At 40.3% G+C, this 288,358-nt stretch overlaps 12 protein-coding genes and 1 non-coding gene across 23 annotated transcripts; 7 read left to right on the top strand and 6 right to left on the bottom strand.

The window, feature by feature from the left end:
* Positions 1-28,366: 28,366 nt before the first annotated feature.
* Positions 28,367-36,253, top strand: lrpap1 (low density lipoprotein receptor-related protein associated protein 1). Its single transcript, XM_072384443.1, has 8 exons — positions 28,367-28,679; positions 29,061-29,205; positions 31,171-31,301; positions 32,646-32,766; positions 33,810-33,965; positions 34,405-34,487; positions 34,830-35,006; positions 35,725-36,253. The coding sequence occupies exons 1-8, from the start codon at positions 28,518-28,520 to the stop codon at positions 35,791-35,793; spliced, it is 1,044 nt and encodes a 347-aa protein (XP_072240544.1). The 5' UTR covers positions 28,367-28,517; the 3' UTR covers positions 35,794-36,253.
* Positions 36,094-61,598, bottom strand: LOC140305530 (uncharacterized). 2 transcript variants are annotated; one of them, XM_072384441.1, is made up of 13 exons: positions 61,488-61,598; positions 61,327-61,372; positions 60,485-60,567; positions 59,655-59,805; positions 56,388-56,588; positions 49,538-49,657; positions 44,152-44,262; positions 42,777-43,663; positions 39,930-40,001; positions 39,137-39,191; positions 38,639-38,782; positions 38,354-38,527; positions 36,094-37,522 (listed from the first exon to the last, which is right to left on the bottom strand). In XM_072384441.1, the coding sequence occupies exons 1-13, from the start codon at positions 61,539-61,541 to the stop codon at positions 37,386-37,388; spliced, it is 2,235 nt and encodes a 744-aa protein (XP_072240542.1). In that variant the 5' UTR covers positions 61,542-61,598; the 3' UTR covers positions 36,094-37,385. The 2 variants fall into 2 exon arrangements, with proteins under 2 accessions (XP_072240542.1, XP_072240543.1); XM_072384442.1 differs by having other exon boundaries at positions 44,152-44,259.
* Positions 61,599-70,168: 8,570 nt separating this feature from the next.
* Positions 70,169-116,863, bottom strand: rgs12b (regulator of G protein signaling 12b). The gene is made up of 19 exons (XM_072384440.1): positions 116,769-116,863; positions 114,381-115,694; positions 113,868-114,107; positions 111,934-112,920; positions 108,117-108,236; positions 88,966-88,987; positions 80,234-80,403; positions 79,755-79,847; positions 79,496-79,639; positions 77,284-77,466; positions 76,957-77,107; positions 76,567-76,661; positions 75,391-75,591; positions 75,164-75,237; positions 73,952-74,078; positions 73,771-73,867; positions 73,611-73,663; positions 72,509-72,680; positions 70,169-72,170 (listed from the first exon to the last, which is right to left on the bottom strand). Exons 2-19 carry the CDS (start codon positions 115,467-115,469, stop codon positions 71,563-71,565), a joined length of 4,626 nt encoding a protein of 1,541 aa, XP_072240541.1. The 5' UTR covers positions 115,470-115,694; positions 116,769-116,863; the 3' UTR covers positions 70,169-71,562.
* A 1,660-nt stretch (positions 116,864-118,523) lies between these two features.
* htt (huntingtin) lies at positions 118,524-151,658 on the bottom strand. 6 transcript variants are annotated; one of them, XM_072384434.1, is made up of 67 exons: positions 151,269-151,658; positions 150,362-150,445; positions 149,570-149,690; positions 148,368-148,427; positions 148,175-148,254; positions 147,793-147,931; positions 147,529-147,670; positions 147,158-147,336; positions 146,860-147,064; positions 146,448-146,495; positions 146,126-146,203; positions 144,954-145,336; positions 141,545-141,671; positions 141,347-141,462; positions 141,109-141,220; positions 140,754-140,891; positions 139,561-139,719; positions 139,385-139,482; positions 139,156-139,295; positions 138,930-138,993; positions 138,689-138,789; positions 137,656-137,802; positions 137,344-137,464; positions 137,091-137,236; positions 136,805-136,989; positions 136,445-136,662; positions 136,174-136,300; positions 135,958-136,082; positions 135,741-135,851; positions 135,471-135,548; positions 134,817-135,040; positions 134,626-134,704; positions 134,316-134,477; positions 134,179-134,234; positions 133,895-134,043; positions 133,568-133,704; positions 133,361-133,477; positions 133,152-133,274; positions 132,758-133,017; positions 132,468-132,610; positions 132,121-132,349; positions 131,762-131,903; positions 130,952-131,131; positions 130,566-130,742; positions 130,401-130,477; positions 129,964-130,099; positions 129,725-129,847; positions 129,320-129,527; positions 129,013-129,158; positions 128,600-128,777; positions 128,389-128,490; positions 128,043-128,227; positions 127,836-127,962; positions 127,556-127,659; positions 127,267-127,421; positions 127,042-127,181; positions 126,859-126,944; positions 126,625-126,755; positions 126,167-126,299; positions 125,745-125,900; positions 125,470-125,660; positions 125,065-125,179; positions 124,719-124,932; positions 121,860-122,079; positions 121,508-121,670; positions 120,965-121,125; positions 118,524-120,811 (listed from the first exon to the last, which is right to left on the bottom strand). In XM_072384434.1, the coding sequence occupies exons 1-67, from the start codon at positions 151,364-151,366 to the stop codon at positions 120,598-120,600; spliced, it is 9,573 nt and encodes a 3,190-aa protein (XP_072240535.1). In that variant the 5' UTR covers positions 151,367-151,658; the 3' UTR covers positions 118,524-120,597. The 6 variants fall into 6 exon arrangements, with proteins under 6 accessions (XP_072240535.1, XP_072240538.1, XP_072240536.1 ...); XM_072384437.1 differs by having other exon boundaries at positions 121,860-121,968; XM_072384435.1 differs by having other exon boundaries at positions 126,859-126,941.
* On the bottom strand, positions 135,275-135,404 carry LOC140306450 (small Cajal body-specific RNA 14). Its single transcript, XR_011915756.1, has one exon.
* A 1,743-nt stretch (positions 151,659-153,401) lies between the features above and the next one.
* Positions 153,402-200,305, bottom strand: grk4 (G protein-coupled receptor kinase 4). Of its 2 annotated transcripts, none has more exons than XM_072384433.1 (16): positions 199,961-200,305; positions 185,566-185,661; positions 179,123-179,235; positions 177,999-178,076; positions 176,177-176,277; positions 168,990-169,082; positions 168,514-168,577; positions 168,115-168,255; positions 162,139-162,329; positions 160,673-160,710; positions 160,160-160,249; positions 159,799-160,007; positions 157,399-157,536; positions 156,598-156,735; positions 156,100-156,277; positions 153,402-155,258 (listed from the first exon to the last, which is right to left on the bottom strand). In XM_072384433.1, the coding sequence occupies exons 1-15, from the start codon at positions 200,010-200,012 to the stop codon at positions 156,101-156,103; spliced, it is 1,719 nt and encodes a 572-aa protein (XP_072240534.1). In that variant the 5' UTR covers positions 200,013-200,305; the 3' UTR covers positions 153,402-155,258; position 156,100. The 2 variants fall into 2 exon arrangements, with proteins under 2 accessions (XP_072240534.1, XP_072240533.1); XM_072384432.1 differs by having other exon boundaries at positions 156,146-156,277; positions 199,961-200,304.
* A 4,890-nt stretch (positions 200,306-205,195) lies between these two features.
* On the top strand, positions 205,196-213,250 carry LOC140305525 (target of Myb1 membrane trafficking protein-like). 3 transcript variants are annotated; one of them, XM_072384430.1, is made up of 15 exons: positions 205,196-205,402; positions 206,863-206,947; positions 207,443-207,521; positions 207,692-207,841; positions 208,322-208,456; positions 208,550-208,699; positions 209,216-209,332; positions 210,553-210,686; positions 210,772-210,814; positions 210,969-211,101; positions 211,399-211,465; positions 211,994-212,069; positions 212,419-212,478; positions 212,568-212,607; positions 212,708-213,250. In XM_072384430.1, the coding sequence occupies exons 1-15, from the start codon at positions 205,330-205,332 to the stop codon at positions 212,851-212,853; spliced, it is 1,488 nt and encodes a 495-aa protein (XP_072240531.1). In that variant the 5' UTR covers positions 205,196-205,329; the 3' UTR covers positions 212,854-213,250. The 3 variants fall into 3 exon arrangements, with proteins under 3 accessions (XP_072240531.1, XP_072240530.1, XP_072240532.1); XM_072384429.1 differs by having other exon boundaries at positions 212,565-212,607; XM_072384431.1 differs by lacking the exon at positions 212,419-212,478.
* Positions 213,251-213,656: 406 nt separating this feature from the next.
* LOC140304987 (noggin-2-like) lies at positions 213,657-215,271 on the top strand. Its single transcript, XM_072383774.1, has one exon. The coding sequence runs from the start codon at positions 213,715-213,717 to the stop codon at positions 214,531-214,533; it is 819 nt and encodes a 272-aa protein (XP_072239875.1). The 5' UTR covers positions 213,657-213,714; the 3' UTR covers positions 214,534-215,271.
* An 843-nt stretch (positions 215,272-216,114) lies between these two features.
* On the top strand, positions 216,115-221,963 carry get3 (guided entry of tail-anchored proteins factor 3, ATPase). The gene is made up of 7 exons (XM_072384416.1): positions 216,115-216,288; positions 217,184-217,331; positions 217,894-218,042; positions 218,189-218,339; positions 218,433-218,540; positions 220,269-220,466; positions 220,561-221,963. Exons 1-7 carry the CDS (start codon positions 216,146-216,148, stop codon positions 220,687-220,689), a joined length of 1,026 nt encoding a protein of 341 aa, XP_072240517.1. The 5' UTR covers positions 216,115-216,145; the 3' UTR covers positions 220,690-221,963.
* A 579-nt stretch (positions 221,964-222,542) lies between these two features.
* On the top strand, positions 222,543-229,235 carry LOC140304986 (bestrophin-2a-like). The gene is made up of 9 exons (XM_072383773.1): positions 222,543-223,198; positions 223,283-223,377; positions 225,229-225,462; positions 225,829-225,983; positions 226,128-226,205; positions 226,843-226,995; positions 227,080-227,160; positions 227,403-227,557; positions 227,778-229,235. The coding sequence occupies exons 1-9, from the start codon at positions 223,047-223,049 to the stop codon at positions 228,559-228,561; spliced, it is 1,887 nt and encodes a 628-aa protein (XP_072239874.1). The 5' UTR covers positions 222,543-223,046; the 3' UTR covers positions 228,562-229,235.
* Positions 229,236-268,027: 38,792 nt separating this feature from the next.
* Positions 268,028-269,825, top strand: LOC140305513 (transcription factor JunB-like). Of its 2 annotated transcripts, XM_072384414.1 has the most exons (2): positions 268,051-268,299; positions 268,562-269,825. In XM_072384414.1, exon 2 carries the CDS (start codon positions 268,600-268,602, stop codon positions 269,491-269,493), a length of 894 nt encoding a protein of 297 aa, XP_072240515.1. In that variant the 5' UTR covers positions 268,051-268,299; positions 268,562-268,599; the 3' UTR covers positions 269,494-269,825. The 2 variants fall into 2 exon arrangements, with proteins under 2 accessions (XP_072240514.1, XP_072240515.1); XM_072384413.1 differs by having other exon boundaries at positions 268,028-269,825.
* A 968-nt stretch (positions 269,826-270,793) lies between these two features.
* On the bottom strand, positions 270,794-274,735 carry prdx2 (peroxiredoxin 2). The gene is made up of 6 exons (XM_072384415.1): positions 274,632-274,735; positions 273,658-273,778; positions 273,374-273,527; positions 272,164-272,286; positions 271,908-272,038; positions 270,794-271,182 (listed from the first exon to the last, which is right to left on the bottom strand). Exons 2-6 carry the CDS (start codon positions 273,758-273,760, stop codon positions 271,100-271,102), a joined length of 594 nt encoding a protein of 197 aa, XP_072240516.1. The 5' UTR covers positions 273,761-273,778; positions 274,632-274,735; the 3' UTR covers positions 270,794-271,099.
* Positions 274,736-275,959: 1,224 nt separating this feature from the next.
* Positions 275,960-283,877, top strand: wiza (WIZ zinc finger a). Its single transcript, XM_072384412.1, has 9 exons — positions 275,960-276,029; positions 276,532-276,628; positions 276,862-277,341; positions 277,513-278,331; positions 278,463-278,816; positions 280,341-280,555; positions 280,643-280,784; positions 280,871-281,030; positions 283,085-283,877. Exons 2-9 carry the CDS (start codon positions 276,616-276,618, stop codon positions 283,239-283,241), a joined length of 2,340 nt encoding a protein of 779 aa, XP_072240513.1. The 5' UTR covers positions 275,960-276,029; positions 276,532-276,615; the 3' UTR covers positions 283,242-283,877.
* Positions 283,878-288,358: the final 4,481 nt, after the last annotated feature.

Genomic DNA, 288,358 nt, shown 5'->3' with positions numbered 1-288,358 from the left:
AGCGGAATAGCTGGGCATTCAAATCACTCCTGTATATACCCACTCAACTAAAGTCAAATGGGCCTAGGTGCTCCTCACATGTTCCAAAGTTTCATATTTTTGCATCTTTTTTGTAAACAGGTGTTCAAGGTGATATGTATAAGTGTATAACAAGACAGCAAAAATTCCCAAATTACGCTCATCTCATGATAACATTTTTTCTGTTTCTTTTGTCAAACAGCTAAACATGTCAGAAACCGAGACTGAAAATCAGCCCAATAAGTCTACGCGTCTATTTGTGGTTGCATTTCCAGACTGTCGCTCTGCTCTGATAAAATTGTGTTTTTATAATCGCAGCTTCACCTAACAACATCACCATTCACTTGAAAACATTGTCTGCTCAGCGACTTTAACTATACTTGCATGTTCAATGATCTCCAACAGAGAAAAAAGTTTTCTTACACAGTCCAAAGCTATGCATTGTGATTGCATACTTACACACAATAGTGAGGCTGAAAGAGAACAATCAGGGCATAGCAGGTAATTATAAGTGTGACAAAACACAGACTGAAAACAAAACAAGAGTAACGCTTCAGGAAAGAGGTGCTCTCTAAACAAAACAGGAAACAGCCCACAGAATAAGTGGACTGAGTGAATAATTCAAGTCATCACTTACTAAACCTGACACTACGTAGATGTGGGTTATGAATATTTCAGCACTAACTTCTTTGATTCTCCAGTGGTTGCCAGGCAGATCAGAGCTACAACACTGCTAGCATAATTATCATTAATACACTGAGGTTTAATGACAAATGGGTGATCATACAAATGTTTATGTTTGAAATGAATAATGAATAATATGAAAGGTAGAAAATATGTTGGATTCAACACCACAGATGGAGAACTTGTTCGCAATTTTCACAGAGCTGCTTTACAAAGACGTAAAAATGCTGTTGTGAGTATTTATTAAGTTGTCACTCAAGAGAGGCCCCAAAGGTATCAAAAGTGTTTGTTTTTTTCCTTTTTTAAAGTGACAACCAGCCATTAATGTAGCTTGCAGTTGTAAAGTCAGTGGCTGCTGCCACCAGTCACACTGTATGATGGTAGTGGCTGACAGTCCAGCTCAGTCTTCTCAACATGAAAACCTTCCTCTTTATCCAGCATGCATTAATGCGCTCCTCATAGCAGAAGACAGAAAACGCCTTCATTTTACAGTATATTGACAACAGATGGATGAGACCCCACTGGCATTAACCTTCTGAGGTTTTCAGTGAATCTAAGTATGTGACAGACACTCATTAACCCCTCAGTGACCCTTTATTTCTGAGCACAGTCTCATATATTGACCTTTTCACTCAATAAATATGTTCCCTCCTCCATTTCCCCCCGCAGTTTCCTGCCTTTCTTCCTTTTGTGGGTGCATTTAGAAACTGTCTACAGTATGCATTTGAAGATGAATATTTTCCGGTATGAGGTTTTTTTTTAAAACCAGAGCCTATGAACCATTTCTTTCTTTTCAGTCCCTATATGAGAGTTATATGGAGCTGCTGAGAAAATGGGTCTTGAGGGAAATAAAGCAAGTATTTTACAGGTAGACTGTAGGTATTTTTAATGAGGCTGTCATAGAGGGAATATATGGGAGTTTATTCCTTGGACAATCATTTCCTCAAATACTATGTTAACAAAGGGGAAAAAATAAATTACCTTTTAAGATTGACAGTAAAGTAATTTTCAAGATTAAAGATGCAAGCTCTAAAACTTAAATTCGTTTTCTATTAATGTCTTTATTAAATTCCCAGTATTCAACTTTGACATGTGATTCTGTTGAGCTGTTTTCTTTGAGATTCTGCGCTGATTTTGATTATCCCATTTATAAGATTACATTATCAGGGAATAGCAAGGATGGGCAAATTTAAAACTCACAGTGAAACTGTTTGATATGCTGCAGTAGCAAATTGATTTCGAGAAGATACCACAAAGGATATTGCATTACATACAGAGATGTCAGAGGACAAAAGAAATAAAGGAATGTGACATGAATGGAAGGCGACTTAACGGGAAATGCACACATATAAATGTGCATACATAATGAATTACTGTTGAATTCAGCAGAGAGTTGACAAATCCAGAAAGGGTCGATTGCTGTAAATGAGCCGAGCTTGAAAAGTGCTAAATTAAATTTGCATCATCCATTGCCAAGGGAATTTAACAAAAAAGCAGCTAACAGCAAGGACTTTTAGTTAGAGGAGGAGTGCAACACCAATAAAAAATTTCCACAAAGGCTTTTTTTGTTTCTGTTGCTTCTTTTTATCCTTTTTCATTCTGAACTCAATCCATCCAAAACACATTCAGTTTTGCAGCTGTTTTTCAAGCCTCCCGTCCTCAGTGTCAGAAATCCATTAATTCATTCATTACTCACATGTTCATGATTACACGAACAAACCAAACAGTTGAAGTGGATCAACATATACTCACTCTGTACTCAGCACAAGAAAAGTTCTTTAGAGATCAGAAAGAGCTGAAGGAAAGACCTGAGCCGAATTGAACAATTACACAAGCATGTTAAGGTGCGCTTTGATTAACATCAGAAAGATTACAGATGTGCAGATTAAATTTCCCATCTACCGTGTCTTGGTTCTTACATTTATTAATAAAATGTATTTAAAATCTTTAAAACAAACTTAAAATCAGTCCTGATGACATTTGAGATTTGACTGAAAGCCAACTAAAAGACATCTGGAAATCAGTGAAAAGACATTCAGACTCCACTCAAAAATTAGTTTTCTCACTGAATATTTGTAGATGTTGATTGGCTATTCAAGTTTAAACCATGTTTTATTGGGTATTCTGGGAGATCTAAGCAGGGATCAAACTCATATCCTCTCTGTGTGTCTTACCTGCTTCCTTACCTTTGATCCAACCCACTAACATTTAGATTTAAAACACATGACAGAACTATACTGCTGATATCAGACAGGCAGGGGACCTTTTCTAGCTTGTGGATAGTTGAGTCTATAACCGCTAAGTACTTGTGCATTATAGCAGGAAGCATAATTACTTAGATTTACACTTATGTTTGCAATTGCTTACATTAGTTTGTGTTGGAGGCTTTTTTAACAGCACACGTCGTATATGCATGTAACAAATCAAATGAAGGAAGGGACACAAATGTATCCCAGTTATTTAGTCAGTGTGAGCACAGGGATGCTTTTACTTTCCCAGGTTTTGTATTTTCAATCGGCTGATTTTACTACTATTAACAACAGACAAAAACAAGACGAGTTGAATCTCTCATTGATAGTTTTATGACGTACTTTGGCTGTCCATTACAGCCCATCTGTTGCTCAGTATTTACTAGTTTTGTCAACCCACACCAGAATAATATTTGCTCACAGGCCATAGAGCATCCAGCTGTTGAGATTGGATGTTCGCAAAGTAAATTAATCCTAGAAAGCTCTTTTAATGTGTTTACTGATCGGGTTGCATCAACCATGAGATTCACACAATTTTCACATGACTTCAGGCCACATGTTCACTTTGTTACTGCCTTTGAGATCAGTAATTAAGACATTTCAAAATGAAACACTGAAACCAAAACGTAGCATCTTGGAGATCACATTTTACCTACCAATGCTGTATAACTGTGAACATATAATCCAAATAATTAAAATAGTTTGTGTGTTCACATTGTAGCTGCCTGTGGTAAAAAGATGGTCATGCTACATACAATCCAGTTTTAAGCAAGAAATTGACCTTTAAATCCTAGTTGGTGCTCAGTGGGTTGTGAAGGAATTTCTGCTTCTGCTCTGCTTCCCCCATGCTGTAAACGGGGTCAGAGGTCAAGAATGTATGCAAGGAGTAACAAGGAGTAATCTCCTTGTGCAGCCTTGCACACATCAGCTGTCCTGAAGTCTGCAGAACACTCATGAAACAAAAAGTTCTTACTCCAGGGGGAGGAAGTGTCTCCTTCAGTGCCACAATGTGACTGAAATGGCACATGTGCGAAGGGGAAAAGAGCATCCTTATTTGGAAATACCTTGGATTTTGGGGATAATCCAATGAGTCATATAGCATGAAGACTGTGTTGGGATGATGTGGGAAGAAGTTGTTCACTTGTATCATTTTGCTTGTGATTATCTTTAAATGAGTAAAAACCTCTGTCGAAGTATGAAGTGACGAAAACACTTACTTCAATGTAGATCATTTCACTTATATATATTTTATATGTATATATTCAGACTTTTGAAGCAAACTTCTAAATTTGAAAACTAATTTGAGTTTTGTCTCTGTCCAGACATCATGACCGTATTAATCAAGGAAATCCTAAGTCTGTGTTGTGATTCATTTCATGCAGAAATTGTTCTTTATCAAACCAAAACTTTGAATCGTAAAGCTACACATAGCACACGAGGACTGGCGCATGAGAGCATGGCTGGATATTTAGTATCGTACTCAGCTAGGATGTAATGTTCACTTAAGTAGTTAAGATTTGTGATTTTGAGTCTCTTATTTGTTTCTCTCTTCTACTTAGTGATTTGGTTTTGATCCTTTTCTTTGTTTTCCTACCTAAGTTCTCCAATCACCTTCCTCTCTTCTTGCCTCTCTTCCCATCTTCTTTTCATTCTTAATTAGCTCATCGGCCTCCATTCTCCTTATCAACTTGCCCAGCATTTTACTCTTTACTTTTCAGTGCACGCTGTCAAATAATTAGTCTGTGTGCCCTCTTTGTTTTTTTTTCCAGTAATTCTCGCCTTGGTGATTTTGTTTCTGGCCTGTTCTTAATTTGTGTCTCGTCCTTGGGTGCACCAGAAGCACCTGTGGTCTTTTTGGGTGTTCATTCAAAAGAGATTAAATAAATTCTCGGTTTACTAATTTGACTTCTACTGTGAAATGGAGAGTAATGTATCAACAGTCACGAGCGTTTAAGTGAACCAACTCCAAACTTTTATATATTTTTTTTCTTATATGTGCAATTTAATCTTCCAATTTTTATTGTGCATAGGTGCAAGTGACTGGTGAGTGTGTCCTTCACCAGCCCTCTTTGACCATCTAATCTAACAAGCTTTAGATACATGATTTAGTCCGAGAGGACTAGAATCGCCGACAGTGGAACACAAAAGGACAGGACAGACAATGACAGGTATGTGTGTAAGGTGTACTGTGGTGCATATAGATGAATGCGTGGAAGTTTGTGTTGTGGTCTGTAAGTAACCCCTGTATCCACCAGAAATAAAGCCGTCCAGCAGTCAGCATAAAGCAGTGATGTTGACTTTCAACACTTACTCAGCATCAACCAGTGACACAGCCTGTGACAGGCTGGACACTGCTGGTACTGGTGTGTTGGGCTATACTGTCACTTGATCAAGGGCTCATTGTATCAGTTTTCAACTCACAGGTTTCTTATTTATCTTAATTTCCGGACTCATAGGGAACTGCTGTGCAGCAGCATATTGCCAGTTATCCATAAGGAGATCAGAGGGGAGGATTGGGATAGACATGATTATCTCAGTCATGATTATTAGAAACACAGCCTGTAGGATATAGTTTAATGCCTTCCCTTCATGTTTTCATCGTGTCACACCTACCCACTGGGAGGTAGTGGAGTACTGGACTCACAAAGTGAAGCTTTCAGAGCACTAATGATAATCCAGCTACTACACGTAATGCCACTTTTAGACTTTAATCGTCTTGTTTTAGCGAATGAGCACACCTTTGTAAATCCTGTTTTAAACATGTTGCTTTTGATGTAAAAACTGATTTCCACTCACATCAGATTCATGTGAGAGCAGACATCTCTGCTACATAATATTTTCAAATCTTAGCAAATCTCTCCAATTCAACCTAGATGGCTCAATGCAACAAGGAAAAGTTTATGTATTTAATGGTTAACCTTCCCTTTCCAAAGTAGAGTCTTTGCACGAGTCCGTTTCATCGATCTGCATCAACCTGTTTAAAGGACTCTTCATGATTTGAGTCTAATAGAAGGAAGACAGATCAATCAGTAATTTGAGTGAGTTCCATATCGACATGGCAACATGGAACACACCCTCTCAAAGCTTTGTATAATCAATATTCTAGGATTGGCCACATTATTCACATGATTTCTTGTAAGTGAAAAATGTTACCTGTTATAACAAACCCACAGAAAATTCTCGATCGATTCTTCAGCTCAGCTCAGCTCTCCTGGGCTGAAAGTCATGTTTGAGTTCACTGATTATGTTTTCCGACTCCCACCTGTTTTCAAAGGTTTCAAACTGTTTAAGTTAAAGTTGTATTACCCATCCAGCACCAGATGGCAGACACAGAAAACTAGCAACGAGCAGGAGTGTGGACATTTCAGGCAGCCAGAGGCACCAAATGATCCTGTTTTTGGTCATTTAATGTGCAAGCAGATTGTTTACTGCACATAGAGATACACACACTTCTCATGCTCGCCAAAATATTTGTGACTGAGGGTGTTTTTTTGCATAAGCAGCTAAGCCAGGTAACTGTAGCCTGCTGGTGGGCAAAACACTGGTTGCCATGTTCTACCTGTGCAAACTAGAGAAAGAGAACAGCAGGTACAGATGGTCAGTGGGAGTACATGGCACCATACTGCAGACACATACATGTACTCACACAAAACATGGGCCAAATTCAGAAATTAAGAACCACTCAGACATTTTTCCTGCCTAATCCTCAAATTCCAGCTTCATTATGACTTTGATCACGGGAATACATAGAAGTAAAGGTGTATTTCTTTATACTCCCTTAATCCCACAACACGCAGAGCACTATCATTTCCCAGAGTAAAAACAATAAATATGTAATCTAACACATGGCAGAAGCACCTAATTAATGTAAACTGCATAGTCATAAAAACTTATATAATTAACATCACATGGATGTTGATAGAGAATCATAATGATATGGTCCTAGAGAGCCCTGGGTTTTATCACACAGGCTGAGTCTCCAGTCATCTTTTTCATCTCACGCAAAGCGAGTGAATTTTTTAAGAATCATTGAGGTGGGGGGGGCACTTTCAAGTCAGGCTAACTGTTGATGTCATGTTAAAAGGGAGAACTGCATCGCATCCAGTTTTCTAACCTGTGTGAAAGTTAAAGAGGAGAGGCGAGGTGTTAAAACTGTTTTGAGAACATGCAGCAATGTCTTCGTCTGTTGAGATTCCAAAGCATCATCATAGAGAGTTTTTGATTAACTTTAATTTCAGTCGAGAGGAGTAGGCAGTAAATCTGTTAAATAGCCGTTAGTCAAGTCAGATAAGTCAGCTATGGTTTGGTCTGATAATACAAGTCTGAAAAAGATGGATGGATGGATGTACTGTATGGAGTTAGAAATACGTGAGCTTATCAGACAGAAACTTTGCAGCTGAAAACTCACTTTAAAACTTTATTTAGGGCCAGTGGCTCAAGTCTACATCAGCTGATACCAGCACTGACTAACTGCCACAGAACAGGCATTGTGAGTAATGTGCCAGATTGTATATTAAAATATAGCTGGTTTCCATGGATTTTTCCTCTCGGAATAAATCTAAGCCCTCCTGACCCTAAAAGACATTCTTGCGGTATATAGTATATAGCATTTCATATTGCTTTTTGTTTAACGGAGCACAGCTAATCATATTAATCATTGAATAGCTATAAATGTGTATAAATGCAGGTGATTGTGTTGACCTTGCTCATTTATATATATATCTTATTAGTTAAACACCTTCAGTATGACACACAATCCAGGCATCTGAATTTAGTGAATTTAGTACAATTAATCTTAGCATGCCAGTAGAAGACACTCTCTGGAGCCTCACACTTTAATTACTGCAATTATTAACTTACAAATGTGACTATTAAACCATTTAATCAAACCTTGGCTCAATGAATTCATTAAAAATGTTTCTCAGAGGCAACACTAGGTGTGATAATTGAGAATGGGTTCATTGTGAGCTTATATTTGTTAATAAGATGGTAATGAGGTCTCCCATTGTTTAATTTTAAAATTAGGCTGCTGAGATTTGTGTTTTTGCTTGATCGTTTACTGGGAATTTGAATCACTTCAAGCAGCAAGGCAGCACATGGTCATGGTTCAGTACAGCACTGTGCAAACTGAAAGGCATGGAAAACATCAGATTGAATTCTTGCATATTCATAATAAGAGTCTACATTGCATTTATATAGGAACAGTAAAAGGATAGAAGAGGAAGAATAAAAGGTAAAGAGCCACATACATACTGTACGTGTAATTTGTTGACAATGTTTTCTCACTTGAGAGTTTAGTTGGTTATTTACTCTATCTGCTTTGTGTTGACACTTTCATCCTCTTTGTATCCTCTCATCTTTACAGAGTAGCAGCATCTTTTATGTATGAGCAGAACACCAAAAGGTAGATTTAAAGGTTTCCAATCCTCTGTCAAGAATGCAATTTTTCTAAATATGAATTTACTTTGCACCCTGTGTTCAGATGTCATGTCTCTTTTATTCCATCCTTGACTTTCCTCTCCCCTTTCCAGTCACTCTGCCTGTGTGTTATACTGTCGCTTTGCAATGTGTTGATGCAGGATGAAATACAACTCTTTATCAGTCAGAAGCTGATGTGTGAGTCGCAAACCTTTTTATGTCATATAGTGAATAAACCTTCAGTGAAGGACTTTGAACTCATACTTTATTTTCTATCGAAGAAAACCAAAAATAAGTCAGGTCTTTAAAGGAAATTTGAGTATTACAGTTCTTTTTAACACATTTTGGCCAAGAATTCAGAGTATCATAGCTCAGTCAGAGCAATATCATGATTAAAAGGTATTATAATTTTACTATTTGCAGTGATCAAAGTCAGGAAGACTTCTGTTTTTTTTTTTTTCTGTTACTTTTTTCTACATTTTGTGTTACCAGCATATATAATCAAAAGAGAAACATGGAGACATTAAAGGAAGTTACTATTTAGCCGACAATTACAACAGAAAAAGTGACAGCAGTTAATGGTGTAGGGTGATGATATTTGAGGCCCCTAAATGATGAAACTTTTACCAGTCACCTCCTTATTGCCTCTGGAATATGTACAGTGTTAGTTGATGAGGATGTCTTCAAACAACAATCCAAACACATACATGATACATGAGACAGCCATCATGGTTAGACCAAGGCATACTTTAAAGCAAGTACATTCCTGGCCAAAGTAAAAAAAAACATTAAGATCACGTGTCAGGTGGGACGAGTATGTCCCCTTTCTCAAGGTTACCACTCCCTCAACCTCCCAATGTTGACAGATTGTGTAGATTCTTACTGTCACAGTTGTCATATATGTCACAATTTTGCAATCTACAATGTTGTGAAACGAACTAGTTTAGTCTTGTCGGTCAACACAGCTGTAACCCATTCTGTCATTAGAGTGGATTCATATTTCACTCAGTTTAAACCAGGATTTGACCAAACACTTGTTTGGTCAAGCAACCAAACAACAAAACTCCTGCGAACTATCTCAAAGTCAAAGAAACCACATGATTCTTGTAGCTAATCAGAGCTGACTTTTTTTCCCACAGCAAACCCCCAAGCTGCACTGCACACACTATACTACATCTATTCCTTAAAGCTAATAATCCCCTATGCAATCAAAGAGGTGTGTATATATCTCTAGTTTCTTTGTAGTGCATCCCACAGGTATCATTACTACTTCCAGAAAAGATCAACTGTTGACCTTAAACACAGAGGTCGATAGAAACTTTGTTGACATTTTTGGCATTTTTTCTGTATGATTAGATAAAGGTATGTGGGGATATTTCTTATATATATATATTAAGTTTAGTTCAATCTGTTTGGCTGATCTTCTTGATTCCTCAGGTCTGAAGGTTTTCCAAGAATATTTTCAACCTTTTTGTGAATAAAGTGCTGATAGCAGCAGCAATAATTCTATCATTTGTGTTAATTCATTTCAAACTGTTAATTCAATAGAAATAATGTCCAAGGATCCTTTTTTTCCATTTAAATCAAGTTTGTCGTCTTTATTTTTTGTAATTTTTCTCATTTCTACAAAATTATATTGCTGTGACATATCCGATTACACCATCTGTTGACAAGCACTTCCTCCTTCCTCCTTTTCTGTTTCCTCTGCAGTTAGAGAAGTGCTGTTTGTTGTTCCTGCAGCCACATCTCCATGAAGTAATTGCTTTCCAAATAATCCCACCGCACTCTCATCAGGCTCTAAAATCATCTTACATTTTCCACGACAATTAAGGGAAGAAATCATTTCAACTTCCTCCTCTTTTTATATCTATTTTGTTCTTGCCTGCATCCACGACATCACTTCTTCAACTCATTGTGTATTATAATGTGCTATAAAGTAGAGACACATTGGGTCTTATTGAACTTCTCAAACTAAAGGTTAGCAGAATTACTAATGAACATGTACATGCCAAATCTTGAAATGTTTGAGAGCGCTATTTGTGGGGGAAAAAAGGGAAAAAAAATTCTATTTATTATTTCTTTTCTTGTTTGAGTGCACTATACCTCTTGGGCTTAGTGCCACATTCTATAATGATTAGATTAGTGCCGGGCGTCTGTCCTCAGTTGATTTCACAATGTTGTCCTGCTCATAAATACAGAGCAGATGTGAGAGTCGAGTGCCTGCCCACTATCATAAACATAAATGTCATTTTGTGATTTGATGTCCCATTAATGCTTTGTTTCCAAGCAGATGACTGGAGGAGAAGTTATCATATTAACCTATTAAAACAAGAGCGCAGAAGGTCCAGACTGACTAACTCATCTCTTGGCAGCACACAACAATGTGTGCAGCATTTCTGCATTTGCACGTATCTAGAGTGACATGTTTTCTAAGGGTTGTGAGGATGAACTGTTTTGTTATTCATAAATTTACAGAGAACAGGAAAAACTAATGTAATAACACATTAGAGTAGAAAACAGTATTTGTTTTGTCTTCTGCTATTGTCCATAATATCAGCATTCTTTTCAGATGACATATGACCCAATTCAAAATTTACATCATTCACAGTCTGCTGTACAACGCTCTGGGGTTAGCAGAAGTCTACACATTATAGAAAACTGCAGATTTCTGTAAGTTACACACAGCGGGCACATTTCACAAGAAAACATGCTAATTTACACAGGCGTGGGTGGAATATTGGGTCGTTGGCTCCCATTACTGTACATCCCAGTATGGTATGTAGGCACACAAGGAACATTAGCTTGTTTTTGTCACTGCAAATCTGGTCTGTGATCAGACACCACACGAGACATATAAAAAAATCTTCTTCGAACCTCTTTAAAAAGAATATGTAGTTTCCTATGTTACTTAAGGTTTATCTAGCAATTATGGATTTCACCAGGGGCAGATCTACCATTACTTTATGCTTTTTATAAAGCCTATTTTGTCAATAATTTGTCACAGTGTATAAATTATCAAGAGTTAGTGCCTCAAAGATGTGGACCCAGGGATCTTTGCACCTGGCCCTGTTGCATATGTGTTTATTGGGGTTCCCCTTCAGAGCACAAAATTTGAGGACTACTTGAATGATTTATTAAGCCATGAGGGGCCATGTCCGTGTCTTCTATTGTGGCAAGGTCACCTGCTGTTGAGATGTTTTAATTTCCCTGTCCTTCATTTACCTTTGCTCTTGTTTATCTCTCTGTAGCTCTGTCTCTGTGAAACATTATGCTCAGAAATGGTCCTGCTGCTTATTGATTAAAAAAATTACTTCCCCCCACACACACACTCACACCAGCTCTAGGTTAATCACTCTCCGCCACGTCCCACAAACCCTTATAGAGTCTCTTGTGATTCTCTGTGGATTTTAGCATCTAAATGGTGCATTGCTTCGGTTAGTAAGGCTACTGAAATTCCATCTAATATTCATTAAGATGACATCAACAAAATAGATGTCGCAACTTTTGAAAGTTTGAAGTTGCATACCAGCACAGTAAAGTTGATGAATCAATAGATGAATGCTCTGAGCTCAACTTCAAAACTGATTGTTGTAACAAGTTTATTTAAGTAGAATTCATGTTGCATAAAAAATAGATCCATTCTGAAAAGACAAACTCTCTTCCAGTCTTACCCTTTCTTTTTCTTTCAACCTTTCTCTTGTTCTTTTCTTCCTTATATTATTCCGGGACATTGATTTTTATTTTTTTTTAGATTACAGCTCAATAGCAATGTATGTTTAATGCAGAGAAAGAGAAGACATTGCCTCCCCCCTCTTAATCTCCCCAGAAATTGGTTTCAGATGAAACATCATCCCTATTGAATACATGTTCAAATAGTTTGACAGCATATCTGTGTGTACTGTTTTACTATTACGATTTTGTTCTCTTGAATTTTTCCAAATTCCATGCTCCCCTTGCATGTCACTGTCTTTGTTCCTCAGTGACAGAAAACCCAGCGAGAAACACTTCACAGCTCTATTCCTTTGTTTATCGTGAACCTGGCAGCTCACTTGGACCCTGGGGCTTTCATTTCATATCCCCCTTTTTTTGAATTCCAAGGGCAGGTGCATGGTCTGCATTCATTCACATGCTTTACTCGGATAAACAGAGTCATATGCCACTGCACATGAGATCTGTGGTTTATCTGAGGATACCCGAGGATTTTACAGACAGGACAACGTAAAAGGTCCTGTGTGCGCAGCAGCACTATGCAGGGATCAAATCTCAACAATGAACAAGAGATAGTGCCACATATATTTATTTTTTTCCCCCAAGGGGCCTGGTCATTTATCTGGAAATAGAAAAATAAATCCAAATACCACAAAAAGGGCGCATTGAAATCTTTATGACTGCACAACACGCTGAATCAATATCTTGAATTTCCGCAGCACCCCAGTTTGCTGAATGTATCAATAAAAATATGTCTCAGGTGCCTCAAGCACTTGGCACAGGCTTTAGAAGAGCTTGTTCAATTATTCATTCATTGTTATAATTATTCATACTTTGCTTGGCCATTTTGCCTGGTTTACATTATATTCCAAAAGCATCCTTTGAGTAGTTTATAAAAGTAGATATTTAGCTGGCTACAATTTTCGGCAGAAGTTATTGCAGACCAATTTTGGTCACTAAAAGTAGCCATCGTGAATTATTCAAATGTGCGAAAATGATCCAGGTGAGTCATAAGAGGCCAGTTTATCATTTAAAATCAGTTTTATATCACTCTGGTGTTCTGTTTGGCAAAACTGTTATCCCTGAATTCAGTGCTATCATCACCTAAAACAGTCACATTTTTAATAAAAGATGCCTTTAGGAGTTTGGTCACAGAAATCTTATTACTGTGAATATCCACATATCTGACACAATCATTTAATGTAATAATTTATATTGTGCAGCGGCAAACAGAATTCATATAGAATATATTAATTTATTATTCATTTTCTGTAGAATATATTATTCATATAGTATGATATGTGCAGTATTATTGAATGAATAGGGCCGTTTTTTCGCGCATTCACTTTCACCTACTTATTGTTCCTATTTATTGTTTTATCTATTTTTCAGAAAACAAAGCACCAGCACACCACAACAAATTCCTTGTATGTGTAAACCTACTTGCCAATAAAAATGTTTCCGATTCTGATGCCTTCAAGACAAGTAGAGCAAAAGACAGAAAATGAGAAAAGAGTTTATGTGTGAATAGGAGGCTCAAACACAGATGATGATTAGAGTGAAATGTTCCATTAAATGTTTCAGTAAGGATCTGTTGGCAGAAAAAAATTTAATATTTTGGTTTCATCATGGAACACTCTTGCTGTGACTGAATCATCCTCTAATTCACGATATAGTGCACTTTATGGGGTCAGACATTTTGTTGTGCTGTTCAAAACTTAAATTGAAACTTCTCAGTATCATGCACTACATTTCCATCACATGGTACACATAGAGTAGAGCACAGAAGACGTACATCACACGGGTCAAAATAGGCCATCAGAGTGCTAACCGAGCGTGCTAACCGAGCTTGCTAACCGAGCGTGCACTAATTAAGGTTACAATAACAATGATAATAATAGATTTAGTTACAGCTGCTGTCAGTGTTGTACAGATGGATGTCAGTTGCATGTTCTCAAACAAAAATCAACAGATTGTGCTGTCCGTATAGTGTATACAAGACCTAGTTTGAATACTGTTGCAAAAAATATTGAAACCCACCGAGGTTTATATTCAAACATTACACGGATGCATTCAGTTGCCATCTGAGTTCTGAGAGACTTCTCAATCTGCTGTGCTCCAAAAATATCGCACATAGAAGTTTTAAAAACATGTCAGTTTGGGGTGATTTGAAGTGTTAGTAACCGGGAGATATGTTAGTAAGCCTGTTGGGAAAGTAGACAGAAAGACAGTTAAAATTAATGTTCAGCTTCAGCTTCACCTACAACTGCAATGAATTCCCCAATGATTTCACATTGCTAAGCAATGTATTGTATTTTTAATAGCGTTGAAAATAATATTAATTTAGGGCCATAGTTTCGTAGATTTTGTTTTTGAAATGTTGATAGAGAAGCAGAAGGCTGGATGAACCGTTAGGGAAAAAAAGAGGAGTTGAGAATCACGAGAGACCACATCTCATAGATATTATTTCGATCTCTGCAACAGCTGTTAGGCAGTCGTAGTAATTGCATACTTAGATTTGTTAATGGAGAATCTGTGCTTGGTGAAGCTTCAATTTCAAAGCCTTTATTATTATTTGTTTGGCTGCACTGTAAAAGCACTGGTTTCTCATTTTCTTGTGTATTTTTGTGTATGTATTAGGTTGTCAAGAAGCACCCAGAATTCTGGGACCTTAACTATTAAACTACACTTTCAGTTTAATTCATGAAAAGAAACAGAATATGCAGTATCCAAAGGCTTTTTGGTGCAATGTTGTGTCTGTAGTCTTTTTAACCCAAAAAAGGTTGTCCAAACTATAACTCGCTGATCACCAGAAATGAATGATGCTTTCAGTTCAACTCGAGCAGTAGAACCTGCAATGTAAAAAGAGAAAATGGACAATCACCCTTTAGTCAATGAAACCATCCCCTGGGGCTTTACAAAATAGTTTTCTGTGGACAAAGATGATGTTTGGGAGCAGTAGTTATGCTACATTTGTCTGTTACTTCTCGCTTTGTGGTGTCAGCTCTGAATACAGCCTCCTTGGCACAGCAATCAAGATGTTTGACTTTGGTTGGTGGAGCTCTCTGCCTTAAGTTAATGTCTAATACATACATACACAGAACGAAGTCTTAGTTCCTTTGTAGAAAACTTACAATACATTCAATCACAAAAACATTATAGTGTCTCTGTTAGATTGTCTCTTGTGAGAAATTGATGAAGGCATGTATGAGCTACTCAATATTACTTTGACACAAATCTCCAAATAACAAATAAAAAATAAACAAATTTTTAAAAAAGTGGGCACAAGTCATCATGTCAGAAATCAGCCGTCTGGCAGCTGCTGATTCTTGTCATTTTACCGCTGAGGTGAACATAAAGATTATGATGCATATTGTACCCTCATACTTTTTCGTTTGTCTGTGACTTTTATTTATCATAACTGTCTTTCATTTTCTTATTTAAGGACAGGAGTGGAATTTAAAAACCTCTACACCTGCACACTGTCCAGGAGCATGTCAGTGCAAAAATATTGACATTTTTCTCTTTCTCACCCTCAAAATAAATCATGTTAAAGATCATGCTGCTGCAAATAACAGGTTATTTAGCTGCCTCTTTTGTCTCTGTTTCTCTCCCCATATCACCGTCTCCTTCCAGCTGATCTGTATTGTTACTCCTCTCAGTATACAAAACAGTACCCTCAGGAAATAAATCTCTAAGCGAGGGTTTGCTTTGAAAATTAACGTCTCTTATTGAATCAAATGAAGCATGGACTCAGGGAGGGAGGAAGGAAAAGGTCAGCAGACTCAGAACATTTAATGAATATCGAATCTACCAGTCCCTCTCCCTTTATACAAACCCACAAGCATGCAGACACAAGGCAGGAGATGTTTTAATCAGAAAAAATTCCCCTGTATCCCATAAGCGTATGAAAAGATAATATATAAAAGCTCCACTGACACCTTTGAAACTATGTACATGTAAGATTTTTGCAATTGGACCGAATGGCTGAACTTTCAGTAAAAAGAAGTTGGAATTGGAATTATAGCTATTGATTTTTTCTTCCCCTAAACAGATTACAATATGTTCCAGTCAAATACAACCACAACTCATTTTAGAAGAACAAGAAAACTGTTATTTTTAATGTGTGGAAACTATTACCTGTCACTTGCAACAGACGAAACAACTGCTTGGGGACCGAACAGCAGCTAATTAGTCAGACCTTTCCCTCAGGAACTTATCAAAGCACAAAGACAGAGCTATGAATATGAATTTTGGACGTATATCCACCTTGTGGACAGAAACTCAAATACAATTCAGTAGTATAATTGTATTGCTCTGTATTCTCTGCATTGGTAATTAAATAACTGTATGATTTATAAGTATTTATAGTGGGCGACACAGTGGAGTTTAGCAACAGTTAGAGCTTGATTTGGCTATTTGATTGGACCACTCTTGTTCCAGGTTACATGCACAGGTGCAGAATCAACTTATTAACCAAAGTATGTCTGACTGTGAGCATTTTTACATGACACGAGAAAATAATTGATTACTGTGTTAGTCTGTCATCTGACAAAGTCACTTGATTTAGGTAATTTAAAATAACATATGTGCAGTAAATTCAGCAGAACTTACATGTAGAGGTTAAATGTTCACAGCACATTGAGAACATTGGATGAGGCTTCAGACATTTCTATAATAATGGCTGTGTTTGCAGCGGCATCAACACTACATGTATTTGGAGCCATCTGTAACATAACTGAAAGAGTGGAAATCAGTATATATGTGATCAGAAAAGAAGCAAATTTCATCACTGCACACTCTTCTTCACCATGAATTCTGAGAGTAGTAACTTACTCTGGGCTCATTTGAAAACTATTTGCACTTTGTACCAGTCATCAGAGAAGTATGGTCAATGTGTGGTTTGACTAATTGGGACTCTCTCGGTTACTCATAAAAATCAATAAAAAAGTCCAAGACTGCAGCACATGTACAAAAATGGCTTTGTCTTCATTTTTTCAGGGATGGCTGATGAAAGGTTCAGATCTCTAATTGCTCCTTGATGAAAGGCAGATCTCTAAGGGTTCATTGGTTGCATTTTACTTCACAAAACATCCACACATCCTCATTGGGTTACATCTAAGACCATAATTGAACTCAATACATCTTTATTAGGTGTAGTGAAAGAGAGAGAAACTTGAGCAGGCCACATGGTGACATTTAAATAACACAATTTAACTTTATTAATACTATAACTGTAATTTTATAGTTGTAGCCATCGTTATCATTTCCATTCAATGATTTTGGTGCTTTACCTTTAATAAAACTTCAACTTAATCTTTACTAAATTTTTTATCTGTTATTACTTAAAGTTTTCCTCCATTGTAACCTTCCAGATCTCCTCAGCATAGAGGGGCAGTTTGTAAAGATTAATTTTAGACAAGTCCCTCTCCTCTCCTTTGACCACATTGTTCTGTCAGCTTGGCTGGCCAACCATGCACATTAGTCCATCACCTTAAAAGTCTTCCATGAAAACCATATAGAGACGAATAAAAGCCACCCACGTTTGTTTGTTTTCTCAAGGTAGTGAGACCTGCTTGAAGGAATCCAATGTATTCAGTTTCATTTTTCGTTTTGTCTCTTAGTTTTGGTCTGAAATTCTTCTGATCAAGTGTGACACAGAAGCCGAAGCCGAATATAAAACCGACTCATATTTAGTAAGGCACAAAATGAGATCGGCATGTCAGTTTTTAATACACATATTTACCTACTTTGCTGTGCACTCTCTGACAAAAGAGAGGGTTGAATAGCAAAGCAGCTTTTGAGAAAACCTGTTGCCACATTTCATTTACTCCCCCAGTAAGATTCAATTTGCAGCAGCCCTGTAAAAATTCCATTAACCAACAATCTAATCCTCCACAATCTGCAAGTCGTGCTACATGAAGTAGTCACAACTGTGACATCTCTAATTCTATAATTACATTTTATCCAGTTGTTCTCCATCTCTCCAGAGAGCAGAATTCCTCTTGTATAGAGTAAGAAGTGTTGTGTGAGTGATGAATGCGAACCTTTTTATAAAAGTCTTTGTAGAACCTAGCCTAGATTTGGTGTTTAACCGAATCAAATCATGTAAAAACATTTGTGTGATTTGGTCCTAACAAGGGACACTAAAACTGAACTTTGTGGCTGTTTTTTACTAAGTTTGACCCTGCATTTTGAAACGTTTGCAGCAACATGTGTCACAGAACTAATATTAAAGGACAACTTGCATGAATCTCAGAGAATAAAAACCTTTGACAAAACAGCAGTATTAAATTCCAATGAAAGAGAAAAGATTGGTGAAACAAGTAAGCTTTTTTTTAAATTTCAGTAATGTGATGAGTAAATTTTGTAATACAAAAAGTGAAAAGCTAAATGATCTCATTTAACTGGTGCAGTGACCACTGTCATGTTTGCTTTGAGAATGAGTTGTCATAAATTGGGGGAAAATAAGCCGGATAAGCAAGGAGATCAGTGACAGATTTGAAAATATGTTATATGGTAATACTGATAGATGGAGTGGGGCTATTGTAGACAAGATCATTACATTAAATTGTTAGTTTTCCCAACATATTTACCTCTTTAAGTCTTCAGCTGTGCAAGATAATATTCAGCAAACATGTCATGGATGATAAGTATTCTCACCAAATGTGCTGCCTTTGTTTCAACCGTCTGATGATGGCTCTGGATCCAATTATGCAGTAAGCAGTTGCCTTTAAATACCCTCTCCAAGAATAATTTCATGATCAATGCTGAGAAAAGTTGGACCCAAATGCAGGACTGAGCAAGCAGGAGGCAAGCAACATCAGAACCAATACTTGATTGTGAAATGAACAAAAGGTGCTATGACAGGATGACGAAACAAGAAAAACCACAAGAGTGTAGATGCAGAGAAGCAGTGACAGCAAACTAATGGGGTTAATAAGGATCAGTCCCTGAACAAAGGAAACCAATGAGTACTTACTCTGAGAGAGCTGGTGACTTACAAAAGGCAGATGATGGTAATTTACTCAATGAATCCAGGTGTAAAAGATGAGCAGAGGCTAACCGATAACCATAAAACAGAAGGAAATAAAGCAATACAGAAAATACCAAATACAGAAACAAATTAAATCAAACCAACACTGAAAACCTGATATCTCAATGACTAAGTAACAAAAACAGAACCACCTTTACCTTTTATGAGGGAACAGTGACTTTGCATTAGTTCTTGCAACTCGATGTCTGGAGGGGGGGGCATCTGGGATTCCCTACAGAAAGAAATGTTGCAACCTGCTGCAAACACAGTCTCCTACTTAGATTACACAGAGCATATGGCTTGATTCTTCAAGTGTCATGAGTACATTTGAGTGTGAGCCTTTGTAGTTGCAGCTGTCAGGTTTTTGAGTTCGATGGGGCTTTTTTTTTCTTTCAGGTGACAGAACAAGAAAGAAATGAAAAAAGTTTGTGACCATAACATCAAAGTAAAAAAACTGACAGTGGAAAAAAGGCTGGCATCTACAGCAGAAACGGAGAGTAAAAATAATAGGATTTCGACACAATGTGCTCTCTGGAACCATTTCAGCAAGAGGGGCCAACCCAGGTTTATGTGGCCAGTGATGATTGTGACACCTCTGCTGTCGGTAGATCAAAGTGTACATGAGAATATGGCATTGCACTAAAAAAGAAAAAGCAGTGTGTGCCTGCTGATAGAGGAGTTGAGAGTTCCTGAATGGACAGAATGGTTGCAAACTATTTTTGTGCTTAATGGATGTATATGCTTCCATTCATATGAGAAGTCTTCTGTTGAAAAAAAAATAGAGATGCAGAGTTTACTCCAACCACTAAAACCAATTGGCAGCAGCAAGTAGTAGCATCATGTCAACTTCTTTGATTTATCCAAACTCTGTTATGGCATTACTTTGCCTTCTGCTTTGCTCTCAGCATTATTACTGTCCCCTAACTTAACCATGCCTGAAAGCATTTTTTCTTTAAAGACTCTGTAACTGGCTTTTAATTCAGGTTTAATTCACACGTTTAACTATGACGTCAGATGTACAGAATCCGTAATTACTTGCAGGTTATGTTTTATTGTGTTGTATTTAATTTCTTTAGCCATGCGGGTTATGCGGGTTATGTATGACCATCCTTCACTGAAAATGTCCATTTTTAGCTCCTCAGAAATTGACAGAATAATTGGCAAAAAATAACTCAATTTCACGCTGTCATTTCAAGCTGAAAATTCCATCAGAAATGTCAGAGGTCAAAACCCATCGCTGATAAGCTGAAATATGTTGGAAAATCATTTTAGTAGACATGAGGAAAATCTCCCTTCTGCACATATGCAAAAAATAGAAAACCTCAAAGGTCCAGATATAGCAGAAACTCTTTATCAGAAATTACATAAAATCAAATACATGTGCTGTTTGAGCCTTCAATTTGGACTCAAATCAAACCTAAAAAAACTGCTTTTAAATTTATTCATGTACAAAAAAATTTGAAGCCATATTGCTCTTCTAATTTGTTCAAGGTTACACTTAAAATGGTTTAGCTGGGGGAGGGGGCTCTTTTACTGTAGTTATTAATAATGAATTGCTTTAAAAACAGTTTTTCCACTTAAAAGAAGCGAAATTCTGACAGACTGTCATTTCTATTACAAGGTGAAACTGTCTCTGTTCTGTTAAAAGTAGAATGAAATAGCTTTTAAACGATTTGGGGAAGTTTTTTTTAATCAAGGATTAAAAGGCTAGACTCTAAGTTAATGTGATGTCTGCTCCTTTTGTTCCCTGTAGCTATATTAGCAGAAATATAAGGATAATTGAAGCTGGTGTATTTCAGTCACTTGGTCTTAACGACTGTTTGTTCATGGTCAGTGATTGAATATGTCCTTCATTTCATTATGACTTTCCTAACAGCCACAGGACAACAAGTTCTCCTGATTAAACACCTGCCATGTCTTTCTTTCTTCCTTCCTTTCTTTCTTTTGTGCAGTCGTAGTTCTTAAACCTCCCCTCAGCCTCTGTCCACCTAATGAAAGCCAAAGGGACACAAAATAATGCCGTCATCAAACTTGTTTTATGTAAAAGTCACCGTGTCACTGTGGGCTGAATGCTGAGGTGCATCTTCACTCTGACCCAATATCTTTCTCGCCTTCGTGACTTGTAACTGCAGACTCTGGTCAACAGACACATCAGGCGTGCACACTTTATTGCAATCAAACCAACATCTAGCATACTCTTTTCCTTTGGATGTTTGACATTACAACAGAACTCCATAGAATTTAATACTGTTTATCAAACTAGTAGAAGACCACAGAGAAACACTTTTCAGTTTAGTTTTAACTCTTATCTCAATACCATGTCTACTGCTGCAAACACCTAACGCAGTGTGTTTTCAAATACACACCTGACCTGACATTAGTGAACCTCAGTTAACACCAAAACATTTCATGCATAATTCACCCAAAAGTCACTCATGCTACCATTAAAGATGACAAATCCTGTCACCCAGCAACATTACTGGGGCACTGAATACACTTTTCTTTTATGTTGCATTACAAAAGGGAAAAGGCCGCTTCATGTCAAATCACTAAGATGTGTTACATACTGTTTCTTACTCCAATAAAAATGCACCTACTACACTAAGCGTAAATCTACTCTCATTGTGTTTTTGCCTTTATATACATGTCAAAGCAAATATGACCTAATTTTTAAAGATTTATAAATAGATTTACTAACGTTTCTACAAGAGTCAGAATGATTTGTGTTAGTGCAAGTGAAATGTTTATCTGTTTATCATAATACAGCAGATTTTAATTTGTAATGCACTCATGTAATGGCATTCGGTGAAAGGTAAGAGTATCTTATTGTCAGTACAATTAGTTGTAGTTGGAAGGATTTTCCTGGTGATATACATTGACCGAGGAAGGTATTCATGACTTTGGAGGAAATTGTGATTGAATAACTTTACTGTCAAACCACTGCAAAAGTGTAAATAGAAGGAAATGTATAGTAATTAGATTTCTTACCAGTTATCATAAGTTTTTGTTATGTATTGTTATGCTGCTGACAGGAAAGACCTCCCGTATCTCTCTGTTACATGATAGCGCGTGTATAACTCGTTGTTTAAACACGATGTTATGTAGAAGGTGGTCAGTGTTGTTCTTTATATTCTTCAGTTTGTGCAGCATTCTTCTATTTACAGTCTAGTCCATGTGCTCAAGAGCAGTCCCCAGCACAGAGCCAGCCTTCTTCATCAGTTTGTTTCTTTGAGTCTCTGGCTCTGATGCGGCTGCTGCAGTAAACTGCACTCTCCACCACAGATATATTGAAGAGATGCAACATCTTGATGCACCTAAGCTTCCTTAAGTACAGTCCCTTCTCAAAGACATCCTTAGTGTTGCATCTCCAGTGCAGTCTGCTATGATGAATATGATATGATGTGACATGATGAATGTGTTAGGAGTTTTGCAATAGTGGACTTGGTATTGAGACAAAAGTTTGTTAGTGTAATAAAGACATAAATATTTACCTTTTTTTTTTTTAAATGACAAACAGTTGGAAAACTGGTACAGTAGCAGACAGAGATGTGCTGCTGAAATCAAAATGAATGTATTAGTGTGTTGTGTGTGACCTGACTACAATTGAGCTGGTGATGTCACATGTAGCATCAGCAGAAGCTAAAGGTGAGATATACACTGCTACCAGTATAACACATGAACTCCTTTCATGGATAATGGATGTAATAGATGTAAACTCACAGCCAACAGTTCTACATCTGTGGCGCAAAGATGGTCATTCAGAGCAACATGTCCTGGATTAGTCCATCTCTTATGATAAAGCATTACAGTCCTCTCTGTCTGCACTCTTTGCCTTCTCATATAGTCTGAAATTCAGGTAGAGTTGTCCCTGCAGCTACATCTTAGTGAAACAAATAATACTGCCTTCTCAATATTCCTGCTGCTTCCTCTTCTGTGCTCCAAGCTTGTCCATTTTATTTGAAAGTGATCTCGTAATCCCCATGATGATTAATGGCTTAAACTTCCTTCCCCTTTTGTTCAGTTTTGCATCTTCCTATTTAATTGTAGGTAGTAATTGGTCCTCTGAAAGCCCAGTCATTTAAACAATTCTCCTGTTTGTATGGTTTCTTATCAAAACACATGTTAAAAGGTGCTAAAATTACCAGCAGAAATCTTTTCAGTAGCACTGCATGTAAGCCAGCATGTAAAAAGCTTTAAAAGGCCACTGTTTTCACAAGGGAAAAAAGCTTGAAAAACCTCTATAACCCTGCACATACAAATCTCTCTCTCTCTGTCTATACATGTATATGTGTGTGTGTGTGTGTATTTATTTTAAAATGCATGAATAGATTAAAATAAAATAGCTGAATTAGATAAATCTAAACAATACAATAAATTTAAGAAGCTAACTGAAAAATCAATAAGAATCTAATTGACAGAAGAAAATAGTTGACGAGTTAATTTATGAATAAGCTTAGATAACTTAAAGAATTAAAAGATTCCTATAATTGCTGTAGCACATTTGCATGAATATGAGTAACCTGTACATGTGGGGATGCTGAAACAGCTGTAATGGGCCTAGCCAAAAAAAAGCTTCATTGTTTCCTGACAATATCTCAGGGCCTTGTACAAGGTAATGTTGACCTTTCATGCTCGCTGGCTGTCCTCATAAGCAGACAGACACATTCATTAAGCACGGCTCCATCGATGGCAGATCTCTGGCGGACACAGTTGCTCATTAAAGCTCAAACCTGTTTCACAAAGAAGCAATAAACAGAGATGTAGAGAAAAGCACAGGCTGAGAGAGAAAATGGAGAGTTATAGGGGCTGACAAAGATCAGGACAGTTTATATTGTAAGTGGTCCTGTTTGAGATACTATACTCATGCAAATGAACGACTGTTGTCATAACGGATTAAAGGAAGAGTTATAACAGCCAGATGATTGTAAATTTGATTGAATTTGTTCATCAAATAAGGTAGACAGTCTGTAAAAAGGTTATTAGGCAATAAATATGAAGTGGGGGCTAACAAAGACCAAAGATAAGATGGAACATATTAATTATACTTCTGCTTCTGATTTCAGAAGTTTTAACATTGATAACGGGATTTAATCCAAATGTCTTCTGTCAGTGTCTACACAACAGCTGTCAACCTCTGCCTCCGATCATGTTTCAGCATTCTGTCTGCTTTGTCTTAAAAATGTCAACAAATCATATGATTGAATGGACTGCTGCCTGACAATTAATTTTGTCTTTAAACTATGTCTGTTATGGTCACATTTGTCATAATTGCAGTTCTAATAAGATTTCTGTTGTCAAGTATGTACTGAAGGAGTTCTGTGATAAATGGTGGATTGCTGATTTAAAACCACTCAGAAAGATTATGCGATTTGTTTTGGTCTTTTGTTGAGTGATTGAAGCCTTTTTTTCTCCATTCCCACACTTCAGTTCAAACCATTTTCTCATGTCAAATCTATTGATATTGAAGTTCACAAACAATTTGATCAGGGTTGAGAAGAACAATATAGCATCTTTCAATCCTCCTGTCTGTCTTACTTATTACCTCCATTCTTTCTTCCAGTTTAATAAAGTTTAACTGAATTCAGTTATTGTGATGTATTGGCATGGACCCTGTATGAAAAATTTGTGAAGATTACCAGTTTACTGAATCAATAATAAAAAACTTTCTTTGATTTTGTCTTTTACTAAATCTAATAGCCTTGGTTGTCTTGAATGAGTAGTTTCAGTCACTGGTGTGTATACAGCATTATTTTCTTCAAACACATCCTGCTGAGGATTATGTTGTGTTTGCATTTCTTCACTCTAAGTCCTCTTTGTTTAGGTGCCGACAGCCTCTTTATTGATAGTACACATATGATAGTACTGTGACTAATCTATACAATACTCACAGTTTTTTGTACAATAGGTCCCCTACGAAAGAAAAAGACAGAAAATTGGAAACATGATGCATTATGGTGTTTTAACATTATAAGGTAAGGTACAGTGCAGTACAGGATGTTAGACGCAGCACGACTCGACCATGCTTCGTTTTCCATTGCAGACAGTAATCCTCTGAGGTAGACGGAATCAGCTGTGTATCATCACAACATGTGTGAAGCTGTGGCAGTACAGATGAGACAGACAACTTCTCATTGTGTGTTTATCATATTACATTGATTGAGCAGAAGCTTTTATCCAAAGCGACTCACAAGTGAGAAGTATAGAGAAGTTATTGCTCTGAATTAGTGTGTGACAGGCTTTTAGTTCAGAAGAGTTTGAATTCCTTTTGGTCGTGATCATTAGCAGCAGAGAGCTACATAACTCAGCTCTGGTCAGCAGAGAAATAAAGATTGATTTGTAAATCTATACTTGTAGTTAAAAAACATTAATTTGCCACGAGCACAATTTGCGATCCAAGGAGAAATCAGATGTTCAAACAACTTTGTAGAACAAGGAAGTGTGTATGTGTGAGTGTACGCTGCTGTAGAGATGTTGTTTATGTCACTGTGTAATATCAGCTCTGTATGCTTGGAACCTCGGCAGAGTTGTAAGAATCAGTTAGTATAGTCAGTATAATCAGTTAGTATATCAGTTAGTATACGACTTGCTACTACCTACAATGGAAAATCAAGGAAAAGCACACTCCTCATTCCAAGGGTCAATTTAGAATCCACAATCTCTCTCTCTATATGTATATATATATATATATATATATTATGGCATGCCGTTCAGGAAATTAATCTTTGAATATATTGAATGAAACTCTGAATATATTGAATGAACCTTGAATATATTGAATGAAACTTGAATATATGGAATGAAACTCTGAATATATTGAATGAACCTTGAATATATTGAATGAAACTCTGAATATATGGAATGAAACTCTGAATATATTGAATGAACCTTGAATATATTGAATGAAACTCGGAATATATTGAATGAACCTTGAATATATTGAATGAAACTTGAATATATGGAATGAAACTCTGAATATATTGAATGAACCTTGAATATATTGAATGAAACTCTGAATATATGGAATGAAACTCTGAATATATTGAATGAACCTTGAATATATTGAATGAAACTCTGAATATATGGAATGAAACTTTGAATATATTGAATGAAACTCTGAATATATTGAATGAACCTTGAATATATGGAATGAACCTTGAATATATGGAATGAAACTTTGAATATATTGAATGAAACTTGACTGACGTCAGACTTCACGGAAGTGCCTGCAGCCATCTTGTCTAAGGTGTGGATACTGTGGCGAAAAGCGAATGACAATTAGTCAGTCCGCTCGGAATTTTGTAGGATGAATATTAAAGTATGAGAACATCATTAACACACTGGCGAATGCATGTACGGGCCAAAATCCTCCCGATAACCCTGCCCGTTCTTCTAACGAAGAAGTCGTGGCAGACTTACGACATCAGGCCAACCTCAGCATGCCTTCAACCTCTCAGGAGTGCCCCAAAACGGCAATGCAGGCTATATATTGTTTAGATACAATAAGAATCACCCACATTCATAGACCAATGTAGGCTGAATATTTAGTTTAGTATTGAACGTATTTGATGATCCGCGACACAGCTTTGTTCACGTTACTCACAGCAGATTGCGGACAGACAAATGCATCGTGCCCAAAGTGGACATTGTGTCACGGATCGTCATATACGTTCATTTCTTAACTAAATATTCAGCCTGCATTGCCGTTTTGGGGCACTCCTGAGAGGTTGAAGGCATGCTGAGGTTGGCCTGATAAACAGCTGCCTGCCCGTTCTTCTAACAAAGAAGTCGTGGCAGACTTACGACTTCTTCGTTAGAAGAACGGGCAGGGTTATCGGGAGGATTTTGGCCCGTACATGCATTCGCCAGTGTGTTAATGATGTCCTCATACTTTAATATTCATCCTGCAAAATTCCGAGCGGACTGACTAATTGTCATTCGCTTTTCGCCACAGTATCCACACCTTAGACAAGATGGCTGCAGGCACTTCCGTGAAGTCTGACGTCAGTCAAGTTTCATTCAATATATTCAGAGTTTCATTCAATATATTCAAAGGTTCATTCCATATATTCAAGGTTCATTCAATATATTCAGAGTTTCATTCAATATATTCAAAGTTTCATTCCAAATATTCAAGGTTCATTCAATATATTCAGAGTTTCATTCAATATATTCAAGGTTCATTCAATATATTCAGAGTTTCATTCAATATATTCAAGGTTCATTCAATATATTCAGAGTTTCATTCCATATATTCAGAGTTTCATTCAATATATTCAAGGTTCATTCAATATATTCAGAGTTTCATTCCATATATTCAAGGTTCATTCAATATATTCAGAGTTTCATTCCATATATTCAAGGTTCATTCAATATATTCAGAGTTTCATTCAATATATTCAAAGTTTCATTCCATATATTCAAAGATTAATTTCCTGAACGGCATGCCATAATATATATATATACATATATATATATATATATATATATATATATATATATATAGAGAGAGAGAGAGAGAGAGAGAGAGAGAGAGAGAGAGAGAGAGAGAGAGAGAGAGAGATTTCACCTGTTTTGCTTTCCTTTGCTTTTGTGGCATATTATTTTATTGTTTTAAATGTGACTCATAAATAAAACACATGAATTTTTTACAAACAGAACTTTACGAAGCAAAGCCCATCATGAGCCAGTGTATGGCAAAATCCAGACAGTCAGTATATTTCAAAAATAATTTCTAGATGTTTTCGGTTTCCAATGTATGTAAAAATAAAAAAATAAAAGTAAGAAGATGAAATCTAATCAATCGCATGCTGTAGTATGTATATTAATGACAACATCTGCTTATTCAAACAAATGAATAATATTCTTAAAAGAAAATATCTTTAGATAGGACCGTGCAAGTTTACTTCTGTTTGTTGTGAGTTTTAAAGCCGTATAAAACGCATTAAAATCAGCTATAAAGACCCCAATGTTTAAGAGGGACGTACAGAATCTTGACTTGCGTATGTGACATTTGCGCATTTAAAATAAAAAGTTTATCAGGTAACTTAAAGGCTTATTTACTCCATCCATATCAGCGAAGTGAGGATGTGAGCTCCAACGGAAAACGCGTGGAGACTTTCTATTCGCTCGCATCGTTGCTAGGTAACCGCTAAACATGCATCTCAGGAATTGTAGTTTAAAGAAGGTCGTATCCCGCGCGTTCACATAAGGAAGTCTTAGACAGAAAACTACACATCCCAGAATGCAGGTCTGGCGGAAGAGTCCACCCACACTTGGGCACCTGACTTGTGGTACTTCAGTGAGCTACAACAACAGACCGTTTGTTGTTTTGTACGGCTGAAATACTTTAGCCAGCTAGTTTTATGTTAGGCGCTTGTTGTGTTGGTGTTTAGCTATTTTCCAAAATGAGACTGCACTGTTTAGTCGCGGCTCTGTGTCTCGGAGTGGGTGCTATGGCAGGGAAATACTCTCGAGAACTAAATGAGGCCAAGCCGAGTGGAGGTGATGGGCAGACAGTGGAGTTCAGGATAGCTAAGCTGAACCAAGTGTGGGAGAAAGCCAAACGGGTACGTACATGAGAGAAATTTGGTTTAAGTCTACGACAGGTGGAGCAGCACGTTGTCGTCATCTTTATTCAGGTTACAGTTTAGAGCAATGTGAAAAATGTAGCGGCCGAAGAAAACGTTGACAGCTGCATCTGTGGTCAATTCACAAATCCAGCTGTTAAACAGTTGTCGCATGAATGATGTCACCCGTGCTGATATACATAGTTTAGTATGATGGAGGATTTGGTGTGCGGGTCAGAACAGTCTCTGGTTATGAAATTGATTTCGGCAAAACATAGATTAAAGTGAGACTTTATAGGGCACTAAGAGTAGCAAACAGCACTCACTGCAAACTTTCTCCACTATTGTGTCCAACTAACCAACCAACTGTTGGCTTGATAGATGGAGCTGTCCCCAGTCCGACACGCTGAGCTGCACAGCGACCTGAAGATCCAGGAGAAAGATGAGCTGCAGTGGAAAAAAATGAAGGTGGAGGGGCTGGATGAAAACGGGGAGAAAGAGGCACAACTCAGACGCAACTTCAACGGTGAGAAAGTGTCCCAGCTTGTGCAGCCCAGAATGGCTCTCTGGTTTGTCCCGAGTCTGTCTGACCTAAGAAAGTTTTAAGAAAAGTTAAGATCACATTACAAATATTTGGGGAAACAATGACAGAAAACATCAAGCAAGTTAAACATGCATTGGAGAACTTCTCAGGCACATGAGTTGAAATCGATAAGCACTCCTCTTTTCTTTTTAGTGATTTGAATCTGTATCAATAATGAGAGACTGATGCTGATGTTTCGCTGTTAAAATCTGGGGTTTTCTTGTTAACCCTGTGTTGCATTGTGGGTGCCGTACTGTGGGACCTCTCTGACAGATTAATGGTTAAGGAAGTGTAGATTATGCAAAGTGTAATAATTCACTTATATTGCCATTCAAGGCCAGTGTTTTTAAGAGATCAGGTGCGACAGTAATTTAGTTAAAGCGCACAGAGTGTAAATTATTATCAGAGTCAGAGCACAGCTACGGATGTATGTCTGAGAGTCAGTTTTCTAAAACTTATTTGGTAAAGGATCACATTTTTTTTGCTCAAGATGAGCTATTATTTTTCATGAAATGGCAGAATTGCCCACTTACTTTCAACATTTGATGTTTTATATGATCTATTTTGACTAAACTGGCAGGTTATGAGATTTGCACATTGTTTCATGAATTGTCTGTTTTACATTGTATGCAGCACCCCAACTTTGTGGAATATGGGTTTGATCAACAAAACAAAAAAGAAAAGCAAAGGAAGAGAAGTTAACAGAGAGGAAAACATCTTCATATATTCATATATACATATTCGTTTTTGCATTTCCCTCGCTTTCAAAATGCTTCGAACAAATAGTGCAGCTTGAAATGCATCATCTTGTTAACGCAGAGGATCTTTGTATGCACTCGTCCTCACTCCCCAGTGGTGGAGTGACCTTGCAGCTCCAAGCAGAGCAGCAGATTCACTCTCTGCTCTTTTGTTGCCCGATATTAATTTTTCAGAGGGACTTCACGTTAACTTTTCCCCTCTGAATCCTGTTCTCCTCCTTGGGTCATTCTAACGTCAAAACCATTTATTTCTCTCTCCTCAGTTTCCTTTTCATTTAACTTCTTCTTCAACTCTTAGTTTGTTGCACCAAGAGACACTCTGAGGTTTTGCTTACTGTAAATGGATTAATCAGAGAACAAAGTTAAGATTTAGCTTTGGTGCAGAACCATGGCTGAAAAGGAAAAAGAAGAGAATTGAATATTAAACATAGATGCCCATCATCATGCAAGAGTTGTCAACAACTTCTTGCATTTCTTTTCTTTTAATTAGGTGGTTAAAACATGTCTATGTAAATGGACACCCTCCCATTGACGTATCAGGAGTTAATATGTGCCACTGATGGGTTATAACGGCGCTGAGTCGGTGCTGAGTCAGCTGCTGCAGTAACAGTTTACTGGAGCAGAATAACAAGTCCAGGCCTTCCTCAGAGCCAAGTCCAACTTTGTATGCTGTAGAAATGTGAAACATGTGGCTCCATTTATTGTTACGTATCCTGTAAAACAGATGCTTGTGCCCTGGCAGGTTGTGGATGTATTGAGGTCTTTTTAAATCGTTGTTCTGTTTAGTGAGTGGTAGAGCAAATTATCTTCCTCTTCATATTCATCCTTAAAATGCAAGTTATATGAGAAAAAGCACATATTTTATTTCATCACCCACTGTTGGTCTGTTTTAATAGTTTGTTTGCCTTCATTAATGCTTCTCACTTTGCTTCTGGCATCAAAATGGGCTGTGACTTTCTTTGGAATTAATGACTTACTGTCAAGTGTTTAGGGTCTAGTTTAAATAATGAATTTACGTGTCCTAGCCTCTTTATATTGTCTTGCTTTCGTGCTTTCTCTCATTACAACCTCTGTTGCTGCTCCCTAGAGGCTTGTGTCATGATTATTCACCACAGCGTTTGTTTAAGAGTCTCATGATCGTTGTCTGCAGTGATTCTGGCCAAGTACGGGATGGATGGGAAAAGGGACGCGCGGTCGCTCGAGAGCAACTCACTGAAAGACCATGATGTCAAAGAGGGAGACATATTTGATGATCCCAGACTGGACAAACTCTGGAACAAGGTTTGTGCTTGAGTGCAAAGGAGGGAGGAAACAAATGCAAGTGTGATTTTAGTGCTTGTGCTCTTATTTTTCTGGTCTGTTCTTTAAAGCCACAGTGGTCGGATGAAATGAAGACCTCAGCCTCAAATCAGAGAAAAGAAATTATGAAAACGATCGAGTGCGCACAAGGTTACAGCTACAGTATTTTCACCAGAAGTCTTTGAATGCAGCTTTTACTTTGGACACAGTTAGTGCAATGTTGTGTTGCTAAAGTGAAAAGAAAAGTGCGATGCATAATTCATCCACAGATCCTTCCACTGCTGCATCGTTGCATAATGGTTGAAACTTAGTGGCACGAGCTTGTTGTAGGAGGTGGGGAAAAGAAGTAGAGAAGCTCAAGTATTATGAGAAATCTCTGAAGGTAAATGCTCCACGCTATTTAAAACCAATCAGTTTCTGTAAATCTCTTCAGGTAGTGCAGCAGCAATGGAAACACCAACTCCATCTTTGAGTTGTGTTTATTCATGTTGGGAGTTTTCAATCTACCATGTATTTGGAGTAGAAAATGGAGAGAATAGCGATATCCCAAAGGGAAAATCTAAAAAAGTAAAGTAGGTACATTATTACACAGATATATTGCTGCCTATGTGAAATGTTGTCATGACAGCCATATTCCCTTTGGCCACTATTGAGGTAAAACGAAATAGTTTTGAAAAGTAATGCATCTCTTTTAAAGTAGCTCGTTGACATTTGATGGCCCTCTCCAGCCAGCTGAAGTGCTTTTACCACTCCATCGTTTTTAGTTGTTGTGATCTGAACAACAGCGTTAAATAGTTTGTTACTTTGAATATTCTGGGAAGAAGTTTCTCCACAACGTTTGAAAAAGAAACATGTTTTGATCAAATAAAGCGTCTCTCTATCACTGTCAAGAGAAAACATCAACCAGTCAGATCAAGAAAGTGATATTAATGAAGACGGTCAGTGAATAGAAGCCAGATTGTCGACTGTCATCACTCATAAATCCCACTTGTAGCTGCCAGCATCGGTCCTTATTCATCCACACTTTTCAGTTTGGTGATCTTTTTCTGAGAATCTAGCTGTAACTCAAAACATGCCACAGCCTGACATGGACTGAGTTTAAGCTTTTAAAGGGATTCTTTTCTGTTTATAACACAAGGTAAAATGAGAGCATCGTCACAAAACAGAAGATGAATTAGATAAAACAGTCTTCCTTTAAAGCATCTAACCGAGCAGTTGCCCTGGACATAGCATATTTGGACTGCTATTACCAGTCACCCATGCAAAAATATTCGTATTGATCTGATGCTTTTTAGGCTAACTCCTATCTGTCTCCTCCACCACCAGGCGGAGAGTTCTGGGAAGTTCTCCAACGAGGAGCTGCTGAACCTAAAGAGGGAGTTCCAGCACCACAAGGACAAGATCCACGAGTACAACATCCTCATGGATACCGTCAGCAGGACTGAGGGTGAGTTGATTCCATCCCTTTGTCACACCACTTCTGCTTAGTTTTATTGTTCTCTACGGTTACGTTTTGAGGCCTTTAAGCTCTGCTCTGTGTGGTTTGTCTTGGTATTGTTCGATAAGTCTCGCTGCAGTGTCTTATACTCCCTCTCTATCATCCCAGCTCTTTCATTACGGTTTATTGCTAAATGCTTCGTACAGAATGCGGGCTTATCAAATAAGGTCAGGTTTTTTTCTATATATTTTAGCTTTAACGGAGTTTTCAAAGAGAAAAGATGAATAGATTCCTTCTCACCCTCTCTGACTCTTCTGTGGCTGTTCTGCGTGGCGTTGTTTTTATTGGCCGGCTGTCTGAAGAGTTCTCAGTGCATTTATTCAGACTTTTTTGATCAGGCACGCACCGCACACGCCACCACCCACTGCTCTCCGCTCCATCAGTACTCACCACATCACATCAAGCTGTGAGCTTTAAGCGGAGCCGACAGGCCCCACAGTGTTTCAGACAGACCTGGGGTGGACGGGCTCGTCTCCTTCGGATGGGACTGACACTTGGCTGCTGTTTCATGCCAGACATTTTCCATCAGCACTTCAGAGCACCACATCGCCACCAAACCAGCCAGGGGTATTTTTCTGCTCGTCAGCTGCGTTTAAATATTGAGCCAATCGCATGTTGCCTTGAGGGGAGTCTCTGTTCATCTCACCAGCACCACCACCTCCATTCACGGCCTATCTGATTTCCCCAGTTTTCAGTTCGTTTGCCTTTTTGCTTTTGATCCAAATGTCAGTAGGCTGTGAGTTGAGTCAATTAAACATGAATCGTATAACTTTGTGGTCGTTATCAGCAACTCATAGTTCTATGGGAGGATTAAATTTGATGTGTGAATAAAATGATTTCTTGGCATCTAGAAAATCCTCAATTTTAAATGCTTGTTTTCAATCTCTTTAATGTGTCCTTTTTCTCCTCTGTCATTTATCCCCAATTTCCTCGACTCCCATTTAACCCACCAACCCTGCCTATCCCCTCCCCTCATTTAAATCTCTGAACAGAAATCCATAAGAACGTGATCTCTCCCCTGGAGGGTGACACCAAAGAGCACGTGCTGCAGCAGAAGCACACAGAGCTGAAGGAGAAAATGAGAGACCTCAACCATGGCTTTGAGCGCCTCCGCAAAATCAGCCACGAGGGCTTCACTGAAGACAGCGGTGAGGAGACAGAAACACCCGCTCAGCTCGTCACTTTTCACATCTCAGTGTCACTTCTCGTTTATCCCATCAGCCTAATCACAGGGATCTGTAATCATAGTAACACTGCAGAATTGTGTTGATATGCCGACAGCTTTACTCAGATGTTTTGTGCTTTCAGTTTAAAATTGAATATGTTTCCAAATTGGAAATGAGTTATAATGCAGGTTATTTAAAGCAGCTCCCAGTTCTGTATTTATGCATTGACACAAATCAGTTTGTCCTTCAACTGTTTAACACAAAATAAACACATGAATATGTCCTGAAAGACTACTTATAGTTTTAGATCCGCTCGGACCGATTGGCCTCAAAGCTCTATCCCTCTACACTTTTGTTGCGGCTCCAAACTTTCCCCTTGGATTATCTCCTCATCTTTCTCTGTCTCGTTTCTGCTCTCTAGAGTTTCGGGAGCCTCGTGTAATTGAACTGTGGGAGGCTGCCAAGAGAACTAACCTCAGCAAGGATGAGCTGGACTCTCTGAAGGTAGTGTTTACATCCCCTGAGACCATTTTTAAAAGATTATTCTGTTTTCTTTTTCTCTAACTACAGCAATGTACTTGTACTTTAGTAGCTAAATACTACTAGTGTATGTGAGCCTTGAGACGGAGTACAATTCTAAGATTTTCTGCAGTATCGCACTCTCACATCTCATTTTTCTCCTCTCACCCTGTTCCCTGTTAGCAAATGAATCCAGCTTTTATAGATTATCTGGATGCATGATGAGATGGATGACAGGGAGGCACCCCTGTGTGGCTTTGCATGCAATTAAAGATGAATTGAACTTATACCACTCCATTTGCCTCCATCCTTTCTTTGTAAATTTAGGAGGAGCTGCATCACTTTGAAACCAAGGTGGAGAAGCACAGCCACTACCAAGAGCAGCTGGAGCTGTCTCACCAGAAGCTGCAACATGTGGCGTCTTTAGGAGACAAAGAGCACATCAGGAAGAACCAGGAGAAGTACAACACACTCGCTGAGAAGACCAGGGAGATGGGCTACAAGGTGAGAAGGGACAAATGGCTGTTTGCGCTGTAATTTCTGCAAATGGAAGGATGAAACCAATGTTTCTGCAGTACGAACAGCAGTATAATTCCACATATTATAGCATCTTTTGGTGATAAGAAATTTACTAAAGGGGACTAATTAAAAGTTAATTCTTTCACAACACAATTTCACAGACAGGAAGTCAATGTGTACATTTTAACATTTGATTTCAGACAGTCAGTATTAGCATGATTAATTTTCAGTTTTTATAACCAGCTCATGTTTTTCCAATGAATTCAAAGTAAATTCTAATACATGTGTCAGTGTTTTGGGAACGGGACTATGCTAAACCACAGTGATAAAATCCGTTATCTTCATGTAGTAAATGTGTCACAAGGTGTTACAGGACTGTAGAACCAAGATGGAGGTCGTTGACATAACATTGCCTGTTGCTTTTGGGACTACAGCTTTTAGTTGTCAAAATTTAGATAACGAATCAAGTGAGAAGGAGGATCAGTCCAAGCTGCTTTGAGTTAAGTGTCCCTTTGTTAAATAAAAGAAAAGTTTCATCAGAGCACGAGATGAAACAACTAATATCTTCATCGGTAAACTTCACAATTATAATGGTTTCTGTCAGGATTAGCTGTTTGGTTTGACAGAAAACAAGCTTAATATTAACAAGCAGCAGTTTTGGAGTTAAGTGGTCATACGTGTTCTTTTCATTATCCCATTTCAGATGAAGAAACACATGCAGGACTTGTCCAACAAGATCTCTCGTCAGGGTCTCCAGCACAATGAGCTCTGAGTGGCCCGAGTTGTGATCACCACATCACTAAAGGCAGAGTGAACAAACGGTTACACGAAACTACATGAAAACATAAACAGATTTCTTCCGTAGTTTTTTTTTAAACTTTTTTTCTACTGTATGAATCACCGAATGAATTAATGAAGTTGTTTGTACTAAATATTCATGACATTTTTATGAGTCAGCTGGATGTACATTTAACCATCAACAACTGATTAGAATAAATCAGTCAAGGTACAGATAAAATGATGACCTAACAGTTTAAATACCAGTGTGTCAGTTCAGAGCAGCTTTTATTCATACAACTAATGTGGAGGAAATGTCAAGTTGTAGCATTAATGTGATTGTTGAGATTGAAGATTCAATTACTCTTAACAAAACAATGTATATTAGCTGCTGAGCAGCAGTTTGTGCACACCGCCCTGTCGTTAATGGTGCAAATAATAAATCAGAAAATCAAGTAGGCTGTTTGTGAGCTTTTGTCAGACGTAGCTTGGTCTGCTGCAACAATGTAGGTTAGGAGAGGAAACATTTAAATTCAGATCTGAAAATGAGACGGCAATCTTTAATTTTATAAAGGATACACGTGCCAACAACATACATACATTTGTGTTTTAAAAATATAGTTAAATATTAAATCTTTATATTTTTGGACTAAAGAAAAGCAGTTAATATTTACAATTACAGTGACATTAACAGGCCATTCTTGACTCTTCATCATGTTGTTTCCTCCTCCTCAGAGACACTAGGTGGGGAGCTGAAAGCCTTAAATTAAATTAGCGTCAGATAGTAAACACAAACTGTGCTTTTCTATTCATCAGTTCCTGCCCTCTCACAGACCAGCAGCACAAGCATTGATTGCTGTGATGAATAATGTTACTGGTTGGCCGATTACTCAGGTATGTCCTGCTTTGGCCACATGGGGCTGGATAAGTGTAATTTACACCTGGGATATAACTCTAAGCTGCTTACCGCTTTGCTGCTCTAATGTGGAATGATAGTTTGGCAAATTGGGTCTCATAACAGTTGATTGTACGGCATCAAATGCAATGAAAAGAGCTTCGTATCATTGTGGGATTGTGTACTGCTGTAACCCGTAACAGTGACAGTTGGTAAATGCCATTCCAGGTTGACAAACTATAGCAGGATGCTGAGTAAAACAGTTCTATGATATCATTGATTACTTTGGTGCCAGGCCTCTGTATTCCAGTGCTCCACAGTCCTCTTGAGAGAATCAAAAGAAAGGCAGATTGTCCTCAAACCTCAGCAGTTGTAAGTTTAATGCGGCCAATAAGTTAAACTTCTGGTTTGAAATCGAGAGAAATGCTGGAACACTCAGTTAAGAACAAATCTGTGAAAAGTCAACAAACAATACAAGATAGCAGCAGCATGAGGAGCTCCCACACATTTGTTTTTCTTTATCTTAGTGGAATGGATTGCTTGTGGGAATTTCTGCACACTGGCACAAGTGTGGGTGCATTAAAGTACAACAATGATTACAACGACCGAGTGCATTTGAGCTTGTTCAGAGGGCTGGAAAGAACCTGCAGTGGAAACTGCTCCGAAGTGTCATGGAGTTGTCTGGCGCAGAGTCAGTTTGGTGGCCCTCGCCGCCTGCTCTCCGTCTGAGTCAGCATCTCCTCCCTGCCCTGAACATGCTCCGCCCCCACTCTCAGAGCCGTTTCCATGGCAGTGATGTCAAGGTGGGCGAAGCAACTGGGGCCCTCTTCTGGTTGGGGGGAAAAAGGGGCAATTAAAAACCAAAAGTTTCTGTTCGTATCATCTTTAACTTACTGTTGGCAAATATAAAGTCTACATAGTAAAAACATGCAACCACCCATCAGTCCCTGACGGGCATCATTCAGCCACTGTAGTCATGTTTAACTGAACCTTACTATATTTTCACTGGTACCCATCTCTGATTTAGAAATGCAATGAATTACTTGTAAATAAAGATTTTTTTAATCTCTGAATTGAATAAAGGATTTTGAATTGTATTGCTTTCACAGTTTTAATTGTTTACTGTATTAAATTGCTTGATTTTAATTGTGCAAATGTTTGCTTTTATGCTATTTGAAGTAGACCAGAAATGGATTCAATTCCTGTCTGTTTTTCATTCATGCACGTCTCTCTGTTTATTACATGCAATCATCCTCCTGTATGAATTGATTCAAAAACATTTTCATGCACTTAGTGATGATAAACATAGTGATGGAAGTAAGCGGGCAGGTTTGAGGTGGTACATTTCTAAGCATCAATATGCAGAATGACAGAATAATGAGCACAAATATACAGGCAACTGCATACGAAAAACAGCTATTTTAACCAAATTAAACTGATCAGTTCTGTTTGATATTCCTGCTTCTTTCTCATAAGCCTGACATTTGCTTGCTTCCCCTGTTCAGTCGATAAACAAACACAGTCTCATATTATTGTGGTCACAGTGCAGGGCTGAGGTTGGGAAACGTCAAATGTGGGATGTTAAAGGTGAGGCCAAATTCAATTTAGCAGCAGGAAAAGACAAACAGTGATCTGAGATGAGATGTTGCAGTGGTCTTACCGGGTCTGCCTCTCACAGCACTGTGTGGACTGGACACAGGAGCTGAGCTGTGCTCTGTATAGAGAAGCTCTGTAGCTGGTAGGGGGTTAAAGGGGATGTTTACATAACTATAAGTGCTGTCCCTATGAGGTCCAGAGTCAAATGGACGAACTTCACGGGGAGACTGGAACATAGCTGAAGGGGGGGAAAAAACCTGCATGACACAAGCATTTTCTTTCCCACATTTATTTCAAAAACTTTTTTTTAAATCACAATTTCAGTTGACCAAAAAATGAATTTTCTCACCACATGATGATGTTGGCCTGTGCATTCTAACTGTGACAGGAGGTGGAGGAGGGGCAGAGGGTGGAGAAGAAGGCAACAACCTCCTTAGTCCTTTTAGCTTACCACCAACACCAGTGTCCTCATGTTTCTCACCGAGAGCAGGGTCTGTTAACAGATGTTTGCTTTTATGATTCTAGTATTCGACACGGACTCAGTAAACACCTGTAGAAGTATTCAGTTAATCTACTCGAGCAATGTGAAAATGGAAACTTCTTAATTCAGAATATTTCTGTAAACAGTCGCAAGTCACGTGACTGCTTTCTTTTAAATCGCTGCATGAGCATGTTAACAGCCTTTTTATTGTGTGAAGTGACTGTAATTGAAGTGAATCTTCATTTAAGAAGTGGTAACTTTTAACTACATCTGTATTAAAATGTAATGAAGTAAAAAAAAATGTAAGAGATCATAGATCAGGAACAGATTATAATTAAAGTTCTACAACACAGTTCACTGACGTACTTGGTGTAGCTGTGGTACAGGCGGACGACAGGTCTGCTGATGGAAAGCTGCCAGCCTAGAAAGATAAAAAAAAAAACAGCATTTCTATTTGAAATTTGGCTCAAATGTACAATGCTTCACTTAAACCACAAAGACGTCATCAAAAGGCGCCAAAACTTTTAAGAAGCTGTAATGCAAAATGGTGTGTGGTTCAGGGCTGGAAAATAAGGTTGTGAACTGCGGTATTTCAGCCCCTGGGCACTCTAGGGTAATTTTAATCCCAGAAAATATAAATAATATGAATATATAATATAAAATAATCCAGGAATATGCGGGAAAAAAGTACTTCAAAAATGAGTCATAAACACATAGTTTTAAGGTTCCCAAACATCTATAATGTTGTTTTAAGCCTAGTTTAAAAAAAAAAACTGCTGCAGTCAGTCCTGCAATTTATCTATAAGATTCGATTAGCATTGTGGTGTAAAGTTTACATATGGAAAGGGAGAATGGAAGTGAAATGACCGAGGGGTTTGTTTTGCTGCTTATGAAAACAACTTTTAAGTTTTAATGAGAAAGACAATGTTTTCAAATTTAGTGTGGTCTTTAAAGGCCAACATAGCAATCAGCCCTGCTTGAAAGGTTAATGTCTGGCATCCTCAAACCCTTAGCCTAAAGTGTACAGTTTTAAAAATAAGGAGAAATAAAAGAAATGCATGTTTCTGCAGTGGAATAGACCAACACACACCTCTCGTGGGATCTAAATTATAAATTCATTAGGAGACTTTTTTCTTTGCTCCTGCAAGTACAATCTTACTTGAGTCAAACATCTGCTTCTCGCTGACCACAGCTGCTCTGGTATAATGTAGTTGTACAAACCATGATGGCACTGAGTAGGGACACGAGGAGTTCTGGTCAAGGCAGGTTAATTGTTTTTCACTGCAACATTCAACACCTTTACACCTTTAAACAAAGAAAAAAGCGACTGCATAGTAAGGTACTGGAAAATGAGATATAAGGAGGGGAGACAGAACACCTGTCGACAGAGAGGCTTCAAAATGAATTAATGAGGAGGACTAATGAAGAGGAGGACAAAAGTGGGAGTAGGGGGTGAAGAAAAGAGGTGCTACAAAGCTGAGAGGCAGCTTTGACATCTTTAAGGTGGCAGACATGAGACAAAAGGGTTGTTGGCTCAGACAAAAATGTCGACAGCGAGACTCAATTTAACTGTTTTCTCCACCCCATGGCAGCTCATAACACAACTGGCTGGGGCTTCAGTAACATTAACTGCCATACAGACATAATAGGCCACCACTTGTGGAGTCAGGATGTGTAACCCCCCCCCCCCCCCCACACACACACACACACACACACATACATACATACACACTGAACCACTGACGCTTAAGGAATAATAAAAAGAAAAACTCATTTGTGTTTCACGCAGCGCTGTTCTCCTCTCAGAGGATTTCTGTCAGTTTCATCAGTACTCATTTACTTTCTCAGGCACCTTTTGCTCCCTCTCACTCTCCACATACACACACACACACACACACACACACGCGCACACACACGCACACTCACTCCCACACAAGCTGTCAGAAATCAGAAGACGTGCTGTTTCCTCTCCGCTCTGATGATAATTTGCCCGCTACAAGAGGGAAGTGCTTTTCACAACACAGCAGAAAATTAATTAGTCACAGTGTGGAGAAGTCTTCTGAGAGCTTTTCAGGTTTCAAACAACCATATCAAAGAGAAAACACCACCAGCTTAAGGCAGGTTGGTGATGGACGGCCACAATGATCACGGTTTTTGTATTTTGGTGTTTTAGGGAATGGTATTGTCCCCTCACAGTAAGAAGGACCTGAATTTGCTTCACAGTCACCTCCGTCTGGTGCTTAAGTCTCCTCTACATGCTTCCCCCACCCTGTGGTTTTCAGATCAATGACATCCAAAGTCATTTGGACTAACCTGCCCACATGACAGACTGAAAGCATATTGTGGGTGTAAAAACATAAAGATGCAGCTCATTCTCAACTACAACCTCTTACCAAAATGATCTTTGTTTCTTTCTTTTTACAGAAACATAATCACAATTAGGACTTGAGTGCTTTGTTGAACCCCCTCTGTCTTTTGTGAGTTTGAATTCTTTGAGGACACAAATGAAAAACAACATTCCTCATCAGTTAGGTTCCAGCTTCCTTGTACAGCAGTTGACAGATCAGGTTTGCAGGATGGAGTCTTGTCATTGACCTATGATTGAGATCTGAACTATTTGTTTGCCATGTCATTGAGTTGCTCTGCCTTTCCTGAGGAAATGTTCAAACACTCTATATGTGGCGAGATGTATCATCATCCTGAAATGGCCTCGGCATCACCAAGCCTCCGTTTGATTGATGGAATGAGAAAAGTGTCCAAAATGTCAGACTCCACCTGTACATTTACTGTAGAAGTAATGACAGCCATCTCCCCTGGTCCTTTACCTGACATCAAGCCCATATCATCAATGACTGTGGAATTTGTTTTCCTCATATAGTCATCTTTATAGGTTATATTTTACCAAACAGAAGTGCAGCATCTCCTCCTTGTCAAATGCAGATGATTCTTCCCTGAATATGACTTTCATTCAAGCTCCTCTTTAGTCCACCGCAACCTTGTTTTCTTCTGTTTCCAAATGCTGTTTCTTTCAGCCAATTTGTTACAATTTGGTCACAAACATTGACTCCTGTTTCTAGTAATTTAATTTTCCATTTCCTAAATCATCCAGGTGCAACAGCTCATTAAGCTTCGCAAGCTCTCTCTTAACTGCAGACTCCTGTGCATATTTAGACTTCTGCAGGCATTTTAGTACTGCAGATTACAAGGTTTCCATCATTTCTTTTCCCCTCACAATCGAGTGATTCCATTATATTTCACTCTACTTCATCTGAAAAAAAAGCAAAACATGCTGAGGAAACACAGCTTTAACCTTTAATGTTAAAGCTGTGTTTCCTCAGCCTTTTGGTTGGTGTCGATTTGTCTTACGTTTCAGATGTCGAAGCAGTCGGCAAATTGTGTGACCTTGATGTGAGAAGGAAAACTGAAATTTCTCTATTTTATACTTGATACCTCAACTGTATTTAAGTAAGATTTTGAAGGTGGGATGTTTGCTCATATACTAAATATGTTTTACATTGTACTAAGAAGTGTTGGTGAGAAGCACCTTTTCCATCTCTGTTCCCCTTGAAAAGTGGGCCTCCTGTATTATTTTAGAAATGTACGAGCAGAATCTTAGCGTTCTTTGTTTTTATAGATTTGCCACAGTTTCTGTGACCTCGGTCGCCAAAGTCTCAGTATAACTTGTTGTCATAATTTCTCCTTTCTTTATTCCTCAACATCCAAACCAGAGTTTTACTGAAGAGCAGTTTCTTGCTCAGTAACACATCTCTTATGTAAGATCCCAATTATTAGCATGAGTGTAAGACCACTGCCGTAGGCAGAAAAAGGCGAGCGGACACATTATGTAGATTAGCATCAGTGGGAGCAAACCCAAGAGTGATTAGCAGAATGGTTTCTAAACACTTTGTTTCATTTCATAACTTAATAGAACTGTTAGAGCAAAAAGCAAAACTCCTAAAGAGAATCTGAAGCTGGAGAGTGTGAATGAGTGTGACACTGCCAGTACCTGTGCTTCTCCATAAACAAAGTTTCCAGAGACCAGTAGGGGTCCAGGTGTGGACCTCCCCTCACTGTCCACAGAGGGCGCCCTCACACTGCCCCAGGAGTGCGAGCGCTGCATCACTGCCTGATGCTGAGCCCTCGGTCCTGCAGGAGTTTTGCTTAACATTTTCACCTGACCACCACCTCCATTTCCACTGCTCTTGCCGTCCTTGGCCAGCTCAGGTGGGGCTCCCTGGGCCGAAGCTTCCCTGAGTGACAGGGCATGGATCAGACTCCTGGGGGTGTCATACCACAGTCTGAGCAGGCTGGGAATCTGGTACTCCTCACTGTGCCTACGTGATGCTTGAGAGACACATCTGGATGAGCAGGAGGAGGTGCTAGCAGAGCTGTGCTCTGGGGTTACATTAGGTTGAAAAGGTGATGAAGGAGGGGTTGGGGGTGGGGCAGAAGGGGGTGAACAAGGAGGAGGAGCAGGAAGGTTGAACACAGAGCCAAATTCCTCTCCTCCTACTTGACCGGCCATGTCCAGACTTCCCGTACATGAGGAATAGCTCCCAGAGTAAGACGAATGACTGCCTGTCGCTATCCCAATCCCACTGTCTAATGAGCTCTGCCGTCCGCTATCATGGAGGCCTCGAGGATGGAGTTGGGCGGAGGACATATGGCTCCCAGAGCCTCCCATGACAGCAGCATAAAGCAGGTCGTCTGATCTTGTCAAAACCTTCAGCGTGGACGAACTTGATGCCGTCTCATTGGAGAGGTGCTGTCGAGCTGATGATTCCACCCAAAATGGAAGTCTGCTTCCGTAGCTTGCATCTGATTGACTGGAGGAGGAGCTTGACATGCTGTGGTCGTCCCCGGCAACAGATGTGCTCCAGCTATAAGTGGAGGCTGAAGAAGGTGAGGAACAGATCTTAATTAAGTGGTTCATTCATCACACGCAGTGAAACGACAGTATACAGAACATTTGCTTCATATTACATCGATCAATCAATTTTTATGATCAGTCCTTTTGCAGGGACATTTAACTGCTCTCATTTGCTCCAGTCCAACACTTTCAGCACCTTGAAAGCAGAATTCAATTTTTTTTCCTCATAAACTCTCACTGAGCCAAGAAGGCGGTCAGCAAAAATTAATCATGGGAACTTTGACTAGAATGAGATTCAAATTTCTAATACACACACATACACAGAGTCAGCATAAATACAGGGAAGTGATCAAACTTTTCTGAGGACAGAGGTCTGCAGTGATGAGAAATTGCTTAATAATTCATATTGACATCAGAAAACACCCCCAGGCGACGCACTACACTACACTTCACTGCACAGTGCTCACGAGGTATGCGTTTGTGGATGATAACCTGAAGTGAAGTTTGATACCTGCGCTGCTCGCCAGGCTGCATTGAGACAACATGCTGAGTCTTTTCTCCAGCTCTGACGTTTCCTGGCTGATCCGTTCCTCTGCTGAAGCAGGGTCAGCGTTGAGATCTGCTGTTTAAAAAGCAAACAAAAAGACAACATCATGTAAGACTTGTAATGATGCTTTGATATGAACACTTGTTAGCTGTATCATCAGTACAACTCTGACAATGACAACAAAAATAAATGCCTGAAAATCAGTCAGAAATTCAGCAATTTATGATGATTTTAATTGTGAATAGAACTCCTTCCTCCCAAAACCTACAGTAAACTCTTGGCAGATGTGGCTACTGTATAACAGCCGAAGGATAATTAAGCAACAAAATGAAGTTCAGTTAAGATTGTAACATGGTTTGTTGTATTGAAATGTAGAAGTAACAAATACTTATGATACATTTATTGTTTTATGTGAGCCTTTGAAATAGCTATTTAAATGTGCTCAGCTGTGCAAAGAAGATGTAACTGACAGTGAACCAAACCATCATCTCTCCTGTCTCTATCAGGTTAAAATTGAAGACTACATCAGTCCATCTCAGGATGCTGACTACATGACCAGCTGCCTTGTGGTTTGACTTGACTTTAGATGCTTCCACTTGTTATGACATTCATAAATCCTTTTTTCGGTGCAGTTTGTAGAAATGACACAATGGTACACAATATGAGGTAATTCAAATCTGATTTCCCATGGAAAATAACAAAAACATGCTGTGTTTCAATCTGCTAGAATTTCTATTTCTCCTAAAATTAACAGTAACATTAAAGCTAGGTAGTAAATGTTTTACTGAGTCAATCAGCCTGATGAGTGTGTCTCCAAATGGTACACCAGCCTGTAAATTTAAGATCTCCCAGGAGATGTTATAGTTGTCTTGTCAATCTGTTGGAACATCAGTTTATTGTAAAACCCTGCCAATTACACACTTAATGCCTGCGATATAGACATCCTGTGGAGGTGGGCGAATGTAAAGGGGCAGGATCTGCTGCTGAGGTGATGTGTGTGCTGCTGAGCTCACATTGCAGCGGGTCAGGTTGTTTGTGTGTATAGATGTCAACAACCCTACTCCTGGATCTTTGCCTCTGGACCGAAGCTAACAGTAATGGGCAGATGCCAAGTTTCTTCACTACGCTATGTGAGGTGTCAGCTACCCTTTGCTAACTTGGCTAGTCTAAGCTAATTATAGTTTCTTCACGGCACTGAATGTCACGAGGCCCCGAGCAGGCTGATCCAGGTGGGCTAACCCTGGAATAAACGTAGCAGGGAAGCTGAGGTTGAACTTTTGTCCATTAAAGGGAGTCGCTTTCACCACCTTCTTATCTGTGTATATAAAATGTTATACATGACTTCATTTATCCTGTCAAAGACTGCCTTTTCTCAATACCAAACTGCAACATTACTATGTAAAATAATAGGAAACCTCTGATTTTGCTTGATTGTTTTTTATTTAATTCTTGCATCAAGAAATGGGGGAAAACTAAACATAAAAAAAAAACAATGGTTAGGTAATATATTCAGTATGTCTGTTAGAGAGACAGAGAAATAATCCATAACCCTGTGGTTTGGTGGGAAAAGGACTTTTGATCAGTCTAGATCATAAATGTGACATAAACAGAAAAGCAAATCTAACAGAGAGTGATTTATCATTCTGTCTTCTGGTTATGTGGCAGTTTCAATTGCAATTTGCATCCAAACCTATAGTGAACTTTGCTTGAGCCTTATGAATAATAAACTATCAGTTAAACGTATGATTAATTAATGACTAGAGCCAAGGTGTTATGAATTCTAAGCATATTGTATGGCTTTTCTTTACCAAAAAGATTACATTCACACGTTGTCTCTCTACCATCATCATTGAATGCCTCAGAGCTGTGTCAAACAATGATCATCAACACAGGATTTATTCTAAAAATGTGTTCCTGTGGTTTAATGCAACTTTCCATCACTGAGATCTTGTCATTGAAACTGTTAAATTCTCTCTTTTTCTCCACTGTAATTAAATTTGAGATTTCTAATCTTCAACTATGTGAGAACTCGGGGAGGCTAACCTGAGCACACAGTAGGAAATTATGTTAAGACTACTTTTCAGCATAAATCTAAGAATTTTTTAAATAAAATCTGACGTTGGAGTGAGCCATCAATGTGTTTGAGACAGGCTGATATTTGGTCTCAGCCGCATAAAACTTCAGTCGGAGCTTTACTTCCTAACAAGTAAGATATAAATAATTCTAAAGAAACCTGGCCTGATACTTTTTTACTCCTAAATAATTAATGACTCTGCAAAAAGTGCAAAATGTTGTTTGATTGTAGCAGTGGCTAGCATTTGGAATGCAGAGGTAATAGTCTCTACTAAAAGTTCAATATGAAATAATTATAGGTTTGAGGAAATTGTAATACATTTTATTTCCATCTTGATTTTAATTTAGGTGCGTGTTTGAAACTAAAGGCTCTTAGATGTGTCTGCACAAACAGAAACAGGCTTGTCTATGTCTCATAACTCTCAAAGAACTGAACTGATTGAAGCGCAGGTATTTTTTTTGAAAGACTTAAATCACTTATTTTCTTAGCTTTTTTTTTTAAACCGTTATTGATACATTATCAGTTTTTCTACTTTGGAATTGTACCTATTGATGTATTGAGCCTTCTGTTAACGTGCAAAAACTTAAAGGAAGCATAGAGGTTATAAACTGACTCTATTAGCTGCACTTCCAGTGTTTGTACTTCCTCCTTTGCTCCTCAGTTGTGCTGTTCTTGGCTGTAAACGTGAAGTCAGGTTACTTAAAAACACATTAAATGTCTGCTGAAATATAATGCACAAAAGAGGCTGTATTTCACCATCACTGCAGACGCTGAAAACAGATTCAGCAGAGAAACGTTGTGTGGAACTTCCAGTAATCCAAAAAAAAAGGATATTTAAGCGTGAAAAGTTATTACCGTACAATGTTTCTAACTGTGTCTTACCCGTAACCATTTGAGGCAGATGGCCGATGCTTGTGAATCTGGCTCTGCTCGAGGTCTCTTCCTGTTAAAAGGAAGTTTTCCTCTCCACTGTCTCCTTGTGCATGCTCAGGACCGGGAAATAAATCCAAGAGAAGATTCAATGCGGTTGGTTTCTGTACCAAACCAACCTTGATGGAATTGGACTTTAATTCTAATACATTTTATCATCTAACTGGATTACAATGAACTTATATATAATTTGACTGAATTGGATTGTATCTTTAAAGAGATTTGATCATTTTTCTTGTGCATTGGTGCTATATAGGCAAAATTCAATTGAATTGAATTGTTTCAACACAAGCAGTGATGGTTTAACCAAGTAGAGTTTAAGGGCCAGTGTGCACAGAGAGCCTTTCTCTTGCAGATAAGAGCTGGCCGGTTGCTGGCATGTGCTGCCTGCTGGCATTTCATTAGAAAATCTCAACAGTACCTCGCCTACATCTCCACTTTAACTGCTATTATTGATAAACCAGCCTTACCTCTGGCTACTGTACTTTTTTTTTATTTAACCTTTATTTAACCAGACAAAATATATCCACCATACACCATATTATCACCACCTCTTTCACCAGGGTGACCTGGTCAAGAAAGGCAGCAACGCACGTCATGGTGGTCAAAAACAGACAAACAACAATAACACACAGACAGTAAAAAAACATAACAACATTTTTATGATCATCTTAAAAAGCAAGACAATAAGAAAAAAGAAATAAAGTGCAGAAGTTGTAGATACAGCAGGAATTTAAAAACATAGGCACTGATTAAAACACTGTCTTTTTAAAAAAAAAATTGAGCGGAATGCTTCCAGAGGAACAACTTCTACAAATTTAAGTTCTGATTTGGGGTTATTCTAAGAAGACGGGGCAGAGAAACTGAATGCTTTTTTTCCTGATTCAGTTCAGACTCGAGGAGCACAAAGATGCAGAATATCATTCGAGCAAAGTGTTAAATTGCTTTCGGTTCTCCGAAGAAAAGTGCATAAAAACGTGGGAACTAAGCCAAGAAGAGCTTTATACACCAGAGTCATCCAGTGTGAGTGGCGTCTTATTGTACAATCTATTTGTCAGTCAACTATTATTTTTACATATTTTTCCACCATGAACACCAATCAGAGGAAGCCTGCCCTCATAACAATGACTGAGCATCAATCACAACTCAATCTGACAGCAGTTTATGACACAATCCACAGTACATTGAATACCACAGTCTTTTACAAGGGATGCCATTAGAGGGAGCCCAGTTCCAGGCCTCTTTAGGTTTAAGTATGGCTCCTATCAGAGAGTTCAGGGAGACAATCAGCCCCACAGTGTGTAATCTGTTATAATCTGTGGGAAAGGCTGCAGCTGTTTGAGCTCCATCGCTGTCACATTATTGATATTATCACCACCAACATTTAGTTTCCACAAATGGACTTTGCTGATCACTTCTGTCTGACATGTCATCAGGACAGACAGACAAAGTGAGTTTCTGCCCATGTGATTGGTGGCCTGACAAAGATTGGCTGTGAAGAAACCAATGGTTTTCTGAACAGGTTCTGGCGCTTAGTAAAAGGCGTTATGTGGACACTAGCTTTAATGTCTAAAGATCTACATTTAAATGCCTACATATAACCAGTTAGTTTTTAATGCCTAAACATACCCACCTTCTAATTAGCAGACAACCACTCTTCCTATGTTACAGCTGCTCAAATACAGACTGTCAGCCGTTAATGTGTTACAACAGTTGCCTCTGAGCATGCAATGTGGCGACACTGTGCTCCTCCACGTCGTTATTTATATATTCAGTAGGAGAAAAAAACACTAAATTCATGTCGGTGGACACAAATATAATAGTTTAATGTTTGTGACTATTTGATGTTCTGCCATCAGAATGGGTTGACAACCTTAACAGCGTTCCTCCTGTACGCAACATATTTCTAAATCTATGTAAAAGCTGTTACAGAGCTGTCAGATCCTTATTATGTGTCATAGACAAGCTTTCTCTTTCCAACTGTCAAAAAGCTCCCGAGGCAAGTGCCTGTGAAATAAGCAGCACATTACAATAGCGCATGAGTCGCACACAAAAGCATGACCTCTTAATCTATAGGGTGACCCTTGGGATTTAAAGCAGGTTGTGTTTCCATTAGCATGGCGCCTGACACAAATGCTAAATATGTGCACTAAACAGGCATTAAACCCTCATGATGGAAGTCACAAAGTCACATACCAAAGGGACTGACTGTCTTTTCCAAATTATGGTCTGTATATGTATATATTAAGTCCTAAATGTTTGCACACGCTTCTGTACATATGTATGGTAACTTTCAGTCGATGCTGTTTGTACTTTTTGTTTTTATCCAAGCATATGCGTGCTCACCTGGCTGGTTAGGTCGCAGGCCATGCAGGGCCCTGCTGGGCGCGATGCCTCTGACGATGCAGTCAAATAAAAAACTGATCTGCTCTCCGTCTGAGCAGGACAGATAGAAAACCCCAGCCCCTAGGAGACAGAATGAAAGAGATTGAGTAAATAACATGATGGATTACTTAAAGAAAGAGTCTGAGCTGAGAATGATTTAGAGGTAAACTATATGGAGCAGCAGTATAAGAAGTAGTGAAACTAACAGCATGGTTGTTGTTATTAGTGTTTTAGTTCAAATGTTTCTTATTCTTTTTTTTTTTAAATCAGCAAGGCTCTTGAAAAGGCAAGGCTGTTCTTTAAGTCAGCAACAAGCCTTTCTGTTGAAGGTTACATAACATTTCTACAAGCTCACATTCTCCCATCCACAGTAGCTCACACAGTTGTAAGCATCAGTGAAAATATAAGCAAAAAAAAATCAATTCAGCTAAGAATCATGACACATCTGAGTCAGTCTTGAGTTGTGTGTCTTTGTTTTAAATGTATTTTCAAGTAACCACTTCAGACAACCCAGACAACTTTACACTTTACTTACTAAACTTTTAATTAAGCATCCAGTGCTATTACAGAGGGCATTCAAAGCATTGTGGAGCTTTTCAAGCTCAATATTTGACAAGAGTTTCTTATGTAATTCATCACTGATCATTAAATATAGTGGGAAAATAGATCTGTTAGTTTTTTTTTTTAACTTAATTAGTTAAGTTCATAACATTTTGCTGAGTCGTGAACAGCTCGATATAAACAAAAGGCTGGTCAGATAAGTGATAAATTCAGTACAGCTGAGGTGAACTGGACAATCAGGTGTTAATTCCCTGTGGATTTATCAACACAGGAGACCTCTCATTACACAGTGTCACGGAGCCACTGTCATGTGAAAAAAATATTGACTAAATATGCTTTTAAAAGTTTGGAGTATCACTCGAAGATGTAATAAATGATCAAATCTGAAAATGAATTTACATTAGCTAGTGTGACTCAGCTTAGCTTACAGTCTGGTCTGTTCTTTTCCCCTAACAAACCATTTCAGTGAATTTTTCAGGAATAATGTGAGAATGAATATTATGACATTTTAAGCAAAGAGAAAAATATTCTAGCATCAAAAGGAAATCAATTAGCATCTTTTGTAATTAAATAAACTGCGTGTTCTGCTATTCTGTCCAAAAAGAGCCTCATTCTCAGTAATATGCTGAGTTTTGTTGCATGGAAACTCTTCATAAAATGGTAAAAAATAAATAAATCAATGAAAACTATTGTGCAAATTCACTTTTATATTGAATACATGCCAGTGGTAGAAAAAGCTTTCAGATCTGTTACTTCAGTAAAAAGGTGCCAAAAATAGAAATACTCCATTAAAAAGTTCAGTTTGAAATTTTTTCTACTGTGTACAAATGTACACAAGCGTTAGGAGCAAACATTTGTGGAACAAGGCATCACTGGGATATTAGTCCTTGAACATCAGGATATCAGCTACTGTTGTGGCTGCTGAAGGTGGAATTAGTTTAACCTACTTTTGAACTTTGTTCAAATGAAACCATATGAGAAGTTAAGAGGGAAAAGTTGCCGTTAGTGTTGAGAAAGTTCCGATATGTGACCTAAGCTTCATACTGCTTTTTGAAAAACGTGAGAGGCCAAAATGGTTTGAAACCAGTTGTTTAACCTTTGAAAGACCTTGTATTTTAATTTCATATTAAATGATCCACTCTGTATACACAAAAAATCTTCAAAATCTTATTACAGTTACTAGTGGAGTAACATATAAAGTGAAACATTTAGCTCTCAAATGTTGTAAAATGGAAGCACCAAGTAGCACAAGATAGAAATACCAACCAAAGTATTTCAAATCTTTTGAGTACAATCCTTCAACTAATGACTGTGCTTAATTATTTTCGTCCACTGGCACACATATTCTTCAACTTCCGGCCTCTACATGTTAAAATATAAATTAATTAACAGTTATTGTCTCGTAAAGCCTGTTTTGTGTTCAACACATTTCACCACTCAAGTTAATTCATCACATCCAGTGACAGGTGGAGAGGCAGACAATGTGACCTCTGTGGGTCATTCACACTTTAATGTCACCTGGCAGGAGAGCTGCTAAGTTGTATTTAACTTTTAGATACCCTCTGATCTGGTGACACAGGACAAACACACTCACACGTGCAGCAGCATACTACAACAGGAGGCGTCTGTGTTGGCATGTCCCGCCGAGGGACATGGAAACACTGCTGACTTAGCATGCAAGCTTCAAATTGCTTTTATCAGGGACACAAGGTGGGGTGGCTGCCAAACTCTGCAGAGGATCATTTGCTACTGTGCCTGTATGTGTGCAGTAACAGTGTGTGTGAGTGTGTGTGTTACAAGGCTGAAATGAACCCATGTGGTGCCGATATACCAGAAAATATCCGTCATGTTAATATTGTTGATTACAGAACAAGGTGGCCTCGTTAAAACATGTAACAGAAGCTGATATCATTCAGTACACTTCCTCAGTATTTACATGTGACTGCACAACAAAGGCAAAGACTGTATCCTTGAAGACCCCCAGCTCTAATGATAACAGTGTATGGCAGGAAAGGGGAACTGCTCACTATCCCAAAGCATTGGTTGACTGGCTGTTAAGGAGTGTATGTCTGTGTTTTTGTGTCACCACAGTAATGAAATAGCTTGTCATGTCACTTTGGAGAATGACTTCGACTCTGCAGCAAGAAACTGTATCATACAAGGAGCGGCGGATTTTCAAAATGCAGCTGCAGCACAAAGTCCTGCGTGCGGCAGCGCTGGGTGACAGAGAGACTTGTTCACTGGTTTGCTGGAGCAAACAAAAGGCCTCAAGGGAAATTAAGCAGTAGAGATGGTAAAAAGAGATATTTTGGAGACCATTTAAAAAAATTCAGACCAATGACCAATTATTTGTTGCTTTGTTACTCATTACTTGAAAATCTATTGCATTGATGGACTGATAAGCTATGTGAAAATATAAGAGCAAGGGCAGGGTAATGTGGCAGAAAACTGGGTGCCTTCTCAAGCGATATATGGTGAGAGGTAAATACAATTTGAAATGACTAAAAGAGGAGTGAGGAAAAATTATTTCCGGTGCTTGTGCTTACTGAACACGCCGAGTAAGATTAATAGGTTTTCTTTTAGCAGAGCTCAACCAAGTAAATGTTTTATGATTTCCAAAGCCCACAAAGAAGAGTTCAGTCACCACTTTTGTTCTGCACAAGATGCAACACAAAGCTGAGACACACATAGCGGTACTCACAGTTCCTCTGCTGAGCACGCCCTGGCAGATTTTAGATAGATTCAGGTATTCACAAGAATTTCTGTTCGAAAGTCTACTCTCCATAAAACATCCACTTACGACTGGAATGTGTTGCATGTACTCTCCAAATACAAATAAACATGTAAAAATGTAAACCAACACCCTGCTTTGCCGTGCACTCATGCAAGGAATGTCTCTTGCCGATTTGACCCTCACATCTTTCTGCTTCTGTAAACTCTCTGTTTTCGCTGCCACACTGTGAGGGCAGAGAGCTGCTGCCCCTATGTCTGCTGGGTAATGTGTAGACGAGGTGAAGGAGAACTCTGTGGCTGTACATGTAGTCAACAGGCTCTTCGTGGTAGGCTTAAAGTCCCATACTGATATTTATAGATGTCACTCATGAGAACATTGAAACCAGAGCCTGAAAACCTCATGGTTATTCTTGTATTCACGAAGAAACACACACACACACACACACACACACACACACACACAGGAAACGATAGACATTGCAAAAGTTCATTAAGGAACTCAGATAACTAAATCTATAAAACAATATGATAATGAGCAGAAAGCTTTCACTGTGCAGTGGAATGGAGTGTTTTTATAGGTTCCTAAATAAGAACACAGCAGCTGTTTGCAACTTAAGTTTCTCTATGATTCAGTACTTGAAACATGGTCCCATCCCCACCCAAAAACATAAAGCTGCCTCTCATTCTTTACATTCATGCCCACCATCAACTGGACACTCAAGGGATACCTAAACCCATCCACTGCACAAACCCTCTGCATTATTTGGTGGACATGAAAGGCATTTCTGTCATGGATTAGGTTACTTTATAAACACCTGCAATAAATCACATTTTTAAAGGACTCTGTTAGTGTTGAAGTGACAGCTCTATGAACGCTGAAGACATGTCAAAAAGAGGACTTATTTACACGAGAGACGGCCTTTAAATAAGCGTAATTTAAACAATCCTCCTGTTGTGATTGTGTTGACAAATGACAATCACAACATGATTGTCATTTACTAAATTTTTGTCATTTAGTAGGTTTGAGTGGTCACTTGTGATCAGGAGTTAAACTCACTCATCCCATCTTGTATTACTTTGAAAGCTCCAACCTCATCCAGCATTTACCATTTCTAGATAAGAAAATAGTGTCATCGCTGTCAAAGGGACTAAGCAAAGAAATTGTGTCAGCTACAGTTTTGAAGGTGAATTTTGAGCTTTTAACAAGTAGGAGAAAAGGCATTTTCAAGTTCAAATAAATTTTGAGCCCCTGCAATCTTATAACTTTCTATGGGTCCAGGAAAATTATGCAACACAATCAAAAAGCTCCAGAACACCTCTGACCTGTTCAGTAAACTTACTTTCGGCATTGGCATTAATCTATTCTATGTGTTTGTGATCACCTGTGTGAAAGCAGCTTGATGAAACTAACAGAGACATCATATTTCCACATTGTTGGCCTCCATTTGACAGACTGACCTATAGAGTTTACACTCCTTTAATGACATCATCTGATTGTGCCGCGTCTTCTGCTGTAGACATGAAAATATGTCATGTGCAGTTTTCGTTTAGAGAGCCTAAAAGGCAAAGAAACATATTTATCTTCCTGTTTTTGTTTCTGATAAATGGAGTTAAAGGTTATGTGAATTATTGAATCATTAGGAGGCTTGTGCTTTTATAGTGGGATAAAAATGAGCACAGAAAGAAAATGATATCCTTGACTGCAATTATTTGTATGATAGTTATTCATCAACTTAAGTGCCCTGAAAGCAATATACTAAACCTGAATGTTCTTTTAGTATGAATATGTTTTTTTGAAGACTGAAACAATTTTTTTTCTTTTGACTGTGCTCCGCTTATACATAATGCAACACATTTCGATGTCTAAAATGAGATTCACTCCTAATTTTTATCATATACAACATCCGAAGCGGATTCTGAAGGACTAACATCAGTGTGAAGTTCTGGCACAGTGGAGTGCAAAAGCAGTCGTATTAGTTGTGAATAATAAAGTAAGCATAGATGAATTTGTTGTTTTACAGTTTTAGCGAGAGAAAAGGAAAGGAGTAGTATGCAATGCTCTGAGCACTGCAAAGGTATTTGAGCACTCAGATAATTATCACAATCTCTGACTGTAATCAGATTAAGACTCCCTATCACTTATAATTTATTCACATCCATCCCTAAGGAAGGCCAGCTTATGCAGATTTCAAGGTTTCTTCTGAACTTCTGAAATGTGGTCGAACACTGGGCACTTCTGAGCAGCTTCTTTACACTCTGGAAATTAAAACAAATGATGGCCAGAAAGCAGGAGAAAGCTGTGATGAGATAGCACATAATTTTTTAGGAATTCAATTGGTGTATAGTTTCACTAATAAAGAATGGCAGAGGCCAAAGTGGAGATTTGGAAGACCAAGAAAATGTCAAGATTTAGGTTGATTCATGTCTTTACTGAGGATATTTACTGAGGATAGTGCTCAGGTGTTTCAGAGCCTCTTCTTTTTCTCTGTGTGGAGATCCTGAACATGCCTTGTTTATACTAATAAACACTTTTGCCTTAAAGACCCTGCATTTGTGTCCTGAGGCCCTGACAGAAAACTGCTCATTTCATTGTTATAAAGGCAAATCAAAACACCTTTTGGCCTGAAAAACACTTACAGGAAGAACTGTTAAAATATGCAGCAACACTCGCACAAACACAACTTTCATGGAATCAAAAGACAACCTTTTGCTGCATCCTCACCACATAATTCAGCATCAGAAGCTTGCAAATGTGGACTATTGATGTTAAAATACACCTCTCTGTCTATAAATGATAAAAAAAATTAAAAAAGTTGAATTGTATGCAGAATTTGTAAAAAGACACCTCTCTGACAGTTAAGCATGGGGGGGTGGATCAATCATACTTTGGGTTTTATAAAGTATTTCATAAAGAAATATTCAACCAGCAGAAGTTTAAATCAAATAGCAGCTAATTCTGCAACTGTGCATCATGTTTCTCAGAATAAATTATGAAATATATAAACTGAATGAAAATAAAATGAAGAGATGATGTTTTCTACGATGACTACCTCAAGAAGCAGAAGTGGAAGGTTTCGCCATGGCATTGACATTCCCTCCAATGTTAACGTCATTAAAAATCTATGGACAGACCACCAAAGAGGAGTTTGTGCAAGATGAACCAAGAATGTCACAGAATTTCAACCCATTTGCAGGAGGAATACAGAAAAATACCCTAAATAAGAGCAGACCAGTCTAGGTTTTGCAGTTATTGTTAGCATGTATTGAAAATTCAGGTTCCCAAAACATTTTTTTGGAGTAGGATCATCTTTAACCTTTTGCCCTTTGGAAAATAAGCCATTGTGTATATATTCATATTAGCAAATTTTGCCTCAAAACAACAATGAAACAGAACAGAAGATGTGAGATTAAGTAAAACAGAAAATGATAATTTGTCATATGGTATTTGTGAAGTGATCCCTCTACTAGCTACAGACTGTCCAGTCTAATTGCATCAAAGTTTCTCTGAGTTACTTACAGAGTCCACAGCGAGATCCCCCCTCAAACACAAAGCCATTTGGCACAGCGCCATATCGACGCAAAGCCGACAACTTCCATTGGCCAATGACGACAGGAGGGAGGCCTCTGGTTAGGACCAACAGGTTGTTGCACAGGTGGAGGAAGGCGGGGCCGCTCTCTAGTTTGGTGCCGGGTTCGACACCAACACTGAACCTGTGGACTGAAGGAGAGTGAGACACACGCAAAGAAAACTTTAGAAAAAAGCAAGCAGTGTATTCATCAAGTTATAATTTCTTACAGACAACTGAAGAGTCATTAATCATAACGAAAATTAGCAGCATAACAAATGAGGAGGAGCATGAATACAGATCAACAGAATATATTGCACACAGTGAACAAGTGCAGGAATAGCTACGCATGTACTATATAACTGATGGCTGTGGTGATGATGATTGAACAGCCTTAATTTGTCTTTGCTCACTTTGTGCAAATGAGAACTTTTCAGAACAACCCTGCAGTTTTTCAACAACATCAAACAATAGTTAAATCACTGCTCAAGTAAAACATGAATTAGCACAAAATTAGTGACAAAAACACCATGTGAATGAAAAGCACTTTGATAAGATTTTACGTAGTTTAAGAAACGAATAGAGGTAGCTCAAGGTGTCACCAAAACCTTCGAGTTAACATTTGGAATTATTAAAGCCAATATAAGAAAACTATTTAGGTAAACTGCAAAAGTGAGAACACCCCTTTCTAATTACACTTTAAGTTGTTAAGTAGGATTTTTACTGAAAATATTACACCTAAAGATTTAGATCTTCTGTTATCCTCCGTTATTCTCTGTCACCACAACTCAGTGCACCTTTCATAACCAAGATTAAAATCTTTTAATTTTCCAAAACATTGTCTTGACAGACTCTTTCATTAAATTCAATCTTGCCATTTTGAACAGAAAGGTGATATTTTATTTTTACAAGTATGGTGTCCATAAAGGGGTTGAGCTGCTTAAGCTGTAACAAAAACTCAGATTTTAATGATAACTGTCTATGTGCTGAGCACTGAGCTCTTTTCCATGACTTCTGACTGATTGTTTGTCAGTGATCCCCCGGTATCTTTCTCTATCTTTGTAATATCTGAAAACCAGACATTTAGCTTCCTTAGGAACTTTTTTTTCCATCATGTAGCTGTTTAAAGGACAATTTAAATACCCTAAACTCTCAGTGACAGGTTTAGAAGTTAGAATTTGAAGCAATAGATTTTATTAGTCAGAGCAGCTGGAAAAATAGGGATTTGGAATGGTAGGTGTTGGAAAATATTTGTGGATTTCAAGGTGGATACAATTATGCAAGATTCACATAATAATAATAAGGAAACAGAATGTCTGTGGATAACACAGTATGAGTAAGTAATAGTATGGATCTAACTGACATAATCTTGCAGGTCTCATTTCAGAGGAGATTTAAGAATTGCTTGTTCAGAAAATATCTAGAAATACAAATACTGACTAAGTTTGATTGCACTGCCCCAAAATGTAAAGAGTAACTAACAGTTTGGCTGTAAAGAGCAGCTCAAAATCATCCATATTTTTTTTTTCTATACACACTCGATCCTGTTCAAGGCTACAGTGGGCCTAGAGCTTAACCCAGCTGCCAATGGGCCAGAAGCAAAGTATATCCTGGTCAGGTCTCCGGTCCATCACAGGGCTAACACAGAGACAAACAACCATGCAGGTTCACTCTCACACACCAAGGGTCCATTCAGAATCATCAATGAACCTAACATGCATGTTTTTGGGTGGTGGGAGCATGCAAACTGCACACTTAAAGGCCTCAGCCAAGATTCAAACCAGAAGTCTTCTTGCAGTGAGGGGACAGTGCTAACCACCATAGTAGCAACCCAGCTCAAAATCAGACTGGAGTTATTCATGAATAATTCAAATTCTGAATAATGCAGGTTGAAGAAAAAAAGATGGGCAACGTTATTTCTGAAGGTTCAGAATTTCAAATTCTCAGAAGACAAAAAAGTCTGTTTGGCTTCAACTTGTAGAGTAATCCACAGCAAATGTTGCATGATGTCCCCCCAAAATGACCCAAAACCATCGTACAATCATATTTTCTTAATTTCAAGAACATAAAACCACAATGACACTTCAGCTCTTGCAGTTCTCTTCTGAAAGCTCGTTTATCAATGATGATTTTAGTATGTGCTGAGCTTGGAAATAGCTGTATAAGACACATAGTTTGCATTCTCCCCTCAGCCATTCACTTTCCAATAAGAAATAATTTTGTGGAACTGAGAGAAGACAGAGAGTGGCCAGAGTGCTGACAGAAAGACGACAGAAAATCCATCTCCAGTGGTCCTCACTGTCTTTCTCTTAAACTTCTCTTAAGTCAGAGTGGACTGAAAAACACCTTGCCTCACAGTCAGTGAACAAGAGCAATAAACAGGGAGTCAATTAAATCTGCTGGAGGATCTGAGATCTCTGGCCCTTCAAACTCATCCCCTGCTTTGCCCTCAATTAGATCCATCACCAACACCTAATTTATACAGGAGGCCAAGGAATATCTTATGTCCTCAGTAATAATTGATTAGATAATATTTCAGCTGTTAAACCTGAGAGTAGGGATGATCGCATACTTGAATTTTTTGTTGAGTACTTGAAATCTGTTGCTTTATGTCAGCGTCAATGTAAACTTTGAATGTACATAATTAGCATATGACTAATTTGCAAATTAACACGGACCAAAAAGCGTCAACTGCTGTAATTATACTTATAAGCCATTGATAATAAACGCACAGCACGTATTTTCTTTGCATTTAATAAAACAGCTGCCACTTGTAGATATCATTGATCCCATTTATTTGACACAAGAAAAAAAACAAAAGCAGGTTAGCATATGGTTGGGAATCCAATCACATGCACTGCGCTCACGCTCCTAAGTTCCATCCTTATACATCTTTTTGTAAAAATAACAAGGTGTAAGTATGTATTAATAAATCCTAATTGCCAATAAAGTTGCTCTCAATCACAACTTTTTTTTTTTTATTTAGCTTGAAGCATTTCTATCCTGTCACTCTGCTCTAATAACATTTCCTTACCTCATGAAGTGATGGAACTAACTCCCATTTACTAAAAATACTACTTTTACAGCTTTATTTGGCTTTCTCATATCAATTCTTACTTTAATAGATACCGCAAAGACTAACCTGAGTGTGTATCACATCCCTCTCTACATACTAATCCTTCATGTTTACCACATCCTTTCAATGCCAAACCACTGACCTTCACCCAGGCTGTAGCGGATGCGGGCGTCCCAGGCCTGCAGTGCGTCTCGGTTGTTGAAGCCGAGGACCAATGTGTGTGCCAAACAGAGGATGGAGAGAGTGTATGAAACACCATCATACCCAGGCCCTGGCTCCACACCGCATATCCCCTGAGGGAGGGAGTTAATTACACTTAGACCTCAGATTAGATTAAATATAAACCTTTATTTACTATTATTGTTTTTGTGGGGACAATGTGCTAGAAAAAAAAACATTACATAACCATACGGTTTATACGAACAGAGATCAGGCATATTTGACATTCTGATATCACATTTGGATACTTCTCTAGCCACAAAGAGATGAAGCGAAACATGACACGAAAGCACAAAGTGATCTCAAACATCAGAGTGAGACTTCTGTCTGCAGAAAACAGGGCTCACAGGGCTCACAAAGCTCTTGTGGACCTCTGCTTCCTTAGGTGTCAGTTTACAGACATTAAAGGACACAGCTTCCAGGAATAAGAGCATACAGATATTGATGATGTGCATTCTGGATCACACTTGTACCCCACCCCCTATATGGTTTCATATTAGATAGGTCTTAGATCTATTTGTTATGTTTTCATCATGTGACCCTGTTCAAATGAGCAATTTCTTTAAAACTTTGCTCATACATCTTTTTAAATCTATTCTAACCCATTTTGTCCTCATCCACCCACGTTACATTTGCATACTGAGCAGCAGTTTAAAAGGTTCATGTAAATTAGAAAAAAATTACATAAGAGTTGCAATAAATCTGCAACCAGAGATCAGAAACAGTGAGTGTTTGGTCTACATCTGAACGTACCTCCAGTGTTACATTGAGCCTCTCCTTGTGATTGCTGCTTTTCCCTTTCTTCTTCTCTTTACACACAAGCAACGTCAAACAATCTGAAGCAAACACAGACAGAAAAACTTTACAGGATGACAAACTTAGCTGTTTGTTGGGCAATTAAGTTCCACTTTTTGTTATTTCTGCTGCATGCCTGTCTGTCTGCTATGGCACAGCTGTCATAACAATTCCTAAAACAATGAAATGATGCACTGGCACAGCTGAGAATAAAAGCCAAGCCACAAATACGCTCACATTTGGCCGCACACACTCATGGTGGTGCAGAATAGCTTTCACTATTCCCACGACTCTTGCCAGTTCCTTCAAGGACACAGCAGAAGTCTTGTGCAGCACATTTCTTTGTGTAAAACAGCTCGAATAAATCTCTACTAGATTCTAAAACATACATCTTACTGTTCTGCCAGGCTTTCACACAGTCAGGCAATGTTGACATTGATTATGGTTTTGGCTGGAAGGATCTCAAGTAATTAACATTAAAATCCAATAGGCACTGAAAAACCATCAGATTTGAATATATAGACTCTTTGATCTTGTTTTGCCCGCACCATTCTAATTTTCATATTCTATGAGTTTGTGTAGTCACTCGATCAATTCAGCTGACGTATTGCGCAACATCCACACGTGTTGATGAGGATATGTTGCACTTTGTGGCGCACAGCCAAGACACCAATTGGTGACTTGGGATTATTTAAACAGCAGAAAATCTGAGGAGATTAGTGCTGGGAATGGGCTGTGTTGGTGTGAAAATGTGCAATCTTACCTGAGTGGCTGTACAAATGGAAACTATCAACACGTACCTGCAACAGGAGAGGGCTTCTGGAGTGCAACCCACCGAGTCTTCCACTGCGAAGAAGTTTGTTAAAACAGAATAAATCACAAAATATGTCCCTCTGGTTGGCATGGAAGAATGGGAGCTTATTTCAAAGCGTAAAATAAGAAGGAAACGTGTGGAATTAACCTTTTTTCCATCTCTAAACTTGACTTGCCCCTCTGCGACAACTGTATCCGTCATCTTCTGTCATGGTTCCGAGCAGCTGTGTGTGCATGTGTGTGTGAAAGAAAAAGGGGTGAAGGGGGGGTGGTCACTTTTCAAAATAGCATTTACAGCCCAGGCCCCACCGGCCGACACTTTCTCTCGCTCTCTGTCAGACCACCGAGGCGTGGAGAGACACCTGCCCCCTGCCAAGTTAGTACAGTTGTCATTCAGCTTCAAGTGCTTATTGCTTACAATGTAGCTAATTTGATTAAAAGCACATAACTTCACAACTTTATTTTAGCTGGGTGTTAGACAGGGATTCTTGCGGCTTTAATGCTGATCTGTGGAGCCTCAGCTCTGTCTGTGGACATTAGCTTTAATCTGTAAAGGCTGAGAGGAAAAAAAGACCAATTAAGACATGTAAAAGGAGTGCATTTACTTCAAACTAAACAATGAGATGAGCAATTATACAAGATTTACTATACAGGAAATTACCTATTTACATAAACATGACCATGCATTTGTGCATTAAATAAGAAGGTAAGAGGACAAAAACAATCAATCTGGATTTACTGGGTACTGGAATCATTTATCTTGACCAAACTTTGATAAAGCACAGTGAAGATCAACTACAATGTCTTTCTCATTGGGCATCATTAGATTTTCTTTGATTCCCCTGTCAGATTTTACACTTGAGTCAGAATTTACTTGCCATGTGCAGTACTCTTAGTCTATGATAACAGATGTAATATGTTTCTGTAGCTCTTGAGTAGGACTGCCCCATTAAACAAATAACTTTACTAAAACTGAGAAAACTGTGATCATGTCAGCCTAAATTATCTTAATTTACCTGCTTTAAAAAGAGAATTGTGTTTTTTCACATTATTTTTCATTCTCTAATTGAGCTGACTGAATGACAGACAGAGTTTATGCCAGTGTTTGATTATTCTCTGCTTCAAAGCACCGAGCTCAAATGAATGGCTTATTAGCAGGCTGTTCGGAAGAGCCGATTCATTTTAGTCAGGTGTGTTGGAGTAGAGAAATATTTAAAACCTGACTGGTAGTTTCCCCAAGGATTGGGTTCGGAGCTGAGGAACACTGGCTGATGCCCTTTAACTGGCATCATCTTGTTGCCCCCACGGCTTCGGCTGTGGTGCAGTTTTTGTGTGGAGATCTTAAAAAGCCAACAGACATATTGTTGATTTTTGTTCCTGTTTTTTTTATCTCCAATAAATGCCTGTTTTTTATGTGTTTTTTTTAAGAGTGTGTGGATTTTGAAATAGAAAGATTATACTGTGAAAGTGATATGTAGAAACTAAAAATTGATCGCGATTATTTACATGGAAATTAATCAACGAAAATTTCAAAATCATGACAGTCTTACTTTGGGGAGCTTTTTTCAAGCCTGAGTGAATAATTATAAGTTTTATGAAAGGAAATCCAGCATTTTAAAACCTTGATCCATGCTTAGAAATAAGAATGAACTTCACACTGTACAAATCTGAATGTCCCTGGATAAATTGTTCTATTGTATGTATTAGCTGTATGTTAAATATAGGAGCAAAGTGCTTGTATAAATGTCATCCTGTACGTGCACAGCACACAGTAATAGAGAAGGGTGCATGCAAAGCAAAAAAACAGTATTTGTACAGTATAAACTAACCTGCTAATTGGTGCAGCTAATTGAAATAAATCCACTTTTATACAAATCAAGAGAGGATAAACATAAATCACTGACTTTACTTTTTACAGAAATATTCCTTTTCATTATTTTCATTTTGAAGTTATTGATTCACCAGCACCCTGTGATGGACTGGCAACCTCTCCAGGGTGACCCCGCCTCTCGCCCGATGATGCTGGGAGAGGCTCCAGCCCCCCCTTGACTCGACTGACGGATTAAAGCAGGTATAGAAAATGGATGGATGGATGATTCACCAGCTCCTACAGTTAGCCTTTTGTCACCATGATCTCAATGATTGTTTTTTAATGTTTCTGGAGCCTCCAAATTCGTAATAACACCAAACCATCAACTGATCAATTTAAGATAAGATGTACTTTATTGATCCCCATCGGGAAATTCATTTAAGTTAGGCATATATTGTTATTTAAGAGCACTAAAGAAGTTTATGAACCTTAAAACTATGTGCTTCTGACTTGCTTAGTGCATTTATTTTTTGTTAAATACACATTCCCGGGCGTGAAACTGCACTACAACAGAAACAACAGTTCACACCTTTGGTCTCCAGCCCCGCACCACATATTTTTCCTTTACGATCCCTTGACGTTTGTTTATGGGCTTATGATGGCATCTTTATGGACTCTTCAACATGTCAACAAATTTATGTGCATGGCTGTACATGTGCAGGGCTCACAGGAGTTTTTCTTTTTATGACCGTAATGTTACATTCCCTGAATGTAGGGGAGCCAGAGGGGAAACAAAAAGAAACAAAAAAGTTTTCTTGTGTTACTTAAAATGTTATTATTGCATCCATGTATGCAAATTGTCTAAGAGGAAAGTGGCCATATATGGAAAACATGATCAAGTGCTAACAGTTAGTTAACTTTAATAGTCCCTGGGTAGCTTGGTTACAATGAAGTGATTCTGACATTCTGTGGTAAGAAAATTCAGATATAAACTATTTTTTATTAAGAATTAACTGGAAAAAAACTGTAAAGTGCATTGAAGCTGTAAATAACCACAAAATAAACCTTTTAGCTCACTTACTGCCAAACAGGATATTAAAATTAGGACTGGATACTGTAGTGGTATGATTGCCACCTTTGGTGTGGGAGATCTGGGTTCAAATCCCCTGCATGAAAGGTACTACCTCCAGCAGGGGTTCTTAGGCAAGACCCCCTTAGCCTACCTGTAAGTCACTTTGGATAAAAGTGTCTGCCATAAACATAAACATTCTTCAAGGTTTGGTAGTCCCACTAACTGAGGAACAAGGTGTATTTATGTTGACCTGACAACACTGATGAGTTAACAAACAACAGCCCAGAGTAAAGTGACAGACATGACTCCAAAGGGCTGTACAGTGAAATAAGATTAGCTCGCTGTGTTAAACTGAAAATCAGTTTTCAGGCTCATAAATGTTGCTCTTTTAACCTGACAAGATTACCACCATAATTTAGGCCGAACTCAACCCGCTAAGGAGCAGTTTACGTACAGAGTCGTCTGGTAGGATATTGAATGTTGATGTCTGACACTGTAACAACATTTAAAGCACAGAATTAACCATTAACAAACGTCAGATGACCATGATTTTAAAGTTTGCTGCCATTAATTTGACCACAATAGAAAGGTGACCATGGGGTATTTTTCACTGTCTCATCTCTAAAATTGTTGGTCCACCATCAACTTTAATCTGAACTGAAACTCCTCCCTTCTGACTAGAACTCAGTGTGGTGCAGATTACCATCTGAGGAAATACGATAAATGTGCAAAACTGTTGGATTTTACAGAGGGAACGATGCTTTTAGTTTGTGACGCTGTCGTGGTTTAGCCTTTACCGTTGGCATGTATTACATAGTTTGCAGTTTCTGCCAGTAGATATCTCACGTTTAACTCCTGTAATGATGTTGATCATTTTATCACACCCTCTCATTTACACAATCTCCTTTTCTTTCAGATGATTGGTGTATTTTGTGTGGAAAAGCCTGAGTTTGCAAACGAGGATTAGAACCACCATCATAGTAGCTGTTATCTCTGAGTGGAGGTTTAGGTTTTTGTCACTGCAGAAACAGAAAGAAAGCCTGGCTGTGCTGAACTAGCTTTGTGTACACCCCTCATTTCATCGGTGAACGGACTTTCTGTTCTGTTTACACCACACAAAGCTTGTCAGTCACTAACTCATCAGCACCGCCCCCAAACATAACCTCTAAATTCTACATTATTTATTCTATTATTTTCAGAGGGACCACCTCATCAGGAGTGGATCTGCCAATGACTAAATTTGGTTTATGCGTTTTGAATAATTTTCTCTTTTTTTGATCCAGTTTTATGACCTTTAATGGCACAACAAACTATTTGCACCTCTCACACCCAGTGGCAACATCTTTATTATGATATAAAGTAGAGCTGGTGGCATATCTTACCTCCCCATCTACTGTTTCGGTTGAGACACTGCATCAGATTTGATGCAATTATTGCAAATTATGTGAGGAAAAAAACACAGCTGTCAGATTAATGCAGAGCTTTATCACTTCAGTATACAGGACTTAAATATAGAGCCGAGGATGAGCATGTATTGTAGAATTGGGACACAGCTTTTGATTAATCTCATCCTCCCATCTCATTATAGCAATCCTCGGTGGGGAGTCTGAAAGTAGCTGCACAGTTGTTGACTCAAGGTTCTTTGCCGCAACTTTAAATCGAGACCATATTTCAGCTGCAACAGAGACCGTCAGTGCAGTCTGTGCTCCTTAAACAAATGTTGCTTTCAGTTTACTCCTATCTATCTGTCCTTTGCCGCCACTCTGCACCAACTGTCTCTTGGCTTTGACCATGGAGGGCAGGTCTGACGTCTGATACACGGCTGACCTCATCCTACTGCCACGGCACTGTAGCTCCAAGGCAACATCCTCCCACTTCCTATCAAGCTCTGAAAACTGAGAGCCCCGTAGGTCTCTGGACCCTCTGGGAGTTTGCCTGGTGTCTGCAGGCTCTGAGGCACCCCCGATTCTATCCAAATCCAAGGCCCGTTTTGGGGTTGTGTGGCTGGAGCGGGATGAAGGAGACTTGGATTTGCGACGAGAGCGCAGAGGGGGACGTGGTAGGGGTGGAGGAGGAGAGGGAGGGATGATGGGGTTGGAAGATGCTGTCCGTCTGCTTGGCATTTTAAAACCATGTCCATCTTTTTCCCTCCCTCTCCACCCAACTCTGTCTTTACCTGAGGAAGAAGAGGCTGTTTAAAGGAGAGATGCCAACAGGAGACGAGAGAAATGCAAAAGAATTCACTGGCACTGCAACCACTCCGCATGCATAAGAAAACAACTATAAACCAAAGCAGGGTGATATCTTTATCCCTCAACATGTTTATGGCTATGTGAAAAAGATTATGAGAAGTTATTACAATTACTCACATGGTGACAAATTTAGTTAAATATCCCACTGACAGCCATGACCAGCCTGTCGCCAAATGTTCACACACATCCGCACAGGAGAGGTGGGAAGCAGCGGGAAACTAAATGAATGTGACAAATATTCCCATGCCAGTGTTTGCTATGACATCATGGGAAAGAAGGTTAGATGGTTCTCACAGATTCTCTGTGACTGAAAAGGGACAATGTTTAGATCTTAATGCAGACTGCTGCCATCTACTGGGCTAAAAAGGGTGGCAGATATTCCCTCATTTCTTGACAGAAGCTGAATGGTTCATATCTTACCAGATGTCAGTGAAATAAACCATTCGCCTTTTCCACAACATTCAGAGGAAGGAAAAACAGCTTTGCTGCTACAACAAGTCAAACTGCCCTCAGATAGACTCATAAACCTTAAAAAACAAACATATTTGCAAAATGAAACCTGTGAGGATAGACAGAGGTGTAAAACTCTCTTTAGCTCTTCTCAAGTCCATCAGACAGCATTTTAACTTCCCTCCTAATTAGACGTCTTCTCAGCAACATGTGAGCATTTATAAATTATAATTGACAGACAACTCCCTCATTCTTTATCTGTTAAAAACAAATTACACTTTCACCAATTTACTCTCACATATTATTTAGTGATATCATGTAATTAAGCCTGAGCAGACAGATCAGCCAGAATAATTGAAAACGCCCATGTGGACGTGCAGGGTCTTTAATGACTGTGGAACATACACCAAAAATATGACTTCAAGTCACAAATTTAGTATTTACAGCACTTTTAATTCATCAGTATCAACTCCTGGACAAATGTTCAGCCCAGTATGATAAGAACGTCTGTGTTGTCTCTCAAACTCTGGCCACAGGTCGTTTGAGGTGAGAAACCAAACTGTACAGATGCACTGGGAGGCAATTAGTTTTGCTGGCCAGATACAGGCAGAGTAAGAGGCAGGAAATTGAAACACAGAGTCAAAATGTATTAATATACACTCACCGGCCACTTTATTAGGTACGCCTTGCTAGTAAAAGGTTGGACCCTCTTTTGCCTTCTGAACTGCCTTCATTCTTCGTAGCATACTTTCAACAAGGTGTTGGAAACATTCCTCAGAGATTTTGGTCAGTCAGTATTGCCATGAATGCGTCACGCAGTTGCTGTGATTTGTCGGCTGCACGTCATATGATGCCAATCTCCCGTTCCACCACATCTGTAAGGTGCTCTATTGGATTGAGATCTGGTGACTGTGGAGGCCATTGGAGTACATTGTCATGTTCAAGAAACCATTGGTCATAAAATATAAAATAAAATATATTTTAACGCGTTAAATTTGACACATTTACGGAACGCGCATACGTTAATCTTGTCTAAAAATTAAATTTTGCGTTAAAAGGTTAAATGTCAGTTAACTTGCTTTAGTTTTGAGAGCTTTGAAAGTTTAATTAAAACCAGTTAGCGGAACGAACGCCACTAATTCGACTGCGACTGAAATCTTGACCCGTCAAACCAGGCAACGTTTTTCCAATCTTCGATTGTCCAATTTTGGTGGGCCTGTGCGAATTGTAGTCTCAGTTTCCTGTTCTTTGCTGACAGGAGTGGCACCCGGTGTGCTCTTCTGCTGCTGTAGATGATCTTCTTCAAGGTTAGACGTGTTCAGAGATGGATTGAACTTCAGAAAATGGTCTTGACCACCTCTACATGCCTAAATGCATTGAGATGCCCATGCGATTGGCTAATTAGCCATTTGTGTTAACAAGCAATTGAACAGGTGTGCCTAATAAATTGGCCAGTGAGTGTATATCAGCTACTGTGAAAATTTCCCTTAGCAATTTTCTGCAAATGTGAGGGTCCAACAGCGCGGAAACTGGAATCACCTTCTTGGTATATAAATACAGCTTTAATTAAACTAATTTTAGGGGCTCAGAAATACAAGTTTTTACTAAAAAAAGAAGCATCTTGGTTATCTACTGTTTTCATTTATCCGTTTTTTTTAAACTCTTTCAGTCCTTTCCTTTGAACTTTACTGGTGGTCCGGTAATCACTTCCACTTTTCACTTAGCTTATTTTCCAGATAAGGGATGAACTGCAGCAGACAAACGTCTGTTTCTGTGTGGGTATGTTTGTCTTAATTATATGGACTGGTTGAATAAAATCAGTTGCTGTTGTCACATGTTCGTCCCCAAGGAAACGCAAACAAAACCAACAATGAGGTATTATTCCAAAGAAAACTGCAACAAAACAAGATCTCATGTGATGCAAATGATACACGCAGATATGGACGGTCTGTGTTTCTATGAGCCTGCAAGCATGTAAGTATGAAATAGGAATTTGTGCGTGCATGTGTGCATGTGTGAAAGTGAGTGTGTGTGAAGATGAGGAAGAAACAGAACCCTGTTTTGTTTGTGGGCGACCAAAAAGCCAGGCATGACAAAGCTCGCCTAACAAGACACCGAGCAGAGGGGAAACCATGCATAGCTAATAGCCCAGTCCCCCCTAAAGGCCTTTGTAGCCCAAAAACAAAAGACCTGTCCTGCAAAAACACACACGCACACACTCACAAAGAAAAGAGGCAACAGAGAGAAGAGAGGAATATCAATTGCATTAAAAGGAGGAGATGTTAAAAGAGAAGCAGACGAAAACAGAGAAAACACAAACTTAAGAATTTGTTGCACTTTCTTTAGCGGTTACTGAAATATTATTCAAACTGAAAAATAAAGTAAGCTATATAAAGCTATTTCAGGGCGTACTTATATCCTATACTTAAGTACTGCAGTATTCTGTACAGATGTATCAATCAATCAATATGAAATACACAATCAAAAGTAACAGTTCAGCCTTGTGAATGGAACTGCTATCATTAAATTGTTATCACTGAAACATTCACATGCAAACTGCATTTTAGTGTTGGAGCTGATGGAGCCAATTCAACCACAAGTGCCCACATCTACATAGATTATTACAATTAATATTCATGTTACTGTACTGCTGGACCCACCTACCACTCTGAAAAACCCACGAGCTTGTTTAACAGCTCTTACTGCTGCTCTAAAGAAAATCTTAACTTCAGGTTCTAACTTAAGCAGCCACAAATTACATTATTATAGCTCAGTTTGTCGTTTTTGTTTCTATTTTTACAAAAATGATACGACACATATAGGAAAGCTGATGATAATCTTTTTTGTTCTAGTTTAACATGTTAGCAGGGACGTGTTACGTGGCATTTCTGCAACCACAAAGAGTCTTGACTTGTGAAACAAGGAAACTGAGAATTCTGCTGTAATCATGGTTGAGTTCTGTGCAGCTACCCTGTCGTGATATAAGAGATACAAAGCGGTGTCAGTACAATATTCGTGTAAATGAAATAACTATTCACCACTTGGTTATGCCAAAAGCAATTTTCCATAAGACATTCACGATCAGATAAGGATTGGAAGACGCCTATAAATACTTTGTCATTTAAACTTTGCTGTCTGAGTTCATGTGAACGCAGGTCCCTCCGGCAGAAGTGTTGAGGGCAGAACAGAACAAATCTGATATTATTGAAAATCTAAGAAAAGAAAGCAGGCTACTCACATGAGGCTACAGAGAGAGTTCAACCTCTAAAACATTTATTTGGCCTATTTACAGATGGTAAAGTCAACTCAGCAGAACAGAGCAGAATTTGTTCCTATTGAGACAACTTAAGTAAGAACATCGCTGCATTGCAATTCAACAATGACAAGAGCAACGTGGCGGTTTCAGATAGTAGACTATATACAAATTAATACTTTTAACTGAGAGTAAAAAGGAACAGGACCATTGTTAAATTAATGTCTTGTTGGTAATATAGTACAGCATGAAGTAAAACCTTTAGAGATGACACCATTTTGATTCTGTCCAATTTTTCCAGATGAAACCCTGCAGGAAAGACAACTAAAAGCATTCTTGATTGAAATGTCAACGAAAAAGTAAACACTGTTCGTAGCCAGCGCCGATGTTTCTGTATCCTTTGGTTGGAGAGAGCGATTTCTAGCAGGAGGAGGAGCTATAGCTTGTTTTTATGAGTGACATGAGAAACGCCTGAGGTAAGAGAACAATAATGGAAACAGAGAATGCACTGAGCTCGAAACAATAAAGAACAGCTGAGAAAAAAGTGTATGGTCGGGTAGTGTAGCCTCTCTTTGTATTTATGAGGTCAGGCCTGCCGTGTCAACAGGCATTGTGCTCAAAACTATGTAATAACTTGAAAATACCACAAGGTCTGGTTAATCCTGGTGTGTAACTTCTATGGCAGCTTAAACCACCTGTAGCATGAAAGATATTCTGAGGAGTTAAAGTGGGAAAGAATAAGAAGGAAAAAATATTTTAAAATGTGTAAAGTCTTGTTTGCAATTGGCTAAAGTGCATTGTTAGATTCTATACAATGGAGGGGCCTAAAGGAGGGAATTTGGAACTGGTTGTCACCAGCTCATCCCAAGCTCGTCATCGTGTTTATGTCTCTAGAAAAAAAATCCACAGCAAGTCCGCTCCAAAGTTCACACAGACAGATACACACCACACAGGGAAATTCCAGGAATAAGTTCTGTCCAAACCTAATGCATCCATCTTTCCTCTCTTTGTGTCTGTGATCCATTTTTTTCCAAGTTTGTTGTTGACTTACAGTAGATTGCTGGCCGCAAAGTAGTGCATACATCACTTCATCAAGCTTACCATACTCACTGTTTGCCGAAACAAACTATTTATGACAGTTTGTTGAGGTCTTAGCCCTAATCTTTACATTGGATTTAGGTGTTTTTAAACAAGTCTGGGATTAAATATCCAACAAATTGAAAGATGTTTTATAACTTTGCTCAATTGAAAGATTGGAGGAGATCTAGATGCATTTTGTGCCACAGATGGAGAGCGGCCAAAATATAACTTCAAACTGACTTTAGTGGGTCTCCAGTCCCCGCTTGCAGTCAGGTGAAGGAGGAGTGAAAGTTCAGTTTCAAGAGTTCACACGGGGGAAGTACCTGAGCTAGGCCGACCGTCCTGTGCTTGTTGTTGGGGCTGGGGAGGGGCTTTGCACAGTAGGGCTGAGGGAGTGACGTAGCTGAGGCTGGGGCTGTTAATGTCGCCCTCTCCCACAAGAGTCAGATCAGACAAGGTGTCCTCCTCCAGCATTTGGACCGATTCTGCCCTGCCTGAGACCTGGAGGACAGCATGTCGGGTGGATTGGGTGGGATGGATGGGGGAGATGGTGCCAGGAAATGGAGGAGGTGGTCTGACTTTCCTTCCTCTTCCGCTCTCTGTGCCTAATGCAGAGTCCAAGCTCTGGGACTGATGGCTCGCACTGAGCAAGTGTGTGCTGCCTACACTTCCCCGGTTGTTGCTATTAGCCTTGTTGCCCCGACGATTGCTGCTAGGGACGCTGCCATTGTTGGGGTTACGGGAATTAGGGGTGGAGCAAGTAGGCTCAGGGTCGTAGGGAGGAGCCGCAGTCTGGTTGGCCGCCACTGGCGACAGCCGTAGAAAGTCTGGGAGCTGTAGGTCGCTTTTGTTTAGCAGGCCTCGCTGGTCGTTGGCTCGGTTGCTCTGAGCTTTGGATATGAGGTCGAAGAACTCTGCAGGCACACACAGCACGGCGTGCACACAAAAAATACAAATATATGAACACGTACATGCATGTGCACACACATACAAATGAACAACCACCAGAATAACATCTTAAAAACACATCTGTTTTATAGATAATGCAGAGAAAACATGCAGCGATGTGTATTAATCAATTAGACAAGTCAAAGCTACATTCAGTATAAGCAGAGGTGACTTTGCTACATGTAGCTAGCTGGCTTTGAAAGCATACGGTGCTTCTGCACTCCTGCAGACAGGCAGAAGGGTTAGTGCAATCACAGCAACACAGCTACAGAAACAAGAGAGAGGGAGGTTGTTCAGTCTTTACCTTCAGCTTCATCTATATTAATCTTTTTCTGCTTTCTTTTCTCCGGAGCCTTATGGAGAGAGACAGAGTGGTTGGGTAAGGGTTGGTTGCTTGTGTCAGGGCTGGGCCCAGCCTTGCCGTTTTCCCCTTTGGGGTGGGCTGAACCGGCTTTCCTTGATGGCCTGTCCTCCCCCTGGGTGCCACAAGGAGAGCGGAGTGGGGCATTAGAGCCCTGATGAAGCTTTGTGATGCAAGTATGGGGAAAGGTAATGACAATAAATGGGAACCGCTGCTGCTGATGGTGAACAGGGTGACAAATTGTAAATAAGAACCATTTGATAGGGAGTGGATGACACAGGTTTGGTGACTGGGGCTGATAATTATGATAAAGGCTAGTTGTGTTAAAAAAAATAAATAAATTAAATAAAATAAATCAATGGCACATCTTAAGAGTAACTTGAAAACATGTAGAGTTGATCAATGACAGGTGGGATGTTCCATTCAGACAATCACATTGTCCATTTTGTGTGCGAAGCATCATCAACATGTAGGCTAACTCACACCACAAGAGCAGAGGAGGGGAACTATCCACTACTTAAAGCTGCACTACCACGCGGGAGGTAAGAAGAAAACCTGTTTCACAAACAGGTTCTGGAGTCAGTCAAGAAGATAACCAACCTCAGATTAAACCCCGACAGCTGAAAGAAAACCTGGACAGCAAACTAAAACGCTACGACCACCACCAGCTACATCACAGAGGGCTCTGAAACCCAGCAAACTATGTGCGTCTGGGATCACGGCGCCTGACAAGTGGGTGTTGTTAAGGAGGAAAGGGGAACCAGCAGACCAGATAGAAAAGTTGATGATGCATTCAGCAACAGGCAGGCCACAATAATGGAACATTAAAACCAGAACAGTGTGACATGACTCTGGGCCCAACAACATACACATAATACACCTGTGCGCATGTTTAATACACAGCAAACAGACATGGGTGATTGAAGTCAGCAAGAGAGACACTTAGTAGCGTGACATCATCAAACGGGCAGTGGAGACATTCATGGGTTATAAAACATTCCAGAGCAAGAGGAAACTGGACATAAGAAGCTGGGGGAGATCTTACTGTTGTTGATTGGCTTCTGCTCGTAGAGGCTGCAAGATGACTCTTAGAGGGAGCTGAGGGCAGTGCAGAGATACAGAAACAAAATAAACAACAGCAGAGGATTCTGTCAGTAACGGCACAACAGCTCACATTGATTGTTGTGTGCATGTTTGATCCTTACCTTTTCCAGGAGTGTTTTCTGCTATATCTAATACCACCCGCAACCCGTCCAGGTTGGAAATAGGCAGACCTAGATCTAAAGGCTCCGACTCCCCACTCTGCACCACACAGACACACATACACGTTTTAAAAAAGGCATCACCTACACTGCATGTCTGTCTACAGTCTGAGGAGAGACTTACAATGCGTGCCACCAAGTCAGAGAGGTGCAGGCCATATTTGGCCACCACAGGCCTGAGGACTTCAGTCACCGGCTTTGTGGGTTTAGCTTTCAAGCCCACTGAACGGTTGATAGGGACCAGGTCGAGTCTGAAGTAGAAGAGCAGAATCAACACTCTCCATGTGAGTCAAGTTTCATGACCTACAGCACTCAGCTTTATCTTTTTGTTCTGATTTTTAAAGGGGTTGTGCTTGAGAGCATATATCTGGGTGTCTGAAGTGACTACCAACTCAAAAACAGTTACCCAGCCCTTTATCTCCACCTACAGTAACTCCAACTTCAGATGATGCTGCATTTGGTCTATCTCTTGCTCTTTGCTTTGAACCCTAAAAGCTTGAATACGGGCAAGTGGACTTCTTTTTCTTGGTTTCTGAAGATTTTTCACTTTACATCCAAAAGGCTTTGTCAGTTCGAGAGGTAAAAACTGAGTGTTGAAACATCTTCAAGAACTAGGAAAAAGAAGTCCAGTTGCCCTTATTCAAACTCTTAGGATTGCTGTGACCTGGATGACTGAGAATCTATACCAACTTTTGCTTTTAAATGAAAATAAAATCTAATTATTAGATATATAGTTCACTTAGTAGAATATGCTAATTATGCTTTGAGAGTGTTTTCTTTCATGTTTTATTTATCCACAAGGAAATCTGACTTCTAATTGGCATCCTTTAGTTGTTCTGCTAATCAAAAATTGAAAATTACAATTTCCCATTTGTCATTGAATGAAAATCAGTACAGCATGGTAACATGTTGCTGTTGGCATAGCTAACCTACCAGTTGTTCATCACTGAACTGCAGACCAGGGACATGTAAGTATTTTAGAAGTGGTCTGAGTAATAGCAGGTAATAACTGCTCGAAGGGTTCTTAAGAACAACAGATCTCAAAAATAGGCAGAGAGGGGAGGAGTGGAGTCGAGTGGGTCACAACCTAAGAATATCAGGAGCAAGTTGTAATAATATCAGCAAGTTCTAAATTATTGGTTGAAAATGGAGCTGCTGTACCATCTCTCTGTGTTAATTTGACCAAAGCATGTCACAAACACTGCATTAAGACCTCAGGAAACCGTCAGCTTGTGCAAAGAGGGGCAGAATATGACTCCTTTACATTTGAACACCTATGCTTTTTATTACATAACTGCAAAAATACAGATAAATTCATAACTGTATGTCATTGTACCTGAATAGAGTGCGTTTTTCTAGTCTGAGGTCCCGAGAACATAGTGTCAAACAGTCTTGGTCCAAAACAAGTGGCTGAAAAAGAAAGGAACAAATTATATGACAAGAATACTGATCCAGACCTAATCTCGTTTTCTTGTGTGGTTTGTTGTAGTTATTTTGATTTTTATGTAGGCTTTAAAGCATACTCTAAAAAAAGGATTTTTATGACAAGATATTGTGCTGCACCTTCTCCCCTCCAACCAGGAATAGGTCTATAGCTGCCAGGTTGATGCAGAGCTTTTCACAGAGGCCTTGCAGCAGGTCTCTGATGGACACTCCGGCTCTCAGTGGCACAGAGCTACACGAGCCGTCCGGCAAGTTGATGTTACACTGCCTCGAGGGGGTGCTGCCTCCTCTTCGCTCTGAAACTGCACCACGAGAATCACCCTACAAGAAGGAAACAGAGAAGGAGACATTAGGTGTGGTCAGGTCAAATCATTTTTCCTTGACCTCAGTGGAAAAGGTTGTCAATGAGAGCCATTAAAAAAAGATTTCACAAAAAAAAAACTAAATTGCTTTAGATATTTTGTTCAATGTAATCTATTCCCTTTTCACTGAGGTTTCATCATATAAATCATATCAGTATAACAGGATATACACTATGACTTAATCGTCAAGGGGTTAGTAATTAAAAAAAAAAAGGAAGGTTTTCTCTTCAAGGATGGTCCAGATTCTCTTATGATAAATGAGATACTATAGAAATAACTGGTGTTCCTTTCCTTAGCAATTACAGAATACAGCCAGATGTCATCATGGCTGTCACCTAAACATTTCCAGGTCATTTCACATAGTTAAGAAGCTTCCTAAGCAAAAAAAGACTGGACCAATTTTCCATCATTTGTGCCTCCTCGTCATCTCTCGTATCCGTCTTTCTGTCTTTGACCCAGAAATGGATCTCAGCAAAACATTTAGATGGATGACTCCCAAATGCATCCACAGGAACAAGGAAAAATAAGGCTTACCAGAGAAACAACTGTACAGACGAGGATGCACAGATGGAACCTTGATGGAAGTCTTTTCAGTATCCACTGAACATTATTTGTTCAATCCAATCAGAGTTAAAGCTCCTTTAAAAACATATTTTAAAAGTCTTTGAAGCAGATAGCAACATGAAATTAAAATGATTGGAGTCTTTAAAACTTTCAGTGTCGCTGGAAATTATGTTTGCAAACAATGTGAAAAGAAAAAACAGGAAGCCTGCGTGTGCTGCATCCGTTCTGTTTTTATTTGGTTTTTAAAGGAGAAAAATTAAATCAAGTGTGAGGAGGAAAATGACGTTGAAGCTGCTGACATTTATGCCCATGAACCAAATGTTTGTTATAGTAAAACTGATAACATCACGATGTCTCTACCCAGACTGACCTCGTTCTTTCCAGACCCTGACGTCCCAAGTTCAAGACTGGCTCCTGAAGACAGTGAACCCTGGGACTCCCGACGACCATTGCTGCCAGAGGAATCTATAACGAAACAAATAAAGTGCATTTTAAAATGCATTAGTGACCTAATTTCAGACCTGTACCAAATGGAAAATATATCCCTTCAATCTGAATGTTCCCTTTTTAAAAAAGAAGAATACAGCGACATGTTCAAATAAATCCCAACTGCTTTATCATAAAATGCATTAGCCTGAGAACACCAAAGCCACATGAACTTTTATCAAATGTCTGTGTTATCAAACAACATCAGTGTTGTAGTTGATCTATTTTCCAGACCAAACCAAATTTGAAAAAACAAAACAAAACAACTACTAACTCATGCTGAAGTCGATCAGCTCGCGTTTCTTTGGGCCTTTGCCGAAACTCCTATTGCGAGACCACGAGAAGAACATGCCTTTCCTTCTGTCTCCTGAATCATCTCGACTGTCCTCATTTAAAGATCGACCCGATTTGGTCTTTTTGTCTTCCTGCAAGACACAAACAAATGTATAATAAATCAAGAGGAGGAGATTGGGGAAACAAACAACCACAAAAACAACACAGCACACACACAGACCAGACTCTTTTTTTTATTCATCAAAACAATAAAATCACTGTATTTCCTCATTCTACTGCGTTTACTGCTGATGTTGTGCTGTATTACCTTCTTCGGTGTAGAGAGGTTGGAGCGGTCGGAGCCCGTGGTACTGTGTTTGGAAGTGGGGCTGCTGGGGATGTGATAAGGATCAGGCAAAGGTCTGCCCTCCACCTCTGCCAGCATACACTCCTGGTACAGCAGAGACTTGAGGAACCGTGTGTAGCTGTCAAACTTCATGAGGTTGAAGATCTAAACAGACAAAGAGAAAGAAAAAGTACTCAGGGAGTAAGAGAAAATGTAAAGAGGAATGGATGAAAAAAATAAAAAAATGGGGCAACGAGGTCAAAAAGATCAAACATAAACAATAAAACAATATCAAATTCAAAAGGGAAATACAGAGAAAATGTACGACAATCTGGTGTTCACAGATGCACAAGGAGGACACATAAGTTAAAATGAGAAATGGACTCGAGGGACAAACTGCATGACAACCTCCCTTGTGTGTGAAGGTTTATGGAGAGACATATTGGGAAGAAGGTGTATGACTTCGGATGACCTCTGGGTGTCGCACAAGAGCAGCAGAATATTAATACAAAAGAATCCAGCGAAGCCAAAGTCCTTAGAGCTGCAAGTGCATTTCTTTTTCTCAGAAACGAAAAACACAGCTAACTCTGGTCTACTCTCTGTCTTTATGAGAAAAATATACAAGATTGCCTGCTCCAGACTGCTCAGCAGGGACTCATACGAACTAATGCTAATCTGCAGCTGCAGAATACAGAAAAGACAGAACTCTTCCCGAAAGTTTGCCGCTGCATTAGAGTTCCAGATATCACATACCTGAAGTACACGTAATTCAGAGGTTTGCTTGTGAACATGTTATATGAATTAGAAAAAAACTATGTTGTACTGAATTGTGGAGATTCTGTATTTAATCTGTTCAGGATTTTTTTTTTGAGGGGGGTATCAGAAATCTTGACTCCATGACGCAGTAGAGTAGGAATTTAAGCCAACTCCACCCCTAACACTGCGATGTTATAAACAGGTTGACTATATTACACCATCCTTGTGAGCTAACTGTTCCAAGATGGTCCAACCTCAATTCTCAGACCCCTCATGTGGCCTCACTCTTCAGGTCCCTGCTCTCTCAGCCAATCGGAGTTGAGCATAAGATGACATCTTCAGCTAAACTTCCACTTCTTTCACCTTAATGGTCCACTAACATCCATTTCTGAAAAGATTTGAGTCTAGAAGTAAGCAACATAGTTGCTTAAGTCACTAAAACACTGGTCTGACTTTTGACTCTGCAAATGTTGCTGCTTCGGCCCGTCAGTGACTGTAAGTTGTGCAGTTTAAGTGTGATGTCAACAGTCTACCGCCGGAAAGTGACCAAAGCCTTTTTTAAATCAACAGCATGCGTTTGACGTTTCACATCGAAGCAGTTTGGTTTGGTTAAAACCAGTTTACCTATTTGCCTGCTTTGCGTCTTTGTCTGATTATCTTAATTTCATCTGGTCAGAGATCTGTTAAATCGGGGTCTTCAGCAGATGCTCTTCCAGCATCTCAGAGCAGAGAGTGCCGCTCTTTTTATCATGATTTTCAAATATTATTTTGTTCATGTTTATGCGACTGTTCATTTCATAATCATTTGTGTTGGCTGAATGGTTCATAACACATTCTTCTGTGATGTGGCAAACACATATTTATCTCTGCTTTACTCTGACTTTACATTAATAATGCGAAGAAGGGTCAAATTACTAACACTACGACAAATTTATGGATTTGTGTGTGCATGGATGTGCATTTGTATGTCTGATATTACGTAATTCTTACGTCAACAGTGCCACAAGATCTTAATGAGCTCAGGGTAATTCTGAAAAAGTTACTCTTAGGATTTTATGTGTGTATCTTCCCTTATGAGTGGGTGTTTGATGTGTAAAAATACAAAGGGTGATGATGAGGATATCCTTCTCGCCTTGTGACAGTTTTTACATCTGAGCTGAGAGGCTGAAATCAATAAAGCTTTTCAGCAACTTTGCCCTCTAAGGAACCATTCACATCCATACTTTTAGACAACAAGCAAAGATGAATGGCTGACCTTATGTTGTATCAGCACTGTGTGTGAGTAAAATTTTAAAAGAGGTTTGTTTTGATGAGTGATAATAAGTTTGTCCTTTATGGGAACCGTCCTTCGACTTCCCTCCTTAGGAGCAGAAGACTCCGTTTGACATAAGGGGCTGATAGAATATAAATACTTATTTGTGCTTTGTGTATTTGCTACCTGCAGTTGCTGCTCCTTGAACATGTCAGGTTTTGGCGCATTGAGGATGTCGTCAGCAAGCTGAGCTTGACTGTCTATGTTAACTGGTGTTGTAGCTTTGCTGGACAAGAAGGTGTTGTAGATCTCCCTGGCACGCTGTGAGAGCTGAAGGATGAGAAGAGGAGGAATCAGAAAGGGAATGGCTGCCATGTAAACATTTCCCTTTCTATTTCTTGAGGGTGTTTGCTCAGGCAAAATCTTGCCGAGCCCTGTGCGTTACCTGCTTGTTGTCATTCTCAGGGACATGGCTGAAGAATTCACATGCCTGCCAGAAGAGAATATTCTCCTCACTGAACTCTTTCTTTAGGAACTCCTGCAGGAAAAGAACGGGATGTGGAGCAAAAATGGGGGAAAGTCAGACACCTCTGTCATCACTGTAATAAAACAGCGTTGATGTTTGACACTTGATTTATCTTCTTATACATTTCGGAATAAAAAAAATGCTGCAGGGCAGATTTATTCAACTGCTACAGACATTACAAAGTAAGGACTGAAGAGAGCAAAATGTCACTTCTGTTTCTTTCTTTGATCTCCTGGTAAAAAAGGCTTTATAATGGATCATTTCAATGCTGCGAGCTGCATTTCTGTCAAATGATAATAATAATAATGTAGAAGTTTACAACATTAGAAAGGGTTAATCAAAAGTTTTCTAACAAAAGGAGGGATTCATGAGCAAGCAGTCAGGTGCCATTATACTACCGAGAAGTAGCGAACCCCCACAGGGTCCTGCAGCAGTCGCTCGAAGCTGACGGCCCAGCTGGCCACTCTCCTCTCAGTGTGGCGCCGGTGACTCTGGACGCTGGGCAGGCTGGCATTACTGTTGAGGCTGTTGTCACTGCTGCAGCCCTGCAGCTCCACGCTGTTCAGTTCTGTTCACAAAGATACGCACAAAAATCAAATTGTTGCGTTAGTAAGTGCTGGGATGTCCACATGTATCTTAGATTTTTACAATTATTGATGCTGTTTTTGGTCCCATTTCTTTTATAAATAGCACATAGAAGTATAGTTGGCAAATTAAAATGAATATGAAGCTGCATGTGTGCGTTCACAACAGCATTATTAGGGTTAAAACTGGTGGATAACAATTGATCCTAACAATCTCTTTGCATTCTGGCCTGTTTTCCTCTCTGTCTGTTGGGCATTGACAGCACCTGATGACACCTCAAGTGGTCTGGGACTCGCCAGGCACAAGTGTGTCCCCTGCCAGAAATAAAGCAAGAGAAGAAGTCATTCCAGTGAGACCCCTCCTCCCACAAACTGTGCATATTGTTTGCTCTGCATTTTGCGCACACACAGGTTTTTGTAAATGAAAAACATCTTTCTTGTTCACTTTCTCCTGATGTCTTTACATTTTTTTCTAAAAATGTGTTAGACACCCTTCCAACTTTTTTCTAAATGTATTACATACAAAATAATGTACAGTTTAGTAAAATATGTTCATAGGCACAAAATAACCCGACCAAAGTCCAAAACAAGGAACTGTTTTCCACTGTTATGCATCGTATCAGAGCAATTTACTTGAAAAGAAAATATATTATAATGAGATATGATCATATCAGTCATCTAACTTGGCTTCCACTGAAAAGGATGGGCCATTTCCATCTAACAACATTTCTTATTCAAACAAAGGTAGGTTCTATATTCCTGAACTTACTGGATGTTAGTGAAACTTTTGTCCAACTTTTGCCCCTATTGAAAATATTAGCTTAGAATCTTTAAAGGAAATTTGTGAGTACTCAGCTGAAAAGGACTGCTTTAACGATCCAGTTTAGGAGGTTTTTTTTGGGTTTTTTTTTTTTAAATCAATCTATCTTTTTTTATTCTTCCCAATGTCTAGTTGTGATCAGGAGACTTGGAGAGAGGCATAGAGAGAAAGCTGAGAATAACTTGAACAAAGCCACAGGCTTGATGAACTAAAGAAGTGCTGCTAAGTTGAGATAAAACTAAATAAAAGAACAGCCCGAGGGAGGACCTCACTGGTCAGGTGCCCGAGACTACGCAAATGCTGCGAATAAAATGAAAGATCAGCATCCTGCCCACAGCTAAAGTCCTGTGGGATTCAGAACTTAGAGACTGGATTATCAATGGATAATTTCATTGTGACTTCTTTGTATGAACTTTTAAAAAAAAATTTTTTACTTCTATTTAATGTTATCAATAACATTCCTACGCACTGTTGGACATGTTGTCTTGGTTCAACTCTGATTAGAAAGGCTTCTTAAGCTCTAATTTACTGCTGGGGAGTTCCAAGCTGTTACTAGGACACTCACACTTGATGAGGTCCCCCGTGTGCCACTACACTATCTCATGCTTCCTGTGGGAGGTTTGGGCTTCAGTCATCAGTGAGTTGTTTACAAACCTGGCCAATATGTAGGATACAGTTCAAGGTGTGAAAGGTTGTGAAACAATTTGCAGAAGAGACTCAAGGCTGCATTGTAAGTGATTACATGCTTTTTGATCACATGAACCTTTTTCAGGAAGGTCTTTTAGAGGGTTTTCCCACCAAAACAGTTCCAGTATGGAGCCAGAGGCCAACTTACAAGCATCTCAAGCACTGACAAAACAGAGCTACGCCGGCACCAACTCTTCGCTGGTCCAGAGCACAGGAACGCATACATTTGAGAATCTGGGTGGACTTATGAAGACCAACCAGGCCAATTAAAATGAGCTGCAACATGTATGTAAAGTCAAAGCAGCAGTGTTCCTTTCATTTTTCTGTTGTTTAATATAATGCATCTGTGAACGTTACCTGATGCAACATGTTGAGCAGCATTTACAGTCACCACTTGCCGCAACAGTTATTAACATTTATTGGTGTTGTAATATCTTCAGCTGGTGTTTTACTAGATCCCTCTGACACACTGTGGATCAATCTCATTTGTATCGCCTCATATATACGGGTTAGCATTTGGAAACGCTGGTCACCGCTGCAGAGAGCATTCACAAATACAAAATGATGTTTAAAACAGTTTTTAAAACCTAGGCTGGTGATATAAAGCATTCTAATAAATTGCAGGGAAAACAAGGCCATAGACAGTCAACCATCTTTAGCTTTTTTTATGTCTTCGTCTTCGGTGGCGTTCTGGTTGTTGAGAACCAAACCAGTTCTTAACTGGAATCAACTTAGATCTGGTTCTAGTCCCCGTCCTGAACCAGCACTGAAATGCTTTTGCAGAAAGGGGTATTAATGGGTCATTTCCTCGTCCTCCATCTCCACTGCAGGAGCCAAGGGCCTGAATGGAGGTAGTACTTCAGAGATTACCCCCAACTTTCGGTAAGAGGGTCTGACTGGTCATATATTCACAGCGTCTTATTTCATCTTAAACCTGTCTGTTTTTAGCTGTAAAATACGTTAACCTAAAGTTAAACGACAGGAATAACAGTTGCTGTTGATAAACACAACATCCAAACCCAGACAATCATGTGCGCTTCAATCAGCTATGAAGAATCAGGGCAGATCACAAGCTGCAGTGAATGAGGAGAGAGCTCAGACTGTGACAGTAGGGAATCTCTTAATGTTTCAAGATACAAAAGAAAGCACTCACAACAGTGGACATTTTAACAATGACAGATTTAAAGTGAGCACAGCTGAAACTCACTCCAACAGAGGACAGACAGCTGGAGGCAGCTGCAATCAGTAAGTGAAGCCAATAAAACATTGATATCTGTTTTCTTTAAAATCGTTACCCTCTAAGGTATAAGTAAAAGTACCAACAGAAGTGTGTAGATTTTGAGTTAATTCAGCTGAAACACACTCTGCTCTGATCTGCTACTCCAGCTTACAGTGACGTTTCACTCTGCAACTCCCTTTATTTGCCTTCTCTACCTTATTATTAAGGCTTAGGTGGTAATGCAGAAGTCTCAGCACTGAAAAGCCTTTCAGCTTCTGGAAAGAAGTCTGTTCACTTTAAGTTCTGGGTGCTTTTGGTTGAAATACAACTTTACTTAGGTGATATCATCTGTCTTCGCAGTCCAGAAAGTGGAAATTACGGTTCACAAAAGAGTCCCTTATCGTTGACATGAAGATGGAATACTGGGTCTTAATCTGAGGAGCTGGCTCTCCTGTGCTGTTCAAAGTGCTTTTGAAGTAGTCTCCCCAGTATCAAGGTCTCAGCATTACTCACTGCATAGTATGGTTACATGCACAGTTGAGCTGAACTACGGCCACAAGTCGGCTATTTAATAGGACCTGCCGTAGTAACATTTACATGACAGTAGAAATTGTTGTGGTAATCAGAACAAAACTGGACCTTTAAAATTCATGTTAGCTTCACCAAAACCAGTGAAATCTAGCTTCACAATCTGGGCTAACACACCCAGATAATCAGCTTGGGGGTCGAATCAAATTAGAGATTAGAGCAGAGCAACAGTCTGGAAACGCTTTAAGCGACTGCGAGTTGACTCATAGTCACAATGAAAACTTTACCCATCTAACAAAAGAAACATGAACAGCTTTCTTGTGACTTTGGGCTCATGCTTTACTGTTTTTACATAAATAAGGCCCATTTGAGTCTAATTAAGCATATAAATGCAGAGATTATATCATTTTCCACCTTCACTGATTTCGTGTAATGTTTGCATGCACTTGAAAAACTTCAATATAATGTAATACCACCCAGCTTGTGTTTGGATGTTTCATGCTAAGGAAGTTACTAAACCTGAAAACTCACCATTATTCAGTCAGAACTGAAGAGACCTTTCACATGAGAGTTAAAAGTCTGGATGACCTAACTGAAACAGTTAGGATTATCATGATATCAATGCCAATTTTTACACCAATTTTTTGTCAGTCTTGTCAAGCTACTCGACTCATTTGCACTTGAACAACTCCTGCGGCTTCTGCTTAACATTATTCTGTTAAAAAATGCATCCATGTATTGTCTAAACCATATATCCTGTTAAGAACCACACTATCTGGAGTCTATCATAACACACAGCCAGCATATCAAAGACAGAGGCCAATGATCACAATAGTAATAAAGGCTATAAACAAGAAGGAAGGAGCCTCAGACACCACATCATGTCACTCAGCACAGATACATTCACAGTTGAGTTGAGCTGCAGCTACAGCTCGATTGGGCCATTTAACTGGACCACTGTCCTTATCCCAGTATACATGAACAGGAGAGGAATCTAGTTCTTGACTGAACTATGTCTGATGCCATAACGCCGTGAACTGAGCTGCTTCTACCATCTGAAGTTTGGCTACATCCACTGCACTGCTGTCTTTATGTTACTTGAATGGGGATTTTGTAAAAATGTGTTGGGTATAAAAATCAGGATTTTATTAGAGCAGAGCGGCAAACTGGAGAACTGACATGTTGTCTTAATGTCTAATCGGTTAATCAGTTTCTGACACATTTGATCATCTGACAAAGAAAAGAAATGAGAGCAGCTTTATTGGGAGTTTTGTTGTATTGATACACACTCATACTTTTCTATTTCAAATGAAAGATGCAAAACGATGGAAATCTTGAGCGTGTGCTCAGCACCTAAGCCCATTAATAGAATTGGTTCGGTTTTGGTTGTACTGATACAATAATTTGTTTATTTCAAGTATCATGTAAATGTGCTCATTGAGTTTTTACCCCTCCAATTCTCACTTTCCTCATATAAAAAAATGCCAGTCAAAAGCAAATATAGCTCAGAGCCAACAAAAATCTGAATATGATGCTAAATGCGTTTCTGTGCTCTTCACATCGTTCTGAAGCAGGTCGGTGACACAAAATACTTTTGCTTAGAAACGCTTGAATCAAAATCTGATGACAGATACGACTTTGTTTGCTAGAAGCCAGCGAAATGTAATCAAATCACACCAGCACAATCCTCACAAAGCAGATTCACTGAGACCTCGAGTATTTAATTCTTTATGAATGTGAACTACGAATGCTTATTTAGCCAAACTTGAATAATTCAATATATTAAAATAATATTTCTAAATCTATATATCAAATAGTATCTTTTTAGCTACTAAAACAAACTCAGCCATTGACAAGATGCATAACAATTGGGAATTATTAACAGAATGACAAAATGAACAAAGAATTTACTAAAAGTAAAATAACTTCTTTCCTATTTCCTAACTCTGATATCTTTTAAAGATTAAACTCCATTACACTCTATTCTTGTAGTGGAGATAATGAGGAGACACAGCATAGGAACTGTGCAGTGCACTGGAAAATGTAAACCACATAACTTTACCGGCACACTGTTCGGACCAGCAAAAACAAATGCCAAACCATATTCCCACAGACACATAAAGCTAATCTCTTCCTCATCGGTTGGTTCAGTGTCTTGTGATCAGAGGTTCCTCTAAAGCAAACCTCAGTCACTAAAGAAAAGCAGCCTAAAACTTAAACGTCAAAGTCTCCTGAGGTCGACAAGCTTTATTAGTCCTTCATGCCAAGAATCTAAGTTTATTTAATTGGAAAGCAAACATTGAATGCTCCAGCTATCTCCTCACCTGGGTAGAGCTGGTAGGAGCCTGTGTGGTGCCAGCGAGGCAGGTAACGAATCCTCAGGGGTAACCAAGCCCCTCCATCCATAATCACCCTATCAGCCTCCCTCACACCCTCAAACACACCGGGCTGAACAAACAGGCCGATAAAGGGCACATAAGCGCACACACAGCTGACATCACAGGGGGAAGAAGGGGAAAACGGGGAGGAAAAAAAGAGGAGAGTATAAGGAGACAGAGAAGCTGCTGGTGGTTAGCAACCTGGATGACAACCCAAGAAACCACACAGAGAGTCAGGTCACCACATGCACACGCACTCGCACTCACATTCACACACCTCTTTGAACCCCCAGCTCGGTAAATGATACAAGCACACATGGGCCTCAAGATGATGAATAATTAAGAGCTGAGGAAGGAGGGAACTAAAAACTCTAAAGCGCACGTACACATCAGGTAAACACACACATAAACTGCAGTATTGATGAGGGGCTTATTAAAGGAAGGCTACTACTGGGACTAATGAAGCCTGCAGCCCCCATACACCTACACAAACAGGGTGAATGTGCAGTTCATCAACCTGCTGCTTTTTGACTTTTCTGACACATCAAAGCAAAGGAAAGAAAATCTGAGACGGGTTCACAGAAGACCATTTTCACTGCAGGCATTTTGGCTCGCCATGACAAGAAAAGCACTGGTGTAATTCATAACTTCTGTGAGCTAAAGATGCCTGTATTATGCAGGCTTAGGCCATGAATACATTACCAGTCACATTGTTCAAGTCCAATTCAACAGAGGTTAGCTTTGACGGTTCATTATCTTGACTACAAGTGAGTTGCATCTGAACCGGACTGCTCACTGAAACCCTGTGCATGTGCACGTCCAACCTTTTAGCGTGTCTGTATGAACAACAACAGAAAATGCCATATTTTTGAGACCATTTAAGAGACACAAACCATCCTCAAATGGAGGCAATTGTGGATAGAGTTTAGTTCTAAAAGATGGCAAATCTTTGTCTAGGTATATAGAAAGAGATTGAGAAGGGTAAAGAAAAGCTAGTTGGCTAGTTTCTACTGTTTCAGTGGTTAATCGAGCAGTGCTGTAGCACTGTAGCTGCCTCAAGTATCCTGCCATTAAGCAGCTGAGTCCAAGCTGAATCAGACTTGTTGGATTTCTCCCGCCTTGCAAAGATTTACATTTTTTAACCATCTCATTGTATGTTGTGTTAGGATTAGTCCGACATATCTTTGAGGTTCAGTTTACTGAACTGCTGTGATATTTTTTAGGTTTGAGTTGCTTTCGATGGCTCTTCTTTAGTCCCTGCTCTCAATAACTGTTAGCTGGGCTCAAACATGATAATTCTTCTCTGCTTCTCAAACAGACGATGCTCTGGCTGCTACCTTAATGCAGGTAAGGTAATAACGACTAACAAGTACATCACAAACAAAAAAAACAAATGATGTCCTTAAACCTCTGAGCTTGTGAAACCGAGGAAAAAAGAGAATTCATATTAAACAGCCATGGGATCTCGTGTTATGTGTTACATCGGCTGTAGTCCACTTGATATGAGATTTTATAATCAAAATTATCTAATCCTAATTGGCCAAATCCATCCAAAGGTCTTGCTAATTCCAAAAAATGAATCAGCTATTTGTAGGTTTTGATAAGCTCTGTGGAAACATCCAGGTTGCTGCCTCAAACCTTTAAAACTGTTCTTCACACTAATTCAGTCATTTCTTCTTAAATCACCAGAACAACCTGAAACCTCTCTACAATTGAGCTTTGTATGGGAACTTTCTCACAGATGTGTGTGCTTAGTTGATGTTAGCAAACTAATGCAGGATTCCTTTAGTTACTCTGATAACATTCATGGTTTGGCCTTCACTGAGTCAATAATGTGTCCCACATTACACTCACCAACAGCACAAAAAGTCGATACACAAACTATCACCCTCTTGTTCTTAATGATTCCTCATGCTTTCTTCACATAGATGTAACTATAAAGGAGGTACTGTAATGTGGAAGCACACTGTGTTTTCAGCTAAAACCAGAACAGTGCATGTAAGACGTATCAAACAAGCTGCTGCGGAGGAGAAGCACCAAACCTAAATTAATCCCTTAACCACCGTGCTCCTTATGTCACATGTTCAGGCAAAGAAATCTTTCACTCACAAACAACACATTCCCTCTTCAGGAGACACGTGGTGTGAATAAGTGGCCATAAACACTTCTACATTTGCACTGATTGTACACGTACACGGTAAACTTTATTCCCTTTTTGCCTCGTTTCTCACCTCCTCTTCCTCTTTTCATGTTGCATGTAAATTTGTGAGGTGTTAAAACACCATCAGAACACTTCTCGTCATTGTTGGCACATGCTAATTCTCTGCAACACTCAACAGTTCATCTTGAAACGACACAGCAAGACAAAGACATTCCCAATGAAACAAAAGTGCCAAAATAACAGAAGAGAAGTAAGTAAGGAGTGGGAAAACAGTCGCTTTCCAGCACCCTTCCAACTTTAAAGTGAGAGAGCTTCGTCAGCTAGACTGAAACGCCATCTTTGTCTCGCAAAACCCTTTACAGATGTAGAGCAAAGTAAAGTAAAGTAAGAGCAGTTTCAGTCACACCTTTCACTGTGTGTCTTTTCCATGACTTGCCACTGCATGTCCGTGTGTACAGTTAATATGAATAAAAATCTAGGACTGTGTTTGCTTTGTGGTTTTCAAAGTGATCAGGCAGAGGTGGGGCTGAAGCTGAGCAGGTCAAACCAGACTAACTGTATATTGTTTGTTTGAGAAGTTACAGAAAGCACTAAGATGTCGAATAATTAGGACTGACTCAACCAAAGAGAGCGTTTCATTAATTTTAAATCGATTCTAAGTTGATCATAACTGCGGTGAGGTTCACAAGATCAGGAGAAAAATACTGAACAGGTATTCACATTGACCAAAGCTGTACAGACATTTCTACTCACCTCCATCAGAGACTGCAGCAGACTGTGAAAAAAGACAGAGAGACATGGATTAGGATCTTCCTTCTCACTGTAATGAAACACATTCGTACAGATTCCCACAGTCTGTGAGGGCCAAGAGGCAGCTGCCTGGGCATGCACTTTTAGCCACATGGAGACACACAGACAGACTGTTTTCAGGTCTGATCCCATTATCATGCACACTTCCACATCTTAAGGTAAGCGCCCACACTCATTGTCTTTTGTGTGGGTGGACTCGTCTGTGAACTGGCTGTGCTTGCTCTGCAAGGAAACTTCCTCATTGGGGTGGGGCTTAGTGTGTATCTGTGTGTGAAAAGGTGAGCAGGGGGTCCTGCTCCAATTCACAGGAAAGTGTGACGTTTGCTTGTTTATCTCAAATTTAAAGTCAATCTATTTCTGTAGAGCAAATTCACGACAACTTTATTTTAACCAAACACTTGGCAGAGAGCAATCACTGATTACAAGGAGTTCTGATTAAGAAACATATCAACCACCACAAAATCTGACTCTCAGCCATGTCTTAAAAACAAATGTTCAAGCCAAAGTTGCTTTACACCACATCCATAGATCCCTCGCATAAACCGAACACAAGAAACACAAACACACACAGTACTGACTTCTTTCTTTTTTTTTTAATGCCAGACATGCTGAGCTGGGTGAGATCATTGGACACAGACATCAGTAATGTAGCTAACTCTGAAACAATGCAACTCTGTGTGACTCAGACAAAAAAAGCAAAAGCTGAGTAGGCAGGGGTAAGAAAGAAAGAAAAAGATAAGAGACGGGAGCAGAAGGAGAAATAAGGAGTGAGCAGCAGCAAAGACGGGGCTGCTTGCCAATGAGAATATGAGAATTCGATGGAAAACGCAGAGGTAAATAGCAGAAATACCAAACTAATACCAGCTCTGTGGGTGAAAATCAACACTGAACCACATTGTCAGTCTGGAGCTTTTGATGCCATTAATCTTACCACAAACACTGATAATGATCAGCATTATAGTCATTCACATGTGTATGAGCTACATATACTGGCTGCAAATGTATTTTCCATTACATCTAGAATTGATTTTTAATGATTTCAACATTCCTCACAGATACACGGAACATATGGAAGATGGAATGTGTCTATAGAGCTGCTTCATTAGAAATGCATCAACTGAATTTCTGAGAAATCATGTGGGTTTTCCCCTTGTTCCGTATGCTGAGCAACAAGCATAATGACCTTAAATCTGACAACACAGGTGCAGATGAAGAGCTGCAACACGGAAAGTATACCAGTGACAAGAGTTTGCATTTTACGTATTTATAGCAATGAATATACTGGAAAAATATCAATGCATATACTGATACTGGAATTTCCTACTCTCTAAAACTGGCATCTACCCATACAATCCAGTATTGGATAGGCTCTATGATAAGGAAGACTTAAAGTGCAGTAAATCTTACTAAGTTTAACTCCTTGGTGCGACACATTTGCCGGTTTGAGTCATGTGTATCTTGGTCATTTCCTCTCATGATCCACACGGTCCAGGAGGCATACCAAGTGTGATCACTGGGATTAGGCATTTCAAAGTGTCCCTGAAGAAGTATAGGTTGGCACCAGCGGCTGAAAGGGATGTTGATGTGCGAAGGAGCAGATTACTGAAGCCAGACCACAACAAACGATGAGTGAAAACAACAGGGGAATAAAGTGGTTACCTGTTCCTGCCACAGATTTAACAACACACCCAAAAATCTCAGGCTCCCACGTATCTGTGTGTAATATGTTGGGGAGGAAGACTTGTCTTTCTTTTTCTGGGATAGCCTAAAGAATGAATCCATGTGGCCAACATCTGTTAGAGATGTGTGTTTTCTGTGTAGGGTGCATTCTTATGCATTTATATGTGGGTGTGTGTTAAACTTCTATCCACATTCATCTCTACTCTGATCACTTCCAGACGTGCATGGTGGTAGAAAGGTTTGGCCCCTGCTTGAGGCCCCAAGTCCCCTCTGCTTTATTTTCTTCACTTAATGACCTATTTTCAGCTCTCCTTTCTTTTGTTTGTTCTTTTTCCCACAATTCAATCATCCCAGTTTTACTTCCTCTGCCTGTGTCTCATTACGACGTCTCTGCTTCCACTCTTCCCTGAAATCACTCTTTTTCTCTTCCTCCCTCAGTCTTTCCCTAATCATTCCAGTGGTGTTTCCCCTCCTCCATTGGCAGGTCCTGGTCATTCCTGAGAGCCCAGAGAGCATAACTGGGGTTTTCCAGACATTCCCTGCTCAAATTCCACTCCCCGAGACCCGTATCCACGGTGATACATAGAGCTGGGAAAGGGTTTCGACAACAAAGAAACTGAAAATTACCCATGTGTAGTGCTTTTAATCTCAGCTGGTTGCAAACTCACTAAAACTCCAAATTACCCCAGCATCACTGACAGTACAGATCTGCAACAACATTCGAGTCAAGCGGTTGTCTATTCAAGATGATTTTTCACAGGTGTAAGTGGGCTTTTATGTGTCCATCACACGGTAAATGCACTGATGAGATGAGTAGAAACTGAGACAGGCCAACGACTGATGATCACGTTTAGGGTTTCACATTTGTAGAGGAAATCGTTTTTGTTAAAGGAATAAAAGTTTCCAAGCAAAACCTCAGTGTGTGTGTGGTGCTGAACTTTCTACACTCAAACAGAGCTGTAGTGATATGTTAAAAAAAAAAGAAGAAAAGAAAGTTAATGCATTATTTGTTTGCTATTCAAACCATCTGAGAAACCAGAGTGTCTTATGACACAATGGTGGTGTTATTCCATTTTGGTGGAGAAGCTTGTCAAACTGGAGCTGATTTTGATTGTAGACACTAGTTTTGTAAAAGGACTAACAGAATAATCATTAATGATGTAATTACTGTAGCTACAGAAACTATCAGTCAATTTTTTTCTCAAAAGTCTGTGTGGAGCTTTTCTGTTCTATAAATTAATTACACTGAAAATACGACAGGAGACAGATGTTTGAGAGTTTGTAACTTGAAACAAGTGTTCAAAAAGAGCAACAACACTAAAAAGGACAAACGGAACAAACCCGGACTGTATGAACCACTAAATGAAAGAGCCACAAGGTGTTATACAGCCGTTACTGCTGTTGTCTGCTGTTAAATGGAGTTAACGTAGGGAACACACTATGTCTTTTTACAGAGTTATATTCCACAATATTTACCTGAAAAATCATCCTGAATTCAAACTAGTGCCAAAAAGTAAATATTCATAGACTATATGTTGCCAAATACCAATTGTAGGTTCAGTCAGGTGAAAAAATGAGGTTCAACATATCAGGAAATAATACCTTAAGAGGTCTTACATAAGGTAATTAAATACCTGAGATAAGCACATTACACCCTTATGTTTCATCATTACTTATAAAACTAAAATGAAGCCAAAAATTCAGAAGCAGTGTGTGATAAACTTAGTATATCTTTGAAGGGAATTCAGTTTTTTCTGCATCATCAAGGACACGAGGTCTGTGTGATGAAAATTTTTGTCATTGTCACCAGTTTGCGGAGGTCCACGGGTGTCCGTCTGCAGCTGACTGTGTGGAACCCAAACACACACACAGAACATACAGACTACACGTGCACATGGTTCAATTTCCATCTAGAAAAACAACATGGCAGACTCAGAGGGTGAGAAGCAGAGGAGCAACGCGGACACTTGTAATGAGGAGAGACATTGCAGCAGAGCTGTTATTACTCACACCTCTGCAGACTCATTATATGGCCATACATATTGATGAGGACAATGATCTCAAACACAGCAGCAAATCTACATCGGAATGGATAAAAAGTTGCAACGGTCCAGTCAAGGTCCAGAAAGTCCTAAACTTGACTGAAATGATGTGGTGGGAACCACTGAGAGCTGTGCATAAATGAACGACCGTGAACCTGACTGAACTGAAGCAACGCTGTAAAGAAGAGTCGACCAAAGTTCCTCCACAACCATGTGAGAGACTGCCAACGTCATAAAGAGAATTATTATTTCAAATTATTGCTGGTAAAATTGATACAAGCTATCAAATGCGTGTGCTTCGTTTTTCAAACACTTTCTCAGCATTTTGTCTTAGTTTCTGTTGAATAAATAATGACAGTGTAATATGTTGCGAGTTGGATTTACCTGCTACTAGCCAAATGATCTTTTTTCATGATGTCCTGATACATAAAACCATAGAACTGAAGGAGGCTGCACCTTCTTTTTCACATGACTATATAACTACTGTATAAAACAACCCTAAAACTGATGTCAAACAAATAAAACAAATAAATGTTCGGCTTTTCTGTTCAATAAATGATTTTAAATCCTGATCACGTACTGCTGGTGTCACAGACCAATCAGCTAAAGAAATTTTAAAAAAAAAGTCAAATCTTAGCTAAGGGCTTTTGCTGAACAATTCCAGCATCTTGTTTATATATATATTAGTAATATACTGCTGTAGATCCTGGAAGTCATAAAAACAGTACAGTCTGTTCGGGTTTCCTCCTAAGAAACCATGTGTCCTGAATACTGGCACACAGTGCGTGTTTCAGAGTTAGAACATGAACATGTATCACTGTGACACCCACTTCAACACAAGATAAGATGGTTGAATCACATGGCAGCAGAACACTCACCGGCAACACAGCCGGGTCAGAATCAAACATCCGGTCATTTTCTTTTCATTTCCAGTCTTTTGATATTGTTCCAACTTGTGGTTCATCAGCATCTGCTGAACGACAGAGAAATCTGTCTCTCTCTCACACACACACAAGATGCAGCTCGGCTACATAGAAACAAACGTTGCGCTGCTGTTTGACTTTGTTGATCAGTAACAGTTAAACACAAGTTTTCTGTCTCCAGGTTAGAACTTGTTATTAGTTTCCTTGTATGCTCTTGTTTTCAGCTCCACACGCATAAAGTGGCACCTTGTAGCCACACGCTTGTTTTTTATATGTTAGATTTGTGTGTGTGTGTGTGTGTGTGTGTGCAGGGAGTGGTTGGTCACTGTGCGCACAGGTCCCAATGCTTTATTAGCTGTGACTAGTGAGTGTAGGGGCAGTTTGCGTCATCAGTTTTAAAGCCTGTACGTCGGGGTAAAATATGACTAAACACAGAGTACAATTTACAACCGTTAATCTGACTGTTATCATAATATTAATACTTAAACGTCATAAAAGTCTCCCTAAACAATCTCAGGTTTCCGGAACAGGCACGGTTTTATGTACGTGCGTTTAGGTGGATGATGGAAAAAGACGGTCTGTTTCATGGGATGAGATACAGAGCGGGCACTTACAGTTAGAGGAGAACAAAAATGTCTATCATTGGGAGAAACTCTGAGGGATAACTTATGCACTCGCACTCACAAAGACAACACTGTTTGTACCACAGGAACCTATTCCTGGCTTCATCACTTTACTTAACTGCCACCTTTGGTAAGGAATGAGAATCTCCTCATATGAAGTATACGAGTGAGAGATGACTGAAATATGGAGGAACATTAACATGTCTCGTAAGTCTGCTCTTGCTCCTGTAAACACGGGCATCGCTAGGGGCAGACCACACCTTTAACAGAACAAATGGCATGCACACTGTCCTTAAAAGGTGACTTAGAAATCACAACACAGATTTCCGGCTGCACACGTTCAAACATGCACGCTTCCAGCAGAGGAGGAAGCTGTTGGACCAACAGCCTCAATGTGAGTGTGTCTGCGTGTTTACTTTTGAATATGAGGCGAATAGTGGCTGCCATTGAGACGACCAGAGTCATCCTGCCAGGCCTGGCAACTGTGGCAAACTGCTTAGCTTTAGCATAGCTTCACTTCGAGGGCAAACCATGCCCAATTAGACCCTAACGATCATGTGTAAGCATGAGTGCGGTTGCTTTAGATAAGAGGAGTCTACACATATGAAAGATTTAATGACTTTCTGGGGAACGAAAGGTTTTCATAAACATAACAGAGCACATGAATTCTAAAACAAACACAGCTCGATTGGCAGACTGACTTTCTGTGGAAGTTGGGATGGATCCTGAAAATCCCTGCATGGCACTCAGGAATCAATATTCACCCTCATTGATGGGGAGGAATTCAGATAATGTTTTGTTGCCCACAATAGATCCACACAGCAGATGTGACACAGAGGTTGAGCGAGTGATAAATGACTGTTTTACTTGGCTTGTTGCCAGAAACACAGCACTGTGACCGAAGCAGAGTTTCCAAACAAGACCGAGACACAAACGCATCTGATCGACTACCTCTGTCTAAACACCTGTAATCTCACAGCTGCTGGATGACATGCTAAATTAAGCGAATGTCTAAAGAATAAAGAGGACTGACTCAGCTCACCTTTCCGTTGTCTTAAAGCAGTCTTTCTCACTTCCTTTAACACACACACACACACACACACACACAAGAGCATTTAAGGTGAACTGTACAAATCATCTGAGTCAGAGATCCAAGGAAAATAAGCTCTTTCTTTCTTTCCTTCCATTAGTCTCAGTTTCTGCACTTCTGACTTCTCTTTCTCTACATCTCCTGCTCTGGTTGAAAACACATCTGGCTTTGAGAGGAAGAGAAAACAGCCCGGAGCCCACTAAAAATCTTGCTCGTCTTTCCCTCTTCTGTCTCACTTTACCTTCACACAGCCTTCCACTACCTGCTGCCCGTATGTCGACCTAAAGCCCCACACTTATTATTTTGTTTCTGTTCATCTCACATCCCTTTGTTTTCCCTCTCCTAAGCTCTGCTGAGGCAATGGAATCCCCCTTTTCTCTCTGTGCTGCAGGTAATAGTCTCAGCTTCGGTCCATCTTTCCTGCCTTTGTTACTGATAGTGAGCAGAACAACACTGGCATGCAACCAGTTACATTCTCACTTCTCTTTTCTCTCTAAGTTTCATCCTTTATTTTAGATTTTGCCCTCTCTAAAAAAGACAAACCAAAGCTGGGATAGACCCAGAGGCGGCAGAGTTTTTATTGTGAACAATATAAGTAACAATAAAGTTTGATTTCCTTTATTTTCTTTCTATTAAAAACTTTTGCTTAGAAATCACAGAATTTTTAAATATTTGCATCCAACAGCAAGTAAGTTTCTTTCCTTCCAAAGTAAAAAGGATGACAAGTTGACTATTTTCTCCATAAACACCACATGTTAAGCCTTTACATGTATGCGTGTTACTCACTGTATTGAAGTTCCAGACCCGCTTGAAGGATAGTCTCTTCCTCAAGCTCATCCTGCTCTCCTCTCAAAGAGGAGGAAACCCACTGACTGCTGAATCTACATATCTGAACTACACAAACACTCACATGTGCGCTGACGCAGTCCTTCTTCAGGAGCTATCTAAAGGAGGAAATTCATGCAGACAGTTGACATGGATGGAGCCATGCCTCAGTGCATCTGTCACACATAAACACCCCCACCCCCTCCCCTCCCTCCCCCCCTCAGGATTAGCTTGACCTAACAGCTAAAGTTTATCTTACCGGTGATTTACCATTTCTCTCTTACTACACTCTATAGCTCTCGTTGTTCCACACTCTCTTCCACATACTGAGCCGACAGACTGACGAGGAAGTTCCATTCTCACGCAGGCACACACACCAACACACTCATACACAGCTCCGTTTCCATAGTGACACGCCCCCATCGGGCAGCAGTTACGAAGGGGAGGGAACAAAGGTCAGTCTGCCAATCATGCTGCAGCACAGCCCTTACCTCTCCACCCTTCTCCTATTCCTCCCTGTTCACAGTCGGATGGGTTGAGGTACAGTCATGTTCAGCTATGTGTTGCACACTTTTTTGGTCATGTAATGAGGAAATGAAACGTCTTCCTTGTGCCGTCTGTGAAAAGCACCGAGATGAAGCGACAAGAGGGGAGATTAATGGAAATGAATTCAGGTTTGTTAAAAGGTCAACAGGAGCAAACAAAGGCACTTCACAGGACACAGCAGCACACTTCAGCACACTCACACAAAGGCCACTTATGGCTTCAAGTCTACACCTAATTTCCTGTTTTGGCAAAAAAATAAAAACACCTTCTCTTTTACTTCCTCACCATGTCTTGAAAGGCTACGCTTACATTAAATGACAGTGGCTGTTGACCCCGGTTTGAGTCCAGCGACTTGTTGCTGGCTTAAAGCAATCCTCTGTGCTAGAAGCATTTGTACGTTTGTGTAGCATCAGTTACAAATATAATACATCAGACTAACTGAAACATGAGTAATGTCACCATGAGACTGTAACTATGCACTGTAAAAGTGCAAGAAAATGTTTACAGCCTTATTTTATACCTCTAACTACCTGATTATTAGTGCTTTCACTGATCTTTACTGTCTTAACTGGACTAAAATAAGCACATAAAATAAGAGCTCTGATGGAGTATGAAGGTTTCTGGTGTGAAGTGTCTGCTGGGGCCTTTCTGTGTGCAGTTTGCATGATCTTGTGGTCATTCTAAATTGACTGTAGGTGGGAGGGTGAGAATGGCTGCTTGTCTCCAAGTTAGCCTGATAACCTGTCCAGGATGTAGCCTGCCTTTAGCACAATAACAACGGAGATAGACTCCAGCTCTTCTGCCACCGTTTACAGGATCAAACAGGTAGGGAAAAGGGAAGATGGACCCAGTATGATGTGGAACCGCATCATACTGGGTCCATTTTCTAAAAAGGTAAATGAATAAATAAAATAAGTCCCTTTAAAGACTATTGGCACAAAATGAGGCATTTTCTCTGCCTTCTTTTCAGCACTGTTTGAGGCCAGAGTGCTCCAAATGCTGCGCCATATTGTTGCTAAAGTTAATGTTAACCTTCCACGTCCCAGTATCATAGCAACATCAGGGATGGCTCCAGCACTCAGCCCCCATTACCACCATACACACACACATATATACACACACTGAAGCTGAAGGCGCTGCCAATCCACTAATTAGCAGAGCTCCTCGTGTTAAAGAGGCCGTCCAGTGGAACCTGATTACTTATACTTATACAATCAAAAGCAATAAAAATTTTTTAAAAAACACTGTTTAGATCTGAGTATGTATGCCATTACAGGTCCTCTCTGACAGGCCATGAAGAAATATGCGTGACACAAGACGTCTGTGAACAGAGGAGAAGAGGTGAGGCACGGCGTTGCACGGGATAAGAGGGATATGACTAAGTTTAAGTTGGCTAATACCACATCCTGATGAGCAGAGAGAAGAAAAGAGAACATAAAGGAATTCCTCTGCTTAACTCAGGTCATCTAGCCAAGCTGGGCTTCCTGTTACGCGTGTCTGTATATCAAATCATAATCTTTTCTAAGTCAAATCAACATCTAATCAACACACACTCTTACACAGTGTACTGAGATGAAAAATTAATAATGCCGTAATGTAAATTTTTTGGTATCTGATGTAAATGACTGCAACACTGCTTTAAATTAAACATACTTTAACATCCGTCAAATATTGAGCCAAAAAAAATAAATTTGATCTTACAACAGCTTTTTGTCCCAGTTTGACATGTGTTAACATCCCAAATTTGTACCGTAGTTAGTTGTTGTCAAAAATGTTTTGGTTTTTTTTGTTGTTTTTTTTTTAAGTACAGAGCTGTGTTGAAAGAGTGAAATGTCCTTCATTTCATTACACAGAAACAAAAAACCTCAAAACATGATCGTGATGAACAGAATATTGAGAAAATGTCAAACCTATAATTCATGCAGGGCAAATGTCTTAAATGAGAGAACATGGCAACATTTACAGCAACAGGAGAGAAATCAGCAGGTGATTTTCCTTTAACCAGTTAAGTGACAACCATAAGAAAATGCGGCATTTATGGGAGGGTGGCCGGTCTCTCATTTCTCTGCCCGACACACAGTGAAACTGAACATTGCCCTCTGCTGTTGTCATTTAGGTGAGACACTGGATGGAGTAAAGCAGGAGAACAGCTGATGGAGTTTTAATGTTTCAGGAGAGCTGCTATTCTGCACCACTGATCCGTCAGTGATTACTTAGCTCTATAATAATGAGTTTTCTAAAGAAGAATTGCACTTTGTGTGCATTTTAGCTCACATAATATCTACTAAAAACACAACCAATTATTTTTCTGACAGATCTCATTGGTTGTGATTAATATTAAATGTTCTTCATCATTTTTCATTCATCTTTTGTCACCTGTACTTTAAGGTGTGTCACAACCAAACACAATCATCGCTAATTAATTGCTTTACGGGCTGCACAGTGGTGTGGTGGTTAGCACCAGAGCCTGACTTCCTGGCCTTTGTTTTCCTCCGGGTCCCACCGATCAAAAACAGGCATGTTAGGATAATTGGTGATTCTGAATTGACTGTAGGAGTGAGTGTAAGTGTGCATGGATGGGGTTAGGCCCCCCCGTGACCCTGAATTGGATTAAGCGAGCTTAGAAAATGGACAGATGATTGAATACTTGTTTTGCTAAAAACAAAAATACAACCTTATATCCAAAAAAAGAAAAAGCAGGTGAGCATTTATTATTATTGTCTTCAATCTGCATTAGATCAATCCACCATCCAAAAAATGCAAACCTGTGGTTTTCCGTTCAGGCCACAGACTCTTCCATGCTCCACCAACATGTTGGAAAAAACAAGTGAGGCAAATACTTATGGGCTCTTAAAATCTCAGTGTTTATAATAACTGTAACTTTAGTGCATGTGTCTGTCTGGTGTTGCAGAATCCAACAAGCCACTTCAACAAATCCCAAATATGTTTGAGACCCACTGCAAATACTGTGTTTGGAAACTGCTGTCAGTATAAATGTAGAAAGAACAATGAAGCTCAGTTTGGTGTTACACTGTTAGGCAACGTGTTGATGAAGATTCTCAGACAGCCAGGTCAGGGTAATCATTAGCTTGAATAAGGGCAACTTGACGACTTCTTGGATCTTTAAGACATTTCACCTCTCACCCAAAAGGTTTCTTCGGTTCTTTCATTCTCTCCGGCACTGAAGATGCTGAAGATGGAAATCAAGTTGGCCTTATTCATGCTCTTATGATTGTTAGACAACTCTTTCAAAATGGGAACTCTTCCATCTATGCTTTCCTCATTCATCATCGGGAGCACATCAGCCGATCTGAATCACATCTAAATGTACTTTAGATATTCAAAAAGTAGAGTTTCTAAAATCGGTGGATATGCAAGATAAGCCAAAAACACATTTGGGCTGGCCATCTGAACATCGCATTAAATACAGCTCTGCTGAAAGAAAGACTGATGTAAATTAGCATCAATTATTCATTAAACCCAAAAACATCTGTGTGGTGTATATGGAACGAGGATGCAGCATCTTCTGGGAGCTTTTCAATGCTTACTGCTCTCACAGCTGTTTCCACTAGTAGATTCTGAAGTGGCCCATCTAATGAGGATGTCCCCTGTCAGAGCACCACTTGGAAGTGTTTTGGCATAAATTAGTTTAACAAAAAAGTACAGTATCTGCATAGTGAACTTTAAATTCTGTAGCATATCTTTATATTTGGTATTCAAATAAACACGAGTCACATGATGCTGCTTCTCTAAACTGTAAGGCACAGAGGTTGCTGGCTAAGTGGCAGATGCATCGTCACAAAGGGGTGAGAGACATTTAGAATATTTGCCTCAAAACTGAAGCGTTTTCTGTCATTTTGGCCATATTTTAAGACAATTCAAATCAAGGAAAACAGTTCAGCAACTGACTTGTCACATGATGTATTTGGATTGTGCTAATGCGGTAAATTGTACTATCTGGCATTCATAAGAAAAAGAAGCACTTGTGTTTATTTGAAAATGCAGCCATGTCTAATGTGACTTCTGGCCTCATGAGGTGTTTCATGTACAGGAGCAGTGTTGATCCTGTCTCATCATCTGATTTTCCTTCCCTAACACACTCTGCTCCCGGGGGAAATCACGAGGAACAACGCACACGCATCTTCTCAGTGTGAGAATACACAAACAGACGCACACATACAGGGGAAGAAATGTGTGCGCTGGTTCTTATCTTTAGCCATCTGAATTAGTTCTTATTCACATTTTTAGGATATGAATGAGTTTTTTATGCCACTGTGTGTGTGTGTGTGTGTGTGTTGGGGGAAAGGGCTGACAGGCTGCTCTTTTCTCACAAGTGTGTTTAGTGAAATAATGTCCTGTGCTGCTTTACACCACAATGTCAACACTCCTCGCTCAAAACTTCACATGACCAGACACGCACAAACATTCATATACAGACATGGACCTACAGCGTAAATGCACTTATTAGCACCTTAAACATCTATGGATTTAGTATAATAGATGATTCCTCAGTGTTCTACATTGAAACATCATATTTGTTCCAAAACAAATTAGCTTTACAGATGAACTCATCAAATGGACTGAAACAATGAATCAACAGGTGTCCCTTTCAATCAAAAGAGCCCAGAAAGCATAATGATTGGCTTGAACGAGTCACCTGATCTGTCATTTCAGTGGCAGGCCTCACAACTAAAGTTTCAGTGCATTCATTCAATTTTAATCAAAATGAACATGTACTGAATGAGTGGCATGAACAAAGAGCACCTTAAATAGCACCTCAGCAGTAGAAAAAGAGAGGAGTTTACAGTTTTCAGGAGTTTTGGTCCATCTTTTCGTACATGTTAAGCATCACCACTAGAAATTCATAAAGTTTAAAATCCAAACTGCATCCGTTTGTGTTTTCAAAATTAACCCGCAGGAAGTGCTCTGGTCTGAAATGATTAAGCTTGTGTAACAGCCTGGACGCTCCATCTACAGAGGCGAGAGTCATCAGAGATAAGATATAGGCTGCATCAAACACGCACGCATACATACAACACATGCATAAAAAAAATGCCCCCGACAAACGCACGCAGCTGGTTTACTCACTGGATCAGCGGTCGTTTCAGAATTCACACTCAAAGTTTGCTGCTCCATGAAGACAAGTAATCCTCAGCACTGCATGAGAGAGCTCCCCTCAGCGCACATTGTCATCAGCTGTTGAATGTGTGTGTTTGTGTGTATGTGTGAGTGTGGAGAGACCAACTGACAAAGCTTGCTGGCTTTCATGTCCAAACCGCTACAGAATGTCGCTGTCGCTAGATTCCCCGTCCCTCTAGTTCTCTCTCTCATCCCCCTCCTCCTCTTCTTCCCTCTCTATCGTCTCCCTTGCCCTGCCTCCCAGCTCTCCCCCTCCCTTGTCTACGCTGTTGCACCCACACTGGTGTAATTTCTATTCCACCCACACTGCCGTGGGCTGAGAGACGCACACGTACCCACTCTCGAGACGAACGCGTAGGCATGGTTGCGGAGGGAGACCCCTTGCCATTAAGGAACACAGCCAAACATAGAATTAGCACTGAGTTGAATGTGTTACCCTCAGTGCCCTTCTGTCATCTGATTAGTATGCCCCAACGCATGCCTGGAGAATAAACTGACATTCATTATCACGGGGGCAGCTAAATAAGCAAACCAGGGAGAAACATCGATTTCTTCTGAAAGACGGTGAAGGACTCATCAAGCTGACAGTTAAGACTTTTTATAGCAATGGTTTGGTTTTAGAGAATCAGCTGCATTCCTCAACATGCCTTGACACAGTGTGGAGGTACTCACCCTGACACCCTCTCCTACATGTACACCCCTCCTGCCTGTCCTCAACTTGGCCCAGGGGTGAAGATAGCACCATTCAAGGCACAGAGCACTGATAAATAACCTTCAGACAACAGGCATTCAGTGGCAACCGACAGGAACACAATGGAATCTGGTTTTATTTTCACACAACAATGACACCTTAAGTGGGAGCTCTGGACAACAATTAATTCCTCTTCAGTGTTTTAAACGTTGTTTGCTGCGAGGGAAACCTCCAACCCTGCGTCACCGATGTTAGACATAAAAAAAGATCCGTTGTAAGAGCAGCAGAGACATACGTGTCCCCTGAAAATGTTAAAAACATTGCTTTAAAGTGATGTGACTTCAGCACACAGAGGAAAGTGTCGGGCACATGTTTTGGGTTTAGAGCCATGATGTCCGTTGTCCTGTCCAGTTGAACGTTGGAGCAATTCCCTGGAAACAGGCAGCTTTTTTCACTGAGAGGCCAACATTTGGGCTGTAAGTCAATTAGCTTCTGGAAATGTCAGACAGACACAGAAGTGCAAAAACAAGCATGCACACACACACACGGGTCACATTTGTTTTATTATGTTTTAAATGAGGCTGTAAGTACCTGTGTCTAAAATAATTCAGTGACCATGACAGTCCAAAATGCTAATTAAAGAAAAAAAATGAAGGATCAAATTTTAGACAAGCTTGTTAAAAAAAAACAGGACTGATGTGTAAGCAAAAAACATCATTTAAGTCAAAAGATTGCTTTCTGCCGCTACTACCATGACATACTCAGTCTTTACTTCTCTTTGTTTGAGGTAAGGTACCTTTTTTTCAGGATAACTGACTGTTATAGTACAGAGATCATATCAAAACTGTATATTTCAGTATTTAGCAATTACTCTGTCAAGTATTTCTTTAAATTAAACTATGAACTGCTGCTCAGAAAAACATTAAACGGTAATAAAGGGGTTGAAAATTTAAAACACAATTTCATAAAGGCCAAGAGACCGTACTCAGTTTCCTTGTTTTGTTCACAGAGCAGAGCGACTCCCAAACACAAAGAAATACTCAATATAATCATCGTACAATCCAACAAACTGCTGATTGTTCTCGTGTTGTCCATCTTTGCAATGATAAACTACGTACTATTAAAGACTTTACAGCCCCCGTCCAGCGGTGTGCGTAACAGGTGGCTGCTAAAAAACAAACAAGTTATCATTTGAAGTTGAAGATTAAATTAAACATAAGTCAATATTCACAGAATTTCAAACAGCGTATTCTTATCAGCACAAGAGAGTAACATTCCTGACAATATGCCTTAAAACCTTTTGCAATTTTACAGAGAATAAGACGCCCGAGTTAAAACACCTCCACTGGAGAAACACGCCACACCTCCAAAGCTGACTGCCTTTCACATTAAATAAGCCTAAAACTTTGTTTTGTGCCACAGAAATGTTGTCGGGTTTGTCTGTAAGCTCAACACTTGAGCTACACTGGAAGGGAAATTTCATCATCTTCAACCCATCACTACATTGCAGCTTGTTGTGGAAAAAGCAGCAAACAGCCTTACAATCAGACTACTGTGTGAATTGTTTGGTTATATATCTGAGCATTTGACCTCTGCATGATTGCTTGTGACTATTTGCCAGTCTTACTTTTGTAGATAACCCGCACACGAGGGACCAATTCAACACAAGTCTGATAGCAACCTTAAAGCACCACATTAGAGCAGTTTATATGTGCATCAGTGACGTTAATTTAGTTAGCTGCAAGCAAAGGTACATATTTACTTGCTGAAGGTCTCTAAAACAGCTCTTCAGTTTAAAAAAAATTATACTTACAAACAAAGATCTGTGTGTATCATTCATCTGTGTCCCATTCTGTGAATGCATGTGCAGCACTGGGCTATGATAATGGACAGAAAGTTGATCAAACTGAAATACAGCCAGTGATCCAGACACACAGCTGGAGGAGGCGCAGATGTACGCCCGACTTCCTTCCCCTTACTGCTGTCATAAGATATTGTCTAGTTGGTTGAGAGTGCCGAGTTGTGTTTTGCGAGTGTGTAATGGTTAAACTTTACAATCACGACCATCACAAGATAAGCTGCGAGCCTAAAGCTCGGGCTGACGTATACATACAGCTCTATGTACACACATGCTCGAGGGAGCACACATTTCAACTACAGCATGACATCTGAAAAACTGCAGGAGAAGCTTAAATAGCGCAGCTAACAAGATGGCTGAGAGCTGAAGGCAGCAAAATGTGTAGAAGCGTGCATGTTTATTGCATGTGTGTATCTGTCCTGCGTGTATGTGTGTCTATATGCTCTATGTGCTTTTGTGTCAAAGCCTCACTAATGAGGTGAATGTCAGCTTGTTGCTCATCAGAGCTCATTAGAAGTGCAGGCTAACACTTAGAACCCAATTACCCCCCCACCACCATCACCACACAAACACACACACACATCCCTCTCTCCTCCCCCCATGTCACGACACAAAGCATCCTCTGTTTGTGCACATTACTGCATGTGCAGCAAGAGAAAAAGGCCTAACGACCGGAAGAAAATGGTAGAATAGAGGCGGTGGGAGGAGTTAAGAGGGGAAAAAAGAAGACAGAAACCCTGCCATGGGATGCTCTGGCAATGGGACACCAACCCCTGTGAAACTCACACAATGGTGGAGAACTCAACTGTGCAGAAATTCTATGCTGCTTACACTCAGACTGTGACTCATTTTTATCTAATTCAGGGAGTTTAAATGAAAAACATGAAATGCACACTGCAACACATTGCTGAGTTAGAATTCTAAAACAGCTTTTTATCGTTTTTCTGTTCAGGATTTTAAGGCGACTCTCAAAACCCCAACTCCTTGATGCAATGAGCAAATATTTAAGGCAAGCAAAAGTAAACTCTAGGTCTAATTTTATAAATAGGTTTTCTACAGTGCATTAGCCTCGAGTTAGCCAACCATGCCATCTGGCTTCACATCTGAAAATTAACTGCCTTCATCATGGAAATATATCTTCTCTGGACGCCAGAATTTGCAAAACAATGTAAGCTGTCAACTTAAACTGCAGATTAATAGAAATATGACAAAGAATTGGACTAATGTTGTGCAGAGCAAAGCTCATATGTGAAAAAGCAGGTGTTGGAGGGGATGCAACCAGCTCAGAGAATCCGATTCAAACTTTGTGGATGTTGAAGTTAAACATTTTAACAGTTTTCAGAGGATTGTTCAAGAGTAAACATCCGTGGATTCATTTTGCAAAGAACCAACACTGCAACATTGAGGGCTACGCACCTATCAGCAGGCTTATTTTATGCAGAACCACGGTGATGGAGATGAGGACCACCACCAATACAGGTCTCCTTTTCCACCTGATAGTTTTATATCAGTTCAACAGAGACAGCTGGGACTGCTTGCATCCTCACTTCATCCAAAGACCACGGCTGTGTCGTGGGGAGTACATGCACTAAATGTGTGTGTAAGAGTTGCACAGTTTAAAAACGTTGGTAAATTAGCCAATACCTGCAGTGTGAGTCTGTGATTTCACATCCAAGGACTTTGGTTTGGGTAAAACTCCAATCTTTTTGTCCAGTTAGAGGTTCATTTAAGCTGATCTGAGATCTGCCAATGTCTCAATAAGCATCCTAGCATCTCAGAGCAGAAAACACAGCTAATTTTCTTCAGACTGAGACCAAATCTTATTTACTTGGCAGCTGTTTTAATCGTTCATGTTTGGCTGCGTGGTTAATAACACATGCTCTGACATGACAAAAAATCTCAGTTATTGCCATCTATACCTGTAACTAAAAACATTTGAAAAATGTGGCAGTGCTTAAAAGAATTTAATCATTAATCAGTCATTTAATGACTTTGTTCGAATAACAACAATTAGAGACAGTTTATAACAAAGAAAAACAAAAGTTCTGATTCTACATGAGATTAAATCTTACACAAGCTCATTAAATTTAGTCAAAATCTAATTTCTAAAAGTAAAAACTAACTAAAGCTGTCAGATAAAGGAGTGCAATACTTTCCTTTGAAAAACAGTAGATTAGAAGAAAGTACAGTAAAGTACAGTATCTCAGTTTTGTAGTTTAATGTTGTACGGAATTCTAAGTAAGTTACACTTTTGTTTGTTTGTTTGTAAAGAACTCACCAGAAATTTTCATCAAGGGCTTATTGATAACAATTTTATCCTGAAGAAGCATTACCCCAGGACACCTTTCACTTATCCGAGTTTACAGTTTTATGCTTCATAGTTCTTCAACAAACAGAAAATACTGTGTGAGGGTAGTCTTGGGTAACAGTAATGTAAACACGATCAGTGTCTGAATGACTTTAACAGAATGACAGAACCACTAATGCTCAGTATCCCACGACTGAGAGGGCTTCAGGGTATCATCTTACCAATATCAAAAAGAAAATAAGTACAGTTTTTATTAAAGCCAAACAGCAACTGAATTTGTGGATAGGAAAGCTAATCTGTGGCAGTTACTAATTTTGACTTTGAGAAATGTAATCAATTCACATTTAAGATTCCTCTTATTAAAATTAAACAAACCCATTTTAACTTTACTTATAAACTGCTTTAAGCCCTTTATCTGTAACCCCGATGCTTTCTGTTGCTCCTCTTGCTGTCAAATACAGAAAGAATGCAAAAAATGTATAGGAAAAATGATCACTACAGAAGTAAGAGAGTGGGACCTGCTTATCTGCTCCCAGGGTGCCCCAGTCACTGCTAAACAGCGGAAACATTTAGCTTTCCTCTGATCTCTATCTCAGAACCAAAACTACTGTTATGGATTGTGCTTGAGACAGAAGGACTCTCCTTTGGTCTCAAACATGAAACACACATGCAGACAACAGCTCGCAGTATCACATACGTACGTAACTACTTTTCTATTCGTTAATCACACACATTAAGAGTGAACAGCAGCTCACAAAAAAAATCAATACTGGAAACCAAAAGTAGTGTGTCTAATTCCCATAGTTAGAATAAATACATGTACCAGCAACATACTGTATCTTCCCATCTGAGAACTAGAATAGTCACCCCAGAGTACAACTAAAGTACAACTAAATAGGCATATTGTTAAGGCAAAACTCATGGCTCTCAAATGACTGGATAGCAGATAATTTCTTGCAGAAATGATCTGGTATCATGCATGCCTGGTAACATGCACGCTTCAGAGAGCAAAAGGATAATTCCTATAAATATGTACCCATACTGCACCTGGTAAATGGAAACTATCCAGGTGCGTCTAATTTATGAACTACTGCCAACTTCAATGTCAAGTAATTCCCTGCTGTTCAAGGTGTGGAGTAATACAAATTAATCCAAACCCATGTGGAAGATGCCACTGTCCAGGACTGTGTGTACGTTGCCATGGTGATGTGAGAGGTGAGCATGACGTGTCATATGAGGATGTATGCTGTGCATGAGCTGCTATTATTAGAGACAGATGCTGTGCTTGTGGCTCAAATGTGACAATAACACAGTGGTCAGAGAAAGCCTGAGAATAACAATGAAACTCAACACACAGTATGTTCCTTACCTCCAAGTCGTCCAGGGAGCGGGCCATGCTGAGGCGCTTGGAGCGTCCAAAAGAACGTCTGGCTGAGGAGCGCTGGGGGAGAGGAGGAAATCCCATCGTCAAACCGCGGAACCGACCACCCTGAGGGCAAAAAGAGACAATGAGTTCAGTTCAAATGCTATGTTACCAATCAGTCTGCGTGGGAAAGCGCAAGGATATGAACACTTCGTCCATCATTTTATGTTCTTTTCATGTGAAGCTAAGTAAATACTCAGTCTCAATAAACAGAAAACAAGGCTTTTTGACTCAAACGATGAGAAACTGAGTTCACTCAGTTGACAACAAAGTATTCAGTTGTGTGGACCCACAGTTCTTGTTCATTCATGTTAATTTACAAAGAAACAAATGTGGTTATATATCATTGTCAAATATCAGGATGCATCATTCCCCTAAATCTAGCAATCACAACAACCTAAAGCATACACAGTTAAAAATAAAAACTGCAAAGATAAATATTTCACTAATCATAGCAGCAGTTCATGTTATTATCAGGTAATTCATTTATTTACTAGTGTTTACGCAGCTGCTACTTTAGCTGAATTCACCTCTTTATAAAGTAGCTGTACAAGAAGTAGATGTAGAGTCATGAGTCTGCATAAAAACTTCTCAAAGATTAACAATCTTACTGTTTATTTGCACTGTACAAATCCAAAGTATCTAAACCAAGCATATTGCTATTAAAGCTGCAGACTCCTATATATCATGCATCTATTTATAATAATGCTACGGTGCTTGTGAGACTGCAGGTTTAATCGGACAAAAAATTAATTGGTAAAAAAAATGTGATATTGAAATGGGAAATAAGTAAAAACACAACATGTTCAGAACAACATGAAAGGCGTGTGATTTGTGCAGCTCTGACGTGAGATTTCCTTTTTTAACACATGCGTGTGCTTTTAGAAAGCGTCCTTTTTTTTTCACTTAAATGTTAAATTCCACACGATACACAGAGGCATGTACAGTCCTGTGTTTTTGCCTGCGGTGCCAGCTAAGTACTTCAGTCAGCTCCACGACCACAAACATAACACAGAGGCACGCTCTGACACACAAAAACAGGGGATGATAAGGCTGTACAAGAATGAGCAGCATGCTGAGATTTTGCAGTAGTTTGTATTTTGTTGTTTAGGGAGTTTCATTCCTGTGTATTCAACACTGGCTCATGTTTGTAGAACTGGTGCAGTGGAAACCAACTAATAGGAATTAAGTTCAAACAACACAGTCATGACATGATGCCATAAACTGCGGCCTACAAAAAGCACATGGGAAAATTAGTCAGGGGAACATCAGGATTTATTATCCAAAGCCATTTGAGAATGATGTAACCACATTGAGTAGTGCTGTAAACCAAAGAGAGGACAATTAGGGTGGTGTTGTGCTCACAAGCTCACAATAAGCCATCTAACAACTGTTGCTGTTTCAGAACACAGAAATATTCTGTCATCTCTTTCACCTCCGACAAACAGCATCTGGCTAATCTCCTTATACTTTTGGAGAAGGCTTACATCAGTGCACCCCAGCTGATGGGTAGTGATAAGCAATTAAATGATGCTGACAGGCTTCAGATGCCGAAAACGAGTTGAATCTGACTGCTTGATTAGGAGCCAGTCTCTGCATTTCATCAGGCAATGGCAGAGGTGTTGCCTGGATACAGAGTCAACCCTGCGTCTGTGTTTGTGTGCGCTTCAGTGTGCACGTCATATAATGAAGATTTGAACACTCGATTAAATGCGTGGACACAAACACTCATGTTTAAAACTAGCCTTGCTTGTAAAGGCAAAAGGACAAAACAGTTATTTTTAAAGAGAAACTAAGATTTGGGTTAAAAAGGAAATGACGAAGGGTTGGCACTGGGGTTGTTTTGGGTGTAGCTGAACAGGAGCTTTGTCAGAGAAAATCTTTGAAAGGCTAAATTGAAGCAGAAAACGCACAGCTCTTATCTGTGCGGCTGATCTTGTCCCTCTTTCCTTCACGCACACAAACACACACGCTATCAATGTTACATTTAAAAAAAAAAAACATCCTTCCTGTTTAGGACAGCACAGCTGTCAATAACCAGACATAAACACAGAAAACACTTTTTTCGTGTACAAACACAGTGGGACAGGCATAGGCTTGATAAAGAATAAACGTGTTAAATGGAGAATAGACCACATTTTGATAGGCCTTGGCCTCTTATTCATCCATTTACACACTCACAGTTTAATGCACATTAACACTTCAACATGTGGGTAGGAGAAGCAAAGGTTAAACCACCAAGCAGCGGTGAGCCTGTTTTACCTCCCGAGCCACACTTGTCCATCAAAACAATCACATTCATCAAGGTTCAGCAGCGTGTCTCTGTGTCACATATAATCAAAATAAACTGAGGATTCCTTATCATTTCTGCCATCCACTTATTTACTTCAAATTCATCTGTCACGTTCTAAATTGAATCTATTTTCTTTCTAAATTAGCTGATAATGTCTCACATGGACAGTCATGAAGGTGCAGGACGTTTACAGAAAAAGTGAAACAGTGCCACCATGTGTCAAACAATGCAAGCAATTAAGGACAATGGCTTGACACACCGAACACAAAAAGTAACAAGTCAGCAAATAAATCTACATAATTCTAAAGTATTAAGCAGCTAAATTCATAACTATTGCATGTCTGTGGCAGCAGAATCAAGAAATCATGGCTCACCATGATAGCAACGGCATCCAAAACTGTGCGTCCAGTTGGAGAACATTGTTCAGAAAGGTTAACTTCCACCTTCCTGCCACCGTCAGTCTCTGCCTTGCTGTGACATTGTAAACACTTCCTCTGATTGTCCCATGCAGGGTCCTGGGACCCCGTTCACCAAGAGCTTTACAAGAAGAAGCACCAGCTTCCCTCGGAATCAAGGAAACTATCCTCAGCAGACAGAGATAAAGCAGCCGTCTCCCACAAACATGTAAACATGTGGACAGATCTCAGTGGACCTGACCCAAAATTAAGGCAAATTGATGGAAATAGAATTCAGTCAGACTCGACATTTATCTCCTTCTTTGTCTGCATACAACAATAAACAGTCAGTGATTACTATACTGTGACTCAATGAAAATATATTGCAGCCAGATGCACTTTAAATAGTTTAACTCGAATAACAATAACTTATCTGAACCTGGGACACTGTGTCCCGCTAAGGTGGGAAACAGGTGGTTTTCTGATGAAGGCAGATGTCTGGCTAGTGCATAATACATGATCTGATACTGGAGCAGTGAGGATAAATAACGTATCAATCTTCTTTTACCAAGCCTGAAGTGTGAGCCAGCTGGGGTGCTCACGTTATTCAGCGTAACGCTGGGCCGCTTGGTGGGGTGAATGTGGTTCATGATAACTGGCAATAACAAGTGAAAAGTTTTATATGCGAGTGAGAAGACACTTAATTTAGGAGCCGAGTCAGTTAAATGCGAGGCCTTGAGAAAGAGAGGGTTGAGAATGCGAGATGCGCACACATGGATTTATAGTCTCAATAAACTGTAGACCTGGACAGACACTAGTCGTAGTAAATTTCCACAACAGGGATGTGTGATGGGGGGTGCTACCTGCTGCTGAGGCTTCTCATCTCACAGTCAGTTTTAACACTTTCTGAGTCCACAAACCAGCACAGTATAGCACATCAGTGAATGTACTATTAATAGAAAAGTAGAAAATACCATTTCTTAGAAAATGTGAATAAAAATGAATAAGTTAGCATGAAAACTGATCAAATTTGCATTGTACTAATACTTTAACAACAACTTCATGAAATGCCCACCTTTTTCTCTCCCTCCTTTGAGTTCCCTCCGGGCTTCTTCTCTCTTTCACCTCTCCGTGCTCCAGTCTTCTCCCTGTCTCCTGAGCCGAACAGCTTCTTTGCCCACTCGTCTTTCTGCAGAGCCAGCCGGTGGGTGTGGGCATGTGTAGGAGGAGGCTGGCTCCCACCAGGTGGCTGCATGTGGTCCCCAGGGGCCAGCGGGGCCCGATAGCGGTCGGCAGGGATCTTATTCATGGGTGGGGGCAGGGTGCTGCAATTGGCTGATGACCATCCGTCAGTGGATTCGGCGTATGACTCCTGGTCGCTGCTCAGGCCCTGGAGGTGGCTGTGATGGTGCTGCTGTCGCCAGTCTCTCAGCACATGGACTGGTAGCCACCGCTGTGGTTCCAGCCCTACTGCTCCTCCTGCCCCTCTCCTTTCTCCTCCCCCGACAGCTCCTCCCAGCTTTCCTGATGAGTAGTGGTGTGGGTGGACCCCTCGTGAAGGCCTGCCAGAGACATCAGGGTGAGCCAAGGGGAGAGGGTGAGGGAGGTCAGCGAGGTGTGGATCCTGACGGTAGTGGCCATTTCTCAGCATTGGAGGAGGTGGAGGAGGAGGAGGTGGATGGGAGGCTGCAGCTCCGAAGGTGGGGCTCCAGGCCTGCTGGGATGAAGGTGGGCTGTCCCAGTGGCGTGGCCCAGAGATGTGGTTGTGATTGGGAGGACCTCCAAGGTCAACTAAAAGCACTCTGTTGCTCTTCTCCTCTGGTAAAAAGTTGCCTATCCCACTGTCGCTGTTGCTGCTGGTGCTGTGGTTTTGTTGTGCGTCGTTGTCTGGATCGTGGAAAGCGCGGGCCCGAACCCCATCAATGTTGTCCCCCATGTCCCGGTAGAGGACAGAAACAAACTGGAGGAGAGGCTGAGAACTTAGGGGGAATTCCAGGCAGCCTCCCGTGTCTGGGTCTGGGGTACACTCAAAGCCAAACCTCATGGCCACCCCCAGATGGACCTGCGGATACAACGGTCACAGTCAGACATCTGACTTCACATCTCGGAAATGATTCAGAGAATCAGAATTTGACTTCACTGACTTCATGAGATATATACAAATATGACTAAAGTATGATCTATGTGGTGCAAAGCATCCAAGAAAGGAAATGAGAGTAAAAACTGAAAGATAAATAATACAAGTTTAAAACAGCAACAGTCAAAATAAATAGTGCTATGAAGACACAATAATCATGAATAACATAGATCATACCAAGACTGATGCAAAAGTCATAGCCAGTGTCAACTTAATTTAAGGTAAAGTTATTCCTCTATAAACAGAACTTAATATTTCCAGCTTTTTATTATTGCCTTTCTAAGTAAATCTGGTGTTTTGCAATAATATGGTTATATTTATTTATACTTTTTTTTTTAGACACTTTGTTAAAGTGAAAGGTTTTTTTGTTGTAGCTTTTAGAAGCCAAAGGGTCCAGTTTTTTCATCTTGAAAAATTAGTTTAAGGTTGTCTGGATTTATTTTGTGGGAACTAATTCAACATTTGTTCTGTTTGAAATTCCTAATGCTTACAAATAATAATAAAAAAAATAGTGTCACAGTCACAGTTAGCTGACCAATCGGACAACATCTTAAATAAAACAATTTATGCAATAGTAAATACATTACTAATGTATATTTACTGTTCGCTTCCACTGTCTTCTTTATATCTTGTTTGTAGTGTTTTTTTTTTTTATAGTGTTGATATTGTGTTTTTTTATCATGCTGCACTGCTGCTGGAGCCTTCATTTGCCAGCGGGAACCTCTCGAGAGAGCAATAAAATTCTATCTATCTATCTATCTATCTATACACGCACAACTAGAATAATATAAGTTTTCTGTTGATGCTTTAACTCATTTTAACTGGCATTAGTAAACCCGCACTACTGTATCTTGTTACCACCTCGTTTTTACCTGGTGGTGACATAGTTCTGGATCCACAATGAACACGTGACATGAAGTCCTCAAACCCGCATCTTCGTCCCGTCCGCTGCCAAAGTGACGATCATCGTGGTCGTCCGTGGCTTGCATCGTGACCAGTCCGAAGAATCGCCGATCATCAGGACAACAGGCGCTGAAGGCTAGTTTTTCTGCAGGGTAGGTGGCCAGGACTTGACCTCTGTCACTGCACAGGTGCACACTGTCATGCATGACCTGGTAGGATATAGTTAACGCATGTTACCACCTACTCAAAGAGAAACTAATGAGGCCATCACAGCAGCATGACAGCAGATACAGAGCAACTTTAAACTTGCTCCATTTTTAAGTGGTAATGCTAATAGGTCTGTCTCAAGCCAAATAAGATCACATTTTAAAAGGTTATTATGTATATACTGTCTAGATAAATAATTTTTTATTGGATAAAAAAAAATAAACAGTTAACATGATATCAAAAAGTTATAATCTAATAAAAACAATCAGGTGAACCTTCATGAGGACCAATGAATGGATCTTTTGCTCCGCCCTCAGACGCCTCATGCTCCCTCTGATGGCTTGCAGGCTGTCGCTCTCAAGGTTGTTCCCAGTGGAGGCCAGCTCGATGGAGCCAAGATAGCCAACTATCATCCCCACGTTGAGGATGCCTTCACTGGGCTCTAAGCCAAAATCGCCTCCTTCTCCAACATCCACATCTTGTTCTTCGTGGTGGTGAAGGTGGAGATGACGAAAGTCTGACTCCAGGAAGACTGAATCGTCATTCAGAACCTGAGCCATCTCCTCCTCAGAGAGGAGGTTGGGGTTGCTCTGGCAACGAGAGGAGTTGCGATAGGGGGGGAAATCTGGATCGGACAGCGGACGTGGCTTTGACGTGGAGCTAACCCCGGGCCTTTCCTTGTCTGAGCTGCTGGAAGAGTGGCTGGAGTTCTCAAAGATCATGTTGAAGATTCCTCCAGACTGCAGCTCTGCCACCACCTTCTCTGCTCTGTTGATGCCCAGCTGCTTTGAGTCCAGTTTGGGTTTGTACCAACCGCCACGGGCTCCACAGTTTGACCTGCCGTTATTGTTGTTGTTGACACTGTTGTCGTAGAAACCATCGAGCTCATCATCACTGGAGCAAGAGTCCAGGTAAGATGCTGCCAGTGTGTTGCTGCTGTGGTGACGGCTACCAGCGGAGCGTTGGTGGTGGCGCCTTTGACGTTCTCCCTCAGCGATGACAAGTTTCAAAACGCCAGAGCAACGCCCAATCAGTTTGACCACATCTTCGTGTGATGCCTTGGAGACATTTATGTCATTGACAGAGAGGATGTAGTCTCCTGAACGCAACCCCACAAAGTCTGCGGGGCTTCCTTTCAGGATGCAGCTTAGGACACAAGGGCTTTGGCCTGACAGTGTAAAACCATACCCTGTTCTTCCTCTTGCCACCTCCACAGCCTGAATACGACCATGCTGGAGGGATGAGGGCGTGGACGAAGGTGGGGGAGGTTGAGGGAAGTTCAGTCCACTTCCAGCACAGTGGCGTCTCTTGGATGATGAATCCATTTGCCTGGACATTGTGCCAGGAAGCCTTCTTTTGTCCATTGATAAATGGGTAATTTTTAATGTCTCATGTTAAATGCCTGATTTCTGCTCAAGCAAGAACAAAAGGCATGCTGAAAGTCCGTCTAACAGCGCTGCTGTCGGGCTGCTTCGAAAAGATGAGCAGCAGTTCAAAATGCAGCAGATGGGTGAGAACCAGGTCTCAGTTTTCACACAAGCTTGTTAGCGGTCCCATCCTGGTGTCACTCTCTCTCCCAGGCATATTACCTGAGGAACACAAGAACAAAGACCAGTCAGTCATGAGTTTATTTCTACTTTTACAAGCTGTGATCTGCTCTGCTTGAGCTCTAATCAATTACTTATTCCACACATTAAATTTGCTGCCTTTCTTTTCATGTGGTGGAGTAACGCCTCTGCTGTGTACAGTTATCAGGCAGGGAGATGAGGGGAGGTGGCTGACTCAGCCACACCTGTGCAGATTGGAGTCAGACGTGCCAGGCGTGCAGGTAAGTGCACCTGTGACACCTGAGCATTATGATGGCTTAACAGCGTCTTTAACCTCAAACTGTCTATTTTTTTTATTGCTATAACCTACGACTTTCACTTGTATTAGTTCACTTTTAATCAGAATTTGTAGTTACAACTAATAAAATGTTAGCTGACGTAGTAGCGTTAGCTTATTTAGCTGAGCGCCTTAGGGAGGTTAGCACTGGCTGAATAGTGGTCGCAGGTGGGAGAAATTAACAGCGACTTGACTGTAGCTTCACACAGAGGAGCGTAAGTATTTTATTTATAGTTTGCTGTAGTTTCAAAAAGTTTTTCTTGCCATTAGTTGCAGTCCAACCGTGCACCCACCCTTGCTTGAGCTTTAGTCCCGCCCCTCGAGTTCCACATCTTTGGAATGTCGGTCTGTAACCGTGGCAACAGCAGTGTACACAGATTTTTATACAACGTCATTGGCTTTCCTGGTTGTCAATCAGATAGCCAACGGTTATGCTGATATATTGACAGAAGTTAGCTTGAGAAATCACAAATAAAAGTACCAACGGTAGCCCGTTACACAGGTGTCAAAACGCGAGCCAACAGTCGCCAGATCAGCCGATTGTTATAACTGCAGGATGTTTTATTGGGAGCAGAAAGTCCTCGGGTTTTAACCAGCACACAGTGAGAAACCAGCCAGAAAGAAACGGCAACAGCTGGCTAAAATACGTCTGAATTGTGGAGCAAAAAAAAAAAGTTGGGATGGCCAAGTAAGAGGTGGATGCAGGTCTTTTCATGTTTCGATAAAGATGTTCGGGCCGGTGGGTTTATTAAGCCGGAGATTTTTAAAAAATGACTTACTTCTCGGTGTCCAGCGGTGATGCTGCTCGGGTAGAGTCCATAGTTTTGTCGCTAGGGTTAGTTAGGTAAACTCAGGGGCGATGGGTAAACAAAAGAAAAGACTGCACCATCTGGCGAAGTAGCCTAAGAGGAGGAGGACTGGGGGAGAGGAGGTGTGTTTAGAGTGGGCAACTGAGGAGGGCGTGCAAAAGGGGGGCTCATAACTTTAAATAAAGCAAGATATTGTGAAAAAGTGCTTCAGGATCACCAACTTCGTGTATGTCATATTATATATTTGAGTAATTTAACAGCACTATTGTAAAATGTGAAAATCAAACTGTAGCATTTCAGCAAAAAATATTCATGAGTTTTCTGAAATCTATCTTCATGTATTTTGGATGGAGCTGTGGAAATATCCGAATTTGTGTCAGCATTTAAAGCCTTGCTTTAAATGAAAAGGTGTTGATTTAAACTTAAAGGCTATGAAAAGCTTGGCCTAACTGAGCTATAATGAAGTATAGGGGAAAAAAAAACAAAAAAAAAAACTTACTTCTGGGACAGGAGTAAGTTTCAGTGTAAATCTTACAGATAACAGTGTAAAGCTGTAAAGTACTTTAAGCTTTACAACATGCACAGTTGCTTAATTTAAAGTGCTATCGTGATTTCAGTGCTTCTTTGACCATATGGCAGCTGTCCGGTAATCCTGTTAATACTTTTTAATCAAACAAGCCATCCTAATGGGTGCTGTAAAACAAGAGTATACTTTCATACCTCGTCTTTGATAAAAAGGGAATTGCGGCTCAGTTGAGAAAAGGAAACGGTACACAGTGTGGCTCATTGCTAGTGTAAGAGGCTGGTTAGAGTCTGCACCTTTAAATGAGCACATGGAGATTTAGCTCAGCTCCGTTTGACCGTTTGTGGCCTCTCTGGTTAACTGGAGTCAGCTGGCAACAAACAGCTTGTGCTCTGGTAGTCTGAAACCCCAAAGGTTGATTGAATTAGAGACATTCAGCGGATCCTGATGATGGCAAGCAGTCATGACAGTAATATTGTTAATGGCAAACATATAACACCTTCATCTGGTTTGCTATTGTAGCAGTCAAGATCAATTTACAACTTTCACAACAGTGTCACATCTTGAAAGGATTTATTCATATGCAGCGATTAATTTCTCTGAAATAATCAAATTAACAGAAATGCACAATCTCTTATAGTTTTACAGGCAACTGTACAAATAACCAAGTGAAAGCTTCAGTTGGGGTAGTGTTGATGTTGTCTGAAGAACATGTAAGAGGAATAACATCATTCAGTCTCTGTTTCTTCCTGCAGAGAACATAATTAAAAAGGTTGACTTGTAGCTAAACTGTATATTCCAGAAAGGGGAAAAGAGTTTATCTATTAAAGCAAAAAGCAAACATGCTGATCACAAAGGGGATTTAAATTATGGGACATTTAAACTCTCAGCTTTTTCATTTGACCAAAAAAAAAATCAAATAAAGCCTTAAAGGGACGTGTGTTAAATTAGTTGAACAAGGCCTTCTGTCCAAAACCGTCAAGCCCATCCAACAAAAGCACAAAAAGACTTCTGGATAATCTTATTACCCCCTGCAGGGGACCTCTTGCTCTCTGCCAGGGACAGATAAGTTAATGGATTCATCCTCCATCGTGTTCTTGAATCCTTAAATTAGCGGAGAAAAAAATATAGGCTTTTTTTTTTGTCATTCTGCATTTCTTTTCCACTGCTCCACACACGGAAAATGACTCTGGAAACAGAACTTGGTTAGGCTCCTTTAATCTGCTTCAGTGAGGCCTCACATTGGAATTTATACAACAGCTGCTGAGGACTCCTTTATTGTGTGAATACATTATTCTAACATGAAACCGGTCACTGCTGTTCAGGTTGGAAAGTGGTAACATTAAGCATACAAATCACCGTGAGGTTTAATTTTTTACGAAGTGCAGGACTCGCTGCGGATCAACAAAGCGCCTAAACATCAACATGGAGAGAACTTCAAGTTTTTAAGTGCTGTGTGTACTTAATAGTCTGCACAAAGACAATGCTGTAATATATTTACCAATCTTCAACAGAGACAAAACAATATTTAAAGCTCAACAGAAACCAGAAAACTCCTGCTGTGACATGGCATCGCTACACTTCCTCCTCCTCAGTTGATTTGTCAAAGCTGCTGTTGGTCACTAAGGTCACAAGGCTCCCTTTGGATTGTGTTTCACCTCTTCCACACAACAGTCATGGCAACAGTACCCATGGAAATACAGTATTAAACAATGCAAGAAAATAGCAGTAATGCTAAGCATGCTTTCAGTGTACAGGACATACATATTCAGTCTTATCTAAGGCAGGTGTACGCACGGAGTAACGAAGCCCAGCACACTCCCAGGCGACTCAAAGTCTTTAATCCAACACTAAAAGCTTGCAGCTTTCTGCATTCACCAACTTCTCATTTTCTTCCGTTTGTATTTGTGTAAAGACGAAAGAAAACGGCATCACATTATCTCGCTGTCCAGGCCCTCGCTCCTTTACACAGGTCGTATTTTATCATGCACCATGGCTTTCATATTACTGTACACCTTTTTTTTTTTCTTTTTACAAGATTCAATAGGTAGCTCCATCCAACTGTGAGACCGTAAATTAGTTCCAGTCTTATTACAACAACATTAATATAGTCACATCTTACGTCCTGAGAGTGAAAAGTACAAGAAATGGACAGGTGGAATCATTCCGGTGCATTAAGGAGCATACAAGACTGCAATAAAATAAAAAGACTAGACAAATATAAGCTATTTAATAAAATCATAAGAGGAAATGACCCCCCCCTCTGCTACTGAATAAAAAAAAAGAAGGACATCACTGCAATTTTGGTATTTTTCTTGCTCAACAGTTTCCACGGTTACTGTTGGGGTGTACGGGCTCCTAAACGGCTAAAATAAAGTATACATTTGGAAATGTGGCAGAGTAATTGTTATTCATGCTGCACAGCATAGACCTGTGTTGTTTTGTCCTCTAAATGTCATATTCAGAATAGTGGTGTCAGTTTGTTGAACTAAGTTGCCTCTTCTGCAGTAACAACACAAACCACCTGCTTCTCTTGAAAAGAAAGGACAATATTATGGCTATAAGTGGTCATTCTTGCACATAAAATATTCACTTTCTAACTATTGCGTGTCTGAATGACCACACAGAACTTAAATATATACCGGTTATTGACAACATTAAGCAGGCATTTCTGACCCTTTTGTGTCAGCCCATTGTCAGCGTCCTATCGAGACATTAAGCAATCTTTAACAAAAGTCACTTAAAAATAGATGCATTAAACCATTAAATATAGTAAATACTTTCTCTATTGTACTTTACCAACATCACAATACTGGAGAAAAGCCCTCACAGGAAAATAAATGAATCCAAATATTGTGTATTTGTCTTAGATTATCTTTGTCTTGTTCTTCTAATGAAAAGGTGCCATGGTGTGTTAAGAGTCCACAAGCGTTGCAGGCAGAACCCGTTTTACAGCCAGTGTCCTTCACATAGATGCAGGAGCTCACTTCTCCCATCCTTCGACATTTAACAGACACTCTCTGAACCTGGACTCGGATGTCTCTTTCTTCATTTTTACGCTGAATTCATCTTGTTGGTTTCAGTAGTTTTACTTTTTTCATATTGGTGAAAGGGGGTGAGGGTTGAGGCTACAGTAGTTTTATGAATAAACATTCTTTTTCCCTACAGCACAACTCATTAGGGAGGTGTATACCCTACCAAATCTCATGAATTCACATTTCTCCCCATACTTCATCTCCCTCTGCCCCTCTCTGTGCCCGTCTCAGTGCGGTGCCTTTAGAGAGATTTATCCTGGTGGATCGACTGCAGACAGCCCAGCAGCTGGTAATAAGGGCTACCTGGCGACGCCACGGTCTCAAAGACCGACTGGAAAGCCCTGCGGTCCAGCTCCTCATCAATCTGATGCCGATAGAAATCCATGGCCACCAGACAGAACAGGTTGACATCCACAACTTCACTTGAGCCCATTCGGCTGATCACATGTGGCAGTCTGGTTAACAGCGAGGCGAGTTGAGGACAACAAACCACACAATCTGATGAGCGAAGAAACACCGATTGTGAATTCACGCATCAACGCTATGAAATACAAAAACCTCAATCATCTTCCCACTCATTAGATCTACTCTCTGTCACGTAAGGATACAGTGCTGAAATCCACTGGGAGGTGGAAGCAGAGACGAAGAAGCAAGAGAGGCTCCACATCGCCATGGCCACCGGCGTCCTCTGAGTGAAGTTGGACAAAGACAGGAGCACCCAGTCTCGGACCATTGAAGATTGGCCTGTGGCGTGGAGCGTCTGAAAAACCTGCGAAGTAGAGGGAGAACATTACTTATCAATCCAAAACTTTTTAAGTGTGCATTAGCGGATGCATTGAAAACTCAATATTATCATATTATTTTCAATTTCTAAGAAAAAACCACATCCAGCTTGATGCCATTCAGACAATAGGCTGCCAACACAGGTATAAACTGTGGTGATTAAATCATAGATGCAATGTAAGAAGTTTGGAGGGAATGAATTTAACTGAAATTCTACCCAATGCTCCCAGTGAACCTTCGACTACACTGCTGTACTTGTTTGGTCAAATAATTTAATTTGTCAACAAAACAGCCAGATGGACAGAGGACCGTAATAAGTTTTTCCATCTTATTTTGTGATTAGTGTGCTCTCGTGTCCTGCGGCTGACCTTGTAGACGACAGTGGCCATGAATTGTGGGTAAGGCTGCTGATTGGACAGGAACTCTCCAATGACTTTGTTCATGACGTCCTGTGGTGGGAAGAAGTCGTCCAGAAACTGGGGCAGAATCCTCGATACGACCCGAGCCTCGCTGGGCAAACCCTTCCTGATCCTGAAGGAAGCGGAAACGGCAAATCAAGATGCAAAATAAGAACAAGTTATCAAAGTGTTTCTCTTGTCAGTTGGACTACAAACCTAAAAGTAGTCAGAAGGAGAGAGGTGAAAGAAGAAAGCGTAGAGATAAGAACACACACATGAAAGCTTCACTTTACAGCTGAGGAGAAATGTGCGATGTCTGTACCTGTCGAAGAGCACAGAGACCCTCTCCATGGCAACAATGATCGACTCGCTGTCGGGGGCCTGCGGGTCAGAGTGGGCAGGACGGCTGGCAGGGCTGGCTTTCTCCTTGCCTGAGGAGAAACCAACATGACCGGCCGTGACGCCCACCGCCTCCGCTACAGCAGAGCCAGAGTCAACCTGACCTCTAACCCCTGTCACGTCTGAACCCGACGCAAGCACCGCTGAGAAGACGAAAAGGGGGGGGTGGCACCGGTTGAACCAGTGGGGTAAAAGTTAGAGTGGGAGTCTCGAAGTTTTCACATGACTCAGATTAGAATTTTGTTGACCACAAACAGAAAATTGGGGGAATTTCTGGGAGTTAACATCAGTTAAATGACATTATAGAGGCTCATAAGTGACTGGTGCTGAAAATATTAAACCCGTTCCAAGTTTCTTAGCTGCGATACATTTTAAGGTTAGCCTCTCGTATGAGCTGAATGTGCTTCGGCTTGCACATACAGCTAAAGAGCGTTATAGGTCAGTTTGCATTTGCAAGAGTCTGGGTTTAATCTCAGAATTAGCTGGCTAGCTCCGAACAAAAACAAACTACTATGTCATAACATATGGACAGCAACATACTAAGAATTGCTACAGTTAGTAGGGGCCAGTAAGGGTTAGAGGTAAGGTATATCAGAGGTATGCCATTTCAGTTACATGCAGGAAGCAAGCAGGTGTATCTAAATGTACACGATGTTCATGATGAAATCTTGATCGTAACCTTGAGGATTAAGTTTTGAAAGACTTTTATGCTTTTCTTTAATATACTAGAAGACATCATGAGTAAAACAAGCATGATGCATGTCATGCTTTATTAATACAAATATTAACCAAAGATGGAGACTTTGTCCTTTTTAAATCTGAGGCACTTTTCAGACACAGCTAAATGTAAAATGCTGTACATTTGTTCGATGTGTGACGTAAACAGTCAGCAGCACGTTATAGTGTCATGCTATCATGCACAAGCTTGGGAACGCGTGGGTGATGCACTGGTAGAAATGTGATGTAATATTTATTTTGGTTTCATTACTAATCATTGTGTTTTCATTGCCTCTCGATGGGCATCTGGTTTTGCGGGGGTTTGGACTCACTTAGGACTTAAAGTGCAAAATGCATGCAGTTGTATTTACAAAGCTTTGAAAAAATAAAAAAAAGTTACTAATCAACTTAATGTATTTTATGCGATGTACGTGCAGGAGAAGTGGCCATGCTGAGCAGAGCTTCTAAAGCCCTCCTGGGTTCTTCCTCATGCTACAAATTAACTTCTCTCTGAAGGAATGAATCATTTCTCCTGATCCTTACTTTCTTGTTTTCTTTGATGGATGCTCTTGGAAAAAAAGATTTTAAACCTTAAGTGTTTTAGTAAAACAAATGTTTACAAAAATAATAAGGTGGTGGTCTGTCATGTGCTTGTAAATGGACATTTTTGGCCTCTTCAGGGTCAAACCGCTGTGTGGAGCCATATTTCTTCAGCTTCACTGCTCTCCCTTGTGCTACTTTAAAGTACAAAATTCTAACACTTAAATCACTTTAAAATGTTACTGTTATGAACACTTAATGTTTTCCCCACAAAACTTAGTTCTTGGTACACAGTCCTATAATTTAAGTCATCTGTGTTACTAATCTACACGTTGCATTTAAAGCACTGGAGCATCATGTTTCTATGCTGCATTACCAGCCTTTAAATTCCCATCTTTATTTGATTTTTATATACATCTATGGCAAATAATTTGTAAGTGAGATGTGAGGTTTTACATGCATTAGACAAAGGGTGTGACATCACACCACATCTTATTCTGTGAAATGCTGCATGTTGGAGGGTTCAGCCCTTTCTTCATCCGTGGTAGATGAGGTGCACAAAGCTCATTTGCCCTGCATTCTGTTATTTGTATTTTTACAGTTTACTTCTGAAACGCAGGCATGTTAATGTTGTTGTTGCATAACAAGGTGCTTCACTTTTCCTGTCGACGTGCAAAACATCGTTTTCCGATTCTATGAGGAAAGAGAGAGTGGCACTTCTCTTGAATTGCCTTTAATTTGTTTGTACAATGTTGCTGATCTGTGAGTTAACAATCCGTTTATCTATCTAAACTAATAACCTCCATCCATATTAATTCATGTTGCTGAGTTAGACTTTGAAAACAGATGATAAACACACTGTAAGATGGGTGTAAGAAAGCTTGCACCAGGTTAGACTCCACATACATTTGTGAGAATGGCCTGATCTGTAACTACTGTACCCGTCCATTTGCAAACTGCAGAACTAAACCTGAACTAAAGGCACTACCACCACGAAGAAAACACATGGGGTGCGTTTAGCGGAGATAGTCGGTTGATCAGCGCTCCTCTTTGTCAGGAGTCCATTATAGATCCGAATCATTCACAAGTTTCATCTTCTCCAAACATTGTTCCCTGGCTTCTCTTGACATCTTTTCACAATAAATATTCGACTCTCTCGCATCATTTCCTCATTACATCGACTTAAGATTAAATAACAACTTTTCCTCACACTACTTAGAGATTCACTACCAGTGCTCATCACCGTAGCTCCCTAGATGACGACCACAACTCAGAATGCAACGCGCTGTGAAGTTGTTGCCCTTTCCCTTTTTAGAAAAGGATGAATGCACTGGGAAGAAATGGGTTGCAACCTTACTGTGGCAAAGCAGTTAGGTGTTCGTCGCTCAGCTTGATGCATTAGCAGCTTTGCAGTTATTTTTCAGAGCAAGTCATGATGCTATACACCAGTGATGAAGCCAGCATTCACTAAGACAATGCATTCTGGTGGATTTAAAGGTAGCAGTCATGTTAAAGTCATCCTTACCGGTGTACATGCAGGTGAGCATGAGGCCCAGGGCAGCCATGGCTCTGTGGGGTGACGGCATATTGACTCGGTCCACACTGAGTTTGACCAGCGCTTCTCCATCTACACGCGACAACTGCTCTGACAGCAGGAGGCGCTCCAGTCCACGCAGCACGCAGTGATAGATGATGGAGGGGGTGGAGTCCTCACTGGCTGAAACCATCACACCACATAACTGGAGAAGGACAGAATTAAGGATTAGACCTATTTCGGCTGGTAACATCTCTTATTGATGTGTTTGTTTTTATAAATATTTGATGAAGACCGGTCTCATTTAAAAATAAAAGAATGGTGTAATATGGGTTACCTGTATAACTCCAGCCATGAACTCAGGTCCTACATCCAGAGGGTAGTTCTCCATCATGTAGAAGGCCACTGCACACATCACTAAGACATGCTGCTGGTTATGCAGGTTCACACAGCTGCAGAACAGAAACACAATAGCAAGATTTTGGTTAAAGAAATAGAAATGCTGGTGGTATTGTGTCTAAAAAGTCATGGGCAACACCTAAAGGCCAACAGGTGCAATGCATGCCTACTTCCATTAAATTAACTTGTTAAGTTAAAACTAATTGCAAATAGATCCTATTAAACTGCAGGGGGGTTGACACACTGACATTAAAGATATTGGTTACAGATGGTTCTTTAACAATCAGTTCAACTCAACGGCAGATTAACGGAGGTCAGTGACTGCAAGGAGGGTGATGCTTACTGTGCAATAGCCCGAAGGTTCGATAGAAGGTACTCCGAGACTGTTGGAATGAGCTGTTTGGCCGTGTCATCCAGTAGGTCACACTCCAACACATAAAGCACCCCATGCAGGGCCCCCATGCGGCTGGGCAGGTGGGTGCTACGTAGGGTCATCTCCAAAAGGCGACACACGGGCTCAGCTATTACTTTGTCCTAGAAATGTATATTTAAAAGTATCAGTTTTAATGTACTATTAAACACTTTCTCCAGTGTTTAATCTCACAGAGCTTCACTCACCATCCCCAACACAGCAGCAGCTTTACAGATGGCAGGAACAAGGTACTGATTTAGGATCTCATCCTCTGGCGGGTGAAGCTTCTGCAATTCCATCAGGGTGGAGAACATCATGTCAAACTGATTTCTCTCCGTGAACAGGTCCGACACTGCCAGCAGCTAAAGAGAATGATCAAAGAAAGAAAGAGGGAGGAGGGAAAGCGAGTTGTAATAGGTTGTAGGTCTCTTCACCTGGGACTAAACCTGCTTAGGTATGTTTTTTTTTCACAAAAAAGAAAAGCCAGAGTAAATCTGTGCTTTTATCAAAGAATGGATGGAAAGTACTGCACAAGGTATATGAGTAGGGCAGAGTTTATTTGTATGGTAGATGGACACAGATGAACAAAAGTCTGGCTGAACAGCTGATCCTGTGGATCACAGCTCACCGATCGGACCACTTCACTGATGAGGATGGTCGGTGTCCTCCTGTTACTTGGGGAGCCAGGGATCAACCATTGACTGTAGAGCTCCAGGAGAAACTGAGAGCACGAATGGATATCCACACCTGCACGGTGCTTCCTGAAAGCAGACAGACAGATTAGGGTGTGCATGCTCATGTTGGTGCAGGGGACATGAAGATCAGCATTAAAACCAACGGGTGGAGTGAACATTACCGATCATCTCGTTACAATTCAAAGCTATGCTAAGAAACTTTGAGTCCTGACACTAATGCGGGTGTTATTGACAGGTACAGACGACCTAAACACTGCTGCTGAAAAAACAAACAAAAAAAAAAACCTGCGTTTATGTTCCAACGGATCAAAACTGGTACAGCAGACAATATTAGGACAGTGGTTGAAATGTTTTGGGTAATTGATATACGAGTAATTGTGTGTTATCTGACCTAGAGTTTATAGGAGACATAGGTGGAGAGGTGGGCGCCGGAGTGTCTGCCTCATCTTCTTCATCTTCACCCCATTCTTCCTCCCTCAGAGGAGTGATATTGTTACCCAACCACACAGAATGGATAGAAACCTGGACACAGATAAAAACAAATAAAATCCATTGTTTTGTTTTTTCTATTAACAATCTCATCCAACATGTCATCACTCATGTCATCTTCTTATGCTTCTCTTACCTGCCCCAGTTTGTAATCCATGTTGCCCAACTCCCTCTCTGTGTTGATCTGAAGTAGCAGTTTCTCATGGCTGATCAGCATACCTGCTAAAACAAATAAGGATAAAAATGTGTAAGCTCAAACAGTTCAAACAAGCAGGAGGTATGCGAGCAAGAGTAGGAGAGAAAGTGGTCTTTCTGTAACCTGCAGAAGCTGCTGACAGCGAGGGCACAGGGTCCCAGGCATGGTATGGGTGGTGAGTATGGACATTGTCCCTCTTTGATACAAGAGCCTGAATTTCTCTCTCAACCTCACCCCTTATCACTGCAAGTTTCCTTCCAAACCTGGACACACACAAACACAATTTCTATGCATTGTGTGTTTATTTTAGGCTGCCACTCAGTAGATCGATAACAGCTGTATAGCTACCGTGTTTCTAACGCTTTGAGGCTCTTGTTGCGAGGCTGCTGTTCCAGACAGCTGACTGCTGGGTTCCCGGCAGTGGGCAGGGTCATGGCACTCAGCACCAGGCTGGTGATGGCCTGCACTGCCAACACATTTAACTGAGTACGCTCCAAGTCCTCCTAGATACAAAAAAAAGGGATAGTAAAGACACACAGACATAAAACAAGAGTAAAGAGCAAATTTGTACAATTGAGTGTTTCAATTGATGGCAGTCATTTTCACAGCCCGAGTCGAGACGTGTATGTGTACATACCTCCTGTTGTGTCTCCTCCTCCTGGTCCATGGTTATGGGTTGGGTGACCAGCACCCCAAGCAGAGTGGCCCATGTCTCTTCAAACTGTGTCCTGCTGCTCCAGCCTAAATACAGAGCAAGCAGTCCAAGCAGGTGAGAAAATGTTTCAATCAATCATGACAAACTATCAGCATAAAATTCAATTAATAAATAAACAAAAGTGGCCTCAGTGTGAGGAATACAATGTACATGTCAAATGGACACAGCAAAGTATATTTTTTATAAATGAGCACCTCTGTACCTAGTGTATTTATTCGGTATAAAAACTCCCTGAAAACATCCTTTTCCTGCAGAAAGTCCACAGGGATCTCAGGCAGCGTTGTTCCAAACTCTCCTCCTGGCTGAGGGGACCAGCCCAGTTTCCAAACCTAAGTGTAAGCACAGCCTTTTAATAAATATGCCGATACATTTACATTTCAGAACTGTGAGCGCCATCCGTTTCACTAACCAGGGGAGGTACTCGGGTGTAGCTGTTGACCAGAGGCAGCCGGGACAGACTGATGATAATGTTGCGCAATGTTGGTGTGAGAAAAGCAGGAAATGCATTGTTTCTTGGGTGACCCAAGGAGAGGACGCTCTGCAGACCTTCCACCATCTCTGCCAAGATTTCACAAGCTTGCCATTCACACATATCTGTAACAAAAAAAAATGAATTATATCATCTGAAGCTGTGAGTTAAGACCAGAAAAAGAACAGCAAAAAGCTAAGCAGTAAGCATGTGTGAAGGAACATCGTAATTCTACGATTACATTACAATAACAGCTATGTTATGACATTTCTAAATAAATTCTCACTGTTGGTGTGTTCTGAGTCCACTTGGTCTCCTTCTGCATCCCTTTCTCCTTTTGCCTTTTTCTTCTCTGGATGCAGCAGTTGGTCACCAGGACTCACGGCCACTGAAAGGCAAACGTAAAAATCTTGATCGGCAAAGTCTGAAGTCTATAAGCAGTTGTGGAATATGATCATGCTCAATAGTAATTGCACAAATGTCATCATTTGCATTACCTGCAACAATAATGAGGCGTAGGCAGTAGATAAGGGAGCAGGTGTGTGTGGTGTACTCGGGGGTGGAGAGCTTGTTCCAGACGCAGGGCTGCTGCAGGGCCAGACACAGACATGACAGAGCCCACTGCAGGTCGACACTCAGCGGCAGCTGGTCATGAAGCAGGCGCCACACTACAACCTGGTAAAAGAGTTTCACACACATGGGAAAACATTTGGTAAAGCGTTTAAAAAAAAAAAAACTGTCATATTCTTCCAATTTTCCAGTTGTTTGGTAAGGCGTCAGCGATTGCCATTTTGAAATTAGTTAAATTTCAATACAATTTCAAAGATTAATTTGATTTAATCCATCTGTAAGTAAGAGCACCACTTATAGCTTAAGCAGGCTACAATATGTTTAGAAGTTGGCCTTTTACCTCAGTGGCAGTGCAAGTAAATGTGGTGATGAGGTGCTCTTTGTCAGGAGGAATATGTAGTGATGAAGGCAGCTGGCTCACACTCAGCAAATACTGAGACAGTGCTCTGCAGAGCGACAAAACCCTGGGGTAGAAACTTGGCTCATCTGGAAAACAGTGAAACACACAAAAGTTTAACAGGAAAAAAAGACAACTTATGTGTTCATATGAGTCAGATTACAATGCATAAGAAAAATACAGGACGAAACTATTGTTTTCATCGCGCAAACTATCAATATGACTCATGTTGCCCCTCCCCTGCTCTCACCATACACTTCACCCAGCTGGTTCCAATAGGGCTGGGGTTGAGGTGGTGGCAGGAAGGACTGGTGTGGGACAGGAAGTGACCCAGTGACCCCCACTAGTTGCTCAAGGGTCACCTGCAAGGCTGTTTCCAACAAAAGGGACCCCTGACCCCGTGATAGCCTCTGAACTCCCATACTGAGGCATGGACACAACAAGCTGAGGTTGAAATCCTGAGAAAGAACCAACGCAGATCATGTTACAAATGTTGGAACATATTCAAGTTTTCAAATAATTGGTACATTTAATAGTATGTAGCACTATAGCAACTAACAGACAAAGTGTTCTTACCCTGCAGATGCTGCATGTCAAAAAATCTATTTGGTAAGTTTGTGCTGATACTGAAGCAGTCTGTTCGTATCCGAGTTACCTTGCAGCTCATGACGTTGAAAAGATCAGCAGGAGGTAGTTTGGTGAGAAGTTCTGTTGTCTCCAATAGTGAGACGTCTCCACGAAGACAGCACTGAGACTTGACCAGAGCCACATACCATTCCTAAATATCATACAAAGTTTAATTTCTTTGTTTTTTCAAAAAATTGAAGGCCAAACAAAAAAAAAAGGTCTTTGTTAGGTTTTGTGCAGGTTTGTCATACTGTGCACTGTAATCACCTTATCTGCAATGACCAGTTCAGGTGCGGGTGGTGGCTCCCCATCTAAGGGGTGTGATGTGATCGGAGGGGTGGGGCTACTGGTGTCAGCAACAGTGGCTCTGAACCTGTCCAGCAGGGAGTAGAACCTCTGATGCCTGTCATAAAAGAACAGATGAACAATGCCTTCAGAAACAATGGCCTCAATAACACCCCCCCCCCCCCCCCCCCCCCTCCCAGTATACTTTTCTAAATTTAACAAAGATCTGAAAACAAATCTTACGGCAACCTCAACAACCTGCTAAGCAAATAGTGTCAAGCAACCACGTGATGACAAATTCCCCACTGAAGGGCTAATAAGGCCATGAATAAAAGTCTGTCTCTCTACATTATACGGAAACTCAAAAACTACCTGTTCCACTTTCATTCTTAAAATGGCTGCAGCGCAGAGAGAGTTACCTTTGAGCCAAGCCACTGGTCTGTAGGTATTCTTGGATTCTCTCCAATTCCTCCACAGGCAGCTGGGCTATACTGTTCTGAAAGATGAAAGAACAAAGAAGAATATAACAAACACTCAATATGACAGCACTACACATTATTAGTATTTTCTAAATGACAACGTACCTGTAGTGTCTCAGCGAGCAACATCTCTACCCTGCGACACGCCAGCGTGTCCACCATGCGAGCCAGAACCCTGAAAGGTGTATTTAGCAGCTTGTCCACATAAAGCATCAGCAGAGATCCAGACTGACTAAGGTGAATGCCTTCCAAACACTGCAAAGTCTTCTTTAACATGGTGGGCTACAAGAGTAGAAAATACAACCATGAACGAGAAATGAGAGGTTGTCAGTGAAAGAGGGAAGGGGGTCAGGCAAAGATTAAGACATGAGGATGGGAGGAAACGGGGATAAGAAATAAAAACATACTATACATTTCGGAACAAATTTGAACCAGTTATACATCAAATAGTGGAATGGCAGAATAGAAGTTTAAAATGGTTGTTATCTTACGGTAGCGAGGTTGTCACAGCGGGACTGTATGGCCTGAATGAAGAGGCCGCTGGCGGCTGAGTTGCGGTGGACAGCACTGATGAAATCCTGCACTGGAGGCTCATGGGAAAGGCTGATGAGGTCACGCACATGGTTGACAATCAGCCACGTCAGATGCTCCGAATCATGGAGGTTCTGACACTAAAGGAAAGGAAGAAATATACAAGTACAGCGGTTTATGAAACTGACAGCAGGATTCAGCGCTGTGCTACAGAGTGCTGCAGTTGGGGACACTTGTTCTGGTGTTTTGAGTTTTCATTCTCATAGTTATGAACACAGATGCTACTACTGTTCTGAAAGTAGAATTATAAAAAAGAAAAAAAAAAACTTAACGATTTAGTTGAGCTCAGTACAAAATTATCTCCGTCCTAACTGTGATCAGACGTTGGAAATTAGAAAAAAGAACATGGAAAATGTGTATTTAAAGAAAGCGAGGGTCAGGACGGAGATTTAAAAAGACTCATGGAGCAACTGTGATGAGGAATTAAGATTGTGTTGGATCATCTTTAAAAATCATGGGGGTAAAACAATTGTTTTAGTTAGTTCAATGTTAATTGCTATTTAGAACCTGTTGTATGTGCTCTTCCCATTTTATTCAACTCTTGATTGTCAACATTTATTTCACTCCCCCCCCCCCCCAAAAAAATAAATAAATAAATGTATGAAATGTATGTTTTTTTTCTAGCTTGGAATAATGTAATCTCAGCATATTTAAGGTTCACTGCAGCCAGATGAGTGCACTGTGTAGTTCAACATTCTCAGTAGTCTCACCACATAGTCACAGAAGAGGATTAGGGCTCCCCTGCGTACAATCTCTCTGTTGACCATTGCTAGCCGAGACTCGGGCTTGTCTTCTTCGCCTTCCCCTGACGAGTGAGGGCTCAGCAGCTTAGTGGATGAGAGGCTGTGTCCTCTGACACAAAGGAAAAGAAAGGACAGAAATGGCATGATGGAAAAGTTGTGATCAAGAGCAATTAGCTTTGTTGAAAATGTATAGAAATATTTAATTTACACAACAGGGGGAGGTAACATGGGGAGCAGTCACTCCACTATGGAAAACTGCCTGACCTGTGTCTCTCTGAATGCCTTTAGTACATTTACAAGTTAATTAATGGATCCTCTGTTCTAACCTGGGTGTCTGGTGAACCTCGGCCCACCAGGAGTAGTTGGTGTAGTTGATGATGAGAAGAATTTGACACCAGAGAAGCACCAAGGACGGGTGCGTGGTGACGAGGCACTGCACCATGCTGTTCAGTCCCTCTAAGGGGTAGAAGAGACCGGCCTCAGTACCAGACTGACCACCGCCACTCTCCCCCTTTAAAAGCCGACTGGCTGCAGCTGTGATCCTGCGAAACATTCCTAGAAGAAAAATAATAACATGCAGAGGATTTTGCGCATTGAATAAATTACAACATCCACCTCTTTTAAGAAGCCACATTTGTGCTAACAACAAGAATATTGAATGACCAATTCTCACCACTTTTGAAGACATGTATGAGACACATGAGCAGCGTGCCCAACTGCTGGCAGTAAAAGGTGTGCTGTTGCTCAGTAATGTCCACTTTAACCCGCCTGCTGGAAATGTCATCAAGCAACACGCCCACCAGTTGGAGGACGAATCTAGAGGGAAGTTGGGAAAGAAACATTTCCAATAAATACGAAAAGCAGAGTAAAACATGTGGGGGCAAAATAGCAGAGGCAAAAACGACAGGGAAGAGATGCAACATGCTTTACTCCTTATACTCTAAAACTCATACACTCACAAACCTTGCAAAGGTTTCCTCTGGTGGAGCCTTTTGTGCCTCTCCATTAGCTTCCAGGTTAGAAGTCGTGTCGGCAGCAGAAGGATCGTTGGGGGAGGGGCTGTGCTGATGCAAACGGCGGATTGTGTGGCAGGAGAGAAGGTGTGGGGAGAGTGACAGCTCGTGGACTCGAGACAGGACAATATCCTCAGTGGACTGGGACACCAATACCCTGAGCACTGCCAGGATACCAGACACCCACAGCTGGACTGTGGCAACAGATGCCTGGAGGAGTGGACATTTTTCTAATGTTAAATATTTTTAAAAAATCTAAATGCTTCCTGAAAAAAAACGTTTGCTGTTTAGATCAGGTACATACGATAATCAAATGTATGCAGATAATAGAGGAGATGTCTCACCATGGTGGCTGGGATGGTGAACATACTCTTGAGCAGCATGTCTACAGGTCTGAGAGAGGAAGGCGCCACAGTCTCAAAGAGAGTGTTCAACACTCCTAATGCCTCTGGAGAGTCCAGATGCATCTGCAAAAAGGAAGAAGAACATTATTACATGTATGATACATGCAATCACTAATCATAAACAAATAAATATGCAAGGGTTTACCAACCTGCTGCTTGGCAATCATAGGCAGTATGACATCAGCAATCTGCCTGGACAGTCTCTTCCACTTGTCCTCATTCTCTTTGTGACACTGCTGCAGCACAAGGATGAACATCTCCAACACCTACAGCAAAAATGCAAAAGCACATGTAAGTGTCTAACATAACTGATGACATTAGCCTGCTGTGTCTTTTGCAGCCACTTGAAGCCTAACCTGATGGTACTGCACAAGCCTGAGCAGCATGGAGACCACCACTTCTTTCTGTGTGTCCAGCTCTTTGCCGGCATCGGCTTTGTTTGAGCCCCTTAAGACGAACAGGTCATGAACTATTGGCTGCAAGGCTGGGATGGCTAGAGATAAACGAGGAAAGAAAAATTATCTTTATAGGTTATTTTAAACATGAGAGCTGTCAACCCTCCTGACAACCTAACAAAAAGATGCTTTTAAGTTAGATCACAGTTCTGAAAGAATCAAAATAAGCCTCTAAGATGTGGAAGATGATTGTGTTGTGGGGCGTTATTTCCAAAGTGCTCCTCTCACCGTGTGTGACAGCCTTCCTGCCGCTTGCCATGATGCCATCACACAGCTGGATGATTTTGGGGATACTGATAATCTGCTTGGAGTGGTACCGTTCATAAGACAGCAGCACCAGGAAGAAAAAGATGTTGGGAATGATGGCCTCAGAATCTCTGAGTGGGAAATGTAACAGTCATTTAGGTTCAGAGGACAGATTTGTAAAAAGCAAACTTTAATCATTTATGTCACCACATGGATTGTAAGACTTCAAAAAGTGTTTTGTAGGATTTACTGACAAGAAAACTTACCTAAACTGTCCCACTTCAATGAATTCAAACTGCTTCAGAACAAATCCAATGAACACCTGAAACATATAAAAATGTCTGAGGAAGCAGAATTCCAGAATTTGAATGTATGCATCCAAACATCTGCATGCCAGTTTTACCTGATCGGAGTCCAGCAGACAGTAGTTGACTCTGAGCTGCACCAGCTGTGCAAGCAAGTCCAGCACTTGCCTCTGCAGGGCCACAGAGGTGCTGGTGGTGTACTGCTTCAGAGCTTTGATCACCAGTGGCTCAAACAGGCGAATGTGGTTGTGAATGGCGTTCTGACAAGCAAGGGGAAAATACAATTTTTAGAAAAGCAGCAGCAGCAGCTTAGATTTGCAACATTTGTCTTTATCTAAAACATATTTTGAAATGTACAAGGCACCAAATCATCAGGACAAGAGAAGCTGCAGGGCAATTTAAGGGTACCTTGTCTCCTCTGTGACGTGTTGCATTTGCAATGTTGGACCTCAGCTGATTGGACGCTTTCTGCATCACATCAAACCATCTGAAAGTGGGAGGGGGATACAGTTTGTTATACCCTACAGGTGCACATCTATGGAAACTTAAAGGTGACACATTTCATTCCATGTCTACGTGAGGCCTGTGTGGTTACTTACCCAGAGGTATCCTGTTCTTGTTCAGCCTGCACCATATTACGGAGACTAGCATCCGCAAGAGCCTGGGTGAAGTGTGTGTAAGGAGCCATGAAGCAGTAATGGTAGAGGCCTGGTCGCAGGCTGGAAGAGCCCAGACGGAGAGCTTTGCCCTGGGAGCGGCTGGGTCCACTCAGAACGCCTTCATACTGAGAGGCCAGGTTGGTCCCAAACAAGGTCTTCAGCAACTGAAGATTAATCATTTAACTTTTAGAGCAGGAATAAATTCATATTCAACTACATAAATAAACTGACAACTAGAAATGTATAGATTGAAACTGGCTCTGGACCAAGAACAGCAAAATAATTCTTTGCATTTTACTCGATAACTAATCAGCAAATTCTCCTTTTTTTCTGTTTTACATTAAAAGCAACTGGATCGCCACCTGAAAGGACTATGCAACTCTTTCTCTCATTACATAAATGTATGGCACCATCGCACAGGGAAACCAATGCCTTTACAGGCCCTGTCGGCAGGAACCAGCCTCAATCTGTGTGGAGTCTGACCGGCTGGAGCACACTGCTCAGTGCTTCAACCATAATGACTGCCACACACAATTAAAGGTAATCGTGTCAAAAATCTACAATTCAGAGGTAGAAACCGCACAGATTACAGACCTGCTGTACACAAACAGTAGCCATTGTTGGTTCTCTGGAAAAGCAGGACTTCAGGTAGCCCAGAATTTCCTCCACAGACTGAAAAGAAACAATATAGAACAATCTATTGATTTCAGGCAATAATTTACTATGAAAATCTTGTTCACTAGCTTGTATTAAATAAACAAAATAACGTAATCCATTACCAACCTATATGCCTAAGACAACCTCCGGCACCTGAGCCCATAAATATCAAAACTGGGAAAATGAAAAAGAAGGGATGATCTTCACCTTCCCAATGTCATGTAGTGTGGCCAGTTCCAGCAGCTGAGACAGGACATCTAACGAGGAACGCAGGAAACTTCCAAACTTCTCCTGGCTACTGTGTAGATCCAATGTCACCTACGAGATGACAAAAATAACTTCCAACGCCATCTGTGCACGACTATTCAAGCAAGAAAAACTTGTAAAGCACTGCTTTACTATGATACAGCGAGTGTTTTCCGACCTTGTAGTTAGCATGTGTAGCCTTGAGAACATCATAGAGCTTGAGGTAGGGTGGCAGGTGATAGAAGCTTCCCAGGGTGGTGGATTTGTTCACTGCTGTTGAGCCTGTGCCCTCTGCTGGCCTGCCTGATCACAAAACCCCCAGAAAGAAAAGGTTATCAAATATTTGCAGAGATAATCTGTGTATGTGTGGGAGGACAGTGAAATTGGAATATACCTGTGTTTGCCTCATTGCTTTTCTTTGGGCTCATGGGGGCAGCATTGGGCTCAGAAGCCTCCTTCTCCTTGCCTTTCCTGCGAATAGGACTGAGGGACGGGGTGTTGCTCAGAGAGGGAAGAGCAGCCTAAAAGTTAGGGAATAGAGTAGAAAAGCTGAACTTAATATAGCAAATATAGATGCTGAAAGTGGTCAAAAGCAGACAAATGCCAGTAAAATGTGGCTGAAACATCTGATTTCATTATTACAAATGACTCTGTGCTAAACTTGCCTTGGCTGCTGGTCCTGGTGGTGTATCATCCAGCACATGGGCACAGATGTTGAGGATCTTCAGGAGATGGGAGAACAACTGATCCACCATAGCCACTAGGGAGCGCTCTGAAAGCGCTGCCCAAGGTTCCTCCATTTTATTTGGGCCTCCACCGGTGTTCCCACCACTACCTTCCTCCTCTCCAGCCCAAGGGTTGCGCAAGCATTTAGGAGCCACAGCTGGGAACACAATTATGATACTAGTTCAACAGCAAGTAACTTCTTTTCACTGAATTTTGATTTAATGCAAAGCTAAATTCTCTTTGTACATGGAACTGCAAGTCACAAAAAAATGGGGCAAATCTGTGAGAAAATTACCCACCAGCAAGCAGGTTGCCAGAAAGCAAAAGTGCATCTTGATGCGCAGAGAGATCTAGTGGAAACCAGGCAGAGGACAGTAAGGAGAGCACCATGTTGGCCATTCCTACTGTCAGAGTCCTCCGCTCAGGATCTGGTGCAGTTGAGGAGGTGGTTGAAGAGGTTGGGGCATTGCTGGACTGTGACAAACTGAGGAAAAATGGTAAATTTTATTTTGAATCAGAATACTACTCGGGTGGTATTAAATTAACTGGTAAAACTAAATTATAGGCGAGAATGGGTTTACAAACCTGAGGGTCCTGCCTCTGCTGCGGTTAAGACTAGAACGGGAAGAAAAGTTGCTACAAGAGCTGACGTAGCCACAATGCCAGCCTGTGCTCCAAGTGCCAACTGGAAAATTTGAAGCCAAGAGGCACAAGGCCTCACAACAGCCAAACTAAAGAGAATGACACAATAGTATTTAAATGTGTTACGCAAACACAATTACCAAAATTTTGTGGAGTAGAGCTCGCAAATAATAGAAGTGTTACGATAAAAACGTACAGTTAGTGCTCTGGAGGTAGAAGATGTGAAAGCGTGGGAGACTGCAGTAACAACTCTGGACAAGTTGTTTTCCAGTGTGACATCAGAAACGGTGCTGGAAAAGCTGTAGCCTCTGTAAGTCCTGACAAAGAGAAAGTGTTGAGATGCACAAAGACTCCTTGCAGGGCTTTGCGTCTAACTAAACTCCTCTCATCACATGGTCAGACATCTAGAGCTTAAAAAAACAATGATTAAGATTTTCTAATTATGAAATCAAACTTTGACCATCTTAGATGTGACACCAGGGCTGTGTGACCGGATGTGTGCGAGCACCTTGTGATTGTGCTGACTGTGAACTGGGAAGGGGGCTGGGTCTCGTGCATAAGCAGCTGTAGGTAGACTGAACTCTGGTCCCGGGCAATCGCCACTACTGGGTCCACCTGGCCTTGGTCACAGTCGTAGAACATTTTTGGAACAAGTCTAAAATAAAAGCAGGAACAGAGACAAGGAAAGGGTTTGTGCTCATTAAAAGGAGATGTAAGAAAGTGAAACAGAGAAAAAAAAAAATCTGTTTTACTAAGTGGTACCAAAATCAAAACTATTGTGTGGGACTATGTCAGAAGTTCCCAACATTTTCCCCTTGTATCTACAAAAACTCTGAGTCCCATTCCCTGCGGCCAAGCCAAAGAATAACGATGAGATGCCAAGTGGGAGGTTTCTGAAAGCCAAATTTTTTTGTTTTTGTTCTTCTGGAAATATTTCTTTGATACTGAATCAGCTTGAAGGTTGATGAGTGCATCTCATGTCTTCAAATGTAGAGGTCCAACACTCACGAGTCGTCTGATAGCATCGATCAACATCGGCAAACCAAGATTCCAGTCTCAAATGCCGAGTAAACTGCTCCATAAATATCTACACAGAGTGCTATCGGACTACTTAATCTGCAGTAGACGATATTAAAGTCCCCGTTTTGAGTTTTTCCAACTCTGCCCTCCAGTTTGCTCATCGAGGACGCCTTTACACTGCATGTTTGATTGAGGACTCTGCATATACCTGTTCGTCTCATTATAGACCATTAATGTGTCTGCGAAGTATGCCGTCTTAATCAAAGACGTCAGACGGTTAAAGAATTTATTCCATTTCACCATTTTATTTCCTGCAACCCCACAAAACACAGAACCAACATACATGGGTGTCTAACAGCGGTGTTGGATGTGCTTCATCCTCATACAGACCTTTGATAATTCAGTACATGTGTTGTGATTTTATATGTGCTAATCTAATTTGGACTACTACTGGTCTACGGCACAGTCTGATACTTAAATGATGCACGACATAGCCAACACATGTAAACAAACTGGTGTACCTGCTAACAGCAGAGGCAGCTACGTGGCGTACTCTTGGATCATCGTCTCCCAACAGACGTATCACCACATCATTCAGGACCCGGTCTTGCAGTCGCAGTCGCTAAACAAGAATGTAAAAATTCAGGACACAGTCAGGTGATAATGTTGAAGCAATGTGACAACCTGCATGTGTGTTTATGTCGAAACATGTCTCAAGACTGGCACCTTTCACAGCAAAGAATACAAGGAAGCTAGACTTACCCCAGTGTAGTGATGATCTCCCTTATGTGAAGTCTCAGTTTTCCTTTCCAAGAAGTTAACCAATCTAAATCACAGGAAAGAGCAGAAATCTTGAACGGGTAATTATAGGTAAGACGCATGTAATGACAATTCTTTGAAGTTGAGTTATGAGTTAACATTTCAAACAGCTGTCATTGAGGCATAGGAGACAGGCTTTACAAAACAAAGAGGTAAAGAAAACCCTTACCTAAAGTCTAATTCAGACAAAGTTTCCAAGAGCTCAGTGCGAACAAGCCAGTAAGAAGAATCCTTCAGAGCAAAGAGGTCTATAACCACCCGCAGGCCAAGCTCACTTAGGGTACTGCTGCACAACGTCATGATGCAGTGCTGAAACATGCACAAACAAAAGCCAGTTTCACAAACACACACACACACGTGACACAGAAAAGCGACAGGCTTACAGAGATCCATCTTACCCTCACTGCAGAGCAAGCCATCTTGCAGGTGACAGAGGATTCATCTTTTAGAGTTTTCTGGAGTAAAGGCACCAAGTCCACCAGGGATACCGGGTTACCTGGAGAGCAGACAGGTGTCATGAGCACCATTCAGTCTTTTAACATGGTAACAACAAGGTTAACACATTCACACTAACCTGTTGCACTCTGTACACTGGCCAGCCAAGTGTGTATGTTGTAACGTGTTTTGGTAAGAGCAGCCTGTATAATGGCTCCACAGAGGATGGCCGTGGCCCCTCTGATCTGGGGGTCCCCGTGGTCAATGAGACCCAGAACATCACTGATATATTGCTGCTCTGCAAGGGGAGGGAAAAACATAGTATGGTCAAAAACAAGTTGTCAGTGTGTGCATTTTGTTCCACTGGAATAAACACCATACAGTCCTTCATGCAAGATTTCTTTTACCTATCATAGTAGGTAAAGCACAATATTAAACAGCAGTAGTGACCACATAAGTGAATGACCAATTTATACAATTTAACATTGTTGTCGCAGTCCTGAATTTGCTGACATGGAGGGAGGATGCTAGTCTCTTCATGAATACTGTTCAGTTGGCACAAACATTTCCTTTTCTTATTTCCACATGCAGTTTTTAAGACTGAACGGACTCTATAAAAATGACTTTATATGCTCCATTAAGGGTGCAATCAGAAGGTAGCTGCAGACTGCAGTCAACTTAAAAAAGACTTCCGACTGAGTATAAATAAGAAAGACTAAGCGGCAAAAGCGATAAAGAATGAAGCAGCACGGGTGAAATAAGGTGTAATGACTTCTGTCTCTGTAGCAGAGCAAAGCTAAAGGACCAACAACAGCACCGTCACAACTAAAAAAGTAGCCTTCACCTCAGATTGATCCATGCTTTTAAGACTGCCTCCAAATAGCAGAGAAACACTAAGAGGTAGACACGTTTCTGCAAAGCTGAGTGAAGCTCCAATGCAGAATAAATGCAGAACCTTGCAAGAGACGTAACACAGTGTAAAATTCGACTGGGGCAGTAGAACATCCTGGTACTTATTGGCATGCTGCATTTGAGATACTATATATACGCTGAAACATGATAAAATCTTTTAAGTCATTCAAGAGTCTGGTGACTTATATCTCAGAAAGTCCCAAACACTTAAACTCAGGCAGAGATCTCATTGGAAACAATGAAAGCACCTTTATTGCAGCCTAAACAGTCTTAATGGTGTAAACAGATCATCTAAACTGTGATGCAATGCTGTGATGATTACTGTAGTCTTAATTTGGTTTTACTTAAGATTTACTTATCTACCAGGTGTCAGGCATAATCTAAAAAAGAGCAGCTTGGAGAGCTTTTTTTTCCTCCTACCTTCAACTGGAATGCCGTCCAGCGGCTCCAGGTAGAGAGAATTAAAGAAGGCTTCAGGATGCAGCGCTGCAGCTGCTCCAACACAACTGACTGCCAAGGCCTTCACACTCACTCGCACCTCTTTATCAGGGATCAAACCTAAAGACACAAAAGCAAATCATCACAAAGAAATATCAGAAACATACACAAGCCACTCTGAAACAAGATGCTATGTCTTCATGAGGGTATCACTGATAAACCAAAAGGGCGAAACTTAATTATTTTTTGGAACTTGTATCCTATTGTTTCGGGATTTCTCATAACAGGGTAAAGTTTCTAATAGTCGTCAAATCTTCTTCATGCAGTTGCTACTAACCATTTTTATGTCCTGTCAGCAGGAAAGAAACAGCAAGAAGTCGTACACAGTGCACGAGTGGCTCCAAAGTCTGGTCTGTATAGTGTCCAATTGGACCCTTGATCCGTGATGGCTAACAGAAATGTTGAGGTGTATTCAGACAGGATTTTTATTCATTCATAAATATTTTTCTAATTTAAAAAAAAAAAAAACTAATTTCCATGGGAAAAGATATTTCTGTGTGGGTTTGGCTTATTACCTTATTATCAGGTTCGGGCTCAGCAGGTTCATCCTTTGGTATGAAGCGGTCAACGCTGCTGTCTGAACCCTGTCGGTTGTGGCCTCGGCCCTCGAAGAGATGAGGCTTACTCAAAGCTGAACAGAACACAATAAACGGCGGTTATCAAAAAGGTCGTAACTTTAAGCAGAGCCCGTCTCTACGTGTACACAAACATACCAAGTGCAGACTGCAGGAATGGTTCTGTGGGTTCTTCTTGAGAGGAAGATGCCGCTCCTTCATCTTCTTCATCCTGTAGTGTGCCAATCTGCATCCCAGAGTACTGACTTTCGCTGCCATCCAGGACCTTAGTAACACAGACAAAAACAAACTTCTCAGTGAAGGCATTTTCAAATGCACCAAATGTGCACCAAATTTGTCTCAGTTTTAAAATCAACTGCATGCAAACTATACCTAAAAAGTATCAACTACTTGAGTTCGATTTACTGAATTAAGGACAAAACACAAAAAAATGACAAAGTGAAAATCAGAACACATTCAGGTACTAAAAGACCTACTGAGTCATGCTCGGGTCAACACAAATTACAGCAAAACAACTGCACACAGGAGGAAGCACAGGCTAGAGAAATTACACAACTGTGGATACCATACTCCAAAAGGATTTAACTAAATTTAGCTACTCTGACTGTGACTTTCAGGTCATATTGATGCCCTTTTACGGTGAACTAATGCAGTGATAAGGTCTCACTAAATAGCAAAAACAAATTAAGGACACTTGGGAAAATTCAAAAACATATTGCTTTATTTCGCAGGTTTGTTGAAACAAAAGCAAGTAAGCCTCACCAAAGGGCAGAGAAAATGTAATCTAAAAGAAAAGAATAAGGAACACCCAGCCCTTATGCTTCTTCTTTTAAGCCAGTCACATGGGATGTCAGGTCTTTCAAAATCATCCGATTTTTGACAGAAAGTCATTCAGAATGAGAGAAAGAAAAAGAGGTATAAATGTACTGTCCATAACAACAAGAGGGGAAAAGAGATAACAAGCCGGGAAAATTGTGTGCACGGGCTGAGACGAATAAGCCAAGCCAAGGAAAGGAGAAAGAATGAAGAAAACCAAACATTTTGAGCCAAGCAAGCACCTCCCAATCAGTTCAAAGCTTCCAGTTGGCTGACCTTGTCACTAGTGTTAGAAGAGGAAGTGGCAAAGAAGGAGGAAGAAGAAGAGGAGAAAGAGAAAGAAGACGACGAAGAGGAAGCAGTGTAGACAGAGCAGTCGCTGTCTGTGGCATCTGGACCCTCAGTGGAGGTTGGCGAGGGTGGGGACGGCTCATTCACCCGCGGCAATGGAGTTTGTGACTGTGACGAGGCGAGGACAAGGATAAAGGAGAGGGAGTGGGGGGCAAAACCATAGAGGTAGAAGTCAGTACTATCGGTGGGAGGCAAATCATGGTAACCAGGTATCTTCAACGACGACTAACCTTGGTGCGCAACATAAGAGCTTTTCCAAGGAGTTTGGAGATGCAGCTATTCAAGAATTAAAATCACTGACAAAGAAAATCAGTCTCATAGTTTCTTAGAGTAAAGGTGCAGCAGAGCTGACTGGTTGCCCTTGTGCTTTAATCAATTAAGACTTGAGATTAACTTTATTTAAAAAAAAAAAAAAAAAAAAGTAATTATTCTAAAACTTATGCAGCGAAAACAACCTCCCAAATCCATAAGATGTTTAAGACTAATTGCAGCTGTCACTGGGCCACGTAGACACCATCAAGACACAACCGTGCACGCTCACACTCACTCCTCGGGACTATTTAGAGCCACCAATTAACCCAACATGCATGTTTTCCCCAGCTGGAATTCAAACCAGGAACTCTCTTGCTGTGAGATGACGACACTAACCACTACACTGGCGGTAGTGGTCCCAAACGTTTTTGGTTTTGGATGCATTTAATTTGTTCCTTCGAACATAATCTTTGTGAAGCAATCAGAAATTCAAGTTTCATCTGATTCAACTAACATCTTGCCACAATCTCCTCATTCATTCTGGAGCTCCCAATATAAATGTCTGCTTTTAGCCAACAACTTTTCCTGTGATACAGCTCAAAGTTACCAGATTTTATAAGTTCTTGTGGATATTAATGTGGAGGTAATAAAGACAGAAAGGTTGCAATAAAACTCTGGAAACACTCGATCAATCAGAAATATGTGTTGCTGGACTCAACTCAAAGGATCGAGGTAATCTCAAAAACACTACCCCCTTTCCTACTACGGCCCCTTTTAGGGCTGAAATGTCTCCTTTGGGACTCCGTTTTAGCTGTGGTTCTTGTGGTGCAAGTGCAGAAAAAAACCTTGTTAAAAGACCATGGTTTCTGTAGTCTGAAGGAACCTTTCAGTGTTTAATATAGTTTAAAAGAAGCCTGCTATCAGTTCAAAAATAAAAGAACAAAACTTACCAATAATTGGTAAGTTTTACCAATAAAATTCACATTTCAGGCAATCTGCTCCTACAAATGGACTTTTTTTGTCTTTGTTGTGATATTCTCTGTCAGACATATCACACGACTAAAACTTGGGATGAGTCATCAGAACTGCTTCTAATCCATTCAAAAATGGATGGGAGTTATTTCAGGATAATTTTTCTTAATTAACAGGGTAACAATCACCACCCACAAGACTGTTTAACTGAGAAAAAGTAAAAGCAGCCAAAACAGCACATTCCTGAAAATTCCAGATGTTGGGAGTGGTGACACAAAAAGATGCAGAGACACTGGGGGCAGCATTTCATTTTGTTTGCCACCACATGCAGCTGCATACACGTCTCCTCAGTGGCTCGTGAAAAACGCTATCTGAATAATTGGCCTTACAGATGAACAGATCCCATCAGGCTTGAAAGGAGCAGCACAAAAACATGCAACCAGCTTACTGTACAGCAGTAGTTCCCAACCTTCTTTCCTGGAAGCCCCTCCACTCCACTGTGATAGAGCAACCTGAAACTGCATGTTAAGCCAGTCTGGGTGCAACACTATGTGTCTATTTCTATTTCTGTATTCAAGTTTTAAGGTATAAAGAGCATCTTTGCAGTGCTTTTTGATTCATGACCCTGCTGTAGAGAATTGATGTGTTCTCAAGGCATGCATTTTAATTGGAAATTGACAAATCAGCTGTTTGTACTGCTGCAGATGTGTTCTTTTAATCATATTTAATTTATTTTTATTTTACTCCATTTCAAAGATGAGACGCCAGGTTCAGAAGTATTGCTGTACAGCATCACACTGGGATAATTTTTGATTTTGAAAATCAATTAATATAAACAAATTTAGGTTCAACAACTTTAAAACAAATTGCTTAAACATAAAAAGCCATACACAGCCTGCTCAGGCTCAAGTAAGGGGAATTAGAGCAAGAATAAAAAAGTCAGTCCATTCTACAACTGCTGTGAAGTGTAGCATCATTTATAAACTGAGAACAACGCCATTAGGGACCTACGGGTTCAGAGTTAATTTGAGCATTAAAGGGTGACTAAATTTGATATCATCTAGGGAAGCTCCTCGTCCTCTACATTTAACACAGAAACATGCATACTGTATACACAGAGGAAAAGTACTATATAATCAGGTTGAGTCACTCTTACCAGTTCTGCTACATCTGAGGGGGTCACGGCTGAGTCAGGTCCCTCTGTAGTCGTCTGGGAGGAGTCGCTGGGTGGAAGCGAGCGATCATTGGTGCCCAGGAGTGTCCCACCTTCTGCTAGTGGACCTCCCTCTGGAGTTGGGTTCTCTGGTGTGGTGTAATCAGCCGTCTCTGGGGTAACGTTAGCCCCACCACTGGAGCTGCGACTCAGCATTTCCTCCTCATTGTCATTGGGTGATTCAGGGGTGCCTGATGCAGATGTCCCGCCTCCACCGCCCTGATCAGAGGATGCACTGAGATCCACAGAGTCACCGGGCTGCAGAGTATGCTGGGAAGAGCGTGGCTGCTCTGTGATGATGTCCACCTGGGCTGCAGAAGAGCCGTCTGCACAAACAATGAATATTGTTAAGAAATACATTAACACATTTCTAAACAAATAAATAAAGAATAACAAAGACAGATGACAATAGACACAAACAGAAATAGTAGGACAGGATAGTGAAGGATAGTGAATGAACCCGCATTGGTGTTACTAAAACCTGACAGAAAGTCTGATGTCCAGTAATCTGTGGGAAATGCTATTGTGCTATCGTGATGTGAAACCAGCTTATATATATTTGTGAAATCATTGTTTTTTTAGGTTGCATCATTTATGTAATACAGGATGCAGAGAGCTGCCAAACTACGGATGTCAATTTAATCGTTAAAGCTTCTTTCAACTGTATACACTGGAAGTGATGGAGGTAAGGTATGTCGTAACAATGTGTTGAATTTGGTTGGTCATAAGAGAGGTGCCGCTGAATAGGTGCCCCTGGTCGACTATACCTCTCCGTGTCCATGCAGGGAAGTTTATGTGTTTAATTTGAGTTTTTAATAGTGGTTTGTCCCAGACGGGTGTAAGAGGGGAGGGACTAATTTCTAGAGAGCAGTATTGTATTTGATTTGAAGCAGTGAAGACCCAGAACTGATCTGTCAATGAAAGCAATGTGTTGAATTGGGAGTTCCTTATACAGAGTCTGTTCAATGCCAAGCCAGGCAGAGTCTCGGTTTTGAAATTGTTCTTATTTCTTCTTTTTCCTGGGCTTTGTCACCTGGTCTTACAATATGAAAATGGCAACACTGTCACAAAGCTGTCAGCTACTTTATATTTGCCTTCTGCTGGGTCAGTCTCACCTGTGAAGGCTCCAGTAGCGACCTCAGTCCTCTCAGGGTCATCCTCTAACCCATCCTCCTCCCCAGAAAGTATTTTACCTGGAAATTACAAATTTATTGTCAACAAGAGACATCTGCAATAACATCACCCTTAGACAGGACAAAAAAGGACACTAACACCTGGAAAGAAGCAAGAGTGTAAGCATGTTCTTTATCTATTTTTCCAACATATCAAAAACAATCATAAAAGCACTGCCTTGTTGTGGGGGTGAAGGTATTGCCCATACCCTGACTGAAACAACAGAAAGAGGGTCGGGTTAGCAGGAGATAAAAGACTAGTCACCTCTCTGTTTCCTGAGAAGCAGTGGACTGCAGGAGGACCCTCCCCCTGCTGCAAATGGCAGGAAAACAGGAAGCAGAAACAGGAGGTGAGAGGGAGAAAAGCAGCAAAAGCTCACAAAGACTTGCAGGAAATAAAGATGATTATTCAGAGACAATATTAGTGATATAAGGAGTGAGTTATAGAGCAAAGGCAAGGTCACAAACATTGACCACAGCGGAAATTAGAGTGAAGAACCAACACAGTTTGAGTTCCAGGAAAGATCACAATGCATGACTGCATTAATGACGACTTGAGGGCGATACATTGGTGTACCAAGTGCTTGGGGACAATGTAAATATTCTAAGGCCAAGATCACTAAGCACCACAGGAAAGACAAGCTTTAAACACGGCCCCAATTGATTGATGAGATTACCAATGAGCTCAAGAATGCTGCCCGAACGTGCACGGCTCTCAGTGTCCTGACGAAACACAGTGGCATGAGGAATGCTGCCAGCCGTGATGAGCATGTGCAGAAGCGCTGGTGGGGGAGTCCTGAATATCTGCTGCAGGAGTTCCAGAGCAGCTGTAACCACATTGTGATCCCAGTGCTGTGTGTAGTGTAGAGTCAGCTCGTACACCTTAAACAGACACAGAATTAGTCGACAAATAATTGTCCAAACATTTGCAAGCTCAAAATCAAGTACACATAATACAAACACAATAACTCGCACCTGTAGTAGCTGTTCAGGTGTTGGCTGTACATCAGCCTCCTTTCTCATAACCCCAAAGCTTCCTTTGAGGCTGGTGGTGTTGACTTGCTGCTGCAGAAGAGGCATCAGGTAGCGAAGAGTTAACAGCACCCCCAGAATTAGGTGGCTGGGGTGTTCCTCATCTACTGGAACCAACAGACCTATAGGGAAAAAAAAAAAAAAAAGAGTCAGATTGTAGGAGTCCTTATCTTATTGGACTGCCTTCGTACTGCAGTCGTACACAGTTCAATACCAAATTCATTCATATCTTAGTTGAAATAAGGTTCACTCTAAAGTTTCAAACAGAAAGAAGTGAACTTGTATATGCGAGTTTGGTTAATTGTGTGACCTACCCAGCAGCACATTAAGGAGCCAGGTGTAGAAGTAGCTGGTGCGTCTGGAGTGTTGGCACACACTGACGGCAGAGCTGGCGGCCGTACGTCTAATGGTTGGGGAGCTGGACTTCAGGTTGGCAACAAATGACTTCAGCAGCACCTGGGAAGAAACAAATGAAGGTGACACGAGAATGAAACAAGCTTCCACAGACATACGTCAACATGTCTCCTATATCATAACAAACAGAACAACTCTGTTCCTCCATACAACGGGGTAGATACCTTGACTTCGCCATCATTAGCAAAGTGTCCCAAGGCTACCATTATCTTGGGTATTGCTGCAGCCAGTGTCTCCTGCACGGTTTCCTCCTGACGCTTGGTGATTCTGGTGAGGCACGGCAGCAGGTTGACCAGATAAGGTCTTCACCACAAAGAAACAAACAAAAATGAGGAGGAAAATAGATGCTGTAGCAGAGTAAGATTGTGATGCTGGTACCTCTAGCACACAAAGACATGAACCTGCAATACTGAAAATAATAAACTATGGTGGGGATATTGCAAAGAACCAAAGGAGATACAGTATCCAGTGCGATTTCATCTGGATGAGCTTAAGCATAGGGGGCCATAATGAGGTGTTAACAGTACGTTCACCGTGCATTCTTACCTGCATTTCTGCGGTCGGATGAGGTGGGCAAGCTCAGCGAACCTCCACAAAGCTGCCCTCAGACTCCGAGAGGCACCATTCTGTTAAGGGATTCATTTTCACATATGTCAGTACATTTTGAGAACTGTCCTGTTGAAAAAAACAACAAAAGAGAAAAACAGCTCTCTCTACAGACCCATATATAATCTGTTACCTTTTTAATTTCTTTGTACAGCTCCAGCTGCAGTCTAGGCAAGTTTGAGTCCATCAGAGCCTAAAGATTCAAAACAAAAGATCCCCAAGAGCAGCAGGAATGATTCAGCATCAAAAACAAAAAAATGCTTTCACGTATACTACCAACTGATAATAATATACCAACAGATTATCTATTCATTCAATTATTTTCTAATAAATAAATAAAATGATGATAAAACCTAGTCTATGGCTGGACAACATCTGGTCATTTTCTAATAGCTTTAGCTGTTATTCCACTGGTGTGCGATCTAAATACACCTTGTTTGGTTCAGTATTGTGGGATTCTTAATGATTCTTCATATCATTAATATACTAATTCAGATTCACTGAAAAGATAAAGGACAGAATTACTAATGTTTCTTTTTTTAAATATATAGGTATACCAATAAACGTTCAGCTGAACATTTAACAATGTAGACAGAAAAATCTAATTTAACTGGAACATTTGAACTCAGATCAGAGCACTCTAGAGTAAGCATAAAATATTTAACTAAAGAACAAATAAAATATGGTGCCTCTTTGCTAAAGGCAGACTAAGCAAAAGTAGATTTAATAAAACATAATTACATTACATTACAAGTTATTGTTACATTACAAGTAATCCTCCTCAGCTCAGTTTTTATGACCTATAAGAAGTCTTTGTTTCGTCTTTATTTGTGTTCAGGATATTTTAAGATTGCAACATTCGAACAGTGTGCAAACAATATCAAATCACGATGTGAAGGTGTGATGATTCCACAAATGAGAGCACAAAAGCATGCGGGCTCACACTGAACTTTTTCATAAATCCAGCAAAGTGTCATCTTTGCACTGAGATGTTCAAGTGTGGACTTTTGTATATGAGCTTCATTACAAAACTGACATGAGAAAAAATGTTCATTTCCATCTCACTTTCACCTTAAACTGATGTTCAGTACCTCCAAGTAAATTGCGCTGATAAAACAAAATGTAAATTCAGCCTCTTGGTAAATACAAAACTCAAACTTGACCGTTTATGTGAGAACCAGTTAGGCATGAAAGCGTGTGCAGCAAGTGTGACCGACTGGGAACTTGATAAAACTAAACATACATGCCTACAAGAAACAAACCAGGTAAATAAGTCAGTGGTCCAACCAAAAATCAAACTAAAGAATGAAAAGAGCTTTGCAGGGTCGTGCTTACTTTGATGATTTTGTTTAGGCACTCATCAGCTACCATCCGGACATCCGATTCACTGTCATCACTGCAGAGAAGGAACATTTCCATGGCAATGCCCAGAAGTTTTTGAAACTCTGGAGAAGTTCTGTTTTCAGAACCAAAGAAAAGAAAACTCAGACAAATATCAAGATATCAACAAATATCATTTCTCATATACACCAACATGACATCAACTGAACTGCTCAACTTCTACCCTGAACTCCCTAAAACAAAATGGTTATTAAGGGTATTTGAGCCTTTTTCCACCAAACATTTCAACATGTCACAGTAGGAAACGAGCAGTGCAAACAGACTTTATAGAGAGAGGACAAACTCCTCTGTATTTATCTCAATGCACAAAAATGAGAAAAAAAACACCTTGGAAATGAGTGCTGCCATCTTGCGTGGGTGTTATAATGTGCAACCCAAGGCTGTGCAGTGGTGACCAAGCTTTGATGTTTACTCTAAGGCCCAATTCTTTGCCACTTTTTGACAATTCCCTTCACTTTTGCAAGCAGAAAGAAAGTTTCTCTGCACAGTCTTTGTCCTTAAAAGTCAGACTTAGGATTTAGTACCATGTAAATAAGATCACAAGAAATAACTGACCAACACTGGAGTTGGAAAAAGGGGGGGGGGGCGCAGGATATATATATATATATATATAAAATATAAGAGATATTTCCCCCCCCCTAAGGATTTTAAAACATATTCATTTTAGAATGACTGACTATTAAATTATGGAAACCCAGAAGAGGTATTAAAAGTATAAAATCCTACCTCAGTGACTGAGCAACAATATTTTCACATATTGTCAGGCAGTGGGTCACCCTGTCCTTCTTTGTCGTAGCTTGCTCCTTTTTTCTGTGGAAGTATCAAGAGAAAAAAAAATATTAAATCTTTTGCTTATAAACAAACAGCAAAATAGATAGAACAGTGAATATAAGAAATCAGTTCACCTCCCTGTAAGAAAATGATTGCACAGCTCATTGCTGTGCAAACAGTATCACTGAATGAAAGAATGAATGAAAGGAACCACACTGTAACCTAAAGCTAATTAAAGTTTCTTTAGTAAATGGGTGGAATGATAAGCACGTCATCACAGACCCTTTTATCTACATTACTTATACAAAAGAGATCCAAATAACAGATCAACAAACCATGTGTGACTGTGGATATTCTGAGAGCAAAGCTGTCCAAGAAACACTGCCATGGCGTCTTTGCATCGTTGCAATGCATTGATCTACACCAACTTCTATAATGTTCCTTTAATTAAGCACAATCAAATACATTTTGCTCATATCACCTTGAAGAAGCGGTCCTACCAAATGCAGTTTACAACACTTTATCTCGTGTGCAATAAAAAACAACATCAACATGTTGGTCCTCCTGGCTCTTTCACAGGTGCGTGGGCATCAATGAACAGCTAGTATTATTGCCATGTAAACAGCAGAGACTCCTGGCAACAACTACACCTAAAATGACTTAGCTTTTTTTTTTTATCTCAAATTTGTATACAAGTTTTATATTAGCATAAATACGCTAAAACTCGACAGAAACAAACCTTGGTTAGCTACTTGACAGGCACAAACGTTGCTAGTGGGCGAAGCTAAATGTCTACCCCAACGGTTGTTAGCTACCCATCCCCACTGGACAAAAAAAACAAAAACAAAAAAAAACAACTTACTGTCTTTGGACAAGCTCTTCTGCTGTTGGTGGTCCCTGTTGTTGCTGGAATGATTTCAGAGACTCAAAGGCCTTCATCAGTTTCTCCATGGTGGCCATTTTATCAATCTACAATAAACGAGCTAGCTTGACTAGCTAATATTTACTATGTGCGCTAACTAGCTAGCACAGTGTGAACGTTAGCGAACAGAGCAGGAGGTGCGTAGCGTGACGAGAGTGCTAACACTGCTCGCGACAGCTACCACCCGCTCTCCGCCTTCGCTTCTTGCAATATATCACTTATTCTTTCTCAGAGTTATTCCTATATGGACCAAATGTTGTGTGGAAAAATGCCATATTTGATGCAGCGTTGCGTTTCTCCGACCAATCACACCAGGAAGTGGCATACGTGACGACTTCACGAGAGAGGCGGGGTGTAAAGTCAGCGGCCAATCGGAGTGTGAATTTACATTGATTGATCACAACAGTGAGCCAGTAACTAATTACGTTTTTTTTCCCTTTTGTTGTTATTGTTGCTGTCACGGGACCGCTAAAATCCAGACCGCAACATAGTGTTGCTTGAACCTGTAGTTGATTCTGTGGCTGCATTTCTGCTCCATCGACGACTTTGGGTACTTATGAGATTATGTTAGAAAATGACGTTGATAAAACCCGGCCTTCAGCTAACATGTAATTGACTAGCTTGTAAGTGTATTAGATAGATGGAAGAATGGAGAAAGGACAACCATCAACTGCAAATAATCTATTATTTTCATCTATAACGAGCTCTTATTTAGCTATGATAGCAACGAGGTGCTTTAATCAAGTCCTGCCTGAAACAAAATCCAACATGTCAGTAGTTATACATAACAGTATGGCACCACTTGCACTCCTTCCACTTTTGACCATCTCTCCTCAACATGATAGAAATAAGTCAAGACACAAGTTTTTTTTTTATACAAATGGCAGTGTATTATTTCATAATTACAAATGTCAGATATGATACAACAACCAGTGATACAACTTGTACAAGAATTAACAATGACTGCAGTGGTTGAACGTCATGACTGTACAGATTCAAATTAAAGAAAAATTATGAAGTTCCAGGCCCAGTTTGAATTCCAATAATCTGTTTGCCATTCCTCACTTCCTTGAAAGTGTCACTTTTCACCATCATCTTTTTACAGAAGTGAAACTCTGCAGCGCCTCCTGGCTTACACTGGCACTATACCCCAAAACTATTCTGAATTAACATCAAGGAACTGAGGATCTCACACTTATGGATGCTGCTGGTGAGTGCTATCCCCATTTTTTGGGAAATGGCTTGACTCACCATCAACTCCTTGAAGGACAGGAAGAAGAGAAGGAACGCTTGTTATCCAAACCAGGCCAAGTCAGCTGGTCACTTTGCCATTCATAGAGTTGTCCTCAGATACCAGTGAGACATGTTGGCACTAGAAGGTCATCATTTACATATACAAGGAACCTGAAGTATTACAAACTGATACATGCTTGAGTAATAAAACATATGCATTTTTTTTTAAATTGGTTTTTTTTTTTTTTTTTTAAAACAGGCATTACAATGCACTTAGTGCGGACATTCAAATTAGTTGAACTGTTTGAAGTTCCTTTATATGAAGGAATTTCTCTCAGAGGACGGAAAGTTTAACAGGTCAAAAAAAGGCGGGATGTCAGGAAATACCTTAGTTATTGGCACATACAATAAAGGCTATCAGTCTTTCTTCAGTTAATTCTTCAGATAACTAAACAAGTTTAATTTACTGAATGTTGCTTTTGGTATCATTGGCAAAAAAGTCAAAGACACTTCCCATAATCATTGTCAAAACACCATAATGCACTGGAACCAAATATAATCAATCACTGCTATTTGGGTGGTATAAGAGAAGAGATCTTCTAAACAATTACGGAGGCATGGGTGGTAGACACAGTATAGATTCCCTGTGAGAATGAGTGAATATGTGTTAGAGCTTAGTTACATGTTAGAAATACATCATTTACAAGGTTTTTGAGGCTAAAGAGCTAAAAGGATCAAATCTACATAGGTAAGTGATATTAGCGTCAAAATGTGCCCGGGAGCAAAAAACAAAACAAACAAAAAAAAAAGAAAAAAAAACTTTTTTTTTTTTTTTTTAAAAAACAAAGACATAGAAACTCAAGTGACAATAAGCCAGCAACAGCTGGATGCACACATCTGATTCTGGTAATGGAATGTGCAACATGAGACAAACTTTCAGAACAAGCAACCTCTCCGCATTGGTTCATTAGACTGGGGACTATACGCGTACCATATAAAATGTATGCAGTATTGAAGTCATGGAAGTTAATGTGAGTAATATTCAAGACCTAAAATCATTCTGAGCTACTTCACTGACAAAATGCAAACACTGCTTTCTATGGAGGTGGGGGGCACGGGATAAATTGAATTTATAGATTCATCTTTCATGTCACTAAACTACTAAAAATGTATAGCTAATGCTCTCTAATGCACTAGACTGAACAAAGCTCCATTAGCTTACAGTGAAATATACACACAAAACTAACGTCTCAAGATGGATTATTCACAGCATTAAAAACAGGTGGAGTGGAAGGTGGGGAGGGGAGTAAACAGCAACCACCTCAAGATCAAAAGCCAAAAATTAACATAAGGGGTCCTGATTATTATATGGGGAATGTACAGACAATGAATTTGTTCATAATTCATGAACTTGCAAGGAAACACCTCTATTATAAAACAGAAGTGCGTAACAATTGCCGCTCTGCAAGAGGCCAAGTGTTCTTGGACACATCGGGGTTAATTTCTCATTGTGGCTGCACAGAAATCGTTCTACTTCTCCAGTCCATTTTCTTGTCAAGGAACTAGAAGCTTTCTGGTAGACTAAAAATAAGGGCAAAGCAGACTACTAAGAAGTTTCAAGGGATGTAAAATGTAGTACAACAAAAACAGAAAAAGAAGAGAGGGGGGGATAAATCACAAAATAATCTTGTGCCTAAGTGACCTATGTAACAGACAACAGCTGAGCTTCCAGTGGACACACTGTCAAGCTGCTTAAATTTAAGTTTATGGCCTTAAGCAGATCAGAAAAGAATCGAGAGTTTCAGCAATGATAGTTATTGGGTCTTGTCAAATAGAAAAATGGCCTGCCCAATGTTTGCTTTTTTGTATTTTAAGAATGCTTAAATATTGCACATGCTGACTGAAAGAATGTCAGAAATAAATTCATCGAATCTCTGCCTGAAGTGAGTCAGTACAGGCATCAAGAGGACCGTTTATTTCACATGACATCCAGTCCAACATGCGTAACATCTGAAAAATAAAAATGTTAAAAAGGGGGAGGGGTGGAGGTCTGGAAAACATGGGAAAAGCTCAAGCAAGCGTGGCATCAACAGGAAGGACAGACTGGATTAATTTTATCCTAATCATTTGCATCTACACCCTTCATTCAGATCCACCTGAGCCTTGAGGCTAAGAGTTAGTTTGGGATCAGGTGGAGCTGACATGCTAAAAACGCATCGCATTTGCTGAATGAATAACTAACATACAGCACGTATAAAAACAAAAAGGCCTTACTCTACACTGAAGACAATTAAAAATGACTACTGGTACTGTGCTTCATGAAAGAAACCCCCCAATACACATCTTTCATACTCGTTCCAAAAGAAAAGATAAAAATAAAACTAAAATGTAATGTATGCATTCAAGTGGTACTTTTATGGCTTTTTGTACAATACAACCTTTAGTGAAAATATACATCTAGACATAAATTCAAGTACAAATGTACAAAATCTTTAAACTCATACTTTTTTCTTTAATTATAATACACTTTTAATACAGCTCATAAATACAGGTCAACATTCACTGAGTTCTTAAGATTTGCGCTCGGTTGGAGTTTGTGGTGAAGCTCTGCGGCGGAGGGGTGCAGGTGGAGGGAGTGGTTTAAAGTCATGAGGGCCCTTCGATCTCATCGTCACTGTAACCGCTCTTAAAACAGACCTGGGAAGAGCCAGAAAATGAGCGTGTGTCACCAACATTGGAAACTTTCATTACCAAACCACCTCACACTTGTGAGATGACGTCACATTCTGAAAAAACTCCGACCTCGATCACATCAGAAGTAGCATTTCAGTACCTTCAAAGGCGACTTCCCCCATTGCTATTCGTGCAAATCAAGCAAGGATACAGGTTCGATAACAAATACCAAATTATGATGAAACTCGTCAGCCTTCCCGTAAGCCGGATAATATAACAAATAAAATTAGAACTTCTGAGTCTGTCTGTTTTGTTAATACTTACCTTCAAATCACTTAAAATGTGTAATTGCCTTGATGGAGACCTGATATTCATAGATATGATTGATTCTTTACTAATCAAACTGAAGCCATTAAAGAATAGAAGACAGGAGTTTGACAAGGAAGGTGGACATACTCCCTGTCTTGCCAGCGAAAAGCACAGCAGAGAATAAAAGTCAAGATAACAGAGAGACTCCAACAGAAAACAGGTTTTTAGAGTAATTTATAACCACTGAAAAACGTGCTGTGTTATCATGCAAAGCTTAAAGTCAGTTTTTTTACCATATCTGCAAAATCGGCATCCCACAGGAAAACATCATGTTACAAAGTCACAGATTGAGAAAAGAATATGCAGAGGTATTGGAAAAGGGACCGTTCAACCCCAGAAAAGGAAGGAAAAAAGAGGCCTTAATACTCACAAACTCAGACTAGTGCAGTACTAAACGTCTGAATTTCAGGAGTTCAGAGGCAAGACCTTTTCACATGCTGAGTTTGGACAAGGCCTGGGCAAAAGGAAGCAATGAAAGGAGGAAAAGAGGAAGTACCTTAGCCCCCACCCCCTCGAACAGTTGGAGGAGCGCTAGCACTTGCCTCTCTTCTGAACAGGCGGTAGAAGAACCCTCTCTTTGGTGGAGGGTTGGGTCGGTTCACGTCCAGGTCTGGGCACAGTATCCCATCCGTCTCATAGACGTTGATTTCTTTGAAGCACTCCATCTCGATCATCTGCACAGGAGGACAAGATCAAGAAATTAAACCTGATACTTAACACTTTGAAAATTTACTTCACAAAAGACCAGTAAAGGAATAGCTGTTAGTCACCATCCTCTCTACAGGTAGCTGTAGGCATTTATGATGCAAATTAACTCCTACACACATGTGCATTCAGAAAATCACACAATTCTAACAAATCTAAGTTCATCCATATATATTTCTCTTCAAGCAAGCTACATGCCATTTGGTCAAATATTCGTACAACTTGTGCTTAATCTGTCCACTGTGGGGTTTAACAATGACATCATCTCAGTGGCCTCGGCATGCAGTACCTCGTTCTGCCACGGGATGGGGACACTGCCTGTGACAAACTTGTGATAGAAGTCATCATCCGTGGGGTCAAGGTTTACGCCTTTGACAGTGGAGAACTGCTCAATGTCCAGAACGTCTTTACAGTACACGGCTCGAGGCTGAAAGAGAGATGGAAGAAAAAAGGATGGAGAGAGAAAAAGAGACAAGTAAAGGAGAGGGAAATTGTTGGAAGAACCCTGAAAAGTGCTTGGGGGGAACATTAAACCTAACACTTGTATTTGGACTATTTTGAATAACATGACCCAAGAACTCTTTGTCTTGCTAGTTTGCTACTCTGTTTTTTCTTCAGTGAGGTCCAACTGCACTGAATAAAAATAGAAACACAGATAACACTATCAGCTTTCAAGTATTGACTTAACCTCTCAGGCCACACTCACTCAGTCACTCTAAATATGACACTGAAAATGCAACAATTCTCTCCACGAACAGACTCGTTGTCCCAGGTCAGGAGAGCATATGACACAAAACAAAAGCTCACTTTTAAACATGTATGTACGACCAAATCAATCCACTCTTCACTGATAAAAGATTGTACTGTAGGCACTGATGATCAACACAAAACAGAGAAGCTAAACTCTGGACACTGAAATTACACACCCACTTCACACCAGACTCACTGGCTACCATGATAACAACCTTGTGTTTGTTTACTTATGATAATGCTATTTCCTGTGTACTGATATGCAACCATCATGGTTTCAAGCTGTGAATCGGGCGTGTATGAAGTGCGTGTGCAGTTATTATGTGTGTGCAGCTCTTACATCAGGGGTGAAGGGAGGGTCCAGCATGTTGGCCTCTAGCCGCTTGAAGTTGATGTTTCTGAAGATTGGATGCTGTTTGACCTCTATGGCCCCACAACCCTTACAACCCAGCCTCTCCTTGGGGTCCTTAGTTAGGAGCTGAGACACAGCAGGAGGAAGGAAAAGAGATTTAAACATCCTAACTCTGTTAGAATAGCTCAAGTGGGTGAGGCAGACAAATTGATCATTTTCACACAGAAGAGAGCAGAACTTCTGTTTAAGACATAATCATGATTCTCTAAAAATAAATCAAACAAAAACTAGGATGTCTGATAAACCCTGAGAATATTACAACTAATCCCTTTAATTCAGTATGCAAATTCTGGAAAACATTCCCACCACGCCTCCGGCAGGATTGAAAAGTGGGCAGTTTTATGATTTGACTACTAACAAATGCTCACCAACTGTGTTGTCACCCTGATCCTGATAGTTTCACAATCAACAAACTGATGCCGTCTCACTTTCCCTTGCACAACTTTACACCAGGCTTCAAAACAGAATTTTTTTTTTTTTTTTTTTTGTTGCTCTAAACCACTCATATCGCTCGTCTATTTTTGACTGTGGTAAGAGCCATCGCACTGGCACAGAAGAGACTATTCCACCCCTCTGCTGCTGCATTCTCTCCTCTTCTTTTATCATCTTTCATCCATTTCTTGCCGAAATCCTTCTTCCTCCTGCTTCCCTGACTTCTCTTCTCCCTGGGGAGCCTTTAAATCACTGAACCGTGGGTCAAAATGTTCCACTGCGCCACACACACAGAAAAAAAAAAAATCTCCCTCTGCCTCCTGCTCAGATCACAATACGGGGAAGCTCAGTGGCTCCCTCTTGGAAATTGTGTCACACAGAGGAAGTAAAAGAGACGAGCAACTTTTAAAAGCACAGGCTACTTCTTAAACTAATCAATACTTCCATATTAAACAGATGAAAATGACGGAGCATTTCAATCTTTCTTAATTCACTGTTTTGGTTTTACAGCAAAACAAAATTCATAAAAAATTCAGATTTTCTGTTTTATTTCACTTTGTTTGCTCTAATGAACATTGACTTCGACAGCAGAAGGCAGCAGCTGCTTTTATCAAAACACAGCTCTGATAAACCCATTACCTCCTCCACCACAATAGGAAAAAGAAAACAAAGTTATTAAGTAACCAGTGAACTCAAAGTGACTGTAAATAAAGTAACTATTATCAGTGTCAGTTTTGTGTTTACAGCTTGCTTCGAGTGTTCAAATTATAATCTTTGTCCATGTTTAAATAGTTTAGGATCAGAGCTTATGTGTCCAAACAAATTACACATACGCACGTTCATATCAGATGGTTTCATCTTTCAGTGTAAACAGGCCCAACCCAAACACAGACAGCGTAGAGACTGTGTTTTGCAATTTATCTTTTACTGTTCATTCGATACCTCTATTACAAAATAAATTTTAGAGTCCTGTAATATTTAGCACTTTTTGGGGGGCTGCAACCAACAAATCACCTCCACAGTTATGGGCTCTCATTTTCCCTTTAGTTAAAAACAAAATATGCATGTTTGCAATGTTTGGCTTTGCCACCAAACCCATAATGAAAAGATAATCAGTATCTCATGACTGTAGGTTTTCTGCGTTGAAAGTCTTTACACTACTGAAGGTAGTGACTAAAAGTTGTACAGCAACTATATGACAGCTAAAAATTGAACTTTGAGTGTATAAAAGTTCCCCATTTACTGAAATTACTGCACAGCGGAAAAGAAAAGGGACCTTGGAGAAGTTGGAGAGAATCACCACAGTACCAAAGGAGTCTATGAATGGATTAGCAGAAGTGTGAACACGAGAAAGCAGCACATGGCTGCAAACACAGATTGTAAACTATTGCATCTGAATTATGAGCAAGCAAGATGCAAATACAGCCTAATGCATATTGCATGTTTGTTTCACAAGCGTCATCATTACACCTATCAGGATGCCATGTAAACAATGTTTTGAACATTTGCATCTTAATTTCTGCTAAGATGACGTAGACAAGGCATAATAAATGCTGACATCATTGTGGGAACACACTGCAGGAGTTTTGGTTCTTAAACCCCAAGAACATGATTAGAGAAAATATCTTTACCATAAAAAAGGAAACTATGAGTTTTTTGCAGTAAAACTTGATAACGCAAGTGGCAGAACAAGGTTCTTCCCTGCTTGATATCTTAAAGACCATTTCTGCACTAATACACACCTGTCTGTGTAATTCATGAAGACATTCAGCTCAACACATAAAATCCACAACGTTTTTTCTTGAGCCAGCCCCTCTGAAACATCCCGCTTTAGTCTTAATTTACCACCTCCCTTCAATCCTTTCAGTCATTCTTCTAAACTTCCTTCATCCTCACCTGTCTGCAGATGTCCTTCGCCTCCTCAGAGAACTTATCAGAGTACTCCTCCTGATCCTCACGCACGCGTCTGTCCACCTCTTCCCGCTTGACTCGCTCCTTGCGCTTGCGGAAGGGTGACTGGCCCTGGATCATCTCAAAGATCAGACAGCCCAGCCCCCACCAGTCCGGGCTGAAGGTGTAGCTCTCGCTCTGGATCACCTCGGGAGCTGAGACGGGAATGAGGAGTGAGAGGTCAGAGAAAACTGGAATCTTCATTGAGGAGAACAGAAAGAGTTGTGTGCAGATAGGTGCAGTCATTTTAGAAAAAAAGAAGAAGAAGAAAGGCCCCACTGATGGGCCAACAGGACAAGATTCTTACCCATGTATCCAACAGTGCCAACTCTCCCTCGTATCGTCCCCCCTTCAGGGATTTGAACAGCAAGGCCCAAGTCTGAAATTCGGATGTGTCCTAAAAACGACCATAGAAAGTTTATTTCACAGAAATAACACTAACAGTAAAACCATAAATCATGAGAACAAAGTTCAAAAACATACTGCCCTGACTATGATCTTACTGCACAAAATTATACAAGAATTTAGGGGAAAAAAAGAGAATAAGAATAAAAAAAGAGAGATGCAGACATTTCGCTACTTTAAGATAACAAATCTGAGAGAATTAATGACATGAGAGTATGACTCAGAGAAGAGGGGAAAGATGTCTTTTCAGTCTGTGAAAGATGGGGAGACACTGTTCAGCTTGTTTGTTTAGGACATTGTGAGATAAAAGTTCTATTAATAAGAAGAAACAAGAAACATGCTCCGAGCCCACATATTAGCCATCTCTGCACTGAATAAGACTATAAAACAAAAAAAAGAAAAGGAGAATGCATACCGCGGTCATCCAGAAGGATATTTTCAGGTTTTAAATCCCTGCAAAGAAAAAAATGTCACATTAGGGAGGCCAAGACTTACAGGATCCTGGATAAATGTTGGTCAACTTTCACATTTTGTCATTCTGTTGTCTTTTACTGCCCTGATGTTTTCCAGTTACTACAACTTTAATGTGAATCATAAGATGAAGTATCTTTATCCAGCTCTATATTTGTGTTGCCCTGTACTTAAATAAACGAACGGCAACCTTAAACTTCGTAAGCAGAAGTTTCAGCCTTTTACAGAAAGTTTCTGGCGTCATCTCAAACCAACAAACCATGTTGTTATTTCACTTAAACCTTCTTACAAGTCATACATTCTTTTTTAAACAGTGCGATACAGAAAGATAATATTTTAGTATCATAGCGATGAAAGCTGAGTCTAAACTGAACTACTGTCAGCTGAAATGATTTAAAAATGATGCCAGCTCTGAAGTTTACTGTAACACATGCAGAGATCAGTGAACATAAAGTATGTGTTTATATGTACATGAGCCATGGAGATGCAAGCGAACGAGAACATCAGTGTTTATGTTACCATCACTCTGAGGCCCCACGGACTTTGACAGGTACGCTACACCTCAATGAAATCACTACACTATTAATCCAGTCACACTTCAACATCAAGGACATTCTTTCTGCTCTTACCTTACTGAATACATCTCTTTAAAACATAAAAGCTGGGACAAATACTTTGACACATACCTTATGGTTTCTTTACCAGTTAATTATTGAGATTTGACAATTTGGTTACAATGTAGCATTCCCACAAATGTATATTTGTCACGACTGACAAACGAGGTCAAGATCAGGGTCTTTTGGCTCCTACTTCTGCTTCTATTGTTATATGCAAGTCCATCATGTGTGATAGAGAACAACCGGTAGAAGCCATGTTATAGCGTCTTACTGCCATTTGGAGGCAGTCTCCTAAATTTATGGAACAATTTAAGCTGCACTGAGTTGTGATGGCGCTGTTGCTGTTTCTTTATCTTTGCTCTGCTGAGGAAAACACAGAAGTCAAAGTGGACAAAGATCAAAGAGGAGTGGTTACCCAACAATTTGAAGCCTCTTAACGTGTCTAGTCTTGTCAAAAAGAATTTTGCCATATGATGAGAAAGTGTGGATGATGGAGAAAAAGAGCTGCGTAGCTGTGTAGAATAGTGCTGCTTTAAGAACAACCAAAGGCAAAACGCAGTTGTTCCTACTGTTGATTTTCAAGAGAAGTAAACTCCTTCACATGTAAAATCACTGCAGTACTCCTTTAAATACCAGAGGGCGTTTTGCTTGATTTTCTGGCTAACCACTTAATGTCCTACAACAAGCTTACATAACGTGGTCCTCGGACTCCAAACCCTCACAAAAATGAGTCCACAAAGACACAAATCCTCAAAATAACACTGATAGTTCCTCTGTCCCCAAGTGAGCTTACCTATAGACTATTCTCTCACGGTGCAGGTCTTCGAGGCCACAGCAGAGTTCTGCAGCGTAGAAGATGGCCCTTTGCTCATCAAAGCCTGAGTTCCCCATGTTGTAGATGTGGAACTTTAAGTCTCCCCCATTCATTATGGTCAGCACCAGGCACAGCGCATCCTTGGTCTCATAGGCATATGCTAGACTAACCTGGAGAAAAAGGCGAATTTGGGGAAGTGGTAACAAGATCGGTGCGGGACCAGGCAAGGGCATGAAGAGGAAAAAAAGAGGGATGAGGAAGAGATGGAAAGAGAAGTGGTAAGACACAGAACGGTTGGAAGAGCATAACTCTTTCATTTGGTTTGTTTAATGCCCCCAAAAAAATCATCCATTATCCCAGAGGGAATGTCAAGAATGTACACAAAGTAAAACCAAGGAATATGTCACGGACTGGAAAACCATCCTCCAAGTCTGATCCCACCATCAATCTCTCTTCTTGTCCCTTCTTTCCAATGAACCTCAACCCTCCCACCCCCCTCTCCTAAACCCCCTGTGGGTCAGTGACACACAGTGTATAGTGTGTGCATAAGGTTTTGTGTGCAAGCAGGATGTTGCTGCAATCAGGAGGAATCCCATCTGCCCTGAAGCATGTAGTTGGAGAGACCGCAAACACGGAGAGAAAATATTCTTATGGACTAAGTGAACATACAGGATATACATACTACACTTAAACACGCAAAGTTGCACCACGAGCTCAGGCAAAATGACTCTCATTCATGCTTTCAAAGTTGTGCTTTTGCTTTAGCAACGGACAAACCTGTTCAAGTTGGCACCAATAAGCGCTGCTCTTTGTCTCGGTAATTCCATTAAATTATATGAAAATATATGACAGGCTATGAAGGACGCTCAGAAACATTTAATTCTCGCAATCACATGAAATGAGCACTTGTATTAATGTATTTCTGTTCATATGTTCTTTATCAAATATTGTATCAGATTAAAGTCTGTAGCCAATAAGGTAATAGCCAATAATTATCTTTTAGAAATAGATGTATCATTTGTGACAATTAATAGTATATTGCAATTAATATCATATAAATATATAGATAATGCATCCCATTATATATATTATGTAAATATATAATAATATTATAATATAATCATTATATCATTTACATAATAGATGTATTGTTTTATGAGAGTTGACAATTAGAAACAATGTGTCAGACTCATTTTAAACAACCATGTTTCAAAGAAGTTGAGATAAAAAAAATATGTGCTAAGGAGTTTAATCTAATTCAAATATACGCTCAATTTAACTTGGAAAGGTGAAATATTTTGTGCAGAAATAATATTAATAAATGTGACGACCAAAGAGATCAGCGTGCCATAGATGAATAGTATGAATGGATGTTAAGAAGAGAATCTCAGAGACATGGAGTCTTTCAGTAGTAAAAATGGGGAGGGGTTCACCATTCTGTGAAAGATTACAAGATTCAGAGAATCGACAGAAATATCTGTACACGAGGGCTGAAAACCAACACTGAGTTGCTGTGATTTTCAGACCTTCAGGCAGAACTGTACTGAAAACAGAAAAGTTTCTGTCTGCACGGGTTTATGAACACCTGAAGATCATCATCAGTGTAGAGAGTTTGCTTCTGTATCCGCAAAATACAAGATAAAGCTCTACGATGCAAAGAAAACAAAAACTATTCTAAAGTACTGTCTTTGGGCCTGAAAAAAAAAGTGTAAAACAGTCTGATCATAAATCATACATGCCACATCCTCTTAACCAAAGAAGATAACTTGTTATCAGCACAGTTAAAAAAAACAGCATCCGTGATGTCGGTTGCATGAATAACTTTCACATCTGTGAGGGGCCCAGTAACGCTAAATCATTTATGCGTGTTTTGGATCAACAAACGCTTGTATCCAGACAATGTTTTTGTCAAGACAGGCCTTGCATCTTTCAGTAAGACATGCTGGTATTACAGCAGGCTAAAGTCCGGGGCCTGAGCTGGTCCCAGAGTGTTAAAGCAGCAAAAATCCTACCTTAAGCTTAAATGTAAAATATACAGCTCTTTCAGAATCATAATGTTACAGAGCGTTGTTCGAAGAAGAGATGGTGCTACACCGTCCCTCCGCCCCAGATTTTTCTAAAACAAGCTGTTGGCATTAAATTGTGTACAAACTTCACATGAAGACAGCATCCCAAATTTCTTTTTTAAAAAAATGGGTTGAATGACTAGAAATTTTTCAAAAAGGGCACAAGTATCAAATAAATCTAAAACAACAATGAGAAAATTCTGCAATAGTGTGAGGTAGCTCTGCCTCATTTTCACTCGCTGGAGGCTTCAGAGCAGGGTCATCCTGCCCCTCGTCTCAAACACACATTCGCACACCCACACACCGGTACGGGGATGGTTGGCTGCTTAAAACACACAGGAACCTAATGGTATGCATCGACTAACAGTATGCACTGATCACTAAAAGGTAAAGAAGAATAGCGTGAGAGAGAAACGAGCGGTTTGAGAGAGCACTTGACTCTTCTCCTCGCTACTGCTGTTTGGTCAGTGTTGCCAGGCAACAGAGCTGCTCTTGTAGGTAGAGAGGCACATGAAGAGTCATCAGTTCTGCCTGCAGCGCAGAGAATGAACACACAGATATACACACACACACCGAATCATGTGCCAATCCCAGGTGACAAGAGCTGCAAGTCTGAGGCTCTGTAACAAGCCCACTCCAGCCTGTGTGTGTTTGTGTGCACATGCATGCCCATACACATGCTTGTGTCGTGACTCACTCAAATCAAGGACACGCAACATAGCTCAGCTGCATCAGAAAACGACTCATCCAGCACATAGTACAACTCCAAACACAACCATTAGCTTCAAGTGGAGAACATGGAGAGAATTAGATTTTCTTTTCTATCCCTCCAGACGTTTCTCTGCATGTTTCAAGGAACATAAATGTTCGTAACTTTGCCTTTCGAATATTTTATCTTATTAAACACTGCGCCAAAGCAAGGCTCTGAACACCTGAGATAAGTTTGTGTGTACTGCTGGACCAAATGGAAAGAGAAACACACATGACTACTTTTCTAACACACTTCCGTTAAGCACAAGAGAAATGTACACCCAAAAGTGTATTAAAGAAGAGGACCTGAAGTCAGCATCTGGAACATTAGTGCTTTTGTACAGGTGTACACACTGGGAAGAAGTAAGAGGGAACGTGGTTCATGTTTTAAAAATGTGCCACACTGATTTATTTTTTTCTTTCACAAATTACTAATCACTACCAAAGCCTTACTTTGAATATTTCTCATTTTAGGGTCATAACCTGTTCAATGTACAACACGTACATGTTAATGGCCCGTCAGTTGTAGACTTCTCCTCCACTGCTTTGGTGTAGCATGGAAAAAATTAAACACTAGGTGACTCCCTAAAAAGCATTTAAGGTTGGCAACATAGTGCCAGCCAAAAGCCTCCGCTTACTCATGACTACATCTCAATTTATAGAAATCCACCATAGGAAAATCAGCCAAGAGCAACGCCGCCATTAAGAGCTGTGGTGCAGAGGCAAGGTAATGATTTTTTCTTTTTTTTTCCCCCCTCAGGCTGGCACACATACTCAGAGCAAGGACACTGTGCTACTTTATTCTGCAAGCAGTTGCTCCAGTGATGTATAATTTATGCCACATATTTTTCTTAAAAACAAACATGTATGGCATAAACACAAAAGCAAGCGGCCCTTTTGTCATCTTTTGCAATTCAAACACAACAGATTTATCCATTTTTTAAAAAAAATAATTAACAGCCTTTATTTCGGGTATCGAGTTCTGGGCAGACAACCTGGAAAAGCAGCTTTAAAATAATGTAGTTTTTACCTGATAACACATGATTTTGTTGGCAGTAAGTTCATTTCACTCACATGTTTAATTTAAAGCACCTTTCTCACATGCTCTGCTTTCCATTAATGAGGTGGCACCTGAACATGTCGGTGTGTGAATGACATCCCTGCTGCTTTTCCACAACATTTTACATTGTCAACCCAACGAGGTTGGACCTCGTAACTTATACATATCACTTTCAATACGGCACAAGCGTGAACTGCGGCAGTCACACGTTAACTGAGAGACTCTGGCGGTGGGTTTATTCGACTTCTGATCAGCTGCTTAGAGGAATCTGTGAGATCTCGTGCATGGGTTTTATCTACATTAATTAGCTGCTGCACTGAATCGTTTTGTTTTTCCTCAGTATCTGAGCCATGAACGATAGAAACGCGTTTCAGGTGCAGCTGAAGCTTCTGCTCCCCCTCCTAACATCAATAAACACAACTGCTCTGTTCTGACTGCCATTTTGTTTAACGCAATTCTGCATGTTTGTTGTTTACATATGAATTTTCATCATCCTTATGAGAATGATCCAAGTTCTGTGCTCCAGCTTCTTATCTGACAAACAGCCGTAGCGAGGAGGCCTCATGTGAAAAAAGAAAATTAAGTTTTTCCTCGAGTTAATAACGGCTATGTTGTTACTGTTGTGGTGTAACCATGACGATGGTAACCCTGACAGTTCGCCAACCTTCGTTATCTGAAGTGAAATCTTCACCCAGTTTCCAGCCACCGCTACTTTGTTTCAAACAACTACTGCAGGTTCTGCGTGCTGACATGAATCGTTATGATGATACGATGCATGCTACATTTCATTACATACATTTCATGCTCTGTACAGTTTTGTGTCAGACATCGTGGAAATTTACAGGCACGTCTGAATGAAGCTGTTGAATGAAGCTGAATGAGAATTATTAATGGAAAAGTGACCAATGTCTGACTATTTATTGAAGCCATTAATGTTTCAGATGTCAAATGTGAAAAGAGCTTCAGATGCTTGTAAGAGTTTGGATTTATTTGAACTAAGTGCGTGTAGAATGACAATCTTAAATTACTCTGACATGCCTGCTTTGGCGTTTCACGCTGAAAAGCTCTCAGAGAGACAGCGCTTTGTTTTAAGTATCTGTGACGACAACATGATGGCACATCTCCACTTAGACTGCGATAAACCGGCATCACCGACTCGCATCATCTTCAATATTTGTCATTGTACCTTTTGCTTGTCGCAATGTCGAGAGCATGAAAAAAATTGCCGAGTTAGTTTTTTTGCTCTACTATCACTTACAGGACAAACCTGTGTCATTTTCTTTTAAACAGACTGTTTCAGCCATCTCAACATAACATTATCACCGGTAAGAATTTAGTTCTGGTCGCTTTGCACTGATCATGTCTGACATGTCATCAACGGGGTGACAATTTCTGCCCATATGACTAGTTCCCTGACAAAAAGCAGTCGTAATGACACCAGCATCTTTTTGAAAAGTTCAGAGATTTTCAAATTTGGGCACTCAGACTCCAAGGCAAAGAGCTCTGAAAAAGGATGCTGGGTGCAGCGCTTTTTTGCGAACACACGCACTCTCCTCATTGGTAATAGTAGGTATAAAGGCTCCTGTTTATGTGTGTGTCATGTTTACTGATAATCTGAGACCCAAACCTGTTGAAAATACACAAATATATCACTGTTAATCTTTATATTTGAGTAAAAAACACCTCTAAAACCCAAACACATAAAACCATTAACCATCATGTGGCAAAAAAACAGATTTCAGTCAACTTTGAGGAAACATTGACAAATGACTGAAGGCTGACAGCATACTGCAAATGAATTCAAATTTGGAATGTTTGCAACTTTGATTCAGTCTATTCACATGGGCTGGCTAAATTTTAGAACATCTTGGCTTGCAGTTCTTTTTACTTCAAACAATATGAGACTTTTTCCTTCATCTTTTTTTTTATCTGGCATGTCTCTTTCCACCGTGGCCCACCTGGTTTCATTTGCAGGATCCTGCAGCCAAAGCCAACAACGTTTACACGTACAGTGCATGCATGCATACAAAACAGGTACAATTCTGTTGAAAGGTTGAATAAGAAAAAGGTAGTACTTACTACAAAACTACTGTTAACTTTTTCTAAAATGCTTTTTTCGTTTAGTGCCATTGCTTCACCTTTTCTCTTCTTCACTCGTTTCTTTTCCAGCTTTTTACAGGCGTACATCTTACCGGTGGCACGTACTTGGCAGGCACAAACCTGGAAAACAAGCAGGGAGAAGATGTGATTACACACACACACATATTAAAGTGGAAGTTAATGCATCACACCAAAGATTTCTCCACCCAGCATGACTTGGGTGAGAACATAAAGATCGTTGTATTAGCTAAATGTTAAGTTATTTGAAGGAGCACATTTGAACAATTCAGTCACAAACGTATTGCCTGAAGAACATAACTCAGTGCCACATTGAACAGCTTTATCAAATTTGTATTTCTTGATAGCATGCAGACTCACCTCGCCAAATCCACCTTTTCCTAGTACTCTATAATGTCTGAAAGTATTTTTGGTTACCGGTTGCCTGCAGGGATGGAAAGAGGAATAAGAAAAAGATGGAGAGGGGAAAAAAGGGAGACAAAATAAAGAAGAGACTTAATATAAGATAGTTGATGTCATTCTCACAGGCCATGTGATGTTGCAGACATAGTAATGGTGTAATATATTATTAATCCACCCTGATGACTACCATTTCCACCCTGCTCTGGTTTCCCAACCATTATGCAAAGCATCATCAATTATTAACCACTCACACAGACACACTGATTTGCAGCACCACCTTTGTTTTTTAAGAGCAAACATTACTGCTTCTGCTATTCAGCTGTATATCCTATTAGGTTTTTCATTTCTTATAATGTTCTTTTCCAAGAGGAAATTTGCAGGAAAAATGCTGGTTGCTTTCAGTAGAAAGAGCATCATCTGCAGTGACTACCCACCTTTCCAACCATTTCCACTGTAGGAAGCGAGAGAAGTACATGGACTCCTGGTAGGAAGAAAATGGAGCTCCACTCAGATAATCACGAACTATTCTGGTGGCAGAGAAGAGAAAGAGGAGAAAGAGGGGTGGTGATCATTTTAGTCAAAGGAACAGAACAATGCACATATCACTAGCCTGCATTTCCTTCAGTCTTTTAACCATTGCAATAAAACACAGATTGATTAACTGACCATCCCCTGGAAAGTACGTGTCCACGTTTGCGTATGTCTGTGACTTTGTGTGCGAGTGTGCGCATTATTTGCCATGTCAAAGTTAATCTTCAAAGCCACTCTCAATGGAAAGTTTGAAAAAAACTCAATGAAAAATGCCTCTGAACAGAGCAAAACACAACTGAGCAGAACATCCAATCTCAATATACCAGCTACGTGACTGTTGTTAGCCAAGTATATTCTGTACACAAACATTAAAAAAAAAGTTCTGTGACACTCCTGCCTGAAGCAAAAAGACTGAAGTAACAGACTCCAAGAGTTCTCTGCGAGGTCACGAAGGCTCAGTCTCGTCGTCTCCTGGCCAAATGTCAACTATCACTCCACTGAGACTTGTTAGAACATGGCTCTGACATGAGACTGTCAGCTTCATACATTAGCTTCCTTTTCAACTACACTCACCACAGATGTTTGACTTGCACACCGTGACCTCTTTTCACACTTCTGTACCAAACAGTCATAAGCTGAACCATACAGAGACAGGTTTACAGTTAATTCAAGGTTTTTGATAAAGGAAAAACTCGCCTGTGGGTTAAGCTGGCTCACTTCTTAGGCACAGCAAAGAATAATAAATAAGATATCCCACTGATGCAGCTTTAACTACTGCTGACTGGTGTGATCACAATCTCTACACCCTGCCATCAACACATTACTAGAAACCACAGTCAAGGGCAGTTATTTCTCCTCTGCCACCCAAATGTTAAAGCGATGCTCATATCTGGCCAGGAGGTTTTTCTTGACCATATTTTACACTTACTTCATCACTAAGGACGACAAGTAATGCTGCCTGTGGTAACCACCAGTGCTGGAGAGGCTGCTCCTGGCAAAAAGCTAGAGTTTCCACAAGGGAAGCACCCTCTGCTGTGTAAAAGAAAAGTTATGTTATAACAGGGCCCAGTTGCTCCCCGATGATCTCGTGTTTTTTTTAATACAGACCAGACATGGTCTTGGGGGGGGGTGTCAGATACCGTACGTTGCTAGAGCACCCCCTCATTATGCAATCTTCATGAGGGATGGAAATTAAATAGTGTTTGTTACTAACGTCACTTAAAGGTTTACGAGTGTAAAGCAGGAAGCCCTGCACAGCAAGGATATGAGTCTCCTCTTCCTTGTGGTCAGACTTTGGGACAATCTCAGTATCCAAGGTTTTATTAACTCTGCAAGACTCCTGAAACTTCATTGGGTTCTCCAGCCATGCGTAGATCGTGCTCGCCATGGCATCCATGTCCAGAGCAGGAATCACATTGTACTGATTAAAGCCTTCTTTACAAACTTCAATCTGATCTTGGGGCTTGTGATGTACCACACAGCAGTTGGGCAGAGTCTTGATCAGTCTGTTGAGGGTGGTTTTCCCTCCGTTGGTCACTTGGTCAATGCCGACGATGTGTCTCATAAATTCGAATGGTCAAAGCTCAAAATAAATCATTTGTCAATAAACCAGGTAAAGAACACATTGATCAGACAAGAAAAAAGCTTTAAAAAGAAGGTTGCACGCGTCAACTATTCAAATTCTACATGGCAATTGAGTTGAGTGAGAAAGGTCATTTTCAATGAAGTCAATCATTTAATTCAATTTCCAGAGGAATATGACTTTGTTTGTTAACCCATTGAACACTAACCTATAAATCCTCTTTCAGCTATCTACAGCAGATAAACAGTATCTGAAAGTGATGTCCTTAAGAAAGCAGACAAAATCCAGCAAAGACCCGACCAGGGCCTGAGAGATGCATCTGGACCTTCAGTTGATCCATGTTGGCTCTGTTGGCTCAAGCCTCATCAGAAATAGTCTCCATGGAAGGGTGTCAGTGCTGCACATCACTGGCAGTAGAAATGTTCACAGCTATAATACAGTTTGTTAAACATTTGGGGCAGGAGAAGAAATTCCAGCAGGGACACCTTTGTAAAGTCTGTCCATAGACAAATCACAGTGATACACACGGATTGAAGGGCCACGTTCTACTCTTAGTATGACATAACAGTATGTTCCACTGCAGCACAAAAATATCCATGAGTGAGCTAATACTTTTCTGTTAGTGGGAGTCAGGCTCTGCCAAAAGTCACATTTCCACATGCAGTGCTGTGCTTTCCTACAGGCTTTTAGTCTGAGTAAGGTTTGGGTCACACAGGAATTTTAAAATAAATAATACAGAAAATCAAAACTACATAACGGAATAAGAAAAAAAAATTGTGGAAGGAAGGAGTGATGACTAAACTTGGACAGGACTCCTATTCAAACATTTCAACTGCTGTGCGAGGCTGCAACACATGCCTGTGTCCCTCCGTGTTTGCACACTCTGCTGTTTTGTTTTGCTCTCCTGAACACTTTCTTTCCATTTCCCCTTAACCCCCCCCCAATCACCCTTTTCTACACCTTTAATTTCTCTGTGTGGGATTTCCAACTTTGCCTTCTTCACTGCTCTGATGTATTACATTAGAGATGCATTCAGAGGGGAAAGAAACTGACCCAACAGACCTGGAGCTGAAATGCCAGGGAGAGGGCACAGGTGTATCTCCACATTGCTCAATATTTGTCAGCCTCATAAACCTCAAGCAAATCTTTCCAACTCCAACAAAATAACCATATCCTAAATTAAAACCATCAAGTCCAGGGCATTCCTGAGAAAAGTCAGTCCCGTTGCCAAAAGTTCTGGCAGCTCCACCGTTTCTCACAGCCACTATGACTAAGTAACACTTCCGAACCATATGGGTTATTGATTTTATAAATCCAGCAGCTTTTCAACAGCTCCCTTAATGTGTTTTGCCAAAACAAGAGTGGAGGCAGAGAACATAGTTGAGTGTTTTCTCAACTATGAATCCTACTTCTCTCAACTTCCATCTCGGATTCCACTATCCATAAGGGAATCCAAAGTGAGTCGGTGGCCATGCTCATACCAAGCATTACTGTACAGCTCAGGCAATCTAATCACAAGTGGACAGTTCTAAGTAGGGCTGTGAATATTTAGGAATAACAGGATTCAGTTTCAGTCTGTTTCCTGAGGTCTTGATTCGATTCAAAATTGACTCTTGATTCGGAACTATTCCCAAAGTCTTTATTCAAGAAAGCAGAAGTAAGCTTGAAATTAGGCTATTCGTCTGTAGAAATAAAAGTTCTTCCATTAAAAAAAAAAAGAAAAAAAAAAGAAGGCAATCAGAATTAAATCAGAAGTGAGTGTTAAATATCCATTAAAAGGAAAATCGCTGCTTCCGCACTAAAAAAAAATTAGCCCTCATTTATTATAAAATTCAATATAAAAGGATCCTTCACACATCTTGTGATAAATGTTCGTACCATTACATAGAAACAACATGTCATAAAATCATGATCTGGGATGTTTACCAAAGATAAACGCGTATACTTACCACCTGCAGTAACTTTTAGGCAGTTTTCATGAAGACTTTAAAGAAAGGCTTCCTAAACTTCTTGGTACAGATGTAGGTCTTTAGATGAAACAGATTCTCGTTTTTTTTCTGCCAGTTCAGAAAGTTTGGTAACATGGAGTAAAGTAAAGTACTTGGCATTCATTTTGCAATCCTTCTGTATTAAATAAGTCTTGACCGGCTCTTTCTTTCCTGCAACACTGTCGAACCCAAAGCGTGCCTAAATGTTTACCTTCACCGAAGATGGAACGGTTTGCATGTCCTACTAAAATCTTGCCACAACATATTGAAATTTCACCTTTGATATCCAACAGAGAAAGTCTGTACACCAGCAAACTCAAAAACCGATGGCACCACACGACAAATAAACCTGTGACACCGGAATAACATTTTTAACTTGTGATTCGATTCTGAATCTTTTAAAAAAAAAGAAGAAGAGGTGCAAGTATGACGACACCCTGGATCCTCACTGCCCTTGGCGTCACAGTGTAAGAGTCTTTGGGTGGCTTCATTGTCCCAACTGTCTTCACTGGCCCGGACCTGCAAAGATGTGGATGTAAGGAATGCCTGGCGTGGCTTTTAAGAGAGATCGCCATTCCTGCTTTGGCTTGTATTGTGTTCTGATGTTTGGTTTCTGTTTTATGCTTCAACCCAACAAGCTGGGTCATAACAGCCAGAGCAGCAGACAGTGTGTACAGAATTTTTTTCCATAGCCACATTTGAGGACCACCTACTCAGCTGACGTCCTCTGCGAAAATGGAAGTATGTAGTCATTTCCGGTAGACAAGGCATATGAGGTGAGTTGCTGCCTGCCAGTTAAAACCTACAACACACTTGGGTTTCGCAAATGGTTCGTATGTACCAGTTTATTCCACAGCTGGAACCACTAATGCCAGCTGTGAGCTGACGTACTCAAAGCTGCCAATTTGGCATCAAATCAATCCAAGATACGTTAAGACATGTTAAGCTCAGTGACAGCGTAGCAATCACTAACTGGAAACAAAAACTTTAAGGCCATAAATGTGGGAAAAAAGAACGGGAGGGCTGGGAGGATTGTTTCCCATTCATGTCAGCAAGTGTTCATTCTATCGATACAGAAACAGCTGATCATTCATGTTCCTCATCACATGGATAGCATTTGCTACATCCGGAACAATTCCCAAAAAGCATTTCCATATGCCCAAATGCACATCAGCTCTTTCCTGCAAAGGAAAAAAAACACCATCCAGCGAGCTTTACAAAAAAATGTCCAGAGTTCTTCTGCAGTTGCTCTTCACACATGCTCCTCGTAGTAAGATATTCCTCAATGGAGAGGAGTTCTTACATCTATAAATACTCCGCAGTATTTTAAGTGTTTCTAGTTGTCACAACTATGTTGAAAATAAACTATTTATATAGAACTTTTCTACACAAATGTTGCCTCACAACAGCGCTTCACAACAGCAACTAGACAAATACTCTCTTCCAGAAAACAGTGCACAGAAGAGGGGGCATTATTCAAAAAGCATGCAGTGGAAACGGCAGTGTTTTATTTACAGTACATCATCTATAGCGATGACTGTTTGTGTAGATATCAACATCACATGAATTTGGATGTATCCACAATATAAACAAGGGAGCAGGAAACAACCTAAAGGTCAGCATGAAACAGCGGCTCATATCAGCACTCACACTGGGTTGCCAAAAATGCTCCAGAGGATCGTCTTCTGAATACGCACACGGTTTCGCATGATTTAAAGTAGCTGGCTGGGTAATCTTACCCCAAAACATCTAGAGCAGATGTTGGGGACATTTCCATTCTCACATGCAGCCTCTCCAGAGCATGTACTGAAAATGTCAGGGCTGCCAAGGACAAGTAAAAACATCTTAGCTGATTCACCGTTATTCCTCTTTCACATACCCCCAAACCAAAAATACGGAAATTGTATTTCCCAAATGAGGGTCAACATCCCACAAAAAACAGTTACTCCTGGTAGTGTGTTTCCACAACACAGTTCCAAGTTCTTCACACAACACTGGAACATCTTTTAAAAAACATTTCCGTGTATTCCCGCTCATTAAATACCTCAGCCTGATATTCGGAGGGGTCCTTTACAAAGAGCAGAAGAATATTGTGGATCGGGGCCAGGAGAAAAGGGCGGACTGGGGTCCAGCGAGTCCCAAAGGCAGCGAGGTATTTTTTTTGTCTAAACACTGAGCTTCTCAACAATATGTCAGACTGTAATCAATCACATAGAAATGTCTAATGTTTTCCTGTCAAAAATAATATCAGGATCTAGCCGTTTCTTTACATATTAGATAACCAATTTATTGATATAATCGGTGCCAAGAATGTAATTAGTTCCAGCCACTGCTCCAGACTAAAACTTTTAAACAAACAAAGCTGAATCTTGTTATATGAACCAATATAGGACTAATATTAATAGGTCCCATGAAACTTGTGCTGGTTCATTCACCAACTAATGAAGGATTTGCTCGACCCATCCAATTAAAGTGAGATCCTGGCTGAGCGAATATGTTTAAATCAATAGATTTTGTTGAACCAACCCAAACATGTTAATCTGACGACAGAATTACCCAACGCTGGAAAAATAATTGTAAAGTAGCCTTGTCATGAACATTTTTTCTTACTGAGCATCAGAAAACTAACACTACCACGACGCTGCTGAAAATCTGTCAAAATCCTGTTTTTTACGATGGAGTTTTTTTCCTTATTGAACAAACAATAAAAATGCACATTTATTACAGAAGTTTATCAGAATCTTGTCACTTCTGGCCGTGTTGGTGAGCTGGGAACTCATCTATAGTATAGAGTGGTTTCTATGTTAGAGGCCTGGCAATGAACAAAATGTACCATGTTAAACATTACGAGTCTCTTTTATCAGTTCACTGAGTTGTGACGACAAAGGAGAAATCTGACCAGAACTTCATCAAACCAATCCCCTCACAGGACAAAACAGAATAAATTCAAGGCTCAAACTGTTACTCAAAAAACATTCTCAAAATAGAAGAAATGTGAGGGGAATCACGGGCAACATAAATGTTTAAAAACTGCGATATGCCTTGGGCTTAGGGTAAAACACAGTTACGATGAGATGTGCAAGTGCGTGTGTGTGTGTGTGTGTGTAATGACGAGTATATTTGGGGGTAATAATCCCCAGTCTGTTTGCTTCTCCTGGCCCTCAGAGCAGGATGCAGAAACACCTGCATGAGTGTGTGTTTGTAAACCTGTATGTGTGTGTGAGGAACACTGAGGTGGCTGTTGTTTTCATGCCAGCCATCCGGATGCTTTCTCTGCCCACTGCTCTTTTTCATTTGACTCCAACGTGTGTGCGTGTATGCGTACGTGTTTGTGTGCATATGTGTAATACAGCCCTCGATGTGCCAGCCGTCTCTTCGTCAGCAGTGGCAGGGCACACGCAAACACTTTCTGAAAGTAACGGTGCGACTGAACGCTGATGGCCAGACTCAGTCAAACAAGTTTATTAGTGTAGGAGTGCTGATCACAGCCAATGGAAGAAGGTAAGATTTAAAGACTTACTTGGTGCAGTCATCAAAGAGCTCCTTACACGGACTCCGCTCAAACCTCTCCCGACACCCAGCGACAACATCCTGGGGTATGTCGGGCAGATGAGCTGCCGACTTGAGGGGTTAAAGAGAAACAGAAAGACAGTAAACTAAACTAAACTCCTTGTATTTGCCAACATGTACAGTCTGGCTAGTAAAGCGTGAAATTCTTGGTGTGATCATGATTTAAACACAAGAAGAAGAAGAAGAAGAAGAAAAAAAAAAAGGGTGTTTGACCCAGCAATGACGCATTGATCTTTACAAACGTGCACGATGTCATAGTCATAAATCCTAATTATCTACACACTACTTAGCCCATTCAGACCTGAGGCTGTGTTTAACCAATTCAGCCCCGATGCAACACATGTATTCTTTAACATGTGGGTCACGTCAACATTGTCAAGCAACGTGAGAATATTTTCTATTAAAGAAAAGATCAACATAAGGGAAAGCATAGCTAATTTACAATAAAACCAGAAGATGTATCCTCTTTGTTTGATTTTATTAATGTTTCCGTCTTCTTCAGAGGATGGAAAATTCTTTAAAAAAAATTTGTTTGCACAGTTTGAATTTTTCCCAGAAAACTCTCAGATTTTAGAACACTTTTAAAAATTAATCTTTAAGTCATAATGATTTTTTCTCTTTTTTAAAAGCTTTATAAATCTGAGGGTTTCTGGAAAAATTCAAACCACTAAAACCCTTTATTTAAATTAAAACACGCTGAGAGAGTAAACCTTCAGTTTTATTGTAAATGACTGATTTTGCCTTCAGGTTCATTGAAATGAAAAAGAAAAATTAAAGTTCGTAAGCCTTAAGAATGACGATGAAGCTTGGACGCACAAAATGATGCGGTTCTGCTACGGAATTTCAGTGTTTCACATCAGGGATTGAAAAAAATCCAATCATCCTGTAACATAGCTGTATTACTGAGCCTGGGATGATGTCCAAAGTTTAAACAGTCCTAAATCATACATGAAAAATCTCTGACAAATAGTACAGCCAATTTATAAATGTCACAGACACAACAAAAGTAAACAGACTATAAAAAGCTTAAAAATACATCATTTCACAGTTAGTTCTGATGAACTTTCACTATGCAGTGAAACTGTGGGTTGTCTCAACTTGTGGGTATTATCGATGGCATTTTAGACTGAAATTACCTGGAAAATCATTTAAAATGTAGTTGACTCCTCCAGCACTCGGAGGCAGGTACTTCTTTCTCTTGCTACTAAAAACTTTCAAAAATTTCAATATTTAGCTGAGCTGATATGATATGTAGGTAGATCCTGATCAGACCATCGAGGCTGACCAAAAGACAGAGCAGACCAGTGGTATCTATGTATTCACTTTACCATAGTTCCTATTGTGTATTCTCCAAGTTAGAAGAAATATAAGCAATCAAATTAATAGCTGAGCATCCCCACCACCGTATGAACATCAGTCTAAAACCACAAGTTCAGATGGTTACATATGTAACACAAGTAGGGAACTGATCCCATGAACTTACAGAGCGGGGCCTGTCAAGGTTGCAAATGGGAACAAGGTTTATCGTTTGTCACTTACACATCATCAGCTCCTTGCTAATGTATTAAATATTCAGGATAATATTTTCATGCAATTCCACCCGAATAAAAACAGTTATATTATTTTGCATTTCTGCCAATAGATCGTCCTAAATGTTACACACTGGAATTCTAAGATGAATGTCTGCATATCATTTTTAAAACGGATATGAAAACAATTCATTACCACACGAGCCGGCTCTGTAATGAAGTAAACGTGTTTGTGCATCTTACCCCATTATTAAAGTATGTATCTAAAACATTCAGTCCACAGTCCCTCCTCTTCTCATCGGGAGCTAGCTGGTACATAGCCTGTCAGAGAAAAATGGAAGTGTGAGCACCCCCCCAGGTCACACTCGTTCAGCCATCTTTGAAACCTCTCCAAATAAGGAGAGAAAGAGGGGCAAGGGGGAAGGCATACATGGAGAGGAGGATGGTGCAGGATGGCTAAAAAGACACAAAAAAGTAGATACGAGCGCTGGACCATAATGAGATGTTAGCAATGCCAAATATCTAACCTTTATCAAGGCAGCTAACTGGCAACTATGTTCCCTCTCACACCGATTACGTCTGTCGCCAACCAGGACGACACCTCAGTTTTCACCCCATCATAGATGTGTTTTTGGTCAAATATGGCTCTAGGTGGGGGGAACGGCCTGGAGTTTGACTGCCTCAAGATGTGTTTTGTTTGAAAACAAGCTTTGCAGTGAGGAATGGGACCAAACCGGACTACTATGCATCACAGCCAAGACATGAAGTGTTTGTGGGGGGGGTGGGGTAACAGCACACATTAAGTGCTTAACATTGGATTCTTAAATTTGGAGCATTTTTTTTTGTGTAGCTTCCAGAGAGTGCACGTATGTGGCGGTCTGTCTGCCTTGAAAAACAGTAATGTACGTTCTCATTAAACAGGCATGATTCCCCCCCTCAGTGTTTTCCTTTCTCGCATACCACCAGGGGCCTAGACACAAGCTTGGGCCTGTGTTTGCCTGCTAACCCTGGGGACCTGCCTCTGACGTGGGCTTGACCTCATGGAGGAGTGCATTGAGGAAGGGGAGGGGTCCACTCTGACAGCCTGTCTGAGTCGCTAATCACCCCCTACGCCCACCCCACCCACCACCCCAAGCTGCTGCCAAGAGCAGGCAAAAAGACTTCACACTGACTTTCCTCTCCCATTTCAAGCTCTGCAGAGCCTGATCCAGGCTGGTCTCATGAGACGCCACCGACAGATGGAGAATATGAGAAAAACGGAAACAGAGAGGCAGAGCCAGGCAAGTGAAAGGGGTCTGTGAGAAAGAAGGATAGCTGGAGACATCACAGAATATGTAATGGTAAAAGGCTCGTTTTCAAAGTCTTACCACAGCATCCATGAACTCGATGCAGCGCTTCAGCTCTGGCCTTGTGTCACAGTACTGACGGAATAAGAGCCGACCAATGGGCTGCTTCTCACATAGACTGGTGTAGTCCCTCTCTGAGGGGAAGAGACAAGTGAGAAAGACCAAGAGTGAACAGAGGAAGAAATGTAACACCACATACTTCGACATAACAACAACCAGAGGTTCTTAACCTGAGGGTTAAGACCACAATATCAAGTAAACGTGTGAAGGCACATACTCAAGCATAAAAGCTAAATGTAACTCTTTGATGAACAATTTCGAAAAGCTGTTTCAGTCAGATTACAGAACCGTTCCACAAAGGGTGGGTTTCAGGGTTGCATTAAGTGTGCTTCGTCTGTGTGAACAAACAATTAAATTTGACATCATTTAACAAACTGTGTGAAAGAAGGAGACACATTCCTCTGATCTGCGCAAAACTGAAAATAAAGATATAAAAGTATCTGTATCAACTTCAACTAAGGTGTTGTTGCCACTAAAGGAGAGAGAACATGAAAAGAACTGTTCAGAAGTTAAACTATATCACAAAATACACAGCAAGCAAGCAAATACCTTCTTAAATTTCCAGAGCATTTAATGCCTTTTCTCATCAAATTTAAATCTCTACTTTCTCACAATCTTCAAGAAGACAATAGTACAAGAGTACAAGTGTGCTCACGAAGGAGACATCGTCCCACAACCGTAAATTCTGCACCAAAACATAAAGTGGAGATCTCATCACAGAGAGCACAAACAAATGACTCATCGTGACTCTCTACAACTTTTGCACACTTTGTTCATCTGTAAAGGAATCAGGTAGCTCTTGGAAATCCCACCAGGGCTGATGTGAGGAAGTTTGAGCTAAACCGGACAATCTTAATTATCTTAATGATTTCATTCCATTGATTTGTGACTATTTGTGCGATTCAGATTGTACAAGAATGTACTTTAACACAGCAGCCAGCAGAGTTGATGAGCTCTGGCCAAGTTAAGTGGTGTTTTTTTTATGTCTGCTGGTTCGAGAAAAATGTTCAAATATATACACTGTTGGGGAAAAGGAAGGCCTTGCTCAATTAAACCCCAGCCTCTGAATGAGTCGCCCCCCAGGAGGGATTGTTATAGTCCAATCCCAGAGGCTGAAATTGATCTTGAGGCTAGAAAGAGGGAGCATTTATGCAAGATAATACCTTTTATTTATTTTTTAAAAATTAAGCAGAATTCCCAACAGATACATTAAATTAAAGTATCAACCTTCACTTAAAAATGTGAGACATAGAAAGCACAGATATTTGCTTAAAAGTGTGAGAGTTAAAACAAAAAGGTACACACGTAAAGTACATTTAGCTGAAATTTCTGTGAAATAAATGGAAAAATGCTTTCTTTTTCTTTTTTACTTTCAGTTCTGTTTCAGAGGTCATGAGATGGAGTTTTTTCTTAATCTTGTTAGTCGATTCAATCTAATTAAGTTTATTCACAAATAACTAAATCACAACTAAAGTCCTCTCAGAGCACAACTTTAAAAATCTGACCGTTTTAGCCTCCCTCAACAAATTATAATTAACACCACAGACAAACTTTTTTTAAACATTGCTTTAATTGGAAATTCATTAATTCTTCAAATTTAGTGGGTTAAACTTCACTTTAATAAAACAACTAAATAAATCATTCAAGGCTGTTAGATGTTTTGTTTTTTTTAAACTGAGAATGCAGCTGTAGTATGGCCCACTTTGTACATGAACACCAGCATTATTGATCCATTTTGCAGGACTGCTTGATCTGATGGAGAAGCTTTAGCAGACTCAGTTTGGAAGGCAGCTTAAGTTTTGTTTGAACCATTTTCAATTCTGTGAGACAGATGTAGAGCCTGCCACGCTCCAGGGAGAAAGGCTGCTCTAGTTTGCCGTTTTTATCTCGAAGTGATGAACTTCCACACCAGCATTAACCATCTAGTATTAATAAACTAAACACATTTTCAATCTAAAGAGATGCTGTATAATCCTACGAAATAAAAGATAACATAAAGAATCCCAAAAGCTAAAAACAAAACAAGCAGACTGTATCCATGTTTTCTGTAAGTGTGTCAGCCTGTTTTTCCTGTGCAGCTGGTCCCATCTTATTAGCGCTAATGGTGTCGATTTGACTCGTATTTCCTCTTTCACCAAGTGAGGAAGACGACCCAGGACACTTTTCATCACGGCTCGACAGCAACGACAGACGTGCACACACACACACACACACACAAGACAAACATACAAACAGAAATAGGCCACACACACATACATGCACACTTGTGGAGAGAGGAGGAGAAGGAGGAAGGATGCTGGGGATGAAAATTTCTGAGTGGTGACAGCTACAGGACAACCTCCAGCAGTAAATAAAATCCTCACAACAGCCCTCCCAGCTGCACTGTTTATTACCCAGCATTCCCCTCTGCTTTGGTGTTCAGTGCTTCTCATTCAAACCCATCGGTTAGAACCTCACTAAATATAACTTTTCACTTTGGGGGGAGCAGACATACTGCATGGGATGTTTAAAACGTCTCTTCCAGCAGAGTGGCTGCTGTGCATGTCTTCTGAAAAGTAAAAGTCCTTCAGAGACATGCACTTGCCTTGATCTTTGTAAGTTTCTGGAGGGCCGATTTAGTGTTTCCCTATTAGCTGTCTATGAGCGTGCAGAAGTGGGGAAAGCCCAAACACAGAAAACATTTGGAGGACTTTATTTGAACACACAGTGCTTTCTCCAACTGTGATGCCACCATGGAAGAAAACCACGCGATGTGCAGAACCAAATCAATTTGCCACAATTCCCCCAGGAATTCTCTGTATGTCAGAGTAAAATAAAATGATATACATAAATATAACCTCACAAAAACATTTCATGAAAGCACTGAGCAATAGAGAATCTTTTTGTGAAACCATGTGACCTGTTTTATGGGTTTGCGGTATTAGAAAGTAGTTCACTTCAGATACTTGCTCACAGTAAATGCATGTGAACCTTTCACAAAGCAGAGGTGCTGCAGAAACCACCTAGTGAACAATAACTTCTATCCAAATTTTATTTTTCAATATCTGATGCATTTTCTATCTTCTTTTTATGAGATGGTTTATGACATTGTTGCTTTCTCTTTTCATTTATATTTTAACAGTGTCCCAGCTTTTTAGGGTTGTATAATTAGCTCTTCTGCTTCTTGAGAATCGCTCTCTGGTTAAAAAATGTACAGCTAAATGATCCTGATATTAGAGCTGTTCATTGCATGGCAGAGACAAGGCGGGCACTGTCATCTGTTGTGGGGCTGATATTATTAGCATATTCCTTATTCTCCATTTACTGAATGTGGAACAAGTTGTAGTCACGCATTGGCTATTTCTGAGTTTTCTTGTCAATGAAAAACTGCTGGAGTGGGACTTCGAAAAGACAAAAAAAGAAGAAGAAGAAAGGTAGGTAAGTAAGTAAGTAAGTAAGTAAGTAAGCTTTATTTATACAGCGCCCTTCACAGACCAGGGTCACAAAGCGCTTTACATTTACAACAGGAAATACATACAATTTTACATTTAAAAGGCCATGACAACTCAGTAACAATCATATCAACCTCAAGACAACTAAGCAAAAAAAAAAAAAGAAAGAAAAAGAAAAAAGGAAACCATTCATTTTGAACAGAGTCTGTTTCAATGACTAAAACTAAAATGTGCACTTCTTGACCTCTCACGACTTGGTTTACCAGTTCTTGACATGAATACTTGATTGCTTGGATATTCATTTGTTGCGTTTCATTCACAACAAGCTAACCACCCTGATCACATCACCATGATAAAACATACCTGCAGCCATTACTCTGAACTGTTAGCCTTGGAGCTACAAGCACACTTCAAAGGGCAGTTTTTCCACGCTACCTTTGTGGTCACTCACATCATTTCTTCCACTAACCAGGCAACTGTACCGTCATCCCATGATTCCACAGGCCTCCTTCTTTGGTGCATATCTTTTTAATTATTGCTTCTTTTTTTTTCTAAAATGTATGAGTTTTTTGTTGTTCAACAACTCGAATAAGCCATTTCCCTTTAGGGAATATTAAAACTGTAAAGTCATATATCTTGTTTGTTCCCATTTTAATAGTAATTGGAGTGCTATGGTTTGGCAATAGTCACACCCGAGGACACAAATAATTTAAGTATCTATGTTTTCATCATTTTTTCTAAAAGCAAGTGATTAAAAAATTAATCTTACAGAAAAAAAAAGAGCTGAAAGAGCAACAGCTACCATAGATTCAAGATGACCAACAGAATAAGGACAAGACCATTTTTTCAACCTGTTAATGACAGGTGAATAACTTCTTTAGCTAAGACCCACATGAAAATACTGAAATAATGCTAAACTTCAAATACAGCTGAGCATTGTGATGTCCTAGTTGGAAATCTAAACACTGGTCTCATTGTGTGCACAGCCTACATCTTGCAACACAGCTTTCCAGGTGAGCAAAGACCAAAAGAGAAACCACAGTTTCTTGGGCCTGCCTGTTGGTTAGTGTGCTTCTGCACTTATTCCAGACTAAATTATCTGAATATTAGAACACAGGCCAGCATTCCCCCCAATGAGACATTTCCTCCTAGCGTAAGGGAAACCTCTCCCGGGCCCTGGATAAGAACAACTGGGGAAAGGGGAAAGAAAGAGAGAGCGCACACGATGGCAAACTGTCCAGGAAAAATGGAGCCAGTAAAATGAGAAGGAAGCATTGTGAAGCTGAAATAGCACGGGCTGGTGAGTGTCTGTGCCAGAGGAGTAAGCTGCAATTACAACTTAATTAAAACTCCAATTTAGACCAAGACAGACTGATCAGTTAGACAGCGAGTTGCCAGCTAAATGTGAACAAATGTGAGCGTGCGATAGTAACACGAGTGCACGACTGTGTTTGTGTGCGTGTGTTGAGCCGATCGTCGGCCAGGTCTCACTGCTGCTACGCAACAAGAGCTTTCAGACTCCATCGGAGCAGGTTAAACGAGCTAACATGCCCACAGTGATGAAAAGTAATGAGTACATGTGTTATATGTACTGGCTGGATACTAAAGGAGAGAAAAATGACGGAAGGATAGAAAGGAGTGGAAGAAAGAGAGATGGAGAGGTCTGAGGTTGGCAGACAAAGTGGCTGCAGCCCACATAATGTAATCTGGGCTTCCTAGAACCACTGCTCACTTGTCAAGGCTAAGGTCAAATGCCTGACATTATCAAGACACAACAAAGTCACTGCTATCACTTGCTATATTGTATCCTTCTGCGCACGTGTATGTGTGTGCGTACATGCACACAACTACCCGGGCCGGGTGTGCGTTCAATTACAAGGGGAGGATTATTTTGATCTTGCACTCTATGTGATAGGGAAATTATGCAATGGCATCTATGTAATACTGACATATGTAAACCAACAGCTGGTGCGTGCACATACACGCATGCACATGCGGGGACCTATAACCCATTTTTGGAATACTTACCACAGTTAGAGTCCTAATGGAAATAAATATGCTCAGTACATCGTTAGGGTGACATTCATGTGATGTGCGTAAGCAGATAATTCATCACTGCTGATGACAGATAAATTCATGTTTGGGACAATTAGATCTCAGCGATGATTTGGGATGTGAAGACATGATGACAAGGGACAATCAGTGCTGAGTAAGAGATATTACTGAGGGGAGTAAGTGCATCTAGATCCCTTTAACTTGGCCGCCCTCTTATCCTCTCGTGTTCTTAAAAGAGCTCTCCTTTCAACGTAAAAAAAGCCTCTCTCTGGTTTGGTGTTTTTCATAACTCTCCTCTCTTCTGCCACTCTCTGAAGTGGCTGAAAGAGGGAAGGAGAAGGAGATACAGATAGTGGATGGGGGATGCATGGAGATAGAGAAGAGGGAGGGTATGCGAGTATGTGGGGGAGGGCAGCACTGCAATCTCTGGCAGAGATAGCTCTGACGCACTATTAGACATACAAACACACACGCTTGTGCTGTGGCATTCAGGGAACCATGGTGGGTGAGAAGCTAATGTAGCCCAGGAGCAGGGCACTTGTCTGGGCCACAAAGAAAAAGTCCTGCCTCCACTTTCAAGTTGAACCTGGATGTTGAGAACAGGAAGGAAGCAGCGGAGGTGGGGGGCACATTTTGATTTGATGTGTGAACAGACATGCGTGTGATGTTAAAAGAGACTTTGATATCAAGAAACAAAAGTGCAAACGGTTTCCCTGTCTAAGTCACAAACACACACATACACACGCATGCCGTTTCCTGTCCCCTGCCTGTAACTGCGGGTGGAGACGGGTAGAAACAGGAAGGAAGTCCAATCTGAACTTCCTCCCACAGTCGGATCCACCCCAACGACACAGCATGGCAAGCTATCTTTTCGCCTCACACCCTCACAAACACACACAAACACTCCTTTTTTCATACCAATAATGCGGCGTAGCTCCTCACACTGGCTGATGTGTGGAAGTTTTAGCATCTCCTTCCATTTCTTGCTGCGGCCGTTCCTCTTTCCTCCTCCACCTGAAAGACAAAAGAGATTTCTGTCAGAACTTGAAACAAATCACTGCAACATCCAACAACTGGCACTGTCACTGCAAGAATAAGAAGGCATTTAGTCAAGTGTGTGTGTGTGTGTGTGTGTGTGTATGTGTGAGCGCCCTTGAATGTGTGTCTTCAAGCACATTGACCTTGGTGTGACCAGAAGCAGGGACAGCTGGTTCATCTCACCAGTCGCCTCTATGCATTATGACAGAGCATGTGATGAAGAATGCTGACAGCTTCAAAGATCATGGGGCACACATCTTGTCTCACACACACACACACACACAGTGAAGCTTAGTCAAACATTAGCTTTAAGCTATCATTAACAGATTATCTCTCTCACACAGATTGGTGTTGGGCAGTCAAGCCTCACGTTAGAGGTGAATAACTTTCAAGAGGACCTGGGCCACTCCTTATATCTTACTGAATCGCTCATTCTAACAGCAGCATTTGTGTGTGTGTGTGTGTGTGTGTATTCACAGGTGTATGTGAGTGTTAAGATTAAACCTGTAATGAGGTATTCTGAACCTGAACTTTCACCAAATTTGAACACAGTCATTTGTGGGGTATTCTGAAGGGTAAATAGGATCGCACCTCATCGCCACTGTCACCCCTGTCAAATCCCTCAATTTCCATCTGAATTGTACAGTCTGTGACATCAAAATGGGCAAATATGAAAAGAATCTGACACTAACCTACATATATTTTCCCTCCTCACAAGTAGATACATCATTTTGTCAGCAGTCAATCAAAACTTAAACTTCTTCCAGCAGACCATCTTAGAACTAGAATGAATTTAGTCATCAGGGCGCTTTCACACCAACAGATTATTTACATAATCATCAACATGGTGCTTTTTCTCCTGAGACAGGTCCAAACATCAGATTTCTTTCCTTGAGCCCGCTGTTCTGTGAGCAAATGTTCAAATGAAGTCTGAGCTTATCTCAGCACAGTACATCAAAATCGATCTCAGAACAAAACTCAGGTGAGGATTTAGCAATACAGTTGCTGAATTTTTGTCAAAATTCGATCGATACGATCTACTTTAAGTTTGTTCTGACTTTGATAGGACACAACTGCACTTCTGGTTTCGATTATGCCATTTTTACAGCAAGAGCAAAGTGTTTAAAAGGGCTTTTCAAACACAGCTACCACCATAAATAGAAGTTGATAAAATCAACTCCAACTGCCAGAAGTAACATGTTTACTGGGTTCTGGGGGCTACAGTGTATTCAGAACAAACCCAGAAACTACCACAAACTCTCAGGAGACAAGCATGTTGTAAGCAAAAGTTTCTGAGATAATAAGAAGTTTTTTTTTTGTTTTGTTTTTTTTAAATAAAATCAACCGCAGACACCAGCCCACACAATGACTGAAAGTGAGCTGCCAACAAGTAAAGGTTGATCTTTTTGTCAAGAAAGTCGTTGCTCTCTGTATCAGACCTCCATGTGAGACATTAAGGTCAGTCAACGTGTGTTTCAGCAAAGAAAGACTGAGCTGTGCCCACTGTTGCAGCCGCCACCACAGCACCCTCAATGAAAATGATCAATGCCGATCAGAGCCAGAGCAAATAAATACCCGTGACTACAGAAGTCATTTGACATGGGACTGAATGTCGAGTAAACACTTTCCACAGCACTCGAAAGCCAGATGTTAGTGAGTTTTTTTTTCTTTTACCAGTGTAAGAAAGACTTTATACCGTTCTCTTTAAAGTCACCAAAAGAACAGGGGCCATTTTTACACCGCCCAGTCAAAGTGGGGACTGACGCGCCTTCCTTTCTGTTTGTAAGGGATGGAGGTGGAATGGCAGTGGAGGCTACTTGATGTCCTTTGAGCTGGCAGAAGAAGTAGTTACAGAGCCACCGTATGAGTGTGTGTCTACAGCTGCCTCTCTAATCAACTACACATATTGATACAGCAATTGATACGGCTCCTACGTCTAGCCAGTAAGAACATCCAGAGTGTGTCGTCTTCGGATGTCAAAGGTGCAAACGCTGACAACGACATGTTAACCATAAGCATGTCAAACTGAATAAGCCTTTTAACTCAAAGCCCCATCGAGGTCAGATCATGTCACACCAAAAACAAACCACTTCAGATTTTGTTTGGGGCCAAACTGAGACCACCTCCACTGAAAAGTCTTGGTTCAGTTGTTCTGGTGCCTTCGTTGTGTTCACACAAGGACAAACTAACCAAACCAAGTGCTTAAACGCACAGCAATCCAATTCAGACTCACTAAATGTTGTTTGTGTAAAAAAACAATAATTGCTGGCTTTTATGTGAAAGGTTTAAAAAGCGTAGCTAGATGGTGCCAAATATAAGCACAACGTCAACAAATATTAACAGTCAGCATAGAAACACCAAAGAAAGTGTCATTTTCTTCCTATTTGATCTTGGGTTGGCATCAATTACTAACACCAAACAAATTCTCCATGTTATCTTATATTGAAAAATATAAGCCCTTTTTTAAAAGTAGTTAAAGAAATGTAGCTCAACCCAAGCACTGTGTAACACAAAAAATACATCTTTCTATATAAAAATACATGGAAATCTATCTATATCCATGTAAATTAAGCCAATTTAACTTTTGAATATGGACCAAATGATACAGTTCAGTCAGTATCAATGTTAAATTTCAATATAAATCTAAAAAAAACAAGCTGTGATGGACGGGCGACCTGTCCAGGGTGTTCTCCGCCTCTCGCCCGATGACCACTGGGATAGGCACCAGCCCCACCGCGACCCGACAGACGGATTAAGCGGGTATAGAAAATGGATGGATCTCAAAAAAGCTCATCGGTATGAAGCATTTTGGGTTTTTGTCAGAACGATAGAAAATTAACAATACAAATAAATGCCAATATCTTCTCCTGGTGGGTTTTATTCATTTGAAAAAAGCCAAACTGCATGTATAGAAAGTAAAAAATGTTACAAAGCAATAGAATGGAAAAAGAGAAAGCGGAGACAGATATCAGGCTTCAGAGTCAGCGGATTTAAACCATTTTCAAGCACACGTATTTTGGTTTTTTTTCCATTACTTCATAGCACTGAGTTGACACAAGCCCGAGCTGAGGTAAGCCATGGAGCCTGACAGCTTGACGACAACAGTGAGGGAAATCCTCTGCCCTCTAGTTCAAGAGACAACAGCTGTCCCGCCAGTGAAATGTGACAGCTTCAACACGATATGTACAGGAGGTCATGATGGTCAAACACCTGCAAAACAACATCTTACTGACACACACGGGCAGATTTTTGTACAGCACGCACATTCCCACCTCGACAAAAACGTCCTTATCGTTCTTTTTCTGCAACGCAATTCATCATTTTCAAACCTTTTTCGTTCATCAATGCACTCAAAGTCAACATCAACAGATAACATGCATGTCGGCACTTAATCACACGATTACCTGATGGGCCCATAATTCCTGCCGACCATGATCATCCGCCATCACTTTGTCTAACGTTGCATGTATAAAAGACCAGAAATGGCACTTTTTAATCAATATTTACACTTCGAGGTTTAACTGCCGCTCTTTTAAAGACATCATCTTGATACCTCCGCTATAGTTTAATGACACCCGAGTGGAGAATTGCTGCGTTGTTTATCTCCAGGCGATTGCCTACTTATATTGAACCAACTGCGATTTGACAAGCATCCGTTGGCATTAACACCGTGAATTAATTTGCAAAACCAAATGGTACAGTCAGGTTGTGGCCTATTCTAAACTTAATGTTTAAGGAGAGGCCAGTAACTCTGAGAAAAAAAAAATCTAATCCTAAAAACTGACACATTCTTAAACGTGTAACAACTTAATAGTGCTTGATAGAAACGATAAGAACAACTACTAGTTAGTGCCGTGTTAAACAAGCTTGTAAGAGCCCGCTGCTCTCATGGTGTTAGGGACAGCTATGCTGAAAGACCTGTTGCTGTACACACATGTAAATGTAGACATGCAAGCACACACAAAAATGTTGTGCCGTGGTATGTGCTGACGACTGACAACACCTGGCTGGTTATTTTCAAGGAGCAATCTGTGGATACACTTGGCCAGAAACCAGCTCTGCAAGAAGTTACACATTATGAAAGCCTTTTCCGTGTGAGTGAAGCCTGGAAGTGACGGTGCTTTTATTTCATACGAGGTCAAATGGAAGAAAAGAGAAGACGGGAACAAACTGAGGAAAATGACAAAATAAGCAAAGATACAGATGAGAAAAGAGAGATTTTAATAGCAAGCTGTTGAAGAGTCAGTATGCATGTGCATATATGCCTGTCAAAGCCAGCTGGGCCACTCCACCCTGTTTAATGTCACTCTGACGTCAAAGCCATGTGTGCAGGCCCCTTAATGCAGACAGGACGGAGCGAGTATTTATTTAACTTTGGTTCACCCCTCCAAGAGAACGGGGCCCTCCATAAACACTGACTTCAGAGCAGTTTCGCTCATTCATAGCCGAGCTACAGCCAGCTCTGAGATCATCACGCAAGATCTTGGGACAAGCAGCCACACGAGCAGGTCTGATGAGATTCAAAAGCTGTTGCGATGAGACACGCTGCCCGACTACAAGGATGTACATTCCTTTCCTTGAAAGATTTACAGACAGCAGGGTCATCCCGGTCGCACAGAAATAAGATGTGCAACATGTCACCAGAGTCTCTGGTTTCAATTAGACTGGCCACAATTGCCTCTCATCCCACCTCCCCTCTTTTGCTATTTCCCATGTTTCCTGTCACTCACCACCGTTGACTATCCAACAAAAGCAGAATGCCACAAAGAAGGCCACAGATGAATAGATGATCCAACTTAATCCTCAGCGTGTTTAAAGCCACCTTGTTGACAAAAGCAAACAGTGTGGCGTGTTTTCAGGGGACATGAGTGCATCCGATGGAAAACTTTTTTTATTTTAATGCTCGAATGTCACAAGACAATAATTTAACTATCACTGCAATCTAATTTGCTGCACTGTTTATGGTAGAGAGGGATTATCAGTGTGCTTTCCTTTGTATTTCCTTTACATTCAAGTCTGACCGGTTGTGTGAATTCAGAAATGAAAGTATGGGAAACACAAAGAGCCAGAGATCTCACCGAGTGCATTTTCATGAAGCTCTTGTTTGTTTGTCTCTCACTGTCTGAACTGAGTTATGACTCCATTAGCAAACGTACGTTCATGCTCTCCTCCGTCTCTGCTTTGTCTCCTACCCCAAGATCAGTGGCTGTTTTCAAATGCCCGTGGTGTACGTGCAGGAAAAATACAGTCAAACACCATTCATAACATGCTTAAATCTCTTTCCCCCCTGCTCCCTTTCATCTTAACTGGAAGCAGATTTGTTTTAATAAAAACTATTTACCAATAGGAGTTTAAACGGAGTTCACAGCTTATTTGTCATCCTAAAGTTAAAGCTGGAATAGAAGGTGGGCCGACAGGAGTAACGTGACTAACCTCTTTCAGACTTCTAAAAATCAAAGCCTGGAAAGAGGTGAAACCACCCCAGGGCAGAGACATTTTCAGCATTTACTCGAAAGAAAATTTACTTTTGCATTTGTGTAGAAAAAGAAAACACAGATTATTTCATTCAAGTTTTAAATGCACGAAACAACAGCATGTCCACCCAAACCAAACACACTTTGTCTAAAAAGCATTCACATTCTAAAATAGGTTTTATTGTTTGGATTCATTCAGAAGACAGAATTAGATTAAACGACAAAGGAAATAACGAATTTTCCACGAAACAATTCGCTGCACACACAAAATCTCTTACTGTTAAGTCAGATACTTGTGTACAGATGATGTTGGGTTTCAAACGCGCTGAAAAACAGATGTTGACGTTAATTTCAAGGCGTCAAAGCCTCAAATGACTTTTCTTATCTAGTCAGCAAAATTAGACACTGAAATATAATGCTACCACTGATAAAAGAAGAATACACACTGCCTTTATAAGCACAACTTAACTTGTCATTAGGTAAAAAATGACAGAAAGAAGCTGTAAAAAGACATCATCACAAACACAGAGCTGTGCAGCGCTGCCGTCTTCACAACTCATCTTTATTTTCAGTCACCATATGGGAGAAGCTGCTCATCCATCTGATGAACACGTCACACGCTGACACTGTGAATAACAGCCACAAGGCCAGAAAATCCGACTCGTCTGCGACAGCGACAGACCGACCGTGGCAGCAAGCGGCAAGTTTTACACCTTCACACAATATGCTTCGGGTCATTAGGAGTTTAATTCCCTCAACCCTGCCGTAAAAGACGGTTTCAAAGTTCTGTGCGTGAAAGTTAGAAAAAAACAAAAAACAAGACCAACAGAAAAACATGCCGTTGTGTAACTCTACATTTGCTACACTAACAACTCATTTTCTAACTTTCAAAACACTAATAATTGAGCAAGATGTTTTTTTGCCAACATGACTGTTTGGTGCCATCACATCACTCCTCTGATGTGACCCCCCACCTTGGGGCATCAATACAGGTAGGTTTGGATCACATGGTGGCACTACTATCCAAAAAAACATGACTGAAACGGCAGAAAATTCGAGAGGGTCACTCATCGTTTTAAGCCTATCAAAATATGAGCACGCAGACACTCATAGGTACAATGAAGCCTGGCCGTGAAAACTGAACGGCCGGTGCTGCTCCTGATAAGGGAAACATCAGTCGTGAGTTCCTGCATTACCTGCTCGCAGCAAAGGCACTGCGCTTGCATGAGGCAATCCGTTTGTATACTTGCACTGAAAGACATCTGCTGAGCGAGGAAAAGAGAAACAGCTTTGCTCTCATCTAATCCTCACCTCTCTCTTGCTGCCCTTCCCCGTATAAAAACGTTTTTCCTCCCGTTATGCCTTCATTAATTCTTTATAGCCAGACTTTCCTCTCCCGCCATATGGCCGGGGGAGAAAACGCGCGTCACGTGCCAAACTGTGAACAACATTTCAACATCTGAGTGAAAACCAGGACACGACAACAAACCAACGAGGCGGTGGGTCTCACATGAGGTAGGACATGCAGTTTTTCACATGAGCACAAAACACACACACACACACACTTGACTCAAACATGCGCTCTTGCTCATTCCAGCAGCGTGCTGTGGTGTTTTGCAAGACCTTTCCTTCCTCTGCCCCAGCTCTCTGTGCTGAAGATATTCCATCAAATAGAGCCGAGACATACTTGAAAACTGACCCTTGTTTTCACTGTGCCTTGGGGGAGACGGGGGAGGGAAGGCCGGAGCGGGAACATGGTGAGACTAAACTTGAGCAAGACGCTGTGCGACTCTGTGTCTAAGAGGGCAAACGGAGCGGCTGACCAACTACAAGTTATCTCCAACCGCCTCGCAGATGAAGGGCACACTGGTTACCTTCCTGGCAGAGCTGTACGAGGAGTAACACACGAAGGCTCTGAGCCTTGAGTGTGGAACACGCAGCACTTATTACACCTTGACAATTACCTTCGATAAGACAAGACATCGGGTCATATCGAAGGCAGAGCTGACATCATTTATCAAGGGTAGATGCCAAAATTCTCACTCTGGGAATGTTTTCAAAGATAAACTTGACATTTAATACACTTCCCACAAGACGTCTTTATAAGAAAAACTGAATTTTTCTTTCAACATATACATATACATTGCTAAAAGCAGACTCACAGCTGGCTTCTCATGGGAAAAACACTTATTTAACATTTAATATGAGAGTTTGTATAACATCCTTATAATATTCTTGAGGCGCTTAAAAAAAAAAAAAAAAGTGTCTCTTCATGCTTAATCAGCTTGCCAAGAAACTGTGCTAATGAACAGCCCGGTAGCCGCCCAGCTATGTGTTGCTGCTATTGCCATGCAGCGGGGCAGAGTACACGACACACTGCATCTCGGTCTCCGCACAGCCCATTTGTGGGTGTAATAAACGTAAAATGAGTCCCACATCAAGGGACAGTCACAAAGCGATGTGTTTTATGAGCCTCAGCTGGAGGAAACACCCCAGAGTGATGACAACAAGTGTTTGCCCAGCTACGACCACAAAACCAATAAAGCTACGCTGGCTAACGTCACAGAGGAACACTCACAAGTGCTCTGAAAGACCCGGCAGCCTACAATTTCACAGCTGCTGGAGTAGAAAGAGAGAACACAGGTTAGTGACACCAACAGCAGAGGTGTGTCCGCTTAAACCTCAACTGTTCTTCAGTAAACATCAGAGCTTTGATTATGTAAGGCTGAAATTTGTAGAAGGATTAGAGGATTAAAGTTTCTTTGTTTACAGGAGGAATGTGTGCAATTTGACCACATTCCCTCGTTTCTTATGAGCTAAACAGAGAGGAGGAAAGAATCCGGGCCGAGAAACTAGTGTTTTCATTTCATTTCATTTCATTTCAGAAGGTACAAAAATTAAACCAGTCTCATTCAGACACTTCACAACAGAATATATATATATATATATATATATATATATATATACACACACACACACTTTAAAAGTGCTGGGTTGTAGTGCATTGTTAACACGTAATCATGTCAGTAAAGTATTCATGTTTGTATGAAAGAGTCATAAATCTCTGCTTCATGACATCCAATTTCATCCTGCCCTTTGGACAATTTCATTACCTCTTAGCACCTACACATTTCTAAAGCTTGAATCTTTTAAAAGCAAAGTCAGTGACAAATGACAGTTTAAGTTATCATTCTGAACAGTTGGCCATTTTAATCATGTCTGAATTAAATTTTCTCCCTTCACCCTGCAGCACTTTTGAGGCGACGGTGTACCAGCGCAGCTAATTCCTAATTAATAAAAGCACAAAATTCACATTGTATAATGACCAGTAGATTCCAACCAGAACTTGATTTTTGGTGTTTTAACCCAGAATTAAAGTATTAAATATTTCAAAATAAGCCGACATCTTTTATACGTTTATAAACTAACATTATTTTATATTAAAGGAAATTGTGGGGTCACTGTTTATTAATTTCCCAGCAATGTATTTTTCAGTCTGCATAGAAAGGTTAAGTTTCTATATTACCAAGCTCCTTTTTCTGGATGTTCTCTCATTGCAAAAAAAAGAAAAAAAAAAAAAAAAAGAAGTATATTAGTGTATATACTTAACAACGTGCATGTCAAAACTGAAATAGGTCAATATCAATGACAGTAAAAAGTCACTGGCTCAAATTACCAGAGCTGCTACCGTACAGTCTTTGTTTGGTTTCCAAGGAGCCAGACTTTCTTGGAGTCAAGTGGTCTTGAACAATAGTTCTTTGTGCTTTTAGAGGGTCTATCAAAGTTTTTTCTTTGAACAATGCCTTCTTTTTCACATCTTCAATGAGGTGATTCCCAAAGAGCTATTAGCTGAAAACTTGGCATATCTCAGCACGGGTGTGCAGTGTGTTCTAAAAAAAAAAAAAAGCTCGGGACAAAAGAGGCCATCTACAGCAGATAAACAGTATCTGAATGTGATGTCCTTAAGAAAGAGGAAAAATAAATCCAGCAAAGACCTGACACAGGACCTGAGAGATGCATCTGGACCTTCCACTGATCCATCTACTGTTGGCCCAAGCCTCATCAGATGGTCTCCATGGAAGGGTGGCTGTCAAGAAGCCATTCTTAATGCCGAATGACACAAGAAGTGGACTGAAAATCAGTGGCAGCAGGTCTTATGAAGGATAAATCCTCCCCAGAGCCCGGACCTTAACATTATTGAAGCAGTGTGGGATCATCTGACAGAGAACGAAACAAAAGGCAGCCGACATCCAAAGAAGAGCTTTGGGATGTCCTTCAAGAAGCCTGGAGAACTGTTCCTGAAGACTATTTAATGAAATTACAAGAAAGCTTTTCTAAGCTGCATTGAAGAATAAAAGGTGCTCAGACCAAATATTGACTTTGGAGCCTATTAGAATTATACAAACTGTTTGTGCCTTATATACTGCATTTACATTTACACATTTCAGCTAATCACTGCATCTATTTCCCACTTCCGTGGCAAAATACAAGGTAATGACGAGTGTCTATCAAGACTTCTACACAGTAGGGAACATTCAGATAAAACTGTTGACCATTTTCTTTAGCTTAAAAATCATAAGCTGTCAACAGGTCACACAAAAACACAAAAAAGTAGCCTAAAACCAGATGATTACGGTAAAGGATTGGAACCATAGTGGAGCAGAATTCATTTGAGTTAACAGGGGTGTCTTCTTGTCTTTAAACTCCAGGGGTGCAACTGACTTTTCTCAACAAGGGACAGCCCGTTCTTTCTCCAACCATGCCATCACAACTGCTCTTTACAGCTACTATATTTAAAACTCACAGCCAAGAGTAACATGTAAACACCAGCTCTACAAGGGGCATGCTAGGAAATGTAGTTAGTTTATGAAAAAAGCTAAGACACCCAGCTGTCAGTTTATGTCACCCATTTTTTTTTTTAAGCTTCACCATCACGCCTCAGAGCAGGTTCCTCCAACTGCACCACTCACAATCCTCAGCTTTACGTTGTTTTAATCCTTGATTCAAAAGACAGTGGTGTGACGCACTGCCAAAAAATAAGCTTTTTGATCAAAAATGCAAATACACTCTCGAGTGTATATAGGAAATTTCTCATGTCTATTAGTACATACAAAGTTTGTTTCTTTGTTGGTATTAACGTTAGCAACTGTTTCCTTCGCATAAAAATTTCAAGCTGGCTTCATAAGTTCCAAACCTAAAGAAAACTACACATATGGGTTCCTCCTTCCATAGAAACGATTGATTAATATGAGACTGGTTTACAAAATGTCCCTCCAGGTGGTTCTTTAAGGGTTCTGACAGTTGAAAGTACAAAAGTATTTTACTGCTTGAGAGTAAACTGAATATTTTTTTCTCCTTCACCAGACTTTACACGACCATCTGCTCCACTATGACACCATAACAAGATACTCTGCCAACTCAGGTGCTACAAAGTGTTGTCGACAGCAGAGTCTGGAGGATGATTTATTAAACCAACGCCATTTCAAAAGATCAAGTGCTTTTAAATAAAGGGTGTACTAAAGATTTTCTTTGAGTATCAGACAATAAATACACCCGAGCACTCCTCATACATCACATTCGATTGTTTATGAGTAAATACTGCTTATGGGTGGAGTGATATAGTTTGCAATGAGATGCCACCGATATCATACTGAACAAAACCTTCCTGAAGTCACAGCTATGCTGAAAATGACTCCTGAATGCTGAGTTTTAAGATCCACATGACTGAGAGCATATATGTCAACAGGGATCTAAGAAACATTTCCAAGCAGCTGACTTCCTGTAAAACTGGAAGATTGTCATATCACGCAACTGCAAAGTACTGCATTCTTGGCAGTCTTCATCTAAATACTGTAACTCTCTTCCCAATTCCTAATTTATAACAAACTCGAGTGTGAAGATCACAGACACAGAGCGGTAGCACCGAGAGCAGTGTCATCTCTAACCACTTCCTTTGACGTGTAAACTCAGCTGTGGCAGACTGGGCACACCCAGCTCCTGACTCCGGCCACCCAGTTCCACATGAGCAGGTGACTCAAACACTTTTCTCGGCACTAACAGACGTGCCGTGTCGATTCTGAGCTGGAAACCATCAATAAAACCCATGTGTTTGTGTGCACATCTTAGGACTAACAGTCCAATTTCCTCTCTCCTAAACAAAGAGCTCTGGGAATTACAGAAAACCTGATTTGCTTAAGGACACATCAGCAGGGAAACTGCTGCTGGTTCAGCCATATCTGCTATATGCTGTAAAGCATGAGGGAGACCAAGGAGACTGTCACAAAGACTGTGCATCCACAATATCAGTTTTATGTCTGAATGTGTGACTAAAGTGTCAAATTTGCTCTGTAACTGGTAACACTGCAGCAGTTAACAAGTGACAATGTAACAAACCTTTTGACATCTGAGAACATCCACCTCCGGTAAGTAGATTTAAAATGAGATTAGTACCCTGTGCAACTTAAAAGGTGTAAAATCGGACTCATTATGTGCTCCAGGTAATAATTGACACAGTAAATACAGAGAGGGCTGTAAAACATTGACTACTGAATAAACCGTACTGTGCAAAAGTCTTGAACCACCCCTTATTAATTTAGCTTTCAAGGACTTTATTGTAATCTATTAAAGTTGTCCTGAGCAATACTTTCCAGGTCACTTTTCTTTGGGCATTGACTGCTTCTTCACTCATTTTCAGTCCACTCCTTGCATCAGACCATTTTCAGCGGAATTCCTTTTTTGGTTTGTGGAGAACTGAACACTCACCTATGAATCATACAATACAAAAAAAAGGAACCTAACATAAGGGATGAACCAGTTTCCTGTCCACACATAACATACTACTTAAAAAAAATAAAATAAAACTTTGCTTTGCAAGTAGTAGCCTGTCACAATGATATACAATTTGTTTTAAATTTCATTGGTCAGAACTATGAAATATATCAAAGAAAACGCAATCTGACAGACATAAAATGATATTTTTGCACCAACAAGGTGATTCCCAACGAGCTATTAGCTAACAATTTGGCATATCTCAGCATGGTGTGCTGTGTGACCTTAACACAATTGAGAAAAATTAAAAAGTGGAGGACAAAAGAAGTTGATACATCTACCGTTTACTGAAGCCTCATCACAAATGGTCTCCATGGAAGGGTGGCTGTCAAGAAGCCATTCTTAAGGAAGGGAAACATGGAGAAAAGGCTGAGCTATGCCAAATGACACAACAAGTGAACTGGTCTTATGGAGGGATGAAGCCCGGACCTCAACAATAGACATAGACAGGTTTTATTGTCATTGAGATATACAAGTACTATACAGAATGAAATTTCGATGCATGGCTCCGACAGTATAAAGATAATTAAAATGACGGTATGAAATAATAGCAGCAGGCAATGTTGAGTAGTATTATTGAAGCAGTGTGGGATCATCTTGACAGAGAATTCAACAAAAGGCAGCCAACATCCAAAGAAGAGCTTTGGGGTGTCCTTCAAGTAGCCTGGAGAACTATTCCTGAAGACTACTTAAAGAAATGACAAGAAGGATTGTCTAAGAGAGTTGAGAATACGATTGTGCACCACGAAAAAATTGTGAGACACAATCCACAGTCTCTGTCTTGTCAGAGACTGTAGATTTTTCCAATCTCTGTATATACTCACATCTATCACCAGGGGCCTTTTGGAGCATCAAAGATCTTTTGATGTGGCAGGTTTTGAGCCTTTGCACAATAACCTGATGGCAACGACAAGCTGAATTTAAAGAAAACCCGATGTCTCCATGAAATTACTTCCATGCTGCTGCGAGTAACCCATTTCACAGCATTTGTTTTGGTCTTGAAATGAAGCGCACTTTATTGTAATGTGAGGCATAAACAGGGGAAGGCCTCTGCACACTGCGCCGCGACCCAGGCCGTGAGACACTTTGCAGTCGGGTAAAATTAATCAACTTGCAAAATATTCTCGATCACAGAGCCATTTGGGACAGATGGAGAATTATTGTGGGGGTAATTACATATTTCCCCCCTCTTTCTTAGCTGACGACACAGCACACCCACCCTGCGCCCACTTAGCGACTACAAAAGTAGCCTCTCTGCTCTGCCACCTCCTGGAAAACGGATGGCTCCTCGCCTCCAGGTGAGCTGCTGCGGGATCACCGGCCCCCTGGGCAGGGTACACAGTCGGGGCTGTATCACCAAGGCCGCCGGGTTACCCCTCCGACGCAAGGAAGCCCCTTACGTTAACAGTATTCCTCCCTCATAATCAACATCCAAACAGCAATGCAGCGGCATACTTCTGCGTCAAACAGCTCACGTTCACTTTCCCCTCATAATTAGGCTTTAAACGACAATGACAGGTGAGGAGGCACTGAGGCGCATCCCCCCACGCCCCTGTGCAGCTGTATTTCTATGCAGTTTAATGTGAGCACCATTTATTACCCGTTATGTCATCGTAAATATCCTCTAAACCAGTGGTGCTGGTGTGAAAAAATTTGCTCGACAGCCTCCAATGCAACGCTGCCATCTAAGAGCGATGCTGCAAACACTCCCTGCGTTGTTCATCTCCAGCCTCCTGGGCCTTTTGTTAACCTGTCCGGCAAATAGGTGTATCGTTAATGCTCGAGCAGGAGATTTCATCTAAAGGTTGTTTGGCGTTCGCCTGGATACAAGAGCACTGCGCAGTGATGGGGGGCAGAGAAAGCATAAATCCCAAGGAGGACAGCCGAAAGCTCTGCCTAGTCTGTAGCCATGTCGGGGGGGTGGGGGGAATGCGGTTTAATTATTTTTCTTTCGTTAAATCAGATCAACTTACCTTCCCTCGCCTTCAGGAGAACCGTGTTGGCCACGATATTTTCAATCTCCATTGTCAGAATGTGAATCCCGAGCAGGCGCGATACATTTCACTCAGCGGAAAAAGACGGTTTTTACTGATCAAACGTGCCAAAGACGGTGAGGCTGCTGCACGCGCACAGGGCGAACGCGGCACTGGCGCATAGTAGGATTTTAATAGTGGTCGTCGTTCCTCTCCATTGCAAGATGTTTAGTCAAATCCTACAAACGGAGCAATATGATTACGACGGAGCTCGTTAGCATTCACAGCCTCCCTCCTTTCCCTCTCTGCCTTCCTTCCTGCTTCGGTTCCCTCCTCCTCCTCCTCCTCTTCTTCTTCTTCCTCGTCCTCCTCCTCCTCGCCCCTCCTCTGCACAGTGAACCAGGGAGAGTAGGAGGGATCAGTTTACAACCAGTGCAGCCACACACATTCACTTGCAAGTGCATTCATACATATATATATATTCAAACCTTTCCGAATCGCATGAAATCATCGATGGTTGAAGCCCTTTATTACGTGACAGTTCGTGTGTGATTTTATTTTTTACCCTCAAGTTCCCCCTCAGATGTAGTAGTGAGTTATAACCCACTGGAAACACCTAGAAAATAGAAATGTCTCCCCTATTTAATCAACTCAAATGGCTTTTTGTCCAAAGTATGAATGGGCATGCTTATAATACACCTCTGCGTGCATTCCTGCAGCAGGACGCAAAGCCCTCCGGCCTGATACATACCTCATATTTCATTATTAGTGGTGTAAGGGTTTTGAGTTACATTATCCCATGTCGTTCAGTATGGAGAAGCACGAAGACACACTGGTTTAATGTTTCTCTGACGGTGATATACCGTATATATCTGATTAAGTTGTGCGTCTGCAGACTCAGATATCCTTAGATGCTAAGAAAGATGTGATAATTTGTTCGAAAATAAACCTCTTAAAGGGTGTATAGTTTCACGTAAGAGATTGAGAATGTTTTCGTTTTTTCTTTTGCTAAAAGGGTTGTGAAGAGGGACTGCCTAAAGGCATCTGTGGACCTGAAAATCAAGGCGCTCAGATGACAAAAGCTGACTTTCATCTTCACTCCCTCTTGTTTGTTAGCACACAATGTCTCAAGTTGCTCCACCTGTCAGATGTTGTCTGTCTGAACAAATGATAAAGCAGAACACATAATATTATACATATGTAAGAAAAAAACAGCAAAGCTTTTTATCTATGTTTCTGTGTGGTCAGAAACAAAATCAGTCATTTTCTATGTAGGGTTCTTGAACAACACAAATGAGTCCTGAACAGATAATATCCCAGATGCTGTATAGATTCAATGCCTCCACCTTGTGGCGATAAAGCACAAACACAAGAATGCATCAAGCACAGTCGTCATAAAACCTGCCTTGATGTTATGAACGTTTTTGAAAGGATTGAGAGGATTTCACAACGATGAGTGCACATGACTGTATAACAAAGGTATTGTTCTGACTTTAATCAGCACAGTGAAACCGTAAAACACCCAATCTGCATGGCTGTCATGTATGTATCATGTGTCAGGAGCAATAAATGGTTATTTAGGGTGCAGAGGTGGAAACACATATTTAAAGTATGTGTACGTTTTTAAGACGTGTTTTCTTATCATGCTACTTGAAACACCACACTACACCAACTCAATGGAAATTAAACAGCTTTTTTTTTTACTCCAGTTCTGTTTGTCATGTATATAAAAACCAAACTACTTTAACCAGCAGGACATACTTCAAAGCTGAAACAGTTACTGCAAAACTGGATGTCTACTTGTTCGATAAGTGTGCTAATATATTTTTTTAAAGTAACATTTGATATTTCCAGATGTGGTTTTTATAAATATTTTTCCCTACTTGTCTCTTAGAGCTTTGGGTAATCATTTGACACTATTTTCTGAATTCTCACACTAAACTGCTGAGTAAATATGAAAGCAATGCAGACGCTATTATGGTTTATTCTGAGAAGAAAAAAAAGGAAAAGACTAAGTTTCAAATATGAAATGACAAGATGGATCTAATTCAGTGGCTTTTAACATGACAAATACATGACCAAACAACACATTTACTTGAAAGTCTTCATTTATGCTTATTTAAATTTCTTTTCTGTTGTAACATAGGCTACATTTTGGACACCAGTTGGTGTTGTTGATATGAAAGTGTCTCACTATTTTGTAAATACAATCTATAGATCTATATATTTGAGAAATGTGCCAGTAGCACTCATTTATCTGTGGCTCCAGCGTTGGTTATCATATCTAAACATTAAATATCCTCATTTTCATATAATCATACATACAGCTGCACACACAGGGACTGTAGTCTCTCATTAGTCCTGTTTCCCCCCAATCTATGGTCACAAGGACTATGAGGTATGAATTTTGTTACCCTTATTAATCTTACTCTCTGATCTTACAGCTTCAGCAGTGAGAAAAGTTTAGTTTTATTCCAGTTTGTTTCAACAGAGTATTGACTGTTTTCAATCTCACTCAGATCATCTCAAACTCTGACTGTATGTATGTTCTACAGAGTGTATGACTACAGAGTGAATTTAGGAAACAGAAACAAAGGGAAAACCTTACCTAATGTGGTCAGAGGGAAAAATCCAATCGAAATGAAAACACAAATGTGAATTTTATTTTGTAGCATAGAGAAATTCTTTTCAAAAAGAAGTAACCAAAGTAATGATTGCATAAAAAGATGCATGTAATTTCTTGCGGAAGTTTCCAAATACTTCCATACCACAGGAGGTTTTGATTACAAAGCCAAATGTCTGAATGAGTCATAGATAAATGACTGTTAAATATTTACTAGAATCTTTGGAATACAGTTTCCTTTAAAACAGATGCTGTTCATGCTAATGATCCATCATGAGACATTATATTATGAAATGTCTTATTTTCAAGAAACCATATTCTAGCTCCTATAGTAGGTAAGACAACGCAAATATAATCAGTTTCTACATACCGTAGACGACAATGTGATACTGGATGCAGTAAAAGGGGTTTATTCATGGGTTTCTATTTGTTTTATTCCAACAAGTCAATAAATCCTGATCCAAGATTGCAAAGAATGTTTGGCCCAAACATGGCCCACATCTGCAGCTTTCTTTGTCCACATTTGGCCTTAAATGACACCATAGACTCAGGGTGAGTATCCACCAAACGTGGCCTACATCTGCATTTTCTTTGGGTCACACCTGGCCCTTGCAACACTTTTCATTACTCCCGTCAAAGCATGTTTATGACATTTGGGCCACATCTGGCGCATCCACAACATAATATAAGCCAAGTCAGTTCCAGCTAACGAACATTTAGTGACATCTGGCCCACAAAACACTCACAAGTGCCATAACTGAGCCAAAAGTGCCAAAAGTAGCCCATATTAGGTCTGCTATCAGGGATAGCTTTGTGTACAAGAACTAAGAGGACAGGTTTTACCTTTCTTTACTCCAGTCTTGCAAAAGAAGAATGCAAGTAAGCCGTCTTGCGTGTGCAAATATATGTTTTCTGTGACAAGGCATTAGATGTCACATTAGTCACCCACCAGCTAGTTATGACCTGTTTAAACTGTATTTGAAATACAATTTTTTTCAAGCCAGGAACACAGATCCATGTTTGATTTCAGCTTTGTAAAACTAGTTGGTCCAGTTTCCATCTGTGACCCATATGACCTGTGTGGCAGAACACCACAGGTATGTGTATGCAGAAAGTACAGTTAGATTAGATTGTTTTGACTGATGTGGCTTTTTTCTGATTGCCAATTATGGGCTACTTTTTTTTATTAGTTGACATAGCCTAAATCTAGCCTCTGTAAGTACTAAAGTTTGATCATGATATCAACAGAAATACTGAACATCATGACACTGATATGTATTGAAATGGCTTCCCTTGCAACCCCTGCTGGCTAAAGAAGATGCTACACATGCAAAAAATCTGACAAGTGTCTCTCAGTTTCCTTACAAAACAATGTTCAGGAGGAAAACACTGAAACATGTGAAATAGGGTCAACAAAGCTAAACAGAGTTATACAAAAACACATCACTTTTAGGTATTTCAGAACAGAATAAAAGTTCACTCAGATTACACAGTCGTGTGAAAGAAAATGTGAAAAGTGTGGAAAAGAAAGTACACCCTCATCAATTCTGAGGTTTTCAGGATCAGAAAATCGTGAAAATAATCCTAAAATTAGGTAAATAAAATCCCAGATGCACACCAGCACATCATATTATACTGTGTTATTATCTATTTAACAAAAACTTAATCAAAATGCAGAAGCAATGTGTTTCCCCGAGAGAAAAGTAAGTGAAAAGTAAGTAAAAGTAAGTGCAGCCAGGTACTGCAAGTCAAATATACTTGATTAACTGATCATCAGCAATTCCTGCAGCTTGTTTGAAGCATTCAGGTGTGTGTTTATAGAATATCAAGAAAAAAACACATCAACAATGATCTGAGACACACAGCTGTTGCTGCTCATCAATATGGAAGGGTTAGAGGGAAATCTGCAAACAACTGTACACCTGAAAAAAACCCAAGATCTAAATCTCAGACTCTACAGTCTTCATTTAGGATGTTAAATGTTAAAATCCATGCCAGTATGAATAGAAAAAGACGAAGGGTTGCAGGAGATAGCCTCTTCTTACTAAATAGGTTTGTAAAGTTGCATCTGAACAAACTAAAAGACCTCTGGAACAAAGTCCTTTGGACAGATGAGACCAAAGTGCAGATATTTGTTCATAATGCACAGCAGCACGTTTGGAGAAAACCAAACACAGCATATCAGCACAAACACCTCATACCAACTGTCAAGCACTGTGGTGCACCCTCAGTTCACGAGTTAAAAATTGCTTTGTAACCCCTATTAAATGCAGAATATGTATGCTTATACTGGTATACATTGAATGCAAGAAAAAATTTCCTTTTTCCTTTTCTGTTTTGGCAGTGGTTGTTTCACTTATCCAAACTACTGCAGAAGTTTTTAATACCTCTCACACTAATGCCAACTTTAGGCCTGTAAAAGTCCCATTGCAATCTGAGTCAACATATATTATTTTATTTTGTTCACTGGACGGTGAAAAGAGCTTTTTAAATTCTATAAAAATATGTATTACATAAATTCCGTACAGGAAAGAGTTTATGGATTGATAAAAAGCAGCGGTTGTTTGTCTGTGTGCTGATGGCTGCTGCTTCCTGGCTCTGTGTGTTTTCACGTGACCCCTCACGGAGCTGGTGCGCCTCTGAAAACAGCGGCTAGACACTGAAAGCAAAAGGAAATACAGTGGTTCGGAGCCCCACGGTCCCGGAGCTGTTTCAGTCTGAGAGTAAACAGCTATTATCTCCGAGAATGTTTTCTTTAGGGGAGAAAATGGAGTTTCTTATCGGAAACCCATTTTCCACGCCCGTCGGCCAGAGAATCGGTAAGTCGCATTGGGTTTTGAAATGTTAACAGCTTTGCTTGTTGTCATTTGGGTATTTTACTCTCTAACCGACATGTGTAAGATTAAAAAAAAAAAAAACACACTGCCAAGGACACGGGGTAAAACAAGTTCTTCACGGTTCTCATGGTCATGTATTGCAAGAAAAACTCCAAAATTGTTAAAAACATACAAATGTTTTAAGAGACGATGACGCCTGCGGAGGTGGGACTCATAGTCGTAATACTAGCATGTGATTGGTCGATTAAGTTAAACGACAAAGCATTTGGCGAATTAGGGAGCCGCTTGGTGTTCCATCTCACTTCCTCAGGTACTGATATGTTTTCATCAAATGACAGTTTCACAGAGGTGTGACTGGTGTCTCACCAGATCATTTCATGCAGCACAGGTTTGTAAAGCATCAGAGTTTCTTCTAAATGGCTGACAACTTCCCCTTTTTTCTTTTACCGAGTCGCTAAAAAACTTTGAATCCTTCATTATTAGATTACACATCTGTGCAGGCATGCGTGGTGACTTCTCACCCATCTGGGCCCTCTCCTTCTTATCTCCTCCGTTCACTTTCTCACACATAGATGCCAGCTACTTCTGAGGCAAATGAGAACAGAGAGCAGAGCAGCTGACAGTCACATGAAGGAGAGAGCTGGGGAAGGGGGAGTGGAAGGGAGGGAGGGAAAAGGACTGAATGGAGTTGAGAAAGGCAAGGGTGAGGGCTCGGTGAAGTGTGGTTTGTGCAAAGGAATGAAGGAGATTAGAGATTTATAAGGAGCCTGTGAAGGTTGGAGTGCAAAAAGCTGGCCATGATTGCTAAATAGTTTCAAGGAAAAGGTGGAAGCCTATTTTCAATTAAATTCAAATCGGTTTTATTCATACAGCACTAATTCACAACATTATTATTCATAAATATATTTAGAGGTTACTAGTCACTTTTATATTTGATAATATGTATGTGCTGCTCTGACAGGTTGAAACTGGGTGGGACCCTTTATTTTTACTGCAGTGCTGCGATGCACTGAATGCATGGCTCTTATGCAAATTGTATCCCCTGGGTTCATTTAAATGTGACATCATTTAACTTCTTTAGCCACCATTTTTAAATGTATGAAATATTACAAAATGATGAAAAACAACAAAAAGCATACTGTCTTGCCTCACTGTAAAACCTAGATAGATGTTCCTACAACCTGGATGTTCTGGATAGGCCCACAATTTCTTCATAGGATCGAGGCCTAAGTCTCGTGAGGAAGGGAGTAGAAGGAGGAACTGAAACTAAAATATTTATAATCACAGGTACAAAGTTCTTGTGTTGGCTCCAGTTATCTTGCTGGATTCTGGTATGATATTGAAGGAGAGTATAATTGATGTGACATTTATGCAGTCCCATTGTATTGCTACACCTTTAATACAGCATTAATTCACCCTCTGGATTGCCTCTCTGTTTGCAGAGCGAGCAACCAGTGGCTCCCTACCGTCAGAGGACTGGGGTCTAAACATGGAGATCTGTGACATCATCAACGAGACGGATGACGGGTAGGGACGATGTCATGTGTAGAGTTTAGTTGGCCTGGGTTTCTCCAGTGGAGACTGATCCACAGAGAAGAAGATCATCCTGCTTTCTGTTTTTTATTTGTACTATCTGTACGAATCAGGTTAATAATTAATGCAAAAGTCTACATGTTTTATTTTGTGTTTTTTTTTTTTTTTTTTTTACTGCATTGCCTCTTTTATTGTTAAATAGTTTCTCTCTACACAGCAGTGCAGCTGTAGGACCAAATGACCTGCTTTGAGAATTTTATTATGAGGCACAGTGTTTTGTGACGTTATCAAATGTCATTTTGAATGTGGTTGTAGAAGTGAGATGTAAAAATAAAGCAAAGCTGTTCTTTCCATTTGATGGCTGACTTGATTTGTGAACTCTAATGGCTTCTTTTTTATTTTTTGTGTTATTTATAGCATTTTCTGTTTTAGAATATTTAAGGGGATGACTAAGCAAACATCATCTGATGCAGAGTTGTTTTCCTTCAGGCCAAAAGATGCAGTCAAAGCTATCAAGAAGAGGATAGTAGGAAACAAGAACTTCAGAGAGATTATGTTGGCTCTCACTGTGAGTTGATATGTTGTCATGTTGTATCAGTTATTTAAAGGCCAGAATTAGCCTTATCCTGGTTGCCTTCCTACCAAGAAGAGATGGCTTGTGTGTTTACTTGTTAAAAATGTTAAAATCTTTATCATTTTTGTGTTTGGAATCACAGTTTTTGTATTTTGCTCATTTAGGTTCTTGAGGCCTGCGTGAAGAATTGCGGCCATCGCTTCCAGGTTTTGGTGACCACGCAGGAGTTTGTAGAAGGAGTTTTGGTCCGTTCTATTCTGCCCAAATACAACCCCCCCACTGTCCTCCATGACCGTGTTCTGAGCCTCATTCAGGTATGTGTGTTCCAGAAACTGTATGAGCTAAGCCATTTTAAAATGTGAGGTACTGGCACATCAACAGTTTGAATCTGAATCTCTTTATGGTGAAACTACAATTGATAGTTTCAGTTCAAGTATGATATCTTTCTTATTGATGACCTTATTTGGCAGTTTGACAGTGTCATGAACATTGTTATGAGACAGTCTGAGGGTGTTTTGAAGTCCCATGGCTTCCACCCTGTTATGTCTATGGACATGTACAACAGTGTTATCTTGAATGTACTTTGTAATGTACATTCTTACGTCACATAGTCAAAGCAACTTGTCTGTTACTGTTTGTTATAAGGAATGATAAGATTAGATAGACTTAAAATAGAGTGGAAATAATCATTTTTTATTCACTCTTTCTTTTGTCTTGAAATGTGTCACTGAATGCAGATTCAGGAGCCAATCATCTCTTTATAATTAGTCACATGTTCTCCCATTCATTTTCAGTCATGGGCCGATGCATTTCGTAGCTCTCCCTCCCTGGCGGGGGTGGTATACGTATACGATGACCTGAGGCGGCGAGGTCTGGAATTCCCCATGACAGACCTGGATGCACTGTCCCCGATCCACACTCCAAATAGGGTGAGACTGGCTATTAATTGGAAGTCTGACACACAAACAAACACACTGTATCAACATCTATCTATATTTTAATCTCGCTGACAAATCTTTCAGAGTATCCCAGAAGATGAGCCTCCTGAGGTGACCCCTGTCACTGCTCCCACTCATCAGTCACAACCACAAGCTCCTGCCAGTGTCCCCAGCCAGAATACCTCACCTCCAGTCCAGCCCAGTGATGGACCAGTCTCACTGTCTGCAGAGCAGGTATCTCTACCTAAAATTACCAGAAAAACACCTGTTAGTCAAAAACTTGATGGAGCGCGAAACAGACTCCTCGCAGGTGATGCATATGGGGATAATTGCACATTAAAACACTATATTTATTTTATAGTCATTAGTCTCTGTCTCTAGAAATTTCTTAAAGAACTAAAAAGGCAGATTACACGACTGACATGAAAATAAAAGTTTGGTTTTTTTTTTTTTGCATTTTTTTGCACATCACTAACATTAAACGCCCTATTTCAGCCTACTTTTGCAACAGATCAGCCAGTAACGATGCACTAGTCTTTGACCGTGTTTAATATAGTTTGTTATCTGCAAAGTAGAATATTTTAATAGTTTTCTCTGTCCTGCAAGAAGCTTAGAGTAAAATGTCAAAACAAGACTTTTATTAAAGCTCACATCTACTACATGCTTGGTCTCTGCAGCAAAGACGGCACCTGGGAAATAGTCAGAGCCGCTCTTAAAATAATTCTTTCTTTTTTATTATTATTATTCCAGGAACAGAAGCTGCGAAGTGAGCTGGGGCTGGTGAAGGGAAATGTCAGAGTAATGTCTGAAATGCTAAATGAACTAAAACCTGGACAGAGCCAGACTGATGATATAGAGCTGCTACAGGTGCGTGTTTGTGTTCATGTCACAATTATCTATACCATCTACCATGATTTGGGCTGTGTCTTAAACTACTTTGTGTTCAGTTTCGCTGATAGTGCGCTACAGAGTCCAAAGTCTGTGTGTATATTTATCTTCTATTCACCGATCAGTCACAACATGAAAAACTACTTCCAAGTGAAGTGAATTACTTTGCTTTTGGTACAATGCAATGTTCTGCGGAAAAAGCTTGAATCCTGGCATTCAAGTGGATGCTCCTGTGACACATACACACCCAAACATTGTTCCAAGCCAAACACATCCACCTATGGTAACGGTACTTCTGATGACAGCGTCCTCCTGTAGAGAGACGATCTTCCCGCCACCGAAAAGATCATGCTAATTGTATTTGTGTCTGTTGAAATGAGTTGATGAATTACAGATTTAAGATTTAAGTTTTTGTTGTAAACTTATCCACAGCTTGGACACTATTTCTTGACAGTTCTTCAAAAGTAGAGTTACAAAACTCAGCAGCTGACAGTGATGGTGCAAAATGTCTCAATTTAAGGCTCACTACTGTCCATCTCTTCGGTTTTAGGAAGTAAGAACAAAACCAAAGGCTGATTTTGGTCACTGTCCTGTCTTATCCATGACTACAAAATATTCAACATATTGACATTTCCTCCTATTTTGTTGTTAGTTGGCTTATTATTCTGATGCTGCACTTTTACTGTTATACTTGGAAAAATCAAAGATGTGCAACAGCAAGAGCATCTTTCATTGTTAACAAATGCGTTGTAAAAAATCCAGAGGCACTTGTTTCTATTCACTTTATCGACGTCATCATTGCTACATAACCATTGCCTTTGGTCTTATGTAATGCAGTTTTTCCTCTGCATGGTGTCAGTGTGTGTAGGAGCTTAGTCCTGCTGCAGAGATCTTGTTGGTACACCCTCAGTTGATCCTATCAGATCAATCGTGCAGTGTTTTCATTTCAACCTCAATGAGGTGGAGCTAAAACTTTAAGGAAAACCACAAAACAGTGAGCAATGTCAATCTGTACCAGGCAGTGGGAAAGAGGCTTAAGTTTATTCTTATGATGTTGTCAGAGGAAATTCGGAGAAATGTAGGAAACCGAACTTAAAAAAAGCATTAAATATTAGAACCGGATTTAGTATCAAAGATGTATTATTTGATTTGATTTGTAGTGAGAATGAATTAATCTCTCTGCTGCTCTGCCCAAGCAGCAGCTGTTTGCTGTGTGTAAAAACATGCAAACCCGAGTGGTGGAACTCATCCCACAGCTGCAGGATGAGAGATTTATCGAAGAGCTGCTCATTGTAAATGATGACCTCAACAACGCCTTCATCCGCTATGAGAGGTGGGTTGCAACTGTGCTTTGTTGCTTGTACTCTTGAAAGTTGGTGCAAACATATTGTGCTTAACGGTGTATAATTATCTCTTAGGTTTGACAGGCTGAACAAGGCTCAGGTTACAAATGCACAACAGGTAAAAAAGAGAAATCCTTATTTTCTGTGTTAATTAACAAATTGAACGCAGGACCTTTTTTCTCAGAAAACTGGTGTGAAGGTTTTTTCTTCATCATTTATGATACAAGCGAGTGCTCACTCGGCAGTTGAATGTGACACCTTCTGCTCTGCAGAGCTCTGCCAAGAGCCCGAGCCTCATCGACCTGAGCCCCGAACCTTCGACCAACAAACAGCCAGCTGTCATTACGACTTCCAGCCAACCAACAGTGAGCACCTGGACCAATGACCAGAAACCAGCCAATCGCAGTGAGTAAACTTCGTACAACTCTCTGCTGCTTCTACAAAATCGATTGGATGATCTCTTGTAACTTCCATCTTGTTATTTTTACTGACTTATTTCTGGTAGAAAACAGGATGTTGTGGCTGAACATCACATGTGCAGGGAACGTTTTGAAATGCAGGGGCTATATCATAGGAAATGTCACATTGATTTATGTGATGCAGGGAGAGAAATGGTGGTTGAAGTAAACGCTCTGTTGACCTGCTTTTGCCCAAAGTTCCCCGCTAACCACTGTCAATGAAATATGAAATTTTGTTTTGCAGAAGAGGAGGAGGAGTTTGACATGTTTGCCCAAACCAGAGGCAGCTCCTTGGCTGAGCAGAGGAAAAAGTGAGCAGAGCCGACTGGTGACACACATACCTTCATCCTACTCTTATCCTTCTTATATTTGAAATAAGTCGATGGGATTTACTTGCCAGATCATGGCTGCCTACATTTTTTATCTCAGAAATATCCTGTTTTTAGTAGTGAAAACATTTCTAACTTCATTCTGTTTTACAAAACTGGGCTTACTTTTGCCATTAGGTTAAGTTTCTAATCAAAGAAAGACAGTTTTTCTCTGGGGCCTAAAAGACACATCTTAATGAATGCAGAGCTTTTAACGACGCCTTTTCCCACTTTTGCGAATAGACTGCTGTTTTAGAAAAAAGAAAGAAAAACAAGCCTTTTTCATGAGCTGTAAAATTCAAAAGGTTTACATAATTTATTTACATTTTGACACAACAATTGATGGATAATGCTTTTAAATGTGGTAAAATATGCTCGGACATGACATATACAGCTTTTCACTTTTTTAAGACTAATACTGATTTAAGTTTGCTTGTGGAACTGATGTTATGTGCGCTTATGTGCATCCAGCGTCAGGTATGAGGACCCTGGAGCTGTTGAAGGCCTCGCAGGAGCCCTGGACTCAAGGCTGCAGGTCACAGGAGGGGTGTGTATATCACAGTAACACACACACATGACTTAAGTTTAGATTATTATTATGATCATAACCTTTATTTAACCAGGAAGATCCCATTGAGATTAAGAGCCTCTTTTTCAAGAGAGACCTGGCCAAGATAGGCAGCAAATAAAAAACACAGTCAGAAATTACACAGATAAAAACACAAACAAATTAAAGAAAAAGTATTGAATTTACAAGCAGATTATGAAAAACAAGTACATGTAGTGGAGTCGGCCTCGAGTGTTCTCAGTTTGAAGATGAATATTTCTGTGATTGTGATGTAAATAAATGAAACTCAGTCATCCTGTTTCTCTTTTGATTATGTTTTTCTTTGTAGGTGCCACTGGAAAAAAACTCTGTGCAGAATGACATTGATAGATGGTTATCTTGTGACCTGGTAAGAGAGAGCATGAACCAGATATGATGACCGCAGAAAAAACAAATCCTTTACTGTTTGTGTTTTGTTTTTTTTTCTTAAAAAAGCAGGAAGAGCAGTCTTCAGTTTGCGAGGGAGTGTCTAGTGAAGGTATATTTTCTCTTACAAAATGATCTGTAAAGATAACATTTCAGAATATTTCCCTTTTTGTGCATGAAGGTGTATTCATAACTGCACATGTCCTTCTCAGAGTTTGATAAGTTTCTGGAGGATCGGGCGAAGGCTGCAGACAACAACAGCCAGTCCATTCATAGCGTGCCATCCTCCACTCCCAGACCGCCGCCACAGTCTACCCGGCAGCAGGACACATCGCATGATCAGCTTTTTTCACTTTGAGTGCAGGAACAGACAACAGGAATGGGTGTAGGGCGACATGAAATAGAAATATATACCAGACGTACACTGTGCCAAGTCAGGTTCTCCGAGCACACACACAAATCAACACCGGACTCCACAGAACTGCCACCAAATCAACTCGCATCATAAAGTAGATGCTGTTTTATCTCTGACTTCAGCTGTTTGTTGTCTTAATGTACATATAAACAACTTCATGTTACTTTATTTAATATGTATTATTATGATATTAATGTGAACAAAAAACTTTGTGTTTACAGAAAGTGGTAGCAAATAATGATGCAGAAAATATATTTGATATAACACCATCATGTGCCTTTGACCCAGAGAGCTGATTTTGTGTTCATGAGAATAAATAGGGCACTGCGCCCCAAACAGGGTCCTTGTGTTCTTTTTCTAAAATGTTTTCCTGCTTTGACATTATCGACAACACTTGAGAAATTGATGGCTTTAAGAAAAATAGACCAGGATCATTTTAATTGGCTTCCAGTGCAGTATGAGAGCTATAGTTAAACAATAACATTTGCTGGAAATTAATACACAAAAACTTTGTTTAATAGACTGAGATAACATATTTAGTTTAACCAAATTAAGGCAGATAAGTCATTTATTTTTGCATTGGTGAGTTAGTCTAAACATTGGCAGCTTGATTGAGTGGTGGGAATTCCAGTTCAGTGTTTTCTCTAATAAGAGTCAAAATCCAGAGTGTTGTTGTTGAAGAAGTCAAGCATGTCTGGTGTCTGGAACACAGAGTCCCAAGAGATACCGTAATCTTCACAGGGAAAAACAAAGACAAAGAGACAAACTTCCATTCCTATATGCCACCCTCAGGACCTGAAGACCATGCGTATACTCCTTCATTGTGGCATCTGTCTTTTTTGGATATCTGTATCAGTCCTGCTGCATGGATCTGCCTTTACTTCTAACATTTCCAATCAAAATCAGCTTACAAATATGTCTGTTGTTAAAGACCAAGAGGACATGGACTGGGATTCACCATTTCTTCAGCTGAGAGCTAGTCTGCCATCTTTCTCGCAGCTGATCCGTCCTTACAGCCTTCTGACAAACGCTGACTATCACTACATGCCCAAGCCTAAACATTGCAGGCCTTCTCGCCTCCTCCGTCTTCTGGGATCCTTCTTCGATCCATTTTGGATGTCCATAGATCAGCCAACTGAATCCTCCAAGGGAGGAAAGTTTAACCTGAGTGCTTCTCCAGAGCTGAGAGAGGCTGCAGTGGCCCATCGACAGAAGCTGGAGGATGAGGCTGCTCAGCTGGACCTCGACTCTCTTCCCTCAGATGTAGCCAGTTCAATCAGAGGCTGGTTGGTGCGCTCAACAACGTGTGAATTACGCCACTGGTGGGTAGATCTGGGCCCAACTTTCTGGCCACGTTGGCTGCGACAAACTGATTGTAAGAGACCAGATGGAGAGAAAAGCTGCTCCTTTCCCAGAGGGATGGAGTGTGTGAAAGCTCAGACATCACAGATAAAGATTCTGGCTTGGCACTGTCTGGAAATCAGAAATAGAAGGGATGGATCCAGGTGGACTAAACGTGAAAGGTCTGACGGCAGCACTGAGAGAAGAGAAGCGATGACAAGGTGCTTATGGAGACAAGTGCCTTATCCTGTGATCACATCATGTATGTGCTCATGTATATAAATGTTTTCTCATTAGAGCCCATTTTCACTCTGTATCTGCAGCTATTTTCTTCTACATGCATACTGCGTATGTATCTGTGACTTATAACTGTGTAATAACGGATTTGTTTTTTAAATTTTTTATTTCAGTTCAGTTGGTTTAGTTTAGAAATGTATTCTCCCTGCAAAGTAGAGCAGGATCCCTGATGTTGCTGGCTTTAAAGCACTTCCAAGTTCTCTAATTTGTGACAGATCTCCACTCTTAATGGAAACCTTTGGGTCCAACAACAAGCCTTCAGTTTGATGACTCATACAGTGTTATAATAGTGCATTAGCCACGTATTAATTTAATCAGATAACCGTCGTTACCGTCAAGCCCCGTCACGTGTCTTGTGCTGCATTCACAAAAATGGGACATTTTTTATTCTTGTGAAACTCGTATTTTAATGAGAGTTTTGTTTGTTTGCTTTGCTGTTGTTTTTGCATTTAGCACGGGTGTAATTAAAGTGTGACTTACAGCTTTCTGTGTAGCAGCAAAGAGAAGATAAAAAATATCTTTACAAGTAATGACTCATGTGTAAGTTCAGCAAATAAATAATTCTTTCTTTCAGTAAATATAAATCTATTGCAAATTGCACTCCTAGATTAAATACAGCCTACATAACAGACTAGTGCCACGCTGTAATGTAGGTCTCCTTATTTTCCAGTGCTTTCTCGCTTGTACAATTTTAGAAAAGACTGAATTGTAGTTGTTTAACTTTTGTTTGTTAGTTATTGGCAATTGTTATTATCTTCTTAATAAATTTTTTTCATTAAAAGAACTATGAAATTTCATGCTGTATTTGTTTCTCTTGTATTTTATTAATCATATGATAGGATTTATTTCTGCATGGATTTAGGTGTTGTTTTTGTAGCTTGGCAACAATTTAACTGATATTTTCAGACACTGCAGTGGCAGGTAACACAAGTGAATTTTTTTGGTTGACAATATGGACAGAAGCTCACCGCCAACAGTTCAACATCTTGGGGTAAAGAGACTCTCTTTCTGAGTGACAAAACTAAGATTAAACCCTCTGTAATTATGAAGCACTGTAATCTTTTGTCATTCACTGTTGCTTCTTTGTCTGCACATATAGTCTTAAAGCTAAGTAGAATAGTGTTAGAGTTGTTTCTGCTACTGAAAAATATAACAATGCCTTTCTGACGGTCCTGCTACATATTTATTATGCTCGTCCATTTGATCCACCAATGATTGTCAAACTTCTTCCTCCTCTCTCTCTTTTTCTCCCCCACTTCACATCCTTGACATCTCCTCTTCAACTCGTCTGGATTGGGCTTTCAAAACTTCAATTAGCTGCTTGCACATACAAAAAAACGTTCACGTTGCTGTGTTAAAGCATCATGACAGGTGTAAGTAAAAGTGTCAAAATAACTATTAGAGAGCATCCCAGCACGATCATATCCAGCATATAAAATATAAAAACAAAAATCAGTTTTCACAGAAAAAAAGCGTTTGTCTCTTCAAAACACCGCACAAACATGATGTACATTTTGTAAGCCAAATCTCCGAGGAGCAGTGAATGCATCAGTCTGGGTACATCCCACCCGCTGTACGTTGACTGTACACAGACAAGATGGCAGCTTCATTGGAAGACGAATTTGAAGATGCACCTGACGTGGAGCCGTTAGAACCAACTCTGAAGAATATTATCGAGCAAAAATCTCTGAAATGGATTTTTGTTGGTGGAAAAGGTGGTGTCGGTAAAACGACGTGTAGGTGAGTAGAAGGGAACGTTGATATGTACTCGGGCTAGGTCGCTAGCTAAGATAGCTATATTAGGCTAACTGTTCACTCAAGTTGACGCGAATATTGTCGGCAAATTAATAATGTATTTCACTTTGACATGATGAGAATTTAATGGATGTTAACTTTCTGCTTAAGATGTAGATCTCAAATGATCCTTACTATATTATATGTCCATTAAATGAGTGTCCGTGTCAGTTTGCCGGGTCGTTGAACGCTGTCTCGCACAGTCAGCAGCTAACATTAGCCATCTGACACATAGATTCATGAGTCGCTGTACCGCTTGCATAAACTTGTTTGTCCTCACATCTTTTCTGCTATTCAACGGGAAATCTTTCTTCATTGTGCTGGGCGAATATTGTTTGCTCAGCTAACTATATGATGTAGAGGTAAACACTTTACTATCTAGTGTTAGTCGGCAAGCTTGCATGTAAGGGAACACACCTTTTTAAAATGATTTTATAATTTAAAAGGGCTGTGACAATTAGAGAAAATATGTTCATGCTAATGTAGCAGGACAGAGAGAAGCGTTATTCCTTATATTTGGATAGTTTGTGTCTCAACTTGTTTGATTTTACACTAATAAGGATACATTATGATAGAACAACTCGATTTGTTGATATCTTAGGTCACTTTCATAACTTTCATTCTGGGCACCATTTTCTTTTAAATAACTTTGATGGCTGTAATTTGAATTTAAATTTGGTAATGTTCCATCAAAGCAGCTGGTGCAAGGTAATCCTCAAATCCAAAATAAAAAATTGTAGACTTGAAGTTGCTAAAATGAAGAGCTCCAGTCCAGCACTTAAAACCTTGTCCTGTTTGGTGGCTGTATGAACCCATCCACTCTCTTTGTTTTCCTATTCAGCTGTAGTTTGGCCGTCCAGCTGGCTGCTGTCAGGGAGAGTGTCCTAATCATCTCCACAGACCCTGCTCATAACATCTCTGATGCTTTTGACCAGAAGTTCTCAAAGGTGCCTACTAAGGTCAAGGGTTATGACAATCTCTTTGCAATGGTAAGTCAGGCCACATCAAGTAATCTCTTTACACACTGGGAGCATTTATGAGACATGCGGAGGAGGGAAGGGAGTAGAGTTGCATCAGGGTCTAAAATAAGGCAGATTTCCCATGAAGCAACTCAGAAGTCATCTCAGTCATGCGATTTTAAAAAAAAAAAAAAAAATAGAAAAAAATAAAAAAAAATGATGCAGAAAGTTGCAAGATCAAGCATCTGAATGGAAATCAACCTTTATTAGTTGTTCTTGCATATATGATTTTCCTTATCTTATTCATATTTTCCTTTTTGCAGAGTTTCATAAGTGTCTTATAGGTTGTATACAGCTATTATAACTAATAAAGAAGTTTATTCATCCTGGTTTTTTTGGAAGATTATGAGCATTAGTTCCTCATCTCATCAGAATCATGAGGATAGTTTCATGTGTCCTCACAAGCCTCGCTCTGTTGCAAAAGTCAATCACTTGGGGGCAGAAAAACATAAGCAGAACATTTGGAAGTGATTTATTTATTCATTTGTTTTTTCTTTTTAAATGTGTGACTCTCCTGTATGTGTGAATACAGGAAATTGACCCGAGCCTGGGCGTGGCGGAGCTGCCTGATGAATTCTTCGAGGAGGACAACATGCTCAGCATGGGCAAGAAGATGATGCAGGAGGCCATGAGTGCTTTCCCTGGTATTGATGAGGCTATGAGCTACGCAGAGGTCATGAGGTAGAAAACCAAACAAACAAATAAATTAATAAAAGTATGCCTGCTGCAAAACCAGACACTTTTTTTTTTTCCTAATGTTGATAATCAGCTTATCAAGAAAGGGTGATAAATGTTGTACTTACTGATGTCGTCTACCTGCATCTCAGGTTAGTTAAAGGAATGAACTTCTCTGTGGTGGTCTTTGATACTGCTCCCACTGGCCACACACTGCGTCTGCTCAACTTCCCCACCATCGTGGAGCGAGGTCTGGGCCGCCTCATGCAGATCAAGAACCAGATCAGCCCCTTCATCTCTCAGGTGAGGAGGGATCTTTTGTTTTTTCCCCTCCAGGTGATTAGATTGTACATAGATTATTAATTAAAGTTTTTTTTCTCCGTTTGCTGTGTCTAGATGTGTAACATGCTTGGTCTGGGCGACATGAACGCAGACCAACTGGCCTCCAAGCTTGAGGAAACCCTGCCAGTTATTCGCTCAGTCAGCGAGCAGTTTAAAGACCCTGTAAGTAACGCACACATAACAGTTGTGGTCAGCCCACTGTACTGTTTCTAATGACTCTGCAGTAGTCACTCAGTGGGTCTACATGATGAGATTAACTCGATTATAGCTATAGTTGGGTTATGCTCCTAATCTGAGCAAGGGTAATTATACTTGGATATATGACGGTGAATGAATCGAATCACTGGCACAAAGCTTGTCATACCACAGTAGATAAGTAGCACTGTACCCATTTCAACTATCGCTAATAGAGCCACTTCCGGTTCACGTCTTCACCACCAACAACAGCAAACTCAGGCATTTGAGAAAGATGGCGAACGAAGAGCAAGATGAAGCTACGTCCCTCTACATTTGTGATGAGCTGGTTATGGCACAAACGTGATGCACAACGGCACATTCTCCATCGTACTGTTTATTACTTTCTGACGGCGGCGACAACAACAGTAATGTCGTCTCCTTCGACTTCCAGGTGACGATCGCAGGAAAAAATCTCAACATGCACAGAACGCTCGATCCTATCCACTGTTGTCTCCAGGCACGTTAAGTGGGCATTTGGATCGAGTTATCCCGGGTCTTAATTCGATCGCGAGTAACCCGATTCGATTTCTTGTCAAATTAAGGTGTCTACATGAACCGAATAACTCAGTCTTATTGTAATTTAGCCATTAATCCGATCCGATGGCACGCATGTAATCGGACTGGCTGCTATCGATCTGATGTGGATCACAGCACCAGGGTGCACGCACTCATTTTCCCCTGGGAGGGGGGGCCTTCATGATCTACAAGAGTGAGCAAAGCTCCCCTTTTGTTAACAGAAAGAGAGCACAATGTCTGGTGTGAATATATGCCTGTTTCTACTCATCACCTTTAAGAGATTATTATGGGTTTGCTCATCGAGGTGAACCTTGCATGGTGACAATTTTTTATCCAATTAACTCTGAAATGAAGGGATGAAAACTTAGATTAGATAAATGTGATGGAAAGCCTGGTGACACAGAGCACAGTGGATAATGGAAACAGAGATTTCTATTAACAGCTTGGCAGGCTGAAGCCTATCCTGTCTGTCATAGGGCGATGGATGGCGTTCCTCCTGGACTGGGCAGACTAATGCAGAGACGAGCAACAATGCACATTCACACTTAAAGCCTATTTAGGATTACCCATTGACAAATGCATGATTTTAAGGACAGCAAGGAAGCTGGAGTCCTAAAAACCCACATGAGTATGGGGAAAACGCTGCTCAGAAATCTGAGGTTCAAACCTGACGCCTTCTTGTTGCAAAGCGACACCCGAGCTGCATTTAGTGATGGTTAAAGTTATCTACCTCTTCCTTGCATAACAGAACAATCGGATGGCTTGAATTGTGCTTTTATCAATCAACATCAGGGGCAAAGAGACAACTCAGAGTTTGCACAGCAGGGTGAGACTTGCAGTATTTTTACAAGCAAAGTCTAAACATAAGTTTGAATTTTTTGTACACTGTTAATTTTTTAGTCAATAATATCACACCTACCAAACTTAAACGGCTGGTCTGTTTTATAAGACTGCTTTAAGTGTCGTGTTCAGGTTGTTTTGGATTCATCTGGTGTTTTCTTGCACTGTTGAAATTCACCAGCTGTACACTTAAGAATATTTAAGATGAATAGAATGTAATGGGTGTTTAGTCCGAGGGCTTCTGTGTTTGTGTTGTGTAACTGTTCATCGTTTTTCTGCTTTTCATGCTGGCATTAGGAACAGACCACTTTCATCTGTGTGTGTATCGCTGAGTTCCTGTCGCTCTATGAGACCGAGCGGCTGATCCAGGAACTGGCCAAGTGCCGCATCGACACACACAACATCATTGTCAACCAGCTTGTTTTCCCCGACGCAGAGAGGCCGTGTAAAATGTGCGAAGCCCGTCATAAAATTCAGTCCAAATATTTAGATCAGGTACGGCTCAGGGACATCCTTTTTACCAAATATTTAAAATATTTGCAGTTATGTGTCTCATATATTCATTAATTGTTTTGTTTTTTTTCTACAGATGGAGGACCTTTATGAAGATTTCCACATAGTCAAATTACCGCTGCTGCCCCATGAAGTTCGAGGCGCCGACAAGGTCAACACGTTCTCTAAGCAACTTCTGGAACCCTACAAACCCCCAAACAAGTGATCCCCTCCCCTGCAGGACCTCTCCCTGATCTCCCCCCTCTACAGACGACCCCTCAGCAGTCTGAACTCGCCTCTTCTGAGCTCCTCCTCCAACAAGCCTCAAACCCTCCGGCAACAGCCTCAAGATGATCCACTCAGTCCTGCGAAGCAGAGCACCATTACACCAAGACACACACCCCCACGCTGAAGGGAAACCCAGACACACCAACAAAACCCGCTGTGTTGTGAGATAAGACAGTGTTTATGTGTGCAGCCTTACTCTCACTTCTCCTTCTCTCGTCTTCATATCCTCAGTGGCAGTTGTTCTAGTCTTAATGTGTTTAACAGAAAAGAAAAAAAAACCTCTCCTCTATCCCGAGGAGTGTCCACCTCAGTTGTGAAACACCAGTGACGGTGCTGTACATTTACAGGATAAAACCGCTTTCAGATGGTTGCTGTTAACTCCTTTGTTTATTCTGTGTGATTTATTCTTTTTTTTTTTTTTTTTTGGTGGCTCTTTCTGTAAAATTTACTAAACAGTTTCACAAAGAGACTGTACAAAAACCTATGAAGAGAAATGTGGTCTTCAGCAGTTTTTACCAAAACCATCCTTGTTATTACAGCAAATAAAACTGAAGCAGTTCTAACTGCATCTTTTACCATTTGTCAGATGATTAGACCTCACTGTGGTCGTGTAAATGCAGTTAAATAACAGTGTCGCTGAGATTTTAAACTCAGTTAAATTGGGAGCTTTATATGCACATGTGGCTATGTTTGAGTTTCATAGCCTCCGTTAAACATTTTAAACCTCTGTTGTTGCTCCAGGGGGTATGTGGTTGGAGGCGGTATCCGTTTTATGAGGCATATGTTAAATGTTTGAAAGAATGGAAGGGAAAGAGTTGCCCGACAACGCTGAGCTCACAGTACAAGCTCTCAATCAGAGCAAAAACTCATCCATTCCTTCTTTCTGTCAAACATCTTCTGTCTACTCTGTTTACTGGCATCCGTTATGGAACACTAGTGAGAGAAATGGTAGCCTTATTTAGTTAATTGTTTACTTAAATGAAGTGTAAAGCAAATGGATGGTGACCATCCCTGCTCTTTGAGTACAGGAGTCTGGTTTGATTGAAGCTTCCCCAACAGAAACATGCCAGTAGATGACAGGTCAATACATCCTCATGAGAAAGCATAATGTTCCTTCTTTGTCACTGAATGCTTTTGAGTCGACACAAATCTGTTTTCTATAGATTTTCTTTAAATTATGTTGCGATTGTTAATTAAAACAAACTTGCTTCAGCTAACAGCCCACGTGGTCTTTGTTTTGCTCTGCCTACTGTATTTTTAAAGTGGATCATTCTGTTAACTGGAGTGGATTGAAGCAACTTTTCATGCAGGCACAGAAACACCAATCTGACTTGCCTCAGTTGACCTTCAATAAAGCAATTTCAGGAGCACAAACATGCTTCCTGCTGGAATTAGCATGAAGAAATAGGCACAAAATATACTGTAGATTAAATATTAAGTATCGCCCCCGCTAATCACATGTTGCGAAAAAAAAGCGTGATGTAAAATACACTTTGTCCCGTTGAGCTGGAACATTGTAAGATGTTTTGTTTCCAATTTAAGATGCAACTAGTTGTGTTTTCGGAGCTGTAAGTGAGAAATTGCTTGTTGTTTTCATTTCACTTAACACGAAAGTTTGCCATGGTCCGCTTGCTCCTGTTTCATAATTCGCTGCTGCACGGTGCGGGCCTGCGCGCTCCTTGTGCCCCGGCGCTGCGGCCTGTCGCTTGTGGTCCATCACCGAGGCCGGCTCTCCCGGTCGGGGGCCGCGCTAACGAGCTTCTCCTCCCCCTCGTTTTGGGGATTTACCCCGGGGGCGCACTGACCACTGAACGCACCGAGGAGGCATGGATGATTACTGCCATGCAGCCAACGCGAGTTAACGGAGCTGACGCCAGAGGATATCAGGGTTATGAACTGGTTGAGAGAAAAACACTGGTGAGTACAGAGCGAGGGATAGTGACGACGACACTGCCAAGAGAAAACATGAGCTCACTTCTCCAGTGGTGCCAATTACGCACGGAGATGCGCTGAGCAGCTCAGTTGGACAAACCACCTCAAAAGGTAAGAGCATGGATTTGGCATGAAGCTCCTCGCCCCAACCGAATCGGAAATACTTCAACTAGAACGTGTAGGTAAGACTTTAAGGTGACCTGGGAGTTGTTCAGCTTGAAAAGTTTGACATTTTACAACATCATGGCGTTTGCTCATGGCTTCTTAAACACCTAAAATGGTTAAAAGTGGTTTAATAAAGCAATCCATATTTCCTCCTGCAGAGCTCTTTTATAGAGAAGACCTGTGAAGCCCGGGTCACTCATGACTGTCACCTACACAGCCAGAGTTGCAAACGCCCGATTCTGCGGCTTCTCCAAGCTGCTTTTAGCCTGGAAAGGCAGCATCTACAAGGTGCTGTACAAAGAGTTTCTGGCTTTCTTTGCCATGTATACCGCAATCAGCATCACTTACAGGTGAGACAGATGGCTGCTTTAGACGTTTATCGCTCCTTTGGTGCAATCAGTAATTCAGTATTCTTCATTGTTTGAACTCTGTAGATTTTTCCTGTATGATGACCAGAAGAGATATTTTGAAAAGCTGGCAATTTATTGCAACCACTACGCCAGTCTCATCCCCATGTCCTTTGTGCTGGGTAAGCTTAATGGTTAACTTTCAGGAGCCTGTCCAGCAGAGAGCTGCCACACCGGGTTCATTCTCATGTTTGGCTCTTTTTATTTTAGCATTTCCTGATGTGAAGATGGGTGTAGTTTTCAACAGCGCGACTTTGAGCAACTTTCTGTTTGTCTCCATGGAATCAGACTTTGATATGTTTATAAAGAAGCTGATTATGGAAGTGACAGTAAATTAATTTACAGATGATATTCTGAAGTAATGCTTGAGTGCATGAATTCATTCAGTGCATCATAAAGTCCTGATAAAGTCACAATAACTCCATCACTTGCAAAATATAATTTCTCTGTCATTTCATACCTTGATTTATGTGCAATCCAATTAGCTGCCACAAATATAAAACCATCACACGTACAATCACATGAGCCACCTCTCATTTCCTTAGACATTAGAAGGAAAACAGTGAAAGGTGCTGCAATTTGTTAAAACTGCAAGCACAATTTGAAATTCATTAAATAAGGTCATATTTGGTATGCGTGTCTTTTTTCTTCAACACAGCTTCCTGTCATTTCTTTAAGTAGTCTTCAGGAATAGTTCTCCAGGCTTCTTAAAGGACATCCCAAAGCTCTTCTTTGGATGTCGGCTGCCTTTTGTTCCGTTCTCTGTCAGATGATCCCACACTGCTTCAGTAATGTTGAGGTCTGGGCTCTGGGGAGGATTTATCCTTCCTAAGACCTGTTGCCACTGATTTTCAGTCCACTTCAGTCAGAATTTTCTCCCTGTTTCCCTTCCTTAAGAATGGTTTCTTGACAGCGACCCTTCCATGGAGACCATTTCTGATGAGGCTTGGGTCAACAGTAGGTCCAGCTGCATCTCTCAGGTCCCGTGTCTTTGCTGGATTCTTTCCTCTTTCTTAAGGACATCACTTTCAGATACTGTTCATCTGCTGCAAATTGTTATTTAGGCCTGACACTTCTTCTTTTGTCCTCCACTTGTCCATTTTCCTCAAATATTTTTAATAACACACTGCACACCATGCTGAGATATGCCGAGTTTTCAGCTAAAAGCTTTTTGGGAATCATTCTGTTGCTGCAAAAACACTATTTTCTATCTGTCAAACTGTGTTATGATTTCTCATAGATGCAACTAAAGATATGGGAACAAATTGTGTGTCTGTTACAGACTGCTAGTAACAAAGTGCCTAAAGATACAATTTGAAATTAGTTCTTTGTTAAGTTGTCTGTTGTGTGTAGACACGACACTGGTTAATCCCTTAGGTTAGGTTTATTAAAAAGTCAGTTGTGTTAAGTGGCTTAACAAACAAATAAACATTCAAAAAGGTACAAAAACTGGACTTTAAATAGTGAAAAAACAGCTAATGTCCCAAAAAACTTTGAAATACCTTCAGAAAGCCTGGAGATCTATTGCCCAATTCATACTTTTTATCATCATGAGTTGTAAAAAAGAGCAACAAAGTCACTAAAGAAGCGAATCACATGTTATCACATCAAGATTTGGTTTATACAGTTTTGATTATCTGACTTTTATAAATTTCTTATGAGAAGATAGATGGTGATGAATTTGCAATAAACTGCATGACATTTTTATTAATATATATTATAATTTAAAATAGGATCCCTCAAATTAGATGCCTACCTGTTCTCTATAGTGCATTGAAGAGTTAATTTAGTCTATTCTTTTCTTTCTTCACTTCTTATGCTCACATATAAAGTAGGTGATAAGTTAAGGTGAGATAATCTCTAACAATTCAATTTGATGGACACCCCTCAGCCCAATGCACAGTGAGTTTTCAGAAACCTACCATTTAGCAGCTCTTTGCAGGTGTAACCTGTGTCTCTGCTGCTGTTTGCAGGGTTCTATGTGACCCTGGTGGTGAACCGTTGGTGGAACCAGTACACCAGCATCCCGCTCCCTGACAGGCTCATGTGTGTCCTATCAGGGGGCCTCCAGGGGAGTGATGAACGAGGCCGCCTGCTGAGACGCACCATGATGCGCTACGCCAGTCTGTCAGCCCTGCTCATCCTCCGCTCTGTCAGCACCGCCGTCTTCAAACGTTTCCCCACCATGGACCACGTGGTGGAGGCTGGTGAGAGGGGTGGGGTGGGGATGGGAATGGCAGGGTTTAATTAGCCAAAAACACCTACTGTGATGTGTATATTTTTTGCTGTCAATGCAAACATAACATCAAGTGCACCTTTCACAGAATATAATTCTCAAACTGACTTTGAGTGATGGAGACACAAAAATCAGGAGTGTGTGGCGCCTGCTCTCCTATACGTCTCCTTCGGCCAGTGAGCACAAAATAAATGACAAGGACAGGCACTTCTTGAAATTCACCGGAGATAGAAACAAACATGTTGCAGCTGTTTTAAAATGAAGAACACGTTGACATTCATCCTGTATTCTTTCCCTTTTGGGAGCCAAATTTAGATCTGGAATTCCATTTGTGCAGGATTCATGACCAGAGAGGAACGAAAGAAGTTCGAGGGTCTCCACTCTCCTTATAACAAATACTGGATCCCTTGTGTGTGGTTCACTAATCTGGCTGCTGTGGCTCGCTGTGAGGGCAGAATCAAAGATGATCACACTCTCAAGCTACTGCTGGAGGTGCGGCAATTGCACACACACACACACACACACACACACAGAGTTTCACACAGGCCAGCTGAATATGTTGAACTCAAGTTCTTCTTTTAACAAAGATTCAGAATGAGAGAGACAACGAGTCAACAAGTGTTTGTGTGTGAACAGGAGCTGAATTCATTCAGAGGGAAGTGCAGCATGCTCTTTCATTACGACATGATCAGTGTGCCCCTGGTGTACACTCAGGTAAGTGCTGACTTTTATACTGCTACTGCTTTCTTTTGGGGATTTCTGACTGTTACAGCTAAAATGACAAAACCAGTGATGGAGAGGGTGGTTTTATTTACAGAGCTGTATCTCTCAAAACTGTTCAACTTGGATATTAAAGCTGATACATGATACAGGGTTTTTCTATTTCCTTCAGTGTGTCATGCATCTTTTTGTGCCTGTGAAAAACCTGTGCACAGCTACAAAGCCCACACCCAACACACTTATAAATGCCTGAAAAGCCTCATTTGTAGTCCAGGTTTTCTTCTTTCTTGTTTGGATAATGCCAGTAGAAATGCTAGTTAGTCCAAGAAGAAGCAGTTTGTACTCTGATTGGTCAAAGTTGCACAGCTTGGACCAATCAAAGCAGATGTTTATATGAATTTTGAACATGTTTATGACATGCTTATGAAGACTTTAGGGGACAAGTGGAGTGCTACTGATGGTTCCTATGCGTCACTGGAGTCTTTTGTCTTTTTTGACTTTCTGAATAAATAAAAACACAAGCTTCCAGTGAAAACATATGATTTAAATGACATTGTTCATGACAACAATTCTAGTTGTTATGTTCAAGTTAACCATGACCTGTGACCAGTTGAATATAACTGTCCCTCAGGTGGTGACTTTGGCGGTGTACAGTTTTTTCCTGGTGTGTCTGATTGGTCGTCAGTTCCTGGACCCCAGTCAGGGTTATCCTGGTCACGACCTGGACCTCTACGTGCCAATCTTCACCCTGCTGCAGTTCTTCTTTTACGCTGGCTGGCTGAAGGTCAGCATGAGAGTTCTACAAAACCTGTTTTAATACGTGAACAGAACATTTAGATTGTTTTATTTTCTGCTGTTCGTCCTGAAGGTTGCAGAGCAGCTGATCAACCCGTTTGGAGAGGATGATGACGATTTTGAGACCAACTGGCTGATTGACAGAAACTTCCAGGTTTCTTAATGCTTTTTTCAGTTTTGTCACTCCTGAGTTTCTTAGGCACAGAATAACACTGTTTCACTGGGGTCTGACATTTTAACCTTACCTCCATGTCACATTCCAATATGAGACTTTATATATAACTCTGTTAGAACTTGAAGCAAGCGGGTTAAATTGTCTTTTCATGCCTCTTTGCTTTTAAATTCACTTACATTCTTTACCGTGGCTACTTGATCTGTTTGCATATCATTCTACAGGTATCTATGATGGCGGTGGATGAGATGTACGGAGATCTGCCAATGATAGAGAGAGACCGTTATTGGAATGATTCTAATCCTCGGCCCCCCTACACAGCAGCCACTCTCTTTGTTCTCCGTAAACCCTCTTTTCAGGGGTCCACTTTTGACATGGCGTGAGTTTCTGTGTTTTACCCTTTCTTTCACCTTTTACTCCACTTATGACTACGACACCTTTGATAGGAATCCCCTCATATGGTGGTGAAAGTGAAAGTATTCTTGATCTAAGTCTGAGAAGAAGTAAAAAATTTTGAGTAGAAAATGTCAAAACAACAAAAGTAAAGAGAGGTATTTTTATGCGCACAAGATATAAATTACTCTAAAATCACTTGACAGGATCCCAAAGGAGGAGATGCACTTCCAACCTCTAGAGGACATTGCTGAGAATATGGAGGAGTCAGGTACTCGCCATCCCAACATGGCCCTCTTCAACCGCCTCCTCAATGCAGCCCCATCCCCATCTGGTCTCATGGGAGGGGCTCTTCGTCGCACCTCAGCACATCTCCAGAGACTATACCACTCCCCCAGTATTGACCGATGCACCAGCGATGATGAGGAGGAGGACAGTTGTAAAATAGGTAAAGGGGGGTCGTTGCCTTCAGGGTTAGGCCAGGACACCCAAAGCACCGTGTGCAGCTTCAGGGAGGAGAAGAGCGCTGAAACACCTCTGCTGGAGATTCAGTTTGGAGAGGAGCTGGACAGGCGAGGAGGAAACCCTCCAGCCAATGAGAAGAGGGAGGTGAATGAAGAGGAAAGGAGGAGAAGTGAAGAAGGGCAGATGAAAGAGGAAGGGGTGAAAGCAGAGAGGGGGGAGACCTCCAGAGCTCCAGTTTCACTGCTTCGTCCCCCACCTCAGTCCTCCAGAGAGTCCTCGATTCGACCAGCCTCTGCGATCCCCATCACCTCCCGTCACCCCTCTGCTTTCCTGTTTCACCCTGCTGCCCACTCCAGTCTGGAGCACTGCAGCTCCCAGCCAGCTATCAGTCACCACAGGGCTTTACCCTCCATCGCCAAACCGCCCTTCGGTGGAGGCAAAATATCCCTCCTCAGTGTGCCATCTTACAACGAGCAGCAGCGTTTTCGCAGTGTGAGCATGGGGTCAGAGTTCACAGGCTCTTAGGTGGACAGCAGCTTGGGATGTTCTCGTGACCTTTTAGCTGTGTGAAACTATAAGTTTCGATTCAGTGGATGATTTCACGAGTGAAATGAGTCACTGAAACTGGACTTCTTTTCTCGACTCAGCAGACCAATACACCACACAGTTTTTATAGATTGATTTAAAATGTTAGGCAGTCCCTGATTTTGTCATACAAACATCTGTTAGAGGCTGAAAGAGAGGAAGGGGGAGGAACTTTTGCGTCTGTGGTCGCTACTAGTAAATTTAAAGGAATATTCTGACATTTTGGAAAATCCATGTGTTTTTTTTTTATTTCTTTATTGTGTTTGACAGAAAACTTCAATTTGATCTCTGTACATTCCCCACAGTGATTACACCCCTTGCTGTTTAGTGTAGCTTAGCATGGACACTTGACGCAAATGGACACTAGCTGTGGTTTTAAAACAAGAACATACAAAAGTCTACTAATTTGCATTCTGTATCTGGGTAGCTCACAAATTACTCACCGGTGTATCAATATGAGTTTAAATTCTAGTTCTGAAAATGTATTACTAAGTCTATTATTTTCTTTTGATATTAACCAAAGTTTGCACAAAAATGTTGCTGAGAAAGAAACAACAAAATGTACGGGAAACAGTTGTCCTTGTTCATTTTATTGGTCATGATTATCAACAAAAAGGAAATCCCATAGGATTGGAGTAGGACTGATTTCGAATATATTATCTTATGTATTTATGACTATGTAATTTAAATATATATTAAATAAAATGAATGATCAGTTGTAAATGAGCAGCTTTTCTGATTAAAAATGAATGTTTCCTGCATATATACTCATTTACACATAAGAAAGCAAATATTACCCGTAAATTATAAACAGGCATGCAGTTACAGTGCAGAAGCAACAGTAATTCCTCACACTCTTCCTTTTGTGTATTAAAGCCCCACATGTTCGATGATTATCAACATTCACCAGCAGGGGGAGATAGCAGCCAACCAAAAACGACACAGTGAAAACCAAGTTCACTGACTTGTGACTCCACATCGTCCTCTACAGTCTTGATGTTCATTCTGCTTATGACAGGGTCGAGCTGTTGGCGCACATTAAGGCTCATACCTGGGCTCCGTCCGGGTGGAGAGTGTTCTCCTAGCCTTGGTGGACTGCCTCTGCTTAGCCAGGAAAGACTGTGGCGGTCCTGGAGCTGTGGAGCCCTCACACAGACTGTGTTGCTGCAAGAGGCAACAACAGCTTTCATCAGTTTGGGAAGTTCTGTAATACTTAAGCATAGTCATGTTAACAAGAATGTTAATGCTTCTACCACTATATATAACACAAATGGTGAACAGTCTTCCTACTGCTACAATTTCTAATCAACAATTCAATCATGTTTAACATCTACCTTAGAGCTATATCAGCTGTATGGGTAAAGAAGCTACGTAATAACTTTAAACTTATAAATATAGAAGAACTGCAAATTGAGACCAGGACCTAATCATTGCAGGTAGAAGTGAGGAACTAAACTGGGGAGATGTTTAAAAAGTCACCAGAAAATTTAATGGTCATAAAGTTGGAACTGGGACTGTTAAATTCCTCATATTCAAGCAAACCAAGCCAGGTCCAATCTTTTAAATTCTCATATGCCTCTGAGTAACAGTATTTGATTAAAATTGATAAACGGTTTAATGGAAACTGTGTTGTTTTTTTCTAGTGGCCTCACCATGCTCTGCCAGGCATTCAGGATCAGTTTGTTCTCCTCTTCCTGTCTGGACCCTGTTTTCCCACTTTGAGTGTCCTCTAGCTGTGACAATATGGTAAGTCTCTTCACCAAATCCAATTAACACAAGCCTCAGTACAACCAAAAAATGAGATAAGAGCTGGAATCACACACCCACTACCTCACCTCTGAGGCAGCTGTCTTCGTGGTATCACGCAGACTGGTCTCCTTGTTGCTTGTCATTATTCGAGATGGAACTCAACACAAACAAATCCGAGCAGAATATGACCAAAAAACATCTGCGTGACCGACCAACATGCACAGCAGCAGCCCTGTGACCTGCCCCGAATGTCTGTAGCTCAGTGCTGCTCGTGGCTGTGTTTTGCAGCAGAGGCACTGATTCTTTTGTTGTGTGACAGACAGAACAATATGAAGAGTTGCTGCAGGCTTAAGTCATCTGGCTCCTCTCCATGGTCAAAGATGCCATCCTGCTGACTCGGGCACATTCACTGTTGGACAGTCAGTCACTGGGCAGGGGATTAGTTGGTAATTACCACATTACAATGCAATTATCTTAACAACAGATGTAGAGTATGCAAAGTTGACATCATGCTTTGGTTTGTTTCGACTCTATATTGCAATCTTGCTTACTCTGAAGGTGTCGTTTGTATGCACAGACCCTAAATTCTGACTTGAGGATAGTGTTTCTATGCTCAAAAATCCTCTAAACAGCCTCTAAAATCATATCTCAGTTCATTTGTACTCCTCCGAACCAAAAAATAAACATATCCGTTCATCGCAAGTTAGAAAGAACATTTTCATTATTGAGTTTTAAGATAAAAATCCATCTTCATTATCAATAGAGTAACTCATAAAGCCTGCTCATGTGACTCTGTAAGATAAACACACTGCTGAGTGTATTTTAAAGTATTATCATTTGTTGTATTCTTGTTCAAATGTATGGCTCGGAAGTCTGTGTAACACAAACTCGCAGTTTTCCTTTCAAACACATTTCGATGTATTAGAATTGAACAATGAACAAACAAACAAATAAATAAAGTTTATAAAGTAGATAAATTTAACTAGCAAACCAGGCAGTATCTTAGCCATACATCTGACATTTAGCTAGTTTACAAAAATACATCAATATGAATCTAGAAGTGAGGGAAGGGGAGCCAAATTAAAGAGCAGCACTGTAATTATTATTACACAAGCTCAGGAAACCAGAGCTATGCTCAGTGAGTTGCTTTTGTGAAAAAAAAACTATGCTGATGAGGAGCCAAGGGTCAGCATAAACACCTTCCTCTGCAGTGAACATTTCACAGCTGGTGGCTTCCCTAACTGTGGAGATAGCTGGCTTAACCCAACATCTCCAAATCCTGCTCCTCAGCTCTCCTGCCCTGCATGTTATCCCAACCCAAACACAATGGGTCATAATCAGACTTCCTCAGAGCTTGATAAAGACCTAATGAGCTGGCACATTTATTTGAATCCTGTGTGTTGGAGCAGGAAAACACTTAAAACAGACAGGGCAGGGGTAGGGCATTGACTAGGACTGGGAAATGCTGGCTAAACCAGTCTTCATCTTCCCGTCCAACAGACATCTGGCACTGCATCATTGGCAACACATGTCTGGCTATGAGTGTAAACCTCCAAGTGTGCTTAGCATAATTGAAGATCACTTACTCCACAGCTGTAAAGTGACAAATGTTTGGGATTTCACTTTTATGCTGTTTGGTTCAGTTAAAACAAACTCTGTTTCTGTTTGTCCAGTTATTTCATGTAGCGTGAGGTTGTCATTGGGCAACCAGACCCCAGCATAAGATTAGAAAACAGATTAGACTCTAATTTTATACATTTGACTATGTATATATATTTAAATCACTCATATAGGATAGGTGGTTGATACTACATTTTTATGTGCTGTGACAAACTCAGAAAACATTTATTTACAGACTTTAAAAACCTGTTAGCATAGAAATCCTGATTTAAGAAGAAAATTTAACTTCATGGTGTAGGGAAGAGGAGGGAATTATGTTTATTCATCTGCCAGTAGTATCATGTCAAGGGGCTGTGATATTTCCGCAAAGATCCACAAGTTATTGCGCATGTCTTTTTTAACTTAGTCATCACTAGTTTCAGTGACCCAGAGGTAAAGCAGTTCCCATAATTTTCACTTGACGAGCTTTGAACACCAGCAGCGTCTGCATATCAGGGAAGATCAAGCTTAAGAGAGACTGTCCAACCACTTGTGGCAAAATTTTTACTAGAGTACTCTACTTTCTGTCTCCCAGAGGGAGACTTTACAAAGGTCAATTAATTCCACTGTTAGAGCTGAATTCAGGGGAAACGTAGATCGTTTGTCATTAAGTGTGAAAACACAAGTGTGGGGGTGGTTTTCAAGAACTGCATGTTTCTCTGGAACCAGGAAAACTGAGGTCAGCAGGCAGGCTTACAGAAACTGTTGAGTTTTAGACTCAGCTCTACTCTGCAGCTCATTAATAATCAGACCATATGTACCACATGGCCACCTGTCTTTGTGAGTGTGCACATGTGTTCAAACATTCAAATTTTTTAACTTTTTATACTGGCTTGAAGTTGTGTTGTCTCAATTTGTGAACAGCTGAAAAGAACACACTCCAGAAATGGAAACGTCTGAAAGAAACAGAGAAGCAATACGGTGGGAAGAAAGGAAACTGTCACAGATAAGTTTCTTGGAATCAGAAACCTGTGATTGTTTAAGCCACAAAAGATACAAAATACTGCCGAATACTGTAAGCTTTCTGTTGTGAAAGCTACCTCCTACTGCTGCAGTTTCTGAGCCGCAGTCTCACAGGCAGCAGTTTCTGAAGATTTCAGCCTAATCACGATCAGCTATCTCTCATCAGCTCATCATAGCGCAGTTGACTTTTATAATGGGCAGGAAAGACTGATAGATATACAGTTATATACCGAAAGTTAAAGGAAATTCTCACTCATTACATTTGAAGCTTGGTGACTAATGAGAACTGGGAACAGAAGGTAAAAAGAAGGAAGAAATACAAGCAGATGGATCTACTGATACACTTTATTTTTAAGTAAAACTGAAAGAGAACACACCCAGAGTGGCATTATCCAGCTTTTTGTATTGTTCATAGGCCAAGTGAAGGGACTTTAAACTGTTTAATCATCTGACTTTTGGTGTTTTTTCCCATCTGACACTGACAGCAATGCCACAAACATCTCACATAAGAATCTATTGAATGAAATATACATTTTACTGAAGGTTTGTTCGATGTTGTGCAGAGGGTGTGTGTGCAGTATTGTTCATTATCTTTTGCCAGTTCTTTCACAACCAGTTACTGTGGCACCAGAGCAGCCCCTATCAAAGAGTCAGCCGTCATTATTATTTTGTTCAGCTTCTTTGAGTCTTTCAGCACTGCTACATTCACAGTTGAATCAAACTCCAGTTAGAGCTCTTTTTGGCCAGTTTATTGAGTCCCAGTAGACATGCAAGGGAGGGTGATCAAGTTATTGACTGAAGTATGTCCAACACCAACTGTGGACTGTCTGAGAGAATATTCAAGACATTTGGCTGTTTCAAGCTTTCTGTCAGGGAGATCATCGTATGTAATAACCGTCACAAATGCTGTCTTTACGTTACTTGAATGGTGATTTTGTCAGATGATGCAGAGACATAAAAATCAGGATTTATAAAGCGGATCAACAATGTAGAAAAGCTTAAATCGACCGTTAGTTGAATTTTAATCTTAACGAGCTCCTTTCACTTACAATTATTCTTCCAATTATAATTTGATATGGCTGTATTAAGATACACCTACACCTTAGTGTTTTTACAAAAAACTCCAAAATGAAACGTTGGATCACATGTTGAATGTGTAGGTTCCATTGGTTAGGTTGTATGGTTACACTCTACCCCAACAGATGCAATAAATATTTATTTACTAAATAACTGTTGTCATGAGAGTTACAGGTGATGTAATCAAAACAGATTCTAGACACTGTAGCACAGACAAATAAACAGCTAAATAAATATGTGGATGGAGTCAAAATGTTATAGAAATGAAAACTAAGTACAAAGAGGGAAACATGCCTGTTTAAAAAATATGGATAAAACTTGGATGTTTGTTGGATAGAGAACATGATAAAAACTTCTCTTATAAGTCATTAAAAGGATAGCAACAACATTGATTTACTTTTCACATGAAATATGCACACACAAACACGAACAGCTGAACTCGTCTCTCTGCATTTTATGATTTCAACTGAGCAAACACACATGTGACTCCAGTCCTTGTTTGTTGTACCATTTCTAACCCTGTAGTTTTACATTTGTTTTTGTCTGGTGTGTGTTTGTGTGTGCATTTTGGGCACTCCCTGTGTTACGCAGCCTGCCTTATGAAGAAGTACTCTCAGTGTGTAAAGTCTTGTCTGTCTCGTTCTGTGTGTGTTTATCAACCCTGTCTGTTACACACTGGTTCTCTGTCGCGCACACATGCCGACACAGTGTCTTTTTGGCTGTCCACTGCACAGTTTGTTAATGTTCATTTTATCAGTATAGTCTTATCCACAATGAATCAGCTGTTTGTTCACAGTCTGTTTGACAGTACAAACTTATGCAGATGAACGACAGTTGAGTACAAAGACTTTTTTTGTTCAAATCATCCAGCAAATAACACAACATTTCCTTGTTGCTCTTTTTTCAGATCAAGTGCTCAACTCATACACTCCGTCTTATCACGGTGAGATACGATGATGTAATGACATTTTTATAGAGCAAGTAGATTTCCTTGTCCTTCAACAACAGCAACAACAATGTTAATAATAATATTAAGAGGAAGAAGAAGAGGAAAGGAATAGAAATATCGTCAGATTTAGCTTATTGGGTGTTTTGTGTCCAAGTTTAAAATTTTTTCAGCTATACCTTGAAAAAAATCTAACAAGCTGTGGGAGTCTAACTATAACTATACAAAAGAACAATGAAAAAAAATCCACAAGGTGTATTAAAGGGAAATCACATTTCCCGTTAATACAACATCAGCTGAGCCAAGATCACTTATTATATTATCATGCATCTTTAAAACAAGATTTTTATTACATTATTAACATCACTAAAGGTATATTATAACACACATCAAATAAAGACTTGCTTTATTGCACCAATTCCAAGGGTTAAATATCAGAATTTAGATTGAATATAACAATGTTTTTTTGCGTTAAAATGAGATCAGTATGAGGACTATTCTGTTGATGGGGTTTGCTCTTCTCTCTGCTGGCATCAAATGAAAGTTATATAATCCTGCACCAAGTTATATTTAACAACAACAACAGTCGTCTCAGATGTGCCTCCAAAGGATCATTTTTAAAATCTAATTAAACAGGGTCCATGGTCTAATGCAAATCATTTTTGTTGGCATTGGGTGAGTTGTGGGTGGAGGTGTGGAGTCTTTGATACAAAAAGGCTTCAAATCCCCACAACCAAGGTGCTTTTTGTAGATTTGCTCCATAAGTTCTGGTGTATGACATGCTAGATTCCCAAACAAATGTCTCCATTTTCAACCTGTTTCGGAGTCAGTAAGTCCTGTAGACACATTGGTCACTGTCACTGACCACCAGCTGTCATCTGCAGCTGCAGCTTCCTCTACCCGGCCACACCACTGTTTATGTCTGGGCTGCTGCCCTTTAGGAGTAGCAGAGGCAGTAAAACATGTTTTTCCCTCCACAATATAAAAACTGGGCAGACAGTGTTTCCACAGTCAGTCTGCAGGTTGTTATCAAAGTCAACCTGAGGATGTTATTACTGAGACTGAGGTGGAATAGACTTTTTAGTGCATGAAGAAAGCACCTGACCCGAAACAACAATGCTCATTTCTAAATTTAAGCTTCTAAAGTTTGGATTTTCATTCAATCATTGTATTAGAAATTCATTTAGGATTTATACACCACCAAAAATGTCTAACTTTTTATGTTTGTTCAATTCAAAATAGGTGTTATTGAATGTAATGATTCAGCCATTCAGCCAAAAGCTTTTACTTTAGGGATTGGAGCTACTGTATCTAGAAATGAAGAACAACCAATACACAGAGCCTTATATGAGACACAATTGAACCCCATGTCAAAGATATTTGTGTGCAGAGTTATGTTCAAAGGGTAGATATTTATATTATCTTTAAGAGAAACTCAGCTAGCTGACTAATATGACCCAAAAAGCTCCTATAGTCATCAAGTGATTTATGAATCTTGGATATTGGACTGTCCTTGAACACATCAAGTTGTCCAAATAATCTGTGCTGTACAGGTATTGCATATATCAGCAAGACAATGCTAAATCACATACTGCTTTGATTACAACAGCATGGCTTCATAGCTGCAAGCAGACCAGTTCAGAAGAACTCACAGCTACTGAAAACATTTGGTGCATCCCGAAACACAAAATACAACAAAGAAAGGCCCAGGACTGTTGAGCAGCTATATCAGACAAGAATGGGACAGCATTCAACACAAAGTTTAACAGCTGGTCTCCTCAGCTTCCAGATGTTTACAGACTGTTGTTAAAAGAAGATGAGATGCTACACAGTGGTAAACATGGTTCTGTCCCAACTTTCTTGGTGCCATCAGATTTGAAATGAGCTAATATATTCAATGAAATGTCTCACTTTCAACATTTGACATATTTTCTGTTTTTTTTTTCTAAATGAAATATTAGATCATGACATTTGTAGGTCATTGCATTTCTTTTTAATTAATATTCAACACAACATTTAAACCTCTTTGGATTTGGGATTTTAAATTCTGATTTCATATCACAACCTTCTGAAACTATTTTCTATTACAACACTAACAGGCTGCATATCTTTGCATTTAAATGATGCTATCTTATCTGTGGTTACATTTTTATAAGCCTTAGGTAAATGGTTTATTGGATCTAATTATTTCAAATACTCAGCAGTCAGATAACTTTAAACCTCCAAAGTTGCCTTGTTCCACTGTGCCGCTACCTCACTTGAGTGGCAAGCTAGCAGGCGATCTCCATTTTGTTGTAGCAGAAAGACACCCACTTTGTGCAAAGTGGCTCTACCCTTTTTTCGTAACTTATGGTGTAAAATTAAAAAGATACTTCTAAACACCCCTTCACAAATTATTTGTTGCTGCGATGATCTTCTCAGGAAAGCTTTACTCACAATTTTCCTCATTTTACTTTACTAAGAAGCTGGATTCCAATATAAACTACTTCTAACAGTCCAATGTGACTTTCTTCTCAATTTATGGTCTAAAAGGCGGCCTTTACAGAGCGTAAATTTCTACTTTAAATGGATCATCACAGTCCAAACTCTCCAGTGATCAAGTTTAAAATAAAGTGTGACAACCTTTTACTTAGGTAGAGATTGGAAGCAGGTTTGTTGCTTGTCTAGCTCTTATCCAGCTTGTAAGAACAATAATCTCTTGTTTTTCTGTTTTCATAGCAAGTTGCCAAACAACCAGTGGTGACAGGAAAAATATTTGTGCTTGCTCGGAAATAGTTACTCAGCGAGTGTTATATGCGCTATAAAGGGGATTGTTTTTACCTCGAGAGAACCAGTTGTTGCTTCCAGCTACACATTTACAATGTAGATTTGAATGTGGCATTAATTATTTCATCTAATTCCCAGTATGAAAGTGACATAGCCAGAAAGAGAAGGTCCTGTTTTTTCACTCATTATTTTCTGGTTTTTCCCTTAATTTCTCTCCCATCTGTATATGGTATGTTGCTCAGAATGCCAAGGATTTTTCCGGCAAACATTCAAAACAACTGCCAAGGCCTTTTATAGAAGAACATGTAGATACATCCAGCAGCTGCAGGGCTACACATCTGCATGGTGAACAGATGGGGAGGGGAGAGGTGGTGTGGAACAGCAAACCAGTGTACTGGAGGGCTCAGGGGTGACTAGTCTCGTCGACTCCCTACCCTGACATCTTCCCCTCCTCCTCTTCCCCTTATTCTTCGTTTCTTGCCTGCTTCCATGTCACCACTGGGCTTTCTGATGGATGCTGACAGTAGCGGCTGTCCTCCATCCCCTAAACCTTCGCCTCTACCCATCCTCATCCCACCATCTTCTCCTCCTTTCCTTCATATCTTCATCTCTTCTTCACTTTTCCCTTCCACTCTTCACTGTTCAGCTATGAGCATGGTGACCTCACTTTGTAAGTTCTGATCCTGCGGCTCGACTCTTGGCTTCTTCTGAGGCAAAATCAAAATATCTGCACTTGGCCGTGAAAAGCACATCCGAAGCACGATCTGCCGCCCATCCTTGACTGTTAACCTCTGGTGTTGATTAACGTTTACCATCACTACAGGCAAATCACTGCATGTCTCTGATAGAGGGAAAATGTGGTTTTAGTGCATGCAACAACACTTGTCTGGACTCATGAATGAAACGTAAAAGAAATGAGTCAATTTGACACCTGTGTTAAGAGAACGGTTACACAATATATCACAAGTATGTTCACCACATGTCGATCACTTTTTTGAACAGGGTGTGGCATAAAGCACATTCACACATGCACGCACTCCTTCCCACTTCCTGTTGTGCAATGTCATAAATAACCGGCAAAGTCAAAACTTGCTGAACAGGATGGAAGATGGCAGCTAATCAGCACAATGGCCCGCCATAGAAATAAAAGTGGGGCAACCCAACACACAAACACGCCACATTCATTGCTGACATGGGTCAGTAATAATGAAGTAAACTCTACAAAATATGGGGGATGTCATCTTTCGGTGGGACATGTATTATTCATGCTGTCAGCGAAGACGTTGGTGAAGTCACAAGACTGTAAGTAATAGTATGTGTCACAAATCAACAGCAATGATGACCTCATTTTACGGTACTCCTTCCACCCACACACTCTTTGAGCTCCACTAGCATGAGGACACGCACACACACACAGACCTTACAAACAAACCCACTGTGTACTTGTGTCACCCGTGTGTGTTCTGACAACATATATATTTACAAGGCTACTTAATGCAAAATATAATAAAAACATCATGCATTTAAACTAAAATCAAATAGCAGTTGGATATTTTGGGAAAAACACTAATACGATGTCTGAGACTGCCCACAGCAATGTAGAGTACAGCTGCACAGCTGTGTTCAGCGTACCTTGGAAGTGGAAAGTCATAATTGAAATTACGTCTTTTTCTACCTCCATATGTTAAAACGTGGCTTCTTCCAGGTTTGCTTTGCCTCCTTTCTGCAAACAACTAACGCTCATCAGTCTGTACACTTCTGCATCATCTTTACTTTTCCTGTCCTCTTTCTTAAAGGCCTCAAAAGGTCTGTCCTGCTGGTTGGTAAGGTGATAGCTCATTGCATAGCAACTGCATCTTTGAGTTTCCCAAGACCAATGTTTCACGTGTCAATAAAATGATTGGCTACATAAAGGGCTTCGAGAGTAAAGATGGTTTTCACAGTATCTGTGTTTCCATTTCTGTCTTTCATTTGGAATTAGAGGATGTGAAAAATGAAAGGTGAACGAAAACAGTACAAAAAGAAAACTTCCACTGATGCACAAACGGGGAAGTCTTGATATGTATTCGATGGAATTGAAACAACTTTTGTCTCACTTGGCAAAAAATTAAATGATGTGACTCACCAGCTGTTTCTGGTTTGAGCTGACAAACAAACTCATTAAATGACTGGCATCTTCCCTGATATGATGTTTTCAATAATACCCCATTCTGGGATCAATAAAGTTTTTGCCCAGTGGCAGTTGGGATGAGCTCCAAGCCCGCTCGTGAAACTGAACTGGAGTCATCAGGTTTAGAAAAGGGATGCATTGTTAAAGTATTATTCAATTCCATGCAATATCCCAGAGATTAAAGTTGTTCCTGAAGAGGAGCTCTCTCCATTATCCTCTTGTGATCATCCATTGCAGTATTGTTTTGTTTCTCCTAGCTCTAGTTTCCAATTAGGACAACTATTCCTACTGAATTACAACCACTAGCAGTGTAGTTTATTGCACCAACCTTTGACAACACTCTATAGCCTGGTCTATTCACTTCAAACCAGTTCATGGAAACGTGTCTGATTCACATTAATCCTTTGCAGCCATTTTACCACAGCTAATTCCTCATAGAATTATCTCTTAGGCATACAAATGTCCCTTATACACATACTGTATATGTGCTATTGTCACTCCTTTAAAACTGGAGATTGTTTAGAGGTTAATTACAACAGACCCATTACTGTTTTACCAATTTTTTGAAAGATGTTTGGGAATGTTGTCTGTGAACAACTACTGATCTTTCTAAATATTTGCAGGTCTGTGGTTCGGCTTTAGAGCCAACCATTCCACTAATACTTAAACTTCGCATTTAGTAGAATTAATTGAATTAAAACTGGATAACGGAAGGGTGTTTTGAGCTATATTTTAAATCTCGCTCTCTGTTTTAGAATAATAGCTATCAAGATTAAATTTTTAATCCAATGCCTTGGCAAGTATGATTTCCTCCTTGATTAATAGGATACAACGTGTTAAAGTTGTATCCTATTACACAACGGTACAAACTTCTGATGCGGATGTTCTTATTAAAGGTGAAAACATTCATATAGTGACTGGTTTTAAACATCTTCTAACATCATTTTCAAGAATTGTGTTTGAAGACATTGCTAAAACTCTAAAATACAATCAGACAATCTTCAGACATATTGGGCAATCTTTTTCTCTACATGTAGCAAAAATTTACTTGTACTCTGCAATTCTCTCCCAGATTTCTAATTGTATTACAAAACAACTGATGTTTTTTCATGTTAAGGAACAGAAACCTCTTGAGTTTCTGTAAAAGCAAACTGTTAAGAAACCTTTAATGCAAACCAGAAACAAAGAAAAACATTGCAACATCATTACTGTAGAGTTCTGAAGAATAATCATGTTTTTTCAAATTTTAGACAGTTTTCTAATTATTGTTTAGTTTATAAGATTTTTAATGGTCTGGCACACCCTCCCTTGCTTAATTTTGCATACACTTCAGTAAAATATCTTCTACAAGAGATTCTACCACATTCTGAGATAGCTGTGTTCTCTGAAACAGCTGCTAATCAGTGGGTTAACTTGCCTCTTAATGTGAGGGGTTGTAGCTCTCTCTCTTTATATCTCTATATATACGTTGTGTTTGTTTGTATGCCTTGGTTAATAGATAATAATTACCTTTAATGTGACCTCTGCAGCATTTCAGAGTCTAAAGCTTTTTTTAAGATACAAGCAAACAGTGTGTTGACATTGTGGTTACCACAGTGCTGTTATTTTGGTGCCTGCACATAATTATTGTGAAGAGGTATTCCTCCAGGACTCACGTTAGCTCATGGATAATGAAGGCCGGAGCTCCAAATGTTTCTCTTTTTTTTAAATGGGTTGGCCTAGTTTTCTTGAGGTGGGTTTGCCTGAAATGTCTATAATCAGTGTAAAACTGACAGTAAGTTGTGTTTGGCGCTCACCTTGAACACCACATATGATTCTATAGACTCTGTTGCCGAGTTACTGCAGACACAATAGGTGTTTATGTACTTGGTATGATACAGCAGAGCTTACTCATTTTTTCCGTCTAGTTTTCCTCTATACCTAGAACCATGGACAGGTGTTACTTTTTTTTATACTACCTTGGCTAAAGTTTCAAGTGAGCTAAGCTAATACTTTGTAGTGACATGGAAACACTCCAGACTGCTGATTGGTCAAACAGGATCATCACTTGTGGGCATAAACAACAATGCAGCAGCACACACCAACACATTTACTTGCTCCTTGAAGTAATCTGAAAGTCTGGCCCAGAAATTTTGGCATAAATCATGGATATCTTATTCGTGCACATGGATCATATATCTTGTGCATGACTAATGAATACATAAACATATTTATTAACCACAAGTCTTGCTTCAAGTCAGCTAGGTGCCCGTTGCATTGACAAACAGCTGATCCTACCCACATTGAGGTGACTGCCAGATGTAAATACTTTGTTTCTGTCATGTTTGGAAGCAGCTATCAAAATAAATTAAGAAAGTATGATAGACACAACTTAAGTGGCAGAAAAAGCTAATCACATCACAGGGAAGTTGCTAGTTTACCACTGCCTTTATCCATCAGTATGTGTATATGATGTGACTCTTGTGTTATAATATGTTAGTTTGGAGCTGAATTTACTCTTTAAAGTCTGTGTTCTTGCAGAGGTTAGGGAGGCCAATTGCCTCCCAAAAAACCTCAGTCTGCACCACCATTTTGCATCATCTCCAGTAAAATTTAAATAGGAAAAAAATTGATCATTGGACACACAATTTGTATACACCCCCTACTGCAGGCCGAGTTGAGAACATGTTGGATTGATTCTTTTTTACCAGGTGTGAAGTGAAGAAATGCAGACAGGGCTCCAGGAAGTAAATGTAAGCCACAATACAGAACGAATACTAACTAAACCAAGAAACATGTCTGATCATGTTATTCACAACAAAATGGCCGAAACGTTGGCATGGAAATGGTGATTTCCATTTATATTTATGTGTCAGGGAATGGAAATTCCAAGTTTTTGTTTGCAACAGAGGTAGCATAAAAGTAGGGCATCAACCAGTTAGGCAGTAAGCTTTGCTGGAACCAGAGAGGAACAATGAACCAGATAAACTGACCTACAGTACACGCAGGGTACCATACCATACCAAGGGAACAGCTGAAGCCTGTCTGAGCTGACAGTGGGAGGTAAGGTACACCTTGTTAATTACAGTGAGAGCCATTTATGTACAATTTAGAGTTAACTCCTGCTGTAACAGTGCTCACAACTGAAAGAGAATTCCTTCAAGAGTTCACAAGATACATATGAGGGGTTGCAATATACTCTCTTGCAGTACTTTAAACACTATAAAACTATAACTGCCTTGAAACTGAACCAAGAGTATCAGTAAATATACTTAGTTACTTTCCAACAGTGCACATACTGCATTTTGTGTTCAGCTGCTGATGTCTATGCAGTCCATGTAGGCGTTGTACCTGGCAGGAGAGCCAAAGACCCATCTGTCTACCTCTACACCTGGCTGAGACCGCAGACAACCGCAGAGCAATAAACTCTTTTCCACACACACACAATCATGAGTGTCCATGGCAACACACACCCCACCACACACTCACCCATTGTCTCTGATAAGAAGATAACAGCGGCACAAGTCAGGACCATTGTCAAAACATAGACAGACGAAGAGACCACGAGGCAGCAAGAAACATTCCTGCCCTGCAAATATGAAGTTGACTACAATTTGTTCCCTCCTTTCCAAGAGGAAAAAACCCTCAGAAGTCATGAGCTTCATTTTCCCATGGCCTCAGAGCCGCATTCAAACAGAACGAATCATATAACAAAATACAGACGTGTCTGGTCTATTCTGTGGTGAAGGCCCTCACATATACACCTTTCAAAAATATTTCCTTCTCTTCATTCTCATCTTGTCCTATGATCGCAAATATTTCTCAGCCATTTTCTTTCAGTTTTTTTTTCAATTTTCTTTCTGTTTCCAAGAGACCGTGGGACAGGTTCTCTCCTGATTCTTTGCCTCAGGCCAGCCTTAAGCCAGGGGGGGATGTCAATAATTTCCCAAGCCTTTATTTTCCACCTTGGTTCACGGCAGCTCTTGTCTTGTCTTGCTGCCTGTTGTTTTGCTACGCAGGAGCCTTGAGAGGTGATCTCATCTGCACCTCGCTACTCAGACCCTGCTCTCAAAACAACATTGTATTTATCTGACCAAAATAGCCACCTCAGGCTGGAAAAACCCTAGACAAACAGAAATAGGCCAAGAGTTTCCAAGGAAGCCAGTCTGGGCCGGAGGTGATGCTTCTGATTGACAACAGCCACGGGGCAGCAGAAGTAGACTGCACATTTACAATTATAAATTAATAGTTAGAGGCAGTAAGTAAAAACTGTTATTGTTCTTGAGCTACTGAAAACTGCAACAGCTGAACAGAAACATGTGGGTGCTTGTAATTCTCTGCTTGAAAAAATACTATAATGACCATGATATATCATGACAAAAGGCTTATTTCAATGTGCATTTATTACATATGGACCACAAAGAAAAGTCTAGTTGAGTCAAGGGTATTTACCTTTCCCAGATTCAAACATTTTATTATCCATCATTAGACATTTTAATCACTTTAGCTTCTGAATCTTTGCTCTGAGTATCTAACATGAATTTAAAAACAGTACTTTATAGTTATATATCTACATTATGTAAAAAAACATCTATATTTGAAATGATTTAAACAGGCAGATGTAAAAAAAAATCAAGGACTGATAGGGTAAACATGAAAAAAGGGGAAAACCACAAGTTTCTCTCTTCTGATTTGAACTGTTAGTGCGGATGTTTTAAACCTGTTTCACTTATTTACTCTATTTATGTAAAGCAAAGGTTTGACCATTCTTGTTGTCACTGTGTGGTTAGCATTGAAGCATCATGTGGACATGGAAATAGAGCACAATAATACAGTATTTTTCATCCAACTATCATGTCACAATCAGTTAAAAAAAACAGCACAAGTCTGTAATAGGAGTGTAGAGGAGTTACATGGCTGTCACCCAAGAGGCCCCAGTTCATTTCCTGTCTACACTTTTGTTTTAAACTTCACTTTTATGTTTATTCACTATTTACAGTTTCTTTCACTTGCTGTTTGGTTAGATTTAGGCATTAAATGATAGATGATAAGGGTTATCAAAACATCCTGGCTTTCTTTTAAATAGACATCGTCTCGATGTCAACCACATTTTACACATCTCATTTTTCTTGCTAACAAATTGATAATTCTGACCCTGCAAAATATTCAAAGTGTTCTTTCCACTGCTGGAAGTTGTTCCAATTGTGGGTCAGCAATTTTCCACCCAGATCCAGTGCAACTTTGGACAAGCCTTGCTTTCCCTTTCAGAGTCCCTTGATATTTTGCCAGAACTTCCATGAGGTCAAGTCTTGCTTTGTGGCTTTGCTGAATTTCTCCCACACTAAAGATTCAGCTTCTGTAACCACCAAAGTTGCAGCCCTTTTGGCCATCTGGTACCTGTCAGCTGCATCAGGTGTCAACCCAGACGACCAAGCCTGCAAGGCCTCCTTCTTCAACTTGATGGCTTCCCTCACCACCGGTGACACTTTTTCACTGCATCCGTGGCACAAAAGCAAGCTTGTTTTCAGTGCACGTGGGACTCTGACAGGGTTGCCCACTGTCATTGATCTTGTTTGCTGTGTTTATGGACAGGATCTCAAAATGTATTTGGGGAGATGAGAGCGTCAGCTTTGTGAACCTCGGGGGTTGTGCTCTTTGCGAATGATGCAGTAATGTTGGCCTCTTCAAGCCATCACCTTCAACGCCCACCGTAGTGGTTCACTACCACTGTTCTGCTACAGTGCTGGCTAAATGTTGGACTGGGAGAAAAAGTCGATCAGACTGAAATTTTTATTCACTATTGGAAATGAACCATGCCCTGGATGTGGGCGGTCACTAGTTCAGCTGTATCTGGGACAGAAAACTTTTGATCACAGCAATCCTTCGCTGTGATCGGAAAGACTTTCACTCCTCAAATCAGAGTATATTGACAGGAATCAAAGGGGAATTCAATTTCAAACAACTGAAACCAATGCCTCCACCCTGTAAGTGTTGATGACGTTCTCCTATGAATATTCACGCATACTGTACAAACACTTTAGATAATGAGATCAGTGACAAAATTTCCATTCATTTTAACATGACTCATCACTGTAATCACCATGGTAGCATGTCAGCTTGTTAACCCTGAAAATGGAGGAGAAGCTTGTTGCAGGTAGGGTAATTTTGCTTTCTGAAAAACTGTCACGATCGTGAAAAAGGTAGGACCCAGATGCAGCTCTTTCGATTACAAAACAAGGTTTATTTCTCAAAACAAGACAGGGAGCATGAACAAAGGGCGTGGCAAAGACGGATCATCAAAATGACTTGACTATGAAAAAAGAACTATGACAAACAAACACTATGGCTGTGATTATCTTAATAATGCTATGAGGCAGGAAAACCAGACTTATCTGTGCAACGCATGGAGGGATTGTGAGGATTCTGCAGTGACTGAAAGTAAACCAGGAAGCTAAATACTGTGAGGGGAGTGATCAGTGACATGAGGTGCAGCTGTGAACAATTAACCAGGTGACTTGAGTGAACTGAACGTGACAGGGGAAAAACATGACTTGAACAAAACATGATTAAACAAAAACTATGACATGACAAACTGAGCAGACTGTGACAAAAACGGCTAACATTGTGAAAACATTTCCACCTGCACAATGACCTTTTACCAAATACAACCATGTAGATCTGGTGCTAAAAGCTGACCAAACAGAAGAATAATGACCTAAACTTTAAAAGATAAAACCAGCAAACAGCAATTGTTCCACATGGGACACAAACCGTAGGGTCTTGGGTTGCTCTATCTTACCCATTTTTACAATTGTTCAAATTAGTTTTAGCAGTTCTGTCAGTTAGGTATGATGAAATGTTTGGAGTCATCTTTGCCGAGCTCCTGTTTTACTAGACCATTTGACTGTTTAAAGTTTTATTTACTGTATATATCTAACATGACTGTCTTATTTTTAAATCCAATTCTCGGCAAGAGAGAAATTAATTATTAAAGCAATTACCAAAATGTTTAACTTTAAATGATCTTTGTATTTAACCTTGAAATCTAAAGTCAATCAATTACCTGATTGGTGTTTTTGTTTCAGGTCGTGTTGGGCCCAAAGAGGCCACACTTTCAGTCTTTTCCTACTCTCTGTAATCACCTGGGAGATAATTTGGGTTATCTGCTCTCAGGGATAGACTTGAGACTCACACATAAGCAAACAGACACACCGCAACATTCACACAGACAGACAAACATTCATCCTTGGTCTGACCCTCCCCCAACCTCTCCAAAGCAAGGAGGAGTTGGGGGAGGAAAATAAAACTGAAGAATTAAAAACACATTCCACTTCCCGTAAAGCCGGGAGAAGGAGCAGTGAGTCACTGCAGCAACTTGAAACGGGCCCTTTTAAGTTTCAGACACATTGTGTGTGAACGTCCACTGGTCGTCTCAGTCGAATGATTGACGTTCTTTCCTTCGTCTCATCTGCCTGTTTGTACAGCTCATTCACTGACTGTGGCTCGCAGCTGGTTTGAAATTGATCGTCACTTATCTGTTCAGTTTAGCTGGAGGCCATGTGGGCACTCTACATTCTGGGAAATAAAGTTAATGATCTAATAGGTAATGATCTAGCATGTTTTTAATTGTTTAAAGGGTAACTCTTTCCACTACAAAGTTACACTTGTAATAACACGTGATGTAAACTCTCATAAAAAAAAAGCCACATGTTTAATTACAGCTGAGTATCTGTAACCAACCACTGTTTTTTCCCCACTATAATGCTGCCAGTAAAGGATTTTAATGTAGAGTAGAACTGTGGTACATAGTCATTGTGAGAATTAAACCTCCTTCATTTCTTTCATCTTGGTGTCCCCTCCTACCGTCCAGACAGTGCCCCCCCAAAAAAACACAAACCCCCAAATGATGCTTGTTTTCCATTTGGTTCACAGGCAGCATCCTGAGTCACACACAGCTTGTCCCGCTCCAGTCGTGCACATGCTGACAGCCTAATTGACTCCACTGAAGAAGAGTCCATGGTATCTGTTCTCTGTCAACCCCCCTGCTGGTGGGTCTGACTCATACTGACGTTCAGGTGGGCCAGCTCCCGGACGAATCTGTTCACACTCATCAGGGTGCCTGATTTAGACCAGCTGTCTCATAGCTTCATATTGTCTGTCTTTTTTTTTTTCCATATTTAGGCTCTTGTCATTTTATTTTACCTTAAGGTGTCAGCACCTTGAAGTCAAGAAAAAAAATCAGTAGCAACCATAACATTCATTTCTCTCTATATTATTCATCCAACAAAACAAATCCCCCTTCCCTTCTGTGTTTTCTATAGATTTCTATGCATCTAAAAGGGTATACAGAGTTAGAAGTCTACACCAAAAAGAGATATGTCCCCCCCCCAAAAAAAGAGATATACTGCTCCTGAATTGCTTAGAAAAACCTAATTTGCAGTCCAGGTTTTTCTTCCCCCACACTTCTACATCTCCATGCAACACATTTTAATAATGCCTGTCATCTGGCCACTTATACTATTCTGATAATGAATGCACAGATGCCTTGTACTCCACCATTTTTAATTAATCAGACCAATCAGAGAAGATGGAGGGGGCTTAAATAGACAGGAGCTCAAGTGAAGAAGTTCAGCCAGAAAGTGCCAAGAGGTGCTTCAGCGACGTACAGTGTGAAAAAAAGAGAACGTTTTTTGAACATTTAGGCATGTATGAATATTCCATGAAAATAGAATTACTAACCGGTAAATGACAATATTCTAAACTCCTTAATAGACATTTTGAGCCCCTGTTAACTTTTTATGTGGATTCAGCACATAATAAATAATTGGTTTGGTATTTTCATGTAATAACTTATTATTACAGAAACTTTACATCCCACTGACAGATAGACTTAAGCTTGTGATCGCTGACTATAATCAGGAGGTTAAAAGAAGATTCGCTTGGACAGATTCAGTGTAGTAAGCAGTCACTGTTTTGAGTTATCAGAGGAGAGTGCTCAGGTCTGGGCTGTTCCACGGCACAAATAAGCACACATACACACCAAAGTATGGATGCTAATAAGCATACACGTGCATGCAGACAAGTACAAACTGCCCTCACTCTGTCTGTAACACACACTCATTGAAAAACTCTTCTTCTGTGCCCTGGCTGTGCACCCGGAGGGACAGCAGTGACTCAGAACGAGTCATACCCACAGCACAACACTGCCAACATGCCAAACTGCAACAAACTTTATGAGTTATAGTCCTCTGAGCCTCTGTGGAAGAGATGAGATGATGTCGGTGAGTGATGTTATATTTGGATTGAAGGTAAACTGTACTCATGAAGAGTATCTGACTTCATGCTGAAAGCTGGAATGTCTGCTGATGTGATCCATCATCACATGTGGTCAGATATCAGCCTCTTCTATCAACAGAAATGCTCTGCATGTGGCTAAACATGAGTAAATCAAACATTCTTTAATATGAAACCATAAAAGTGACCATGTGAGTGCTGAAGTCAACCTTATTCATTAGTGGTGAAGGATATGAGTCTTGAATCTTGTTTGATGGGGGATTAGGGATTAATCTCTAAATATGGCTTTTGTTGTCATGTCAAAATTAATCCACACAGGGTGATACGTGCCAAAAGTGTTATTGGAGCCACTTGCACTTTCAAGTCTTTGTGGGGATAATTGTAAGACCCACAGTAAAATCCACAACACATGTAAGATAACGGCAGCCTTTTACTCAACATGGAGATATAAAAAAATGTAAGTTTTGCACCAGAGCATTGTTGTATAAATGTAGGTTGCAGATGGCTTGAAGGGACAGAGGAGAAGGAATTTTGGCTGAGTTTTCCATCCACCCCCCATCCTCATGTAGAACCATTAATCAGAGGCAATATGAAGTCATCACTCCCTCATGGGATTTCACTGCCCGTAAAAATAAACCTTACATGGCTCATAAGCTCACTTGCTAATACTGATATCACGAACTAACAAGCCTTGGCAGCTTGTAAAGCATTCTTGTTATTCTGGAAGAATTCGTGTTTTTAAAAAATAACTTTTTGATGAAATAGGCCAGAATTAGAGGTACTGATGAGATTTGTTTCTGCTGCAGTTTTTATGGGATTTAAAGACAATAAAATATGATGACTGGAAACAGCAGGAGTCCATCAGCAGGTTCAGAGCTTAATATTTTCCATGAAGAGAGTGGAATTAAGCCTCTGTAACTGCCTGTATATGACATGGTGGAGAGGAGAGGTGAGGAGAGGGATAGAGAAAGGAGAGGGAACCTGAGAAGAAGCTGAAAGAGGAGAGAAATGAGTTAATATGGAGATGAAGACAGAAGAAGGGAGAAAGGGCAGAGAATATAGGAGAGAAAAAGAGGGGAAACAAGTTGGAAAGAAGAAAAGAGGAAAAGTTCAGAGGACAGATGGATGGATGTTGTAACACAGAATGGGGAGGTGAAGAAGGGCGGTTTGCTGGCATGGCGCTTCGAGCAAATGTATGCGTCACCGAAGCTATTCCAAGATGTACAAATTATCTCTCTCTCATACACTCATAGGACAGGCTTTGACTGTTGCCTTGACAACAGTATAGTATTTTTGGGGATCAGAGGTGGCAGTTGTATGTACGTGTGTGTCCAAGGCAGCCGTCAAAGGTCTGTTAGTCAAAAGGCACGAGGCCAAAATGGTAACAAAAAACAAACTGCAATCTGCTGTGGTGAATTCAACATTTTTATACTACTTTATAGAGCAGACACTCCTTTCATGCTGTCTGAAATAAGTCAGTAAAAGAGTGAAGCTTCTTCTAACAATAGCAGATGTACAAAACGTATATATATGTGAATGTGTATGTGAGAGGACACATGGGATGTTTCTGATGTCCCCAGATGGCAGAACATGTTTGAATGTGTTTTGCAGCACAATCTAATAATGTTGTCAATGTGTCAAATCTCTTCTCATCATCTCATAACTTCCATTCCTATTCATTGACGTTATCGATGGGCAATGACAACAAACTGACAACAAAACTGGATGGATTCAGTAATGTCAGGTGCATCTTTTTCACTGCTTAATGTGTGCTGATAAGAAACACCTTCACAGTTGCAACTCACCCCAACGTAAAAGGAAGATGAAAATAAACAGGATTTTCTGATGTACTGCATTTCATTAACAGCCATCCTTAGAGGATGTTTCTGTGAAAAACACAATGTTGTTTGATGGATTTTTAAATGAAGTGTTTATGCTGACATGCAATCAGAGGCTTGTCAAAAAAAAAAGACACACAGATAACCCCCACCTACACTTCACTACAGGAAATCAAGCATTTCCTGCAGCACAGGATGTGAGGTTAGTAGCTCGCCGTTTTTCAGTGTATTATGAATGAGAGCCACTCTCACTGTGTACCACAGTCTCACTCGCAGCACTTTTGATGTGCTACAATCAGCAGTAATCATATTTATATTAGATGCTTCACTCCTACACGTTTGCAAAATGAAATTGTGTTTTTTTTCTTGAAAAAAAAAACAAAAAATGTCAGAAAGCAACAGATGTGAATTAGGTAAAAAGATAGGATTGAAAGTTAAAAAACGAGATGCACCAGCTTGCATCTTGAATTTATTGCATACAAAGTGAATTAAGGAATATATTACTCCCAAAGTAAATCTGTAATGGCACTATATGTGTGTATACCAGGTAAACTATAAGATAAAAGGGGAATTTTCTTCCCTTTAGCAATGATAGAGATTGGGGCTGGCATTAGTTTTTTATCATGATCAAACAAATATGTCAATTTGTGAGGACCTTTTCTCTCTTATTTGGTCTATGTTTGACAGACAGAGACGGACAGGTGGCACTTTGATGTAACATATTAGGTGTGAGGCAGGCTACACCCTGGACAGGTTGCCAGTTCATCACAGGGCCACTCAGAAATGAATGAGACAAATAACCATGCAGACTCACATTCATTCCTAAGATCAATTTAGAAACCCCAATTATCCTAACATGCATGTTTTGGAATGGTGGGAGGATTCTGCAAAGAGTACCTGCAAAGATACCACACATGTGCAGTGAGAACATGCAAACTCCAAACAACAAGGCTCCAGCTGGGATTCAAACCATGCAGCCTGAGGACACCATGTTATGGCCTTGCTAACTTACTCAGCCCATAGTTGTACATGAAGTAGAACTGCAGGCTACGCCTCATGATATCTTTTAGTGGGTATTCTTATATCCAAAATTACAGAGCTAAGCAAAAAGTCTAGTATGTTAACATGTTATTAGAGTATTACCTCATTGCCTATTGTGCTTTATTAAAGCTTCCGCTCTTGAGTAAAACATGATTATAGAAAATTTATGAGTAAAGCAGTTCCTCACCTGTTACTTTTCCGGGCATGTAAAATATAGTTAGCATTAAAACAAGGTCACATTACGATGAGTAACACTTTAATACGCTACTGTTCTAAATAACATTTAAGTAGCATCAGTAAAGCATCAGTTTCTTTAGGATTATATGATATGATCATTAATATACGCTAAATAAGTTATTTTTACAACTCAGATGGAAATATGAATTAATCATCTGGAGATTGGATCTTCAGCAGATTCAAAACGTTGGTGATGATAAAACAAAATAATCAAATCTGCTGTTATGCAGCTGTCATTGGTTAGAAATAAGAAGCTACTTTTATTCACTTTTAGCTCAAATTGAAGATTAATTTATTGTCTGCAGAGTAACACTGTTTTCATGTGTGCACACGCATGTATTTGTGTTTGATTTGAATAATATATAAAGAATTCAATTCAAGACACAAATCATAACATAAGTCATCCGAGGGAACTTTACATTGTTAGATCAAGACTTCAGGGTGAAATCCCAACAATTCCCCATGCAATCTAATGTTTCAACTGATTCAACTGAATGACAGTAGCATATAAATACATTGAGAATGAGGGCGAAGGGAGTGCAGGTATTCACTCTAATACAGAAAGTCCACCAACAGCCTGGGCTTATCACGACATAGGTTCAGAGTCACCTGAGCCAGCACTGACCATTAACCTTTCATCAGAAGGGAAGATTTGAACCTAATCCTCAAAGCAGAGAGGGTGTCTGCCTCATAAACCTGAACACAGGTGAGGGATGGGAAGCCTGCATCTCAGCATGGTTGCATGTGCACTGAGGCGTCCCTGCCTTAATCACATCGGTCAAGTGCTGCCCTTGAGCAGAGTTTTAAATACACTGCTTGTGCCAAGAGAGCCTACACGAGAAAATAAAAACACCCACAGGGCACACACCATGCTCAGCAAAGCACACATAATGTATGCATGCACGCAAGGACAAAAAAAAGAGGTAAACAGACAGGCGGAAAGGGAAAGAAGGACCAAAGAAGAGCAACGAAGAGCAACGAAGAACAAGTATAAATTGTTTTCTAGAGAAACACTGAGCCAAGCAGAGATATTTGCCTGATGGTTACTATCATACCCATCTGATTGAGTGATAACGCCCTCCGCCTCATTTCCGGGCATCAGGCTCCACTGGTAATACTAGACAGCTGGGAGGTTAAAAAAAAAGCAAAAGTGCAGTTTAACCGTTTCACTGCCAGGCAGAATTGACTTGCTTGTGGTTTTCTGACTAAAATGTTCTCTCTCAGTCTCTATATATTAGTAGTTTCACTAAAGTGAGTATTGATGAAAGTGTCTAGACCTCTCCCAGCCACGCCTGTCTCTACAACTACCTGACAGATTTCTGAGCACCATGTGGCGACATTTAAAAGCATTGCATGTCCTTATTAATGACTGGGTGTGTACCGGTATAGCCTATATCACATATAGTTATCTCCTGTGGTAATACCAAAAAAATGAGGTGTTCACCACTTGTGTAGTTCAGTGCTTTTGCAGAGGGAACTTTTTTTCTTTTCTTATGACTATGAATGAGTCTGCATTTCCCCTCCACTGTGTCTCTCTTTCTCCTTTACTCTCATGGGAATCTAAAGGGGGTAAATATGAGGGCTGAACTTCACTAAAACTATATAATCAAAAACAGATGAGGACAGTTATTAAATCAACCGTTTGGCCTTAGATTTGAATATAAACTTGAAAGAAAGGCTGAGTGAACTGATTAGATACATGTTAGATTTTAAATTATTTGAATAATCACTAGAAAGATAGGTTTTCTATTAGAATATCTTCTGTATCATTTACCCTTGCATTGGTGATGAGGAAAAAATGGGCTACAAAACCTAGTTTACACCATAACTCTGCAAATAGATAATGTGTATATGGTATGACGCACACCATCAGAATCAACAAATACAACAGCAAACAAAGTTTTGATGAATGAAATAAAGATTTATCAAACCTGAAGTGTGCTTTGAGTAAATAGTAGTTCTAACTTCTTCGCGTCTGTTTTATGTTGAATCTGTGAAACCTTGGCAAAAAACAGACCATGTTGCTGTAAGATGGCAATTTTAAGGTTGAACATGAAAAGCAGTTTACCAAGTACTCTTACTCAGTGGTGGCAATTACTCAGCAGCATCTTAACGTTACACCATAAACCACCAGTCATTCCAGGCCGAGTGGTGCTGCCAACTGCCCGAGTGTGCTTTTTTTGATGAAAGCTTGTGATCAGAGCCAGAGTATTTAAATTTTTCTTATAAAAGTAATTCACTTTGGAAGTAAACAAACAAATTTGTGTCAATCCATACCACTATCTAAGACCAGTAAGAGCTTCATTTGAATTTACTTACACTTTTATCAGCTGTAGGGCATAAGGTTATTTGTCATAATCAAACTAAAACTGGGGCTGCACAGTGGTGGTTAGCACTGTTGTCTCACAGCAAAAGGGTTCCACGATCAAATCCTGGCCTTTCTGTGTGGAGTTTGCATGTTCTCCCTGTGTACTTGTGGGTTCTGTATGGGCCTCTTCCTCCCACAATCCAAAAACATGCATGTCAGGTTAATTGGTGACTCTAAATTGTCCATAAGAGTGAGTGTGAGCATGCATGTTTGCTTGTCTCTATTAGGCCCTGTGAGGGACTGGCGACCTGTCCAGGGTGTACACCGCCTCTCACCCAATGACAGCTGGGATAGGACCCTAAATTGGATTAGGAGGGTATAGAAAATGAATGGATGGACCCTAAAACTGGCCAAGGTGGAATTTACAAAAAACAAAACCATGCATAAACTAAATGTCCTTCATACATAAGCACAGCCATAATGCATTCATGTTTTCGAGAGGGCACAGTTTTTCAGTCATGCATCTCATGAAAAAAAGAAATCTACCAGTCCATGTGGTCTGCAGAATACATCTGCGTGGTTGTTGATGCTGTTTAAAATTCTCCACAGATGCAAATAAAAAAAAATAGATTTTTTAAATCGCTCCACAAATACAGTTCATGTGGACACAAAAAAAGTGTATCCACAGAGAGCTTCAGATACCCCTTTATTTCATGCAGCCCCCACAGAAGCCTCACAGGCCAGTTATAACTGACATTATATACCCCCATAGAAACATACAGCTCATCACATGTGTTGCACATGCAGTTTATGCAGATTTTCTCATACAAGCACAAACATACATTGTCCATTTGTCCACTCACCAGACTAACATATTGTTGCTGTACAGAGGGCCCACTAAGTTTTAAGGTATGCCAGCTGCTGATGCATTTCGGACACCACTGACTCCCTACTCTAAATAGTGGACGGACTGTTTAGTCAATGAGTGGGCAATGCACACATAGCCGTATTGAGGTGAAATATGACTGGTAACTATTTCAAGGGGAGTGATTTTATAGCACTTATAGCAAAATAAAAAGAAATAAGGAGAAAACTGAAGTGCTGATTTTTTGGTGTGGATTTTCAATCATTCAGGTTATGGTAATCTTTAGCACTTGAAAGGAAAATTACTTCAACTGACTGGTGGATAGTTTCGGTATTATAAGCTGCTGTTGGGACATACCGACCTAACAATTAAGGGCTGAACATAGTTGAATGTATGCTATTTGCTGATGTATTTACAAGGCATATATGTAATTCATACAATATATTATAGTGTTTTGCTGCACTTTGGGAGCACTTTAGCACCAATCTCATAAATATATGGAACAACCTCAGCTAAACCAATCAGCACTACATCAACTTGCAGTGTAATGTCCGGACCCCATGCAATATTAACTTTTTAGAAGACTAAATGTCTGCTCATCTGTGTTGAAAAATAGCCATCTGCGTGGGCTGAGAACGCCAAAGATCTTCATGAAGGCATAAAACAGCTCTTACAATGCAGCTTTGACTCTCTTTCCCAGGTGGTTTCACAGTCATCCACACCTTAGATCTTGTGAACAAAATTTCTCACTAGGTGGTTAGGCAAGTAAAATGTGCATAGGTGACAATGTCCTGTTGGCATACAGGATGGGTGGGTGGATGGGTCAATGACACATGTGTGACCTCAGCAACTTTGAGAGTGTGAATCCAACACCAGCTTCTAAACCAGAAACTTTCCACTCATCAGAACTAAATAAGGGCTTTGGATTAGAGCTATAACGTTCTCAACAACCGGTTTATTTTTCTTTATATAATAATGTATGCTGTATGTTCTACATAGATCATTTAACACAGGTATCAGAGCTGCACATCTGCCCATGTATATCGCCCACATGCTCACCCATTGATGATGACATTCCTCTTACAAAAGCCTTGCAGCCTTGTTATTTTAACTTGCTATCTAGTCAGGGTAAGGCATCAAAAACTGGGTAGTTAGGTTTAGACATTAAAACCAATTGGTCACATTTAGGAATAAATCATGGCTTAACCTCTAACAATGCCTAAGCAAACCTGTTAGAAACTAAATAGATAAATAAACTAAATAGATAAATAAAGAAATAAAACCAGTGTAGCAAACTGATCATGTACTTTGACCGACCATCTTATATGTAGATTCCCCAATAGATATGCGACAGGCTAAGTAGGTTAACTTAAGTGCCCTTCTCCGTCTTATCATGCTTTGTTTTGACACCATTAAACAAACGTCTGTGAGCCTCAAAAGAACAGTGCTGCCTCTCTTATGTTTATCAGCGATAACAAGAACTTAGGAAGAATTTGTTATAACAGCGATGAGTTGTTCTTGGCAAACCACAGAGCTGTAAGAACAGCTCCCTTTTCATTCAGCTCTACAAGCTCAACAAAATGCAACTGGAAGGATGCAAACAAGCAATATGATTACAAAAACTGAAATAATGGTTTTCTAAATATAATTTTTATAGGTGATTCAAATAACCCACTGCAGCATCTGACCTGAAAATTTTAAATGAGCTGTTTGTGTGTGCAATATGTATATGTTAAGTTAACACAACTGGGACACGGTGTTCAATATTTTGTGATAAAATGGGTTTGTAATGTGTGTAGTTTGACAATTAGCATATCTTTCCCTCCTCTGTCTGTGGCAGACCAAAGCTACCACCCATAGAGTTACCTATAGACATACATTTCACTAAAAAGGTCGAGAGGCTGTAGTATGATAGTGACTAAGTCATCAGGAAACTCAGTAGGAGAGCTTGTAAACAGCAGATACAGTAAATGATGGAACAGACACGCAGTGATATCAGCTCATTCAAGGACTAAAAAGTCATCCTTTGCAGTTTTACAGGTCGGTGTAAATTATTGCACAGCCCACTTATAGCTTTCAGTGGAGGCAGTAAAAGTGCAGATATAAAAAGATATCACCCCTGACCACTTTTGCACTCACTTGCTTGGCTTTCTTAGAATGAGAACAACTATCCTTTGACAGGAAAGTTCCTGTTCGTGTGTGTGCATATGATTGTGTGTGTGTGAGAAAACCCAGGCTGGTGAACCACTTCTGGTAAATAAAATAGAAGTGGGCTTTGCTTGCTGGTGTCTTCTCTGCAGTGAAACAGTAAATAATGAGTCTGGGAGAAGATTCTGATAATGTTTTGAAGGAGTTGGAAACAGTAATGAAGATATGAAGTTAGCATGTATTATGACTGTGAACCCTCTCACTGGGAGAAATTTGATTATGAGAGTGATAGATGAATAGATGGATGGGTATTCTTCCTAAAAGGGTCAGTATAATAATAATTTCCTGACATTTTGTTTCTTTTGTGCTTTCAAAGTAGAAAGAAAAATCTTAAGAACTGTAAACTGGGGCAGCGTGGGCATCAAAAGTCTATCATGTACAGATGTTATCAGAATGCACATCACTGATGAGCACTGTGTAATAAACCTGCTGCTGTAAATGAATACATTAGTGGATCGGAAACCAATTTTGAAGAACTTCTGTGATGAATATTGAAATATGGAAAGATTTCATTGTAAACAAACTCTTGTTTACATTCACAAAACTCAGACTTTGATGTTAGCGAAGGTAGCTGTTTCATAGCATCCACTTCTATTCTATTCATGTCTTCGCTTTATTTCCAGGAAGCAATGGATTCTAGAAGTGCTGAGTCTTGATGATCATCAGCGACAGTGAGAACATCAGAGTGCGTCTTGTGCACCCACACAGTTTCAGCCACATACACTACTGATGTTGCCCGTAACCACACAATTAGAAACACTATCCTTTCCTTGTATCTACTCAGCCTGTCTTCGTAAACATTTCTCATAATCTAGACAATAACTGAGTTGCTGGCAGGGATACAGTAAACACACACGCAGACAACAAAACAAGGATTCCATATATTCAAACACACAAGCAATTTAAATGATTTGTCAGATTGGTAGAGTAGGCTATATTATCCAGCTGGTGGACAGGTGTTTTTTCACCTTGAGAGTCTAATGGCGTGTGTTTGTCTGGGACATCATGGTAAACTGTGTGTGAAAAACACCTACAGTAGCAGATAATACAATACAACCAAAAAGAAGGCTTTTAGTGTTCATATGACTGTCTGGAGTTACATTTATATCATTTCTAAAAAATGATATAAATGTAAAATGACAATGTTTCTCAATCAGAAAAAGCAAATTGTCTCTCCCACGCATCGAATGACGTTTGACTAGAAATATGCTGGGTTTTGAATGATTATTTTGCAGGAAACCATGTTCTAAAGCAGCCTGTGTACCTTAAAACTATAAACTATGACTCATTTTGAAGTACAATAACTTTTGATTTGCACATTCCCCAGGAGCTCAGTTACTGCACCACACCGCTTTGGTTTTCAGAAGCTTGACAGTTTTAATGGGCTTTGATGGCATCTTTCTGGCCTCTTCAGCATGACAAAAAAAATAGAGCTTATGGCTGCACATTTGCAGGGTTCACACTGACATTAGCTTTTATGACTGTGGTGTTAAATCTTACAACTATAGGGGAAGCCAAAGAGCAAAAAACTTCCCAGATTTTTCAGTGTTACTTTAACTTAAAGTAACTTACTTTAACTTAAGTGGTAGAGAAAGAAGTTGCAAACAAACTAGATTTACACTGGACAACAGACTGAAAAAAGCTGTCTAAAGCAAAGCAAAGCACAGCAAAGGGTCTCATGCTATACTCCACCACCACGACACTAACCTCCAAACCCAGGCTTTTTTGCTGGTTGATAAGACACATGCTCACAAAGTCAAGACATGCACATAAGCAAATTGCTGGAACGTTTGTTGAGAAATGTTTAAATCATACATATCTGTGGTTTCAAGAGATGTAAAATGGCAGAATTTTATCCTGGTGACTGGGTTTCTGCTCAGATGTTCAACACAGCTCGACAGCTGTTTGTGACACTGTTATAAAACATAATATGCAGATTTGTGTTCGTGGACACCACTTTACCTTCTTTTAAAACGTATGTGGACTCACTAGACTGTCAGCCCAAAGATCTCCTATCATATTATGAAATTTATTTCTTACACTTGGGATGCTTGAAATTGCATTTTTGGTGATATCTGGTGTGATATTTTCTAACTGATTTTGACAGATGCTATTAAAGATAAAAGATCAAGCTTCTTCTGTAGATGAAATGGCATATCATCATTATTTCTCTTACTGCAACACAAACTCACAAATTTCGGGCACATTTAAAACGTAATTTTAACTGTCGACATCTTATTTTAACAAACTTGGCTGATCCTTTTGCTACTGACAATCCTGAAATTAGCTACAAGCAGACCAAATCTGTAATTGGCCATCAGTGTTGAGTGATATCAGTGTTTACTTTTAACCAATGTCGATCTTTCATTTTAAGGCTTTTATCGGCAAACACCAGTCAAATGCCAATATCCTTGTGGATCCCTCTTTCAGTCCGAGTCTGTGTCCAACACCCTTCTCTCATCATAAAACCCATTGTTTGGTTAGATTGTGGTTAGGTTTAGGAAAACAGTATCGCTCACCTCAGAATAGATCTACTGGAAATACTTTCTGGCTTTGGTGACAAGCTCAATTTGCAAAACAGATAAATGTCTTGCAGACGCAAAAGAAAATCTCCTACTGAGAGTAGAATACTTATCGTTATCACGATAGACAATTCCTGTCAATCAGCATGAATACAGTTATTTTTATTACATTTCTGTTTCCCAGGTAAGATATCTGTGGACATATTTCACTCGCCAAAAGTGTCACAACCTTGCCTGATACTGTCACAAAACTTTACAAGTGAAATGCTGAGATCAAAATAAAGTTTGTTGTTGGCATTGTATGTGATCCCACTTTAAGTAAGATATACATGAATATCTATTGAGTAAGATTATTAGAGATAAAGTTCCTGGATCTCTGTTTTCCTGGGTTTTAAACTCTGACTACACAAACCGGACATTTTCATGTGACTTTCTATTTTCTATATCAGTAACATTATCAAACATTGTCGATACTGTCTCTACATTGAAAGATAAACATAGCTACCGTTTCTCATTTAAATTATCTGCTGGGAAATTGTGTAGGCTGAAGGGAGGCCTTAACCTCAAACCAATACCACAGCTTGTCATTTGACATCTCGAGAATAAACAAGTCATTTACCAGCTACAGTGATTAATGTTACAATTTACCTTCGTGCGAATGCACTCTTTCTCACAAGTCAGTTTTATACACCTCTCTCTCTCTCTCTCTCTATATATATATATATATATATATATATATATATATATAACTTCCTCTTTAACTTTTCAGGAGTGATGACATGATTAGAAGAATGCCAAGGGGATATGCTAAGCAGGAAGAGGTATTCATGCAAGGTCACAATGAAATAAATTCACAGAAGTCTGATAAAAAAAAACCAGCACAAAATATGCCTATGTCACACTTCATTGACATTGAATAATAGGGAAAAAAATTAAGTTTGATAGAGTAGAAGTATAATACATATACAACAACATAGTACAAATAGGGTTTGCATTACTCATGTTGTGTAAAGCCCACTTCTCTGCAGTATGTGAAGGAATTTCCTGACACAAGCACATATGCAAACCTCTAACATTAAAAGAAAGGTCGTTTGAGCAATGTATTTATTTTTTTAAAGGTAAAATTTAAGGATCCTTCTTTTACATGTGTCATGTCTGCAAAAAAAGATTTACTTTAGATGTACTTTAGACAGTGAGTAGTTAGATTGTTTCCAATCTTTACTGGAAGCTAAGCTAACTGTTTCCTGATGGCCCTGAGTACCAAAAAATGAACATTAAGTTGGTAGTTCCAATATAGGTCTCAATATTTGTGGTAATCTGGCAAAATTAGATAAATGAGGTCCACAGCCATGATGTCAGTACAGAGATACAGGTGAGGAAAACAACAAGATGAGTTGTATTGTGACTGTGACCATTTAGGTAATCACAGGGGCAACTCCCTGCACTGCGTAAGCGGTGAACAAGAACGGATGACAATCACGTATCTGTTGTGTCTCTACCCAAGCTGCATGCTTGTATTCAAGTCTCCTGATGTCTTCTTCTCTCTTTCTTTAGAAAATAACCATCTATGAATATTCTTACAAACAGTAGGATACTCCCCTTTACACTAATTAACAACCCCAAGTAATACAGTTTAACCCAAACCCTTTGAAAGTTAACAGCTTTGATTGATTAATTTGATGTGCTGTGAAATAGAGGCTACTAGTGCTTATCCTTGGAGGATGGGATCACAGGGAAAATGTGGGAAAGAGCTGAAAGCATTTTTATAATGCTTTCGTTGCATGATTCCTGACACAAACCTTCTCAAGCCTCCTGTTGCCACAGTGAACCAAAGTTGGCCCATTACTGCATCTTACTGAGGAAATGAAAATGTGGTGCACCCACATCCTCCACAACTTGGTCTCCTGCCACTTCACATTCACTTCTCCTATTTTCACACAAAGAGGAACTCCTGGCCAGAGTCAGACTGAGGAATTGAACGTCCGCAACACACACCACCGCTCCCCTCTGATTCAACTCCTCTGAATGAGGGTGTCGTCTGTGTTGTGTATTGGTCAACTTAAGTGGAAAACAAACATAGAAAGTCCAAGAAGATACAATCCTGCCTAATACGCTGAGTTTTGTTTAATTTAAGTAGCAGAAGGCTAAAGGTCATTCTCTCACCTCACGTTCCCTTGTTGTTTCATGGTAACTGTGTCATGTATCTTATTTCAGTGTGTTTACAATGATATCATCATTTGGCTTTTTCCTCAATTTTTGTTTCTGTTAGGTTTAAATATAGAGCATAGATATTATATTAACCCTTATTTGATCTTTTGTTCAAGTTAGCTTTGGGCTTTTTTAGTGGGGCCATAGGAACTAAATTTCTTCTCTTTTATCAGAAAGCATTTACCTTTTTATGACTACATGAACATAAATATAGAAGCATTACTTTTAATAGTTCAGTTCAAAAGCCATTAGAGGAACAATTCAAGCGAGATTAGTATATTCCTTTCCTCTAAAATAAGGAAGAAGAGGGGCAGCATGCTGAGTTGCTAAGGCCGTTGCTATGGCTGTGTAACTATCCCAACTGTCAGCAGCAATGGACTCACCTAAACAACTGATGTCCAAAGAGCAGGAAAAGTCTATGACCAGATCCCAAAATTTGCAAAGATATGCTTGAGAAAAAGAGTGCAGAATTTCCTTCCAACTCTGAAGCGCTGAGGTAGATAAATCCTGCAATGGGCTTGTGTTGCAGGGAGTAGCATAGAAAACATTTAACTGTTAGAGAGAATAATGGATTGAATTAAATACCAGCAGATCCTAGAAACAAACAACACACTGAAAACCAACCTGTGAATCTTTTAAAAAGTATGGAAAACTCCAAAGATGTTGTTCAACAGACAATATAGTATTTTTTTCCACCAACAAGGTGATTCCTAAAAATATGTTTGCTGAAAATGTATATATCTCAGCTTATCTCAGTGTGTAAAAATTGAGGAAACTAAACAAGTGGAGGACAAAAGAAGAAGTGGCAGGTCTAAAAACAACCATCTCCAACAGTATCTGAAAGTGATGTCCTTAAGAAAGAGGAAAACAATCCAGCAAAGACCTGAGAGATGTATCCGGACCTTCAGCTGATCCATCTACTGTTGGCCCAAGCCTCATCCCAAATGGTCTCCATGGAAGGGTGGCTGTCAAGAAGCCATTCTTAAGGAAGGGAAACAGGGAGAAAAGGCTGAGCTATGCCAAATGACTGAAAATCAGTGGCAACAGGTCTTATGGAGGGATGAATCCTCCCCAGAGCCCAGACCTCAACATTATTGAAGCAGTGTGGGATCATCTGACAGAGAACGGAACAAAAGGCAGCCGACATCCAAAGAAGAGCTTTGGGATGTCCTTTAAGAAGCCTGGAGAACTATTCCTGAAGACTACTTAAAGAAATGACAAGAAACCTTGTCTAAGAGGGTTCAAGCTGTGTTGAAGAATAAAGGTGCTCAGACCAAATATTTAAAGAAGACTTTAAAGAAGAACAGTAAAAACTCTGTTTTGCTTCACATACTCTATTCCATGTTTGCACGTGTCAGTAAATCACTGCACCCATTCCCCTTTTTCCTGGTAATATATAGTGAAATGACGGGTAGCTCAAGACTTATGTTCAATACTGTATGTCTCTTCTCTAGGCCATGAATGTCTTGTTCCAGTAGTCCACTTCTCATCAGCGTGTCCCCCAACATCTGAAGCAGACCTTGTTATTCCAGGTGGCATCTGAACTGGCTTGGCTTCTGTTTTACATCTTTCACTCATGTAAATTCTGTGGCAGGTGGCAAGAGGCTTGCCCTGACTGGGCCAACCAAATGACCAACTGCAATAGATATATCTATATACACATATATTTAGAGACTGTTTACCCTAAAATTCCCAACAAAATAGTTAACACTATCATGTTAATGCTTTTATTATCCACTCATAATTGAGTTCATATTTTCATCTTTTTCAGGCAAAAAAGGCAACAATGAGCCAGCTCAATTAATAGTCAAATAAGCATGTTAAATCAGATTAGATTTAATTGCCCCACTTCCAGCTGTTTTCTGTTTTTTTTTTACAGACTGACAAAGTGACAGGGAGTTAAAGCTTCTGTGTAGATTGAGGGGAAGTGGGAAGGACAGCTCCATATGCGTTATGTCAGCCTGAGGGGACAGCTTGGTCCAACTGTCTTTTCCTGCCATACTCATTTGGCCTAAGCAGTCATCATGTCTTGTGCTAAAGGTCTCTCGTCGCTAAAAGGCTCCTTGGCACTGTCTGCAAGCTACAGACAAAGAATATACTGATTAAACATGCCTTCATTAAAACGATTACATGCAAAAGGCAGTTCAATTTCCCACAGGCAGGCAACTAACGATGAAAGGGGGAAGAGGAGTAAAAAAAAAGCTGTTGATGCATGCAGGGATTTGGTTCAGAGAAGAGCGAAACCGATGGCGGCTTGTTTATTGTTAATTTAAAGAACACAGTCTTTGAGGACTAAGAGTCTTTTGACTTAAGATGCTGTGGTTGTGTGAAGTGATGCACTGTCCTCTCCTCAAGGGGACAGTCATCTTTTTGCCCTAACGAACACTCCTACCTGACTCACCAAACCTACAGGCCGCTTCCAGGTCATCAAGCTTCCAGAGTGGAAGACCTTGCCAAAGACACAGGAAAGACGTTATTTCTGGTTCATTTAATTAAGTTGGCAAGTATTTTAGTGCTTGGGATGGAGAGGAGGGAGTTAAAGTTGTCATGAAGGCCAGATGAACATTCGAGGCTCGAAGGCATTCTTCAGTTTTGTCCTTTTCTGACAAAAGTTTTGTTTTTGATGTCAAAGAGAATAATTGCTAAAGATGGGAAGACAAGACAGCATCAGGCAGGGTTTTCTTCTCTGATTAAAATAATCTAACACACAACTTGTTTTCTTTTTGTGTTAACAAGCGTTCTCCTAACCTAATTTTTCTTGAACTTATTCTAATTTCATGTTAACTTATCTTGACTTAAAAAACACATTTGTGGTTCACTTAAAACTGTGATTAAATCTTCTTTGTCACCTTTTTCTGGCTTCTTAAAACTTCTAAATTCTTTGTAAGAAATGCTTGGGATGCATAATTCATTCATTCAGCTAAGACAGGTATGCATCTGCCATTATAGACTTTTTTTATAAATGATACGTACCACACAAATGACCATTTCAATTATTTCCTCTTATGCACTGCCTCACAGCCCCTTAGGGCTCAGCCAGCAGCCATCATGTGCTGCTGTGATGTGCTAAGAGCTAATGACAAACAGAAAACAGCTCTTTATAACTCTCAGCCACAGGCGCCGTCCGTACCGATGTGGCTGATTGCACCTATATGCTCCTCTGCTGCTTTCATGCTTTTCTCTTTCTGCTGCTGCCTTTGTTCTCCATTGTTTTATCTGTCAATGTGAATCATACGCATTTTGAAAGAAAGTGACAGAATTGCTTGTATGAGGTGTTTGTTCTGTGATTCTTTGAATTTCTGCCCATCGCTCTGCATAATCATATGCATGTGAGCAAGAAACGATTCAGAGCCTGAGTTCTAATTAAGGACCTAAACAAGAAGTCACATGTATGTAAAGCCACAGAAAGCTTTTCTAAAGTGTCAGTCTAAAAAAGATTCTCAGCCTCATTGTCAGACCGATAAATGAAAAACAGCTAATAGACATTAGATAACAGGATTAAACATCACTCAGAATTGTTATCAGAAGTGACTTTTGTGACCTTTAAGAAATGGATGAGGTCACTCTGAAACTGGAACTGACCACTGACCGATACTTCAGTCTGTTTCCCTGAAACTACTTCTGTTTTTCTGTTTCCCCTGATGTTTGTGCTCCCTGAATTTAGACCTGACCAGCCCATCAGACCACAGTTTCACTGGAAGAATCTTAGTTCAAACTGACCACTGTGTGACAGTTTGAATTGCATGACAAACCTTTGACTCCCACGATCAGAGGAGTGATGGAAAGTGTGACTGATGTTGCATTAGATGTTCTAAATGAAAAGAAAAAGAAGCTTATAATAGGAATAGAGAGGTTCAACTGAGTCCTGTGTTGTTGGGTTTTTTTTTTCAATCAGGGCTTTTCATGCAGTGAAAGAGCCCAAATCGGTGTCAGATAAAACTGCAAGACAACTAACCACAACCATTTGTTCACATAAAGAAAAATACTCAGCTTGTGACGACTTTGTGTCTGTAGGTGTTCTGAAGTGCATCTGAAAAATAACCCTGACGACCTCACTATGATATCATCGGGATTATCTCACCATCAGTGTAACACTTATCTGGCATTTCTTTTAATTCGGGACTCAAAGACAGATGCTGTTAAACTGTGTCATGAGAAATGTGGGATCCAGTTTTCTGGTGTGCTTCTGGTGTTTCACCAACACATGTGCATAAAGGTCATGATATCTCAGCTTCTGCTTGTTTGACTTTCGCCTCTCTTTTTTTTCATCCTGACTCGTGTGAATTTCCAGAGTTTCTATGAATACGCACACACCGTTTTTACAGCTGACAAGGAAGCATATCATTTCTGGCAAATTCCAAACAACAATCACAACCAGGCTTATATTCAGTTATTACCTCATTATGTTCTGCATTTTCCGTTCTGGGATCATTTCATTGTAAATGCTCGCTGTTGTTCACTAGAGGAATATTCTAACATTAAGAAACATACATGAAAAATGATCTGAGGTTGTTACAATCGACCAAAATGTACACATAAAGCTTTTTATGCTACCAAGGCTATTTGTTCACAAGAATTTGAGGACAAATGAGTAAATGAGAAATATCACCAAAATTTTAACTGATTATCAGTCGTTATCATTAGTCATCATAAAAAAGATACACATGAACGCATGCAAATTTGACCTGAGGATCGGCGTGACCATAACACTGGAAAGTTAAAGATGTGAATGTGTGTTGGCGTAAGGCCCTCTGGGGAGTGATTCGGTTATTCAGAGGTCATTATCATAAAGACATGTCTTCTTTTTTTATTATTTTTCATTTATCAAACAGGTGTTCAGTTCTGGGGACATGCCTTCAGTCTCAAATACCTTAGCTGCTCCGTCATCTGTTTGAGCTTCCAAGATGACTACGCTTATAGGCTTACTTTATAACAAACACCAAAAACTGCTGGTAAAAATCAACTGGATTTTATTTATTTACTTTGTCAGTAAAAGGCGATTAAAACCTAATTTCAATCAACCTGCCTGATTTTTAACTTGTATTTATTGGCAGGAACACAATGTTCAGTCTGATATCCTGAGCATTTGCCAAGCACCCTTAAGGCTACACGCGACTCTTCAGTCATCACACCCAAGAGTTACCCGTCCTCTCTACGCCTGCTGGGTGGAGGCAGGCAGCAATGCACCTCCTCCGCCTCCCACATCTTCGTCAGGAGCTGGATGCGCGCCAGGATGGGATCGGCTTCCTGCTTATGACAGGGAGGAACTGGTGCGCCGGGATACCCAAATATGGACGAGCCGATATGAGTTTGGATCGCATGACTCAGCACCACAGTATATATCCCAAGACTGGTGGGACTGCTGATATGGATGGACATCCAAGTGATTGTTTAGGTGTTGTGTTAAAATAAAACTGGATTAGGTTCTTTCTTTATATATTTTATATATTTTTTTTCTGGATGACGTCTGAGTTGTATGGGACAGAGAGATTTGTTAAGAGTTCAGCTACTCGTTAAGAGGTCAAAACGTATACCGTGTGGACTATGTCGTCTACCTATCTTGACTTGACTTTCCTCTAAGCCGGGTAGCCTTGTCTTGTTTACAGTTCGTGTTCCTGGCAAAAACGTCATCAAGCCTGGCAACCCAGAGGCGGAGGCACTGAGGAAACAACCAATCAGCAGGTTTCTTGGAGCATACATATAAAGAGAGCTGAGGCATTTCACCGCTTGTCATTAATAAGGAAACTAAGGGGAAGCACACACTCAGAGGGGAAGAAATTCTACTACTCACGAGTGGAATGAAACATCTGTATTAGTCACTGGACTCCGCTTTGAACCCAACTAAAAGGTACAAATCGACGACTTGGGTACAGTACAGTTCCACTATTTTGGAAGTTTTGCTGTTTTTGATAGCTTTGAGCTTCAATATAATAATACAACGGGACTTTGTGCTGAAGATTGACTCATTTGGGACACTGACGCCTCGGTGTCTGTGCAACATCTTTGCAGCGCACTCTTATAGCTATTTGACTGTCTGATTTGAAATATGTCCACAATAATGGAACAGCCTTTTTATGACGACTCGTTTCTCTCTGCTTATGGCCATCCAGGCGCAGCGCTACCCGACTACAAGCTGCTAAAGCAGAATATGAACTTGAACTTCTCCGATTCATATCGGAACTCAAACTTCAAGCCACAGCACCTGCGCGCCGAGAGTGATTTCTATTCAGCGGGTACTGCGGACGTGGGCTCGTTGAAGCTCGCCTCCCCTGAACTTGAGCGACTGATCATCCAGAACAGCAACGGGGTCATCACCACAACGCCGACACCTCCTCAGTACATCTACAATCGCGGAATCACAGAGGAGGCGGAAGGATTTGCAGAAGGTTTTGTTAAAGCACTGGACGATCTACACAAGATGAACCAAATGGCTCCACCAAACGTGTCCATCGGAACCGGCGGGGTTACCTGTCCGGCTCCAACCTCGGTGTTCGGCTCATCCATGCAACCAGAACCGCTCGAATACACAACTCTGAGCAGCTGCACAGCGAACCCCGGCCTGACCTCTACGGCCAGCTATCCGTCCGCCACTATCAGCTACCTGCCTCATCACCAGTACCATCAGCATCCTCAGGCCATTGCGCACGGATCCCACCACTTCCAGCATTCCTTGGCCGCGGCTGGTATCCACTCGCAGCGCTTCGGGGGCCTGAAAGAGGAGCCTCAGATAGTCCCCGACATGCAGAGCAGCGACAACAGCTCTCCACCGATGTCTCCAATTGATATGGAGAATCAGGAGAAGATCAAAGCAGAGCGCAAGCGGCTGAGGAACCGACTCGCAGCCTCAAAATGTCGGAGGCGCAAACTGGAGCGCATCTCTCGTCTTGAGGACAAAGTGAAAGTGTTGAAAACGGACAACGCTGGACTGTCAAACACGGCTTCTGTACTGCGGGAACAGGTGGCCCAACTCAAACAGAAAGTAATGACACATGTGAGCAGTGGCTGCCAGCTCATGTTAACGCCCAAAGTAAAGTCTTACTGAATCAATAGCGCACTTTTAACAACACTGGACAAGAACTACACTGAACAACACAGCAGTCTGTGTACGCTGTCTGTACGAGAACTGAATCACTGTGGTTTATTTGACCAAAAGAAGAGTAACCCACACAGAAACCACACAAGACTAAAACACTTGGGGCATTTTTGAATAAGTTTTAAAAGTGTCGTCTTGACTTTGCCTGTTTACATTTTCATTGCCGTTTTTATGTAAGTTATTTGTGTTGATCAGGTTGAGTCTGATGAGCCTGTTTTCTTTCCTTTCTTACCTGTACAGTGTACATATATTTAAGTAAATTAAACTATGAAATCGAGAAACGTGGTGTCTTAACTTAGTTATTTTTAAATGTGTTCTCATTTGATTTATGGTTCTCGTAAACATAACCGCACTGTTGTCACTGACCAGCATTTAGGTTTACAGCAGAAGTTGCTAGACGTTGAAAAACGTCCCAGCGTAGGATTTTTCCCTGTTGACGTACACACGTCAGCCCATAAATGGTAAATGTTGCCAGCAAACGTCATATCACGACAAGGTTTCCGGGAACTCCCTCCTACATTACCCGTCAGAGAAGCGGCGCTCTCCCCTTCACACCACAATGAAAAGGTTTGTCAATGGGCGGTTTATTCTAGTGAAGGGAGTTTCCCCCAATCTGGTTTCAGTTTCCCAAAACAAGACGTGAGCAATAGATCAGAAAAGATGGTTGAAGAAAAAAAAAAGTTCCATAGAAATGCAGAACAGACTGAATAGCTTGTTAGAAATGACAAGAACTGGTGTAAACAAAAGCTGGCAGAAACAACGGGGAGGATAGCCAAATGAGTCCATGACAAGAGTGCGTGTGGAAATAAATCAGCATATCCACCCATTTCAGCTTTAACAGGAGTTTCTAAGGAAATGGTAGTCAATAGATATGAGAACAGCTAAACTTTGAACACTGATAACAGTGAAAAATCTGTATCTGGGACACTCCTACGGGTTTATTAACATTACAACCAACAATCCCATCTTTCCCAACGAGCCTCAGTGCCATTTGGCAAGAACAGAATGTTGTGCTGAGTCAGTCACCTCAAAAAATCCAATATTAACCAAGACCTGGCAGCTGTGATGTACTCAGATCCTCTGCCAGGCACAGGAGCCAAGGCAGTTGGCTACTACATCTGTTGCAAAAACGTTTCTTGGAATTATACCTCCAATTCAAGTAAATGGGAACAGATTCAGTAGAGCTTTATCGCCACCAAGTGGCCAGCATTGAAACTACATGTAAAATACAGAAAACACACTCAACCATAGTTTTCCCACTGTTTTAATAAAGATGGTAGCAAATCATTAATGACAGCAAGGAAAAATATCAACACTTTCTTTGAAAAATGAACAAAACTATACTTTCAGTGCTTGAGACTATGAGGTTACCCCACCAATTGTAGACTGCACATAAAAAGGTAACGTTTGCGACAGGATTTTCTTCCTAAACAAGCTGAGGAATTTGTTTTAATAGATCAGATTGGACGCCACGTGTTACTGCTTCATAGGGACACCTCTCATCTGAAGGCAAGTGCTGAGGTCAGGAAATGAGCTGGACAGAACACCTTCATATCTACTGCTTGGAGAAGAATGCTTTGCTCTTCTCGACATCTGGGACGATGGTGTCACTCCCAGGTTTCCAACCAGCAGGGCACACTGTGAGATAAGGGCAGAGGGACAAAGTTTACATCAAACTGTATTGTTATTGAACTCTTACATGAGGACAAAGTACAAACACGAATGACCAGGAGGGTAAAAAAACAGAATAACACTGAACAAACTCGGTTAACTCAAATCTTGCAGTTTTCATTTAAAGATGTTCTTTTTTGTCCAATATTTCTAAGTTTTTAAAGATTGCAAAACATCAAATTTGTTAAAAAAATAATAAACAAGAGCAGTCTAGGCGTTTATTAGAAATGCTAAACCACTAATATATCTGTAATTTCCTGTTGTTTTTATTTCTATTACAATACGTCTAACAGTTGATTAGTTCAAATAAAACTTTAAAAAGTGGTTTGGATGTTTCTGTTATATTTCAGATAAGTGGTATGACCTCAAGTTTTTTTAATGACACAAACCAATATGTGCCAATAGTGAGGCTGTGACATTTGGCTTTGCAAATTAATCTAATTCCTGTGCAAACGGAGGGTAATTTAAATGCACTCGTTGGGGGTTAAACAACACCACAAGCAGTTACTGGCACCAACACGCCATTCAGGTGCTGCTAAAATGAAGCAGTAACAAGAGCCTGTCAAACCTCACAAGGTGGAAAATGACATTTGTTATATTTGATAGTTTAAATCCATTCACATTAAAGAGACTGAAGTGATTGCAACAATTGTGCAGATTAAATTAGAGTATGAATGCAGAGATTTACTCACCCTCCCCGTATTTGTCAGTGTGCTGGAAGGCTTGAACCAGGCGCAGAGTCTCATCCACAGAGCGACCCACAGGCAAATCGTTAATGGTGATCTGTCTCAGGATGCCTTTGTCATCGATCACAAAGAGACCCCTGAAAAGAGGTTATAAAAATGGCCAAAAAAAGGCAGATTTACAACCTTTTTTTAGCAACTCAAGAGGTTTAAACTTACACCTCAGTGAAAACCTTGGATGTAAAAAAGAAAATATCTAACTGACCTGTATGCAATGCCGTCATCCTCCTTCAGCACACCGTAGTCTCTGGATATTGACTTTGTAAGGTCTGCAACAAGCGGGATTTTCATGTTACCCAGACCTCCTTGCTTCCTTGGTGTGTTAATCCTACAGAGAAAAAGAAATGACCGCATGAAAAACTCATGTAAAAGCCATTGATGTAACCACGTTAAACACTGATGTGCTTTATTTCAAGCACCGTATTTTGGGTTTTTATGAAACTTCAAAAGACCTCAGCAATCAACAAGTCAAGGTTGTTCTTGAATGCTGTGACAGCAGGGCTGGTTACATGTTTTCCAGGTTAACCAGCCGTGAATCTTCATACAACTTTTAGGGTCAGCGGCAATGAAGGCTCCCATGCACGGGGCCGTTTTAAAGTCTACAGACGGGTCTCTGCGGCTGCACACTTCCACTGAAATAACTGCCATACATCATACAGAAAGTCATTTAAAGTTTTACTTTCACTCTCTTCAGGTAAATGACAAAAAAAAAAAAAAAAAAACTGTTACATTGTCCAGGAAAAGCAATAAACTAACAAAACAGCATGTGTTCACCGATATACCTGCAACCAACTTGTTTTAATAAACCTTTTTTTGATTGTTGTATACTTGAAATACTTTTGTTTTGCTTCTTGTTTTTTATTATCATTTCCATTTCAACTGTTTTTTTTTTAAAATATAAATTATCATCTCGTTCAGGTTGTGCAAACCCTTACATCATCTTATACCTGACAGAAAGAGCAGGACGATTCAGAGACCGTTACCGCAACACTTATCAATATGACGCAGGGAGGCGGGGTGACAGCAGATAATCTGGGGTGGGTGTTCCTGCAGAGCTGAAACAAACTTCACTGTCAGCATTGCAGATAGAAACCTGACGAAGGCCTGACTCAAACGGTGACCAGCTGGAAGTTCAGCCAACAAACCCTTTTTTAGGATATTTATGTAGAGATGTGTCTTGACGGTAGTTTTCAAATGCATTTTTATTCTTTTTTTTAATTATTTTAGAAAAAGGTATAAATTAAAGAATTCAAGAAATAATCTTTTTTTTATTTTTATTTAAGTAATCCAATAAACCCACCTGCTGACTCCTCATCAGCAGTGTGGGTCTAACCATTTGTAAGGCATTCAGGACCCACTGAGGTTGACAAGTTCTCAAAAATCCTCAGTTCCTCTCTGCTAGCAGGAGTTCTTACCATGCCAAGTGGCTGAAGTGGGAGTCTACGGAGCAGCCGATGACCTCGCATCCCAGACGGCGGAACTCCTCTGCCCTGTCGCTGAAAGCAATAATCTCGGTGGGGCAAACGAATGTGAAGTCCAAGGGGTAGAAGAAGAAAATCACGTACTTCCCTGAAGCACACAGAGAGAAATGAATGAATCCTCTTTGCATTCTGGAAAAGGCAGATCAAATGCATCTTAAATGGGTAAAGCGCTGGTCAAACACCAGCTATGGTGTAGAAAAGTTCCTGCTCCTTGTTACCTTTGTAGTCAGACAGCTTGATGTCCTTGAACTGCCCATCCACTACAGCTGTGGCTTTAAAGTCCGGGGCAGGCTTGCCGATCTGAGCATTTCCAGAAGACATGGTTTTGGTGACAAATAACTGATGGAGAGGGAAAGCATGCATAATTATATAAATAAATCCTTCACAAACAACCACCATTACAGATTAGCTCAGATGTATGGAGCAACAACATATTTATGCAACAAACTTGAGAAGAAATACAACATTTAGCCTAAAAAGCCCCTTGACAGTCGACTCTTTGTTGACGTGCAGGTTCAAAGGCTTGATCCTTCAGGCAAAACCACTAAAAGGTCACATGCAAGACTGGTCCAGCCAGCATGCAACAATGGGAAGCTTACATAAGCATGATAAGCCTAAAAAACTCACTTAATGGATAATGCAAGCTTTCAATAAGAAGAATGTGGATTAAAGACCAATTTAACCTGCAATTACAGCCATGTCACGAGCACTATAGGGTAACATTAACATTTAAAGTAGTTTTTTTTTTATGGCGATGCCACTGAATCGTACAGTGCAGAAGCTAACAATCCTGCCTCGCTTTGGTTGAGCTACAATTTCAATAAGCATGCCGGAGATATCTCTTGGACAAAGTTCAGCAGAGCAGTTCAAGGGCTCGCGTTTAATAACGTTAGTTCAATCAAGCAGAAACGGCCAAAAATGGTCAAACTGAGCCGGAGCTCACCGGTATGCCCCGCAAGCTGCAGCACAGGAACAAAGAAAGAGCCAGAAACAGGCCCAAAACACTTGGAAGGAGGGGAGCAGATCACCCGCACAGCCCGCCTGGCTAGCTTATCGTTAGCTAAATCAAGCAAACTGCTTTCTTAGCTTCTCTTTGTTTCAGAACAAACACTCAGAACTGCAGTCGAGCTGTGCAGACAAGCCGTGAATTGCTGACAGAAAGTCATCAGATGAACATCATTTTTTTACGCACCTGTCTTTTCGTAATGCCGTGGAGAAGTTGGCAGCAGAAGTCTGCGGCTTGCAGGAGGAAAGAGGAGTCAAAGGAGGGAGGGCAGAGTGGAAAAAGTACACAGACAGCTGCGCCCCCCGGAAGTGAAAATTATGCCTTTAAAATTAAAAGCTGGGACTCTGCAGAACTTTGCATTTACAGAGGCTCTTGAAACTTTGTGCACCCTAAACGAGTTTGTGTATTTCTGTATAGCTGGGTCAAAAATAACAATAATCACGAGGATATATCAAAAGCTGTTCTTTACTTTTGTGGAAGTGGTACAAACTAATCAAAGTGAACAAAGCTCTCCATATTTACGTAGTGTGATAAGCTACTGCCCTTTTGTTATCTAGTTTCCTAAATGAGCTTATTGCCTGTTCACTTTTTTTTAAGTTGGATGAGCCAAACAAAATCGTCTGCTAAGTTTTACCTAATAACTAAAGTTATTAGGTAAAACTTCATTTAAAAACTAATGATTTGTAAACACTGCAAACACACTGAGCTATTGGGGCATATTTTAATTTGTAATTTGTTTATGTGACTTAAAGCAACACTAGCAAGGTTTGTGAATCTTAAAACTATGTGCTTCTGCTGCTTCTGATTGAAATACATTGTATTTTGTTATGCACATTCTGGGCTTGAAACTATCCTAGAGTGCTATGAGGCTGAGATACTGCAGTTCATAGTTTCCAGCCCTGCACCACACCGTTTTGGTTTATGGTTGCTTTAGTTTTGTGGCCTTATGTGGCCTCTTTAACATGACAAAAAATATGTGTTTTGTTTAACTGTACATCTGTAGGGCTCACATGGATATGACAGTGGTGTTAAATCTTACAACTGTATGGGAGACCAAAGAGCAAAGATGAAATACTCTAGTTTTACTTTAAATCAATGGTCTTTCCAACATTATGTTTGATTTGTAAAGAACGAACTTATCGTTTACGCGCTTAAATCTTGTCGCTGACAAATTGCATCCATATGATGACAAAAACCGTTAAATCAAAACCTTTAAAACTTACAATGACAGAAAAGCAGATATAAACAACAAAACACATTGTTTATATGTTTAATGACAAATGTAAATGACTATGTTGTTGCTTGGTTGTTGATGTGTGAAATAAATTGTTTTATTTTTAGAGTGGCGCCAGTTTTTAGTGGATTATTAACTGAAAAATACATGTAATAACTGATGCTGAACAGAATTACCACACCTACATAGTCTATGTCTGTAGGTGGTCACAAGGAGGCGCATTTAATCACCCAAAGCTCGAGCGCGCGCTCCTTGGGTCTTTTATTTTGACAGCTCCAGGAACCTTAGCAGTGCTACTTCCGCTGAGCCTAAAATAATCTGATGTGCTGGGGCAGACTCAAAGATTTGAGGTAAATTTACAGTTATTGATCAATAAACGTTTTAGTTGGGTTCTGCTAAAGGTGTAGGGTGTGTAGCAGGTTAAAACTGCGCTGAAATAAGATGGAATAAGGGTAACGAACGGCTAACGGTTGCATTTTAGAGCAAAACAAAGGGAGCTCTGTAGCTCAAGTTAGCTTTAATTTACAAGATTCATTATCCCATTTGGTATGTTTTTATATATTCAGTTAGATTTCGTTAAAACTTGATCGGTAGAATAAGAAATAGTGAAACATCTCTGACTGTGAATAGTGTTATTAGGCGACATCAGGGTAAGATCCTCAGTTGTAAAGCTATATCTGAACAAGCTATTTTTATCGCGAGATTTTAGTCATTTAGCGTTATTCCAGGGTGGTCAAGTTGCTGCTTTTATTTTTCCAGTATGTTATTTGTTAAGTTAGATGCCGTGATGGCTAATGAAAAGCTATATGATGCCAGTAGTGTTAAAACTGTCTTCTTTGCTTTTTAATTCAGGTTTTATTCACGTTGGTGCACGGAATCTGCAGAAAAGACAGCTTTCCCTCCCCCTCAGATATAACTACATCACCATCAGTGCACATGGATTCTCAAGGTAAGACACACTAAATACGAGTTACCGGTAATTACATTGTCTATGGTAATTACATTATATTGTGTAGAGCCTGCGAGTACCATTTTCAATGGTACGAGATCAATGTGGTTCTTCCCATTTCAAATCTTCATCTACAATAACTTCTTTTAATTTGAAGAACTTGAGTGAAGAATCTTGATCAAAGGTGTCTCATTCAGTCTGTGATAACAATCTTCACCTGAACTTCCCTGCAGCAACCACAGGGCCAGTCATTTGTGAGGTCTGCGGGACATATTTCGAGACACGACGAGGGCTCTCCAGCCACGCCCGCCTCCATCTGCGCCAGCTCGGTGTCACAGTGTCAGAAAACAGCGGAGCTCCCATCGAGCTGCTCTATCAGCTCATACAGGAGAGAGATGGCTCTCTACCAGATATAAAACCAGACTCTCCTGTACCTGTGTCGACGACTCTCAAGAAAACATCCCAGCAGGAGTCCAAGACACCCTCAGTGGAAGAGGACATGAATACCTCGAGCAAGACGGGGGTTCGAGCAACTCCACAAAAGACAGATCAGCAGGGATCTCCAGCCACACCGAAAGAACCAGCAGCATCCTTTCTCCCCTCATCTCCCTCTGCTCTTATGCCTTCCGAAAGCAGCAGCTCATCTTCCTCAGATCAGACTCTTACCAAGCCACTGTGGGCACCACTGGAGACTGATGCCCCAATCTCTTTAAGTATGGCTATAATTTGAATAGTTTTACTCAAATGTTGAACCTGAAGTCGAGAAGCTGTTTGTGAAAACTGAACTTACAGGGTGTAATTTATCCCTGCTGATGTTACATTTCTGTTTAATATCATCTAGCTGACTTTGTACCTTTTACCTTTGTTTCGTGTCATCCTTACAGCTTCTGACGCTAAAGATGAGGTTCATGTTTGCCAACTTTGTGGCTGCTGGTATGAGACACGGAAGGGCTTGTCTAGTCACGCCCGTGCCCATCTACGGCAGATTGGAATCCCTGACAGTGAGATCAAGAGCGGTCCGATTGAATATCTTTACCAGATGATGGAGGAGGAGGACCTCAAGCCCATCAGTGCCGAGCAAGAGGAAGACCTCGCATCAAACCTTTCCCCCAGATCATCCAACAAACGTCCCTCTGATCCGTCCTCTCCACCTGCGTCTCCCCTCAGCAAACGGCCGAAAACATCTGCGGATTGTACCTGTGTTCTGTGCGGGGAGGTATTCGAGAATCGTAAAGGCCTGGCCAGCCACGCACGCTCTCACCTACGTCACATTGGGGTGAGTGACCTAGTGGGAAAAAGCTCTGCGATTGATGCTGTCCAGGAGCTGGTCAGCAGTGGTGTGTTAGAAACTACACCCCTTCAAAAAACAAACTGTGCATCCACCTCATCTGCTGTGCCATCCCAGACACCAACTTCTCCCTCAGTTCCCGCTCTGTCTCCACCTCCCAGCCAGTCTCAGGCCTCGTTTTCCCCGACCTGTCTCACCCCAAGCTCTGCAAAGAGCTCTCACTCTTCTCAGCCTCCTTTAAACAGGGCACCAAAGGCTAAGAAAGGTTTTCGGCTGGCAGTGGACCCCCTACATAGAAAGCCTAAGCCTGAGCCTGTAGAGACGGAGGTATCTGTTCAACTAAAGACGTCCTCTAGCAACTCTCCCCTGCAGAAGTCACCTACAGCTTCTGTTTCTACTAAGCCTGTTGACTCAGGTAAAAAGCTGTTAATCTCAGTATGTTTTACCATTTTATTGATAACTTATCATTCTATTAAAAGTTCAATTAATTTGCATGTTGATGTGTACCAAATTTTGGATGAATAATGAAGTCACCGCGTTCCACAGACACGCAGTCACCGCCAACAGTCCTTTGCGACTTCTGTGGCCAGCTGTTTGAAACCCGCAAAGCCCTGTCATGTCACGTGCGCGCCCATCTACGGCAGCTCGGCCTAACTTGGTCAATCAGAACATCTCCAATCGATCTCCTCAAAGAGGTGATGTTGCATGGCGAAGAAAGAAAAGAGTTGGCACGCGGCAGTTCTTCAGCATCGGGCAAGGCAACGTGGACCCCTCAAAGCTCCAAAAGATCCCGGGACAGCCTCCCATCAGGGGAGGGAGCCTCCAACTCCTGCATGTCACCCGTTGATTACTCAATGAAAGAGAAATCTCCTGCTGTGAAGAGTGGGGCCTCACATGTTGGTAAGTCACATCAGCATTTTTTTTAAAGCATCAAATGCTGACCATGTAGCCAAATGTACTTTGGCTCAGTTTTTACCATAAACTTTGGTCAACTTGAGCGCTGAATCAGTCCTGCAAAAAACAGCTAAGAGTTAGTCCAAATTATGAGCTAAATTACAGTATTTGTTTTGATCTTATTATCACATCTGTTCTCATGATAGCCTGTTTCTACAGAACGTACTGCTTATCACGGCTAATTATTGGAAACTATTTCTCTGTAAATTATGTTTTATTTCAGTAACATTTGGAGTCTGTAGTTCTCTTAATAGCCACTCATGTGGTGTGACGTTATTGAGTCTGATATAGATACACAAAGAGGCAAACCAGCTAAGGAATGGAAAACACTTTCTAAAGCCAGTCCTGCACACATGACGTAAAGTATCAAAGTGTTCTTTGTGACACGGGCACTTGGGTCAGGCCTTGCTAAAACATGACCCACTTTATACTGCTTGTAGCGTACTGTAATATTTAGTTGAATTACCTTCAAACTTTCCCTGTGGCATCAGTTGAATAAGCCTCTGCAATGTCACAACATTCATTTCCAACCAAAGTTGAATAGTTTTTTTTCATTGAGATCCAGCACATCCCACAGATTCTCAGTGGGGTTAAAGTCTGGACTCTTATCTATGCGTGGAAATGATGTCTCACACTCTTTTATGATTTTAGCCTGATTAATCCTGACTTTACGTTGGAAAAACCTCGTCATTTAGTTTATTCAGGCAGTCAGCTCCCCTCGTTTTTTGGCGACATGACATTTCTGAACCTGGACCTGATCAACTGAGGCAACCACAGATCCTAACACCGCATCCACATGATTGTACAGTAGGCAGTGAGCACGATGGGTGCAGCGCCTCATCCACCTCCCTTCTTACTCTGATGCTCCCTTTTCCCGTTGAGTCCACCCTTTATGCCACAGAGCGAACTGAAGCCTTTTTTCTGTGTGGATTCTCTTCATTTCGATTTCAGCAAATGTTTCAAGAATTTCTGATCATGATCATTCGAGATTTTCCTCCAACATTTCTTCCACAAAGATGGTGGTTCACCACTATCCTTCCAGGTTTTAATAATGCGTTTGGACAGCTCTTAACCTAATTTTAGTATTTTCTATAATCTCCTAGGTTATTTTGTTTGCTTGTTTCAGATCAATAATTTAATCCTCCCTGAAATAGAGTTACATCAGCAACAAAAGGATGTGTCTTCTGACATGGTTGTTTAACCACTTAATTTACCAGTTGGGGTTAAATATTTGTTGCTAGCTGAAATATGTTATGTGAAGCTCTTACCTATTTGCTGTCTGTTGGCCAGGCAGTCGGCCTAAACGTTAAAAACTTTTCCACATAGTCCATCTTCATGAGAGAAACCCAACAAAAGTCTAAAAGGGATTTTGTTGAAAACATTATGAAGGTTTTGCTGATATGACCTGTCATGTAATCACAATCACTGTAATCTGGTTGCACATGGTTGATATGTTACTTCGTGTGTCAGACACGTCCTGTGAGCTTTGTGGATTCGACTTTGAAAACCGCAAGGCCTTGGCCAGTCACGCACGGGCCCACCTCCGACAGCTGGGCCTCTTTGAATGGAAGGCAGACGGAGCAACTTCACCGATCGAACTGCTCAGTGAGTTGATCCGAAAAGACCCCGCCAAGGTGGCAGAAATAACCAGACGCTATCGTTTCGGAGACCTGTACATCAAGAAGGTGGGCTGTGCTTTAGAATTAGTCTGCTTCTGATACTCGGGATCAATTTATGAGGTGGATTTTTAACTATTGGCATTTTTTTTCCAGTCCCAGAGAGCTGTTGCTTCGCCCTCTATGTCCACAGACTCTGAAACTGTGCCGAGCAGCAGCCCGAAGTTGTCCCAGCAGCAGCACGAGCACAGAGCGAGCAGAAAGGACCACAGCAGTCTCCATGCACGCACAACAAGGGGTGAGAGATGGCAGGGCTTGGAAGATAGCTGGATACTGTTGTACTGCTGTTTGAAATTCCTGTAACACTCTTCTTGTTAATTTCAGGGGTCCATCCCCTAAAACATGGAGTTTCTTTAGGGGAGGAGAATCGTGGCAAAAACTCCCAGCAGCCATCACGGTCTGGCATCATCCCTGCTCTGCTGCCAAAGCCCCCACTTACTCCTCTAGTAAAACTAGTGGGTAAAATATATTCCCTCAAGTGCAGGTGAGTCAATGGTTTGAGTAGGTGAGTTTCTATTTAACTGCTGTAGAAACAAACTTTATCAGTTTATGGGCTGTTATACACCAAATCAACATGATAAACTCGCAGCAGCGAAAGAGTCCCGCAGGATGTCCTCGTATTGCCAGCATCTGGACATTTTAAGGGACTTGAAGAGGTGTTTGCTTATTATCACTCGTCGTTATTTTGATTGCACCTCATGCTTATAGTTCCTGCAGTGTTTTTGCATTTGATGGAAAAACAAGACTTCTTTTAGGGTTTCAGGCTGGGATGTTTGCTAGCTGAGACAACTTTAGAGGAACCCTAACAGCTCTATTCTGCATCTGAAATTGAAACAGAAAGTCACTTAATATTTGAATCATTGAGGTCTTAAAGGATGATTAAATCACACTCCTCACCTGCCTTGTGATCCTGATTCCCAGGTTTACACATCAAATGTTTTGCCAGTGTAATGGTATGAAGCTTAAAGTGGTAAAAAGTGTGCTCCCAAAACATCTAAACTGTGTCATGACTGTGGTCACGTATCACACAGGCTGCACAGTGGATTCCTCATCAAGCCACTCAGTTTTCAGTACAAAGGTTTGAATGAAATAGAAGATGTTAGTATGAACCTTTCTGGATACAACCAGACTGTCGGCTGGTGTCTTTGTCACCTTAATTTCGCTGGAAAATTCCTCTTTGAAGTGCGGCCAGGCATCCAGACTTTTATATGCTTTCAGGGTTTGCTTCATGTATTTTTCTGGTGCACTAATGAAATGAACGTAAACACCAGGAAACCTGATTTCTGGCCAGATTTTAATGACCCATCTTTAAATATTCTTTTAAGATGACATGAATTTATTATTAACCTCCTGACTAGCGGTGACAGCCATGTTGAATGTTTTTCCACTCAGTGGTGGTTTGTACCCTTTGTTTGCTGAGAAAAGACCTTAATGGGGTCCAGCGGTGCAGATTACACAACCAAGAGACGAGGGCGGTTCTGCTATACCTCAGTCACCATGGCTGATTGTCGGCTCTGTGTGTCAGGCCCCTAAAACGTAGCAGCAGTAGGATACCTGGATGGCAGCATCTGTTGCTCCAACCCCTGTGTGTGCCTTTCAGTTACCCGCGCTGTGGGCCCTAATACAACCCCACACTGTCCCAGATGCTGTTTTTTTTTACTTCGCTCCTTTTAACTATTTGGATGGTCCTTTTCCTCTTTAGTCCGGAGGACATGACGGTCCATGATTTCCAAAAACACTTTGCGTCAGTCCATCTCCAAAGTGTTCCTGCGCCCAGCTGGTAATATCCTTTACAGCCTGATGTCAGTTGTTAATGCAGTGCAGTCTGAGGGATCGAAGGTCACGGGTTTTCACAGTTGGTTTTCGGGCCTCGCTGCTTACATGCAGAAATTTCTCCGGATTCTCTGTATCTTTTGATGATATTATGGACTTTAGATGATGACATCACTGTATTCCTTGCACTTTTACTTTGAGAAACGTGCTTCCTAAACCTGTTGGGCTATTTTCTCACGCAGTGGCCGTCACAAAGTGAACAACTGAGACTCTCGAGGATATTCCTTTCATACCCAATCATGACATTCACCTGTTTCCAGTTAACCTGTTCACTGTTGAGCATTCCCAGTCTTTTGTTGCCCCCGTCCCAGCTTTTTTTTTTTTTAAAATGGGTTGTAGGCATCACATTCAAAATGAGTGAATATTTGAGAAAAAAAAAAGTTTATCTGTTTGAACATTAAATATTGTATCTCTGTAGTGTATTCAGTTGAATATTGATCAAAAAATGATTGTATTCTGTTTTTATTTACAGTGTTCCAACTTCATTGGAATTGGGTTTTGTAGTTAAAGGAATAGTTCGATGTTTTTGTCATTGTTTGGTTTTTCTTTCTTAAAAAAAACTAGCTGATGAATGAATATTTGTGTCCAACTAGCAAAACATAAACCACTGCAACTTTTAAACAAACAGTGTCCGTGGATTGTTGTGTTTCTTTGACCCGACTGGATTCAGTTTAGGTCTCTCTTTTGCCTGTCTTTGCTGTTCAGGTTCTGTGAAGAAGTGTTTCAGGGACCTCTGTCCATTCAAGAGCGGTGGATCACACACCTGCAGAAACACATCCTGTCACTGGGCTACAAAGGCAAAGAAGCTCCGCCTGCTGCACCTGTGACGGCTCCCACACTCGTTCACCCCGTCGCTGTCTAATCCACAAAATCCTCAAGATGAAATGACGTCAAATTGGAGACTTGAAAAAATAAATAATAAAATAAAGATAAATAGAGTTCCCTACTTGTCCTTGGGAGGGCAAACGTGAGCTATAAGATGGAAGCAGCACAGTGTAATCCACTCAGGTAAAATCCATTTCAGGGTTGATAATTTTTACAGTTTTCCTCCTCCTGCTCTCATATTTTTCTCCTTTTGAGCCGATGTCAGATGTGATTGGATGGATTTAGCGTTTGTGGCTCATAATGACACAATGACAAATCAATCAAAATTGACTAGATCAGTGTGGATTACAGTTGCATCATGTATAGTCTTAAACGAGTCTTATATTATGCATTTATTTTGAAATGTTTTACTCTGTGGGGTTATATTTTCATCAAAGGAATGCGATATTGTCTTTTTGCACAGATGTGCAATGTTAAAATATGTTAACATGTCGATATTTTACTGATTTATTTTAGTTTTTCCCACTTTTTTTCTGGTTGTTTCGTGGTTTCTTTTTAAAATGTTTTATATAGTATGTAAATTTTGTCTTATACAGACTATATTTTTAGTGTATGTATCATGTTTTCTTTTTAATTATTTCCAGATGTCATATAAATAAACTTTCCAAGTGTTTGCCAGCTGAATTTTTTTTTCCCTCATTATAGCCATCCATCCATTTTCTGTTGTCTATCAGGATCAATAACATTTCCATTCAGGGATTAAAAAAGTATTCAATACAAATGAATTTAAACTGAAATGTGAGCAAACTGGATCACATTGTTATTTATCAACCTTTGTTTCCTTTTATTGACATAATTTTTTTCTTTAAAGACAAAAAATTATGTCACTTGAGTTTATAGAAAAAGAAAAACTCCCTCGCTGCTCTTGTTTTTTTCTTATCACATAATAGCTTATTTTTGAGATGGGAAAGTCCCTACAATAGAAGCTTTTATTGTGTCACGGTGCTTTCACTCAAAGTCCTGCTGATGTAAACACTGAGCAACTTCAAAGCAAAATACCTTTAAGCCGCCTTCTTTTGAGCCCAGTTTGGTTTAATATCTGATGTCCTCTTTCCAGGGCTGCTGCCGTCACCATCTGTATTGCTGGTGTCATTAATCTTACCTCTGCTGCAGATTATTTGTCCTTTACTGATGGATTATGACTGGCTAAATCAAGTTTAAAGTTTCAACACTTTATAATTTCATTGTGTCTGACTGTCTCTAAAATCTGAGAATTAAATTGGAATAAAGGTGAATATTCAAATTCGCATATCACTGAGCTCTACATTGACCACATCGGAGGTGTTTCTCACAGTCTTCCTCTTGTTCAGAGAAGGAAATTTGGGTTGTTTTGTACAGACATTGGAAAGCGTGCGCCTTTGCTCTGACATCGATTAAACTGTTGCCTGATCGGTCCTTGTCTGTGCAGTGATGTTGGAGGGAGAAATGAGCATATATTTAAGGTTTCTAAGAAATGTAATATACTTTCTTACTGTCTCTTTTAAGATTCCTTCTTCCCCTCTTCTCTGGCAGATTCCTTCATAGTGATATTCCCTGGACTCTTACTCTGTGTGATTTACTCCACAGGCTGTCCACCTCCAGCCTCTGATGGATTAATCTGATGTTTGCTCCTCTACCGGCGTGCCAACCTAGAGGCGTTTACAGATGGTGAAAGTTATCCTACCTGACATGATCAAACCGGACTGTTGCTCACACCCATCGACGCCTGATCTTTCAAAGTCAGACACAAATGCCATAAAGCAGCAGTTTTAAAGCACTTATTGAACTGAGATCCCAAATTAGAAGCACATCTGTCTTCCAAGGCTTTTGAGGTTGTGGGTTTTGGAGGATCTGTTATCTGGCTTAAGAATTTGAAGATTCTTACTGTGGTTCATGGGTTTTATAACCAATGTGGTTTCAGGATGGTTTTCTTTCACAAGCAAGCTGGACAGTCTGGTACAATCAGTCAGTTCTTGTTGTCAAGTACAACCCTTTAGAGGCTTCTCATGAAAAGATACAGGAATGTGGGACAATATTAATGGCAGTTTAAAGAGTTGAGGAGGGAGAACCATCAATCTTGAACCATAAAATTTAATGATGATTTTATTAAGTTGATGTCCACATGCAGTCTTTCCAGGGACAATTAAACAGTGGTGTGATGGAACTAGATACAGTATTTAAGTACAAAGCTAAAAACATTTGTACTTTGGTTGTTTTTATTCCACTTTATACTGCTACTCGAGAGAAATAACATACTTTTTACCTCACCACAATTCTGCAACCACTTTAGTCTCTAATTTGCATCAGGGCTGGCCAAACTTCTCTCTGAGAGAGCCAGATTTAATAAAGTGAACATGCCCGGGGCTAACTGTTCTCCTGATATTACTTCAAACCATATGGCAGACCATTTCTAATTCATTTTAATATAGAAGCTGTGGTCTGTAAAAGATTGAAACCGAGGCCTGACTTTTTATTTTTTAAATCAAGATCACTCCTGCAAAGTATATGGAGAGTTTATAAAATATGTTATTAGCTAAACTACCAATCACTTCATCCACACGCAGCTGAAAGTATTAATAGATTAATCAGTTAGCAGTTATTTTTATAATTATTTAAGAACACTTTTCAGAGTGTTTCTCACTATTTTCAAAGTGTCAACAAACCAGACAATGAGTTTATTTAGCAAAAATAATCAGCAGATTAATGAAAGTAATGAGTACCAACACAAACAACTACAACAGTAAAAGTACAATTCAATGACATGATATACAGAGTTAAAAGTTTTACACAGCTGCTGATTCAAAATGAAGGGGTAAATTAAGGGCGTGAGGACTGGGTGGAAAAGGAGCACCCACCGGGGCTTTAGAAACAGTTTCTCTGATTTAATGTACGTGTTATTGCTCCGTTCTACACTGGAGAGCTATGTCTCAGGCAGGTGCAGATTACACGTCTTGGCTGGAAGTTGGTGTTGCGGCATGTTCAAGTGCTGTCTTGTTTGTTCAGATGTTGTTGACATGAGGAGACACAGCTGGAGGGCCTCTTCACTCGTTTGTCGTGTCATTTTGGTGTAAAAGAGGCCTTTAGTCTTTCCTGGCAAGGATGGGTCGTGTGTCACCACTTTCAGTCGAGCTCTGGCAGAGAATCATCCCTCTGTTCCAAATAAATGTTTTTCAAGACAAGATTGCAAAAAACTTTAATCTACAGAGAATGATATTGTGAAAAGATATGGGGAGTTTGGAAAAATCTGAGTGCATAAAGGTTAAGAATGGAAACTGGTGTTGGATGTCCTTCAAGCCTTCAGACAGCGCCCCACGATAACCATGCTGGCCACGCCTGCCACCATGATCAATAAAGCCACATGGGCTCAGGAGCACCTTGGAAAACCATTTTCACTCAGCTGTTCACTGCTATAACCTGAAACTGTGTTAACACTCAGAAGCTTCGCAGAGATGAGTCTCAGATGGACAGAAAGACAGTGGTCAAACAAGTCCACGTTTCAGCTGCTTGTGGGAAAACACTGATGTCTGTATCTACTTGCTTAAGATGTGAAAGACCATCCAGACTATTACCAGAGAAAAGTGCAAAAGCCAGTGAACTCACCATTGCACTCCACATCTGTTATGTTACTACACTGTTAATAGTTATATGTACATCTTTGTATAATTTTGTAATCCTGGGACAGTATGGGGGTGCTTTTGGATCCATGACAAGGACGATGGTACCACTAAGGTGATGTCTTTTCCTGGGAGGTCCGTTGTTATTTAGTCAAACAATGTCAGACCACATTCCACTCGACTTCCACCAGCTTGTGTGTTTTATTGTTGTGCCTGCAGTGCAGATCTGTCTCATACTGAAAATGTATGGTACATCATGATGAAGCGAATCTAAAAAACTGCAACAATTAAGATCCTCAGTAGCTCCTTTTAGTCCCAATCCTGACACCTTCACGTGTCACCAATTAATATGCAGATAGATGCTCCCAGAACAGTGTTACTTCTGTTATCCTTTAAACTCTTTGTCTCTCTACCAACTTTAGTGTTCTTAGCATAAAATCTTTAATTTGTTCATATTTTCTGAATAGGATAAATCTGGTGAATAAATCTTTGGACTCAAATAAATGCCGCAAAATGAGCAAATGACAGTTTTAAGGTTTTGAAGCATTTTTAGAAAATTCCCAAACTTTTCTGGAAGTGGGGTTTGTGAGATATTTGCTTATTAAGTAAAAACTGAATGTCTCTTCAATCACTGTAATCGAAGCATAAATTAGTGGAATATTCTGGAAAAATTTTGTAGCTGTGAGCTACTTTTTGTCAATATATTTCAACAGGAAATTTGATGTGTGTAACACAATTGATGATCCATTAATCCTGTGCTTTTATTCCTCTGACAAAACCAAATGATCTCAATGGAAGATGGAATTGGAGTGAGAATATAGATGCTTTTATTCACATTTTCTCTGTTTAACCAAAAAAGAGCAGAAGAAAGATTGAATGTTTGCCTGGATATATGAATATAGACTTTGTGGTTTTAGCTCTTTAACTTTAGCACTGACAAAAAAAGGAAAGAAAATATGTTTATTTGCTTTTTTCCATTTTCATGGAGCAATAATAATCAGAATAAACACTCACATAAACACTGTAAAATGATGACATTTTGAAAAAGTAATGTTATAACACATACTTAATTTCCGCATTCCATACCGAAACCAAATTTTAGAAATAGTTTTGATAGGTCCACTATTTTTTGATAAAACAGATAGTCCGTGAAAAATGTTCTCTGTGAGGTTAAATGATCTTGACAGTGTGAGATAGCTGTCAGCTCAGAGGTATAGTCCAATGAATACAAAATAATTAGTTTTTTTTACATGACTGGTCAGTTTCTTGTCATCAGAATTTAAAAAAGCTAATTCACGGAAGGCTTTTTTCAGTGCAGTGATGCAGAAAACATCCACGGTGAATATGATTTTTCATCTCTGAAAGGTAAAAAGTGGACAATTATTCAGACTTTCAAGAGGCTCTAACCCTGTGCAGGAACTAGACTGATCAAACTATCCCACAACCTCTATTTACAGGATGCAGTCCTGCACACAGACCACAGCTTGTCATAGTCTGCTTT

The sequence above is a fragment of the Leuresthes tenuis genome, unplaced genomic scaffold (assembly GCF_036924035.1).
Source record: "Leuresthes tenuis unplaced genomic scaffold, fLeuTen1.0.hap1 SCAF_4, whole genome shotgun sequence".
Taxonomy (NCBI): Eukaryota; Metazoa; Chordata; class Actinopteri; order Atheriniformes; family Atherinopsidae; genus Leuresthes; species Leuresthes tenuis.
The sequence above is the reverse complement of the archived record's forward strand: the minus strand, read 5'-3'. Positions and strand labels throughout refer to the sequence as shown.

Bases quoted from the DNA above. Each gene is read 5' to 3' on its own strand.
- lrpap1 (XM_072384443.1), top strand. From the start codon at position 28,518: ATGAGACTGCACTGTTTAGTCGCGGCTCTGTGTCTCGGAGTGGGTGCT. The intron at 28,680-29,060 runs GTACGTACATGA...TTGGCTTGATAG, and splicing joins TGTGGGAGAAAGCCAAACGG to ATGGAGCTGTCCCCAGTCCG. The intron at 29,206-31,170 runs GTGAGAAAGTGT...CGTTGTCTGCAG, and splicing joins ACTCAGACGCAACTTCAACG to TGATTCTGGCCAAGTACGGG.
- LOC140305530 (XM_072384441.1), bottom strand. From the start codon at position 61,541: ATGACGGATACAGTTGTCGCAGAGGGGCAAGTCAAGTTTAGAGATGGA. The intron at 44,263-49,537 runs GTGAGCACGCAT...CTTTTTAAACAG, and splicing joins CCTGCGACCTAACCAGCCAG to CAGATCTCAACGCTGACCCT. The intron at 40,002-42,776 runs GTACTGGCAGTG...GTCCCTACTCAG, and splicing joins TTGTTTATGGAGAAGCACAG to TGCCATCATGGTTTGTACAA.
- rgs12b (XM_072384440.1), bottom strand. From the start codon at position 115,469: ATGGACAAAAGAAGGCTTCCTGGCACAATGTCCAGGCAAATGGATTCA. The intron at 79,640-79,754 runs GTAACGCACAGG...CTCATCCTTCAG, and splicing joins CTGAGAATGACAACAAGCAG to CTCTCACAGCGTGCCAGGGA. The intron at 75,592-76,566 runs GTCAGTCTGGGT...TCCTTCTTGTAG, and splicing joins CAGGGTCTGGAAAGAACGAG to GGTGATTCTCGTGGTGCAGT.
- htt (XM_072384434.1), bottom strand. From the start codon at position 151,366: ATGGCCACCATGGAGAAACTGATGAAGGCCTTTGAGTCTCTGAAATCA. The intron at 141,463-141,544 runs GTATGTTTGTGT...TGTTCTGTTCAG, and splicing joins ATTCCTGCAGTCTGCACTTG to CTTTGAGTAAGCCTCATCTC. The intron at 127,422-127,555 runs GTATGTACACAT...TTTTGTATCTAG, and splicing joins AGGAGGAGACACAACAGGAG to GAGGACTTGGAGCGTACTCA.
- grk4 (XM_072384432.1), bottom strand. From the start codon at position 200,012: ATGGAGATTGAAAATATCGTGGCCAACACGGTTCTCCTGAAGGCGAGG. The intron at 185,662-199,960 runs GTAAGTTGATCT...TTTGTCTTTCAG, and splicing joins TCTCCTGAAGGCGAGGGAAG to GTGGAGGAGGAAAGAGGAAC. The intron at 155,259-156,145 runs GCAAGTGCTAGC...GGCTCTTCCCAG, and splicing joins ACCGCCTGTTCAGAAGAGAG to GTCTGTTTTAAGAGCGGTTA.
- LOC140305525 (XM_072384429.1), top strand. From the start codon at position 205,330: ATGTTTTCTTTAGGGGAGAAAATGGAGTTTCTTATCGGAAACCCATTT. The intron at 207,842-208,321 runs GTATGTGTGTTC...ATTCATTTTCAG, and splicing joins GTGTTCTGAGCCTCATTCAG to TCATGGGCCGATGCATTTCG. The intron at 212,479-212,564 runs GTAAGAGAGAGC...TTCTTAAAAAAG, and splicing joins GATGGTTATCTTGTGACCTG to CAGGAAGAGCAGTCTTCAGT.
- LOC140304987 (XM_072383774.1), top strand. From the start codon at position 213,715: ATGCGTATACTCCTTCATTGTGGCATCTGTCTTTTTTGGATATCTGTA.
- get3 (XM_072384416.1), top strand. From the start codon at position 216,146: ATGGCAGCTTCATTGGAAGACGAATTTGAAGATGCACCTGACGTGGAG. The intron at 218,043-218,188 runs GTAGAAAACCAA...CCTGCATCTCAG, and splicing joins AGCTACGCAGAGGTCATGAG to GTTAGTTAAAGGAATGAACT. The intron at 220,467-220,560 runs GTACGGCTCAGG...TTTTTTCTACAG, and splicing joins AGTCCAAATATTTAGATCAG to ATGGAGGACCTTTATGAAGA.
- LOC140304986 (XM_072383773.1), top strand. From the start codon at position 223,047: ATGACTGTCACCTACACAGCCAGAGTTGCAAACGCCCGATTCTGCGGC. The intron at 225,463-225,828 runs GTGAGAGGGGTG...CCATTTGTGCAG, and splicing joins GGACCACGTGGTGGAGGCTG to GATTCATGACCAGAGAGGAA. The intron at 227,558-227,777 runs GTGAGTTTCTGT...ATCACTTGACAG, and splicing joins GGGTCCACTTTTGACATGGC to GATCCCAAAGGAGGAGATGC.
- LOC140305513 (XM_072384413.1), top strand. From the start codon at position 268,498: ATGTCCACAATAATGGAACAGCCTTTTTATGACGACTCGTTTCTCTCT.
- prdx2 (XM_072384415.1), bottom strand. From the start codon at position 273,760: ATGTCTTCTGGAAATGCTCAGATCGGCAAGCCTGCCCCGGACTTTAAA. The intron at 272,287-273,373 runs GTAAGAACTCCT...TTTTCTCTGTAG, and splicing joins CACTTCAGCCACTTGGCATG to GATTAACACACCAAGGAAGC. The intron at 271,183-271,907 runs GTGAGTAAATCT...CTTATCTCACAG, and splicing joins CACTGACAAATACGGGGAGG to TGTGCCCTGCTGGTTGGAAA.
- wiza (XM_072384412.1), top strand. The intron at 278,817-280,340 runs GTAAGTCACATC...TTCGTGTGTCAG, and splicing joins GAGTGGGGCCTCACATGTTG to ACACGTCCTGTGAGCTTTGT. The intron at 280,785-280,870 runs GTGAGAGATGGC...TGTTAATTTCAG, and splicing joins CCATGCACGCACAACAAGGG to GGGTCCATCCCCTAAAACAT.